General features: G+C 41.1%; 6 protein-coding genes across 7 annotated transcripts; 3 read left to right on the top strand and 3 right to left on the bottom strand.

Moving 5' to 3' along the window:
- Positions 1 to 5740: 5740 nt before the first annotated feature.
- Positions 5741 to 50776, bottom strand: STN1 (STN1 subunit of CST complex). Its single transcript, XM_033066634.2, has 10 exons — positions 50690 to 50776; positions 35063 to 35202; positions 30502 to 30597; positions 26382 to 26453; positions 23512 to 23673; positions 22138 to 22249; positions 21255 to 21417; positions 14514 to 14636; positions 13902 to 13974; positions 5741 to 9992 (listed from the first exon to the last, which is right to left on the bottom strand). The coding sequence occupies exons 2-10, from the start codon at positions 35193 to 35195 to the stop codon at positions 9835 to 9837; spliced, it is 1092 nt and encodes a 363-aa protein (XP_032922525.1). The 5' UTR covers positions 35196 to 35202; positions 50690 to 50776; the 3' UTR covers positions 5741 to 9834.
- A 588-nt stretch (positions 50777 to 51364) lies between these two features.
- Positions 51365 to 100280, top strand: SLK (STE20 like kinase). Its single transcript, XM_033065655.2, is given in 19 exon segments — positions 51365 to 51736; positions 71855 to 72019; positions 74201 to 74249; positions 74977 to 75126; positions 77625 to 77697; positions 77817 to 78011; positions 78616 to 78697; positions 79664 to 79792; positions 81483 to 82853; positions 84126 to 84256; positions 84537 to 84660; positions 84931 to 85110; positions 90172 to 90301; positions 90543 to 90667; positions 91606 to 91794; positions 92955 to 93080; positions 94605 to 94718; positions 95232 to 95329; positions 95331 to 100280. Coding segments are annotated over 19 exon segments (3918 nt in total). The 5' UTR covers positions 51365 to 51586; the 3' UTR covers positions 95668 to 100280.
- A 219-nt stretch (positions 100281 to 100499) lies between these two features.
- COL17A1 (collagen type XVII alpha 1 chain) lies at positions 100500 to 160201 on the bottom strand. The gene is made up of 59 exons (XM_033065654.2): positions 160023 to 160201; positions 159225 to 159307; positions 155014 to 155191; positions 135801 to 135866; positions 135077 to 135121; positions 134153 to 134251; positions 132090 to 132227; positions 131672 to 131719; positions 130720 to 130755; positions 129068 to 129115; positions 128601 to 128744; positions 127242 to 127385; positions 126467 to 126538; positions 125990 to 126061; positions 125578 to 125643; positions 124160 to 124321; positions 123704 to 123793; positions 123524 to 123568; positions 122784 to 122933; positions 122113 to 122328; positions 121795 to 121833; positions 120860 to 120886; positions 120363 to 120389; positions 119832 to 119894; positions 119549 to 119653; positions 119009 to 119071; positions 118582 to 118617; positions 118385 to 118438; positions 117963 to 117998; positions 117728 to 117763; positions 117332 to 117394; positions 116035 to 116070; positions 115596 to 115667; positions 115217 to 115243; positions 114515 to 114550; positions 113950 to 113985; positions 113658 to 113738; positions 112978 to 113013; positions 112215 to 112295; positions 111007 to 111060; positions 110845 to 110886; positions 110090 to 110152; positions 109877 to 109945; positions 109366 to 109392; positions 109233 to 109274; positions 109016 to 109072; positions 108600 to 108647; positions 107845 to 107958; positions 107433 to 107570; positions 106750 to 106833; positions 105938 to 106066; positions 104804 to 104893; positions 104168 to 104281; positions 103764 to 103916; positions 102618 to 103019; positions 102295 to 102435; positions 101653 to 101715; positions 101355 to 101426; positions 100500 to 101186 (listed from the first exon to the last, which is right to left on the bottom strand). Exons 4-59 carry the CDS (start codon positions 135853 to 135855, stop codon positions 101137 to 101139), a joined length of 4536 nt encoding a protein of 1511 aa, XP_032921545.1. The 5' UTR covers positions 135856 to 135866; positions 155014 to 155191; positions 159225 to 159307; positions 160023 to 160201; the 3' UTR covers positions 100500 to 101136.
- A 554-nt stretch (positions 160202 to 160755) lies between these two features.
- On the top strand, positions 160756 to 164692 carry SFR1 (SWI5 dependent homologous recombination repair protein 1). Of its 2 annotated transcripts, XM_033065605.1 has the most exons (4): positions 160756 to 161142; positions 162544 to 162659; positions 163685 to 164071; positions 164220 to 164692. In XM_033065605.1, exons 2-4 carry the CDS (start codon positions 162564 to 162566, stop codon positions 164409 to 164411), a joined length of 675 nt encoding a protein of 224 aa, XP_032921496.1. In that variant the 5' UTR covers positions 160756 to 161142; positions 162544 to 162563; the 3' UTR covers positions 164412 to 164692. The 2 variants fall into 2 exon arrangements, with proteins under 2 accessions (XP_032921496.1, XP_032921497.1); XM_033065606.1 differs by lacking the exons at positions 160756 to 161142; positions 162544 to 162659 and adding an exon at positions 162669 to 162806.
- Positions 164693 to 166544: 1852 nt separating this feature from the next.
- On the bottom strand, positions 166545 to 208433 carry CFAP43 (cilia and flagella associated protein 43). Its single transcript, XM_033066025.1, has 40 exons — positions 208310 to 208433; positions 208057 to 208267; positions 206177 to 206430; positions 205278 to 205374; positions 202333 to 202500; positions 201248 to 201398; positions 196617 to 196767; positions 194760 to 194822; positions 193756 to 193835; positions 192925 to 193056; positions 192079 to 192195; positions 190913 to 190993; positions 189970 to 190118; positions 188863 to 188966; positions 187706 to 187846; positions 186751 to 186920; positions 185901 to 186053; positions 185299 to 185429; positions 184456 to 184621; positions 183741 to 183809; positions 182922 to 182999; positions 182346 to 182471; positions 181801 to 181905; positions 181027 to 181143; positions 180190 to 180396; positions 179067 to 179273; positions 177828 to 177917; positions 177030 to 177107; positions 176061 to 176186; positions 175410 to 175529; positions 175220 to 175327; positions 174083 to 174169; positions 173675 to 173763; positions 173103 to 173304; positions 172223 to 172335; positions 171728 to 171884; positions 170750 to 170914; positions 168688 to 168768; positions 167498 to 167651; positions 166545 to 166843 (listed from the first exon to the last, which is right to left on the bottom strand). Exons 1-40 carry the CDS (start codon positions 208431 to 208433, stop codon positions 166668 to 166670), a joined length of 5298 nt encoding a protein of 1765 aa, XP_032921916.1. The 3' UTR covers positions 166545 to 166667.
- A 2428-nt stretch (positions 208434 to 210861) lies between these two features.
- Positions 210862 to 217016, top strand: GSTO1 (glutathione S-transferase omega 1). Its single transcript, XM_033065604.1, has 6 exons — positions 210862 to 210967; positions 211069 to 211177; positions 212700 to 212922; positions 213891 to 213992; positions 216118 to 216224; positions 216488 to 217016. The coding sequence occupies exons 1-6, from the start codon at positions 210934 to 210936 to the stop codon at positions 216639 to 216641; spliced, it is 729 nt and encodes a 242-aa protein (XP_032921495.1). The 5' UTR covers positions 210862 to 210933; the 3' UTR covers positions 216642 to 217016.
- Positions 217017 to 235087: the final 18071 nt, after the last annotated feature.

Raw genomic sequence — 235087 nt, 5'->3', positions numbered from 1 at the left:
AACCAGCTATTTTTAAAAGCTTTTTTCCTACTCTTTTGCTAGGTGGATATTGGGGCAAAGATTCTTCTTTCACTTTTTTTTGAACAAGCAGGTAATCACATTAGCCTCATGGACCTAGTGCAGCTACACAGCAGCCTGGACTCTGCTCCAATTACAGCAAAAGCTGATGCGTGACAGAATGTGTGTGTGTGATGTTGTCAGAGCTGGAGCATGACTTGAGTTTTCATATTTCAAGAGGACTCTCTCATGCTGGCAAATTTTGTAAATAAGCATTTGAGTTGTAAATTGAAAACACTTGGATCGTTAAATCAGTGAGAAAATAAAACAAGGGACAGGCTTTTCTGTGCTCCATTAGGGCCATTCCTAATGCCTTTTATTAATTCATGGCATGTCACTGCAGATAGGTAACTGCCCCTGAATGTTAACCATGCTGGGGTCTAACAACCCTGTCTGTGGAGGCTGGAATTGTTGTTAAAGATGATTTTCCTTTCTGTTTTCTAGCTGGGCAGCCAGGTGGAACACAGTGTTTTCCTGTCCCACTAACTGAAGAGAATCTAACGGTGCTCAGCACCCTGGGGGGGAAGTAAAATGCCATGAGCTGAGCCCCTTGGGGGAAGGGGAACTGTGCAGTGCTGTGCATGACAGATTAGCCACACAACTCATTACTGGCAACTGGAGTTGCATGCATAATCTGCTAGACATGGTACTAGAGATGTGCCCCTTAGGGTTTTATTGGCTCTGATGTGCAACAGCACAACACAGAGCCTTTGTTACACTCCCATCTCAGCTTCTGTACTTACAAAACCTCAGCTTCTTAAAAAGGCTGCTTTCCATGCAGTCCTTCCACTTCAGCATTTCAACATACACGGCTTTTGATAGGAATGACAGGAATGGGAGAGCCTGTCTGGCATTCAAATCTCAAACTCTGAAACAAAGCACAGTGTGATTTTTTTTTCTTATTTTTTTTTAAAGCCCATTACATTTCATCTTCTTGGGAGATTACTGTTCTTCTTATGAAATTCACTCTGGAGGCAAATAGGCCCAGCTAATATGGTAGAAGGCAGCCAAAGGAACCAGCAGCAGTGCTGGCAGAGCAAGACCTCCCCCCCTCCTCTAGCACAGTGTCTTTGTGCCCCTTCCCCTCTCAGCTCCTCAGCAGAGAGTGCTGCTTTGTCAGCCCCTCTGTGCAATCCAGTATGATGGAAAAACCAAAATAATCATTCCTTCTGCAGGCAGTGTACATGTTTTTCCAACGGCATAACAGCTTTTACTTACATTATGAAAGAGCTGCTTCACCCTCTGGACTTAAATTATAGATTATCCTTTCCTTGAAGCAGCTATCTTCCAGTTTAACCCTTTCATGACTAACATTATTTTTCAGTCCTCTCTTAGCAGTTGTGGATGAAGGATTTCCCACTGTGGTATGTGCCTTGCATAGTGTTTAGGGTGGTAGCAGCACATTTCATGCTGCTTTTCATCCATGTACACCTTGTACTTTGCCATTTGTACAGAGGCTTTGTAGATATCTCTTGAAGCGCTTAAAAAAATAAAGCAAGCCCAAGCCACACTTTTCTTTATTTATGATATAGGTGTCAGGCTTATGTTTGTGACAGCTGAAGTTTACCAAACTGATCACAGGTTTGGATTGGGGCTCCTTGGGTTTCTTCCTGGATGCTATCCCTGACTTCAGCACATTCACTGTTCTCAAAATAGCACATTTTGAGACTGGTTTCTGCCTTATCCTCTGCAAAAATGTGGTAAGCTCCATTATTGAAAACATGGGCTTGTTAAAATAAAGTCAGTATAGGAAGAAATAATTTTTCTTTGCATTTTCTTCCCATGTTACTTCTATGTATACATGCATTGACACCGAGATTTAAAATTTCCACCAACCGCTTTTGAAATTTCAATTTGTTTGTTCACTGTTTTTACTCATTCAACCCTTTCTGAAACCAAACAGTAATTTTATTTGGCTGCACAGTCCCTAGAGAAAGTAGAAGAATTTATCTGCCAATATCCAAACCAAAAAACATTTGACTGACAGACTGTGAACTATAAAAACGTATCTTATGAAAAGTTGCTCATGGAACTGCAGTTTCACCACAGGTGGTGGGTCCACAAGTTTGGCACTGTGAGGAGAATCTGTAACATCCAACCTCTACCACTCAGCAGTGGAGTGCATTAACTTTTTGTTCTGTTACCTTCATGCAAAAGCAAAGTGGCTTTCCAAGCTGAGAGACTTCTGTAGGAAGAGCACTTTTGGATCTCCTCAATAGCAACATCATCCCATGGGTAGACATAAAGAGTTTGTTTTTTCCCCCCAGTTACTAGACTGTGGTCAGACTTTGTAGGGCAGTAGTGGAGATGCTTGAAAAATAAAATGCCCTATAGGATGTTAATTGCTTGTAACAAGAAGTTAGATCATCCCAAAACAAAAATGTCCTGTGGAAAGCGAAGTTAGTTTTCTCTAGCAGGGCCTGATGCAGGTGTGGTTTTCAGCTTGCAGCAGTGGACACACCATCTACATAATTCCAGCTATTTATTTGGATCCAGACATGTGTTAAGCCCTGGCCATGCAGCACCAGGAATGCAAGCCTAAAGAACCATTTCATTAATGGACTATTTCTCAGCCACTTTTCTGGTGACTGAGGCACACAAACCACCTGTGAGACAAGGGTAGCTTTACCTTAAGGATCATTCTCATCAATTCATGACAACATCTGTGTGATGATTACATTATCCTGAACATTTTGGTCCTCAAAGGCATGTTGGTGGTCAACTTTGACTTTAGCATCTAACTTTGAGCACCCAAGGCATTGGTTTTTTAGGAAGGACAAAATACTCTGCAGAACAGACCTTCTCAAGGATAGTGTAATGAAGGCAGAGGAAGAGCACATAAATACTGCAGTGCTCTATGTAAATTTGCCCAGCTGTTTATGCTAAATGTTCTCTTACTCCATTTTTCCTGACCTCATTTCCTCCACTGCCTTCTAACTGCAGAAAATAAAACAGTACAAGCCCTTGCTTTCATTACATACAACACCTGCTGCCTGTTCTGAAACAGGTCTGAAACAGATGTCTACAGCATCATTAGGCAATTATTTCTTTAGCCTTTTTCAGTAGGACTTGTTTCAAACGTCTTTGTGCTAAATCCTCCTCTTTCAGCTTCATCTGTATTTTTCATCCTTTCCTACATTCAGGGTTCCAACAAAAACTCTTCTCTATATCAGTTTGCTCTTGTTACGTTTGTCTTGGATCATTGTACTCACAGGAGGACAGAAACTATAACTTCTTTGAATCAGGAATTAAGTTGAAGAGATTTTACTGGGGGGAAAAAGACAAGGTGAGGACAGAAAACAATGAGAGAGATTAGTCAACAGTGTAGGCAGTAGCTCAGAACATCAGCTGGCTTGTTACAGCTCAGAGGCTTTTTTGTGGACAATACGGCAAAGAAGTTTTACATGAACACAAGGACAGCCCCTACACTCTCAAAGCAAATGACCAGTATTGTCAACAAGAGAAAAACCCAGCCCCAAGCACTCTTTTCATTTTACCACCTTTGTTCCTTGCCAAGACGAGCACATGTTAGAATCTGTTAGGCCTGCAGGACTTGCAGAACTCCATTGTTGGGGAAGACATTTGAGGGTATAGATTACTCCCTCCTGTTTCCAAATATCACTGTAATATTTGGCTGAAGTCTCCATTTCTGGGAGGAACCATGAACTTTCCAGGCCAATAACAGACTTGGCACATATTGCATTTAATCGTGTTGGCTGCTATGCAGTGACATACATTTGCTATTTGTTTCCAGCAGAGCGATGTGAAGGTGGCAGAGAACTCAACTCCTGTTCTAGCTGGTAGAGAGACTGTGGCATCTTGCAGTGAATAACAAAAAAGCAAGCTAAAACAAGAGCTGTAGGACATGTTGTGCCAGGTTAATTGGCACTGCAGTGTTCACTAGTTAACACTTACTGAAAATCGTTCCTTTAGGTTATTTCTTTCACTGGCAAATTCCTGGCTGTGTTATTCTCAGACAATCTCATTAATCTGGGCTGGTTTAAACTTGTAAATTGCTGTGACTAGATTAATATAGCCTCCATTGCACATTAAAAGATATTAGTGGAAATAAGCTAGTGTCATCATTAGCCATCAGTTGCTCAACTTTGTACCCCAATGGAGCTTTACCAGATTTTAATGGATTTGCAGTTTGCCATCATGGCTGTCTTAGGGCAATCTCTGTGAGGAAACTTCTGCAAAAACTGTCCAATTATTTCTTAAAAGAGCACTTGCAGAACAAGTACTTCTTGTGGCAGCACAAGTTACAGGAACAGGTTATTTGGGATTATCCCATGTGTGGTTTCTCTGGTGTTGTCTTTCTTCCTTCCCTTCGATGGACGCACTGATTTGGGCATCCCTCTTCTATCAGTGCATCCATTTCCTAAAGATGTGCCAGACCATAAGAGTTTAGGGTCCATCACACCTCTTGACTAGCCAGAGTCACTTGGGGTGGTGGGACAGAGGTTGACAAATACCCAGACACACAGTATAATCTCATCAGAATAGAGTCACACTTTAAACAGGCTAAAGAGAGACACAGTAACTAGGAGACACAAGCTAGAAGTCCACATCAACTTTACAGATCATGTCTGCAATGAGATCTGCAAGGACATGAAAGTGCCAGGGAGAGGCAGACAGCTTCTAACAGGGGCGTGACTTCTGCTTGTTCAGGTTTGGGCAAGACATGACTCCTTTATTTTTTAGTTATATTTCTTTTTGTACTTGGATACCTGCAAAAAAACTACCACTAGAATATTTAGAGTGCTACTGAATCTTCAGGAGGGTGGGATGGAAAGAGCATTGTTTTTTTGAAATTGCAGCTCTTTCCTGCTGCAAACTTCTAGTGCCTAGACAAGGAGCAAAGGACAGCCTGCTGGAATCAGAACAGGCTGTGAACAGTGTCAGGTCAGTTAGGCAAGGGGATTATTCTGAAAGCTTCAATTGCCAGATGTTGACAAGGATATTTGAGTTAGGAAAGATAAAGGGAAGAAAATAGATGAAGGGATTTTGACAGGATCTGTGACTGTGAATGAAATGAAGGGCCCAAGAAACGAGTCAGAGGGGAGAGCGGAGTTCAGGAATAGATGAAAGAAATTAGGGGGGAAGTCTCTGTGCCTGGCAGGGTACATTGCTGGGAATGAAACTCAAGATCCTTGGCTCAGCATTTCCCTGCTGCCCACAAGGATCCACAAAAATGTTGCTGTAATGATGGGACTCCTGGAGGATGGTAACCAATTATTGTAACTATTCTTTTATCTTTGTAGCTGAACTTTTTTTTGCTCTCGCCTGGAGGGTTGGGGCAGGAGGACTGGAGACTGCTGAAAGACAGCAATAAAGAACATAGCACTGCACTGACAGGAAGTTTCAAAATTCAGGGTGCCCATGGGATCTGAACTTGCTCCCTTCCCATTTAGAGGTAAGTATAAAGATACAAATCTTTGCTAGGCATATCTTTTCCCCACAGGATCAGCTTACTCTCAAAGTAAACCAAACTGCATTTCTTTGACAAACAGATTTCCAGTACTTTGTCTTGTAATTCTCTGTGTGGCTCAATGCCTCACTGGCTGCTTATTGATGAATTCCCACTTTGAATAATGAATTAGCGACTCCTATTTATGGTGTTCATCACTGGAATACACAAGTATACACAGATGCAAAACAGTAACAGCTCATAGTCATGTAGTCAATATTCAACTTTGTAATTTATTAATTTGAAAGTAAAGCTTCATTTCCCAGGCAGGTTGTGTAAAATACATGCCCTCGTGGCATGTATTCAAATCCAAAGATTTCAGAACAGAATACTCAGAACTCATTTATCTGTATTTCTATTTTTATGAAGTCATCTAACAAGCCGTAAGAGGAAATAGGATTCCAGGAAAAATATGATACAAATAAAAACAGGGAGACCATCATTGTCTCATAGGCCTTGGAGAGAAAGATAGCAAGACAAACAAAGAAATATGCATGGAAACAGAGGCAGAAAAATATAAAGCTATCAGTACTAACAGAAAAGCAGCTTTTTGGTAAGTCCCACTCCAGCATCTATCCATTCACTCTCTCCCACACAGCCACAGAGTTTTTCTCTAATAGCTTCCATAGAGCTTTTAATGACTAGGATTACAAAAAAATGGAGGCTTATGCCCTACACAGGGAGTTGAATTATACACAATTTAGAAAAGGGGGAATACTGAAGTATGAAGCAACCTCATCTCTTCTCTCATGTAAGCAGAGGGCAGAGACTGAAGGTAAAGCTGTTCCTTTGTTTCCTCACTAGAAAAGCAATCACAGCACATTTCACAAGAATACAAAATTGGGATTCTTAGGTAATTTTGTTCTCAGATGCTGCATTTCTATGGAAACTTACCTTTTGAAGGTAACATAAAAATGCCGACTGCTTTTAAAAATTCTGTTTTCCTTACCTACCTTTTATTGCTGTAACTGTTGCTATGGCAACTGGAACTGGCCATGAAGCAGTTCTACAACATGAATTCTCACTTGTCAGTTTTACATTAAATGCCACCTTCTAAGTCCTTTAATAAACCAGTAATAATTGTGTTGCCTAACGAGTTTTCAAATTAAACAAAACAAGAAAGCCTGCTTTCAGCGAATGCTCTGCACAATATTTCGTAGGTGTGGTCTAAGAATTTTAACAGCACGCATGATATGACTCTGTTGGTTAAGGATATGATCTTTAAACAGAGAGACAGTTTGTTTGCAGTAAAAGCCCTAGTGTGTGTAGTTTGACTTACATAAAGGTGACTTATACCAACATGGGTATGTCTAGACTGCTGTCACAGAAGCACACTGTAGAGATACTGAGTGAATGGGTAAATCAGCCCACAGTGAGCTCTGTGCTCCCACAGCTCCTCAAGGTACTGCTGTGCAGGCATATGCATGTTGTATTCCCTGTAGGTGCAAGAGGGAATGCTCTCAACCAGAGCAAGTGCTAACCTGGGCTAGGGGGCTACTATGGAAAAAAGAAAGCAGGCAAGCTTAAGACACAACTATTCTGTACAGATAGTCAGAATCTGTGTAGCTTAAATCTAGGCTGCTCCATTAACTTTAGCTTAACCTTTTACTCTTGTAAAAACTATAGGCTCCCTTGTGTTTATTCATCTTACTTCCCTGAGACAACTCATCTGAGAAAAATCCCTTTTTCCTGTTCTTGGGGAACAAACACCATCAGAACACACTCTCTATCACAAGAGTTGAGCACTCCCAGCAAGGGTCAACTTCCAGGGACAGGTTCTTTCCAGAATAATTTACCCATGTTTCCTGAGGTAAGTTCCTTCCACCTCATCTCCAAGGCTTTGCAGTTGTTCATTGCTTTTTAACAGCAACAGAAGCAGGACTGATGCAGATACAACTATCTGCCCTTTCTACCTCCAAGCATAGAAAATCAATGGGCAGGGATTTTAGACAAACTTGACATAAAGAAACACATCTAAAACACAGTAAGTGGAGCCTCAGAGTTGGAGGCAGCAGAATTTGCACGTGTAACTATACAAACTGCAAAGCCTGAAGATGTAATCCTATTTTGGTATGAATTTATTTTAAAGAGATCCTAAAGAGCAACATGATCTCCAAACCCTCTTTTTCTCCCCAAAGTCATCCAGCCCACACACTCAGCTGTCATCCTCAGGAGAACCAGGGTCTTTCTTCTAACTTAAGAGAGGAGATCACCTTTCCCACTGAGCTAGTACTGTTCCTTTAACCCTTTCCCAGCAAAATAAGCTTCTGCTAATACAGAACATTTCAAGAAAATGGCCAAGACAGTCTTTTAAATTAGATGCCACGCTCTTCCAAATGGTCTGAAACACCTCATACTTTCCTTTAAAATATCCTCAAAATCATGCCAAAATAGCAACTTAAGCATATGTACTGCTAGATTGTGGGCAATTCCTGAAGTGAATTTGAATTTAGGAATCATTATTCCAAGCTACTTCTTCCATAGATAGCCTTGTTTTTAAGCATCACTTCAAACTGATCAACAATCAGAGCAGGAATTTAAAAAGCAAACCTCCCCAGTGGCCAACCAGATCTTCTCATAAGCATAAATTAAAGTTTCAATTTCCCTCAGTACCCCTTCAATCAGAATCTGCCTTCTTTCCCTGATTTACAGATATTCAGGGTGTGGGGAGGAAGTGGGGAACAAACACTCTACAATTCTTCCTTAATCCTCTTCTATTTCTTTCTGCACAGGTACATCCCTTCAGCACCTATTCAGGGCCCGTATTAAGATCTGACTAGAAGATACTGACTCACAGCAGAGCAGCAATGTGAAGAGTAGGGAAATCCGTGAGGAAACCAACTACTGAGTCCTGCAAATGAATAATTCATACATAGTTCTCTACTACGAACAAACTTACCATCTCTTTAAGGCCAGAGTTTTCCACGGGCCTCTAAATGCAAATGCCAAATATTTTGTCATGCTTTTCTCTTAGCCTATATCTCACTGCAGCCAGGGCTTGGAGTGAGGCAGATAATATAACAAACCAGAGAGCTGGCACACATGGGGCTACTCACTGGCTTTCTTCATGCATATGGTTTATTTTTCCCTGCTATGTCAATCCTTATAGGGCTTTACCACTACAGCTGCCTCCTGGGAGTCTGCTATTGCAACTGTTACAGGGAAGGTGCAGAGGAAAGAAGGATAAATTCAACCTTTTGTACTCTTTTCAAGTTAAAGGTCTCACCTCCACACCATAAATGAAACAGATTAATTAAACAGACAAGCCCCTGCAGCAGTAAGCCCTCTCTAAGGACAAATATTGAACAACTTTGCTTTTTAACTGTTGCACATAACAGAGTTATAATTATTCCAGATCAAATATCTTGCATGGTGACCTTCTTTAGGCCAATGTTGTTTCATTTATGCCTTGTGTTCTTCTGCAAGCAAAGATATGGGCAGTATTTTACCACAAAAGTGACAAAGAATAAAAGACACAGAAAGCAACAGGCAGAGGAAATTACAGTGAGTCTCAATGGCTTCTGTATTTTCTTTTCCAAAGCATCTAATTTGTTTTACCATTTGTCATGTAGGAAGCAACTGAAACAGCAAAACAGTAGCTGATTTTGAGAATTCTGGTCTGAAGAGAAACCACAATGAGCATCATTAGCACAGATGGGAATGCAGAGGAATGCAGACATGCTTGACAACCAGTGGGCAAGGTTGTAGGATGGGGAAGGGATGCAGGACCCCATTCCTGAATATTAGTTTACAGAGAATGGTGAGGATTGCTTTAGAAGTGGGAAAGCTGTCCAGATTGAGGAACACATATTCACAGATGCAGCAGCACTGCCAGGAAGGACAAGCAAACCCTTCTGTTTGTGTGTTCTTTCTCTAGGTGCTACAAAGTTCACATAAAAAGAAAGATCTGCAGCTATTGCCATATTAAAGCTTGCAAGATGAGTCTTTAAGCCAGAAGAATAATTCCTGAGATGACCACTGCTGTAAACAGTGATCTTTAGCACTGACTGTTCTTTAGGCCCACTGGATGCAGATGTGAGGATGATCAATGTCTCATCCAACTGCAAGGCAAGAGCAGTTCCTTTTCCAGTTGCCCTGCTAGATCAGAATGTCCAGAATCAGTTTGATACCACTTTCACTAGGAATAGCAAGGAAGTCAGCAAGAATATTAAAAAAAGTACTTGAACAATTTCTCTGAAGCTGGACAAAAATAGCATTTGGAGAATCAAAAGGCTCTTTTTGTACCCACTATCTAGATCAACCAGCTAATGACAGCTTCTCACAATATCTCAACCTCTCTTTGCTCTTTAAAATACCATAAAATATCCTTCCATAGTGCTGACAACATCACTGTTACTCTCCAGCAGTTCCAAGACACGGTGCATCACCACTTCAGCCAGAGAGGGGTTGTAGCTCTGCCGAACACAGCTCAGGATATGAAGGAAATGGCAGCCTTTTTCAGCATCTGCAGAAAAAAGGAATATGCAGCCAGGCATGGAAGAAATATTTCAATCTGTCATTTTTGAACTATGATAATATAGATCAATCATGAAAAAGATTGATCTAGAGCTCTAGATACTGAAACAGTCATGTATATATTCAGAAGAAAGAGATCCTGTCTATGCCTACAGTTCTCCAATTATCAACTGTTCCCTGTGACATTTCTGGGAAGTGTCAGGGCTGTAACAGTAGTAATGAGAGTGAAAGAACTGTGTTGCCAATTCTTAACATACAAGGCTCAGTACAACTTGATGAGGAGTTTAATAATGTAAGGATGCCTCCACTGTCCATCTGTGCAGACCATCCAGCTTTTGCAACTTCAGAAAGAACCAAATGAAAGCCATTTTACTGAGACCCAACTTCTCAACTCTCACAGCACAGCAGGGAGGTGCGTGGCCAGGGCCTGTAACTGCTGGCCCAATGCTGGCATCTTGTGGAAAAATTGCTGCACTGCAACTGCATTCACCTCGCAATGCTATCCCATCCCCACCCTGCAGACCACTCAGACAATTACGGGAGCAGAAAGTTACAGAGCCATCACTATCAGATTTTATCTCCTTTTAAGTGGAATTGGCCCTGCAACGTACAAGACAACAGAAGTTTAAAATAACCCCCTTTGCTAGGGGCAAGCACAGAGGTCCTTCACGGCTGCACACATCTATTCTGTGCCAGGTGGAGCATTGTTTGAAGCTGTCCCAGTCATCATTTCCTCCAACACAGCCTATAACCCGCTAATCATCAGTGCTGCAAGCTCCCAGTCTCCCAGGTGCTGAAGTCCATGACATATTTCTCTGCAGCAGCTGACAATGGAAAACAGACATAAATCAGATATATCAGCACAAATTATTTTCCTTCTCCTCAGCTCACATGATGCAAGCCAAGTTTGATAAGGGTATTGAGAAACTGCCATGGGCCAGGGAGGGCCCTATATTTTGTCGTTTTATGTTTTTTAAATTGATTCTCTACTCTAGAATCTGCTGAGCTCCAGAGCTGCCTTAGAACCTTGTGAGAAAAGTCACTGGTAGATAGTGGTAAATAAACAGTTCAGCCTAATTCTGATTAGGCTGTGAATCAGACAGAAATACTTCCTGGAATACATTAATCCAGCATGAAAAAAAGACCTTTGTAACCAATAGCCAAAAATGTGTCCACTACCCTGGGAGAGATAACTGCAGAGAACAGAACAATGGCTCTACCTGGTCATAGTGACTGTTGTTGCAAACAAAATCGGTAGCTGCACTTTGCATTTGTCAGAGGTTTGTCACAAAAGGCTGAATTGCCCATCCCTGATCTAGAGTAACTTAAATGTCAGTGGTTAAATTAATGACTCAAGCGTTACCTAACAGTACAACGTGTACTTTTCCCCTAGATGCTGGTAGAAAATGGCACTTTGGAGTAGCTGCATGTGTGTACAATGATGAAATAACCCCAAAACACTCCTGTCCCTCTTTTACTGACATCCTGGGTTCTTGCTTTTGTCCAGTACCTGAGGGAAGCCAGGCTGATTAAATGTCCTGCCTGACAACCAAAATCAGAGAGGACAGAGCTACAGAACAACTACCATTTGCCCACTGCAGATGTCTCATACAGAGGACATTCTGACATATTAAATTTAACTTCCAAGTGGTTCTGGTTTTTGTCCTCTCTCCCATTAGCCTGATCTAAGCCTAAAATTTAAAAAACAGAGAAAAAGAGTAAATTTATGAAACAAAGAAACAAACAAACCAAAACCCAAATCCATTTTGCAGTTCAGTCTGGAGTCAAAATGTGCTATCTGGCTATATTAAGTTTCTAGATGGACCCACAGTGGTCTCTCATGAGTGCATTTAAGATCAGGAATTATAAGTGGAGCCAAGGTCTAGGATTGTTATATAGGCACATTACAGATCAGGGCTTGTGCAGCTCTGAGTAGGCACACAAGATTTTTTTTTTTAAATTTGTACAACAGTTTCAGACAGCTGGGTTGGGCCCAGGAATGTGTCACAACTACAGCAATGGGGCAAGGCGTTGCCTGGAAAACTGGCAGAGAAGTAACTCATTGGAGAGAAGAGTTTGATTTATCATAAATCATCCTTCTTGTCATGGAAGATTACTATTACGCTTGAAGGAAAACGGGCAGGAATTTCTTGCAACAAACAAGCAGAGGCCCTAGAGGTGCATGCCATGTCCTTGTTTTGTCCCTGGGAGCCGGGCGGGCGCTGGGAGCGCGCTCCCGCCAGCAGAGGGGGACCGGCAGCCGCACCGAGCTCCACGCTCTTGCATCATCCACAAACACCCGCCTGCCCTGCTGCTTTCCATCGAAGCTTCTTGGCTTTGCTTCTACTGCCAGTGACCAGGACATTGAAACGGCCCTTCTGGAAACCAGCAAAGGGACATTGACCTGGAAGTTGCCCTCTTTGCAGCGGGAAACTCAGCAGGGGGAAAGCTTCAAGGAGAACAAGAGGGTTTGGAAAACAGTTGCTAATTTTAAACTGCTTATTATGGAAAACATGGCTTTGAGGACTCGGGACTATTCAAAGTCTTTTCTGTGACTGATCTACAAATTACTCTCTGCTGTTGTCTTTCCTGACCAAAAGAACTTCCCAACTTCTCATGGATCACAGAGTACTTTACCAGTGTGACAACGCACAAGAAGGGAACAGGAGGTGGTCACACAGTGCCTCTGTCAGCTGTATAAAGGTTCTGGCCTTGACAGTGGCACAGTTATATAAAGAAAAGCAGGCTACCAGGAGAACTTGCTGATGTATAAAATGAGCAAAGGAATGATTTGACTCTTAGAGAAATGATGTTTGTATTTGTTAATTGGATAAAAGACAATAACAATGTGTTACAATAATCTGTTGCACTGAAATGCCCTCAGGCAAACAAGCCCATGTAGTACCTGCATGCCCAGTACTAACCTCTTCTCCCAAGACCTTGTCTACAATTCTACCACTTCTTAAGAGAGACAGTTAAAACTCAAACTAGATATTGCCTCACTTAGCCTTTTTCTTCACTGCAGGGTAACCATCATGCTCTAGGTCCTACAAGTGCTATTGTAGTTATGATAGTATAGGGACATGAGCAACTTAAGATTTTATACCTTATGTTCCAGTCAGTCATTTATTCTGTACTAAAGCACATTCTATCCCACAAATAGCTGCACTCAGGCAGCAAGTGATCCCTGCTGACACATTCTATCCCATGAACTGAAAGACACTCTCTAGCAATTAACCTGTGTAATTAGCACACATTCAAGTCAAGCATAGGTTATCAATCTGGCAATAAGACACAATAGTTTGAGGGACAGCGATAACTCCTAAGCCACCTGAGGCACCTTATCTGAAAAGAAATAGACTTTGTTCTACTGAAATCCTTAACGACAAAGCAAAACCACCTGAGCTCTACCTGAGCTTAAAATCTTCAGACAATATCTGACTGACTTAAGCAAGTTTTATTGTTGACTTAAAGGAGGCGGGGATTTCACCTTTCTGCACGGTTACTTTTGTGTCAACTCCCCTGTAGAAACTGAACCAGCAAGATTTGCTGCTTCTCCAGAGTGCAAAACAACACCTTCTAGGTGGTGACCTGACTTTATTACATTTGGTTCCTCCCAAAATCCAGGTATTCTCAAAAGATACAGATCTAAGATAATGGCTGATTATTTCAGATGAGAGAGGTTTGCTTCCTGCTGGGCACACCTGCTCTTTCTCTCTCCATGCCCACAGGAAGCTGCTGCTGCACTCCTGTTTTTAGCTATACTGATTAGGTACACCAGCAACAGCTCAAGTTCAAGGGTGAGGACAAGCAGCATATCCAATCCAGCAGCAGGAGGAGACATTGTCATCACTATACCAGCACCAGCTCGTCAGAGCTTGATCACTCTGCTACTTACGCCTGGGTTTTCGACAGTCTTCTTTAATCACATCAAGGGTGACTTTAAACAGCTCCTTATCATGGTCAGTCACCTGAAGAAAAAAGAAGAAACTGGCCTTGTGGTTGAAAAACAATCCAATGCCATGGTGTATTCTAAACTAACACTGCCAGAATTACACTCTGCATTTTCTGCTGCCTCCAAGACTTACAATGAACAAATCATCAGGCAATATTGTTACTACTATTAGCAGCATCCATGAGTTAGGTGATGTACATGATACAACTAAGTTTGACCCAAAGGAGGGTGACTGACTCGGCAGAACAGCAAGCTTGAACCCGCTTTGATAAGGAGAACTGTCCCAGGTCCCAGGTTTCAGTGAGCTCAGCTGGATCAAAACAGTTGGGAAACCCAGTGAACACAGACAGATTGGAACAACTCAGTGGGTGATACAGGGATACAACCAGCAGTGAAGTAAGCTGCAGAAAAGACTTTTGGGTAAACTGAGAGTGCCTGGATGTCCAGCTTCTCTTTCTGAAACATTTCTACTATTTCCACAATATTTTTACTGTTTTTACTGATTATAAAAGTCATATCACTGAACTTGTTCACAACCACAGTTCAGTCCCTTACATAGTATAAGTCCTTGGAACTTCTAGGTTTCTGGAAAACCACTCCTTTTTCTTGTAGCATCTTTATTGCTTCCTTAAAAACACTGTGAATCCTTTTGGAACTGGCGTTACTTTCTGACTTCACCTGGATGGGAAGAAAGGAATGAAGCAGATGGTGAGAAATCTCAGCTCAACTAAAGATAACAGCAAAAGCTCCAGATGCTTTCAAGAAGAAGATGACTTCAGGTCCTCTTTAACATGAATTTTGTTACACATTCTTCTTAATTTAGAAATTCACAAATCATATCTGCTATGTATGAAATAACCAGTGTCTCTGAGCTTTAAACAAAACCCAAACACCAGAAGCTTGTACCATTCTTAAGGAACCACAGTCTCTAAACTGCCTTTTTTGTGATTTGCAGCTATTTGATACTGAGAACTCTTTCTTTGAATATACTTGTGATGCTTGCAGATAATTTGACTTTTTTGTTAATCAAGCTTTGTTCACTTTCAGAGTTTTCCTGGTAATAAGGGTATGAAGATATGAAAACCAGTATTTTGAATGGTGATGTTCAAGAGGAACCCAAGTGCGGAGGACTGGATTCCCATCTCCTGATTTCAAGGAGAGGAGAAAACTGACAAAACCAGTATTTGTTTCTTGCCCCCTTTGCCCTCTTTGTTTCCAAATTTTTACCAATATTCTGGTCATGCTCTCAAGAGCTTCTCCACAGCCAGATGAAGTAAAAGGATAAAAGAGCATGCAAGAAATTAAGACCTGTATACGAAATAAGGAAATAAAGGGTTCAGTTTTGAGGGTAGATGGGAAATTAGTTTCTTGTGAAATGAGAACTATGTGCCTGTAAGTCCACAACTGAGGTTATTTAGAACACAGGGTTCCGTGTTTGGGACACATCTAACAGAGTAGAAGGAAGGAAGGGGAGGGGAAAACACACGGAAAAACAGAGTTTGTTTGGAAGTAGAGCAGAGCTAGGAGAGTAGAATGACAGCTAGGGAAGTAGAAGGAAATAATTAGTCTTGGAGAAGGGAAAGTATGGGTAGATAAGAGCAAAACTATGATTTACTCTTCTCCATCTCTGTCTGTCCTACTGTGTCCTTCAACCTCCCATTTATCTACACAAACTGCTTCAGTTCCCCAATTGCTGGGAACTGTTGGAAGCATACTGTGCTCCCTGTGGTTTTCTTTGAGAAGGGAGCTAAACTGCTTCCCACAAATCACCATGGGATAACTAGAACCACACCAGAGCAATAAGAGCAAGATTTGCCAAGCCATTTCCTCAACTAACACCATAAATGCTCCCACTCTGTTCTGAACAAAAATATCAGACTTCACATATCCTACTTCACTCACCAGAAGCAGCTCAGAAGCCTTGGGAGTGAAGCAGGCAATCACCATGAACGAGAAAGAATGCACATGAATATGCAAAATGGACACCACAGGAGCAAAGGAAGAACATTTTTCCTAAAACATTAATTTAATCCATTTGCAGTTCTCAAATGACATTGCAACAGCCTGGAAGCTGGGAGTAGTTTGAGGATCCAAAAGGGATATTGGTGTTAGCATGCACCACGAGTTTCTCCCTCCTGTTCCTCCAGATAACCCTCAGGATTTCAACAAGCCATAATCACATCCCACAACAGCTAACTCTCTTTTTCCTCTCAAATCACCAGTAAAAATAACTGCTGAATACTTCAAGATAATTAACACAGAAAAATGGCTCTTAGTTCAGTTTTCTCTGCTTCAGACTGAAGGATCCAGAGCCTGAACCTTGTCTGTCCTCCTGTCCACCATAGCCATCAATCTGGATAACAACAGACTCTACTTCTAATTACAAACTTGGCCATACATCTGGACACCATTCCAGCCACAGCATTAATACCACTATGGGACTTCTCTTCATTGTGCTGTTTCTGATGAACTGAAGAAACAAGCATAAAATGCAGCAGGAAGGATTAAGTGAAAAGCGAATATTTGCCCACAGAAAGCACATTCTCATAGCCATATGTAAAATGAAGAGGCTGCCTCTCACTCAAATGCAGTAATAAATCCTCAAGAATGTAAGAAATTGCTAGCAAAGCAACAAACTCAAGACTCTGATCAATTTTTAATGTGATAGCAAACATTTGGGGAGAAAAAAAGATAAAAATATTTCCAAAGAAGCACAATAATTATACAGTTTGGCTTACCACTGAAATCCTGACAGAAAATGGAAGATAATTAAAAACAGGCTCTGTGTGAACTGACACACAGCTCAGCCTGGATGGATACTGAAACAGAATCACTAAGAATGCAAGTCAAGGCATTGACAGAGTGAAAGCAGCGAGGCCTTATTATAAGCAAGCAGCTGCTACATATCAGCACTCTCTCATATGTGCTGCAGAATCCACAGAACAGGGCTTCATGGCAGAAGGACTGTTTCTGAAAAACAAATTAGGGCTCCTGCCCACTTTAATAATACCATATTATATATTAATACAAAAATATTATACTTCATTGGTGTTTAATAGTACCATAAAATGACAGGAAAAATTTGGGGTTTTCTCCTAGTGTGCTCTAGAGCATGCTTCCTCCTCTCCATTCCTCTGGGTAAAACAGCAATTAAGTTTCTTTGTCAACACAGTCTAAAATTGCTTAGTCTGCTCTTTTGGTCCACCCAAAGTAACTCCAGCATCTCATCCTGCAAATTCACAAGTCAACAGTACTTCTCCCAAATACCTCTCACAATGTTCACATCTCTTTTTGCAAAGTGCCCCCCTTGGGCATGCATTCATTTCAGGGTGCACCATTTCAGGTTCTCTGAAGTAGTTAACAGTAGGGTCTTCCCCCTCTCTTTGAAATCAATCCTTTTCAAATAAATTAAACTGTACATCCCAGCATAGGAGCATTCAAGAATCAGCCATCCCTTTTGCAAAACATATCATGTACGTGTGTATGTGTGTGTGTAACCTGAGACAGAAGCAGCTATTAAATAATAATTTTACTATCATTACCCTCACTCCCAAGACTGGCCAAGGGCTCTCTAGCAAAGCCAACAGAAGAATCTATGCATCCAGAATTAAGTTGGTATACTTTAATCAATATACTCCATCTATAAGGCTTCACACAGCTTAGTGGGCTGGTGCTGTGCAACCAGTTATTCTCAGATCTTTAAAACAAGACAAATTCTCTGTACAATCAATAACAGGTCAAAGAAATGAAGTGGTACAGGAATTAGTGAGTCTGTTCAAAACACTGGAACTATGTAACCTTTGACTCATCATGAATCACACTCTGATGGCGTTAAAGCTTCCTGGTATACACATGTGATTCTACTCATGGAATCACCCTTTGCAGTTTCTCATGTAATGTTTAATCCTGGGCTTAGGCAGGTGGCAATTTTAGTAATAGTGATCCTGGACATGACAGTCCTGAAGTCCTATAATAAGCCTTGCAATATACATATTTAAAGCAGTGCTGAAGCTTCCTCAAGAGGCAGAAAGACAAGGACACTGCACCAAGAATTTGTAATTAACTGTGTTACACCTACAGTACAATGTACAGGGTAGACAAAGACTGTGAACAACACTGTGAAACTTCCTGCTTTAACTACTTCTCGTTGGTGACCTTGAGATAATATTCAAATCAAGAGAAGTACAAACTGCACATTCTGGAAAGCACAACTCCAGTTACATGTCCAAGCCAGTGACATTCACAAACTGGAATGGTAGCACTAAAATAGCACACATTATAGCTTATGCATGGCAGAAGGGCAGAAGTATTGTTAATCTAGACTGGCTGGTTTAAAACACTTATTTCAGTTGAGAAATTGGATGGATCAACTTAACATGTAGCTTTCTTTAAAAAGGGAACTAAAGGCTTGTCCATTTGCTAAACATAATTGCCTAAGTCCAGCAAGTACACTCTGGAGGTTCTCTAAGCACAAAATTACTTTTTCTTGTTTTACTTGTAGTCTTCCTTCTGGTATCCACCCCTCCAGCCCCAAAAGTCACTTATATTAAAGGACAGGGAAAAGGCTACACCGTAAAGATAAATGGGGCACTCATTATGCAAATTAAAGCTCCAGTAGCTTTAAAACTCATAAAAGATTTGTTAATTTTTAACTATTTTTAAAAGTAGTTAAATTCTCTTCCTCATTATCTGTAGACTATAAAATTAAATTTTCTCTAGTATATGTCTGAGAAGAAGAAATTATTTCAGTTCTGCCAGGTGCATCTGCTAGAGGAAAATTTATTCTGGAGAGGCAAAAGACTGCACTGCCAGGGAGGGATCAGGACTAGAACGAGGTATTTAGGATATATATGGGATGTGGACAGGGCTTAGCTACACAGTAATGCTGGAAAGGAACACAGAGATGCTGCCTACCTCAAACTGTCCCAGCTAACTCCTTCCACCTTCATCCACTGCTCCACTCCACTGCAGTGACTCCACAGCAGCTCATCACCTCCCTGGAGAAAATATTCCATGGGGAGACACCCTCCACTATGATGAGCACCGTGCAAGTACTTTAAAAGTTGGGAAAGAGATGAAGGAGGTGTACCACCTCTTCTAGGATCAGAGGGAAAGGAAGAGAAAGGAAACAAATAGTTTAACAGCAATTTGTGCTCTAGAGCACTGGAATCAGGACAAAAAAAATTACCTATACATCCAAATATCTCATCCTTTTACATCCAGGGAAAGTGTAAGAAGTGAACAAGTGTGTATGTTGTGGCATGGCCTAATTAGCTGAGTTGGCTCTATAGCTCCTGCCTTGTCAAATAGGCCCAAAATAATATTGTTCCACATCAGTAATATCATTTATCCTCTTGGTTTGAGGGCAGTGCAAAACAAAAGACTATTGAAGAGAAAAGAAAGGAAGAGGGACAGAAATCAGATCTATTACATTTACTTTTGTGGACTGAACTGGGTACTTGACCTTTTGCCAATTATGGAAATGACACCTTCTAGAGACAGTGTAGAGGAACAAGGAAATTCATTTCCAGAGCATTCCTGGGCACTTCTCTTCAGGCATTCATGCCACTTGACAACTGCAGGTCCTTTCTTATACAAGAACAGATAACCTTCTTTGCAAGAAATTAGTAAAGGACAATAGGGAGAACTGCAATTTCCAAATGAGCATCTGTGGGCCCAGATTCCTGGGACATATGCTCACATCCTTGCATCAGGGTCAGGAGCAACTATTCATTATTATGATAGCTCTTCATGACTGCTGACGACACTGATGCTACATTATTTTTCTTGTTTTGGGGTTTTTGAGTTGGTTTTTTTTTTGGTTGGTGCTTTGTTTGGGTTGAGTTTTCTTGGGTTTTTTTTTTCAGTCTTTCTATGTTTGTTCTGCATCAGTTCCTACTTCAAATGGTTTTGTAAATTATTTATCTTGGTCATTCTATAAATGCTGAAATGTTTAAGTTTCCAGTATTGGACACAATGGCCACTACTTCCTTTAATGCAAAGTGTTTGGGAGCTTCAAATACTGTTCCAGGTAGTTTAGAAAGTACCAGGTGCTATGTTGGATAATCTACTAGCAAACTTTTCTGTCTAAAATGAGAATAGCTCATGTTAGTGCTAACAGCCATGTTTGTTTCAAGGCACACTAGAAAAAAAATGCCTTAAATAAAAAACAAACAAACAAACAAAAAAACAAACAAAAAAGCCCCAAAATCAAAAACCCAACCCAGCTATCAAGAACAGCTATCAGCAGCAGTTCAACAAGGCCAACAAGAGCTACTTTTCATTATTATTTGACCTCATTTGCAAGAGTCTGTTTTTCGTGTTATTTTGAGTTTCTTAAGAATTAAACAAACATTAAAAGTCAACATAGCAGCACTTAACATTACAGTGCACATCAAAATCAGGGTGAAAATGACTGCCAGGGATTTATTTCTCTACAGAAAACCAAAAACTAAACAAATGAATCACAATACTCCAGCTTAAGTTTCAATTGCCACTGCTTTCATGGTAAAAACATGTAACTATAAGCTTTGCAGAAATTTATCACTTCATACCAGCTGAGAATCTTATTTGTAATTTATGCAACTAATACAGAGTAACAGAAAGCCATTTTAAAAATGATTTTTGTTCTGTTTCCCATTCTGCAGTTGATCAAGAGGTCACTAACTCGTTGGAAAGTTTCTTAATAGTTTGGTTACACACAACTTCCTGTAAACTGATTTCAATTTAATCCCAACTTCTCATCCTTTCAATCATGGCCTTTCACAATCAGGGACTCCCAATGCGAGAAACAAGTAGCAGGGAGCACAGTTCATCCACTCATCATAACCTCCTCTTGAAAGCTGCATCTCTTTAATTAATCAAATTAATATTTTGAGCTTCAAATGAGAAACAAGACAAAGATTTTGTGCTCTCTTCTCCTGATCAGATTCAGGATCTCAAACCTCTGTCAAAAATAACTCAAGCACCTTAAAGAGATCTCTTTTTCTGACACTGCTACTAATAACAAATCTAAATAAAATAGTGTCTGTTGCAGGCTGTAAGACTGTTAGCCCTAAAACAAGATTACCCCTAATAACAGACTGTTCTTACATCACTTTTTTTCAGCCCAGTTTTATATGTCCAAAGCAACAAGATTTCCTCAAGATCTGTAAACAATTAATGCGTAAAGCTAAAGCACTAGTGTTTTTTGAATCCTCTGAAGGCACCAGTCTCTTATCTGTTTATGCTTTTAAAAAAGTAAACTGTATTATTTCCCCCACTAAAATCTTGGAACATACAGGTGCATTTACTCACCTCCTGACAGCTGGGGCTGGGTAGATGCACACCAGCCAGAGACACCAGAGAATCAACTGTCTCCAACTCTTGCTGGTAAAAGGTCTGAATTTTGTTTTGTAATAGAAAGCCTTGCATTTTCTCATGCAGCATATGGATTGAGGAATTCTGACCCTCCAGGCCACTACAAGGATACACAGAACATGTCAAAAGGCAAGAAATGGGTTTTAGAACAATTACATAAAGTCAGTCCGCTAGACTGGTTTCAAAGGTCAAAGGATGTTTTACCATCCTTAAAGAATTTGAATTTAAATCCTTTACTAAAACAGAAGACTTTTATAAGCATCAACATTCAACTGTTGCTCTTCAATCATTTGCTGTTACAGTTTTGTCTCTGAAATAATACCACATGCACCAGGCCTCCCAATAAGCATCCAGCTACCCTGAAACTGAGTACAGGAGTGGGTGTTTGACTCAGTTTATTGAGGTTATGTATTTGTGATTTGACAATGACAAAGGCATGAGAGCATTTCAGTGGAATGGCTCCTTAAACTCACACATAAAACAACATCAGGCAAGGATACTTCTCCATCCTCTGTGTTAACCTCAGCCCCAAATCTTGCTCTAAATCTCATATTTATCATTAGCTGTACAGAGTATTTTACTTTTTTCATAGTAATCACTTTAGTTCAGCATTATATTTCTTTCTTCAGAATATGGACAGGTATCTCATCTGCATGGATCACCAATTATTTGGGAGAAAAACAGACTGCTGTTGTATATTAATGCAGTCTAATTTACAGTCAGGCCCTGCTCTATTTTTTCCAGAGTTATTACAACAACAAGTAAACAACTATAATATCCCACACTTTGCCCCAGGAGCAGTTCTGGATACTGCATTTACCTCTGTATTTCCTCAGGGCCCTTGAAAGGTTTATCATAAACTTCTCTGTAGAGACAGGGGAGCTCCAGCATTCTTGAAATCTGGACATCAAACACAGGATCATCCACTTTATCTGGAGAGGCAATGAGAACACATAAGCCTGGCCAGGACTGCCATATAATTTTTTAAGCAAGCAAACCTGAGGCAGCACAACACAGCTTCACAGCCAGTATTAAATTGGCAAAAATTTGTTCACTGTGGTTTTTGTAAAAACAAACCACAAAGGCCAATCCTTCTTTTACAGTTTACAAGGAGGGAAAACGGCCTGTTGTGGTGCATTACAGATTGTGCTTTTGTCTGACAACTTATTTAATCAGAATTTATGATCTCTATTTTACCTTTCAGCAGTCTTTATCCATTAAATGAAGTTAACACATAGTAAGGAGCTTTATTTGGGCCAAAGTGAAAGCAATTTAGAGGATATTTGAGTTGCATGGCTCTCTTTGGTATTATTACCAACCCATGAATGGGTTGTATACACTCATAAATCTTCTGTCTGGAAAGGAGGGCTGAACTCCTGTGCAAATTTCAGCTAGAGCTGAAAAATTTAGACTTTTTAATCTGACTTGCAGAGGTTTTTTAAGACAGGCTTTTCTTCAGTAAAGAAATAATTTTAGTATTATCTCTGAAAGATGTCACTGGAGAAAACCAACTCTTACACAACAGCACAGACACGGAACTGAGAAGTTACGTAAGTGGAAGCTCCCAGAGCATAAGCCGTGGGCTGCAGAGCCCTGCTGCTCAAAGAGCTGCCAGACACAGAGGCAGCACCTGCATGCAGATCTGTGCCTGAGGAACACTTCTCCCTCATCCTGCAGAGCCAGGGAGCTCAGGAGAAGCCAGACTTCAGTGGGACACTGCCCATATGCTACTGCCTGCCCATGGAATGGATTGTACAGGCTGTGACAAACAGTAGCCACTTTTCCAAAGCCCTCAGTGCCCTTGGTGAAGTGGGATACAGAAGGTCACCAGCTCCCTTCCCATGGGCTTTGGCTGCTCTGCTTCAACACAGAGAAATCTGAAAAACAAATCACTCTTGCAGACACCCAATCACAGTACCTGCACAGTATTCTTGTATGCAGGCTAATCAGCTTTTACAGTTTTTCCATGAAAGCCTTGTTTACAGGCAGTCTAATCCCACACATTACATAGTCTGTCTTCTAACCTTATGCTGCCACAATTGGAATAAAGATATACAGATAAAAATCCTTAGAAAAATGAGATGCCAGAAAATAAAATGGAAAATATTCATTTAATTACATACAGTTCAGATATTTTCACAGATTCAGACATCTTAGTTATATCACAGTTATATCACAGATTCATAACACTCACAAAAACATGAAGCCTGAATTTCTCTTTGTTGCCTATAGGTTCGGATTTGACCTCTGACCCTGACAACATCTCCAATCTCCAGCTTGGTTTTCTGGCTTATTGTTTCTTGGAGTTTCTTCATCTGTTCAAACACACTGAGACTGCTGGGTGTGCTTAGATGACCTGTAAGAAGTGAGAGAAAGGGAGTCAGGCACTAAAGTCAATGCATTAATTGTCCTTTTACACTTATCCACCTAAGCATCACAGGAATCATACTACTAAAAACAGGTAAGGTCCCAGGTAGTAAAACTTGTGGGTGACAAAGTTAGTTTACTGTAGTATATCTATTTAAATTGTTCACCTGGGGAAAATATAAAAGGGAGAAGATACTGATTTACCACTGAAAATGTCATAAATGGGTTGTGAAATTGAAACATAAATTTGAAATAGTTTTTGTCATTTCTTGATTTTGTCATGCTAAGATGGATGAGAGGGGAAAAAAAAGTCAGCTGAACTTTTTATATAAAAGAAGAATGAGTCATCTGAGGTGGGGCCAAAGCATTCATGTGATGCGATTTGATGTCTACACTGAGGTGAATGCAACTTGACAGAACTTCACGTTTACATAAGACAACTTTGTAGGACAGTAAATCCTTCATAACTTAAAACCTGATTAATGCTCCAAGTATCCCTGATGACAGTTACAAAAGGCTGGAAGAAAATTTCCTGTGCCCCCTAAGAGCTTTCTTTAGCAGGTACAAACGAATTAATTGCCATTCTTAGCATAGTGTCCATCCAAGCACTACTGATGTATGTGTAAAACAAGAATACAAGGCTGAAAAGCATTCTTGGCCCTGATTCTATTTCAAGCAGTATTTCATGCAATTCCTTTTAATGCATCTGAGTTCCTCATTTAAGTTCCTCAAAACTGAAAACTGATTTGATTGTGTCTCATGTCTCCTTTTTTTTTGGGTTTTTTTAAGAGCTGTGCCAGATCATCACCTCTCCAAAGTGAGAGCTGTCTTACATTCCAGTTGGGACCATTTGTACCACCTGTCATATGATTGTATAAGTATGAATTATCTGTCTGTATAAATGGGCTTGTTCCACAGACATCAGAGTTTTTAACTTTCACATCAAGCCTTCCTTTCTCCACTCTATTAATATGTATCCCTAACACTGCAGATGACACCAGTAAGATTTATTTCAGTAGGATTTGATCAGCTCCATATTAGGGTTGTCAATCTACTACATGGGCTCCCAAGAAGATAGAAAGAATTTTGTACTTTAATCTACAAGAAACAGGGAAGAAAAAGCAAAGAGAGAGCCAGACACTAGTGAGCTGTTCTGTTAGTGAGTGCAATAATACATTCATTTCAAATGCACAATTACTGCACATTTAGGATTTGCCTAAATTGTAAAAGACTGCTGGCATCCTCCCACTGTGTTTGAAGCTACTTTCAAGTTCACTGCTGACAGAGTCTGTATAAGCAGGAGTACAGTAATTTCACGAATACAAGCCGCAGCAATTTGACAAAAATTTTGGTGGAAACCCGGAAGTGCGGCTAATAGTCGGGTGCGGCTAATATATTAATAATTTTCTGACATTTACAACCCCAGACGTGCCAGCCAGAGCGCCGAGCCAAGCACCGGCCAGTAAAAGCCGGCATTTCGCAATTGTTACAGTGTTACCGTGTTGCCCTGGCTCCCTGCAGGCAGCACGGGGGGCGGGGAGAGAGGCGGGAGAGCTCTCTTCTTCCCTCCTCTGCCGCAGCCCAGGGGAGGAGGGGGGGGGGGCGCCGCCATTGCCGCGGCCTGGGGAGCCGACGGGGGGGGGGGCGCCGCCATTGCCGCGGCTCCGGGAGCCGACGGGAGCCCTGCGCAGCCATTGCCGCGGCCCGGGGGGGGGGGGGGAAGTGCGCGCCGCCATTGCCGCGTCTCGGGGAGCCGGCGGGAGCCCCGCGCCGCCATTGCCGCGGCTCGGGGGGGGGTGGGAAGCGCGCGCCGCCATTGCCGCGGCTCGGGGAGGAGGCGGGGTGCTTTGTCCGCTCCCGCCGCCGGCGCCACGGGCGCGGGAAAGCTCCGTCCCCGCCCGCCGCCGCTGCCGTAGGAGCGGGGGAAGCTCCGTCCCTGCCTGCCACCGCGGGGCAGCGCCGACCCGGGGTGACCGAGCCCAGTGGCAGCGGCGGCCGGCCCCGAGCGGCAGCACCGGGCTGGGCCACCTGGCCCCGTCAGCGGCCCCTAGTGGGCCGAGCCTGCACAGCCTTAGCTCAGCCAGTAAACCCCACCCTCCCGCGGTTCTGTTACTAATTGCACGCGGGTCCTCGCTGCGAACGACAGAGCGGCTTATATTCGTGTGTGGCTTATCTATGGACAAAAACCGAAATATTTGCCAACACCCAGAGATGCGGCTTATACTCAGTGCGGCTTGTATTCGTGAATTTACTGTATATGAATACAAACAAAGCAAGGATAAATCCTGAAACCATAATCACAAGGCAAGTCAATGGACTGACTTTGGAAACAGAAGTTGTGGCACATTTCCAGCCTATTTCCTTTACTAGATGAAGTCACAGAAAGAACCTTAACAGGCAAATTCTCTGAACAATGTCACAGCACAGAACTGAAATATCATATTACTCAAATAAGGAAAAGGCAGGGACAGGACATAATGTAATGGTTTCATTTGCATCACCCTTGAACACAACACAAAAACTAATAGAAAATTCCCAAAATGACCCAGACAACATGATGTGGTGGTTTAAATTAAAAAAAAAAAAATTGAACAGTTGAATTTGCTCTTCTGCAAGTTGATCACTTACTAAATTATTTAAGACAGACATAAGTAAAAACATACAGTCAAAAGAGGACTTTTTAATTTGATAAATTACCTGATAAAGGTGTTACTGCTACTGTGGGATTTTTCCAGCAGACACAATTTATAACTCCAGTACTATCATCCACTGCAAAAAAATTGCAAGAATTACAGACTAGGAAAGCAGGCAGTCGTGTTCCAAGAAGCGAAGATACATAAATATGTAGAGAGAAAACTGCCAAGGAATCTCATTGCAACTGGTTTGGAAGGTAGAGTGGGTGTCCAGACTCCACTTACATATCTGAAGCAATTTCCATATTTGTTTCAGACATGGAAGTAGCTCAGCACCAGATGTGCATATGTGCATAGTCAGCAAAGTAACAGGTATATTCTCAAAGAAAGATCATACACTTATTTAAATTATGAGGCTTTAATACATATATTGAATACTATGGAGTTTCAATCTCGTTGACAAGGTCAGGAGAAGAATCAGTGTTGAAGGCTGAAATCAGGCAAATTAAAACAGGAAACCAGGCACAAACCACAGAAGCATTACTGTTACAATGAGAAAAAAGCACTTCAACATCTGGGGATACAACCATGTGAATAAACCAAGAGTGCAGCCACCTGCAGCTGCATTGGTTTCCATGCCAATATCATGCTCAAAGTCTGCTGGTCTTTCCAATATAAGATGATGTCCAGGCAGCAGAAAGGCAGCTCCTCTAGGCAGGAAGGACAGAAGACAGTAGATGCTTGTGGTTCTGCTCTAAGCCAGGAAATCCCAACTTGAAGTGTAGGTGCTGGTGGCATGCATGCCACTTCCGCTGCTGAAAAGGCTCAACACCTTCTCCTGAGCTGTTTTTCCTGTTTTGCCAGTGTCCAATGAAAATAAGTTCTACAATTTCTGCTCCAGGTACTGCATTGGCAATGACAGCAGGAAAAAACAAAACTCAAAGGAAACTAAAATCTGTCAGAAGTATCAATTTTCTATCGATCAAGGGACTGTATATAGATGGCCTGTGCAACAAACACTGTAAATAGAAGGGCACTAAATGTCTGTCAAGGATCATCCAGCCAATGCACCTTGCTTCTTGAATGCAACATCTCCAAGACTGAGATTCCATTCCTCACAAATGGAAACCTGCAATTTTCTTCTGCTTCTTAAACCAGGTCCATGACTAAAAAAGTAACAGCAATGTTTACCATGAAGGTACTGATTGGTACCTGCAGTCACTTCCTCTGTGGACCACAGCATCAAAACAAAAGGCTTTTGCATTGTCTCATGTGTTTTAAAACAATCTCCCTGTTTGGGGGGGTCTAATTTCAAATCATTGTCTTCCTGTTTCCAAGCAGTTTAGCTGCACATTCCTATTAGCAAACTTACAGCACTTAAAAGATGTAGCAATTCCAAATTCCATCACAAAAGTATGCTCCTCTCTGCTATCTGTGTTTTGAACTGCTGTGTCTGCAACTATTTCAGCAGCTTTAATTTTGTACCAGAGCACAGATAACAATCTGTTGGTAGGATTTCCTCTCCTTGGTACAGACAGACAGCAACTATTTTAGTAGGAGTCAGAACCCTCATAAACCATGCCAAGCCATCCATGCAAGCCAGCAATGGCAACAAGAAGCAGGGCAGATGACATTTCACTCTTGCATTCCCACAGTTTCTAGATGTTCCTGCTTGCACCAACCAAGACAGGTTTCCTAAGAAGGGCTTGGAAACAAACCAAATAAGAGTGAAGGATTAGGAGGCCAGACTCCTCCTCCTCAATGTAACAGCTGAAATCAGAGTCCTGGACAGACTGACCTGTACTTGACCACACAAGGAATCTGGTAGCAGAGCAAGGTTCTGAAACAAAGTTTTGCAATTTCACAGATGAAAGATTTGAGCAAAAAGACAAATAACTCCTGAAGTGCAGATGAATGAGAACCCTTGCATTTGTATTTTCATTAGACAAGAGAATGGTTAATCTATTTTAAATGCACTCAAGGGTTCTACAAACTTGAAAACTTCCTGTGCTCCTTGTGCCGCCCTTCCTCATCTCTTTGGGTTTAAACTTTTGTTTATTTGGGTTTTTTGTGGGTTTACTTTTTGTTTGTTTGTTTTTGTCCTGGCTTTTGTTTGTTTGGGTTTGGTTTCTTTGATTCTTGCTTAATTATTTGAGGGGAAGCTCAAAGCTACCAGTTAAATAGTTTAATGAGGTAATTGTGGAAATTTTTATTTCTTTATGACAAAAAGGGTATGGCTTTTGTCAGGCCTGCATGAATCAACTAAGACACTGGTGAATTTTTTTTTTTTAAATTTTAAGTCAACTGCCTTTCAGCCTTTCAAGTCAGTTTTGGAGCACAAAGAAAACCACATGATCGTTGGTTTTGTTAAAAAGGAAAGGGGACATAAGAGTTCAGAAAGGTGCATTAGGTAAAAGATGAGCTTGATCAAAGCTGTGTTTTAATTATATATCTTTCTCCTAACTTATAGTAATAGCAAGAAAAATTAAAATCAGAGTGTCAAAATCAATATCACACAACATGTAATTTTTATTTTTTAAGCCAGGAAAGAGTAAACTTTTTTATCATTGTAATTCTGTCATCAGTTCTGGCTGTAGAGTTTTCAACAGAGAATCTAAGATTCTTTAAAGTGAGTGATGTGTATTCTGAAGCAAACAGATAGGAAATGAGGGAGGAGGATCATGGCAGGGACACAAAGACATTTCAGTTCTCTATCAGAGGAAAAGTACAAAGGGGGAGTTGCTTTGTAAGTCACTTTTAAGCAGATGGAAAGTGAGCAAGTCCTGAGCAGTGTGTGGCACTCCAACTGATGCAACCCCTGTGACTCACCAGAGTCTGTTGAACGGAGAGATGCAAGAAGCTACAAGCAGGAAACTGTCTAAGAAGTTACATTTTGCACTGACAGAGTTGGCCTGCCTGAAAGGGAGGGCAGGCTGGGGAGGGGCACCCTGGCAGGTAGCCTGAAAATTCAAACCAGGAACTGCTGGAACAAAGAGTGGAGTTGGATGTGAAAGGACAGCAGGAAGCCAGGCTTAGTGTGAGCTGCACTTGAAGGTCAGCTGATCCAAGGCCTTAATTCCACTACTCTGTAGTTTCTTTTTATTTCTATTCCTCCACTTTCTGCTTCCGCCAAACATTTTCAACAGGTTTAGTTGTTAAACTGATGCTGAGAGCAGAATGGAAAACCCTTATCCATAGAATTGGTTTTGTCTTGGTCATTCTGATTTTGTATTCCTCTGTTCCCATGAAGTGATAAATGCATTTGCAGTCAATGCCACTCTGCAGCAGTTTGATGCTGGGGAACCTGGGACCTGGTTAATTCGTCAGCTGTATGTTCACAGTACTCCTGAGGGTCAGGAAACTGCAATTTTACAAGCAAGGGAACTGGGGAGGAGAGGCACTCTGTGACTCACCTCCACCAGGTGAAAACCCTGGCAGAGGAAGCCACTGGCCATAAGGGCTTCAATAGGATCTGTGGATTTGGCTTCCCCTTCTTACTGTGAGGTGACTTCCCCCCACCTTTGAAACTTGCCACATCACCATTGCTCCAATCTGTTTTTTCTCCAGATGTAAAAGACAGCTGAACAAAATGACAATCAGATGTTTTCATGTTAATAAAATTCAATACTGGGAAAAGCAATATGGAGGAGACAACTCCCAGCTGGTGTTGGAAAGGACTGGTACTATGATGCTTGAGTTTATTTGTTAAGACACTTACTCTTGTGCATCCAAACACAAACATGCTCCTGACTGCTATTAGAAGCTGGCTCCAAAATATGACAAGACATAAAAAAAGTCAGAAGGGATTTCTAAGGTTCAAATATAGAAGAAGGGATTTCCCATTTGTTTAATACGTTTGCATCTGACCAAAGGGACTGCAAACAGGAGAGGATGGCGGCAGAGTTCAGTGACAAAGCAACAACCAAAATTAAGATTTGCTACATGACCCCATATGAATCAATTACTTTGTGTTAATTATTTAATTGTCTATTTTTGAAGTGGAGATAAACAGTAGCTTCAGTACAGTTGCCAATTAATCTCAGCTGTAGATATACATGATATTAGGATAAGAGCACATTTGTTTCAAGAATACACAATGACCAAATAAGGAAACCTTTCAGTTCCTACAGTAACTAAGATAAAAGGCTGATAAGTGCAAGAAGAGAGAAAGACATTTTCCTTACCTCCATAACTATAAAAGGCATCTTTCTCCTTCGTTTGAACCACTATCCCAACAACATCCACCTGTCTTATTGGATGTCCATTATAAAAGAATATACCTAGACACAAAACATGCTGGATTAGTGACTATTTCTTTCAACATCCTACATAGTCACATTTGTCAGCAAAAATAAAATACTTCCTTACATATTTAATATATCTTAAATTATACAGTGCCTACACAGAAAAAATCCCCTGTATCACTGAAGACTAGGAACACTTAAAGGAGAAACTATCAGCTGTACTTAGGATACCAAAAGCTTGCTTTTGTAGAGTGTCAGAATCTTATTAACCTCTTGTTTTCTTGCACATTTGGATCCAAAAAACAGTTTGTTTGCTGCAAGCATTAGGAGGTGTTTGTTTGTTTGTTTTGTTGTTTCATTTGGGTTTTTGTTTTGCTTTGCTTTGTTGTTTGGTTTTGAGTTTTTTTATATCTTCATAAGGCTTCAGAATAAATAATAGAACACAAAGGAAGCAGTTAGAGCTTCTCACAATGCAGCTGTTCCTGATTAAGGCAGAGCCTCCAAAAGGAAAACTAACATAATTCTGTCTTTCAGAACAGGAGCCATGGGGGCAGGGGGAGAGCAAAGTCCTCTCAGACTGCAGAGTACACTACTGCAGTCATTGTGGACTGCATCCTGAACTTCAGTTTCTGAAAACACACGTTCTAAAAACATCCCTTCAAAGCTATTTTTGTGCATCTATAAAGATAACTTAAATATCATTTAGAGACACGTCCAGGAAACAGTGAGAAATCACAGCCCAGTGGACTCTGGCAGCACCGACGTTGCCTCGCTCTGTAACCCCTTTCAAGGGAGTGACAAACGTTGTTAACAAACACTAATGTAAACATCATACACTGAGACTTCACAGTTCACCAGCAGGAGGAAAATAGGGCAATAAGCTCCAAATATACCCTGTGCTGGCTAGTTTTCAGTGCAAGTGTTTTCTTCAGTTTTCAAATACTGCTGCTTTACTGAAATAAGCCATCTGGGATGTTCAATAACTGTCTTCTGAAAACTAGATAACTCGAGGGACTCAGAAGGGAACATTTGGCTGCATACACCGTGGCAAGTGTTATTCTTACAAAGGGAAACACAGCAGCAAGGGAGTCAGAAAAATGTTCTGTATAAAAAAAACCTTAAATCCAAAATCCAAAAATAACTTGTCCTACATAGCTAGCAGCCTTAAATGAGCCTGGAATTAACTTTCTTCACGCAAGACAGAGAGAAAACACAAAAGTTTCAGAAGAAATCAGAGGTGATCAGCCAAGCAGCTCATAAGCAAAAATTTTGCTCATAAAAATCCACTGCAGTGTTTTGAGGATGCATCTATGGCTATTATCTCAGATCTGGCTACACTAATCATGCAGTCACTGGTCAGGTCTGGCATAGATGATGTTTAGCAGGTCTGTCCACTTGTCTCTCATTTCATTTACCAGGGCACAAATAAACACTGCTACAGAAACCCCCAGTGGAGATGCTCCCAGTGTATGTAGTCATTCACTGAATCTTACAACATCTCTGTGAAAGGTCTGGGCTAGTTTAAGGGTAAGTCTGTGGAGCAGAGCTCCTGATTATGCAAACAAGCAACATGTTATTATGTTTGTTTCCCAGGTAGTAAGCTGAATTTTGGCAGATGACAGAGACCAAATAAAACTGGTTCTCTCCATCCCTATAAATTCACATAGAACTCCACCCTTACTCTCAGAGAAACTACCTGAATTAAATTGAAGAATTAAATTATATTTAACCTATTAAAAGTTGTTGGACTTGATGACTTCAAGGTGTAAATTACTCCTCCTGCCAGTTTATTTGTACAAATTAAGTCCATATTGGTAGCAATAAATATATTCTAAATATTTGAAGCTGAGGACAAACATATTCAGTGAGGTTCCTAATAACCCAGTAATAAACACAGAGAGCAAAATGCCACTAACCACAACAGCCACAGCAGTGCTACAGGGGGCTATGGTACAGACAGTGCTGGTCATGCATTACTGTGCTGTTTGCCATTCCTTTAATTATTATTACCTCCTTTTATGCTATTTGTAGCTTCCCTTCCTTGTTGATAAGCTGTCACAAAGCAGTGCTGCACGATAACTCTGAGAAAAGCACATTTCCATGATGTGATTATGTGTTACAACTGAGTTTGACACCCACTCTCATTGCAAGGCTGCTAAGACAACACAATTGCTGTTTTTATCTGGGAGGTTTTCCAGCCTTCTTGTCACCATTTATAGCAGAGTAATTGGCCAGGTTTACTGCTTCCCTCTGCGTTCTTTTAAGGGATTAGTCAGTGTGGCATCAAATCCTAATGCTTAAAAGTGGAAAGAAAAAACTCATTAGGTCATTCAGTCCACTTCCTCAGGGGCAATACAAAACCATTTTGTACAGTAAATTCCTGGCAATCTGTACAGTCAGGATATAAACAATCACAGTGAAGGGCATCCCACCTTCTTCCTGGGAAGGCTGTGCCATGGTCTAACAGATGTCATTCTAGGGATGTTTTTCCTGACATTCAATCTGTGTTTCTTTCCATTCTTCCTAGTTACAACTTTTTGTTTAGCATTCATTCATTCCTAATTACCATTACTTACTGACGGATTTATAGCCAACCATATATTTAGCTTCAGCTGGTCTTTAAAAGCCCATTAAAGGCAGGAAGCATTGACAACAAACACCTACATTCTTCCTTCCCCAAAAGGTATTAATTTTAGTGGTTTTGTTGTGCTGTCATTTGTTGCCAACAAATAAGATACACTGGAAAATGTCTGGTTTGGTATACAAACAGCATCAGAGAATGGACAAAATTCAGGATGTTGGTTCTAGGAAATTTCATTTTATTTGAAGTTTGGTTTAGAAAATGATGCAGGATTGCAAGCAAACTTAAGTGTGCAGACTGCCAGATGCACAGGAAGTGGAAAAAGCTCAAATGTACCAACTGTAAAGGCTGGTATCTTGACATTACACATACCACCTCCTTAGGATCATCTTAGGAAAAAAACAAAGGCAATAACAAAACTGTAAAAGTCCCTGAAGCAGAAGCCAACTCAGTTAAGTAAAAGAACAGGAATAGAACTAAGAAGGGAAGTTGGGGTAATTTGGAGGTAAAAAAAGAGCAGGACTGTACTTTCTAAGACTGTCCCTGGTATCATGAAATGTTTTTTGGTGTTTATATGGTTAATTGTTCTGAATACATTTTCAGATTTGTATGAACTACTGTTCAAGTCCAAACTACAATCCAATTCTGTTGGCATTGAATTGTGTTGCATTTTGTTTGAAAACAATTAAAATATCTGTAACTGATGAAGAACAGTTTTTACCAGACACGTTTCCTACACCAGTACTACCAGAAACATTTATGATAGTTTAAAAAGGCCTCGAAATAAAACATACACAAACATCAGCAACAGTCTGTACCTGATTACTGCAATGGATTTAAGACAAAAGTGTCCTACCATATTAAATAACAAAGATAAATAGATAGACAGATAGACTTTCTGAAGTCCTTATGTATATCAAAATGGTGGCAAGAAGAGCAAAAAACCCCACCAGTCCTTCATTTCTTCAAAAATAGCACTGCTGCTATCCTTGTTAAAGAAAACTAAAGAAGAATAACAAAATCTACACGGCAAAGCATATTCAAAGTGCCAAACAGGAGTACTTAATCTCCATGGACAGAAAAAAATAAAAAAATAAACCCACAATCAAACATCAAAACCAAACCAAAGCCATACACTGTGTTTAGGCCTTACTGCTTTTGCTCATTAATTCTAAGTTCTTTGGGTTCCTCCCTGATAATCCTGCACCATGTGAAGCTTCAGTTGGGAGTAATGAACCCTTGCACAGCAGAAGACACTGCAGTCTATTTAAAGTCTGTGGAGTGAAAACAGCAATTCAAGGTCAGAGCCGTGCTGCTTCAGCCAAAGCTCACATGTGGGTGACACTGCAGGACACAGACTGCACAGCACACACTTGTGGGGTAAGGTCCAGCATGCAGGCCAGAATTTACAATAAGGTTGTTCCAATGTATGAAGAATATCTAACCTATCTAGAAATTAGGGAGACAAAACTTGTATCTGTTCTATAAGCTATTAATATCTATAGGAAAAAGCAAAATCACACATCCAGCAATGTCATCAACTGTCAAAATTTTCCAGAAAATGTAGAGACAGTGGAAAGATAACAATACATAGGGCCAGAAAAGACCAGACTTTTTTAGAATTAACTTCATCAGAATATAACAAGCACCACCACACAGAGGAAACACAGCATTACCTTAATGAAAAAGAGGTTCTGGAGAGAAAGAAAAGCCATTTTAACAAATATATTTTATTTTTCAGATACATTTCACATACAACCTGTTGTTTTTGGAACTGTTAAAAGGCACTAACATCACTTAGCTTAAGGTTATGGAAAACTACTGATGTTTGTGAAGTATTCTTCAATCCCTTGATAAAAAGCACAACATAAATTAATTATAATATTGTGTGCATAATAATGAGCACATATAAATACATACCTGGCACCTGTTTAGATTCTCTAATTTCTGCAATATCTTTAATATAGAGTCTTGCAAATGCAGAAAATACAGGATCCAACCCCCAGTGCAGAGAAGGTGTCTCTTCCTCATACTTCTCAGACTCAGACTGCATTTAAAACCTGTGAACACAGAAGGACCTGAAATTGTTTTCTACAAAGGTGAAGAGCTGTTCACATATGCCCCAAGTAAATGAAAAAACAGCTCATGAGTTTACACACAAAAACATAGCAGAGCTGAGGATGAGACACTGAAGTTTATCTAATGTAATGTTATATTTATCTATCAATATTTAATGTCTCACCACATGAAATATTCAAAGTATCAATGCTCACGATTTGTTTGAAGTACCGAGAATCCAGCAACAGCATTTTCCCCAGTAACTTCAAATGAGATAGAATTTCAGGGATAGGGATTTTTTCTCTCCAAATCCATAAACAGATAACTAAAGTCAACATTTGTTTAAAAGAGCAGGATTGTGAGATCCTAAGTAGTCACTTTCTGTACAGATTATTTTTATTCCCCTTATCATTTTTTTTCCCTCCCCCAACACATTATTCTCATTGTTTGTCCTGCGCTTTATTGTGGAGTTGAGGGAGGATGACTTTATTTAAAACAAAAGTAGACATCCCTTCTTTATTTCGGGCCATGTAGTCTCCACTAACTTCTAAATTGTCACTCTCCCCTCTTACCCTTTCAGATTTCACAGTTTAATGCCTGCCATCTTCTGCCATAACAGATCCAATTCTCTGCCTATCACAGTGTTGATGTCAAAATCCCCAGCACTCGATTCAGGAAAACCCTCATAAAGATTTGGAAGCTGAAAATACTTTCTATCGGCTTCTCCTGTGTGGATAGCTACATTGTTCCTGTAAGGCTTTCCAGGTCACCTTCCAGTGGGTGTCAGCCCCTCACAGCTCTAAGCCAAAGGTGCTAAGTGGACTGATTTTGAATAGTGTGCAGTAGGACTGAGATTTGGCAGCGCCAGTCTCCTGAGAGGAAGCAGCTCCCAGTGATGTCTGCAGTCTGTGAGAAGCACTGGTAGCTACTGATGTGAAGACAGCACACCATGAATATCACAATAGCACCTTGCCTCACTGAGAAACTACACAGCTTGCTTTCTGCATGGTTTCTGTTCTAATGCTTAAACTTTCATTTGAGGCAAGGGAAAAGAAAAAGGGTGTAGCACAACAAGCCAGAGTGTTGCTGACATCTACTCTATACTGTGTACAGAACTGCAGCTGATAATGCGATTCCTATCCACCTTTTTTTTAAATTTTACTTTAGTAAAAAAAAAGGTTAGTGTTATTTACCCTTCCTTGGACTGGACACTTCTCTGGTGAGATGTTGAAAATACTTGATTTAGTCAGTTCCAGCAGTAACTTCACTATTGAGTAACAAACTGAAATAGTTTTGTTTACACCTGGATTCATGTCTCGCTCCCCACTAGACAGCTCTCCATAACTTTTCCTTTTTGCACTTGCAAGATCTACTCAAGAATGTCCCACTATTCCTTTCTCACTCAAGTCTCTCCATGAAGCACCCTTTTTCTGCTTCTGAATTGAGACACTGCTCAATAGAAATTAAGCTGTTAAGTGTATGATCTTAACACAAGCTGCTCTTCCTCCATATGGCGGTTCTTTGGATACTTGCTACAGTCTATGTCAAATTTAGACCACAAAGTTTCTCAAGGGAACAAATGGTTTGAACCTATATTTTACTTGGCATGCTCATTTTCTTAGTCTCCTCATCTCTTTTTGCTTGCAGTCTCTAGTACAAACTCATATTCCTTTCTGCTTCATGCCCCCCAATTTACTCTGCATGGTTACAAAGCCTGTCACAGCTCAGCACCTGTTTTTCCTCCTAGACAGACAGCAGACTGAGATAGCCAGCCAAAAAGAGATCATCAGGTAACATGTCTGTCTAACTTTTTGTATTTTGGGTAAACAGACACTCCTTGGGGCAAAAAGCAGAAGTCACCCCTGCACATGTGTGCATCTGAGGGGGAATTAATGAAGCACCTCCACTGGTGATTAAAAATATCTGTATTTTGGCGTTTTATAGCCACTTGTCAAGCCTGAAATGCCCAAATGTTAACAGACCAAGTCCAAGCCACACTTTCAGCATCTCCCCAAATTTTTTTACTGCTTCCCTGTTCTGAAGGGAGAACATTTCTGCAGCAAAAGCTCTTTCTATCTCAGAAACTACTGGGAGTTAAATGTCAAATTCTGGAGCTTCCTTCTCACTCCCAGGCCTTATTACAGTTCCTCACTGGAGATATTTACACCCATGAAACATCTTTATGTAGAAACCACTCTGCTTGCTTGAAGCCTGCTACAGGCACACAAGGTTTTACAGATCTGCTAAAGATTCCTTGACAAAAACTAAATCACGCCCCCAGCACTATGAAGGCATCACAGGATTCCTTGAAGTCCACAGGACAAATTTGTTGAAGTCCTGAGTTACAGACATTCCATGCACACCAGGCTGGGACAGTGAGACTGTACCCCAGCCACCCATTCACTTTCAGCAATGCCAGACAGGCACACGAGGGCATTCTGCACAGCAGCCAAAGCCTTCCCTGGCCTCTTCACGGTCCCAAGAACACCACCCAATACCAAGCCTATTTTCTTCCTTCCCTCCCAAGTGGCCAACTTGGTAGCTACATCTGAACAGTGGCCTATTTGAAGCCACAAGTGGTCAGTTGGAAAAAAAAATATATTTAGTGCCTCCAGAATGTACAGCTTGCCTCCAACACTGCTAGTACCAGTTCATTCTTCTCAGTGGTTGTCTGTCTGATCCTAAAGCAAAGCAAGATGTAAACTATTTCCAAAGTATCTATTTCAGTGAGTTTCCAAGATTGAAAGTATGAAAAAACATAATTTCTATAAGGCTGACAAAACTCTTCCAATCATTTATCTTTTGATATATAATAGTATCTTCCCGTAACTTTTTCTTAAGTTGGCACAGGAAGCCTCTCCATCCCGAGGTTAATTAATGAGTCATCCTGGCAAAAGTGGAACTTTCCATTATGCTACAAGTGTTTTCAGCTCTTAACTGGTACCATTGGTGATATGCTATCAGCAAGGAAGATAAGAGCTGCCCTGTACAATCAAGATCCAAGGGGCAAATAGGGTCATTGTGGAGATGCACAGCATTATAATCAATGAGAAGCAGACAGCAAACAATAGACAATTCTGAACAGATACTATATGTACAAATGTTTAAGGATTAAACTGGCTCTTGCTGGGAGATGGTGATCAGGCTTAGGAATATAAACAACACAGAGTCCTAGCAAAAGGTCATCCCTTTCTGCATTTTGTTTTAAGTGCAGTGTAATGACTTCAGGGTTGCTGTAGTGCAAGAATTCAATCCTGTTACAGGAGAAAAAAAGGCAACAGAAACATCTAGTCCACAAGTTCATCAGATAGAAGATACCTATATTCTATTTTTAACTCCAGAAAAAGGCTATGAAGGCATTATCAAAAACAAAAAAGAATTAAGCTCTTCTTGGGAAAATAACTCTGTCTGAACAGCAAAAATCTAAAGCTTACATAGTAGGTATCTAGATACAAATAAACAAGAAGCCTCAATTTGAGATTATACTAACATATTAAATAGGGCTGTGTCTTCCACTCACTGCTATCAGTGTTAGTTATCCTGACTCTGCTGAGAAGTCAACCAAGTCCATAATCCCCAGAGGGATCTTGTGAGCTCAGCAAGGTATTATCCTAGAAGGGAAAGCAAGGAAAATTGGCACCCTTCCCAACCATGCCACCCCCCAATCCCATTTTCTTTCTTCCATCCTAAGCAGCCTACCTGGCAGCCTTGTCTCAATAGCTTCCTATTTAACACCCTATTGATTTATTCAGTAGAATCAACCCTGGCCAATAAATTTCTTGGCTCACATTCTTGTGCCCACTATGTACCCTTTCAAAAAAATGTAAACTGTCTTCTTCCAATCCCAGTGCAATTGAAATCTCAAAGAGGAGTATCTGTTTTAATGTTTCTTGTTGTCTTTTCTCCAAATTTGATTAACAACCAAAACTCTTGGAGAAAATTGCCTTAGCTTGAGATTAATCATTTTGAGCCAAGAAAATGTGTTTGGCCAGAGGCTGTCTGCAACTGCTCTGCAAGTGCTGGCACACTGCTGCAAAAACTCTCTCAAGTTAACTATGAATCAGAAACAGAGAATTTATGCACTAATGCAGGCAACCTAAACATCATACCAGGCTTTCACTCTACTCCAAAGGCTGCCACTGCCATGCTAGCACTGACAATTTACACTGGAAACAGCTCCCAAACTGTTGGAGCTGCCAACCCAGCATATTAAAACAGCTTAAAGCCACCACTGGTTTACTTGAATAAATTAGGCCAGAAACTGTGGCTGTCAAAAACTGCTTCACAGGTCAGCCCTTCCTGCCATGGACAAAGCAACTTGTGGAAAGAAGAGCAGAGTCAACAGCTGGGTTATGTAACACCCTCTGTCATCTGAATTGAAATCATCTGTGTCTGAGTCAACACCCTATGTGACAAATGACTATTATTCAACTCTTCATGATCAGCAGAGGCAATTCCAGCATGGTACAGTCAAACCCACCATTTTTCAGTAAATGTTTTTAATAACCTACAGCCACATACAACATTTTAAATTAAAACCAAATAAACCTATTGGATTATTATACAAGTAAATTTTACTCACCTGGGAAGTAAAGCTTTTGGTTACAGTTAATATGGAACAAAGATTCTAGACATGAAACTCACCCACAGATTTAAAAAAAAAAACATAATTAAAAGAAAGTATCCAACACCAGTAACACGACGAACACTATCACTGAGATCAAAACATGTTACTGAAAGAAAAAAAAAGGCTCCTGGAAAACAGCTGTTGGGAAACTATCAAACAGTAAGGTAAGGTCAGTTTGGATCCACCTCCTACCAAGTTATTCTGTTACAAATCAAGATAGGGCAAGTACTTTCAGTCTTTCATAATAAACCACCTTCTGCTTCTGTCATGTTAAATCCTGTCACTTTTGATGCTACATGCTGCATGTCTTGTAGATCTTATATGTAAGTACAATTCTAATTAAAAGACATAGTTTCAAAACAAAATTAAGAAATCTAGAGCTCCTCTGAACTTCCAGAAGTTTAGCACTTCACAAAATGTTACTTGTACATTGTTCAGACAACAATTTACCAAAAGAAAGAATTACAGGTTTTTTTCCTTGGAGATACTCCTTGAAATTTTAAATGTCCTATGTCTTTTAATTACATTAGTTTCTATTACAGCACACTTCACTTGTGAGTGAAGAGCAAGACAAGAGGCAACCTGCAGCCAGCAGGGAAGCTACCAACAAAACAGAAAGGCATTGCCCACAATGCCCATAAGGCAGGATACAGGTAGGGGCAAAAAAAGCTTTGTTTTATCAACAAACTGACATGGCTGTTGAGTAACAGTCTTCCAGTGGCGTTAATGTCTCCATGTCCTAACTTTAACGTGTTTCCCTCCCTCTGATTTTACCTTTCCACAGCACTGCCTGGAAAACCTTCTGGACAGGTGCATGTGGCTGCAGGAGACCAAACAAACTGGCTCCTCCAACATCCACAGTCTTGGAAGGAAGGGGGACAAAGCTTACTGTCCTAGCTTGCCTCCTTTTGGCATTGAAACTTCTTTTGTATGCAAGCTAAACTTTGTAACAAAACAAACAGTAGAAGTAGCTCTTTCTGGTCCTTGTCCCATGCATTAGATACAGTTTCCCATGGATCAAGAAATCAGCCAACCACTCAGCAGACCAGTAAACTCATATACAGTAGCTCTGTATATGTATTTCAGTAGCTCTGTATATGTATTTCTCATGGCCACCTGTAAGCTTACCAGAAATAAGGTAGTAGACATCCACTATTGATATTCAGAAAAGCTTCACTTCCTATGTGCATTTTAAAGCTATTGGATAATAACATTGAAGTACCTTCTTCAACTAATTCCCAAACCTGTCTCAAGTGAGGGCAGGAAGAAGCCTGTGAGGGTGATTAACTCTCTCTGAAAGCTCTTAATCACTCACAGTGTGCCAGAATGAGCTGAGCTGCAGAACAGACATTCACCGGGAGAGAGGATTCTCAGTTATCAGTGCAAATTAAAAACAAACAAAAGTAAAAATAAATTACTACTTACAAATAGTTTCTTGCTTGGAGGAATAGCAGGATTAAAGCTTTGATAGCAAGAGGATTCCAAACAGGCTGTTGGCAAAGGAAATTTTTTTGACAGGTACTTATGATCAGGAGGTGATGCTGCCCCTCTAGTCAGCCTGGTGAAGCCACAGCTGGAGTGCTGTGTCCAGTTCTGACCCCTCAGTACAAGAGAGACATGGAGCTCCTGGAGTGGGTCCAGGAGATGATTTAAGGAGTGGAGCATCTCTCAGTGAGAAAAAGCTGAGAGAGCTGGGCCTGGTCAGTGTGGAGAAAAGACACATACCTAAAAAGGGACCTTGTCAATGCCTGTAAGTGTCTGAAGGGAGGGGGTCAGGATGATGGATCCAGCCTCTGTCAGTGGTGCTGGGCAATAGGACAAGAGGTCATGGGCAGAAGTCGATGCACAGGAAGTTCCACCTGAACATGAGGAGGAATTTCTGTGCTGTCTGGATGAACACACACTGGAACAGATTGCCCACAGAGGCTGTGCAGTAGTCTCCCTTACTGGAGACATTCCAGAACCATCTGAACAGAATCCACAGTAATGTGGTCTAGGGGGCCCTACTTGAGCAGGAGGCTGGACCCTTCCAACCTTATTCATTCTGCAATTCTGTAATTTATTGACACAAGACAAAGGAATGAATTAACTAACAGGAAAAAGAAAATAAAACCTAATTCGCCCTGGCTTAAGGCAACACAGTTAGCTTTCCTACTCTATTTTAGCAGTATAGTATAGATTTACTGCCTCTTCCTGAATGAATATTTTCAAATTTCAGAAGTTTGCATAAAAGTGACAAGTATTGGTTAATAGCTTTCTGAGGCTACTGTGCCTGTGAACTCCACAAGTTTGACTCAATTTCTAGAGGCAAGCATTCTTGTCCATTTCCCTCCCTCCCCTTTCAACTGGTTTATGCATCTGTTCTAAATTAGAACAGCTTCTGGAATAAGTCAGAATTTATATGAACATTCACAGCACTACAGAGCACTCCATTACAACCTGAGACTTCAAAATAATTAACCTATGATTTGGTCTAGGCACACAATTGTGATTTGAAGTTTTAAAAATATTCCTGACACATACCAAAGCTTTAGATTATGACAGACTCATTTAATGTTCTGAAATCCATCTGCATTTTATTTTGCTGTGGAAGTGAATCCTTTAACTGTATCAGAACACTGCGAGACTGTGCATGGAACACAGTGTCAAATAGACCAGTTGTTGATATATACAAAGTAACTCAAATTAGAATAATTTTGAAATCTCAGATCTATTTAGGACCATCATAAACTTTGTGAGAATACCCTAAAGGCTGAGATTTCTCATTTGGAGTGCTTTTGGAAGATCAAGATCTAATTGTTACTCTTTGAAAGATTAAGTTAGCTTGGCACTGATCTTTGATTCTAGTCCAGCTAATTTGTTGTTTGGTTTCCCTATGTTATTCCAGAATTTTTTTTTAACCTTCAAATAAATATTCATAGCACTTCGTGTCTGAAGCCCCTTCTTGTAGAGAAATGTTTAAACATCCCAGAAGTCAAATCTGTGCAGAATGTAAGGTGTGGGGGCAGGGGGGAAGCATTGAGCCTATATATTATAACAGTATTATCTGCTTTACTGGGAGAAGTTTGAAGAATAAAGTAATAAATTTGAACAGAAGAACAAAGCTTTTGTTATGCTTTTTTAATGCTCATCACACAGGTCCTCTGAGCCATCATCTAGGAAAAGTATCAAAAGGGTGGGTGTTTTGTATCAAAAATGGTGCAATTCCTAGCCTGCTACTCTCTGAATTCCTTTGCAACTGGGCCTTCTTTCTGAGGACCAGGCTTTTACACCTGAAATTAAGCACAGGATTTATTAGTCATACCCAGGCTGCTCTGAACTGGGCTTTAAACAGAAAAATTTTAGAAATACCAAAGATGTACAGATGTTTCTCAGTTCCTTAAGACAAATTGTACTGCACTTGTACAATGGTCCTTTACACTGTATTCTGTGACTAATCTGAAGAGTAGGTTCTCAGCAAAGGAAAGCTGGTTCATAATCATTTATCATCAGCTGCTAAACTATTAGAACCTGCTAAAAATCCAGAGATTGTCCTTTATTAACCTTTGGTTTAAGCAATTTTTGTAATTCTCTGAGGGTGTTCTGAAATAATGAATAATTTACCAATGCTCCATCTGAGGTCTGTCCAAACTGACCACTGAGAGCTGGCACAGGACTGATACAGAACAACCCCAAACTGTTCAGGGATACCTGTCCTGCAAAATAAGTATTTTCAGTAACTCCCCTCCCTGTGGAGAAAAGGCAGTTAGGCTTGTTTGTTGGTAATGATTTTTGCCCATCTCTAAAAATTTGTTCCAAATCCCATTGAAAGGCACTAAATGGACAGAACATTATTTAGATTCTTGAAAGAAAATACCTCCCTGTGGCTGTAACTTCTTCCATGAATCACTGTCACAGTTAACATGATAAACTCATTATTATTTCCGACTTCTTGGTATGTAAAGAAACCAACAGCCTTTTATAAGCTAATTTAAGTGTTTCCTAATTGCATTTGAATTTGAATAAATGCCATTTCCTACCTCATGTTCTGAAAGGAAGTCACTCTTGTGTACTCTATCCAGAAAGATACATTAGTGTTCAGTCAGAAGCCACAGGAATTATTTTTCATATAGGTAATTTTATTTTCTGCTACAATTCAGTCCATGTAATGTAATGGGCTTTTTTGGTTTAATCCATAAATACTGTACAGTGTACTATAAAACACAATTTTGAGGATTAGCTATTAAAGATCCCTTCTGCCAAAAAATGACACATTTCAGGGCACTTCAGACAAAAAGTGCATCACATCACAATACTCTGTTCCGTCATAAGCAAGTGCTAGTGCCCAGAGTTTGCACAGACTATTGTTGGACACACAATAGCTGCTGTTTGCCTTAACAATTAACATATTATTGCAGCTCCACTCATTGCTGCCAGACCAAGATGAGATCCTACAGAAAACCAAATTCTACTTTACAACACAGTCAACTATTTTTTTGCCTCATTTTCTAGGTAAAAGTGAAGAACACTGCACACACAGAAATTATTACAAACATGGCTGTAATACAAAAAAAAATACTATGCAATAAAAAACTTTGGTTTTCTTCAGTAAAATCATTTAATATTTTAAAGTCTGGCTTTACATTAATAAACAGTTGGTACCTTACACTCTAAGCTATTTCTCCTTTTTGCTAGTAGACATACCTGCAATATTATCCCACTGCAATGTCTCTTTTTGGCATATTACTAAGAAATCAACAGTCTTCAATGTCATGTTTTGATCAAAACTTCCTTTATTGTGTGTGTAGGAAATGTTCCCTATTTGTCAGAATGGTATATTTTTAATAGCAATTGTAGCAGGCATAATAAACCTCCTGGTTATGCTTACTACAAAACCAGGATTGGGTCTGATGGCTGGCCAGCCAGCCATTAAAAAAAAATTAAAAAATAATAAATTTGCATATTACAGTACAAGTTATTTGGTCCCAAGATTCCAGAGCTGATCAGGATCACAAGAGAACACAAAGTCCATTCTGGAATAAAAAGGCTCCTGGGAAACAGTGAAAGAAAATCAGGATTTACAGAAAGAAAAGCAGCAATACATGTGGGCTTTTTGTTCAGACATTTTTTGTGCCAGTATTGACTGAGAGCAACACTGAGATGCAAAGCTATCTTTATCCCTTAATAAATTTCTAATCCTAACTACTATGTGAACTAATGCAAATTTGAAAGGCACAAACAAAAAGAGCAAATCAGCTTGCGATTGCTACGCAGGAGGAAAAGGTCTAATTACCATCTGGAGGAAAGGCAAACGTGGTGCAGCAATTGAAAGACATGCTTTCATGTGACTTAACTAATGCTTCTAATATCCATCAGATGGAGGGGGTTCCATAAGTTTTAAATAATTTGCTTTGTGTTCATGTACAGTTTTGATCAACTAAATCTTGTTTCAAGTGAAATATAACCTCAAATTGCTAAAACAGTTTGAAGTAATACAGCATTATAGCTAAGAGTAGTAGTATTTTAAAGGATACTATTATTAAAAAAAAAAAAAAAGTATTCTAGATGGACTTAGTCCTGTGTGGTTCTATGAAAGATTGTTACACAATATGGGGAGAACTTTTACTAGACTATATACTATGTATATATATACTATATACTATGTATAAAAAATACAACTATCCACCAGTGCAGCTCAGTATTTTGATATTAACTGAAAATCCACATAAAAGCTCCCTAAACACAAACCAAAAAGCTGCAGCCTTCTTGAAAAGCTTTATCATGAGGATCTGAAGTTCTTAATTGCATTAGGCAGTTAATCAAAGAGAATCAGCTATGTGAGTTTCAAGTTGTTGATGCTTTCCATTAAATCTGAGGTTTGCTTCTTGCTCCCCTACAAAGATATATCACTATTTCTGAATACCAGTCTTGAAGAGGATTTTCTTGCAGATCAACTGGAAGAAATAATAAGAAAAAAATTTTTGCTATAGCTTGAATGAAGTCAACATGTCAAAACTTAAATGCTTTTGACATGTCACGTTTCCAAGAAGGATTCTTGTACTATTTATTGAAATATCTGATCCTTATTCAAATTTTGATATTTATATTATTGCTTTTTCTTCTGCCATTTAATTTCAGATAAAGTCTTTTCAATAAAACATCATAAGTTTACTTGGAAACATTCAGATAATTTGGCAATTTTTATATTTGTTCTGTCATCATTCCCAGAAGTGTTGCTGACAAGAAAATGCACTCCAAGAGTTCTGGTGGCAGTGGTGTCTCCATCAGTAGGAAGAAATGCCATTATATGTTACCAGGAAAACTCACCTCACAGTCAATACTGTGATAAAGATAAGTATCTACAATGGGGAAGGCAAATTGCCCTATGAAGACACATTTCCCCACTGACTGCTGAAAAAGTATGGCAAATTTAGATTAAACACACAGACTTTGCTGAAGCCAAAATTAGATCAATCCTATTTCTAAACATTTTAACACTCTTTTTTTTTTTTTTTTTTTTTTTCTGCAAACATCGAGTAATATCCTTATATGCTGAAGCTTCCAAATGCCACATGTTTCTATGGCAATTCTTAGATTAACTGGTCCTGCAGTAAGGCATTAAAATAACCCAATAATAAAAAGTAGTATGCCCAGGTTATTGACAGGAGCCTGAGTATTGATTCTGGCTACTGAGATATGGGCATGCTCTTGAGTGTCCAACCTCTGGTATTATAGTTTTTTTCTCTTTGTGTTATATAGGACTGGACTATTCCTGTTACTCATATCATAAAGGCTCATAAAATACCAAGTACAAAACAAAGTCTCGTTTTAGTTCTGCGTGACAGAAAGAGAAGTCTCTAAGACTCGGCTCTATCAATGGTACATTTATTAGAAAGGCTTCAGGAATGCTGTGTATGTAGACAACCAAGAGATCAGACCCAGCAGCTCGGGGGAAAGCAGGTCCTGCCTGACCAACCTGACCTCCTTTTATCACCAAATGATCCACCCATGGACAGGGGAGAGGCTGTGGAGTTGTCCACCTGCACTTCAGAAAAGTCTTCAACCCTGTCTCCCACAGCATCCTCTGGAAAGGCTGGCAGCCATGGTCTGCACAGGGGCTCTCTTTGCTGGCTACAAAACTGCCTGGATGGCCAGACAAGAGCGTGGCGGTGCATGGTGCCACAAGAGCTGTCCCCATTTAACATGTGTGTCAAGGATCTGGAGTGGGGATCAAGCGCATCCTCAGCAAGTTCACAGACACTAAGCTGGGCAGGAGTGTTCATCTGCTGGAGGAGGCTCTGCAGAGGGATCTGGGCAGGATGGATCAATGAGCTGAGGCCAGTGGTGTGAGGATCAGTGAGGGGAAGTGCCAGGTCCTGCACCTGGATCATAACAGCTCCATGCAGGGTGACAGGTTGGGACAGAGAGGCTGGAAAGTCGCCCAGAGGAAAAGAACCTGGTCAGCAGCAGCTGCTCTGATCATGAGGCAGGAGCTGCCCAGGTGGCCAAGAAGGTGAGTGGCATCCTGGCCTTTATCAGAAACACCATGACCACAGGACCAGGACTGTGATCATCCCCCTGCACTGGGTTAAGTAGAGTGATCTAGAAGCTACACTGGTTAGAACTGAAATAAGCCAAATACAGAACAAAACATTAACTTTGGGAACAGCTCAAAGGAGAAATGGCAGAGCCTATGAAAAAATGCCACCACACAACTGGAAAATGTCAATAAAAACACAGGGTACATTGATTAAAGAAAACAGAAAGGACAGTGCTGAGTGCCAGAGGTGACAGACAGATTAAGGTGGATGAAACAAGAATTACACTTCAGATTTAACCACAAACAAGCCACCTGTGACCTTACAGCACTTCAATGAGCTCAATCACCAGGGAGAATTTTGGAGATCAGTGAAAGCGTGGGTGGACAGAAAGTCAAGACAATATAAAAGTATGCCATTAAGTATTTTGAAAGAACTGAAGACAGAATGTAGGACTGCAGTGAAAGGGCAATATATGCTGTGAAGAACACACTTCAGATTAAATTTATGAAGTATTTACTTTCAATTAAGAGAAATTGGAGCAGTTTAAAAGAAACAGAACTTAAAGAGGGAGTTAGGAACAGTGGCAAGTAAGTGATTGAGTCAATGAGAAAGGATGGTGATATTAAGCAGCAGAAAGTATAAAGCAGACTTCTAATCCACAAAGAGATGAAAAAGATTGTCATAAAGAGTTTACAGCTATTTTAAGCCAGTATATTTGATGTAGAATCAACATAGTTCTTTAACATCTTTAACATCTTCCTCTGACATTTAAAGGAAGCAATGAATTTTCAAAAAGCATTGCTTTAAATTCCTAAAGGAGAAATTTTAATAAAATTCCATTTCACCTTTTTATCCTCACCATCTGGAAACATTTACAGTTGCTAAAAACTCCTGCTATCAGGAACAAAAGAACCACACACACAACACCCAGGCTTCATACAGCCTCCTCCAAACCAGGAAGTCACAGCAAATTGGGAAGGATTTGCAACTAGCACTTAAACCTTCACCTCATGGAATTTATTTTTAGGATTGAGTGGCAAGCTGTAATTCCAAAGTGAAAGAATAAGGAAAAAAAAATGAGACGGAGTCACAATTTTTCTTTTCATATTCCCCGGTTTTATCTTGAATTATTTGGTCAAGAGTAAGAAAGAAAAAATTAAAAGCAAAGCCTTATCACTAGATTAAGCGGTCCTTTCTTGTGCCAGACTTTCATCTTATATTTTCAATCTCATATGAATTAAAAGCTCCCTAGAACAGGAAGTGTGCTTATACAAGTCTGAAGTAACACACATGCAGTACCTGCTAACATTCAGTCACAGGTAGCATGGCACTCTTTTGTCACACACAAACTGACACAGGACAGAGATGCTGTGTGTGAGCTGTGCACAGCCCAATGTTTATCAACAGAGCTGAGGCACAGCCAGGCCCTGCTAACCCAGCCCAGAACTGCCAGCTCAACTTCACTCATTCACATACAACTTATGAAATCTTCTTTTAGTTTTGCATTTCTTTCCAGTTATTACTCTAACATTCACACATAAGTATCCCCACCCTTGCTTCATTGCCATTAACCCTGAGACTAAAGAAAAAATAATCCCACCTTACAAGGAATTCATGCTATGGCTTTGGATTCCCTTTTTTTCCCCCATCCTCTATCAACCAGTCAGTTTAAATAAACCTACAGACATTAGTCCCAAAGCACATTTTATCCAACAGAAAGCAAGTTAAAATTAAACTATTAAATTAAAAATATTAACAAAAATTATCATTTAAGCCATCATTGTATTTTAATATCCAAATCAAAGATATCATCCCACCTGAAGGGGCAAAAGGAAAATTATAGAGAGGAAAAAGATATTGAACTTTAAAAATTAAGATATGAGAAGCTAAATTGCTTCTGGTAACATGCTATTATTGCATTTAATTCGAACTACCTGAATGAAACTTGCATATGAAATTAATAGCCAGCCAGATGACAGAAGATGAAACAGCTCCTTGGACTGCAGCTGTTTCTTGGTTTTGCCCTCACACACACAAACAGTCTTGGTTTTTGACACCCTCCTTAAGTTTTACCTTTTGTGGCCAAGCTGTCATACAAGGGGCCCACAAAGCCAAATACAATTTTTGAAAAGCAAACGCTGATTATTACAAGAAATCAGTTTAGCAAGAGTACTTGAAATGCTCTCTATTCATTGGATGGGACTGGCCGTGAAGCTGATTTTATACAGTTTAAAGATATTGACTCATGACAGAACACTGTTGTTGGATTCATGAACGCTTTGTGTCAGGGGCATCTCAATGCCTCATTATTATTACTGAACTTACACTCGCACTACCCTCCTTATATAGCAAACTATTGTCACGCCAACAAAACGGTCTGGGAATGATGCACACCAGAGGCTTGATCTTTACAAGCTCATCATGCAGCTTAAATTAACGGCAATTGCAGGCACTGGGGTTCATTCGAGGATACGGCATCACACGATTTTCCCTGGGTGTTCGTCTCACTGTCAGGTGGCTCTGAAGCCTCAGCACCGCCCGAGCCGCTGCCGGGCCCAGCTCCTGCCCTCACAGCCCAACTGTCCCACGGCTGCTAACTGCCCCTGATCCAGGCAGCGGAAACGCCTCCTGCCTTCAAGTGAGGAAACGCCCCGCGTTTGGTGGCATGTACACAACACAACTATTAAAATACAATTATACTTCAGGGCGAGGAAGGAATCATTTGTGGGAAGAGAAGGTTGTGAGATAAGGAAATTCAGGCCTGTCCCGGTGATTAACTAAGATACCAAACGGGCAGCCCAAGAACATCACACCCTGCTATGACAGAAGATAAACCAGTAGCAGGTCTAGGGACAACACTGGACTGCAAACAAAAGTCTTCCAACGTCGTATTTTGCTATCAACACTTGCCTCAGAGCCCCACGTCCCCCGGGAGGCACTGCCTGCCCACACAGCGCTCCTGACACACAGGGCTGCCCCTCATGGCCCTTCGGCTCCCGCGGCGGCACTGGGGACTCAGGGCACTCAGCCAGCACGAAGGGGAAGCTGTCCCCCTCCAGAGAGCATCACCCTCCACCACAGGGCTGGGGACACCCCGCCTGCATGGGACAGCGGGGCGGTAGGGAGAGGTGCGGGGCGTCTTTCGGGATCAGAGGATAAAGGGTCCCTCTGCCACATGCCCCTCCCGTAACGGCAGACAGCGGACTACAAGGAAATAGGACAGAGGGAGGGAGGGAGGGAGGGTGAAGCACTGCATCCTGACGCCAGTGCTGCCGTCCTGCTCTGAGGTACGGGGAGGACGGGGGAGCGCCCCCCTCCATCTTGAGCCCGACACCGACTTACCCGCCGGAGCCTCCGCGCGCTCCTATTGGCTGGGGCCGCCGCGGCCGCGTCACGTGGGCAGGCCAAGCCCCGCCTCTTCCCGCCGCCTGTGCCGAGCCCGAGCCGTTGGCGGGGGAGGGCCGCGCGCGTGCCGCCGGTGCGGCGCTGCGCACGCGCGGGGGAAAACGGGGAGCGGCGGGGGCGCGCGGTGCCGCGCGTGCGCCGGCGGCGGCGGCAGGAGGGGCGCGAGGGGCGCGAGGCGGTTCCGGGAGCGCGGGAAGGGGGGCGGGAGCGCGGGGCGCACGCGCCGGCGGCGGGCGGGAGCGAGGGCGGAGGGGGCGGAGGTGCCGCCCCGCAGGAAACGGAGCCGCCCGGGCCCCGCTGCGCGAGACGGCGAGGGTGCGAGCCAGTGGGAGAGAGGCCGGCAGCGAAGCGTCATTTTCCGCCGCTGTGCTACCCTGGGACTCCGCTCCGCGAGGACACCGGCCGGGAGCCTGGAGCGGGGCAGCCTCCGCCCCTCCCTGCATCCGCCCCGTCCTGCGAGGCGGGACGTGACCGCTCCCCGCTGCCCGGCGCGCATCAGCTGCCCCCTCCCAGCGGAGCCGTGACCCCTCCTCCGGCTCCGCCGCCGCCCGTCCCGAGGAGGGAGCCCGGCACTTGTTGCTGCCGCGATGGTGACCGGCCCGGCCGAGTAGGGACCGCCGAGCCCGTCGGGCAGAGCAGCGCCGAGCCCGGCCCCGGACGGGGCATCTCGGGGTGTTGTCTCCCCGCAGCGCCCGGTGGTGACGGCGCTTCCCGGGCGACGCCAAGACTTTGGTCTCCGCGTGGGAATCGCGTTGGGCATCGCCGCCCGCGCCAGGTGGTCCCGGCGGGCACAGGGGGCACCGCCGCCCGCCCCATCCCTCGGCTGCGGCCAAAATGTCCTTCTTCAACTTTCGTAAGATCTTCAAGTTGGGCGGCGAGAAGAAGAAGAAACAATACGAGCACGTCAAGAGGGATTTGAACCCTGAGGAGTTCTGGGAAATCATAGGAGAGCTGGGCGATGGTGCTTTCGGTAAAGTGTTCAAGGTAAGGGCGGGCAGCGCGGATCGCTTGTGTTGCTCATAGCTGAGAAATGACTCGGAGCGTTGCTTCTGCCTCCAGCGCTGCCTTGGGCTCCCTGTCTGGCTGTCCCTCACCTCGGCATTCCTGCTGGCAGCGCCGAGTGCGGGAGAGCTCGGCTGGGGCGCTGAGCGCTGCGGGGGGACCCGGCCGGAGGCAGAGCGGGGGATCCCGGCGCCTCTTGGCCACGGAGCCTCGTGAAACTAAAGATAGAAAAGACCTATTAGGTCATTGTCCCGCCTTCTGCTCCACCCTGCCCGCTGCTGGATTGCACACTTCTCTGTGTTTTGGGTTTTTTTGAGACTCGTGTACATAGGGCTCCTAACCTTACAAAGACTGCATTTTCTTAGATCCGAAGTTCATAGTTCATACTTTTTTGTTTTTTTCCCCTCTGTACGGAAGGAGCCCCATGAGCAGTAAAACTGACTTCTGTGTTCCATGTGTAGTGTACAGAGCCAGGCTGTTGCTTTAACGGGCATTCTCCCATCTTGTTCCGCGTGGAGTTGAATTAAATAGTTGTGTTCTCTTGGCTTTCCCTGTGTGGCAGAATTCATGTGTTGGTCTCCTAACTTCTCTCAATTGTTTGCTCTTTAAACCTTTAAGTGCGCTGATACAAGTAGGGTTTTTAAGGATGCTTATCTAGAATTTATCAAGCCAAGTAGACTACAGTGACATAGATACAACTTGCTAGTGTTTGACAAGACTTTAGCTTTCAGGAAAATCTTCACCTATGTTGCCTCTTTCTAAAAGGGTTTTAATGCTCCATGTTTGGTTTACGGATAGCGTGGAAAAACCATCCTGATGGATAAGCATGAGGGAAACGGGAACTGACATGAAGCTCTGGAGCAGCTTCTGGAGACTAAGAAAAAATAACATGAGAGGATAGCATTTACAGTGTTTCTGAGAACTAATTCGGTCAAGAAACATTTATATTTAGACTACTGCATTTGAGAGTTTATGAAATCTGGGTACTCATGAAACTTGTGCTATTTTTGGTAGAAATTATTTTGGATTCTATTGTACTGCGGTGATATCACCTGTTTGTAAATTTGAGCAGAAGTGCCACAGTAAGTTCAGAATGTTAGGTGGGGTCATTTCACCCGAGGAATGTGTGTCAATGTTCTATATTAAGAACATCTAGTTTATTTAGATACTGGTGTAATACACAGTCTAGATGGTGGTGCTCATGTCATTTTTGAAGATTGGAGTTTTGGGTCTTTTTTTAAATGGCTGTGAATATGTCTGAAGTTGCTCTATCATAAAGCTGCTCAACACAAAAATTTAACATCTCTTAACAGCGCTTGCAGAATATTAAACTTTTAATCTGAGCTTCATAGTGGAGTTTCGTTTCCCAGATATGATACTAAATGTGTTTTCCCCCACTGTGCACTTCCCCTCCCATCCTCAAGCCTCTTCTCACTTCATCTGCAGGCGTGTCTGTATTAGCAATAGTAGTTGAGGAAGGTGTCTGAGCAAGGGAGCTGTAAAATTTGCATTTCAGTGTACTCTATACACAAACAGGAGAATGTTTTCCACTTGGATGTCGTTTTTCACTTCGAGATTTATTTCTGACTGAAAGGACAGAGATCACTGTTGGAATTGATCATAGGCAGAATTACACGTGGTTACCCTGGTCAACTTGTTGAAGTTGGCCCTTTATACGAATTAACAGGCAGTATTCCTGGGAAAAAATTCTCATTTAATAAAAAGTAGAATACTTCATGTGTCCATCAGCATTCTTTTTGTTTCCATCTAGTTTGAGAAGGAGGCTTACACACAGATACAAACTGTACTTGTGTTCCAGCACCTGAGTGTGCATCCCAACAAACAGCATGGAAAGGAGAGGTGTGTTAGGTGGTTCTTTCATGGATATACACCTCAAAGGAGAAACTGCAGGCATAGGCATTCAAGTCCTTCTCAAATTTTGAATTCAAAACTATAAGCCAGAACAAAGCTTTCAAGAATGCTTGAAGACTTTGTCTTTAGGTAATGGAAGTGTGGGGGTTGGAATTTTCATTTGTTTTATTTGCCAACCCCCCATCACCTTAGTGTCAGTTACATTTGCCAAAAGTGCATTTGCCTTTTTTTAAGATCTTAGGATCTGTGTGTGACAGCGTTTTGGCAGATGTATGTTAAAGTGGAACTGCCATATAAATAAGTCTTTGTATACTTTGAATTTCTAAAAAGTAGGTTAGATTGGTTACATGCTATGATTTCCCATAGAGGGATAATTGGTTTAGTTGTGCAGCTGATCTTCTGAACAAAGTGTCAAATATTTAAATAAAACCTCAAAAACAACTCTAAATGATTCTGACAGTACTGATTAAATTATTTACTAAAAAATGCTGTCCAGTGGTAATTAATTTTGTGTACAGAAGTCTTAAGGGCATTGTAAACTCGTGATTGATTCCCCTTCTTTGCAATCAAGTACATGGATCTTGCTTATTTTTTTTACTATCTTAGCTGAATTTCTAGAAAAACTTATTTCCTTTGAAGCTGTTTGTTGCAGTGTTCTAAGGCTTTGATTTCTGACAATTCATACATTTGTATTCATGGGCTTCTCAGTAATGTTTAGAAATACTGTTTCAACTGCTATTGCAAGTCTCTTGTGATGAGAGGAGCTCTGTAATTGCAGATTACTGATGGCAAAGGTTTACAGCCATGTAGGACTATTTATTCTGGCCCTTTTCAGGCTTTTCAAAGAGGCCACTTTTAGGCTGTTTTCTTTTCTCTCTTGGCTAATGAATAATGGTGTGGTGGTGGTCCTTTTACAATTTATAGATCCTTGCAGTACTTCATTATCAGGTGATGGCCCTTGAGGCGAATTTTGAGTTTCCTGATGATAGAATTTTTTTCCAGTCTCTTTTATGTGCTTTTCATGGATTATTTAGAATTAACTGAGTGGACTGCTGGAGTTCTGACAGACACTGGAGACGCATAATATTAGCACTGGAGGCTGATCTGAAGTTTGAATTTTGGCAGTCAGACACAACCCCTAAAACACAAGAGGGACACTCTGAAACTGCTCTTGATTTGATCAGTTAAGTGCCCTGAGAAAACATGGGCTCTTATTGTAATTATAATCAGTTTACTTTAGAAAGTAGTTACATTATTAGATCATGTTGCTGTATTGTGTGTTCTGGTACCCTATTGTGTCAAATCGCAATTCTGTGCACATTGTAAATATTGCTTCAAGGTAGATCAGTGTGTTAATGACTTTCATCAGCTTTAAACTACTTTCTGAATTCCCAGAAGTAAAGGTTCAGATGATGTGAAAACAGACCTTTCAAATGCCTGATGTGATCTGTGGCTCTTTCTTGCTGCAGATATCCGTATTTTCATTAATGATGTTTATCTTCCTCAGTTAACCTTTTGAAATAAATAAAGTCTTGGGCCTGTATTTCAGTAAAATTTGCCAGTCTCTTGGCAGTAAGAACATTGTACACTCACTTTGCAGAAAGGCATATTCATAGTGTCTAGTTGTTGTCATCTCTGAGCCCTTTACTGGAGGATACTCCTCCAAGAAATTAATGTACTTTTGGCCATGATTGTGATTAATATGGGTGTCTGCACAAGTGTACTAATTTTAAGTCTTCTGTGGGAACAGACTCTATAGAGGTAAAACATAATGTTTGTATGCAATATAAGAGTGTATTTCTATATGGTGTGTGTATATAGAGATAGTATATAGTGTATATCTGTTTCAATTTTTATTAAGGAATTCTTTGGACTTGTCTGGCTTTGAATTTCATTCACACTTTGTTTAAACTGGAGTGTTCTGCCCCTTTAGAGTATCTCATTCATTACACTAAATCTAAGATGCTGGAAGCATTGTGTATACAAAATTCTCATAGCAGTTCAGAGAATGAAACAAACTTCTTATGAAGTTGCTAGCACAGGTTTTCCAACTCTGAGCAATTAATTGGTGCTTGGTTAAAAGAAAAAATCTGTTTTTTCTTTAGGTTCAGAGAAGAAAGTTTGTGCAAGCTGATAACCATAATCATGGTGAACAGCATTAGCCAATTGGATCATCTTCTGAAAAGTGTAGCTACATTAAGTTCATATTTACTTCTGTTAACAGTAGTGGTCAGTACCAGCTCATCTCTGGCTGGTACTTTTGACAACAGTGTTTCTTCAAGTCCAATAATCCAATGGTATTGGTTCATTTAAGTTAAGCTTTTGTATCTATATTTGAAGCCATCTTATCTATAATGAACCTATATGACTTACAGGACAGCTTGGGTTTGCCTTAATGTCTTCTATAGCAGGTATAAACAAAAAGAATTTTTAAGTAGTGATTTAATAAGACTGGACCAATTATATCATTTAATGATTATGTGTTCTTAATTCCTTTTAATGTTTAAATATGAACTGACTGCTGGTAGCTGCTTAAAGTACTTTTTTGTGCCCACTAACATAATAACTTATTTCCTAATCCTAGAAAATGCATTAATTAGTCTGACCTATAAACAAATTAAGGCCAGAGCAAAGAGAATTTATACTTTCTAATTTCTTTGGTGTTACAGCACATTGTTCTGCAGTTGGATATTTCAATTTGAGGTTATCCAGATGATAGTAATGTATCATGCTGCTTACTAGGGTGGATGTCTTTTACATCTGTAACCTAGGAATCCCAGGAACAGATTTTGACCACTTAACATCTAAGCTTGAAGTAGGATAGGCTTTGTTTTTTCTACTCTTTATGTTTTTGCTTATGTGGTGTCATTAGTTCCACTAATTCTTTAGAAGAATTTGGTAGAGCTGTTGAAACTTAGTGGACATTCCTTTGTGAATCATATAGTTCCCTGTGGAATGATGCTGCTTGAGTTTGTCTGAAGTCCTACATGTTTAGCACTAGTTGGAAGATAAATTCACATTTGAAAGCTTCCAGTCAAACACAGTGTTTCACAAACAGGTTTCATGTGTGACTCTGCCATGAGCCCAGACCTGGAAAGAAACATCAGGTGAAAATGTTCTAAATGTAAGTTCAATGCAGAATGAATCAGTGGTGCAGAACTCTTGGCAGTTTTGATTAAAATTGTTTACTGTACCAAATATGTTTTCTTCTAATTTATTTTCATTCATAATTGAATATATAAGTTTACCTCTCATTAAACTGGAGCAGTAAAATGGTGCAGTTGCCCTCAGGAGATCTGAATTAATAATATTCTCTTAAGTGCTTTGTTGCTTTGTTTAGCCATTGAGGCATTAGTAGATAGAGGAGATATGAGAGTTGATTTACTCTCAAGAGAGTAATGTATAAGGTGCCATATGAAATTTTAAATATTTAGTCTAAGTAAAATAGAACTACAACTTTACTTAAAGCTTGCTATGAACAGTGATCTCTGTAAAAGTAGCCTGAGTATGGTAGTGCTGCTGTGAATGATGAAAAAAGATGCATGACAGTTCGTAGAAGGCAAACGATTGTAATCTCGCTGATCAGCTTGGTGACTTGCCCGACAATGCTATCTTTATTTTCACACTATTGCAGTTTTAGCCTGATTAGAAGATAGCAGATAAGGAAAAGGCAGTATGGCTGTTTTAAACTGGGAAATCTGTCAGGGGGAAAGCTTTACAGAGCTCTTTACACCTATTGTCGCTCCAGCTGAGTTGGGGAGGAAATGGTAGTGCCAGAAAGTCATCTGTGAATTGTAGACTGACATAACTTTCTTGAATGAAATGGCTACTTGTTACTTTTCCTTTTTGTCTGTAGCAAGGAGATATTCAAAAGCAGCATAGCATGTCTCTCACTTTTTGGACATATTTGCATCTCTTGGCTTGAAATCAGCATCACAATACTTAACTTATGAGTAATGTATTGTCTGTCTGTTGCATTTGGAACTAAAACTACAGCCAAGTTTGTGGAGGATAATTATAGAACACTTATGATTAGTTTTTGGTGAGGCAGTCATCTTTTCCAAGGTGTGAGCATAGTTATGTAAACTGTTTAAAAGTCTAAGTAAATAGGAAATCATTATTTTATTTTATTCATGTTGATTAAATTCCTCCCCTTTTTTTCATGTCAACTGATATATCATATTTCTTAACTAACTGTTTGTGTAACTGTTTGGACTGTGGTTTCTTGTCTGGAAAGTAAAACTTCAGATTTCAGGCATAAGCTAAATGTGTCTAAGATCACAGAATGAAGCTTCTTTAGTCTGCTCTGATTTGGTGAAATAATTCTTCTATCTTAAGCCCCATGCAGTCCCTTTTAATTAAATAATTTTGCTCTGAGTTTTGGTGGGGGGGCAGTTGTTGGTTTTTAGGATTTGTTAGTGGTTTTGTAGGCAGTATGGTTAAACCTTTAATCACTGGCAGGATCCTCCAGAACTACAATCCTCCAAGTAGTAATACACTCCAGTGTTGCAGAGCAATAGTTGAAAAGTTTCTTTTGGTAATGATTCAAATTCCAGTTTTGACCACCCTGTAAACAGTATTTTAGAAATAATTTGGTTTGTATTTGCAAATATCCCATTCCCAGTTTGGGATCTCTTTATTTTTTGTCATTATTTAAATTGAATGCACTTATGAATTCCATGTTTAATGGGCCATGACCCACGTTTTGAGAATCTCCTAAGATTGTAAACATAATTTTCCTTCAATGACAGTTGTGTCTGTGTTCAAGAGGAGTCTGTAATTAAACTCTCTGATTTGAGATTTTAAATACATTCCTTGAGACCCTGGTAGTTGATGTGTCATTTATAAATACTTTTTCAGTCTTTGCTTCTTTGTGCTTTCCCAATAACCTTTAATTATATTCAGAGTATACACAGAGTTGACAAATTCATAGTGTCTCACCTCTTTTGCCTATTGTCTTTATTTTACAGTAGCTGCCAAATTACCCAACTGCAATGCTTGTGCTATCTTTTCTTTTGATACTGTTTGGATTGTTCCAGTTTTCTATGTTTAGTGATGGAAAAGCCATGAAATTTGCAGTTAGAAAACAAAGCAGATGGAATTAATAGCACAGAAAGCAGATTGATTTAATAGCACAGGGTAAAAAAAGTGATGTTTTATAGTTTTTCTCCAAAACCATATAAAATACCTTTTCTAGTTCATATTTAATGACTTTATAACATGATTACAGTATGGAATGCTTGAAAGAAATTTTAAGTCTCAGATATATTGTAAATATTTCATGTGGAAACACAGTTTGTCCTCTCATAAATGGGAAGGAATTTTTTTAGAGAGAAAGAAGACTCAGTACTTGTGGAATATATTTGAAGGATGTCAGGCAATAAAAATTGTCTATGTAATATTCAATAAAAGCTAGTAGGCTACCTCAGACCACTTTGTAATGGTATTCATACTTCAACAGAAAATGAAGGCTTTACTGGAAATGGTAATTTTCCACTGGCATTTCAGATTTTCTGTTGAATATGCTCTACATTCATGACACAAACCAACTGAAGTATATGCAGCAGAAGATTTACCTAAAGCAAAAAAAAAATTGCAATAAAACAGTAATGTAAGATTCTTTAAATATTTAATTCACGTGCTTAAACTACCATACTTGGTTTTAGGAGGATATGGCATTTCTTGGAGGAGTTCTCAATGTATGTAAAAGCAAATTACAATATTGAAGTTATAGATTTGTCCTTGGTTTTTGTTTTTTTTATTGTTTTTTTAAAACTATTTTGGGTTAAGACTGGATTTTTCAGTATTTTGTGGGATTGCATGTGTCTGTATAGAGAGGTTAATGTAAGGCAGCTAAGCATGAATGGTGGTTTGTAAGTGAAGAGTGCAACACAGTATTTCCCTTCTACCTTGCATGTTTATATTTTTTAGCTATTTTCTAATTAGGTGATTGCCTATAGCCTAGAGCAAGAAAATGCTCAAATCTAGACTCATGCTTGAATCAAGTTCCACACAAAACATAGCTTTAAGAATATTCTGACTGCTTGAGGCATGCTATTCTATTATATGATTTTCAATTTTTACTTGATTTTCTGTGGAGAAGAACAGGAAGAAATGTAAAAGTAAGACCATACTGCAATAGTTAAATCAATTTATTGATTAGTGTTTAAAATTTGCTAAATCTCTTGCTACTACAGTGGACTGGCTGTTACATTGAAGTTTGCATCCTGAAAATTTGTCTGTTGTTTCAGAAAATTTGACAACTAAGGATGCCATAGTGAATAAATAAACTTTATTATTTTCAGGAAATTTTTTCCTAAAGTTGCAATAATGCAGTTATTCAAAATGAGTGGATGAACAGAAAGTGAATTTTTTTGTGGGGGAACCATTGCCCCAGAACTGAAATAATGCCTAGATCACAGCTGGTTTACTTGGTATGGAAGAAATGGTGAATCCCCATCCTAAGGCAGAATTGGGGCTTAATCCATCTAATTTAGTAATGAGTTGGGAGAAGACTGTCCCTTCGCTTTCTTCATCCCTCTTTGAATGGCATTTTAGATCTGAGACTTCCTTGTTTAAGAAGGACTTTAAGGAACTGGATTTTGTCTCTAGAAATGTTTAGTCATTGCTGTGATTCAGAAAGTGTTCTGAGGAAAGTTACTGTAACTTTGTCAATGACAATGTAATAACTTGGCAAGACTTTTTTACGCGGGATTTTATTCTTTATCTACTAGTTAATGATTCTCCTCAAACAGATTTGTGCTGTAAAAACAATGGTGTTTGCTAACATACCTAGATTGCACATTATAGAAGAAAATTTCTCACTTGTATTTATAAATAAATAAATTTTACCAGGAAAAGGGTTAATACCTTTGTAATCAAAAGGCAGTAAAACATTAATGGAGAAATGTTAATTGAGTGCCTCAGCAAAAATTAAAATGCTGCAGTTAACCCTGATCTCCTTCACAACCATTGTCTCAATCAGGAATTATTCAATTCATATGCTGCCTTTTCTTATTGGGTGAAGTTCACTCATGTTCCTGCCCCACCTTTAGCTTTTCCTGTTTGAATTGAAGAGGCCCAACCTTTTTAATCTGCTTATTATAGGACTACTGCTTGACCTTCTAATTTTGATTGTCCTTTTCATTCTCTTATTTCCCTCTGTGGATGACACAAGTCTTTCAGTTCAGTTCACCATCCAGTTCTGTATTTATTGCTGGATAGTCAAGGGTCAGAAGCTCAGGTCTGTGCAGCTACAGCACAGTGAGCTGTGATCATCGTGGGGAGATATAGTCAGAATAGTTTGAACGGGATAAAACAAACTCAAATCATCTCAGTAATGTGGAGAAATGGATACTCTGAGTTAAGCCAAGCTTTTTTACTCTTTCACTCTTTCCAACTACTTTTTCCTATTAGTGGAGATGTACTAACCAAGTTTAAAAGTAACCTGTCTGCTATTTTTCATCTCTAGGAAGGACGGCATGAAATCTTAAAAATCACCATTTAAACAATGCTGACAAGTGTTTTGTATTGACAGGAATAGCTGGGGTACCTGACAATGTCTCCTTTGTTCTTGGCTGTAGCATGAATTTCAAACTGCCTACTGGTAGCAAATACAGGTGTTCTGGCAAGCTTAGGAACCCAGTGAGCTGATTTGCTGATTTTGCATGTTGCATTTGGATAAAAACAAACAACCCACACACTGGCCTTAGCACTTGAAAGTGAAATATAAAAAAGGAGCTCATGTTTCCCCTATTATTTGTGGTGTCTGTTTTCAGTGTTTATTGATGCTGTTGTCAATTTGTGGTCTTCAGTGGCCTGACATAGGACCTCACTTTTAGCCAGTGCAATATAAAGAAGATTATTCTGAATCCCTGAAAAGTACTAAAACAGTGTGGAACTATCATATTAACTAAGTGAAACAGTCAACAATACATGGTTGTCCAAAGTGATTTAGTAAGTACAGGAGTGACATTGAAATGATGAGTGTCAGGGCCTTACCGTGACTTTTCCACAACAGTTTCCGATGGTGAGGTCCATGGAGGCAGGGTTCTGGCAGTGTACTGTCCTTCCCACATCCTTCCTTGTGACAGGCTACTGCTTGCCAGCTCTGTGTTGATCTGGTTCAAGGAACTAAGCCATGCAAAAGCTGATTGTCCATGTAATCTTCTTGGCTGCCCAGACCAGCTCACGAGAGGGCCAGACAAGTGACGTTGCTAATAGAAGGGAAAATTGACAGGAGTGTCAGCGTTGGATTCAATAGCTGTAAAAGGGTGGCATATTAATATTCTAGAGTTGTTGAGGTATGTCAGATGAATGCTTTTTGTCAGGACAAAAGAAATAGACTTGTTCTTATTGTAGGAGCCGTTTGCTGTTAGCAACTACTAATAAAAAGGTACTTGTGAAGAATGCTGGTGGTGTTTTTATCAGCCAGTGGTTCTGCCCCTTAGCACCACTGACATCCATACTATATAGGCATGTCTATAACTGCAAATTAACTATAAGCCTACAATCCCAGTTTTAATTCAGGTGGCAATTCCCTTTTCTACTTTAGGTGTGCTCAATAACTGCTAGAAAAATTGGAAACTTTATAAGAGTTCTTGTTTGGCACTGAATCTACCTTGTATGAGAAAAGTACAGAAACTGAATTGGATTTCAGAGTGAATAGGGTGTTTTGAAGGAAGAAGTGGCTTTGATAATTTTCCAAAGGGAATGGAATTATTAATTCTGCCAACTGTACAAATATACAACAAAAGATACTCCTCTGCTTCAAAAAGCTTTCCGACTAATAATAAATTAAAATAATAAACATAAGAGAGAGGGAGAAGAGTAAAGAGATGAAATAGTTTTCCTTTAACAAGGCCTCCTCCTGAGAGCTGTGCAACATCACTTCTTGGGGATATGGACAAAAGAAAGCTTCCATAATTCCATGAAAAGTAACATTGCCACACTGTTATGAGGCAAGAACAGTGCTTCCTTCTGAGCATCTTGTGTGCTTAACTGTTTGATGTTACCATAACTCTCAGCAGTTCTGTCAGAGGAAGAGCAATGTTCAGTGGTACATGAAAACCTTTTATTGATAAAAATTTGTTAGTTGCAAATGTCTGAATCAAGCAGTAGATTTTCCTTTGCATGTTTTGTGCATTGAGCTTTTCAAAGTCTTGAAGAATTTTTTCTTGATTTGTTTGTCTGGATTTTTTAAAAATAATTTTATTAAGTCATGCAATTATTCCCATGGCCATTCGTGGTTATCAGTAGCACTCTAGGTAAATTCTGAACAAATTACACTAATCAGTAAAATGTCAAAAGCAAGTGCATAAAGCATGAGAATTAGAGAAATAGCATCAGCAGCATGCTTGTAAATTAAAATTTCCTTTGAAATCTGCTGATAAGTAATAGGACTTGCATTCATATAGTTTCTCAGAGTACTCAATTTTCATAATTGGTTAGTTGTTTAAATTCAACGATTAAAAAAAACCCCCAACAAACCAAACAGTTAATCTGAAAGGCAGCATCAGAAAGCAGCATATTCCCCTCCTGTGTTGAATATGAATGAAGTTCATTTACAGAAACCAGAATGCTATTTTTGTGGTACTTGAATAGCCAATTGTCAAGGAATACCAAATGTTTATTGAGAAGGCTCTTTCTCATCTCTTGAGATATGGTACTTGCAGCACAAAGGCAGCCAGCTCATCTAAACTGTGAGGGACCTTTTGAAACTTCATTTTGTGCTTCTGAGGTGCTGTGTGACTTTAGAGCAGGACTTACAACACAAGAGAAACCACTGGCAAGTCATAGGCTACTAGCATTAAATAGCATATACCAGCAGAGTGAATTTTATAATTAATAAAGTTTATTATGGTCGGAGTAACTTTGAAATAACTTGCTTATGTTAGAGTGCTGAATGACCCCAGCTTTACTGTTATTTCTTTGCTGTTGTTGCTGTCTTTGCAGTTGGTTTCTGTTAGATTGCCTAAGAGATGTGTATGTAAGGAACCAATGACCCCCTTCTAGAATTCTAAATTTTATTTTAAAAATTTTATTTAAAAAAATATATTAGTACCATAAATAGAAAATGATTTTGTTTCTATAACAGTTTTACTTAAAAGTGAGGGATGGTGATGTGCAGCTTTTTAGTTAAAATTTTCTAAAGCTACTTTACTCCTCTTTTACTCCTTCAGAAATAGAGGAAGTTTCTTTTTAGCAGACTAGAGTATGCATGAAGCAACAGAATATATGCTTTGATAGTTTTGCAAGAGCTGTTGCCAGTTTCAGTGTGGTATTCATGTATTCGTTTCCTTGCCCTCTGTTACAACTGTATCTCATTGTGAAACACTGAACCTTAAACTGCCTATGTAGTTTATATTTTTCCCCTAAAACATATGAAGTTGTTCATCTTAGGAGGGCAAGGAATGGAGAGGGGTGATGATGCTTCATTCATCTCATTTAATTTAATCTTTCCCCTCTGGCTATTTAGCTGTGCTTATTGTGAAATTTGAATATGGCTCACATTGCAGTATCAAATTATACAGAACCTTTTCTCAAAGTGACCATATACTTCAGCTAGTAAGATGCTTACACTTTAAATGACAGTAAAGGTACATCTGTAATAGGTCACCTTCTGCAATAAATACATAAAATAAATTGTTGTATGCAATGACTTCCTTCTGCTATATAAAATGTAGAACTTTTAAAAATATTATTTACTCTTTTGACAGCAAGGTTTTTTTTAACTTAATAACTGTGCCACATTGCATTTCTATGACTATGTAGTTTCCCTAGTAACATGTGAGAAGGCCTTTGTTGAAGGCTTCTTAAAACCTAAATAAATTGTCATTTTTCTTTATTATTTTGTTGACTTGTTGATATCCAGTTGGCCAGGACAGAATTTTCCATGCTCAAGTCAGCTGCACTGTTTTTTTCTTGTTTTGCCATAATGAATGGCTGTGCTGGGTCAGCAAACAGCCGTAGCCATCTTGCATCTGATCTGACTAAAAAGCTCTGGGGAAAGCAGATCCCAGTTTTGTTTTGTAACTTAGCTCTGAGGAACTGTGGGTTGACTGAGCCACTCTACTAAAAGAAAAAAAAAGGACAAAAAAGAAAAAAGGAGTGTACTAGATCTACTCTTGTACATCTGTGGATGTACACCAGTCTGCAGAGTGTGAGTAAACAAAATGACTTGGTGCTACATGACTCCAAAAGACTCAGTGGTGTCTGTAAAAGGCTCCAGAGTGAACTTTTACAGCTCCAAATGTCTCCTTGGGAAAAGGGGTTAGCAGGAGTAATGCCAGCTCTGAGCTCCAGGGCTCTAAAGCTCATCACAGATGTTAAATGATTAGAAGCAAGATTGTAACAAAATTAGAAGCAAGATTGTAACAAAAACTTCCCGGGTGAAGGACTTGGAGTTTTTTTAAGTCCTATGTTCAGACAAATCGTAAAATTATCAAAAGCAAATCATAAAATTCTCAACCTGAAAGTGGGATAATTTTCTGATTAAAGAACAGTGTGTAAACAGCTTCAACTCTGTGTTTGTCTTAATTCTAGTGATCAGCTAAAGTTAGTAATTATGGTTTAATTAAAAATCTTGATAATATCGTTCCATGGAAGCACTCCTAATTGCATCATTTGGAATAAAGGTGTGTTTATTATTGGAATAGGCTGATTTTAAGCTGTAGTCACTAAAATAAATTGGCAAGCATTAAGTGTAATGTTGGTTTTTTTCCTAATGACACAAAACCAAATAAATAACTGTTGGATGTTTGTAAACCAAGATGAAGATCCAATGTGTTACTGTCTTCCTTGGAGGTTTTAAGTTAGTTTGGGGTTGACATTGTTGCTGGATAAAACTGAGAACCTCTGCCAGCAACTGTTAGTGTCCTCTGCAGGGGAAAGATGCTGGCAAAGCAGCTTAGCACCGTGGGGATAAATCTCAATTTGTCACACCTCCCCCTTCTCAAGTTTAGGAGTTGATTGTAATGCAGTATTGAGTGTTTTAATGCTGCTTTAGCAAGTAGGATGCACAGTTATTGTAACTGAATTTAGGGGAAAAGAACACTCCTTTGCACATACACCTCTGACACCACCTAATGCTTTAGTTACAAATGTTTCCCAATGTTGTCAGCTGGTTTTCCCTGTTGCTGTTATGAAAGCCATCATGGAGCAAGAGAAGGGAAAATACGATGTGTTATTATAGAACAGCATAGCTGTTTTCTTCTTGCCAGTATTTACCAATTTTTTCTTATTTTTTATTCTGTGTTTTAATAAGAATTGTGCTGAAATTTGGTATTTTCTCCTCTATTAAGTTTACTCCAAAGGATTGCTTATCTTGCACATATTTGCCAGTTCAACTCATGCACTTTTGAAAAATATGAATATAAGTATTCCTAATTTCAGTGGCACAAAGCATGTGCAATCAGGATGGGAACTCTGCTTAGCTAGTACACAAAATACCACAGAATTAATGAGAATATTTAGCGGGAAACATGAGGTTAAACATGAAAATTATATTTCATAGCACTACCAAAAATAACTTGTGGAATCCTCAGAAACCAACTGTGGAGGAAGCAGAAGAACCACAGTAAGTATGAAGTACAAGGATAATGTTAAAAGAGTGAAGTTGTCATGGAAACAGCTCCCAAACGAGCATAGCCACAAAGGCAGCACCAGACCACAGGATCACAAAGATGCTTCAGCAGGCGGGGTTGAACCCTGGCCTTCACTTTGGTAGGAATAGTGTTTGCTTGTAGGAAATAGAGGCACTTCTATCTGTATTTCTGTTTCAGTCTCTTTTTCCCCCCCCTCTGGCATTAAACAGGGAAACTGAATTCAATTAACTTCTTTTTAAGTAGAAGAAACTGTATAGTAGGGTAGCTGTGATACGTTGTGCAGGCTGGGAAAATGTTTGGCTGATCAGCTGTAGTTCAAGGGTGTATCATCTTCTTTGGGAGATACTGTCCTTTCATTATCTCTTGAATAGATCCTCCGTAACCATCATTTCAACAAGTTTCAGCAGGTGTAACTGAAGTTAGCTGTTCTTTAATTCCTTGGGCCAACTGTAGCTATAATGAAACAAAAAATTGAAATTGCCTCCTTTTTAAGAATTTATTACTACTGCGTTTTCATGCATCATATCATGCAGTGAAGATGCTTGCAAAAAACAGCTTCTTTGAATTTACTGACTTATCTTAATTTCCAGAAATCTGTGGTGGTTGCTGTCTTCTTCGTTGGCTGAACTTGTGATTTATTGTTAAAATTGTGGTTTAATACTGTAACAGTATCTATTTGCTCTTGAATTCAAACTGATACTTTTAATTAATTTTTTTAACATTTAGTATTAGAATTAATGCTGTCTTTTATCTGATTAGGGTAGACTTCTTTTCCAAAATTCACTGATAGAGAACACCTTTCCAAGTTTGTGAAAAGAAACTTGAACACTTGATACTGATCAATCATGCAGATATTTTAGTTTCAAAGTGTGCAGGACAATGTTAAATATGGTATAGGAAACTTAGACAAAACATAAGTCCACTGCAGTTGCTTCAGTAGACCACACTACTTCTTAAATTTTTATTTTATTTTTTTATTTAATTAAATTTTTAGTGGTAAAGCTGCTAAAATTTAAAATGAGAGCAATTTTTTTCCTTAATTAACATGTTCTAAGAAAGATTGAAATCTCCGCTTTGCGGTAGCTCAGAGAAACAGCTCCTGCCTTTGTGTTGTACAAGGCCAGCTTTTCAGTACTGATCACCCAGGCACTGACAGAAAATTTATGTGGAGCTACGTCTGACAATCCCCATTGTGGACAAAAGTGGAACTTTTTATGTGGGAAAAGCATCTTTTGCTGAATAGGGATGTGTGTGTTTTTCCCCTTTTGACAACTTTGATGATCTGTGATTATGACTATATGGTTTTGCTGAGAAGAATGAGTCAGAAAGGAAAAGCTTCTTAATTGATTTGTTTTGCTGCCTGCAAAACATGCAGTGAAGTTATGTAACATCTCACAAGAGATCAGGTACCAGGAGGAAAGGTGATAAACCATTTTCTCTTGTATCTCAGCTTTGTTCCTGGCTGGCTGAACAAGAGGTGAAGGATGTGCTTAACTTTTTTCAGTTGTAAATACTGTTTAATTTTAAAAACTGCATTGCAAAGGAGATGCACAGTTGGGAAGGAAATGTTTGCTGGCTATAGGAAACTGAAACAGCTCCTCACAAGCAAGGCTGAAACTTCATATTGGTCATCAGAAGATGAAAGGCTATGTGTTATCTCTGAGCTGTAATCCTATTACTCTGGAGCGGCAGCTCTGCTCTCCCTGCTGTCCAGGGCAGGGAATATGCAACTTCTTGGCCTAGTGCCTAGATAGTAAACTACCTTTTAATATTCTGCTGTCAGTCTCTTCACAAAGCTTCTGCCTTTAGAACTTACATTTAGTTACATGACACCGTGCAAAACTCCAGCATTGTTAGGAAAGAGTCACTAATTTCACATACTTGTAGGCCCTGGTTTCAGGTGGAATGGTTATTCTTCTTTCTTGAGACTTTTTCAGATATCTGCAATACTTTTGTGCATTAGATGTACATTGCCATTCCAATGTAAGGGATGTAAGTTCAGACAAATTCATTTGCAAGTTGTAATTTTTAAGATGATTTATTCTATACAAGCCTGCAATCCATCTTTATCAAAGTACTTAGAATTAAGTATGTTTTTCTGTGCATTGGCTGATGAGAATGTGCCATCCCTTGCAAGAACCATGCTGTAACGTACAGCTGGTTATTTCCTTGTGAATTCTCTCTCATTAAGTTAAAATGTTTGCTGTAGTAACCTCTAAGACATAATCCAAGTAGGAATTTTACTGAAAGGATTGTGTGTTGTTGCATGTAAGAGTTAATAATATCCATGTAATGTTGCATTAGTCAGGTCTTGAGGGAATGAGTTATTCCAATTTGGTTTTCATCCCTTATGTATGTATCTTTTGAAAAGATCAAATTTTGTTAATTAATCCTTCTGCCCCTTTCTTCCTTGTCTGCACATAACCATTGAAAATGCCAGTTTGTATTTCTTAGTGTAGGACTGAGGTTTAAGTCACTTAATCATAGATGCAGAATCAAATGTATTTAAGCAGAATATTTGGAATAAATGGAATTAGTCGTTGAGAGCTAAAATATAGGAAGAAACTGCTGGGCTTTCTGCCCTTTCAAAATATGTCCTGTAACATAAATTGGGTTGACTTTAAGTGTTGGTGTACCCAAATGCAGAATTTCCATGTGCAAATCAAGACTGTGTCTACACAATCATTTTTGCTCTGGCTCTGACCTTTGGAGAATATTTTGTGGAAGAAGAAAGACTTCAGCCAAAATTTAGAGAAAACAAACATGCCCACATGAAGTTGCAAGTGCTTTTTGTTCCTCCTAATCCAAAGAGGTTTTTTTTTCACTGTACAGTGCAGTGATTCATAAATCCTGTGCAGGCACAGTAAAATGTTTTCCTACACAGTTCAAAAGAGCATGTTACTTACAGTAAATCAAATAGATGGGTATTTTTTTATAGAGTGCATTTTGGGGTAGAGATGACTAATGCCTTATTGAAAAAGAACTTTAAAAGATAGAATTTTTTTTCAGGTGTAACTTGATGTATACTTAAAATGGTTCATCAGTCCTCAGAAATATCAAGTGGAAATATGCTAGTTCTAAAGCTTTTTTCTTTTAAGAGCTGGAAAAAAAGTCTGGATCTAGGCCTACAAAATTTTACTATTTTAAGTCAGAACAAAGGTAAACATTTATTTTGTTTATAATTAAGATACTCATAAGGATAATCACACTGTCTCTATAATAATTCATGGTTTGTAATGAGGTATTTTAATATAGTTGCCACAAGGAGGAAATCATAGAAGCTTACTCAAAGCAGATTTCTAGTTACTTTAAGCAAAAGGATCTGGGAAAAATCAAAATACGAAGTGTTCTGTCAGTAGTAAAAGCCAATATATGCTGTAAATGCAGCAAACTTCCGAGCATGTAGACATTCACGCTAACTTTGCAAGGCTTTTCTTTGTTAAAGGTGAAACTGAATCTCAAAGCACTAGCATCTGTTACCTGATGTAAATGGTTTTATTTAAACAAAATATTATTGCCATTATATAGTTTGTAAGAAAATTTGTGTAAAAATTGTTTTCAGCTTTATGTTTTTAGGTATCTGTGAGGGTGCAGTGAAGAGTGTGTGGCCATCCATGCTTCAAAAAAGTACATTTATAGTTAAATTTGAGTTCTTTAGAAAAGTGCTTTAAAAAACATTTTTCTGCACATGTAAAGAAAGCTACCAAGTGTAATTCTGTTGTGGTCAGACATCTGTTTCACTTTTTGTATTTAATTTACACTGCAGCTGTAGAGTAGGAAGGTTGGTCTTTCATTCTTGCTACAAAGCATGAAACCAAAACAAGTGTTGTTTGCGTTACTAAGCAGACCTTTTCCTTTTTATTATTAGAATGTGTGTTGGAAAACTTCTCAGTAGTTGGTTTTCAAATGATGTTAGACAGAGTCCTTATCTTTGTTGTTAAACATGGGAGGGCAAATATTGAGGTTGGGAAGATTTGGTTGGTTTTTGTTTTGGAAAGTATATTGAGATAAAAAGAAATGTAATGGAAAACCTTTACCCTCAACATGAGATGAATCAGCTGGGACTGTGCTTTATAAGTGTTTTGCTGTTACTGCTGTTTTACTGAAAGTTAATATAAATGTTTATCTTTGAAGATATTATTATCTTTTGCCACATTGAGAGAATTATTTATAGCTGTGCAAGTAATAATACTTAGGCCTTCAAAATTATTCTTAAGAATTCTTACTTGCTGTCTGATATCAGCTTTTGTCTGATATTGATACAAAGTCAGTAGCCTATTAAGTTCACGTTTTAGGATTTTTGCTGTGTTCTGTCCTGGGATCATCCCAGATAGGTTTGGGGCCATGTACAGTCCACATCAGCAGAATCAGGATGAACCACCTTGTGATGCTTCACATCCCAAGTTGGAATTCCCCTTGTAGGTACTTGCCTGTTGCTGTTTCGGCAAGAGCCTGTGTCCCTCCTTTCCATTTAATTTAATTTGAATGTCAAAAACTCAGTTGAGTAGTTGTAGGACTTCGCTCTGTGGTCTTCACATACAATGGGTGAAGTAGACTTTGATCCTGCACTTCCTTTATTCAGAGATTGAGTGACTGGAAATATCACTGCTTGACAAAATAGTGTTTTTATCGTGGCTTGAGAAAAATACACTTGCTTGTTTAAAGCTTGGAAGTGAGCATTCCTTCAAGCATAACTGACAAGAGAATTATTAGGGAGCGAATATATTTTTTTGTGATTAGGTTTCAGCAGTGTTCTGTTAATAAGCAGTATTTCCTGGTTTCTGAAATGTTTTGCTATTTACTTAGTCACTTGACTTGTCTGTAATTTCTTAATCTTGAAAAAAGCCAAAGAATATTTAAATGCGCAGCAGAGATGCTTTATCTTTTCCTTGGGTACCCACAGTCTTGTTTTCCATTTGCTTGTTGTACTTGCTCTGTAGATGTCCATATGAGTGCAGCAGCCCAGCTCCCTGCTGTGCAGGTGAGAAGCTGTGAAATAAGGGCTGGCAGCAATTGCCGTGCCTCACCTTCCATGAGTCCCCTCTGTGCGAGTCCTCCCAGGCTGCTGAAGCAAGGGGACAGAATGCCCAGACAAACCAGTGATGGCTCGGCAGCTCTTGAAGCTGGGAGCTTGCTCACAGCCCCCTCTGGAGAGGAGCAGCCTGCTGGTTCCTGCGGGAGGAGCTGGTTCTCTGCCTGGCTTTGGGAGCAGCGTGCTGCCACAACGTGGGGAGAGTCAGAAGGGCACAAACAGAGGGGCAGAGGCTCCTTTCCAGCTCCTTGCCATGTGTTAATAGATGGTGTTTGAGGAGCAGCCCAAAACTTCATCCTAGTAAGGCAGCAGTTATCTTGAGCTATTGATGATGGTTTAAAGAATTAAGTATTTTTACATTCTTGCCTTTCATTGTTTCTTGGCATTGAGAAAAGTTATTTAATTCTTTTTCTACTAGATTTTATCTCTTCTTTAATGTGCAGGTGTTCTGTTTTTGTAGAGGAGGAAACTAGAGGGAGGAAGTTGTACAGAAGTGTTGAGAGATAGTTGCTTTATTTGTGGGGTCTTTTTGCTGGTGCCAGTTTTCTGGTGAAATTCATGTATATCTATGCTGTGCATTTTCTTTTACAGGCTCAGAACAAAGAGACAAAAGTTCTGGCTGCTGCAAAGGTGATAGATACTAAATCAGAAGAAGAACTTGAAGATTACATGGTGGAGATTGATATTTTAGCATCCTGTGATCATCCTAATATTGTCAAGCTCCTAGATGCTTTCTACTATGAAAACAATCTGTGGGTAGGTATTTTCCCTTTTCTAAATGTTTTTTCTTATGCCGAGAGGTTATTGAAATTGCACTTTTTTCTTTATCAAAATATTATTTGTCAGATTTCATCTAGCTTGTCACTGTTGGGATAACTACTCAGTTTCAAAATTAATTTGTAAATTGTGAGTATGACTTAAGAAATTGTCACTGTAAAACTGTGCTCCCCTGAGTCATTTGGTCAGGAGTTTGAATCTAAAATGTGCAAATTAGCAGTTTTGTGTGTTGAGAGAGTTCTCAGCTGGTGCTTATTTGTAACAGCAGGACTCAAATTTCAATTACATTAGCACGATTTAAAGTGAGATTCAGAATCCACACCTGAAAAATAAATAATGTGCTGAAGAGGTCAGCCTATGAAGTGCATGCTTTAGATGCCAGTGAGCACTCCCAGGAAGGACAGTTTAGCAGGACTTGACCCATAATTAATTTACTTAAACCTGGGTATTTGTACCTTGACGTGCAGGGAGCGTATGTGGGATTGCACATCCCTGCTGTGCCACATCCGGGTATTTGCTTGGATAACTTTAGCTGTGACAAAATGATTTGTGCTTTTAGGTAATACAGTGCAGTATTTAGAGGTGCTTTTGGAATGGTACAAAGAATACATGGGTGGGTTTTTTTAAAGATTTTATACTTCAAAAAGATACCTAAAACAAGTAAAAGATGATTTCCTGGGAGTCATACAAATAAGCTTTATCCTTTGAGCAAAGGGTGGAAGTGTAATATCATGTTTCTTTTGCTGAGCTCAAAACTTGATGATGTCAGTGCAGAGTAAAATATTATATAAAACAGTGGAATAGTGAAAAAATTTCTATGCATAAAGGTCAGCATGAAAGCAAGTAGGCATAGAGGCACAATATGGAACTGAGTGGGTAGGCTTCACTGGCAGAATAAAGATAGAAGTAAACACTCGAAAAATAAAATTGGAGCTCCGTAGTTACAGTGAAATGTAGGGGCTTGAAAGCCACAAGGATAATTATGTGGTAAATAAACAGAATTTAGTGGGGGTAGAAAAGCGAAGAATGATAGTTGGACATTAAATACACTTTTGCTTTCCAAGATAAGAAACATGATTTCTCTAGCAAAGAGACCTTTGTCAGACCAAACTACTAATTTTAGGGAAATTAATTCTTTATGGACAATTTCCCACACTTACCTACTTGGCACACAGGAGCATGTAAATGGAATAATGTTTACAGGATTTACAAAGAATTGCATTATATAATATATTTGTTGGTACATTGTTGTGGGAATTAATTGCAATAATTTTTTGAAGTATATGTGACATAAGTGGTGTATATATGTGTTGTGGTACAAGGTATACTTAGAGATTTCCTCTTTTATGGGCAATTACAAGCTGATTTTAAAATTACTCTACAGAAAAAAAATACTATTTCTAAGCATATTGACTGTTGAGATTCTGACAAGAAATATTTCTTAGCTCTTCGAAGATTATAATATTTAAAGTTCAAAATAAAGAATAATAGCACATAAGGAAGAGTGGAGTATCAATCTTTGAGATTGAGGAGAACAAGAAAGAGGCAATCTCTGTCTCCTCTCTTTCTTCTTTGTCTTTATTCTTTGTCCTTCATAGCAGCATAGTTTGTGCTCAAAAATAATTGCAGTTTATTTTTGTTTCAAATGGAAGCTCAGAACTGGGGATGAACTTGTTCTGGTATTATTACATTCTGAGATAAAGGCCTTCAAGTATTGCCTTTAAGAGTACTATTCTGTATTTTCATTGCATCTGAAAAATACAGGAGATACCATCAACTACTGGAAAATCACTTAGCTCTTGGACTTTTCAGTCAGAGAGATTATAGTATGGAAGTAGAGCTTAATAACCGAGAAATGAGTTTGCAGGGATTATGTAAATCACATTACAAGGAGTAGATTTAAGCTGACTGTGTCATTATGTTTTATAAGTTTTATTATGCTGTTTTTATACTTGGATTAAAACTTTTGTCAGAGGATCTCAGGGCATTTTTCAAATAATTTGCTTGAGCAGCACAGCCCTACCCTTAGCTGGGTAACAGTACCAGCATTGAGGCTGTATAGTCTGGAACTGATCCCCCCATAATGCTCCCTTAATCAATGATTCAGTTCAGGGGACCTATTCATTTTCTAATTTCTGTATTTTATTTGTTTATATACAGATCCTGATTGAATTTTGTGCAGGAGGAGCAGTAGATGCAGTAATGTTGGGTAAATAAGTTGTTTCAACCAATAATCCTAATACCTAAAAATGATAATATATAATGTAAGACTTGTTTCATATGTGTATTGTTTTGATGTGCAAATATTTATGTAATTGGTGTGCTATGTTTTAAATGTTAGGGTTTAAAAATTAATATTTACACCTACATCTTTCATTTTCAAAGTGTTTATTTACTTTTCTAGGCACATTTTTGTCTCAATCCCTTAAGTGAAAGTGAAATGTTGTTCTTTGCTTATGGAGCTCTCTGTTCTCATAACATAATCTGTATGAGCTCTTTTCAGGACCTCATTCTTCCCCTTCCACTGCCACCTTCCACATTGCATTGTGATAATTCTTTATATTGTATCTACATTAAAGTTAGGAGGTTTTCTGTGCTTATTCCTCAAATTAAGTAAATGCTAATACCAGTTAGTAAAACATCTGGTCTTTAGCATCTGTATATACCACACAAAAGAACCAATCTCTAAACTATGTAGCTTTTTCACAGTTCAGATAGGTGGGTATATATAATTCATAATGAGAAGAGGGTTGAGTTCAAGGAATAAAATCTTTACTGGAAGGAGCAAATATTCTAAGATAGAATTTTTTTTCTGACATGTGATTCTTAGAATCTGTCAGATTAATTAGTTTTCCAATATATTACTATACTATTTGCTATGAACATGTAACATGAAATGCAAAAATGTTATGATTATTTCTGTCTCTCTCTTGCAGAACTTGAAAGGCCGTTAACAGAGCCACAGATCAAAGTGGTGTGCAGGCAGACACTGGAAGCACTGAACTACTTGCATGAGAATAAGATCATCCACAGAGATCTAAAAGCTGGCAATATTCTTTTCACATTAGATGGAGACATTAAACTGGGTAAGCATGTTGCAAATAAAACTCTTTCCTGGAACTTGGTATGGTCTTTTAATTGTATTTTCCTTAGACTGGAGTTTGTTGGAGTTCAATATTTAGCTACTGAAATGCCAATATAAAACTGAGAGGTTTTTCAGAAGCAAGTGGTTTGATACTATCAAGAAAAACAAACAAACAAAAAACCCTGAGCAAATATCGTGACCATACTTGTCACATCTTCCATATTTCCAAATCAGCACAAGAAGTCATCATAGGTCTTACTGTTTCTTAGTATAAAGTTCCTGATTATTCTTACCTTTACTGTGATAACATCAGAACTTCCCTCTGAAGCTGTTATTTTGGAAAGGGAACATGGTTCACAGTCACCAAAAAGCAGTATCTTGTGCTGTTGTTCCTTCCTTTGAGAGAGATGTAATAATCTTAATTACCCAGCTGAGTTTTTCCATGCCTTTTTCAATTGTTTGTTGCACTGAAATTAAGACAGAATAGTATGGAGCAAAATTAATGTATCTTACTATTTTTGATTTCTGGGTTTTTTTAAAATCTCAGTTTAAGCAGTCATCCACATTTTTAGTGGATGAGGATTCCTCCATGCAGAACTGACAAAGGGCTGCTGCTGCTGAATTGCATCCCTTCATTCAGCCAGGAAAGGGCAGGAATTATCTGGATCCACTTTGTTTCAGGGGAATATGTATGTAAGCTGTCAGCCTTTACAGTGGCTCTACCCATGGCATAGTTTCATGGCAGCCCCACCCACGCTCAGGTTTCAAAGCCTTCCCTCTGCATGGTGTGTGATCAGTTGTATTTCTTTGGATGCACAGAGGGCAAAGGTAAGGAGAATCAGAATATTGCCACAGGGAACTGGGGTTCTAAATTCACAACCTTGATACAGACTTTCCTGTTAAATGTAAGCAAGGTATGTCCAGATTCAGAAATATATCTCCTGCCTAACTCATACTGGTCACAGTCTCAACAAGGTACTGTGCACCTTCTCTATTAGGAAACTGAGAATATTTAAGAATCTGCCTTGCTGAATTGATCAGTTCATTGTGATTGTGTTTTTCCATGGATTCCTTCTGTACAAGATTATTGCTTGTACACATAATCCTTGCATCTGGCTTTCTTTTAGTCTGCAGAGTATGTAACTTTACTGGTATAGCTTTTCTTTGAACCCTGAACATGATGCACTTGGGGTCATAGGCCTGATGTTTAAATGTAATAGAACCACTGTCTTAGTTTCTTGGCACTTCTGTAAAAGAAACTACAGATCATAGCAGGAGTCTCATGGTCAAAGAGTCATTTGTTTCAGTTCATTTCCTCACATGACCTGGCTTCTCCTCAAACAGACTTGGAACTATTTTAAGACTTTGTCAAGCTTAGTTGGTGCACAGCACCTTGCAGGCTGTCAAGATACTACTTAACAGTTCAGGCCACAGGGAGATTTCTTCCACACGTGCATTTGGTGATGCATTCAGGATTTCTAATTAAGATTTCTAAAAAAAGACTTGATTTAATTATGAAAAATATACAGCATCCTTTGAAGGAGGATTTTACTCCTTATAAACTACTTGTACTTGGATTCTGTTATACAAAGAAATGGGCAATTCCTTGTTTTACAGATGTGTGAGTGGCAAGTAAATTTATTTTATTGTATTTTATTTTTATATGGATATGAGTTATATTATTTCAATACTTTAGTCCCTCAAAATTTCAGTCTTTTGCTTTTGAACCAATAGATTTTAGTCTTGACTGTTTTTTTTCTCTGAGCAAAATTAGACTTCTCAACTATTGAGCTCATCAAGTAATTTTGTACAGATTAAAGATGGCAACATATGGCTCTTTGTCCCTTTACTCTAATCCCTAGATCTTCATTAACAAAATTATATCTGTTATAAGCATATCACACTTATTTAAATGTCTTCTTTTTTTGAGTGATGTAGTGCTTTATAGACAGCTAATTGCAAAGAGGTAAAGTTGGTTTTTTGAGTAGGTATTACATGAAAAGTACATATGCTAGCTTTCAGATATTTATTATGAAGTGAAAAGTCGTGTGGAAAGAAACCTGTAAGATGAAGGGGAAATGTAACTTCATGAAAATTTGAATCTTGAAACTAAAAATTGAATGTGTTGTTGAATTAATTACATAGTTGATGCCATGTTTGATGAATACAGACTTCTTAGGCAAGTTAAAATTAATGCACTTTTTCCTGCAGTAAATATATATTTTGTCCCATACAGCCTAACAGTAGCATTATGGTTTGGAGTTTTTTTTAGAAATGCAGAATAAGTTTTATTCAGGATCTTTTATTATAAATGCTGTAAAACCTTGGCACTTGGCTATCGGAACACAAATATTTTTATCTCACTTTGAAGTTTTAATACTGAAGAATGTTTACTCTGGAAATATACCATTTTAAAGGACATTGTGAAGGAAAAAAATAAAATATAGTGTGTTTTCCACCACCCTGTTAATAACATTTTGCTGTTTGCTTTGCTTTAAGCGGATTTTGGAGTATCAGCTAAAAACACCAGAACAATACAAAGAAGAGACTCCTTTATTGGTACACCATATTGGTAAGTGCACTCTTTCTGGCTTTTTAGTATGAACTAGTATCTTAATGCTACTTTTAATTTGATATTAATTAATTTGATATTACATTTTGTCATCTGGAACTTGGTTGCTCTCTTTGCAGGATGGCTCCAGAAGTAGTAATGTGTGAGACCTCTAAAGACAGACCATATGATTACAAGGCTGATATCTGGTCTCTTGGCATTACTTTAATAGAAATGGCTCAAATAGAGCCACCTCATCATGAGCTAAACCCCATGCGAGTGCTGCTGAAAATCGCAAAATCTGATCCGCCGACATTGGCACAGCCGTCAAAATGGTTTGTATTTTACTGACAGCTTCCCCACCCGCTTTGTGGTGTAGCTTTATGCATTAAGGCAGGTCCATACAATCCCAGTATATGTTTGTACATGTGTGTATACATATATATGTCTTCTCAGACAATTTGAACTTTTTGACCATAGTTCTGTATAGAAGCTGTTATACAAGAAGTGTTTTACAAGTTTTGCCTTAAAATGTATGTGAAATAACTTTTTTACAGATGTAGTAACAGATCTGAAGGCCATCTAAAAAGATTGGGTGAAAGGAAGCTAAAGCATTTTTATACTAAGAAGATATTTTTAAAAGCCAATATCTATTTGATCGATTTAACATCTTCACATGATTCAATTAGTGATAAAGCGATGAGGTGTATTAATAGTCCAGAGCAAAAAGTAAATTCTTCTGATAATGGACAAACCTTTTAAAGATTGTATTTGTGCTGTATTGGTCTTGACATTCCTGTATTCCCTTTGTGTTTTTCTGAATCAATAGCAGGAGTTGGAGTTGCAGTGTAGATTCATATGAACCTAAAGAATATTTCAGTTTATATGCTAGTCTGATGTTAAGACAGAACAACCATTGCCTGTTTACTTGTTGTGTAGGTCATCAGATTTTAAAGATTTTCTGAAGAAATGTTTGGAAAAGAATGTAGATGCAAGGTGGAGTGCAACTCAACTTCTACAGGTAGGAAGAGTTAATCGTTCAGAACTGTTGTTTAAAGCATATTTTATATATTTTTTAAAAGCAGAGCGGTGTTATAGTAATGACTTAAATATTTTCAAATTAGGTGTTTCACCACAATCTGTTTTTAAAATTGATCCTCATTTGGTAAAATTTGATTAAATCATACCATGCACAGATTGGGTTATTAGTTTAACATATTTTGCTGTAATATACTAATAACTTTGTGTAAGTAATTATACTTTGATACTTACAGTGGATGAAGGAGTTGTTTAGGTCTGTGGCCAGTTGCTGACAGGTGTTTTAAAAGCTTTAGTGCTCAGCCCTCTTCTGTAATGCTGTCACTGCAGAACAGCTGAACAGGAATAGATGTGAGCAGGTATGTTTGCTTGTGTTTAACGTCAGCACCCATTTGCTTTATCCGCAATCCATCTGGCATTTGCTGAATAGATTTAAACAGAAGGGCCAAGCAGAGAAAGAAGATTCAGGCAGCAGGAGAGGAACAGGCACCTGTTTGCTCTTAAAGAAAAGGGTAGAATTCTAACTCACGTTAGGAAAAGTTGTTGCAAAGGCAAAGCACATTTTTTTCCAGAAAACCTATTTTGTAGATAAAGCTTGTCAAGAAATAATTTCACTGTGGAACTGAAATGAAACATAATTCCAAGAAAAATAACCTTTTTAAAAATCTTTCTACTTCTATTCTTTGGATTGTGAAAAAGGTCAGTATAAATTAATAAATTGTATTTTTAGCAAGTTTGTTAGTCTACTTATGCAGTATATTTGAATATAAATGTTTTGATTTTATGAACTCTGCAGAAAAAACACGTTGTAACAGTTAATTGTGAATCTTCAAATGTGAGGCAACCAAAGTAACACTTCTTTGAAGTTATATTTCTTTCAGATTATGATTTTCCCACTGTATACTATGAAGCCACCACTTAATATTGTGCTTTTTTTTTTTTCCACAAGCATCCATTTGTTACTGTTACTTCAAATAAACCAATAAGAGAATTGATTGCAGAAGCTAAGGCTGAAGTTACAGAAGAAGTTGAAGATGGTAAAGATGAGGATGAGGAAGAAGAAACAGAAAATTCTCTGGTCAGTTTAAAATTTACTTTTTTTAATATGCTGTTGCCAATTTCCCATAGAGATTCAGTTTCAGTTGTATTAGCCCAACTTTGACATCCGATCTCCTAGGAATAATATCATAAACATGCTCTAAACTTATTACAAAATAGGTAGCTAGCAATTTCAAAATTAGCATGTTTGAACTCCTTAAAAACTACTTACAAATAGTAGCTAATAAAGACTAATATCTTAAATTTTTTATATGTATATGTGATATTTTTTAAATAAGATACTGATTCTTATGTAAATGGTTTTAAGTCGTAATGACTGGGTGAATGAGGAAATATGTGTTTAAGAAAGGTATTTGACTATTATGCTGTAAACTAACTTTGTGATTTTACAGTCATGGCTATCAAAGAAAAGGAAAAAAAGCCATATTTTATAGAGAATGTGGTTCTAAAGATGTTTTAAGAATCCTAGAGTGAGTGTAGTTTGTCAGAGGGAAAGCTGTGATGTCCAGGGGTGGGGTGCAGGTTCTGAGTGCCAGGCTGTGTGCTCCCCATGCCTCCTGGAGCTGCTGTTCCTGCACTGCTGAGAGGTCAAGTGTTGGAGCAGGTGCCTTCATTCCCCCCTCACCCATCAGCACGTTCCTCGCAGCCCTGGGCCTGCTTACCTCATTCCCAGCCCACCCAAATGTGTATCCCCAGCAGCTCCCCATCCAGGAGGGCTGGAGTGAGCCCACCCTGGGACTCGCTATCTCACAGGCAGCATTGTAGGAAAGAATGAGGGTAGAGCCCTTCATGTTATTTACTTGGGGTGGTTTTAAACACTCCTGGGAGATCAACACTAAACTTCTAGAACAATTACACAAAGAAATATTATAAATGCAATTTTGACTTAAAAGGAATTGGTTTTTGTATGCTTGGGAAATTTTTAATGTAGGAAAATGCACAATCAAACCTGTGCTTGCTGCAACACCCAACCTAGGATGTTCCCTATGGCAAATCAGAAGCCTGATCTGCAAATTACAGGGTTGCAGCAGTAAATACAGACAGACAGATAGCACAATCACTTTGAAGAGTGAATGGGCAATTGTGGTTAAAATGATGCTTTATTACTATATTCTTTTGGATGTCTCTATGGAATCTGATAACATTTATTCATATTCTGACAGCGGCAGTTTCTACAGTGAGGTAACTGTTTCTGCTCTAGTTCTGTACTGCCACTTAATCAGATCTGCTGGAGGTTTTCACCATTTTAACAGGGTTTCTACATGATTAAAAGATGAAAAGTTTTCAGGCATTTTCAGTGAAGAACACAAAGGGAAGCAGAAGATCTTAATATTGCATTTTATCAGTGTTTACTAACTAAAGCTACAGTTTCTTCCTTGCCCAGCTGGCACAAAGTTAAGTCTTTCAAACACAAGTGTAGCTGAGACTGTTGAGGAGCTGAACTGATAAAAAGAAGGAATGTGAAAAGAAAAAGACCGTTGAAGAGTAGCTGATGATTATAATCCCTTTCCCTTGATCACAGTGAAACTTCCTGTTCAGGGCTTTTCTTCAATTCATGTGTTTATTCTGTGATAGTCCAAGGGAAGGACTGTGAAGTTATCAAATTCATGTGAATACAGTATTGATCTCTGTTCACGTGTTCTTGCATAAAACTGTGTTTTGATTAAGTTACAAAATGGCTGAATGTTTTTCTTGCTTTAATTTTTTAGCAGTTACCTGCAGAGAAACGTGCATCCTCTGACCTTAGTATTGCCAGCTCTGAAGAGGATAAGCTTTCACAGAATGCATCTGTCCTGGAATCTCTCTCTGAGAAAACAGAAAGTAATGTCATTGAGGACAAAGCAACTGGAGATGAATCTGAGGACATTAAATTTAGGAAAACAGCTGATAACATACATGATACTCCTGTTGGTGATGTTAAAGTGCAGAATGGTTCTTTGCCAACTGGTGAAGATGAGCAAAGCAAAATGGTGCCAGCAGAAAAGAGTACAGAAAGCCTGGAAAAAATGCATGAGGATGCAGAGCCCCAGAAAGGAGGTAAAGAACTTGATGTGGAAATAAAGAATGAACCTAACTTAAAAACAGAGAAAGAAAATTCCATGCCAGAGGAACAGATAGAAGATGACAAACTGAAAGTAGTACCTGCAACTGAAAATAGGGTAGAAACTGAAGAAGGCATTTCTAAGGAATCTGGTGAAAAAGAAGAGAAGGAAGAGAGAACGGATCTCTTGGACGGTGAGGAAGAAAAGGTCCCTGCAGAAAATAGAGATACAGAGCATAAGGAAGACAAAGGTGAAGCTCAGAAAGAGGCAGTAATAGATACCACTGCAGAAACTCTGCCTGATGCGACAGTTAAAGTGTCTGATGAAGAAAAGGAATTAAAGCATGGAATTGACAACGTTAAGGAGATAGATGCTGTTGCTGAAACACCTATCAGTGATGGGGATAAAGTACCTGAGCTGGAGGATAAGACAGTGGAAAGTCAGGCTAAGCAGGTCCATGAGATAATCAGCTCGGAAGAAACTTTATCAGAAAGCCAAGATAAAGTGGTCGAAGTAGACAAGAAACTGGCAGAAAGTGAAAATGAGGGTATCAGTAATATAAACATCACAGAGGAAACAAAGATCAAAGACTCTGGAAAAGACATGGTAGAGCAGAAGGCATTACAGAACAAACCTGAGGATATTCCTGATAAACTGACTGGTACAGACCAAAATTCAGGAGAGCACAGACTTGAGAATTTGCAGGAAAACAACATCCAGGTAGACAAAGAACATCCAGCAGTTACTGCTGATGAAATCATGAAGAATAAGCTTCAAGATGCTGTCAGTGAACAAGCTGATGACTCTGAAGTCACTCCAGTCCCCAGTATAAGTATTAGCACTGAAGAAAATGAGAAAGTCAAAACAGATAATCAGGGCAATACTGAGACACTACAGCAACTGGAATCAGAGAATTTGAAGGAAAATGATGCAGATTCAGGCACTGGTTCTACAGCTGATAACAGCAGCATTGATTTGAACTTGTCTATTTCCAGTTTCCTGAGTAAAAACAAAGAGACAGGATCAATATCTCTACAGGTAAGTGTAAGCATATATTTTTAGATGTAAAATCTCATGTGAGTGTAACCCTGAAATTATCTCCAAGTGTTACATTTGCTACAAAGCAAAGTATTGAGGGAGAAACCAGTATGACACGTATATACAAAGCTTTGTAGAAATCAGAGTATTCTAAATGGCGCAGAACAACAATGTCTGGATTTTGTGCAGTTATGCTAATTAGTTTCTTACTGTATTGCATAATAGCATAACCCATAAAAGGAAGTGTAATAATATGAAACATGAAGATTTGCAGGCAGTTGTAGGTCAGGGCTGATACTCAGAAGACAAGCTAAATGCACAGAATTGCTGTTTAATGGGAAAAATCCTTCGGAACATCTAATCTGAATTCCTGTCACTTCCATCTTCTGTCTCTGTTTGGATTTGGGAGACCCAAGGCAGACCTTTTGCTGGATTTGTTTATTCCAGTCAGTGTTCTCCTGTGGTTGTTCTGTGTCCATGCTGTTATGTCACTGTGAATGAGCCAAGTCAGAGGAAGCAAATTCCAGTCTATGAATTTTATTTGTAATCTTTGTATTAATATGAACATAGCCATGTTAGGATAGTAACTCTCATGTGGGCTTGAAAGGAGGAAAAACAAACCTAGAAAGACAACCAAACAAAAAAATCAGATTGGCATAGCTGTACTAAACACAAGGATGTTTGCAGTTGCCCTGACACGATGGAGATGGTGCAGTTTCAGCTGGGGTCCTTCTGTTCTTGCAATGAAACAACAGCAGCTCTGATAACTGAGACTTCTCAGTTGTCAGCAAGATAAGTCAGGAATATCATTTTTGGCTAATGTATATCAATTTAAAAAAAATTAAACTCACTTTATGTCCAAAGCAGAAGGAAGTAGGTGAGTGAATTGTTATCCTGTTCAGAACTGGTTTTCAGAATTAAATATGTGTTAGTGCCTGGGGAAATCATGGTCAAAAGCAAACAGTAAATGCAACTATCTTCAGCTCTTGAAAATAAAACTACATCAGTTCTCTTCAGAGTTTATCTAGCTTATTTTTTATATTCTGGTGCTTTGGATAATCAATAATTGCAGTTTTCCTTTCCTTACTAGAAAGTTTCAGTTTATTGGAATTTTTCAAATTTTCACTTGATTAGTGAGACACCTGATGGGAAGGACTCTTGATTACTTTATAGAAGACATTCTCAGAAATATTTAATATAATTCAATATTAAAAAAGGGGGGAGAAAGAATATAAGCTTAATCAATACATAACTTATTAATGCTTAATTTAGGAAACTAGAAGGCAGAAGAAAACATTAAAGAAAACTCGGAAGTTTGTTGTTGATGGAGTAGAAGTGAGTGTAACCACATCAAAAATAGTTACTGAAAATGATTCAAAAAGTGAAGAAATGAGATTTCTACGGTAAGTGTTTCTAAAAGTAAAATTTTCAAGAGACTAGCAGCTGATATTTTTTCTTTGAATAAAACAAGGGGGCTAATGACTATTTCAGTTATATTTGGGGATTAATTTACATTTTTTTAGTAATGTGAATGTAAAGTAAGTGAATGTAAACTGTTTCTTAAGACAATCAGTTCAAAATTAGTTTAACTGGGCCCAAGTTGTCAATGGTCCTTTTTCTCTCTTGTCATTTTCCACTTCTTTTGTTTTCCCATCAGTATTAAGTGTTCTTTGTCCTTATTAGACGTCAAGAGCTCAGAGAGCTGAGACTTCTTCAGAAAGAGGAGCAGAGAGCCCAACAGCAGCTCAGCAATAAGCTTTTGCAGCAGCGAGAGCAGATGTACAGACGTTTTGAACAGGAAATGACAGTGAGTTTCTGCATTTTGCTTCTCTTAAAACATGACATCTTGATGGACTAGGAAGAATAGTGCTAACAGCAATCAGGTGTTCCCTGCCATGATGGCTCAGGCTTAAGTCTTAGTTCTTAAACAAAAGCCAATATTTTCCATTGTGGGGTGCCCAGCTTATGCTGGGGCTTGCCTGCCACAACAGTCTCCCATGGCCATTCCCTGCTGTGCTACAGCACTTCACATAACAGGACTTAGCTTTCTAAAAAAAGTGCCAAATGATTTTTACAGAGTAAAAAGCGACAGTATGATCAAGAGATAGAGAACCTGGAGAAGCAGCAGAAGCAGACGATCGAGCGCCTGGAGCAGGAACACACAAATCGCTTGCGGGATGAAGCAAAGCGCATCAAGGCTGAGCAGGAGAAGGAGTTGTCCAAATTCCAGAATGTGCTGAAAAACAAAAAAAAAGAGGTAAGAGATGATGATAATATGGAAAATAAGTAGAGTATGGGCATAGCAAACAGCTGAGATTAGGTTTCCCAGAAGCCTTGTCAAGCCTGTGCTGTATTGAGGTTTGGAAGTGTCACTACCAGTCAGAATTGTTTCTTTTGTTTAACTGCCTAAAGTGAAATACAAACAGCTGACAGGAAGCTTGAGGTATTGACTTAATCTAGAAAACATCATCAAGTTAGAAGATTTTATTTTTCACACAATATTTAATAAAATATTTTCTCTCAAATACGAAATCAAGAAAAGCTATTTTCATAAAGATTATGAAAAATATTTGAGATTTCTACTTTAAAAAATCCCCAACTGTAGTACTTAGTATATACTTAACAAATTAGAATTTCAAAGACAGTAATTTCAGGTATGTTTTGTTTTTGTTAATTTGTTAGATTTTTTTATTGAATGTGTGCTGTAATTGTTTAGAATTTCTTTCATGCAGTGACAGCAGTAATATGGATTTGGTTTGTTAGCTCAAAAGGAGAGCCAGGAGAGAGAAGTCTGGATAACCTAAAATCTTTTACACTTAATTTCGTAAATGTCATACAGCAAAATGACTGATAACTTGAGCAATTAATTGCATTGGATTAAGGAAAGGTGATATGTTTCCATAAGGATTTTGCACCTTAAAAGCTGTTTTATTTCATTTTATTTCATTTGTATATAAATGGCTCTAGTGTTTGCTCTAATAGTTACTAGACTCAGAGATTTCTTTAAAAAGCTGAACTGTCAATGCTTTTGCATAGAATAATCCTGTAGCACAAAAGTGCATTGAAAAATAAGTTGTATTCAGTTTGAACTGTATGCTCATATATAAATAACAATTTTTCTTCTTTTGCGGTACCTCTTGCATTTTGAGTCTCTCTCTGTTCACTGGTGATTGGGTTCTATGTGGGAAACGGGGAGAACTTTACGTATTGCTCTTAGCTAAAAGCAGTTCTTTCATGGACATAAGAATAGCATGTGGTGATTTGGACTCTGTTTTCTGATGCTTCCACTATTAAACAAACAGGCATTTTTCTCTGGGTGCATAGTTTTGTGTTTAAAGCTTAAAAAGGCGATGTACAGTTTGAAGGAAAATGCAGCTGCTGCTCTAAAACTATCCTTTATATTGAAGTGTACAATGCTACATTTTTGTAATTCTGAAAAACAAAACTCATCAGCAAATTAACAGATTAATAGTCAGTCGATTTAGCCAGGTTATATTTAGAATCTTTCTGCTAATCTTGTCTAATTCACCGTGTACTGAAACACGTTCCATCCCAGCATACGTGTCATGACAAGTTTCTGGAAAACACATTTATTTTTTGGTGGGTTTTGCTTTAAATTCTTCAGAACCAAACACTCACAACCAAATAATGTTTTGTTTGCTTGGATAATAATTTTGAAGACATAAGCTGTGTAGATGTCATTTATGGTCAGAGACACTAATAATGGCATCTTGTAAATTCAGGTTAGAGACAGTGTCGGAAATAGCTGATTTTCAATGGAAGTTATTTTAAGCTTCCAACCATTTTTCACAGCTTTATGTGAGGTAACATACTCTGTAGTCCTTTTGTCATAGTGATCCAAGAAAATACCACTTTTGCAGGTGGTGATTTTCTTAAGTATTGACTCTCCTGGCAGCTGCATGGAAGCACAAGTGAGGCACTGCCATTTCTGAGGGCACTGGGCAGCATTTGCATGCAAAAAGCACTGGCACATCCCTCCTCTCTGCACTGCTGGCATGCATAAAGCACCTATTGTTCTTTCTCTTTTCATTAAGCTCTTTCTAACATCCCTGCCACTGAAGTAATGCATGCTTCCCACTACCTCTAGTGCTTGCCCTGCATGTCTCTATGTTCACAGTAGTGCTTGCTGTGGAGACAAAGTGTTCTTTTTGCCACCTTCTGCATGCTTGTATACACTGTAGGTTTTATGTGAAGTGGAGAAAGCACCAAAAGAGCTGAGAAAAGAGCTCATGAAACGCAAGAAAGAGGAGCTTGCACAAAGCCAGCATGCTCAGGTAACAACGGCAGCTTCAAGCTACTAAAATACAAAAGGCAGCAGTATTCACACAGCTTGATGATTTCACTTCTTGTTGTTGAGTGTATATGGAACTTAACTCAAACTAACCCTACAAACTGCTCTCTTCCTTCGAGTACTCCCGTGTCACATCTTAGACTTAACTGGTAGAAATGTAGGAGCAGCAGTTGCCAGGTTTGTACTGTCAAGTGTAGGATCTTGTGTGCTCTACTGAAAAAGAATGGTATTCTTCTACAGCAGGTTTATTTACAGTGGTTTTATGAGTGGTAAGTACTCCATGGGTCCTTTTTTTTAAAGGTTATATTCAGGAGGAAGTTTTGAACTACACAAAGCGCAGAGGAGGAAAATATATCTAATATGTAAGCGTGAGACATCTTGTTTATAGGAGTAGAACAAATTAAGTAAAATGTTACTTAAATGTCAAAGTGTAGGTGTATGGAAACTTTACAAAACATCATCTGTGATTTCATGCCTTCAGACTTGGTGCTTTTCTGTGACCCAACTAAAAAGAGGGCTAGTATTTTAGAAAAATATTGGCTTTGTGATGGCCACAACTTGTACAGAGTGAGTTTGAACTGCAGCAAGAGCAGGTTTGGATTGAGTAACTTAAAGATTAAATGTTTATGTGAATGACCTAGTAAAAAATAATAGCAACTTTATTTGATTATGTGTTTAATTTAAGAGGGGATTTCCCAGGATAGAAGGTGATTGAGTTCCAGCATTTTCCCCATAGCAAAGCTATGTCTCTAAACATATGAAGGAAACAAAAATCTAATTTTTCATAGTGTTTACAGTAACATGGTTAATTTCCTTTGCTAGTTTCAATTTGTCGAAGAGAGGTGAAAGAAGATTTTAAATGTGAAATATCATTGCTTGGAATGATAAGTGCTAAGCAAGGTGCAACTGTTTAGTTTTAGAATATCTAGAACTTTCATCAGCATCTACTTGTGTGATTAGCCTTGACATTTCAAATGTTTATTACTAACCTACAACAGATCTCATTTCTTTTTTTAAAGAACAGAAATACATTTCACTATATTGTGACACAGAATTACATTGTGTCCCACAGGGTGTTGCTCAGGTTATGATTCAGTCTTTTCAGTTGTCTTCATGTACACTTTTCAACGCACAAATGCAGGATGTAAGTCTTAAAATGCAACACAGTGAAAGTTTATCTTCCTGATTTTCCAGATGTGTGTTTTCTCTTCTACTCATATGTGCTGATCAATGTTACTGCTGTCTGCAAACTGGTTAGCACCAATTTAGGTAATTGGGCACTGTCCATAGTCAAAAGTTCCAAAAGACAGTAGTTACTCAGTCTGAGCAAGACACTGAGGGTTCACACATGCTAAATGATACTTGCTCAGCACATGTGAGGAACATTGTGTGACTTGTATGCTGTGTGTGCAGTGAAACCATGTATTTTAAAGATGTTTATTTTATTATACTTACTGTGTATAACCAAGTGGTACTTTGAAAAAGGTTGACTGCCTTGCTCTGTCTGCCTTTTAATCACCCAACACATTCTTTAGTAAAAGTCGGTGACGTTTATTTTATGTGATACTTGAGTAGATGTGGGAAGCAGAAAGGCCAGTGTATTTCTTGAGATTGCCTGGTTTATCTTACAGCACTAGCAGGTATTAAAACTTTATAAGAGTTACTCTGTAGAGAGAGCAGCAATGATATTTAAATGATTAAATGTATTAAGCTGGAGCATAAGCACTTTTTGACTACACTAGAGCACCTTTCCCCCATTCCCTCGAAATTCAAAATCTCCCAGCAAATTAAACACTATATTAATTATGTGTTTGCACCTTCAGAATATTAAACTTGTAGTAGTCTTTTAATCCTTTTCAGGTATAAAGGGAAAAACCAGTATTTTTTTGGCACTCCATAAATTCAGTTAGGTGTGTCTGACTTAATTTACAGACATCACCTTCCAATTCTTTTTGTACTCTCAGGTCTATCACTGTCAGCTTAATTCACCTCTGGTTTTATATTACATGTCTGTGTCGCAGTATAACTCTACTGTCCACTAAGAGACATAGAAGGCTCATCTATTTATAACTTTCTGTGAAGATGAAAACCAGGATTCTTCTGGTCATAATAAAAAGTACTTTTAATGAACACTTAATTCTATTTTTATGGACTTCAGCAACCCACCTTGGCTCTGATAAGACTCTGCCACTGTCCTGCCATTGTCCTTGATATCGTGCTAGAAGCATCTGCTTCAATTTCTTGTTCTTAAGGCGGGTGTGAGAGTGTCTGTGTGTGTGCATGCTTGCATGCTCATAGCTGTGGTTTTTAACAGTTGAAAAGAAGAAAGGCAGCCCTAGGTCTTGGGGCGTGGGAGGGGGACTCAATGCTGCCTGCTTTTCATGAAGGGATGTAACATTGATACACCTGGATAATGGGAAGATGCAGGTGATAAATCCCTTTGTGAGGAGCCAGCTCAGCTTGGCTGTGAGCAGGTTACGGCTGTGCAGAGCCATGGGGTGTCTGCACAGTGGTCCTGCAGAACTCCCAGCCTCAACAGCCCTGCCCTAAGGACAAGATAAACCACACAGATCTGAAACCCAACTGTATAAATAAATAGGCTTTAACTAATCATCCAAAGCAGAATAACCATACATACCTTCATTTTCTTACATACGTGAATAATTAACCCTTTTTAGAACAAGATGAGTATTGTCTTTGCTAGCTCTGAACCTGCAACTTGTTCTGAGGAGAAACAAGAGATGGAATGAGTTGCAGATGGCTGGCTAGATTGTTACCTTTGGTCTTATTTCTGAAGGTGCTATTTAAACATGGATACGCTCTTACCTACTCTGCACGTAGAAAATACAAAAGATGGATAATTTGATAGCCAAGGCACGCTAGCTCAAACTTTCATAGATGTATTTGTTTTCATATATAACTAATGCTGAGAGAACTGGGAGTTTCATTAACATGTAATGTGGTTAGAAGACCCCAATTTAATTTACTTCTATTGGTTTTTACTAGGAGCAGGAGTTTGTGCAGAAACAGCAACAAGAACTGGATGCATCTCTGAAGAAAATAATTCAGCAGCAGAAGACGGAACTGGCCACTATTGAACGAGATTGCCTCAACAACAAACAGCAGCTCATGAGAGGTATCCAGCACGAGGCTCTCTCTTCAAAACAGACCCTGGTGTTTTAGTAAAACAATGGTCTTTCTTCACTTTATGAAGTCAAAAACCTTCGTGACTAATCTAGAACTGTAATAAAAACATTTGCTATTGGACAGCATTGTTTATAAAATGCGATTGTAGGTCGCTTCTAAACATACACCAGGAGGTTGGGGAGTATGGGATGGGGTTACAATTCCTGAACCAACCTTCCTCTTTTTTCCAGCTCGTGAAGCTGCATTCTGGGAGCTGGAGGAGCGGCACCTACAGGAGAAACACCAGCTCCTCAAGCAGCAGCTCAAGGATCAGTACTTCATGCAGAGGCACCAGCTGCTTAAGAGGCATGAAAAAGTTAGTGTTTACTTTGACACTTTCTCTTGTGTATTATAATATTAATTTTTTTCTGTCAAGTAGTCTTAGGATCTCTCCTGGTGCTGTTTGTTTGCACAGGCAAGATACAGACAAGTATTTTGAAGCTGTTATATGTTCTGTTGAGTTTTAAAAAATCTTACTCATTTTACTTGAATACCTTAGTAGTATAAGAAGTATAAATAATGATATTTTCCCTTTTGATTCTCTTAAAAAAAATCCACCAACCAACCACAACATCAATCTTTTACTATAAATACCAAATTCTGCTTATCCCCCAAAACCAATTTTGATTTGTGTTTAAACAAATCTGTTCAGAGGTAAATAATCCTGTAATTAAGTGAGCAGAATGAAATGGATTAGCTTCTGGGCAAGTAGTTGACAACTGTCTCTTTATAGCTGAATCCTTACTTTGCACAAGGCATTTTGGTTTTTATAGAATACATGAAAGCAAATAGTTCAATTTCTGAAAATGTAAACCAGGGAGGTGTTTGAGGATCTCTTGGTGATCAGAGCAAGAGCAGCTTCCACTGAAGGCTTGTTCTGTCCCATCTGGTTTATCCCATGTGAGTTGTTGCTTTCCTCTACTTTTGCAGCAAACTGCCCCTCCACAACTGTAGCCCAGAAGTCCAGTTACACAAAAAGGAGTTTCTTCTTTTGAGTAAAAGGCAGTGTAGGAGTTGACAAAGTGCTGGTAAAATATATGTATATTTACATTGATTAGAGAATTTTCTTTGAGTTGAGCAAGATCAGAGCTCTCTGGAAGAAGCCCCTCCTCTCTCCCCATTGTTACTCCTGGGGCTGGGAATGGTTCCTGCTGAGAGGCACTGACTGACACTGGGGACTTACTGATGAAAAGAGATGCACACTGTATAACATCACAGTTACTGTATAACATTTCCACGTGGTTAACATTTCAGGAAACAGAACAAATGCAGAGGTATAATCAACGCCTTATAGAGGAGTTAAAGAACAAGCAAACTCAGGAAAGAGCCAGACTGCCTAAAATCCAGCGGAGTGAAGCAAAGACTCGGATGGCCATGTTTAAGAAAAGTTTGAGAATCAATTCATTTGCCTCTCCAGACCAAGATCGTGAAAAAATTAAGCAGGTAATTAATAAATTAATAGCGTTAATATTGTAAATGCTGAATGTGATGTAAATGTGAGGATGGAATAGAGTGCACTCTCACAAGTTCTCAGATGGTACCAAAGTGGGTTGATGCACTGGATGCGGTCAGAGGAAATCATCCTTCCCTGCTGCTCTGGGAAGACTCTTCTGAAGTGCTGGGCCCAGTCCTGCACTTCCCAGTACAAGCCAGACACAGATTTATTTGAGTAGGTCGTGCAAAGGGCCTTAAAGATGGCTGAGAGACTCAGGTGTCTTGTTACACAAGGAGCCACCTGGGGTACCTGGGATGTTTCAGCCTGAAGGAGAATAGGCTCAGGAGGGTCTTATTCATGTGTATAAGTACTTAGCAGAAGGAGCAAAGAAGGTGGAGCCAGACTCTTCCCAGTGATGCCCAATGCCAGGGTGAGAGGCAGCAGCCACAAGTGAAATATAGAAAATCTGACTTCAACATGAAAAAACATTTTTTTTTAGTGTGAAGACGGTCAAACACTAGACCAGGTTGTCCAGAGAGATTATAGAGATGCTCAGAACCCACCAGGACGCAGCCCTGTGCAGCCTTCTCCTGGTGACCCTGCTTTGAGTAGGGAGCTTGATCTTTGCAGGTCCCTTCCAACCTCAACTGTTCTGTGATTCAGTGAAACATTTTTAAGAATGCTTGATTTTTGTGAGCTTTTGAACTAAAGCTGTAGGTATTCATTCACTCATTCTTTAAAAGGGAATGCTGTGCAGAGTTTGAGAGGTTTGCTTTCCAATGATGCACCACAGTCATAAATCATGGTTTCATATGGTGAGCGCTGGAAGGATGAAGAATGTGGAAAATACGGTCTCCTGTAGCTGTTCAACACCAGCCTTAACCAATGCTTGCAGCTGCACTGCTGTCACAGCTTCAGAAGGAGTCTGGAAGTGAAATGTGCTACGTTTTAAGGAAAAATCAGAGTTTAGACAGAGAAATAGAATTAAAAGTGTAGGGCACTTCCTTTGTCAGAATTTAAAAAAGAAGAAATAGACAAACTTCTTGCTTAAATCTTCTAGAACCGTTCTTCTTAGTATGTGCTCATTCTATTGGATGCAATTCTTTGACTTGTGCAAACATTTTTATTCAGAGGCACAGTATAAATAATCTCTTATTTTTTATTTTAGTTTGCTGTTCAAGAAGAAAAGAGGCAGAAGAATGAGAGACTGGCGCAGCATCAGAAACACGAAAACCAAATGCGGGACCTTCAGCTGCAGTGTGAAGCAAACATCAGGGAACTGCATCAGTTACAGGTTAAAAACAGATGATGTTAAATGACCATTCAGTGAGAAGACTGAGGTTAATACCAGATGCAGGCAAAGCAGAAACACCTTTTCCTTAATTTTTACTGTATACAGTTTTTTCAGCCTTGTTTTCAAAGGCCTGCAGTGTACTGCCTTGCCAGATTCATGTGTTCCTATCAATTAATGAGGAATAATTTTAAATGCAAGAAAAGCATGAACCAGAAACAGATGATCACTTCTGGAGTATCTGTCAAGTTCCCAGGGCTATTTTCTGTGGGCAGCATTTCCTTTTAACCTGATTTTGCTGGAATGTCATTAATCAGAACAGAGAGAGGCCTCACCAGGCATTACTCATGAGAAGTTTGCAGCAATACAGGAATGAGGTTTTTACCGAGTGCTGCCACTAGCGTGTGAGCTTCTGGAAGGTACTTAGAAGGAATTCTCTCCTTGTGATAAGGAGCTCTGATTTGTCTCTTTTGGTATGCATTTTGTAAAAGTTTCTGCTGGATACCAGAGGCCAGATCTCCTTTTCTTTAAATCAGCTTTTCCCAGTTTCAGGGACACAAGGCAGTTTTAAAGCATTAAATGATCACCTGCTGATAACCTTTGCTTAGAGAAATCATGCAATGATCAATGAAGCTCATTCTACTCTGTTCACTTTCTTACATCCTGCAAAAACAGACTGTGGCTGTGCCACTAATATGCCCCAGTAAATCCCCAAGTACCGTGGGAGCCTTGTGAGAGTTTCAGTTCCAGTAAAATTGAGCAGATTAGGGCTGCTCTGAGCTTCACAAGGAAAACTGACCCCTTGCTGCACTCAGGTCTAGCCAAGTGCTTGTTGTTTGTGTTGCTGTGGTTCTATACTCTGCATCAGACCTATTTGGGACTGGAAACCTAGAAGCACCACCATTGCCAACTGCTCTTAAAAAAGTGCAGAGACTTGAAGCCAAATAATCGATTTTTTTTCTCGTCATGCTTCAAAAGTCCTCTGAAAGTGAGGCAGAAGCCCAGGTTCCTTACTGAGGGAAATGTGAAGCTGAGGTGTGGTTTGAGCCTTTTCATAGGGCAATTCTGAGGCTACTCCTACAACCATGTTTGTCTCTAAGCTCCATTTGTTTTTTTCAGCTCTTGGCACCAAGAGCTGAAATAGTTCCCGAAAGCAACTTCCTTTTTAATGTAATTGTTTTTAATAAATTATACAGACTGTCTTTAAAAAGCAAAGCAGAAATGTTGCATGACCTTGAAAAGCATCATTAGGCAGAGAAACACAGTTTTGAGTAACACCCAGCAACTGCCTTAATGATGCTCAGCAGTGTATTTGGATTTAGGAGTATTTCTTATCTCAGTTGGCTCCGATGGAAAGATCAGCTTTTGGAAATGCAGCCTCGTAACACACTTTCATCTTGTAATTATTCACGTCACTATTTACATGGAATAAGCTAATTAGAAAGAATTAGGACAACATATGTCACTGTACAAATGTTGAGTTGCCTAATCTGAATTAGTTTTACATAAGGATTATCTTGTTTTAAGAATGAAAAATGCCATTTACTGGTTGAGCATGAAACTCAGAAGCTAAAAGAGCTGGATGAAGAGCACAGCCAAGAACTGAAGGAATGGAGAGAGAAGCTGAGACCAAGAAAAAAGGTAAATGGGAGCAGTTCATGAATCAGGAAATTGTCAAGGGTTTGATCTAGAAAATACAGACAGTACAAAAGTATTGCAGTGGAGGATAGTCAAGGTGCAGTACAAAGCTGTTGCACAAAGCTGTTGCAATTCCCTGTATAATAAAAGATGTTTAAAAATTGCATAAGCTGAGCAAAGGGCAGGTGCATTGAAACAGGCTGGGTGTTAACAGGCTTTTTGCAGGGCTCCTACCTGCAGCACGTTGTGTACAGGTTTGCATGGAAAACTTAGCTGGAGGTAAATCTGCTCTTAGGAATTTATTTCAGAAGCCACTAGGTTACTACAAAAATTGAGTGATATATAGCAGACATAGTGCTGGTGATGGAGGTTAGTCTTGGGAGATTATTTTATTTTAAAAGGGAATGTACTAGAGTTTCACACAGTTCAGAGACAGATCAGACAAAATGTCTCCGCAATAATGGATTTCTTGTACTTTGCCTTGTTAATCCTGTGACAATCTGATTTTGGTTTTAGATGCTGGAAGAAGAATTTGCCAGAAAGCTGCAGGAACAGGAAGTTTTCTTTAAAATGACTGGAGAATCCGAATGCCTTAATCCTTCAACACAAAGCCGGATTTCCAAATTCTACCCAATCCCCAGCCTTCACTCCACTGGGTCGTAGCTCTGGGAACTTCTGTAGGTTTTTTTGTGTGTGGAATTCTCCCTCCTTACGGTCTAACCAGACTTACCCACGGCGTATGAACATCGGGGACCTCGCTTGTCTTGTTTTCAGTGGAGACAATCAGTGTCAGGAGCGGTTTCTTCACTCCCCTGGACAGAAGAAACAAACCCAGTGTTGGTGTACAAGGGTATTGTTACGTCCTTCAGATGTTTCAAGACTAAGTGGGCTTTTTATCCCAGTCTCTAAAAGTACGTTACCCACGGTTTTGACTTTAAGCCTGAAATATTAATTATCCTCTTTCTCATCACAAAAAACAAATGGTTTCTCATCTGAACATTTAAACGGCGTAATATTAGTTCTGCTACTGTGTTTTTAAGCATCAGATTTCTCCATGAGAGAACTCCACAATTGAAATTGCCATGAGAGGTTTAAAATTTCATAATGTGAGCAGTGTCTTCATGGCAAGGACTGAAACTAATTACTAAGAACATGCCAGTAATCAGAAAAGCAAACCCTTATGTTTAAACACAATTGGCAAAAGCCTTTGCAACTTCTTTCAAAAGAAACCTCTGGCATAAATTAAACTGAGCTGATCTCCATGACATGTTTTGTCCATTAGTTCCATAATGAAATGGGGTGCTAGTTTAATTAATACAGTGCCTGAAACACTTAGATATGCTGATCCTGGCAACAGGATACTGTTTTGTCATTTAAAAACACAAAACTCCTTAGCGTTGTTGTTACTGTACAAAACAAGATTTCTTGCTGCTACTGCCATTTTTGTTGTAAATCCTCACCCTAAAATATTTTGCACTAAAATATGTAAAGGTGAAAGAAATGCTAACTTTAAAATGCAGTTTATTATTTTCTTTAGCTATTACATACAGGTGGTTAGTTCTACAAATTGAAAAACTGTAGAATGTATTTTTTAGAAAGCAGTGTGCAAAATGCACGTGGATTCTCTAACTGTACCTGGAATGGGTAGAGCCATTGTTCTGTTCTTACCAAAGCCTTTTCATTTGAACTCCATCACAGAAGTGGAGGTAGATGGTCGTATTTATAAACAACCATGGCTGAAGTCTGATTTCACTAGAAGTGTTGGATTCCTTGGGTTTTTTTTAATTTTAGTCATTTTATTTTAAGGAAAGATTTAAGTTAAATATATAGACAAACTCCTTTATGAAGCTGGGTGTTTTGCTTTTGTGTTGCCACCTACTAACATAGGCAGGTTTTATTTTTCAAGTTCCTAGATGTACCATAAGTTATTTGCCTGACTGATCTGTAGTGGGAAATCTGAACTGTGTCTCCTCTAGTGGGGTAGGGAAATACAGCTGTATTAGGTCACTTTTGCTGCACTCCTTTTGGTGGATAGAGGTTGAGTCATATCAAGACAGTGTATAAGCTGTACTTGGGTTTGTTGGAGCTCCATTTGTAAAATAGTATTTGCTTTCTGTCTTCTGAGGCCTGAGTTTCTCTGATCTCTTTGGGCATCAACTGCACCTGTTTTGTTTTGCTTGCTTGCTTTGACCGTGCAACTGGTGCCCATTCCATGGCGTTCATTTCATGGGAACAGTGTTGCTGCATGGCAGTGAACTCAGACACAGGACTTTAATCAGCTGTGGTTGAAACCTTGGATGCTGAAATCCTTGGATGTTGAACAGATACCCTCTCAATGAAGACACTTAATTTACAGCACAGTAAAAAGAAAATTGGAAAATGCATGTTTTAATTTAAATTTTGTAACTTTTTGATAGCATAATTACTTTAATAGCTAGCCTTAATTTCTGGCATTTTATTATTTTAAATGTGTATTGTATACTGTTGTAAATTCACACACCATATCTCTAGAATGTTCTCTGTTGCTAAATGCGAATTTTTTTTAATTGTTTAGTAGGGAGAAAAAAGTCTTTAAAGACCTTTTGCTTTTTAAACTCCACCTTCATAAATTGACTGTTATTAAGATAATATTAAATAATCTTTATCTCTATTTAACAGAATTTGTTTGCAATTTCATATGAAGTAGGCTCAGTGCTTTACTTGGGGAGTAAGCAGGGCAGGCAGATTTCCTCTTCTGGATTATGTCTACGTTCATCCCCATTAAATCCTCAGTGGGAAATGTTAATAATCTTCTCCTTACATTTTTGGTTGTTTCAGTGATACATTGCTAATATGTATTGGCATTCTGTTTACCTCTGTCTGAATCTCTTACATCTTTTATTTGAAGATCCTTTTCACACAGGCCCTGCAATCTGATCTCATTGTGAATTGCACAAATAACTGTAACTGAGCTCTGGGATGAAGGGAGGGATCGGATGTGGCGATGGAAGCCTTGCTCAGGCCTCCAGGTGGGGAGCCCTGTGCACTTGCAGACTTGTGAACTGGGCTGAGAATTGATACCAAGAGTGAAAATATGATTTCTGAGTGATAACAAGAACTAGCATGGGTACTTACACATCTAGACTGAGAAAATTTGGTTTAAAGTGTTGCAGAATATGAGATGGTGTTACAATATTGTATCAGTGTCAGAAAATTCAATTCAAATTAATTTAGCCTCACATAGACCAAAAAAACATCTCCTGAGATGTGAAATCCAATCTCAGTACTATCTCCTGTCACCTCCCTAATGAATGTTAACAGCTCTATCTCTAGGGTGGTGAGGTGTTTTTCTGCAGCCAAAACAATGCACTTACAAATTCTTACTGTTTGGCAGATCTAATTTTTCCCACATCTCTTCCAAAGCTGACCACAAATCAATATTTGCTCACCATTGTGTTTTACTGCATTGTAAATTCTGTCCACAGGAAAACAAGCAAGGCAGTAAATCCCTGGATTGCAGTGCAGTGTGTGAGTTGTCCTCCTGTGTTTACAAGTGATCTTCACGGAAAACCTGCCTGCAGAGCCTCAGCCTCACACCATGTGCTTCCTGAGCTCTAAAGAGTGTATTTTGGCTCTGCTTAAGGCATCCAGGAGATCTGGGGCTAAAGGTCTTTGGGTGCACCTGCTGCCCCTGTTTTTAGGAGATTCTGGCTGAGGAGGGGTTACCAACCCAGGGGAAAATGTGCTGTGGCAGCCCTTGATCTTCTGAAGTTCCAGGGGAACTTTGTGGGTCATTTTATGAAGGAGAAATACTGCAGCATGTGATCCTCTCCGATTCCCATAAAACAAATTTCCTTCTTCAAGCACTCTGTTGCTGGTTTATACATACATCCATGTGAAAATATACTGAAGTTATGATTGATTATGTAGGTCCTAATTTATAAACATCTTCTGAAGGAAAACTTTTATTTGAATTGGCATCTGAATTCAGATTCCCTGGTGGCAGGGCTGCACTGTCCTGACCATCAGCATTCACTCAGAGTGATTTTTCACATCATATTTAAAACTGATGTTCAGTCTGAGGTGCATCCTTTTTTCCAGGTAATCTTTTAAGCTAATAGTCTCTTAAAATTGCATTAATAGGTACTCAATATCTAATCAATCACACAGTTAAATAAATTATTCTTCTGTCCCAGAGGACTTTATGATAACTCCATTCTACTGAGTTCTTGTCCTTAAAAATTGGAAACATAGCACCTTAACGAAGACAGAGCTAAGCAAAGCAGCAATGAAATTGCTTCTGTCACACCATGTCTTTTGTGACAGCAGTATCACATAGGAAGTTTAAGTTGATTCTCCAACTGAAATAGTATCTGCCCTGCAAGTATTTCAAGCTTGCTTTGGTATAGGAAAGATTCAAATAAGGTGTTTTAAATTCAGGCACTTGAGTCCACTTTAGGCAGCCTGATTTTCAGAGTTCTTGTGCAGCTGCGGCTCCCAGGACCTCAGAAATACATTGTTGCTGAAAGCTGAATAAGCTCAGTGCTAGTTGCTTCCACTGATCTACTGCTTCTTGGTTCATCTGCTGCGGGGGAGACAAGTTTGAGGACAGTGACTGGCTGTTGGAGAAAAGGGCAGGGGGAAGTGTTTAAGACCATCAGTGTTAGCATTTACACTCTGGTCATTTTACATCAAAATCTGTACTTCTGGATCTCTGAAACTTCCTTGCATTGATTTGTCCATGCAAATTTCCCATTCCCAGACTACTTCTACCATCTTCACAGCAGTTGAAGTAAGATTAGAGAGAATTAACTTTCCTTGTTCACAGGCAAGCCAAGGCCAGGATGCCCCATCATTTCTGTCTTGTGAAAGATGAGATTGGATAAAGGGAAGGAGAAGAAAAGGAAATGGTGTTTCTTTTACAGAACTTTCACTTGTTCTGCATCCCCTTTCTCCATTTCAGTCCTCGTGCTTTGTTTCCATAGCTCCTTTGCACATGTGGCTTTTGGGCAGTTGGTGGTGCCAGAGGAAAATCCCTTAAGCACAAACATGCTTAAGCCCAACCCATGAGACAGGGCTCATGTGTTTCCCCTACAGAAAGCAGAAGGGAGTGGCTGAGTCCAGGGTTACCCTGATTTAACAAAGTCTTCCACATTTACAATTAGGTGGTAAAGCCTCTTGGTAATGAGAAGCAGTCCTAAAATGGTGGAAAGAACAGAAACTAGGAAGGGACATTGGCACCACATTTTCTGTCAGGAAGCCAAGCAGAGCAGGAGCATCCTGTGACAAAACATGCGCCTGAGGCACCGCCAGCCTCGTGTTCTCCCAGCAGTTTGTTGAATGTTTTGTGTTAACTGCAAACCAAGTTATTTTTGCCTTACTTCTGTAAGCAACCAAAAATCATGAGATGGATGAATAATTGGCTAAGGGTCTCTGTACAGCTCGTGGAAGTGAACTTGCAGTAGCAGCCATACAACAGTTTTGGGGTTTTTTTTGTCTTGTTTTTCAAAGTAATTTTATTTCATGGCTTTCTGTAGAATATTGTAATAATTCTGCTGTAAATACAATAAAATCACAGTTTGCTGAGATCGCCTCAGTTTTTGTTGATGGAAAACTTCATGAAATACAAGTGATTTGCATAAGTGTTTGAGTGAAGGGGATGATTTACAATGTTTAAAATGAGTATAAAAGTATTTAATAATGTACCATTGTATTTACCATTGTACCTCAAACCCATCTCAGGTGTCTCACCCTGTCCCACAACAACTTGCAAGCACAGAATGGCCGTTCTGAACCGTTCAGGGATGGGGTTAAGAACATACTTTAATTGGGCTGTTTACATTAAAGATTATTTTTCACCAGTGTTTAAAAGACCAGAAAAAAAATACAAAAATATTTTTAAAAGAAAAACAAATTAGGTTTAAAAGTGCTTTGGTTCAGCCCCTGTGTGCATCCTGTCTCAGTGTGTTCTATAAACGAGTGCCACTTGAGGTTGGCAGGGCGTGTAGAAAGAGAATCCCAGGGGGGAAATTTCTCATGGGGGCCTTGTGGGCTCATGTGATCCCTGACAAACCATGCATGTGGTGGGGATGGGATTTTTTTCTTTTTTCTGTATAGTTGGCTAGTTCTTAAAAATCACAGGTTTTTACATTCCTGGGAGTAGAACAAGAAGCCTGGACTAGGTGAGATACAAAGCCCTTGTCAGCTCAAGGACAGCAGCCTGGGAGCTCAGGGGCATGAAGCCAAGTATCAGTAACAGGAGCAAACACCCACACTAGGACCATGCTGGACACACACAAGAGACATTCAGACCTGAACTATCAACTCTAAGGGGTCAGCTGAGCAGTGGGGATGTTTTAGCATTAAGGCAGTGAAGACTCAGGCTAATTCTCTACAGGCTGCTGGGAATGCTGCCCTGTGCAGAACTGAGCTACCTCTTTCCTTAAACACCAATGCTTCTTCTTTTTCTTCTGCCAACATACAGCTGTTCACCTGGGGATCAGAAAAATCAAAAGGAGAGTTAGTTGAAAAGACCATGTAAAAAGACCAAAGATCCAAACCAAATAACTGGGCTGTGTTTTCTAGCTATTGCCAGGGATGAGCTGGTGCCACTCCCTGACAGTCAAACCCAGCTCTCCTGGGGATGGGACATGTTCCTACCTTTCTCTCCCTTCTCTCCTTTTGGTCCCCGGTGCCCTTGTCGTCCTGGTGGGCCCATTGGCCCAGGATCACCTGAAGGAATAAGAAGACCAAGTTTGCCCTTGAGCACAAGTGACCCACGGACCGGGACAGGCCAGGGGAAGGGACACCAAATCGGGACAACGTTTTGGCTGAGATCCTGAAGGTGCCACCTTCACTGCCAGAGGGTGTGGCCTTGAGCAATGCTGTGACCTCTGTGGTCACAGTGCTGCTTTCTGGGCATCACAGAGCTGAAGGGGGAAAGGATGGCAATCCTTACCTTTGGGTCCACGATAACCCCTCTCTCCTTTTTCACCGGGTGGCCCCTGGATGGCACCGTGTGCTGGAGAGGGAAATGAAGGAGAGAATGAATGAGTAGGAGAAACCACTGCCCACTCAGAGAAGTGAGTCACATTGGAAGGACATTTCTCTTGGTTAGATGGGATTAGACTGACAGCAAGGTTTTTAAATTGGGTTTTGGTCCCAACAAAGTCTCAAGGACAGGCTGTGATGTCATTTTACCAGCACTGCTCTGTCACTCTCTCTGAGTGTCCTGACTGTCACTAGGGCTGGAGTTGGCCCATACTCAGGGTAGGGAATCTGAGAGCAGAGTGAGCAGCTGGCTCATGTTTCTGTACATGTGCCAGCCCAGCCATGTTAAAAAGGGGCACAGAGCTTGTAAAGCACAGAGGCCTTCAGGGTTTAGCATGTTTCCTACAAACAGTGGGAAAAACTGACAACCTTCCTAATGATAAGATTGCACCTCCCCACCAAGGAAGGAAGGAGATGGAAAGACCACCCACCTTCAACTCTGCACTTTGACTTTTGCAGAGTGCAAAGGTGAATAGATCAGTAGGTCTGTGAGAGGTTGGGGACATCTAATATGCATGAACCAGAAATGCCAAGTCAAAATATTACTCACTTCTGAAGAAGTCCATGAGGTCTGCAGTGACATTGCCATAGGCTGCAAAGACCTTGCTGATGCCAGGGGGACCAGGAGGGCCTGGGGGACCTGCAGGACCCTGTCCAGTGTAAGACATCAGGTCCTGGAGAATACCTCGGCCTGTGGAATTAAAGATGTCATTTGAAAGGAGCTCTGAGAGAACTGTGGCTGCATGCTGAGGCAGAAGGTGGGAGTGCTGTAGGCAGCAGGGAGGAGGGAAGTGAACAGCGTGACCAGGCTCAGGGGATTTGGAGTTGTAGGCTGGGATAGGGAGGGTCAGGATGAGCAGGCATTGCACTCACTCTGCAGTCTCTCTGACACACGGAGTGCCAGCTCATTGTAATCCAGGGAACCAGTGAAGGAGCTGCTGTAGGATCTGCTCGACCCTGCTGATCTGTGTGACTCCTCCTCAGTCAGCAGCCCATCAAAAGACCCATCAGTGCCCATGGAGGCATCGTAAGCGCCATCGCTGCCCACTGAGGTGCGGTAAGAGGACACGCTGCTCATGGAGCTGCCATACGAGCTGCCCGTGCCCAGTGAGCCCCTGTGGGAGCCCTCAGCACCAAGGGATCCTCCATGCTCAGAAGCTCGTAACCCTTGGTAGGATGAAGACATAGACCCAGAGACAAAGCCACTGTCTCCTTTGGGTCCTGGTGGTCCTGGGGGCCCAGGGGGTCCTGAGATGTAGCTTTGAACTTCATCACCTGCAAAATACAAGGGGGAGCTTCAGGGACACTGGGCTTGATAGAGGTCCTGTGCTACCACCTGAATGAAGACTGGAGTGTGAAATTCTGCCCCACCAACCATCACAGTGACCCTCATCCAGTGCCATTTCTCAGGCAGCAGGTACATGTCAACCTTGAACGCTACAGATGGCAAGATACCCTCCTTTTCATCTCTCCCATAATTTTGTGTGCCAAATCTTGGGAACACGCCCAATGATTTTGCAGAAGGTGCACTCTTCAGGCAAATTTCAGCATCTCTGCCAAAAGAGCCATTCTGTGATCACTTTACCAAAACTAAGGTGTTTTTGAAAGCCTGCCTTGGATGACTTGTCAGGATGAACTCCAACCATTGGTGCTTCACAGCTAGCTCAGCACTGCCTTCCAACCCCTCCATTACCCATGGCTCTGTGGGCAGGTATTTGCCAAAGAAAACGCCTTTCCCATGGTAAAACTCTGCTGGTGACCTTACTAGGGACAGGCCAATTGTAACTACCCAGTGCTTGTCCTTGTTGTCTCACAACACAGACTTTGGCTGGCAATTGGGCTGAAAGGAGGAGGAGAAAAGCCTACAGGGTGCAGCATACTCCTGTAGACCTGGATGTAGAGGGAAGGTGTTGCTGTATCCCCAGTTCAGGGAAGGCTCCTACAGGAATGTCTCAGGTGTTACACAAAGTAAAGCATGTCTTGGCACGTGCGCAGAAAGGATGGATGGTGCTCCCTTACTCTTCAGGTACTGGATCAGCTCACTCCTGAACTCGTCGCTGTTGGTGATGTCAGCATAGGACAGGAGGCCAGTTCCAGAGAAACCTGGTGGTCCTGGAGGGCCAGGAGGGCCAGGTGGGCCCCGGACTCCAGAAAGGGAAGAGTATCCAACATCTTGAGAAAATGAAAGAATTATTTTCCATCAGTGAGAGGATAAGGAAATTTCACATGTCTGGGGATCTTGAAAGTTTGAAGGCTCCAACCCCAGCTTCCATCCCCTTACACACAACATTGACAAAATTCTTTTCTGTACAGTGACTTTTTTCCCAGTGTGCAGTCTCATTCCTGCTAAGCTAAATCTCAGCCTCAGTACCCCCAGCATCTACAAATCACCCTGCCAGCTGTGAGAAACACAAGTGCTTTACTTTGAAGGTAGGCAGAGACGTCTTCCAGAGAGGTGCCTGGTGTTCCAGGGATCCCTGGAGGTCCTGGGGGCCCTGCAGGACCAGGGGGCCCAACAATACCACTGAATTCAGAGTCTGTAAGACACAAGGGAAGAAAATAAATCATCCAAACAACCACAACCATAATGAATGTTCCCTGACAATACAGGTTATGCCAGATACAGCCAAGTAGAAGGGCTTTTTTTTCTCTCCAGTATCTTCTTGTGCAGCCTTCTTGGTGCACCTCACTCCCCTGCAACGTCACATTGGACAGACAGGTGATTCCAAAGAGACTAAAGTCCCTATTTTCAAAATATACTTTTAAAGAGGCGTAAGAAACGATGCCTTTATGCTGCAGAGTTTAGATTTGACAAAGGGCTCCTTCATGCCCATCTCCAAGACAGCCCCACTGCTGTCGCTCCTCACAGGAGCATGGAGTTCCAGTTGCAGCCCCCTGTGGGGTGTGCAGGTACCAGCAGAGGCCTGCAGTGCTGCCAAGGACCATCAGAGAGTTATTTGTGATGATAGGCAAAAAGGGAAATTCTGTGACTAAGGCTGTAAAAAACATCCAGGGGGCACAGAGAACCCCATGGTAGGGGAGTGAAGAAGTTGGCTTACTTCTCAGGTATGCTGTCAGGTCACTGTAGGATATGCCAGGTGACCCTGGAGGCCCAGGTGGTCCAGGCAGTCCAATGCTCATCCCAGAACCTGCAAAATCAAACATATCCACGTTATCAGAGCAGGCTGTTACAGTGTGAGCAGGCAGGCCACAGGGCTTATTCTAAGGGCTTATTCACAGGCAATGCAAGAGGGGCTCCCATCAGCAGCTGTGCCAGGAACCAGAGCTCAAACCTTGTTCTGGACTGTGACTTTGCCCTGACAATCCCAAGGACACACACAGACAAGCAGGCAGCAGGCTTCTATTCCTGGCAAAAGCTCTGTATCTCATGAACCCGTGATGTGGTAGGGGCACCTCTGGACTTGCAACCCACAGAGTGCTGCTCTCCTTGTGTCTGCAGCTCTGGGGCAATGCCCTGCACTTTGTCATTTGCGTTAATGAAATGTCTCTGCTGACAAAATGCAGCTGTCCTGCCTGAGCCAATAGAGTGCTGCTGTTACACTGCAGTTTCCTGCTGCAAATTCCCTCCATCTTAGGAGCAGTCCACTAGTGAGATCTGGTCTCAAAGAGCAGTTAGAGAAACTGAGCATGGACCAAGCTGCTTTTTGTAAGCAGACAGTTGCAGTTACCAGGATTAGGCATTTTAGCACTGCTGCTGGGGATGCTCAGAGTCCTCTCTGTTGAACAGTTCTTATGCGCCATATCACCCCTTTACAGATGGGAAAATGAAGCAGAGACATAGAATTTGTTTCAACTAACTTCTAAGAGTTTGTTGCCTGAGCTGCCTTGACACAAAGTGGGCACAGACCAACTCTTCCACAGGGAAATATATCCTAACCACAGGTTAGAAAGGCACTTAAAGGTGTTGATGTGACTTCTAAGATGACTAAGATGGAATTTTGTTCCTAAGCTCATTTTTTAACAAAGAAAGAATTCATTACTAGTCTGTGGATGGTATCTTAGCTGCAGGGTATCTTTGTTCTCTTCCAAGTCTCTCATAGTCCCTGTGAGGAGGTCTCTGTCCATAGGGATTCACACAATTAGCACTGGAATAGTTTCTACTGACTTGACAGCATGAGCTTTGTGCTGGACTCCCAAAGGAACAGAGAGAAACACACTAATAAAACCATTACTTGACAAGTAGCTGATAAACCTCCTGGTCAGCTCATCATAATCCAGTGACAGAGACATTCCATCTCCCCCTGGCCCAGGAGGTCCTGGTGGGCCCCGAGGTCCAATGAGATACTGACGAATTTCTTCTCCTAGAAATGAAAAGAAACATCTTTTAAGACTGTCCAGCTGCTGCACAGACATCAAGTGTGAGGAGTTCCCAGCCTGTAAGCTGAGCCCCCACTATCAGGGAAACCATCAAAACCTATGGATGCAAAGCTCCTTTCCTCCCTCTTTTCTGAGTGAATTGTCCTGTGTATGGTGCCAGAAACCTTTGTGACAAGGCTGGGAACCTTCTACAATAAGGCTGTGAGGAGGATAAAGATTTGCATTGCTTAAGGGACCTCCCCATGGTCTGTCTTTTTTCAGGACACCCTGGACAACTTCTTGGGTAAAGGGAATGAAAAGCAGCTCAGCTAGGAAAGACCACACTGAGCTTTGTGGCACTTTGGAGCCATTTGGAGCACAGTGCTGGCTAGCATCATCAATACCTTCAGGGACAGCCAAATGACATCCTGGAGATTTACCTGTCAGCCCACTGTAACAGTGTGTATAGAAAAGAATACAGAGTTGGGGATCCCCCTCACCTTAAGAACAACAACATAGCAAGGCTATGGGGGAACACTCAGAGTGGGGGAGTGTGACAGGGGAGCTGGAAAATAGAACACTCTGAAGCAGCTGCAGGTAACTCCAGTTGCAGACAGGAGACTGGAAGGGAAAGGCAGATGATGGATGCTTTACCCTCAATCCCATGTTTCCCTTGAGGGTCACTTACTTTGCAGCAGGTCCAGAAGTTCTCGGTACAAAATGGATGTGGTGGATACTGAGCTAGAAAATGACTCATAGTGACCTGAAGAACCTGTGGGAATGAAAAGGTTTTACATGAGCCAGTCTGAGACAGAAGGTGAGGAGGGGTCAGGAAGGAACAAAGGAAAGATTAATTAGTTAACTGGTAGAATGGACTTCCCATGCCCCCAACTATGAAACAGTTGCTATCTCTCACCTATCCTGGTCATCTCCTGGTAATCACACACAGCAGTGTGCTCTGTGCCTTTCTGGGTGAGGTTCCAGGCTACTTCCAAAAGCTCTGGGAATTTCATCTACTTTAGGAGGGCCCCAAGCAGACAAGACAACCCCCAAATACTTGAGACCACACGTACTAAATAAACCCACCTGTGTTTGGGTCTTTGGGGTGTCAAAGAGTCTAACAGCAAATGTATACTATGGGACCTTTTTAAACAGCAGCAACTGGTAGCTAATCTAACCATTAAAAAAGGATAAGGCTCAGAGGATACCTCAGCTGTGTGGAGTCTTGGGCCTAGACTGCTGAAGATAAATAACCTGGCTGGTGTGCTGCTATTTCAAGACTTGTTTCTCCTCTGGTTCTCACCTCCTAGGTGCTGCACAAGCTCAGCTGAGGGCATGACTCAGTACAGAGTTTACCAACATGGTGCTTACTTGTCATATAGCTCATGACACGGGTAGCCAGCTCTGCATAATCCAAGGTCACCCCATCCGCAGTGGTGATGAGTCCAGGTGGGCCTGGAGGGCCTGGTGGGCCTTGGGCACCAGTCAAATAATGTCTGATGTTGTCACCTACGTAGAAAGCCCAAGATATGCCCACATTACTAAGAGGGAAGACTGACCATATGCACAATTACCAGACCCTCTTCCTCTGACAAATAATGGGACAACAGAAGGACAGTTCTACAGAGGCCACAGTGGACAACAGCACTTCACAGTATTCAGCAGAAATAAGCCCAGAGTAGCAGGGCTGTTGTTTCTAAAAGAAGAGGGAAAAGACCCTAAGGAACAAAAGAGAGATAAGCACAAAACTGCTGACTAACAGCAAAAATCTCATTATACTCACTCTTCAGGTAGTCAGTGACATACTGCTGAATCTCTTGAGATGAACCTCCACTTGGGCCAGGAGGACCAGGTGGCCCAGGAGGTCCTGGGGGTCCCTGAATTTGTCTGGATCCACCTACAGAAAGTATTGTAAGAAGAAGGAATGTTTTTGGCACAGTTGCATTAGACCAAGAGATAGCAAAGTGTACTTGCATTAAGATCTTCCCACAGGCCTGGAAAGACCTTTGGAAATTGAATATGGAGGAGCTTCCCCTGCATCTTTAAACACAGATGCAGCATGGGCTATTTGGCAGTATAATGTCTTCAATTAATTCAGCATCTTATAATTCAGCCTGTGCAGGGCTGAGTCCAGAGACATTCCTGGCTTTGTACAAGCAGACCTGGTGGGTTTGTGCACTAGAGTGCAGTGCTGTGTAGAATATAGATGGAGATCATAGAGATCAGGCTCATTAGTCTAACATCACCGCCCTGCTGCTCCCAATCCCAGTCAGCCTGGGCAGCACCAGTTGAAGAACCAGTCCACACAGAGGCCAAACTCTGGCTTGAAGGATTCCCAGTAAGTTGGAAAAAGAAAACTGTCAATTCTTAAATTTTCTGATTTAAGGCAAGCTGTACAAAAAGAGCTTTTGAACACAAATCCCACCAGTATTAGGTTGGCACCCACACTGGTAAAAGTCAAAGTAGTTTTTCCAAAGCCTCCACTAGGATATCAGCATTCCTTCTTAGTATCAGAGCAATGATGGTCTGGCCTCTTACCTCGAGATGCTCCTGGGATGCCAGGTGCGCCTGGGACACCTGCATCACCTGGAAAAGAATGAGGGAGACAGACACTTGTAATGGGTGTGACTGCATGTTGCATATTTGGTCATGTGAAACAATTGAGCTACATGCTGTCAGAGAAGAAACTACTCAGGCCTTGCAACGACTGCCGTGAAATGCCAGCTTGTTGAGAAAGAGCCTAAAGAAGAGGCCGTGGCAGCTTTCCTGAGCCTTCTGTGACCTGGTTAAGTGCCTTATGCTCACAGCATTTCTATTGCTGTGGTACTGCTTTGCCTGAAAAGGCAGGGGTGAGCAATTCTAGTTCCCAAAGGAGTGGATTGTTCCATCCTTTAGTCTGAACCATGCTTGCACATGTGAAGCCATCCCCCAACAAAAGAAAGAAGATTTTTTACCTTTTGGTCCAGGTGGGCCAGGTGGGCCTGGGGGTCCCTGTATGGTGACTCTTTCACCTGCCAGTTGCAGAAAGAGAGTCAGAGATTCACAGGAATAAACCATGTCGACAAAATCCTGGCTCTACTAAAATTAAGTTAGAATGAATAGAGCAGGATTCTGGCCTGATGTCAGCCCAGGGACAATTATTTCAAAGGAGGAAAGGGGGCACAGACTAACCGTGGGAGGAGAATGCTGAGAGGCCAGGATCACCTGGTTCTCCTGCAGAGAAATGAAGATGAAGAGACACAGAGATGAAGGAGCTGTCATACACCCAAGCAAGCTATCCTGAAATCCACTAATATCTCCTTACCTGTGAATCCCCGTGGACCTCGTTCACCTGTGAATAGCAGAAGAACAGTGTTAGGATTTGCTTTATTCTCATCAGTAACATCCCTGCCCACACTGCAGCATATCATCAAATGGGTAACGGGAGCAGGTCCATGTTTTCTGTCCAGCTGAGAGCTGAGCTACACTTCACAGGGCCACCTTCTTGCACTGACTTAGATCACCGTGCATTTTGCAAAAAGGCTGTCCCCTTCAATGGCAAATCTGAAGTTCTGAATGTTCTTGTGTATAATGGGCTTGCAGAACTGGGATTTGAATATAGCAACTGCCTTGACACCAGTACTGGAGGCTAATAAATTTCTTTGACAAAGACTGACTCGTTTTACAGCAGACAGGAGTCCTACTTAGGAAAAACTGTGCTAGCTTTCTTACAGACAGAACAAGGTAGGAATTTCTGCTCCTAAGCCCGCCCTTCTTTTTAGTCTAAGGTGCTGAGATCCCTCTAGCACTTTGGTTATGCTGCAAGATATACCCACCTTGGTCTCCCTTCGGGCCTGGTGGTCCTGGTGGACCTGGTGGACCTGGTGGGCCTGTGAAGAATGCTTCTGCAATTCAAAGAAAGAGATTTCTTCATGACATCTAACAGAACATGAAACAAGGTTTCTCTGGTCCTAGACATATACGAGCTCTCTGGAACCCCAACAGGACATTCCCAGGACCAGGTGATGGAATGCATGGCAAGAACCTACCTGAGGTGGACATGGATGATCCTGGTCTCCCTGGTGGGCCTGGAGGTCCTGGCAATCCTTCTCCTAGGCAAAAGGGACACAGAAAGGCTTCAGGAAGGACCAGCCTCAGCAATATAAGTAAATGAACATAAGAGCTGTTACATCTGCAGCCACAGCCTCAGCTGTATTTCCCAGTGTAGGCTCTTATCACTGCTTTCTTCACACATCTATCCCTGATAGTTACTTTTCACTATCATTTGCCACCACAGCAGAAAAGGACAGAGAAACTCCTTTCTTTATGGTACTGGGTGCTTATCCCACCACACACCCAACTTGCTCCCTTTTCCTGTTGAGCAGAGAGCAAGGAATGGGGTTCTGCTCCTGTCACATATTCTCCCATACCTTCCCTGTCCTGACTGAGAAAGGAAAATCTGTGTTACAGGATGGGGCATGGGGATATGCTCCTCATGATAAGAACCTCCCCATCTCTCCACAGTTGAACGTTAAGGCTGGACAAGTAAGTAAATATGGAATCGATTGCAGTTACTTCCTTTGGCAACTTGAAAACTTTGAGTGTCTTCCTAAAAAGCATGGTTTTTACTAATTAATACTCTGGCTAGAACCCTCTGCCAAAGCAAATGTTCTTTGTTGGGCAGCATCTTGCTGCAGTGAAACTGTGTCGGTAGGAACTCACTATGTGATATTCTACTTCCAACCTTAAGCCTCAGGAAAACCCTCCCACTTTCCAGCTTGGATTCAGAGGAACAAGCTCTTACCTGGGGGACCACGAGGCCCAGGGGGTCCCTGCACAGATTCACCTGATGACAAAAGAAACAGGGGTATTAGGGGACATTTACTCAGCAAATGGCATGGCCCAGAAACATGCCATGTTGTGTGAGCACTCCTTGCTTGGGTACTGAGCTCTGTATGTTACATACCTGGTGGTCCAGGGGGACCTGGTGGTCCTGCTCGCCCTTGTGAATCTGCCAACACTGTGCAAAAGAAAAACACAAACAAGGGAAAATTGTTGCTATGGAGCTACTGCTGCTATGGAAACTGTCAATATATTCCTGCTAGAAGCTCTTATAAACAAAGGTGGACTAAGATGGGACCTGGGTGACCTAAGCCCAAGATGAAGCAGAGCAGGAGAGCAGAGATGTGTTTGGTTAGGGCATAAAGCAAAATACAGCACTGAGCAGGATACTGGAAACAGGGAGGAGAGTAATGGTTGTTGATAGAAAGGGCAAAGGACTCAAAGGCTAAAGAAGGAGGGAAAGAACTCCAAGGAGAGGAAAGATTCTTTAAAAGAGGCAAGTTTTGGGAGGAGAACATAACACAGATGTTATTTAACAAGTAGCTGTACTGTGTTATCTTGCTTGTATTGTGTGATGTACCCTCACCTCCAAGACTCAAAGTTCAGTGATACTGTGATGCAAGACTCCTAACTGGGGAACTGGGTGGTACTTAAGCATGGTCTGAATCTCAATTTACATGGCCCCATTTGGATGGTGATCAGGCAAGGATCATTTATAATTTTATGCCCTCTTCTACCTTGCTGCAAACTTGCAGAGGTCCCAGATACCAACTCTAAGTGCATCACACATCTAGTGTTACACAGAGAAAGCACTTCTCTTGGGAAGTTGCTAAACCACTCTGTTCTGCTTCACTTGTTTTCATCTTAAAATTTAAAAATTTTTACAATTTTTATATTTTTTTATCTTAAAATTTATTTCTGTTGCTCAGATTAACATGCCTGTTCAAACTGGTTCTCATCTCACAGATGGCTCCATGTTCATATTGCACAGGGAACTGCCCTGTGTGAACTCAGTGGCTGAAAGCTCCCAGTTCTGTATCTCCACTCTTAATGGCAGCTCACCAGCCACCAGCCACCATTCCTCAGTTTCCCTTTCTGTGATGTGGGCCTGATGCCATCTGCCTCCTTTTGAAAGGACTTTGGGATGCAGAGATGAGGAGGGCAGAAGAGGCAGCTGGCATTGCAGACACACTACTAAACATACATCACACACTCATTTGCCCCATGTCACATTGATAAGACAGAGTTAGGGGCATCTCCTGGTAGCTGTGAGCAGGCCTTGAGGCTCTGACACAACTCCAAGTAAAGAAGAGGAAAGGCAGGGCCACTTACTTTGAGATGCTAATGATGAGACTTCTGTTCTGATGGTTTCTATCACAGCTTCACCTGGGGATCCTTTCTCACCCCGTGGACCTTTTACCAGGAAAAAAAAAAGCAACAGAGAAAGAGAGTTATATAACTGAGAGAAGGTGACATTTTGTACCTACTCTGACGAGAGGTTCAGACTTTTCTTAAGAGAACTGGGAGCATGAACTCAGTTCCCAGATCTGAGGGACACTGCATTCAAGTGTGGAAATTACTGCCCAGTTTGCTCTAACAGGATCACAGAAAAATAGCTAAGAAAGGTTCATAGGGGTCAGCTCTGTTCAGGCCCTTCCAAAGAGATGCCTGCCCAATTGGCAGCACTTTCACAGTGACATTAATCCCAGTTTGGCTCTAGTTTGTTCTCCTGCCTTTCAAAATGGCAGCAAGTATCCAGCTGGGCTCTAGCCCCTATCACAGAAAGGCAACTGCACTTGAGAAGTGCCTTAGAAATACCACCCCTCAGGAAAAAAAAGACATTTGCAGCATCCACATTACACCGGCTCTTATCATCCTCTTACCATCCTCCTCCTACCCCTGGGAAGACAAAAAGTTATAAAAATTCTTTACAAGATTAATGAAGCCAAATAATGCAACAAAATGAACTGAAAGGAAGAAACTTGTGAACAAAAGGGAGAGGGAATGTGCCAAGGGCTTAGAGAATTAGGAAAAAGAAAAACTAATGAGTTCCTTTCTCTTAAGAAGCATAATCAAAGTTGAAGGAAAATGGTACCTTGCTGTCCAGGGAGACCAGCTGGTCCAACAGGACCTAGTTTCAAAAGAAAAAACACCAAATTTCACTGGTCGTGTTTCACAATAGCAGAAAAGAATCAATAGGACTTTTATAAGAACTGAGACTACCAAATATATATTTTTCTACACAACTAAATGGAATTGCTATGGGTTATGAATTCATCAATGCCCCATGTATTACTTGAATTTCCATCCCCTGGTAATTAAAATGCTTGGTGCCTCTTGCACTGGGGAAATAACCAGAATGCCACTGATCACGACAGAAAAGGAATGCAAAAGGCTTAACCCGCTTCTTGCATTCCATATTGCAAACCAGCTCCAGGACTAGCTTCAGGGACAGAAGTACCACGAGAATCAGAGCTCAGGAACTCTGCTGCCTGACACCAAGATGCTGGAGGGCAGTGTCTGACTGGGACAGAGAAGTCTGAAGCCCAAGCTCATGCACAGCCAGTGTGTGTGTGTGAGAAAGATTTACAGATGATTGAGTGGGAGCTTTGCTGCCTTGAGCTCAAAGCTGAGACTGAAGAACAAGCACATCCTAATTTCAGCAAAAGTGTTGGGAAAAGGATTAGACGTAAACCTGCCTTCCTGAGCAGCAAAAGAGCTTGATTCTACTCTCTGGATTTGACCTATCACTACTTTGTACTCATCAGTACTCACCTGGAACACCTGGGGGACCAGTGGGGCCAGGTGGGCCTGGGGGACCTGGTGGGCCTGGCAGAGTAATAGTTGATGAACCCTCTGAAAAACAAACACATAGATTTGCACACAGACACATTCACACATGCAGTGAATGTGTACAAATCTATGCTTAATGAATACCACATGTATATACATATTCTCCCAACACAGGGAGCCCCAGCACAGGCTGACACACAGTTAAGATGAATTGAGGAAGCACAAAAAACCCCCGAGAAACCCTCCTAAGTCAGAAGTGTGACCCCTCACATACCTGCACTTATAACTTTTCCTGGAGCTCCAGGTTCTCCTAGGAAAACAAAGGTACAAAAGTTGAGCCTTTTTTTTTTTAGTGGGGAGTAAGAGCTATAATAAACCAAATAACATTGTAGTATTAAGGATGTAGTTTCTGTTCTTTCTGCCCTTGATCTCTAGTATGAGAAGTCACAGCACTAGAAGGTCAGGGGGGAAGCAAGAGAGTTGAGCTAATCCAGAGATTAGCTGATCACCTTTCCAAGCACAACATCTGCCAGCATAGGCAACAGCCTGAATTTATCCAAGGCAGGCACACAGCTTCCACTGCAGTCACCAGGCATCTTATGCTCAGGGCAGAACCAAGCTTCAAAGGTTTGCTCAGAGGAGAGCTGTCATGCCAAGCCCCTCAGCAGATGTCCTCACTGCCCCCATGTGTGCTCAGGGAAGCTTTGGCTACCGTGCTTCTCAAACCTTCCCTTCCCAAAGCCACTAGATGCCACTGTTGATCCACTGGTTAGTGGAGCAGCTAACCCTTTCTAGAATTAAATCCTTAGAAAATGAGCATTAGGGAAGAAACCACTCACCTTTAGCCCCTGGTCGGCCTGGGTTGCCTGGAAGTCCTGATAAAAGGTAGGCAAACAATTTTAAATGGTTAGTGCAAATATGGTTTGCTGTATGTTTTTCAGATACGCCAGCTGCTTCACTTGTGAGTTTATAGAAGGAGCTCCCTATTCAAGACCCCAGCTTTCAGCCTTCATAAGCAGGCCCCTAAGAACTTTATAAGCAAGTGGAGGAGCAGATTGAGTTGGTAGTGTCCCTGGGCTTCCGTGGTCCCACTGCTCCCTGGATGACAACACTGCTTCACAGATTTACCTGTAGCTTCTTTTAGGTACTGCCACCTATACTGAGGCTCCTGGATGAATTCCCTGATGAACTGTCCCCCTGCAATCACCTCTGCTTAGAGATGTCACATCCTCTGTTTCCATCTCTATTGCTACATCCTCACCCTTCTCTTTCTGCTGCTGATTAGAAGGACTTTTCAGTGATGCACAGGGAACTGAAATGTTGTGTTTTGGGGAAAGGCAAATTTTCAACAATTGAAAGCCTTGCATTGCTCAAAAATTACACATCTTGTACAAAACCTTTCTAAAAAGCCAAAGGAGATGAAGACATTTTGGGATATCACTTTGGAAGCCCTAAGCACCACAGAGGGAAAATTACAAGGGTTTTTTTAACCCATTTCAAAGTGTGTCATTCATAAATTGGAATATGGTAGAAAAGCCTACCTGGTGGTCCTTGAGGTCCTGTAAGACCTGTCAGAAAAAGGCAAAAAATTCTTAGGATGTCTAAAAAAATTCATGTGGGAAAAGGATAGACAGGGAGAAAAAGATTACATTTATGTGAAATTATAGCACACAATTCACAAATGGAGGAAACTGGTCTAGCAACTGGTATGTAAATCAGCTCATAGCAGCTGATGTTTGCACTGTGGGAAATTTTGGGATCATAAAGGGTCTAGATTCTCTATGTATTTTCTTTTCATCACCACCTTAAGAATACAGAGATCCTCTGCCAGACTTAAGTTCAAATTAAGACTGGACATTGATAAATACATCTGTGTTCCTGACTGAGCAAAAAGCATTTTTGTTCTCTGTATGCTTTTACCTGGCTCTCCAGCATCTCCAGTGGGTCCTGGAGGACCTCTGGCACCTGGCATTCCCATAAGACCTGGTTCACCTAGGGATATAATCACCATTAGCAAGACAGAAATCACAGACATACAATCTGCCAACCATTCAAGCTTGGCTGTCCTGCAGCACTTTCTACCTATTGTATTCTCACAGCCAAGTGGCCATCTCCAGCATCAGTGTCTGGGAGGGGAACATCAATGACAGAAGAGTTCTGTAGAGAGGCAACTCTATCACAGGTTTACAGCCTGCTCCATTATATGTCTCAGTTCCATGTTTACAGGTTGACTCTGCAGTTCTGAGACAGAAGATCCCAGAACATGAATTTGCTGCCAGCTTTCTCCCACCCCTTTTACAAATCAACCTCGTGCCACATCAGAAAGTACTGGCACTTCTACCCCAAAGGAAGCTCTTACCTTTTTCACCCGGCTTTCCATCACGACCAGCTTGTCCTGGCCAAAGAAAGAGATTGTCAGGGACTTCTAAAAAAGTACAGTAATTTCACGAATACAAGCCGCACCAATTTGACCAAAATTTTTGTGGAAACCCGGAAGTGCGGCTAATATTCCGGGGCGGCTAATACATCAACAAAATTCTAAAAGCTGCCAACACGGAAGTGAGAGCCCGCGGCAGCCCCAAGGCAAGCTGGAGCCCGGCCGGCCCCGGCTGAGGTGGGAAAGCCTGGCAGAGGCGGGGGCAGCAGTGTGGGGGGCGGGCGGCAGAGCCTGAGCCAGCAGGGCGGGGCAGGGAGGGCGGCAGAGCCTGAGCCAGCATGGCGGGGGAGCCCGGGAGAACTGGGGCTAGCAGTGCAGGGGAGCATGGCAGAAGCAGGAAGGCCGACGGGTGGGGCTGCCTGGCAGCGGGGGAAGCCCAGCAGAATCGGGGCCAGCAGCGTGGGGGAGCCCGGTGGTGCGGGGGCCTGCAGTGCCGGCCAGGGCGAGGAAACGCGGCGGCGGTGCAGACGGGAGAGGGCGGCCGGCGAGCCCGGCGGCGGCGGTGGCAGCCCTGCCGGCAGGGCGAGCGAACGCGGCGCGGAGCGGTGCTGACGGGAGAGGGGGGCCAGCGAGCCCGGCGGCGGCGGCAGCACCACCCGGCCAGCCCCGCCGAGCCGTGGCGCTGAGCTGGACCACCCGGCCCCGTCGGCAACCATGAGCGGGCCGAGCCTGCCTGGCCCCGCCCCGAGCCAGTAAAGCCCGCTATGCCGCGATCCTGTTACTAATTGGCCAATTTGTGAAAGCTGCGCACGGATTCTCGCGACGAACGAAAGTGCGGCTAATATTCGGGGTGCGGCTTATCTATTGACAAAGACAGCAACATTGTCGAGGCACCGGGGGTGCGGCTTATAATCCGTGCGGCTTGTATTCGTGAAACTACTGTACTACAGTTATCCTGTCTTCCTCCAAAGTGGAGCACAGCCCTAAACCTAAGAGTGGCTTTTCATCACAAGGCTTCTCATCACATGCAATGTTTCTTACATCTGAAAGAAACCTTGGCTGCAGTCACTGAAGATCCAGGAAGTATTAATTCAAAACTTAACTGTAGGACATTTTTTCTGAGGATACAGACTAATCACAGCTGTCTAAAGGAAAGACCTAGGATCACAAAAAGCATGACTCCACTCTCATGTTGTTTCCTTGCTGTGCTCACAGAAACAAAATCTGGGTGGCAGTGACATTGCCTCACATATAAATACAGCTGCTTTCTGGTACTCACCTGCAGGTCCTTTAGCCCCTGGCTCTCCTGGAAGTCCAGGTATTCCTCTTGAGCCTTGTTCACCTGTAGCAAAAGAGTATGAAAATGAATCAAACAATTCTTGGACAATTCTGTCAATAGTATTTGCTTCTTTGCAACTGAAAACCAGCATTGACAGGATGTTGAGGCCTCGTGATTCACAACTGTCTCCAGGCATTAGAAATGCTCAAGTGACATGAATACAGGGCATGTGAGAAAGGATTTTCCTAAAGCTAAACACAAAGATTGCTGGAATCATGAATGGGATCTATTTGTTTATAATGTTGGTGCAAAAATAAAACTCAGAAAGCTAACTGGGATTGGCTGGGCTATACTTTTATTAGATTAGCTGTTACTCCAGTATTTCAATCTACTCACCTGTCATTCCACGAGAACCCTTCTCACCCTGATCACCTGTGGTACAAAAAAAGGGAGCATTCTGTGATATTGCTTCACTGTAAAATGTTTCCATCAGAGAAAATAAAGCCTGCTTTCTGACAGAAGCACAGAAGAAAAAGCCGAAGATTAACAAGGGTAAAATCCATGGACAGTATACATATCTAAAGGAATCTAAAGAAAATAACCAAAAAAGATACCTAATTGGTTAACATACCTTTGGGTCCAGGGGGTCCACTTGCTCCTTTTTCACCTGAAAGATACATGGATGATTGAACAATAGTGATAAAATAAGGGAAAGACATTTAATGCATCAAGAAAAATCATAAGGGAAATACAGATTCTGTGTTACCAGAAAAACTCAAACTGGAAATCCTTTTCCTTTAACACAGCTCCATCCATCCAACTGTTTTTCCTCTCTTAGACTGCTCTATTACCTCTGTGTCTACTGCATTTCTCAATATTTGCTAGCAATCACTGACTAAGTTTTGTTTTGCCTCCCTTTTCTTCAGTCTTATGCTTTTCTTTGTCCATAGAATCAAAATGTGACATGGACAGACCACGTCTACTCCTCAGAGCAGTGCTAGAAAAGCACCTTAGCTAGTGGTGCTTTAATTGCCAGGGGGAAGAGAAAGTTACCTTTTGCACCTGGGAGTCCTGCTTCACCTCTAAATCCTTGTAGGCCAGGAGGACCTGCAGAAAAATGAGATGGGGGGTTTCCATTCATCCCACTCACCACAATGCAGTGCTGAAGCAGAAAAAACTATGAGAAGCTGTCACTCAGTTTTTATTCTCCCCAGTCTCTAGATGCCACAACAAAGGAATGCAACACTCACCTGGAGGACCCTGTGGGCCTGGAGAACCCATCAGACCTGTAAGGAACATGGATTTTCTTTTAGTAACACCACAATCAGAAAATGAACAAATTGCTTTCAGTTTGCCCAACAACATCCACAACCCAACAGGTGTTTAGTGGACTGGCATTTCCCCAGCCAGTAGAAGAATTTGCATTACTGGCATCTTCAAAACCAGGACAAAAAATTTAGAGAACTTAGTCCTTGTGACTTTGAGGAAATGTCTTCCACTTAAGTAAAGTGGAGAGACCCAAGCCATCCATCTCAGCTGAGATGCTGGGATCTGTGCTTCAGACCATTAATTCACTTTTCTGGTTACTGCAGAGCAACACTGTGAAACAGGACAGCTAGAGTGCTCCTTTACTCCTAACCTCTCTGCTAGGTGTTCTTTCTCCATCTTCATATTTACCTTTTAGGCCAGCAGAACCTGGGGGTCCAGGTGGCCCTGGAGGACCTGGCTCACCAACAGCACCTGCAAAATAAGAGCATGAATACACATGGTAGAATACAGCATTATCCCATCTACTATTATTCTTCCTCTGGCAAGTGTCATGAATAATCTGCTCATCAGTTCAAAACACCCAAATAGGTATGCACTGTCCAAGAAAAGATTATGGATTTACTGGGCTTTAGTAAGACAAATTCCCCAGCTTTGATGATATGGATAACAGGGAAAAAGATAACCTTGATAGTAAAGTGGTTTTGGTTCTATCAGACTCAAACTTGACTATAAGATCTGGGAAACCAAAGCAATCCTTGTTTTACCCATTATAATTCTGGGTAAAAAAAATTCCTTAGGCCTTATTAATCTGTGTTGGGAAATGTCCAGACATGAAATTTAGATTTAAATAGTGAAATCAAATCTTATCACTGAGGTGTTTTATTAATCAGGGTCAAAGTCTTGCTTTTGTCTATCTCTGTCTTATCCAACAAGACACTTGGTTCCTACCTCTGTCTCCTTTTTCTCCAAATCCAGGTGGTCCTGGCTCCCCTCGAGGTCCTGGTACCCCTTCTCTACCTCTTTGTCCCATAGGACCTTCCATGCCAGGCTCACCTACAGGAAACAAATGCCTTGTAAAACCAGGTGTCTGTGGGAGTGAGGCCTTGGGCAAAAGGATCCATGGCCAGCTCCACTGGGGAAGGCAATGATCACACCAGCCAGGTGTGTCTGTGTTCCCATGCCATGTGTCAGTCAGATGTGAAAGACTCACAGCACTGACAGAGATGCTCACCCATGCTTCCCTTCTGTCCTTTTGGTCCTTCTGGTCCTGCATGCCCAATTGGACCAGGAATGCCTGGAAAGAAAACACAGTAAGCGTTCAGAATTCTTGACTATGTACCGTAAAACAATAACATGTAACTTAGGGGAACCTCAACCCTGGAGAGATTAATTCTACTCATAAGGTGGGTACTTGATCTCTTTAGAAGAGCACAATACATTTAAGAGCACAAGAAAGCTGAACCAAGTACTTATGCAGCTGTAGGACTCTTTCAGTGGTAGACTGGAATCTTCACAACCCCAAATTCAGCATGTTCAACTAAGAAGAAACCTGGCCTAGGCTTTGCTTGTAACCAAGCCTCTGTGTCTGTAGCTCAGCACCAAGGTATTAATCAAGTGACTTAGTCTGTGCTCAATATCGACTCTTTAGATAACCACCTTGATCTATTTTCAAGGAATTTTGCAAGGAAGTGCAAAATTTGTTCTTGCCCACAGTAATGTAAGTAAATGTCCTCCCTCAAAGAAGAATTGAACTATAGCCCACCTGGCACACCAGGAAGTCCTCGGTCACCTGTAGACAGAAACAAAGAGACTGTCAGTGGGGATAAGTCTTCTCTTTTTGTCATGTTGGCTAACTCTCACCCTCATAGAAAGAAGTTTATGTTCTTGGAATATTTACAAGTTCTAGTGTCTCCAGCAATTTCTTCCCTTGTATTTATGCAAATAATTGAATCATTTACAGCACGCAAAACTGTCTGGGCACTGAAGCACTCTGTGATTAAACCAGGTAGAGCCTGGTTTCAGGAATGACTTCCATCCAGATGCAAGGATCTTCTAGATTCAAAGTGAGATCTGTTATCTCTTCTACTGATGAACTCAAATTTTTTTTTACCAGAAAGCAAGAGAAAACCCCAGCCATTACAACAATATCTGAATTAACATCAGCTTCTCCAAATTCTGGAGTAACAAAACACCATTTGCTACCCAGGCCCTACGATAGGCTGCCAATCTAACTGAAAAAGCAGGCAACTCCAGACTCACCTTTGGGACCTTGTATTCCCATGTCACCTGAGAAAGTGGAAAAAAAAGTTGAATCAAGAGACATCCTATGATTATTCATTCATTTTGTCTTCTAGTTGCTTTCCCACTTTCAATGAAATACAAAGGAGTTATGACTAAACAGGACACTTCACACTTGAATAGTACAGGATCAGACCCAATCTGGCCTTTCACACTGGCACAACGCAAGATTGGGCCTCCTGCATTGTTCAGTGTGGAATCAGGGTCTCTACAGTTTACAGTGCAAAGTGGCAGGAGCAGGACAGTGATTGTTCCCCTGCACTCAGCACTGGTGAGGCTGCAGCTCCAGTGCTGTGTCCAGTTCTGGCTCCTGATTACAAGAAGGTTTGAGGTCCTGGAGTGAGTCCAGAGAAGGACAACAGAGCTGGTGAAGGGTCTGGAACACAAGTCCTGTGAGGAATGGTTGAGGGAGCTGGGGGTGTTCAGCCTGGAACAGAGGGAGGACCTTATTGCTCTCTACAACTGCCTGAAAGGTGGGTAACGAGCTGGGGGCCAGCCACTTCTCCCAAGTAATAAGGGATAGGACAAGAAAAAATAGCCTCAAGCTACATCAGGGAGGTTTAGATTGGGTATTAGGAAAAATTTCTTCACCAAAAGGGTTATGGGGAATTGGAACAGGCTGCCAGGGGAAGAGGTTAAGTCACTGTCTCTGGAGGTACTGAAAAGACATGAAGATGTGCCCTAAGGGAGGTGGCTTAGTGATGGACATGGCAGTGTTACATTCATGGTTGATCTTCAAAGTCTTTTCCAACCTAAACAATTCTGATTCTTTTTGTTCAAGTATAAGCCATCTTCATATTTCTCACTGCTAATTTCCCCTTGATGTAACAAAACCACCCCAAAACTGCATTGCCAGAGGAATTGGACAGGGGAAAAGAAGGAGTATATGGCTATACCTTTCTCACCACGTTCTCCTCTCTCCCCTCGGAAGTAGCCTGTAACAGGAAGTGAAGCAGCTGTTAGAGTGAGTTACACAACAGAGTAGCTACTCATTTCAAGAACAAGGATCCATCTATTTGAGGCTACAGGCAGCACAGTATGGTTTTGTGAGTTTACAGTAAATTTGTTTTCACAAATGCATCAAATTTCTAAAGTTGTGAAATGCTGGCTCCTCTGTTGTTAATCTCTTTCCATCAGGTGCTAAATCACCTTTCCCTTGCTAACAAAAGTAGCATGACAAGTAAGGTATGGGTTCATTTTTTGACTCTGCTTACCTCGTTCTATTTCCTTATTCAGTCTGCTCTTCACCATCAACCAGACTGACTCTTCATTTTCATATGGGAAAGTTGAAGAAGGTGAGTTACCATGAAGAAAGTCTACTCTTGAAACATCCTTTTCTATTTTTGAACTCCCTTGGTTAATTGCCAGGAGGCCACCATTGATTTTTTCCAGGTCTTCCACACGAGATTTCAGCTTTCTCACTTCTTCAGCTGGAAGGTTAAAAGAAAATGCTAGGGAACATGCTGCAAGATATGCATGCCTGAAATATCTCCTGCTATCACAGGAACATGGCAACACTGTGTTATGTAGCTACAGCTACCAAGTTTTGCAGAATTCTTTGTATCTTTTCTTTTTTTTTTCCCCCAGCAGAGATCTCTGGAATTTAAACGACAACGTTGGATTCTGTCAGACTCAGAGCAGTGAACCTCAGATGTTAGGAGCTTTCCTATCCTACTCACCCCAAGACTATATAACACCTTAACAAAGATGGCATTCCTTATCCATTTGTTCTGTCCATTTGTAATATCTCAGTGACAAGTTACCATCAAGCTGAATGTTTTCCTCAGTTCTCTGGCTTGATAGCCCTGGTGCTTGGGCTTGTTTCCAGCTTAAACCCTCTGTCCTTCTATACCATTCAACATTTTTTTCCACACTAATTTCTTACCCAGAGCAATGAGTCCAAAAAGCAATCCAAGGAGAAACAACCAGGCTAGAAGCAAACCCAGGAGCCACTTCCACCAGCTACAACAGGAACCACAGGGACACCAGGATGGTGCTGATCCAATTGCACCTCCTGCATCACCACTTCGTATTTCTGGAAGAGGGAAGGAGCAATCTCCCAGTTAATTAAGAGTTCCTTGACTTCAGAGTTAATAATCTCTTACAATAAGGACATCAAGGTCTGATCCATTATACAAAGGGCTATGTAAAAAATCTTTACACCACTCTGTGCACATGGTGAGTGTGATTCTAATCCCTCCGGAAGCTAGGAACAGCATTTCCAAAGAGAATTCAAACAGGGAACAAAAACACTCAGTGCATTTTAAAATAACAGCTGGAAAACATGATCACATAGGGGTAAATTCTTTGTATAGATCTGAGCCATAAATGACAGCAATAGGCAGCATGGTCTGTCTGAGCCCTCTCTTCCCCATAAATCTGTCCCAAGTAGCAGGATGCAGCTGAACTGTCAGCTATCTGATTTTCTCTAGTCATAAAAAATACCCCAACTCTCCATTCATCTACAATGAAATCATTGGCACCAATTTCTCCGGTAGCCACCTGAACATCCCCTCCCTCTGGCTCATTGCTCAGAGATCACTCATGTCCCTCAAGAACAATTGCTTTTTTTGTACATTGTGCTTTGGTGCTTCTTCCAATGAAAGTCTGAGTTGTGTTGCTTACCTGCATAAGTTTCTTTGTCCCTTTTTGGCATGGATTTCAGCCCTCCTGTTTTAACAACAGTAGAAAAGGTTTTACCAGTCTTTCTGTGCATGACAAAATTTAGAATGTGGGCTTGAAAGTGAAAGGTAGTAATGGAGGCAGGAGAAATTCTATTGCATTTCCAGAAGAAAAAACTCTTACCATTTGCATCTGATTTTAGGCCAGTATCTGTAGCATAAGAGGAGGAAAATCCCTGCTTCTCTTTCTTCAAGGTGTCTTCTACAAAAGATCCTGAAAAGGAACCAAATACAATTAGAAACATTACACCAGAAGTTAAACCAGGCCTATCTCCTTTCATTGGTAAAAGGCGTATTTTTCTTGGGAAGACACAATAGCTCTGCCCGTCTAAAGCAGATTTGGGTTTTTACATCTCAAAGCTCCTGAGCTTTGTGAAATATCCCGAGGCACACTCTGGAGCTTCAAATGCAAAAGTCAGACTCAGGTTTCAGCTGGCATGGTTAAAAGCTCTCTGCCAGACAGAGGTTGTTGTACGATGTACAAGCCAGGTGCAGTGCCCTGAATGCTGAACTTCCCTTATAATCAGTCTCCATTTCTCTGCCCTCAGAATAGCCACATATCCTGAAAAAGGAACATTACCTCCATTAAGCCCAGTGTTAGAAGCACCAAAGACTTTGCCAGTGTCCTTTGTCATGACCAAGAGCTCCATCTCCTTTGCTGGTGCCTTCTCCTTCTCCAGGAGCAGGAATTTGCAGTCTTTGCGCAGAATGTCATCTCCCTGGGAGCTCGAAACAGTTCCTCCTGGAATATTTGCAAAACATGGTAAGGAGGAAATGACTGTGGGCCACTGAGCCCATAACTACAAGCCACATCACTTTTGTTCATAAAAACAGGTGGTCACATTGTGATTGGAGTTGCCACTACAACAAGAGGCCTGTAAGGGACATACTGGTCACTAAAAGTAACAGGAGAGCAGAGCAAGTCATTGGGTTTCTTTGGAGATGTGCATTTCACTAGCAGGGGAGCCCCTGCTGCCAGAAATGGAGAGCATCTGGAATTCAATCATATGTAGAAGTGATTTGCTCAATGAGCTCTTTGCTCCTCAAACACACTTCCTGTGGAGTCAGAGAAACTCAGCCTGACAGAGATATTCAGGAGTCAGCAGAGACAGCACAGCTCAAGCTAAGGAGCCCATCAAGCACTGCCAAGTTACTCTGTCCCACTCCATATCCTGGGAGCCAGGCAGGGTTAGGAGACATTGAACTGCAGTTTACTGAGGTTTGGCACAGACCAAACAAGGTTCAAAACTATCACTGTGGTTACTCTTGTGCCACCAGGCATTATGAAATACGCCTGGAATTGTGTACAGACATGAATTTGCACACTGACACAATACTGAAAATCAAGATAAATGGAATGATATTATTCCATTACTCTGGCAGAACCTGGGGTAAAGCTTTATTAGAAATGTTATCATAACTTCTGTGGTCTTTGCATCTATTTTTAAGCCTTGTCTTTAGGAGTCCTTGGATTACAAGGCAAACTTGGCCTTCTTTACACACACACAGAGAAAGGAAAAAAAGTGTAATTTATAACTCAGAGTTGCAGAAAAGAGCTGGAAAGGATGAATCCTAACTGTTCAAGGACAAAGGGCTTCTCATTAAAAAACAATCTCATCATGTATAAATAAATTCCTTCATTTTTGAGTGGCTGAAGCTGGTACAACTGAAAAATTATTTTTAAGAGCAATCTTGCAAATGTTTTGGGTTCAAATGAAGTACAATTTCACATGTGTGCTCTTCTATCCAGCTTCCTGCCTTCTGAGCAAAAATAGCTCAAAACTAAACAATACAAATTATTACAGAGATCTCTAACAGACCAGTTTATTTGCTCATTCTTAGAGTCTGACTCTCTTTCTTTTCAGAAAGGTACTGGTAGGAGACTTGACTAGTGACAAGTTATGCTCCCGACTGTCACTCAGCCATGCTGAATCTCTAATTCATTTTTGTGATATGCTTGTACAAGGCCATGCCTAAACACCTGTGAATGATACACACCTGCTGAGGCAGACACACCAGTACTTGCCATGGTGTTGCTCTGAGAAGTGTTCTTCATCCCATATGCTGCAAAGTAGAAATTCAGCAATGACAAAGATGAAGGACAACAAGGGATCTACACACACCAAAGCATTTCAAAAATCTTTTCTCATTCAGTGTTCCTAGAACAACTCAAACAACCAAGGGTTTCCCCAGCAAGCAAATCTCTCGTGCATCAGCACTGGGAGCTGTTCCTGCACACACAAAGCAGAGGAAATGTTCCTCAATATCCCTCCATACCACACTGTGCTACAGAAGATGGTGATGGGGTGCCCTCTGTCAAGAAGAACTTTCCAGTCACTACAGAGAAGATGGAAGGAGGAAGCACACACTGGTGACCCCCAGCTATCTCTAGGCTTACTTTGTTACTGACCTGCAGAGGCTGCTGTAGCATTCTGGGTTGCAGAAGCCGTGCTTGGAGACAGGTTGTTTTGAACTCCAAACACTGCAAAGAAAAACATTCTAATGAGGGTTATAGAGCTCTGCAGGTGGCATTCTGGTTAAAACCCAAACAAAACCAGTGATACAAAAATAGTGACCTCTCTAACAAATTTCACCAGCTTTCTGAAGGCACCATAGGCCTAACAAAATGTTTTGTAACCTAGTTCACTTGTTTTGTTATTGTTAGTCCAGGACAATAATGGTGACCATTTAAAAACACTATCTCGAGTTACAATGCGAGGCCACTCTCGTGGCTGGACATTGGCATGGACTTTTCTGCAGATGGGGCAAAGAGCTGCTGACACTCAGATAAAGAATAGGAGAGAAATTGGTATATAGGTATTATTTCACTGTACTTGTGTGCCAGAAATGTGGTGCTGGCAAAGTGTGAAGGGAAGAAAAATCTGACCTGTAGAGGAAGAGCTCAGGCCTGCATTCAGAGTATGATTGCTGGGAGCCAGGTTATTTGGAACACCAAAAACTGAAAAAAGAGGAAGTGAAATGTTATTATTTCTCTCAAATCATAAATTATAAATCCAACATCCAAAGGTCAGTGGCATAGTCCCAGAAATTAAGAGTCAACTTGGAAATGCAACTAATGATAATGCACAATAATTGCACAGAGGAAAAATCTTGAAAATTGTGATAACAAACCACCCTTTTACTGAACTGACAAAGGCAAATAAATCCCACTTCAGACAAGATGAGATCATGTGACAGTGAGAGAAAGTAAAGCTTTTAATATTATGCCATCATAAAGCTTCTTGTGTTTTCTCTCTGCAACTGGCATGTAGAAATGGGCCTCACCAGGTGTAAGAACACACAAAACTCACTTATAAAATTTTTAGTATATCAGCCATTCTTACAATGGGCCAGGATAATCCAAAATTAATCTGAGTCTAAACTAGCTTTCATAGGGAATGTGAGCTTGACCTCATTGATAAAGATATCATGAAAATTTAGTGACAGTCAGAGAGTCAGGACAATAAATGCTCACAAAGAAGGATTTTTAGATACAGTCAGTGTAGAAGTAGAGAGCACCAAATTACAGAAAAGTAGAGAAAATTCAAGCATATCTCTTGCCATTTTGATAGTTCCCTCATTTTAGTTTGTGCTGTGCAAAAAAATCCTGCTTTTGACCCAGTTTCAGGATAGTTCAAACCAGGGCAATCCAGGGAGCATACCTGATCCTGTAGAGTGAGACATGGCATTGATCAAGGAAGAGCTGTTATGGTATCCTCCAAGGGAAGATCCAGCAGGCAGAGTGGAGGACCACATGTATGAAGGAAGGGCAGTATTCAGTATGGTTGTGTCATATGTCCCTGACACTGTAAAAAACCAGACAGACAGAAGTGGTTTACAATGAGGCCAGGCTTGTGGCTTAGCATGCACTGCAGCTTTACAGGGCAAATAACCTACATTTCAATCACCCTTGTAGAGTCAACCCAGTGACTTCAGGTTAGCATGGCATAACTGACCTCAAACGTCAGCTGATTACAGCCCAAACAAATTTTAACCTATGGAATAAAGGCTGACCTGATAGCATGATAATTCACAAAACACCTTGAAAAGATTTCATTGCTCATAGATCTTATGGTACCAGAATAAACCATTCCAGTCTCCCATTCCATTAATAAATCACCCTGGGCCATGGGATGTATGGGTTTTGCTTCCCACATATGTCTCTGATTGGTTCACTAGTGTATTGGACTAAAATTCTGTTTTAGACAGACTGGAGCTCTGATAAAGATATTGTTCTTAGATACTGGTGGAACACAGTGGAGTCAATGTCAATACCATTCCTCAAGCACTGTCGTGAGGTGTATAAATAACTAAAAAAGGTTGTAGTATTTCAAGTACCACTTCAATTATAGAATCATAGAATCACAGCATCACAGAATGGTTTGGGATTACAGGAACTTCAAAGATCATCTAGTTCCAACCTCCTGCCATAGGTAGGGACACCTTCCACTAGACCAAGTTGCTGAAAGTCTCATCCATCCTGGGCTGGAACACTTCCAGGGATGGCACATCCACAACTTCTCTGGGCAACCTGTGCCAGTGCCTCACCACTCTCACAGTAAAGGATTTCTTCCTAACATCTGATCTAAGACTGCCCTCTTTCAGTTTGAAGCCATTCCTCCTTGTCTTGTCATACAGTTCCTGATGAGTTATTATCAAACAGTATGGCTAATAAATCACTCACTGAAATGTTGTCTTCAGTCCTATCTCTGTCTCACTTGGAGATAAGAGATCAAATCACTCTCAGACACATTTGCCTAGAGCTCTTATCTCTGCTAGAAATACCTCTGAATTGAAGATGGTGGCAGAAAGAATGGACTCATTTTTTTGGAAATCAGACTAGTCACTAGAAAGATATCCAAGATGGCTCTTGCTACCGCAGCACCTGGACAGTCTTTCAGAATTCTGACCCTTTTTCTGTACAGGGACACATGTATCCTGATGTGGATGTTCTTAGCAACTGAGTACTTTTTATGGCAAATGCTGTTTGGAATGACTACAACATTGCTAAAGCCAAGTACCTGACTGAGAGCTCTCAGTGACCATCTTCGTCTCCACCACAGCCTTCTTCGGTATCGGGAGTGTACTGGATGGTGACCGAGTAGGGCTGCAGCTGGCAGATCGACTTCCTTTCAGCAAACGTTTCACATCATCCAACTCTGTCCCTAGCAGGAAAAGCAAGTGTCCAGGGTCACCCAAAAGCCAGTGTTTCATTATCTGCAATCTTGCTCTGGATCTAAATTATTCAGTGGAATTTATCTGCATATGTATGAAGTTGTTTCTTTCTGGGGGTGCCACTTAATGACAAAGCTCCAGAGGATGTTTGTGGGACTAAGTACCATTTTACATCTTTGCAACAGCACCACCTAATCCACAGCATGTTTCCTTGTCCAGAAAGGGGACTCAAATTAATGCTCTTAACAGGAAAAGACATAACCCTAGCAGCAACACCCTCTATTTCATCCCTGATACCCCTGGAATAACTTACATCTGCCAGAGGGAGATGCGCTTTGCAGTCGGACTCGTATTTCACTCTCTGGGAAGATAAAAAGCATATCATGAATATAGAGAGAGATTAATTTGTGCTCTGGGCTGGGAATGAATCTTCAGGCTGAAGCGAATTCCTTCCTTCTTGCTGTTTATGTTCCACCTTGCTGTCTTGCTGCTTTATCTAAGCAGTACTCATGGCCCATGTGAATTTGCTGAAAATGGGTTTGGGCAACTCTTTGTTTTGGGGTCACATTTTATTACTTTAAATTCCAAGGAATTGTATTTCACTCATTGATGGCCTCTGCTGAAGTCAATGATGCTGCTACTGTCAGATATACAGAAGGTCTGATTATGCAGTCCTCGATCACACTGATGCTCCCACTCATCACAAATAATATTTTCATTGTCCTTCTGAACAAAAAAATTAAAGAGTCAAAAGAAGTTTGCTAAACACACAAATTCCCTACTACTTCTTGGGTAAAACTGACATCTCTACAATGGGCTGTATGATTCAGTCTCTTACTATGTGCTGATTTCTCTTTTGGCTCACTGAATGTAACCAGTCCAGTTTCCAGCCAACATTCACACCAGATACTCAGTGCTATTACCTTACTTTTACTGACCTTTACTGTCCAGCACAAGAAACTAAAAAGTTAATGTGTTTTGGCTGGGGTAGGCCTTTAAAATCACTTCCCACAAGCAAAGTGGCCAGCCAGAACATGTGATACATGCTCCTCATGATGAAATCTAACAGTGCATGCACTAGAAAAGAAATACTATCTTGGCATTCATGTAGAGAAGATGATGGATTGGAATTATTTTCTGAAGTAATATGAGAAGCTGGACCTGATTCTCTGGTGTCTACTTTATCATGCATGGCCTAGTTCTGCTGGGAGCTCAGGTATGTGCTGTGCTAGAAAAGACTGAGATGATCTGAGGCAGAATAATTGGGAATGTGACACTCTCCAGGAGGACTGTGCAAGACCATGCTGTGATTTATACCCACTGCTAAAATTAACTTGAATAAAGTGACATTATAGTTTCCTCTTCAAGCAACTGGAAACAGATACTTGGAGACCAAGATAATCCTTCTTTCCCCAATACTGTTAATAAATTATTAGAAGAGTTGAATGATTTAAACAATGCAGAGCTTTACAGTGAGCTGGCTACTCAGACCACAGTAGGTCTGCAATTTCCTCAACCATCTCTTTCTTATAAGCATGAGATTATTTCAGGGTATGGCTTTATGGTTTGCAAGACAGATCACAGCAGGAGAAGCATGAATGCAATTACTGTAAATATGTCAGAAGCTGGTCCCAGAGTATGAATGGACTAAGGCTATGGTAATGAACAGACAAGATAGAAGACTATGTCCTGTGCCCTCAGACATCCAGGTTTCCAAGTAGATCCTCCTTTCTGACACAGTCTGAACTACCATAACCTTCACTAAGGTCAATTTTTACACCAAGCTTGTTTAAACAACTGCTTACACATTCATGGTTCACATCTGAAGTGATGTAGGTCCAGGTACCTCATGTGACGGCTCTATACATAAACTGGTGGATTCCAGCTAAAGAACAGGTCTATTTAACACACCTGAATTACGCTGAAGTGAAAAAAGGCGGCTTCTCAAAGAACATCATCACTCACCTCGACTTTGGCTTCTCCCTCTTGTAGAGGCAGATGCTGTGAACCGCAATGAGAGAAAAGCCATATTAGTTTTTACAGCCTGTGACACTTCTGAAAATCTGCAAACTCATCTTGCTCAGGGTGCTTATTTCCAAGAAGTAACTTCCTGGAGCAAAGCTGGGAGAATAGAACCATTAAGAGTTTTTAACAGACCCCCTTTAGATCATAAGGTATCTTAAAGAATTAGCAGCACCTTTAGCCTTTCTGGACCAGATGTTGTTTCTTTTACACAGAGAAATGTTATTTGTAGATGGTGATGGCCCATTTCAAATGGCCAAAAGGAAGTTATGAGGCCTGTTGACCCCACTGACCAATGTTGGTATTGTGAAACCCTGCCTTCTCTATGAGCCAAAAAATGACCTGATCATAATGTTTCACTATCTTCACTGAGTAAAATCAGCAGCTCACAGTTTGGACAGGAGAAGCTAATACCTGCTGACAGTGTTCAGTGTAAATATACCACTTGATAGCCACTTCATTTTTCCATATATACTTGATGAAGTCTAGAAATGAGCTACTGGAAAAGTATATCCAGCAATGACTCAAAATCCTAAGAGTCTGGATTTTATTGCTTGCAGCTGTTCTTCCAGCTATTCTGGAAGGGTGAAGGGAATTCTATGAAGTATCCCATGTCAGTCTTTTCCTGTCCATGTTCTATATCATACAGTGAGCATCACAGCTGAGAGTAGCAGATATACACTGTGCACCCTCTGTTTGAATATGATCAGGTAGAGACCTGAATTTCAACTGTTAATGTAAATCCCAAATAACTCCTCTTAGGAGTTGCACGATGGCCCTATACAGAGGTAGCATAGGTGGAGCAGGACACAGCAATGTGCAAAAAGCAGTTACAGTCATCAGCTCATATGACCTTGCCATAATGTTCAGAGGAACAGCTCTAAAGAGGACGTACCAAAATCTTTTCTGGGGATCTCAGGAGAAGAGTTGGCACTGGAGCTCCCTGCAAAGAACAGAAAGGCGTTCATTAATACTTTGCACAAGATGATTAAAAGCTTTTAAAACATGTCTTCCTGGCAACTGTTTAATCTCAGTGGGCAGCAAATATTTCCATTTAAAAAAAAAAGAGCTATTCAGGTTTCACATGAAAGAGCTGCTAATATCTTTCAACAAATATATGCCACAATTACTTTTGGGAATGAGTATTACTCAAGATAAATAGGACTTAATCATTAAATCGTGCCCCTGATGGCTTATTTCCTAGGAAAACCACAATGGTGTTGTGGACAATTCTTCACTAATTTGACCTCAGAGTGCACTGCACATTGCCTCCACTGCACACTGCCTCCCTTCTAGGGCCTGTTCTGTGATACCTTCATATGTTGCATGGCGGTTGACATAGGTTTTTCTTTCAAATGTTGAACCAGGTGATTTGGTGAGAGTAGAGCTGGGAGATTGGGCTTGTCTGTAGCTGGAGGATGATGATGTTGAATTCAATCTACCACTTCCGCCTATAGTTAAAAGAAAATGCCCTCAGCAAATAGAAGTCCTGGCAGTACACTCTGGATGCCCTGGGTGCTTTATGTCACTGTCTTCTGAGCTGGACAAATTTGCATTGGTGTTTCACAATTAGGGATGGACAAGAACAATATCAGCATCTAACTCTGGCTGTCCATTCAAGGCACAGGGGAGTATTGGTTATCACTCTGGTTACAAAACAAATCTTGTCAGTAATATGTATGAAATCAGGTTCTGGTGTGTGGCAATAGTAAACCATCTCCCCTGAGCACAAATCTAGCTCTGAATGATGCTGAGCTTTACTTAGGATATAGATTCCCTTGCAAATTCAAGTGTTATGTGACATAGGTTACAAAAACTGGGAGACTGTTAAACGAAACTCAAAGTGCTGAAGGATGCAGTTTATGAGACAATGGAAAACAGAGATGAGTCCACTTTCCCATAAAGCAGCTATCCACACTCCCACTTAGTCCATTTTCTGAAGAAGTGATTGAGGTGTGCATCAGGCCCAAGACAGCCTGGAGGTTATTAGTAGCTGTTATATGAGACAGAAAAAACAATTTCCCCCCTAATTCACATCAGGGCTGTGGAGAAGGAACTGAGCAGCATAATGAATGTGTTCATACTCTTGCACAAAATCTAATGCTGGAGTATGATCTGGGTGCAGCAAAAAGGGAGCTCTGTGATAAACTGCAACCTATCTATGCTGATCAGCAGGATCAAACTGGATATTGTTTACCCATCCCAACAAAAAGTGCGTCCTTTTGATCTCAACAGTGGTTTTGTGCCAACTTCCCCTCTAAAAAGACCTGTTTTGTTCTGTAACTTTTCCATTTAACTCAGCAGAAAGAACTACAGTGACAAGTAGGCCTCTGTTAGAGGCATTCTGCAAGAAAGTGGGAAAAAAAGAGAGTCCAGAATGCTCTGTGAAACTGGAAGAACTCAGTATCTCTGAAGTTTGGGTTCTTTTCTTACACATACTGAAAAGAAATCAAAGGAAGACACTAATTCTGCATGGTCCTCTGAGTTTGCAGGACTGAGTTCCATTCTCACACTGGTGCCAGTCCAGACAATTAGACCAACATCTGCACTGGAGTTACTTCATCTGTGTGCCCTGAGGTAAAGTGATTCCAGTGGCCTTGAACTGGCATGCAGGTGTCTGTCAGATCTCTTTGGTATGGCTAGCTATCCCCTTGAGCATCCAAAGTGCACTTCACTCCCTTTGGTTTGTCAGCTCCCTTGGAGCACAGAGAATGTTTTCCAAAAGGAGAGTTATATAGTCAGTTCCTCTGGGGACAGAGAAGTGTGCCAGATACCTGGCTAGGAAGCTTAGTCTTTAGAAGCCTTTGCTGTGACAATCTAACAGCTGGGTAAAGAATGCTGTTAGAGAAAAATCCTGGTTTTATGGAGTAGGCAGCACACACTGATTTAGCACACCCAGAAAATCTGGCAAACTGTTCAAACTGCTAAAGTCATGGACATACAAACATAAGAAAACATTTTCTAGGAATTACTTTATTAGCATTCTACCCTCAGCAAGATCAACAAAAAGCTTAATCAAAACTGTCTTTAGAACAAAAACGGTCAGAAAGAGAGTGATTTGGAAAACCTGAAACAAGGGAAATTCAGTTTCTGAATTACTTCTTAAAAACATTAGGAATGATATTTTTGTTGTTGTTCTCCTAAAATTAGGTTTTCTCTGTGGAAAACGTGGCTTTTGCCATTTACTCACTCATTCTCAAACCCAACTTTAGGGAAGGAATATCTTTATTTTGCGTATGTATTTGCTGTTTCTACTTTGATAAATCCTGTTTTTCCTTACCCCAGGCCCATCCTACATCCCTGCCTTGAATCTCTCCTCAGCCCATTTCTGCTGCTTTTGCTCTGTTTCCTACTGAGCAGTGCTTTCACTCCTTACTTGAGGTCACATAGCTGCTTCCATGGGTGTACGACCGCTTTTCCACTCCACTCCCTCCAGTGTGGGATGATGTTTTGAGTCCACTGCTGCTCCCTCCTTCTGAAAGAGATGAGCACAAAATGAGACATTGTCTCCAGGCAGGAGATAGGAAGAGCAAGGACACTGCAAGAGAAGGCAGGAAGGACCGAAAGTTGTCCACACACTCAATTACAAGTACAGTTTCTTATCTGGTGAGAGATCACAAGTCCAGAGAAGTGTTTTGGCAGAGCAGACAAGCATTCACACTCCACAGCCAGCAGGTTTGTAGTCAAGTTTTGCTTTGTACACAGAGTGAAGGATACTCCTGTTAACTCTCATCATAAATGAGATGATAATGCAATTCCTTGCCAACTCAGCTGCAGCAAACCAATCAAGGATATGGCAGGATAAAGAGTGTGGAGAAATCTTCCCTATTTGGAGCTTGTACTTCTCTGCAGAGGTGGAAATTACCTGTGACCTCTGATACTACGGAAAAGATTCACTCACTGTTGCCAGCTGGGTAAGACGACAGGGAAATAATACAATGCAGCCCAGTGGAACAGCAGTGGAACCTGCAGACTCATTACTTTTGATTCTTATTCCTAACAAACAATCACCACTGGTGACCCTACACCTGGACTTAAATCTTTGCAGGGTCTGGTCTTCTAGTCTTAGTAGAGTATGTGGTTTTGTTTCTGACAATACTCAGACAGGTCATCCCCAAAAACTACTCCTCTCCAGTAACAAATATTTTGGAAGAAAGGCATTTCTGAAAATTGCTTTCTTTTGGGTACAGATCTTTATGCACTGAGACCTGCTGCATCCAGGGATTTATGGAAATAATGCAGACAAATAAATAGAACAGAGAACCAAGCAGAAGCAATTCAATGACTGAGAATTACTTACTGGGTGGCAAGGATGTCAGTCTTGTGGTTACAGTCTCTGTAATAACTGAGGGAAGAAAAGAGTGCAGAATTAATGGCATGTTAATATAGCCAAACAGGATCAATGTTCTACCTATTCTCCATGCAAAAGCATGACTTCTTCAAAGAAGATTGACTCATTTAAATAAACGTCCCTTAAGACCACACTGCCTGGAGCTGTAGCTGTAGGCTCATTATCACACAATGCTGTATTTTCTTTGCAGATCTCTCTAGCTCTGAATAAGAACATTACTGCCCTGAAAGATTTTTTTTCTCTACAAGATCCCTGGGCACTTCTGAATCACAGCCACTGCTGTAACAGCAAAGCCCATGGTCAGACCCCTTAGTAGCTTCCTACTAGTTAATTCTCATAAGGTCAGTAGAAAATTAAACTGTTTTACACAAAGCCACCAGACAATTTCTAGGCTACCCAGGGCATCGATATCAGAGGTAGGAGCAGAATCCCAATGTCTGCATTACTGGTTAGAATTGCTACCACAGGGCAATCATTGGGTTAAATAATCAGGTCATGATACACATCTCTAAATGTCTGATTTTGGCCCATTCTATTCCTTCAACACAGAGACCAGTGCCAGGACCAGAATTTAGTTCTGGTCCTTTGGTCAGTATTTAATCCCTTACAGAAATGGCCATTTATTTCTGGGATTTCTGGGGTGTGATATAAAAATTTAAAATCTTCTCCTTACGTCTTTCAGTAACTTCTGATCCATCTTGCCTCGTTTTCCTTGTTACAGAATCCATATCATTGCCACCTGCAAGGAAAAAGAGGGACTGCATTCAGAGCTCTGTGAAGAGTAAGAAATGACAACAGGTTGCCACAAGTCCCACCACTTTGTTCACTTTGGGTGGGGACTAGACTGCCTGGAAGATGTCTGTGCCAGGGAGTGTCCAGAGCCCTTCCAGAGCCATATGATTACTAGTGATGGACCACCACCTACAACACTGGATGCTGCACAAGGCAGCAGAGCTGAAACACCAGGAGGGGCTGTGAAGCCAACAGGTGAGATAGAGGCAGGTGAAGCAAACCCACTCAATTTAGACCTGGATTTATATTCAGACTACACTACATTATGGTCTCCAGCTGTGGCCCTGTAAAGGTCTGATGAAAACCAGTGGATCCAAACACTACTGCCACACATCTGTTCTGGGCAGGACTTAACACTACAGAATTAACTGTGCAGGCAAAGCTGCAGGAGTAAGCTACCTGCACCCTGGCAGTACTACAAGAAAAATCTCAGCAGATATATTGCTGCTCTGCTAACAGTAATAGCGCATTCTCAGGGTACACTGATGCTAAAGCCACAGCACTGCAACAAAGCAGAAAAAACACTGGAGGTACCTTTGAACTAGCTATTTTTGGCAGCTAGGAACTTAAGGTAGGAAGTGCTTTATCTTGCTTTACTGGTAGAGCAGCAACAGTTTGGAGACCCAGTCAGTGGCTTTGGAATCTGATCTACTTTAATGACAGGTCAGGTCAGTCTACACAGTGTTGGAATTGATGCTGTGAATGCTGTGTAGACTCTTTTTCATTACTTGGATCCCTCTCTAGTCAAAATTATAATCTCTACCAGTGGTATGACTATCTGCCAAGGCAGGAATACCACAGAAAACATGATTGTGGAAAAGAGACATCATCTAGAAGAGAAAAGGAGGGAAGGAACCACACAATTGCTCACTCCTAGTCTTGCTAAGATAACATTTCATCTTGTGCAGCCACAGACAATGAGAAGAAAGAGATTTTAATTTACACACAAGCTCACCATAGGTCAAAACTCTTCACTGGATATGAAGTCTTCTCCTTAAAACTGAAGGCCCAGCTGTACCAAAACCAACAGATTTAAGATGCTGAGTCTAAAAAAAGCTTAGGGCAAAATTCCTTCCAAGTTTTAAAGCCTAGCTTGATGCAGAAACCAAGACCATGTCCCCTAGTTCTGTTAAATTTGAGTTTAATCCTCATGATTCCTCTTATTCTTCTGTAAACTGCAGTCCCCTTGATGTTAGACTTGTTCTGCCCAGGCATAAATACTGACATAAGATGCAGTAGAGAATATTCAACATTCAGATTCAATTCTGTCTTTAACCAGCTCCTGCTATTCCCAGAGCTGGACAGGAACAATTTGAGTGGAGAAGGCAGAATGCCAGCCAAGCCACTTTGGCCCCCCATGACAGATTTATCTGCAGTAGGCAGAGAACACCAGTGCCCATAGCCCTCACTCTGCGCTGCTGACCCTGAGCTTGTCTACACAACCCTGTGAGTGGAGTTCCTGAGGCCACATCCAAGTCCTTACACAACCTGATGGCAGCAGGATGCTGCTCAACCCTTACAATGCTTGCAAACATTAGGGATTTCCAAGGGATTTTCCAGAGTGTTGATTCCAACACAAATGCAAGACTTGAGCTACATGCACTAGGAGAGTTCCTCCTCCAGCAGGGTAACAATCCACTACAACAGAAGGGTTTCTGGTCATTCACTCCAAGGAAAGGCATTACCTCTGCAACTCTTCCTTACTGCATCAACAGTGGAAGCATCTTTCCAGCTCTCTCCCTAAAAACAGATCCTGGAAGCTGTTGTCTTGATGTCAGCACTGCTGGCTTTAGTGGTGTTTTTGGCAAGGAGCACAGTTTTGTATTTGGAAATTGTTTCCTACTGCTTTGTAGCCTCAGAGCTTCACTTTCTAGTACTGGGAAGTGGTGCTGGTTATGGATGTTGGAAGAGGCCAGCACCCCTATGGAGTGAATGCATCTTCTGCATCTTTGCCTTCCCTTGAGAAACAGAAGTATCTTGCTGTGATATCAATTAGGGAAAAAAAAAAAAAAAAAGGTTAAAGCCCATCTTTGCAGCCATGCATGGCATAGCCCAGCCCCAGCCCACAGTGCCTTTGCATGTGTGCTTGGCACAATGATGCCAGCAGACTGACAGAACTGCATTTCCACTACTTGACTCATCTCCCCAGCTCCTATCTGGAGTCTCAAAGGCATAGCTGTGGGCTATGTCTGTGGCACAGCAACAGTGCTGTTGAACCAGAAAGTCATCTGCAGTCATCTTGGGGCAACAAGCAGCAACTTGTGAAGTGGAGTCAGTCAAACAGGGCAGGAAAGCTAGGACAGAAACATCATGGCCCCTTTTACGTGAGCTCAGGGGCTGTAGTGTGCTTGTGGCACCCACAGGAACAGGGAACTTGCAGCCATTATTGGCACTAGGAACCAGGAGAGGTGTGGCACTGCCACACTTGTGCAGGCTGCTTCTTCTCTGATACCAGGATAGTAATAACTGCCCAGCACTGCAAGGCGTGCTCAGATCTGTGCTTTCCACAAAAGCCTGACAATGCAGGGTACCTCTTGTATCCCCTGTTCCACTTCACTGCAATGCAGCACACTGGCAAGGACAATAAGCATTCTGAGATAGGACATTCAATCCCCTCTTATCATTTTAGAATCTAGGTATTGTACACAATGGTAATAAAGTTTACTACTGATACTTTTCAAAGGGGAGTGGAATAGCCACAAAGGTGTCCTTTGGTGGAAAAATAAAAGAAAGCACATTTCAGATACTTTTCTCTCTCCACAATATTCTCCCAGTTTTCATCTCACAATGCTGTTGCACTCACAGCATATCCTTTCAGCTCTCTCTCCTCTCTCCAGAGGTTGCTGCTGTGAGACACTCCATTAGGAGAAAGAAGCACCTGCAGGTGCTGAGATTAATAATATTTGATGTCAGCAGAACATTTTGATCGTGAATACTCTGACACTCAGCAGATGCTTCCAAATGATACCACTGACTATGCCTCCCATCATATCATGTCTTTTAGGGTGCCCCTTCCTCTTAACCAAGCCTTTCAGCTGCTACTGGCCTGAAACTAAAATAGCTGGTTAAAAAATGATCCCTTATCTCTTTTGATACCACAGGCTAGGAATTTGATCTTCTCATTCTGTTCTAAAAGCTGTTACTTTCAAGCTATTTTATCAAAAACAACACATTCAGAATTGAATAAATCAAATCATACTTCCAAATCTGCTCATTTTGCAGGTTGAAATGATGCAAAAGCCAGGGAAGCAGGTTAGATGCCCAGCGAAAGCCTGGACATGCTGTAGGAAGCAAATTTTGCCCTGCCCACAGCCTGTCCTGGGTTCTTTGACACCAATATGTGCCCACATCTCAGAGGACAAGCAACAGCACTGCCCAGACTTCTCTTTGCTCTACCAGATATCTTCCTTTCAAAAATATGCCCTCATCATCTCTATTTAACTGTGCTACTCAGAAAGAAATAGGCCATTCTGACCTGCACAAACTTCTTGGCTATGGTACAGAAAAGGAGAAAAACAATTTGGTATTAATGAAAAAAGTGTTGCAGAATGGGAAAGATCTGCTGTCACCATTTCATAAATGAAGCAACTAGTCACAGAAAAGTAACTTTCCTGAAGTCACTCAAGTCACTCTAAAGAAAGGAAAAGGTAAATCTTCATGGCACTGTAGTCAAATTGCTGGACTTGCCATAGAAAGGATTCAAACTGATTCTCAAACCACACTCTTCTGACTTACTGTGACCAAAACACCTCATAATCTTCTATGACAAAAATACAGCACAAAATATATGATCAATGAGTCACTGCTGATAACAAACTCACTTCTTTGAGATAAAGCAAAGTCTGTCCATGGCAACACAAACTTTCACTCAGAAGCAGTTCTAGGCATTCTTGGGACTAGAGATTTATTCCTTAATATTACACACTGCACCCACCATCTGAAGCTCCAATTTACAACCACTACTCCTCCAGCACATTCCAGACCTGCTCAGTTTTAAAAACACCCAACACATGATCTGCATTTCACCATGCCAGTACAGAACAGAGAAATCCAGCTAAATTTTATCTGTTTTGTGGTACTTTCACAAAACACATTAAAAATGTACCCATAAATTGGCTTCACATTTCATTTCTCCCAGGTAAACTCTTTTCACTGGATCTCAAATCAAAAGAGTAGTATTCACTCACAAACAGAAACACAAATTACCCAGCCCTTAAGCAAACATGTTTTCATATTGTATTCCCTACAGAAAATGTAACACCTCTTTTATTTATCCTGACTGAAAAGTCAGCCTTGTTCTTAAAGGAATCTGGAAGACAGAAGATAAAGGACACCTTTTTTGCCTTTTTTTTAAAAGTAATGCTAACTTACCTGAAGTGCTTTGATTACTGAAATGAAAATCTTTTTTTCTCCTCAACTTCTTCCCTTCTACCAAAAATTTGCCACCTACACTTTATATCATGTCCTTCCAAAGGTGTGTGGAACCTGAGTGATCATCCAAAAATGTTCCCCTCTTCTTTATTAATCCTGTTTTATTCTCGCCCTTCTTTTGCTTTTCTGTTCCCGTGTTCTTATACAAGTCCCAACAAAGGCGTGTCGTGGTTTCCTGCCTCACCCTACCCTTCAAATTATCTGACACACTGAAAAAAAAAATATCTGCCTCCAGGAATCAAACTTTATTGAAAGTAAAAATGCTCCTTCCTATTCGCTCAGGTAGGTTAACTATTAAGATCCCAGACAAAGGTATAAAGGTTTATGTCAGGGAACATGAACATGTATAGCAGTACTTTCTGATACATGAGCTGAGATTGTGGGAATTTTCTTGCAGAAAAGCAGATAGCACTTGGTGATGCCATTGTAAAGCCGCCTGCAAGTTAAGCATATTCTGCTGCTTGCAAATACAAAGGGCTGAACTATCAGCTACTACAAACTGGCTGAAAGCTACTCAAGTCAGTGATCTGAAGTGTTTTGCCAATCCCACAGATATTTTTCTCTATTCAGAAGACAGCAATATTAATAAATAAAAATACACCAGATTAAGTAAGAAAAAGATTTTCTTTCATGTATACTACCTGCAAACTTCTCACTGCATAGGAACTGAAGCAGAAGGGCAGCCATGGTGGATTAAAGCAAACCTGCATCCAGCTTAGGACCCTGCTTTCTTACCAAGCTCATTGTAACAGCGCTGGGAAACCCAGATGAACAGGACAAGCACATGCAGATATTTTCCTGGTGTACAGACTCAAAAGTGACAGCACTGCAGTCATTCTTTGACAGATGGTTTTCCATTAGTTTGTCCAATTAGTTTTTGAATCTGCACATTTTATATGTACAGTGTCCTACAGTACAGATTTTTGTAGCTTAACTATACCTTCTGTAAAGATTTTTCCTCCTACTGAACATAACAGAGCCATGCCGTGCCCTGTGCTTCTTTGTAAGAAAAAAAAATTCACCTTGGCTTTTCTCACCCTACACAGTTTTTGACAGATTTGTTCTGCTGGATAGGAACAAATTTAAAACTTCATGCAGATTTTTGCCCAGACTTTTTGAGGGGGTGTAGCCTTGTACTGTCAGGATGGCATCCTACTATTTTAAGTTCCATATTGGAAATTTCCAAAGGTGTGTAGGGACATGACTGCTCTACTGCACTGCACTCCACTCCAAAGGCTATGTCGTGTGTCTTTGATGGGGATCAGGACCTCTTCAGAATTGATCAACACATCTCCTAAATCCCAGATCTTGTATTTATATTTATCTTTAGTCAGAAAGCTATTTATGCAGCATAATTTCTTCCCTGCATGCAGGAAGCATCTATGACTCTGCTTTTGGAACACTAATCAAAGAACAGTTGTCTAAACAAGCTGCATGTGGTAATTAAGTAATTAAGAGGCATAGAACTCAGCCAGAGACCTGGTCAAACTGCACTTGGCTTTATGCCTTAACCAAAAGCATAAAAGTGGCTTCAGCTTTCTGAACTTCATGCTCTTTGAACATAACACAAAACTGTCCCTCTTGTCATCAACTGCCCTAAAACCTGCACTTCATTCATTTTATTTTAAATTCACTTTCAGTACAATCCAGTGTGTGCTTCAGACACACAAGTAGTTCAAGGAAAGAGCACTGGGCTATCCTAGCTCTGTAAAATCTATCAGTATGAGGCAGACTTACTGGAATGGCACACAGACTTCACTGGAGCAAGAGATAGGACCTCACATTTTCAGAAAAAGTTCTCAGGATTGGAGAAATTTCCACCCTCCTTTACCTCTGTCTACCAGTTTTCTTTATGCATAAACAAAATGAAGCCATCACAATTTTGATTAAATAAGAAAATTACTGTATTTTAATCCCTGCAATGTTGTGACAAAAATCCTGGTCTAATGTTTATGAAGAACAAAGTGCTCAAGGAGCACCTCTTCATGACACATTTTGCCAATTTCTCACTAGAAAGTAAAAGTAGGTAGGGTACAACACGAAGGTGATTTAACAGGAAACTTTAAAAGAAAATAAATCACATCTTGAGAGCCTCTTGAGAACTGACTTCACATTTAACAGGGACAATATAAGACAAGATGGAGTTGAGAGTGCCGCCTGCTGAAACACATTGATTAGTTCACTCAGGTCCCTGCTGGGAAAGTGTCAACATCAAGGACATAATTTAGAGGGGTCCTGAGCTGCTTCACCTTTTACTGAAGTCAGTGATTGCCTCAGATACTCAGAGTCACTGTAAGGCAGAGTGCAAAGAATTGCAGTAGACCCAGCTTCAGGTCATCAGCTGCCACTCCTGCACTAACAGTGGTGTGTGGACTGGTGGTTAGAGCAGGGGAGGCACCATGAGATCCTCTTGGAGTAGCAATCACCATCATTCCATCCCCCATCTGTCCTGCTCAATTTTGCTTGTTAGAAGCCGCAGAAGTCTGCTGAGGTAGAGATACACTCCTGTTGGGTGTAGCTAGGAATGTTCTACCAGATGCAGAATTTGCTGCTTTTCCTGCTTCCAGCACTAGAAGAAGCTGCAGAGACACTGAACTTTCCATCAATGCCTCAGTCTGGCAGTGAGAGACATCAAATCACAGTTGAAGACAGCACCATTTTCCTGGTGAAAGATGCTCCAAGAGTTTACGGCATCTGATGATGGAACTGAAAAAGTTGAGAAGATGAGGCAGAACTCTACTCTGCACATTCACTGCTCCTGGAGGTGGGCTGTGCTACATCTGAATCATTTCCTACTCTGCAAGGGAAGTCCAAATATAAAGGTTCTATAAAGGTTCTCAAAACTGAACCAGCTCATTTTGTCATGGCCATTCTCTAAAAGTTTAAGCTGCGTTCATGGTTTAGAAGCAGACAAGTAACGGTAACTTGTCCCCTTCAACTTCAAAGGAAGATGTGGAGCAACAAATACGGTGCACATTGGTCTCATAATTCTGTCTTGATTGGCACATAAATTATACAACTTGTGAATCTGCCAAGGAGCTGATTGGAATAGTGCAGGCCCACACAAGGACGGTTTGCACCATCATGCAAGAAGAAGCCACACCTATTTCTGTATAGCAACTGTAGTTCCCTCCATGCCCTGGTTTTACACAAGGTAGCCAGGCAGCCACTGAACCAACCAGAGCCTCTTGAGTCACCCCTTGACTCAATGCCCTGAGTCTATGGTTTGCACATCACTGGGGAAACTCACCATGAGTAACCTCAGGCATGAATAAATGCCTTGTTGGGATCTGATCATCTCTTCTGGGGTGCAGGGAGGTGAATAATGTCAGGATACAAAAAAACTTTGCTAACTCCATCTCTCAGGTCCCAGAATTCTTCAGTGATCAAGAATATTGGCTGTTTGTACTCATTAATATAAAGACTAATATTAATATATATTAATACTAATATATTAATACATACAGCAAAGGACTGCCTTTCCTCTCTCCTGGCTTTATATAGCATTCCACATAGTTTCTCAGTGCAAACAGTAAATAACAATATTTATAATAGTTATACCTTCATATTATGGAGTATTATAAAACACAGTTCCTCAAAAGTGGAGGACAAACTGAATTGTACTGGACCAGAGAGGTGGGGTTGGACTGTTCTGCTGGGGCACAGCAACTGGGAGGAAGTGGCTGCAGACTTGGGCTTGCTGCTCTTATTACAACCATGTAGACAGGAGGAGTGGGTCTTTTCAGCAGCTGTAGACAGCTGTGTACCTCTGCTCAGAGACAGGTCTGTACAGACTCCAGGGCCCTGGAGCTGCCATGGGGCTCTGCAGCACAACTGCAGCTACTAGCAAGCATCCCAGTCCAAGGACTGGCGATGGACATGAGCATTGTCTTGTGTGTCTGGGACTGCTCCTGATAATATAAGTTTTGGTGACAGACAGATCCAAACAAAACACACCTGTGACCTCTTAAAGGCCCCCTTGTCCCCCACACTGCTTTTTAAGCACATCAATGCTTGGGCACATTTTACATCACAGTACAGGTCAGGTTGTACAGCAGGAATTGGCTGGCAGAGCCAGGAGTTATCACCCATGTCAAACTCACCTCTAATGGCATCAAGGCTGAGATGTAAACAGATCTGTGTGCAAAGGTGACCTGCTGTCATCTCTCCCTCTGCCTCCACACCCCACCCCACTGTCCCCACAGAAATTAGGGAGTTACTGTAGCTGTCCAGCACACCCCAGCATCTGCCACAGAACAGGGCTGTGAAGCAGATGAGCCTGATCACTGCCATTCTGAGGGGCTTCACTGCGAGTTTAAGTGAAGTAATTTGCATCCATAAGATTCTTCTTCTTTGCAGTGCTGGCATGAGGAATAATCCCTTTCACTTTGTCCTCTAGGTAAGAGCTGCCCACAGCACATGCTGCATATGGCAGCACAGCTATGAGCTGGATGAGACTCTTGTTTGATGCTGGTAGTTATTCCCACTGAGCCCACTGCCCAATCTGCTTGGTGAAAGGGAACCAGCCCCTGATTACTTTACTTGCCATACAATGCAAGTTGCATTCATAGAATCAAATCATTTCCTGTCCCCTGGCTTTTAGAGAACTCCTGCCTGTTTGAAAGTCCACCTGTGAACCCTTAAAACAGTTTTAGCGTCAGTGCCTTTTAGACAAAAACTATGTGTGCTAACCTCATACATCAAGTGTTTCAGGCAGACAGCAAAGGGACACAACCAGTGCCAGATGACTGGGCTGTGGTGCTGCCAATACACATAGTGGAGAAAAGTCAAAGCAAGCTGTTTACAAAATAACTGGCACCATGGGGGAAAAAAAAACCAAAAACAAACAAACAAAAAACCAACAAACAAAATACTTTGAAAAAGTCTTTCTGGCAGCTCAGAAGAAAGTAAGGTATGATTTGTGAACAGTTCACCAGCATATCCATGGTTGAAATTTCAAATAATTGGTATTTCAAATAATTCTACCAGTTCTACCCATGCCAGCCCAAATCCTTCAAGCTTATGCACCTTCACAGAAAACAACACAGGGAGAATTGCAGTGCAAACGGCATACAGGACAAAAGCTGGAAACAAAAGCTGGACAAAAGCTCTGCTTATCTAGGAGATCTGCCTCAGAAAATTATGGGTGTTGGCAAATCAACATGATTTCTGTCTGCAATCTTGACAGAAAATTGAAAGCACATATTGGCAAAAAAATCCTGATGAAAAATCTCTGGCAGGCTCACCTACAGTTTGTAGCAACTCACCTCCTATACAGAGGGACAGATTCGCATTAGCAGGAAGGCAAATGCAGGGGACAGTGCCTGAAGGGTCTCTGACAGCAGTTTTCTTTTGCTTTCCCCTTTTCCAGCCCTATACATTCCTGCCCTGCAAGTCCTTCTCCCTGCTAAGTTTCAAAACGTCATTTTTGCATCAAGGATTATTTCACAATCCAGGAATCTTTAGGACTAGAAATGGCACTGATGCTCTGATGTCACTCAGGTGACTTTGTGCATTGAACAGCTCCTGGAAGTACCTGGGCACTGAGAATGAAATTAAACACAGGATTGTGCTTAAAGCCCACAGCTCACACCCAGTCCAAAGAAACTGGCCAAGCACTTGGGATCACTACTGGGGAATAAGTGAAGAAAGCACCAGACCTGTTGCTGCAGGGACAGCTGAACCGCAACCTTAGTCTGAAACCTGCAACAAAATGAAATCAAAGCACTCTGAATTTTTTAGTCATCCCAATGGTGAATATATGTAGTCACTTGGAACATGCAAGCATGTGTTGTACAGTGATTTAAACCTGTGATTTTCACACTGTTCTCTCCAACCCTGTGATTAGACAGTCTGTCCTGGGCTGAAGGAGCTTTGATAAAATGCTTCCTTTAAAATAATGAGATTTTTGAGGGAATTGTCAAACTTAGGTGCAAAGTTTCTGAGGGGGGAAAAAAAAGGGTGGGGGGTTTTAAAAACATGTTAGAACAGATATTCTCTGTATATCCTGGGAAGTTCTGGCTATCCCCCATGAGAAATGAAGGTTGAGCCCATTCTGCAAATTTTCTGAGTCAGACTTTGAATGGAAGGCTGCAGAGTTCTACAAGATTTCTGTTCAGAGACTGTCGCTGTCAACATCATCCTTCTTTGCTAGGAAGGTACTTCCTGTGATTAGGCTCTCAAGCATTTCAGGGTGGTGCTCACTTTTTACTGCCAACATACAGAACAGAATGAAAAGTCCCCGTTGGGTTACCACGGTGTTCCCTCTAGGGGAACATGCTCTGCTGTAAGCCCTGTTTATTGCCACCGATCATTATGGATTTATTATAGATTGGAATTTATCACAGTACAGACTGGTGTTATAATTAGGGATGGGCATTTCAGCTCACACCAGCCTTTTGTTCTCCTGGGTTCTTCACAACCATAAATCAATTTCCAAACATATGCTTATCTGAGTATTGCAAAACAGTTTTAAATCAAGAGACTGATTTCCATTAGCATAAAGCTGGATTGGGCTTGTTCCTGTTGCATTTGATTAGATCTAGATTAATAACACACAATAAAAGAGCAATCTGGATCTTATTTTGGTTCCAAAGGAGACATAGCACTTGTTATAACTACTCGTGGAAAGAAGATGTGAGAAACTCCTTTTATTCCTGTTTCTACTGCTATTTCTTTGCTGAACTGGCCCTCAGAAAGGCTTGAATCCTTCCTGGCTGCAATGATGCTGCACCTGCTTTTCCTGGGGCACGCAGGCTCAACGTGCCATGTGCAGACTTGCAAAACCCCAATTTAAATGGCACTCCTTTATTAGAGGATACATTCCAGAGGCATAAAATATTATTATCCGATACACATGACTAGAAGACTGCTGATCTTCTGCAGGACTGCAAGCACAAGATGGGGCATGAGACTCTCAGTTAAATCGCTCTCCAGAACACACTCACGTGGCAGCTGGAAGCTTTGGACGTGTTGTCATTACTGAGATTGGAGACCTTTCTCTCTCACACTGCAAAAATCCTGAAGTAAAGAATAAGTCAAGCTCATTAGGACAGTAGCTTTCACTTCTTCAAGTTGTCTCTTCTGTGGAAACATTCTCCTACATTATTGAAATTATGCTTCCAACACTTTTCGACCTCTTCCAGTCTTCAAGAATTCCCCAGTATCCTCCTCAAGACAGAGATATTAACAGTCCTCTTTCTATTTCTTTCACATTGTGAATTTTCTTCATCTTCTCTTTTTACAAGTAGTTATGGGAATTTACTAATTCCTAGGTTTTGAGGTCAAAGGAGGGAAGCTGTTATTTCAATTCACATTGAAACAGAGTTCTATGAGTTTTTCAAATTTAGTACTTCAACTATGCCTGTACTTCCATAGGGAAGTTATAAGGTGCCTTCACCAGAACATACTTCTGTCTTGACTTTTAGGGTCAATTGGTTGTTTACAAAAAGACACATTTATATGATGTTTGCAGAAAGCATAGTGATCTTTCTTTTTTCAACTGGTCATTGAAAAAGTTTGGAGAGAGTAAAGTGTCTACAGTGTGCTGCCCACTCCCTGATGGTTATTCTGGAGACAACACAGATCTTTGCTCTGTTCATGAGGAAGTTGGCACAGACTGAAATTGGAATTTTTTTACTACACTGGGATTTTCTTTTACAATCTTGGCCAAAAGGTGCAAGGTCTATCTTTCTCAAACTCTGCTGTTAAATATGGCTTTTTATAAATAGTAATTATTTATCTCTTTCACAGTGTCTTTCCCCTGTATCTTGTTGTGGTAAAATTACAGCATTTGTGGACTTCCTTCTATTTTTACATGCAGTCCTTCAACAATCTTGATCAAGTTTCCCATCTGCACCCTTGACCCTGGCACAGAACTCCTGACCATACAAATCTTCCCACAGAAACAGAACAGACCGGATCCACAGAGAAGATTCACAATACAGATTCAACACTTCCCTTCAGAAACCATTTTGCAAAAACAGATACAAGGGTTAAAATAAGCCAGACGTCACACCTTCTTTTTTGCCTTGACTCTGAGTCAGTTAAGAACAGACATTTGTAAAAGCTGGAAACTGAGGCTTGAGTCACAATGCAGTTAGAGACACACCATTTATCAATAGTTAGAATAAGAATAAATATTTGAGCAATATTACAGAAGCAAAAAGTCATGGCTTACAGCTCATTAAAAAGTGTTTTTTAATTTTTTTTTTAAGATGTCTCATTGTTCTTTAATCTAGGACATCTAGTTTGCAGCTTTCTTCTCATGTGGGATTAAAACAGTTTTCAGCACCATTCATGGTTATTTTGTTTATGCTCCCATTCCCTTAGAATGGGAAACTCTCCAAGTTTCTCACTTTTCATTAGAGATCATGCTTCTGCAAGCAAATCTCTAGCCAGACCCACCTTTGCCATACAAACCACAAGTGATATGCTAATTCCAACCCAAAACTGTGTGTTCAAGAATAAACAAACAGATTTGTGATCCAGAAGAGAACAGATAACTGTGAGCCCTTTCACATTATTTATTTCTGCCTTGTAAGAACAGAGGTAGAATCCTAGAATCACAGAGTGGTTTGGGTTGGAAGAGACCTTAAAGACCATCTAGTTCCAGCCCCTTGCCATGGGCAGGGACCCCTCCCACTAAACCAGGTTGCTCAGAGCCCTATCCAGCCTGGGCTGGAACACTTTTGTGGATGAGACATCCACAACTTCTCTGGGCAACCTGTGCCAGTGCTTCACCACCCTCACAGTAAAGAAGTTCTTCCTAACATCTGATCTAAGCTTGCCCTCTTTCAGCTTGCATGACAGCTCTTGTCTTGTCACTACGTGCACTTGTCAAAAAGACCCTCTCCAGCTCTCTTAAGGGCTCCCTTCAGGTACTGGAATGCCATAATTAAGTCATTTCAAAGCCTTATATTCTAGACCATGTAGTCTCTGGAATATCTACCCATGACTGGTGGTGTAGTAGTAGCAGTAAAAAGAATAGTAATAATAATGTAAGAATAATAAGAGCCAATATTATTTTTATAGAAATCGTGCAGCTCTTCCGTGCTCGGCAGTCTTACAGTTAACTCGTGTAGTTAGAACTCAGACAATCCTAAGTCACTGTATCTATCACAACTGATTCAATGGAGCTGTCATTTTTTGCTATGATTAAAATGACAATGTTAAGGTGACAACTGTAGGACCAGCTCTCCAATATGCCAGAGGCAATGGAGATGTTTCTTCTCTTCAGCAAGACTAATTTCTGTGAAGTTATCAGGAACACTACTTCATTTTCCCTGCTGACTTCTTTCACTCATTTCTCTTGATGATCCCAAGCTGGCTGAAGGTCACACTGCCTTGCACTAAGGGGATTTTTCCTGGTATAGCTCACATTTTTGCTAAATGCAAGTATTACAATTTCAGTTGCAATGAGCAAAACAAAAGATATAAACAAGGAATATTCAGAGAACCATAATGAGCAGCAGCTGGCTCTACTGGCTCCCAAGCTACAAGTGACTCTTTTACTCCTTGTTCTCCCCAGTCAGGGACAGCAGTGGTTCTATTACTCCTTCATACAATGTCCCCTGTAAGAGGATCTTACAAACCAGCTTTTCTCATTTTACAAACCAGTACCAAGAAGGTATTTAAAATCAAAAGTAAAAGCACAAAATATGTTATGATGGTGCATACACTGTGTTCCAGCTGCTCAGCTGGAAGGGTAGAACCTTGGTGAAAAAGGAAGCTTTCTTTTTCAGGACTTGATCACTGACTTCAGACTAGCAGATTATTTTTTTCTAAATAGTTCTGAGGAAAACATTCACAAGTGAACACTCAAAACTTAAATCCAAGTTATTTAAATTGCCTCTGCTTCCAGCTTCTGGCAGGTTTTCTCCCTTGGCTCTGAATCCTTTGATTGTGCCCATCTCTATTTTCATGTCTCTGCTTGAAAAATCCTGTTTCTTATCCAAAGCACATAAATATTGCCTTTTTCAAAAGCCAGGTCTGTTGTTTGTCACTTCTTCTCACCAAGATGATTGGCTGGAAACTTAGTTGTTACTCAAACTTTTCATTTCACAGCCATTCAGATTCTCATTAATTTGCTTCCATCAGAAGTTCGTCTTGTGAGACCTGTGATAACACGCAGCTTTCTCTTATTAAAATCAAGGCATTCTGGGCTCATCCTCACTCCATATGTTGTGTATTTCAGATGTTCCTGCTGGCATGGAGCTTTTTGGGTATTTTTACTGTTATCACAGGGTTGCCAGATGCATGGTATGGTGGCTGCCTTCCTTATCCAGTGCCTGCAAAAGTGCTTTTTGGATTCTACTTCAGTAATATCCATTATTAAAGTTATCAGCTGAAGGCTTTGTAACTATAACACCTAAAGATGTTTTTAGTTTTCAGCATAAATTAAAGAGTTCAGAACAAAATATTTACACCTCCTCCCCAAATATTAAAATTTGTACTAAGGAATTGTTCCATTAGACACAATGGCAATATAAAACTAAAGGATAAAAAACACTATAGGTGGTGATCTGAAGTGAAGTGCTCTCACTAACAAGTGTTTGTATTTTTTGGAGTTCAGTACAGAGTTCACTGAATCCATTTCATTTTGAAAGATGAGGCCAAATAAGAGCACTGATCCATTGCTCCCACTTCTGTCAGAACAGTATTTGTCTAAGCCTATAAAGAACACTGTGAGAGTCTTATACACTTACTTTGATGCACATGTGTAATTCTAAGCACATAAAACTACACAACTGTGGAAAATAAGGCTGAAAAGGCTCTCGGGTTTCTTGTCCATGTCTCTGTCCAAAGCCTACCTCCATGTTGATTATTCTTCACATTTTTTTCTTTAAAACACTTCTAAAATTTTCCATAAGGTGTCAGAGCCTTCTGATGCGATCTGCTCCATAACTCCCATACTTGGAGTTAGAAAATGTCTTGAAGTTCCAAACAAGTATCTTGAGGTGACAATCACTTCCTTTCTTCCCTATTCAGTGTAACGCATCTCCATTCTTGCTGTCACCTGTTATGTATTTGAATGCTGTTGTCACATATGCCATGAGGGTTTTCTACACCAAACTAAGCTTTTCCTGTTCTAGCAGCTTTTCTGAGACAGAGTTTCCCAGACCTGAACCAGTGGGAACTACCTCCAGCCTTCACAGGGAGTACCCATGTGTTTAAAGCTATATTCATATTTAAGTACTGTGCTGAGCTGGGGACTTCATTTCCAGTGCTGCCCAAGGCATCAAACACATGCTGGTCTGGTTTAATTGCTCGACATTTCAGTTAATTACTGTTTTTGATGATAAATCTGGCAGTTCTGCAAATGTCTTCAGAATTGTAACTGCAGGTAAAAACTACCCTATTTTGCTAATGAAGGACAACCTGTGCCAAATTATTGTGAACCTTATCTAGCAGGCCAGAAGGCAATGTTTAACTTACAGTTCCATAAGGTATTTCCTTAAGAGTGCTGGCATGAACAGTGTGTATTGGAAACTGCTGTTCTTAATATGTCTGGAAGAAAATTCATTTGCCAATAAACAGCCATGCCCAATACCTAATGAACAGTGAGATTGATACACACATATATCCCCATCCTCATCCATGAAGAGTTTCAATCCCCTCCATCTGAGGACCCAAAAATGCAGCAGACAGAACAGCATCTGTGGCAGCTGACACATGCCAAGTGTATGCAATCAAGCAAAACATAAAGAAATCAACAAGCCAATACATGTGCATAAAATATTATCATGAAAACTTTGGCAGACAAAGACCAAGTAGGAATAAGGTGGAATGGAAACAGAGACAGCACCTGCCAGAGTCGAGAGCAATCAGCTCACAGGTGGGAGGGCAGTGAACCACGACTGGGCTAGTGTTAAAGGGGCTATTAGAATTGCATCCTACTTCTGTTCTGTTTACCTTACTGTAGCTATTTGCAGTGTCAGCAGAATCCTTCAGCTTTTCCTAAAACTAATGCATAGTGTTTGCACAATGAAACAATAACAAACTACTAAAAAAAGACCAGCATCTAGAAGCAATATAAATCAACTGTAAGATAAAAAAGTACAGTTCTCAACACATAAACAACTTAGCAATAAGCAAGTGTGTAATCCAATACAAGATAATTGTTTGCTTTGCATTGTTTGAATGTGTAATACTCATCAAATATGTCTGTGTCAAGTATTCAGGAACTGTCAGGGACAAATGCAAACAGTATTTTAAAGAATTGGGAAGAATGTACTAAGAGTGATCCTTCATTGCGTTTTTTTAATACTTAGGATCTGCATTTTTAAAAATCAGTGGAAAAACACACTAAACATTCCTTTGTGGAAGATATTCTAAACACCCACCTTTTCATGAAGATCTTCCTGATCTGGTAACCAGCCCTTGTGATTCCTCCACCTGAGCTGATGAAGTCTCAATTTAATTACCTACAGCATCAGTTTGAACGTGGCTGTGGGACATAAAAGTAAAGGGAATCTTGGAGTACAGCTGCCTTAAATCTAGTAACATCTTTAACAGACCAAAACACTGAAGAGGGGTGTATCTCCTACATAGCTGCTTCCCACAAAAAAAGCACTTGAGCATTCAATCTTATCTCACTTTACTTACCTTTCTTCTACCCAAATTATGCAGTTGAACAAAATTCTTACAAACTAATGAAATTAAATTAGTTGTTGATATAAAATCATCAATTCCCATGAAATCAGCTAAGCTAAAGATGAAACTGGCTCATGTTTTTTTGCTGTTTAAAAAACAAATGCAGCAATGATTAACAGCTGCAGTAGAGTTTGTCATGGTAACCTCAGGGTGTGAGACTTGATCCTCCTCATTAGGATGGTAAATCATTGCAACTTCTCAACCATATGTGTGAGGATGGTTCTCCCACATAGGTTTACTTAGAAAAGTAAATCCCTCTTTATAAAGAATATATATGAGCCACATCTTTCCTGTTTTGTTCTTCTTCAGTGGCATTGCTCCCATTCTCCTGGTAACACACCCAAGCCTTAGAAGTGCATCACTGAATGACTTCACCTCTCTGGCCTGTTCCTGAGGCTTGGCAATATACATGGCAATCAATCTTTGGTGGAGTACACTTTTTAATAAAAGGAAAGATTATTGATTATTTAGCTTCTTGAGGTTCTTTCAGCCTCTCCACTGCCTGGTGGACTCTTCAGAGTGTTGCACCTCAGGTTGGTTGTCCGGTGTCAAAATCAGACTGCAACTTTGACTGTGAAAAATCTGGAACAATGAGACTGGCAGAGCTGATGGAGATCTGGCTGCAGCACAGAGCAGAAAGGGTAATTCTTTCATTTGCAGTTTTCCTGGCACTGCTATGCAGGGACTCTGCCAGCATAAGCTTGCAGCATCACTCTCAGTGTTGGCTTTTGAGATGTATTTGCACTTCTTGCCTGAAAGATGTACCCATGTTTACCTGAGAAGCTGAGAGAGGTAAGGAGAGCTATTTATTTGTACTAAATGGAACCTGAAACTCCTTGAGAAGGCAAAACATCAAGACCTTTCAGTAACAAATATTGGCACAAACATTCCCTCTGGAGAAGAGATTCTCACTTCCATTTCTCACCTTTGCCTATTGCCCTTTGTTTGTTTGTTTTTGCTTTGTTTTTCCTGTTGTGTTGTTAAGCAGATATTTTGAAACTCAGCAGTCACAGCTAGGCACATTAACTGGCAAGGCAAAGTAGAAGTAGTTCTTGCATTATGGTGGTATTTGTGAGAAAGCAGATCTCTAGGTTTGAGAGAAAACCTTAGGACTGGGAAGTGTTAAACCAGAGAGAGTTTCGCAACTTCTAGGCTTGATTTTACATAGTTAAAATCCTGCTTTTAAAAAAGAAAAGTCTGACCCAGAATTCCTCACTGAGATGGAAAAGAAACATGTCATCAAACAGAGTAAACTATAGGGAGTAGATGATATTATCCATGATTAATCTTTGCACTCACATGTAACACATGATTAAGTAGTGTACACCCATATGTGCACTGTTGATCCTAGAAAAACGAATCCCACATAAGACTTCATATCCAGACATCATGTGGACATTTTTAAGACTATTCATGCCCAGTTTCACAGTCTCAAGAACAGGCAGGGTATACACCATGTAAAATTTAAGTGCTCTATCTGCTGATCTTAATCCTGAGGAGACTGTCAAGAGAAAACTTGTCAGTGCATACCCATGTGCTGAGTTATCACCATGTATTTAACAGTGATGAAATAGCTTATTTTGGCATATGTTACCCATGAAATGCTTGTAATTAACTCAAAGAAAAAGTGCTCTAAACTTTAAAGCACCAAAACCAGAATAACTCTTCCAGCTGTGAATGAACTCCAAGATTTCTCTTATCAGGAGTGTCAAGTAATATGGTAAGGCATGGCTGTCATCAAAGAGGTTGATGACAAAGAGAGCTTGCTCAGTGTCTGTTGATGTGTGTGGTGGAGGTCACTGCAGCCAGGACACAACTGGACGTTACCTGTGTTACTGAAGGGAAAACGCCCCCTCAGTTAAAGCAGGTGCATTCACTAGCTTGGTTCACTTAGCATCAGTTCAGTGTTCTGCACTCCACTTCAGACAAATGTTCTTCACCCAAAATACAGCTGCCTTCATGTGTTGAGAGGGGACTGGTGGCTTTCCCACACAGTGTGAAACACTTACACTAATGCAGACAGCTGCAATTCCAGCATCCTCAGCATCACATGAAATAATACCATTAGCTGACTCCATATGCCACGCTTCCACTAAAGTTCCATCAGGACAGCAGAGTTCTGCTTCCCTTCAGTTCAGCAGGAGCTTTCCCAATGACTTCAAATGTCTCAAGGGCTAAGCTGCCTTTCTGCAGGAAGACAACACAACAACAGTAAAAATAATATAACAGTATTCACTTGAACCCACAGAGGTTGTAAGAAAATATTTCACACTCATCAGTAAAGCTTTCTGTATGTCTGCATAAAGAGACTCAAAACACAGTTATTTCAAACAGGAATATGAGCAGAAAATTTGCACTGAAATTGCTTTGAAAATAATTGGAACAAAAGCAATACAGATCATAAACACTGAAAAAATATTTTTTTTAATGAGTCATAACTATCATAAACAGTATATTTCACTCAAGGAAAAAAGGGAGCAGTCAAACAAGCTTCACTGCCCATTTTACTTGCTAAAGGAATTGGCACTGAAGACAATTATACTGTCTTCCCTTTAGCTGACTATTTTGGGAGGAGGGGTGATAAGAGTATTTATTGAATTTCCATTGTTTTTGAGTATCTTAAATCTTTTGAATTTTAAGAATTTGCGTCAACCTTTACATTAAGAAATGACAGTCTCATATCTGTTCACAAATTTTGGTGAATTGCCAGCCTCAACAATTCTGAGGCAGTGTCCTTAGACATGTGATTTGGTTTGCACAAATATACCACAGACATATCCCCCATCTCACAACAATCATGCACACTTGAAATGTTACATTGGTTATTAACTGTATAGAAACCAGGAGAGAGTTTTAAGTCAGCTCTCACTGACTTGTGAGCTTGATTTGCAACATAAGGTGGTGGTAGTACCTGACAACACTGCCACATTGAAATCTCAGCCCTCTAGATATGACTTCATTCTCAAGGTGGAAAACTGCCATGAACACTTTAATATTTCATCCTTATGAAAAGACTTCTAAAATTTTTACTTTATAAGGTTTTCTCTAGCCTCAGGTAAATGACCTAATTAATTTCCAGGGATGTATTTTTAAACCTTGCCTGCTGATGCTGCAGTTTAGTAGGGCGTGCTCAGTAGAATGGTTATTTGTTCGGAAACAAAAAAATAGGCAGTGGTGCTGCTGAGGTGATGATGGCCATTACTCATATCTGGACTCAGAGCAACAGGGAAACCCCCAGAAGTTCAGGAAGAAGGAGAAGTCTCCATCTCTGCTTACATGCTCACTGGATGACTTGTTTGGTACACCAGTTTAATCCAGTGCATCCTGCCAAGGCCTCCAAACTACAGGTAACTGCTCAAACCAGCTTGTCTGCACTTGCAAATAAACCACGTTAACTGTTTCAGCTTCACCAATTCCAGCAGTACAGATAAATGTGAGCAAGCCAAGTTATGTGCACACAGCACAGAGTGAACTCTTGTATCAGCTATGTCAGAAAACAAAACAACTCTTCAAGCTCTGCTACAATTCAAATACTTTTAGCACAAAAATATGCTCAGACCATCAGAGATGGCAAAAGCTGTACCAGGGACTAGTTTGGGCAAGGACTTAGATTTAAAAGGCTTGAATTTTCTTAAAATAATTACCAATCAGTTCTTCAGCAAAGACAAGAACACTGTTTATGTGTTCTTGTCAAAAAGATCTGTTTATTGTTTCCTTTGTGTGCTACAGTCTCATAAAGACTTCATACTGTAATCTTTGCCTTGTTATGTCAGGGAAAATCCCACAGACAGAGAAATAAGAGACAATCATAGGCCAACCCATTTTATTAGCACTGTGCCTCACCCACTTGGTTATTCACAGACGCAGCACAGACGCGAGAATTACGCTGCCCATCTCACCAGGCTCTTACATTATCTTTTGTTACAGCAAATTGCAGTGCCCCTCAGCTACAATAAATCCAGGCAGTTTTTCTTTTCAAGACAGGTACCTCAAAAATAGCAAGGCACTGTTGTAAAGCAGACAAGGCAAAAAAAATTACTTTTGATTTAACTTATGCTGATGTCATTCCAGAGACTTCACTTTTAGTTACTGGGCATTTGCACCATTATGAGAGCAGAATCCATCTCCCAAGGACAGGTTTTGTTGTAGTAAACTGGTTTTACTCCAGGAATCTGGTCTATAAAGTCCTTCCTTTGGTATATTTACATGGCTGTAAGCAAGTCAGAACATCTTTCAGAGAAGTGAATTGCAGCCAGCAAAAACACAATCCTAAGCTGATGCAGAAGTGGGTAGGATTTTAAAACTTTCTGCAGCAGTTAGTGGTTAGGCACATAAAAGCACCCCACCCTCCTGCCCCAGGCAAGAGAAAATACGCAGACAGTGCAGAGTGTACTTCATGCATCAGAATACATCACTTGGCTTTAAACAAGATCAACAGATTTCAGGAAAATGAGAGAAGGGGGTAATACATATGTGTCTTAAGACACAGTACGTTGACTAACATGCCAAATACTCAGTGGCAGCATTTAGGGGGAAAAGGCCTGGTAGTTGTGCCCAGCAAACTGTTAAATGAAAGTTTTGTGATGCTCCTGGCACTCTGGAAGAAAAAATAATCCCATCACTAAAATGCCAGTGCAGAAATACCAAAGAAAATAAAACCAAGGAGCACATTTTCCTTTTGGTTCCTTGGGGAAACTAATTTTTCTGAAGGGAAGTGGTATATTCAGCAAATAGAGATCAATAATTTTATTACCCAGCACATAATTTCCTAGACTCTTTTTCATTTTGCTTACCCCAAACTATTCTGATCACAAGAGGAATCAGAGAAATCAAACAATAGCATAGTGCTTAACAAACACTGCACTGCAATGAACGTGCTACTGTGTGCACACACTGGTGAGCTTAACTGAACATCATGAGAAACACTCTGCAGTGTGCCATAAACATGCCACTATCAATGACACATGGATAATCTGTTTTCCTCCAGGGAAACAGATGTGCAGTTTTTGAACGGAAGGTTTCAATCTGACTCTGCTTTGCCATCATTAAATTGAAAATAACATAATATCCATCACTATTGTGTTTCTGCAATAAAAATACTGGATAGTCACTGGATAGTGCCTGATGACACTCCAGTTCCCAGCTCTGTCAGGAGCTTCCAGCCAAGTGTTGGGCAAGTCATGTTTTTGCAGTACAGTGTAAACACCAGGTAAATTCATATGTAGATGGAATAAACACAGCTAAACACTTAATACCAACCTGGACAACATGTTTTCCTAGAGATATAACCCAGCAATGAATATTGATGACAATATTTCCTTTCCCCTACTCTAGCTGTAGCACACTAAACTCATGCACCCAATATGTGGCACCATCGCTCTACATTCCCAGTCCCAAACAATCTGCAATCTCACCTGGGGTGGGGCACATGGGCGTTGCTCTAATTAAGTGCAATGATAATGCACAGGATGACTTTTTCATGTGTTATGTTCCTGTTAAATCTTACTGGAATCTCACCTGGCAAATGATCTAAAATCTCAAACTTTCTGTTGTTCTTGTGCAACTCATCTGTTAACATGTCTGTACAACAGAGCATGAGTAATTTAAAGTAGGGACCATCCTTGAGATTGAAGGAAATACCCTGTAAACTTGGACACATGCCATTGCAAAGCTCCAGACTATCTGAGATCCAACCCTCTCGATAAATTCACAGCAGAAGTTCTACTAGCACTTTTGCTGTTGCACTGAGGAGTCCATTTTGAATGTATTTAAAAATTAGAATATTTGTGACATTAAATTAGTTGAAGGTTTAAAAAAACAAACTTGAAACCCAAAAAAGGGGCAGATTTAAAAAATGCATCCAAACTGCCTGAACACTTGGAGTATCGTTCAGTGGGAGCGTTTTTGGTAAGTGGTTACAAAAGATAGTTCAACACCACACAACGTAAATTCCCACATTTGCTACTAAAAATATTATTTCTAAATCAATTTTACCCACAGATAAAATCTTATACAAGGTATAACCTAAAGGCCTCAAGTTCTTAGATTTCCCAAAACAACTTGTAGATGGGCTTTGAATGCTTTTACTGTAGGAGAGTAAAAGGTTGCTATCATCCCTGCCAAATCCTCTTTGAAGTGTGTGAATCTATGAAAACTCATGGTTAAAATTGCAGCAACTGCTAACATGTTATCTCACCTAAAACACTCAGTGCTTACTCACCTCTCAGCTCAAGACTGTCTCTGGTCTCAACAGAGATGGGAGCTACACAAGGTGAAGAGAAAATAGAGCATCCTCATCTGTAGCTGTGAGGAGAAACCAGGCAGGAAATTAATGCAGTTCTGACACATAAGCTAAGGGCATGATCCAGCAAGAACATGTGGGTGCCTGTACCCCACGTGCAGCTCCCTGCACAGCAGTGTGAGGCATCAATGCACAGCTTGGGGCCATTTGGCTGTGGGCAGTGCTGGAGGAACCACTGGGACATCATTCCTAAGGGCTGGGACTGTCTTTGTTATGGCTTCCTGACAGTTATAGTTGACATTTTGTACAAATCAGTTTTTAGAAAAGTAAATCCACATGGGGAAGTCAGGTGTGCAGCTGACGGAGACAGGAAGATCACTCTTGCTTCAGCAGTGCCTTTGAGCATCAGGGAACTCTAATCCTGAACTGCACAGTGCAGCCACAGCTGGAATTGCTCCTTGTCACTGTCACAATCTCCCTGTTTCTCCAGTCAAATTTCTTAATTTTCTCTTCTTTCCCACAACCAAGACAGTGCTGCTTAGGCCACATACCTCCCATCGCGTCCCTCAGTTACATTTTTCCCTTTATGTGAGGAGACAGTTCCTGGGATAAAGGCTTTTGCAGCTTGAGGTAGAGAGTTGTGGCTGTGACAAAAGGGCCAATTGTGCTCTCCATGGTGGGGAGCTCTCCATGCTGAGGCAGAACCCTCCTCCCTGGCACAGGGACACTAGCAGGGACACTGTGTTATCATTTTCAGCTAAACCAAAGAAGGTTTACCTTGGCTACTAGGAAAAGTTTCTTCACAGAAATGGCGACTGGAACTGGAACAGACTGCCTTGTGAGGTCCTGGAGCCACCACCCCTGGAAGTGTTTAAGACTGAACGTGGCACTTGATGCCATGATGCAGTTAACACGGTGGTGTTGGATTACAGGTTGAATCTGACGATCTTAAAAGTTTTTTCCAGCCTAACTGATTGTGTGAGGTGGCACCTGGCCTCGGCCCAGAGCCGAGCTGTGGGGCAGCAGGCCCATGCTGGCCTACGGGACACAGCACCGCCTGGCATGCCCAGATGCAACAGCAAAATCTACGAGGTCCTCGGGGATGCCCCGCATTTCCCACTCGCGGGACCGGGATCTCCCTCAGCGCCGGCCCCTCAGTCCTTCAGTGCCCGCCCCTCAGCCCCTCAGTGCCCGCCCCTCAGCCCCTCACACCCGCCCCTCAGTCCCTCAGTGCCCGCCCCTCAGCCCCTCACACCCGCCCCTCAGCCCCTCAGTGCCCGCCCCTCAGTGCCCGCCCCTCAGTGCCCGCCCCTCAGTGCCCGCCCCTCAGTGCCCGCCCCTCAGTGCCCGCCCCTCAGTGCCCGCCCCTCAGTGCCCGCCCCTCAGCCCCTCAGTGCCCGCCCCTCAGTCCCTGAGCCCCTCAGCGCCCCCCAGCGCGCAGGCGCGAGCAGCTGACCCCCCCCCCCCCCCCCACCCCCCCCACCCGGGCACGCGCAGGCGCGGGCCCGCCCCTGGCCCGGCCGCGGGAGGTTGGAGCGGCTGAGGGGAGCGAGGCGCGGGAGGGCCAGTCTCGCTGGGTTCTTTCCTCTTTCACCCGGCCCTGAGGGTTTGTGCTCCCTAAGGGGCCTCCCTTCGCTTCTCAGTCCTTTGGCCTCGGTGCTGTGGCTGCGTTTTTGGGGGACAGCGCCTCAGAACGAGTCCACGGGTCTGTGGCCCTGCTTATGGGCTGCCCAGCCTTCTCTACCGGTGGAAAACTGGCGAGACAAAAGCTGTATTGAGTGTTAATAGAGCCTTTTGTTGCTGAGACAGTAAAAGGAGTGAGTGCCGTTGTATAACGTAGCTATTAGCAGGAAAACTGAGGGCGTAGTTACAGACGTACCCAAAGTGCAAAAGTCAAGTAAGTACTGTAAAGCAAAACTATCTTTTCCCTTTCTAACTCAAATTTTCTTTACTTGCTGGACAGAATGTGGTGAACAGCATTACTGCTTGAAAATGCCAAGGATTCTTAGCCTAAGATACAGGAAAAGAATTTTAGGAGTGCAGGAGATCTGTGTCAATGTGCTGCCATGTAACAGCATTAGCAAACCAGTAGAAAAAGTGTATCTTATGGTCATTTGAAAACGAATTTGCATTAGACAGTAAAGACAGAGAACTGTAAGACTGTTTGGGTTTTTAAAAGCTACTTTTTAGGCTTGAAATGATTTTGCTCCTTGGAAAGACCTATTACATGTTTGTGGCATACAGTATACATAAGAATGATGTAGCTTTTTCTAGGCTCTTGCTTACAAGAAATAATAGTATTAAACTTCCATTATATTTAATGCATGCTGTGGGCTTCCTGTTTAATTGATGGATTGCTAAAATATTCAATTAACTAGACTCTTTACTGAGGTCTGGGGTTTTTTGACAGAGTACCGTATGTTCAGTTTTGAACAGCTGGGGGGGAATGTTGATTTCTAAGATAAATGAGGACCTCCATCCTTTGGTATCAAGCCAGGAAGACCAGGGTTGCTGGGCTATTAAGGCTTTGGCATACTGAAGCTTTGCAGTTTTCATCTTTGAAGAGGAAGCCCCTTGTGTGAGCTCTATGTTGCCTAGTTTTGGTATGCAGGATTTTATTCATGAGAGGCTTCTGTTTCAAAACTCTTAATTGCAATTTGCAGGTGAGTGGAGGTGTAGCTGTCGATTTTCCAGATGCATTCTGGTCATTAGTAGGTGGTTCACAACTGCTAAACAAGTTAAACATGGCCAAATCGATTTGAAGTTGGTTCCTGCTGGGAGGTGTGACTTTACCATTTTAATTAAGGTGCCTTTCTGAGTGAGCTTTGGATGCTTCCTGTTAATCAAAACTTCCACCTGTGTAATTATTTTTTTAAGAAGCATCCCCAGAAGGATCAAATGAGACCGGATTATTTTCAGAGATGTGGATACCCAATTATATTGTTCTATAGAAAAGATTTATTGTTTATACTTGTGGACAACAAAAATCTTCCTGGCTCCACAGAGCTTTGGGAGTGAGGGGAAAAAGAATATATAAAATGCATAGTAAAAAACTTTATGGCAGTTAGTGTCACACATCCTCTCAAAGAAAAGCTGTTCACAAAGCAAGATGCTACTTAGCACATGAAACAGTTGTGTAACTTATGCAGATGTCTTTTTTGAACATGCCAATTAGAAAATAAGCCTTAGAATTTCATATTAGAGCTTTTTAATAATTTCTGTGGTCACTTGGGCTCATTACGACACCATAATATGACACCATGACAATGACACCGTAATTCATTCTGTCATTTAACAGAGACTGCTATTCATCTCGAGATGGAAGAGTCAGTGCTGGATAAATTGCCATCTTTGTGCAATACTCCAAAGGATTCTGGGGCAGCTCCTGCACAGGGGACTAGTTCAGGGAAACAGGTATGAAAACTTGCTACTTTTCCAATAATGTGACTCTTCATAGTAATAGAAACCGTTGTGGAATCATCAAGGAGTCAGAAGTCACTTCCAGCACTGCTGGAAGGCTGCAGACAGGCACCTTACACCTCTAGCTATGAGGCTGTGCAGGTAAGGAATGTGCCTGGTGTACTCTGCTCTGAAAATGCAGATGTTTGCTGAGAATACATAGTGGCCAAGCAACATAACCCAAATGCTATATTAATAAATTGAAATATAGGGTGTGTGGTGGATTTTCTGCTTGTTTGTTTTAACCTATCATTTTCAGTTTTCTCATCCTGGTTTTCTGGGTTGCTGTGCATGCAGGATGACTTTCTGTGGCTTCTGCCTGTAGTGGAACAAAGTCCAATGCTTTCAGTTTGTATATTCTCCATAGTGCTGAGCTCTGCTTTGGTTTATCCAGCATGTGAAATGGTGGTACTGTCACACTCAGCATCCAGATCTATGCAGGACAGGCCTGGTTTGAAAGTATTCTGAAACTAATCCCTTGAAGTATCTTGAAGCATAAACAGGTCAAAACTATGCAGGTATTTATAATATGCTGTAGAATGCAGATGTTTTGTACAAGTTCTAATACAGATGTATAGAATGGACAGCAAGAAAAATAACCCTTACCTCCATTAAACTACAGGGGAAATTGATAGAATAAAATTAGCCAAGTTGAAATATGCCATATTTCTTTTACACAAAGACTAGATGAGTAAGTTTGCCTCAATAGAATACAGGATTTTGTCCAAGAAAATGTGGAACTGCACCTTTCCATATCTTGCAGCTGTGTGTGCAAATACATATGAAAGGAAGAAGTTAACTTTGTTCATGTTTTTTAAGGCTATACAGAGAATTAGGAAGTCTGGCTTTACAATGACACATATTAAATATATTGCATATTCTATGTAAACAATAATGATGGGTAAACAGTTGTTTGAGAGTTGGTAAAAATTTAAGATTATTCTGACCACCTGGGTTTTTTGGGTTTATTTATTTTTTAGCAAATGAGTACAGCTCTGAGGGAACGATTAAGGAAAACAAGACGTTCATTTAATGCCAGTTTTACTGTGGCAAAGCGGCTCAAAATAGACACTGAAGAGAAAGACACTGCTGGTGCTGACCCAGGGTGCTTGCCAGAAACAAGTACAGACTGTTCCAGATTACAAGATGGGTCTGAGAACCTGGAAGGAAATGGCACTGGACACACATGTTTCAAAAGTCCCTCACAGGAGAGTAATCCCTGTGGATCAGCAGAGAATTTGAATGTGCTACAGGATGATCTTGGTCAGCAGCAGTCCCTTGAAGAAAAAGTAAAGCTGGTGAAACAAGTGCAAGAGAAGGAGGAGCTACTTCGCAGGCTCAAACTGGTGAAGATGTATCGATCCAAGGTGAGGCAACACTCACTGGTTTTTTAGTGCGGTGCTTGGGTATTGCCTCAGTTTAAGGCATTTTATAAGAATATCTGCAGGGTATCAAAACCCTCTTATGTCAGCAGATGATGACTCTTTTTTTTTTTCTCCTTTGTCCCAATTTCAGAACAACCTGTCTGAGCTGCAGGCTTTGATAGTGAAGTGGAGGAGTAGCACCCAGCTGATGCTGTATGAGCTGCAGTCAGCCTTTTCTGCAGATGGCAAGAAAGTGAGTCTCACTCAGCTCATCGATACCTTTGGGTTAGAAGACCAATTACTGCACTACAGCAGAACAGAAGAGGATTTTGTAGATGCATAATCTACAGCTGCAGAGCCTTCTTTGCACAGACACAAAAGCAGAAAAGACTGAATACTTTCTGATTGTGTCAGAAGTGTTGGTCAGACAATGGACTTTATGCTTTGGGGTTAGGAGGTTTTCTCCAGAGATACTTGTAAAGCTGTATACATACATACAGTAGGCACTGTAAAAGGCATTACTTAATGGAAAAAAATCAAACTGGTGATGTTTTGGGGAATCTGACTTAATGACTTGGTCAGTGAATTTTTATTTAATAAAAATAAATTTAAGTCATAGTTTAATGGGTAGAAAGCAGTCAATTTTTTTATTAGACTCTGCATGGTTACTTGTGTTCAAATAACTCACGTTGTCAATTCTGTTCAGATGGGGAAGAGTTCAGTTTGTTTGTAGATACACATTTTACATTTTACAAATGTCTTCCTGGTGCCAGTCAGACAATGAAGGCTAATGACAGCATTTTGTGAGTTAAATGAAGATAACTAATTTTGATGTTGTCAATATTTCAGAGCTGAGATAAGATGTTCTCACTAGCTTTAACTCCCGCTGAGGGAAATGTGCCATAATGCAGTTGCTTTTAGGTACTGGTCCAGACACTCTCGTCAAGGCTGCTGTCTCATAAGCATTCTGCAACAGCCTGAGGCAATAGAAGGGAAGGCAAGAAAATTGAAACCAACTTTCTATTCTCCTACTACATTTGAGAGCCAAGGTGTTTTCTGTCTTCAAATAAATAAGAAAAACAAGGCCTTGTTTAATGGGATTGCTTCAAACACAACCTCATAAAACTGAATAAACCTTGACCATTTCATTTATTCTTCAATAAATGCCTTCTTAAAAAATTATTTTATTTAACTTGAAATTGCTTATTTTCTCATTGTGGTCACTTCTGTTTTTTATTTTCCTTGAAATCATTGCTTCTCCAGTATAACAATACATAAATCTTAACTACTTTACAACTCTCCCTGCTAGGAATCTTGTTTTCTTACTGGGCATACCCTACCTCTTTTGTTTACAGGTGCTATATCCTGTTCCCTTAATAATGGAGTAATTTCTTAGACAGCCCAAGAGAAAGAAAATCAAAGATCATACAGAACTTTTTAACCTGTGGTAAGGCTCATGAGACTTCAGCCTGTACCTACAGCTTGCTCTTAAGAATACTCCTGTTGCTGTCCAGAGGGAATGCAGAACAACCTTTATTGCAAATCCCATTTTGAGTATTAAAGCACTATTTCTCTGCCTTTTTAGGCTTGTGCAAAAAGATGATGGTGCCTGGTGAAGGGGCCAATTATCTTTTCCAAGATCCTTGGCACATTTGGAATAATGCTGCTTCTAGGGTAGTTCTGGCAGAAAGACAAAAGGTCTTGTAATAAGTGAGATGTAATTACAATCTTTACAAATCCCACTTAGAGATGGTAAAGCAAAAAAGAGAAGTACAGGATCACAACTGAAACAGTTTTTTCTTACAAGTGTAAGAATTTTAAGCTAAGGTATCAAAGCTATTCTTGCTCTCACAATGAAATGGGTTTAGATGTCATGTGAATTTATGAAAGAAGAATTGACACCATGGAGCAAGGAAATAAAAAGTAGGGACGAGTAGGTTGGGCTCCAGCAGTAGTTAATTTTATCACAGGTACTTTATTAGCTGCCGTGGAGGGAGCTGGCAGGAGAATACACTGCCTCTCGTTGTAAAGGGGTGGGAGATGCCAGCAGGAGGCCAGATGCTTCCAGACCTGGTTTTCCTGTGGTTCTGCCTGTGGCAGCAGCCACAGCTCCTGCTGGCTGTGGGTGATTATACCACAATAAGGCACAGCTGCCTTTGGTCAGGACAAAGCATCCCTACATCTGCTCAGAAACCTACACTTGTGCCATCACAAAGGTAAATTATTTCAAATCCACAGACATGAATTGTAGCAGATGCTAATTAGTGGGTTCATCTTTAAAAGCTTCTACAATTGCATATTGCAAACAATGGACAAATACACCTGTTCTTCTATCAGTATACGATTTCTTGTATCCTTTGTTTTCTGTAATGAGTTCTATGGTTTCTATAATAAAACCAGTAGAAATAAATCTCATCAACCGAAATATAATGGGGGTAAGACCAGGTGTAAAAAATACAAATCAGACAACCATGCGTCTTTCAAATGGAAGTTATTTTTCAAGGAATTACAGAAAAAACCATTTGTGGGAAGAAAAGTTCAGGGAGAAGAATCAGTTGTCAAAACTCTTTTCCTTAGATAAGACCATGGCATTATTTATCTAGCTAGACTCTGATTTTTGAACAATACGGCGTCGTCTTGGTTTCAAAGGTCCGGTTTCTAACTGAAGAATTGTAAGCTGTTTTTCCTTTTCCCTTATAAGATCCCGTAGATATTTCTGCTTCAGAATCTCTTGGTAACGCTGACTTGTGATGTGTTCAGAAATATCCCGTGTGTCTGCAGAAAACAAAGCATTAGTGTTAGCCTGTGCTCTTAGGGGATGTGTAGTCTATATTTATATGGGACCTGTCCTGGGGTTATTCCAAATCCTGTATAAAATAGGCAAGCATTTTATAAAAAGCTCACAGTTGGGCTTAAGAACCTTTATAGCATTGAATAAAAGCAAAATATTTTTAAAAGTCACTGGGCATGCTTTCTTTAGCTTCTAGCAAGTACCCACTGTTTTGAAAATCTGTAACTGTTTTCTATTAGCAGAAAGATTTCTGTTAGTTCTCCTAAAAGTGAATACTATTCTTAGCTCCACATTACTTTCTCTGTTCTCTTGGAAGGGTGGAAAGAAGCCCATTCATTGAACAGCTCTCAGAACAAGTGAAAGCATGCTGCCTAATGAAGTTATTAATGACTGTAATAGTTTGACTTGAACAGTTTCAGGAATTCAGTCAATTAGCTTTGGCTACATGAGCCACAAGAGTCTGCAGGTAATTCTTCAGGTAATCGTGTTAGGTTTTGCCAGGAATGACTCTGCTCATTGTGCACATACAGTAACAGACAGGCATTCCTTGCCCCTCAGCTGATGGAGAACAGCACTGTCCAGCCTTGGAGTTATTTTCTGAACGTCCTTTGTGCCTTGAAGTGCGTCACTGGACTCACCAGCTGCCTTGAAGATGTGCATCCTTTCTGACACAGACACAAGCATTTCCTTCAGCTGCAGGCTGAGCTCGTAGTTCGCTTGCTCCTTTAGACGGATGCACTTCTTCAGCTCTCTGACTTTTTTCTGATGGCTCTTCACATTCTTCTTGTGCAACTGTCCATTTTGAGATGAATAAAACAAATATATGAGGTCATACAAAAACTGTTCAGACAAACTTATGATGAAAAGCTGTAGTTTTAAGCACCGTACTGTAGCTTGATAAACTTTCATGTATGTTGATTTGACTAGTAGCACATTGTAAGCTTTACTTTTTAAAGCGTCTTTCACACAGAGTATCTCAGTTTGTGGAGTTCTAAATTAAGGAGCAGTCAAGGAATAAAGAGGTATAGGTCAGGAAGAGATATATTAAAGATAAAACTTCAATGGCAAAGGGAGAAAAGGAAGTTGGTGGATTCCATGAGTTAAGGACACACTTTTGGCTGCCGGGAGCTGCTGAAGCTGATGGATATGCTGTAAAGGGACAAGATAAATACTAAAGCTTGAAGAGGAAGAGGAAGCTGATGCCAACTAGCACAACTTGGAGAAAATCCAGTGAAATCACTTAAAAACAATGATAGTCATAATTTGAATGGTGAAACACATGAGGTAGCCAGCAAATCAGACTGTTCTATCTTATTTTGAATACAGAGGGGAAGGATACTTTGCTGGTGGTCCTGCAGAGAAACATTAAACAGAGAAGACTGAAAGAATGCTTCATTAGAAATGGAAGAGTTACTTTTATAGGCAGTGCTGTGTAAGAAGTGATTAGCAGATCTGCATTCAGATGTTCAGGATAGGAAAGTATTTAATTCCAGTAACAGAGCCAGTAGATAGGCTTCATCTCTGCAACAATCCATGTATGATGACTGCCTCCAAACACTAGAGAACTGCTGCTGTAGACAGCACAGCTCAAGTGGAGGAAACTATTGAAAGCCAGATGGACAAATACATGATATATCTGTATCTATCTATATCTATATCTATCTAATCTATCTGTGTGTGCTATTATGGGTGTACTCCAACAGTCCTAGAGTTAGCATGCCTGTATCAATTGCACTTATTCTTTCAAACACCTTTTGCTAATGAAGGCAAGGAGCTGCATTTAAACTAAGGCTGTGTCTCTCAGATGTGGTGGTTCCCTGGAACTTACCTTATCCATGACTCCAAGGCTCTGCTCCATCCTTGCTAAGTTCTGAGCCATGTGGGTATCATAGTTCTGCATGTTTAGGAACTGAAGAAATAAAACCAGAAAGAAATAACCTTATGCCTGTTAATTCTCAACAATTCTACTGTTCTATAAAGAAAATCATACTATGTGAAACTGAAAAACCTGTAATTCTGCAGTGGTAAAGCTTACTAGTCATCATAAAGGGACTTTGTAAGGATATGCTTGGATGCTGTGTGAGTACTAGACTGTGCAGCTGTTAAAAAGGATGTTATCTATTCTATATAGTGGAAACAAGTGCCAAACAAGTATGCTGAGGTTGTCAAAAACCCTAAGCTATGCTTTTGCTTATAATGTAATCTAAGATAACATAGCTGGAGCCTAAGAGTCTGTCATTAGGCTAGAGAGGAAAATTATTATTTTCTGTCTAGTGGCTTCATAATCATTCTTCCTTCTTTTATTGTTCTATCTGCATAGTAATTAACATATCAGAGAATTTATTGATTTTTTACTTGAGCACACTGCTATTAAAATACCTCTTTATCAAATGACAAATCACAAACCCCATAATATTTTATGAATCTATAACAGGAATGTTACATGGATCTATAACAGGCAGTAGATAGGTTCCTGTAGATGTAGATTCATCCTTCCAGAGTACTGTCCCACCAAAGTGACAGGCAGAATTCTGTGGACTGCTCTAGTTAGAGGAGGAGAAACAGGTAGGGGCCCCAGAAGGGGCTCCTTGCCTACAAGATTGAGCTTCTTTCACTCACTGCTTCATTAACAGTCTTCATTCCAAATGGTCTCAGGTCTTTGCCCACACACATTTTCTTTCTTTCCATTCCTGTTGTTGGGATATCTGTTACCTTGTCTTTCCCACTAACCCCATATTTCTAATCAAAAAGTGATGTAAGTCCATTCCCTCAGGGCATTCAAATTCTGATTAAACCAGTAAATGCCTTTACTATAGGCAGTTTAACTCTCTCTGAAGGGCAAGAGTTCTGCTCATCAGTTTAATGAACTGAGTTTAATGAACAGCAACAGTGGTGACAAATTTGCCACAAGAATTTTTCAGTGCGCTGTCACATCACCACTTTGGAAAGCTGTTCTGCTGATTGGTGTTAGTTATGAAAGTCCTGGGATTCAGAACAAGCATTTTGTGGAGCAGCAGTACAAATGAAGATTCAGCAAAGCATATGTTTTGAATTTTCATCTAATATTTTGGTTGAATTGCAATATTCTTACCTGTCCAACACTTTCCTTTTTCTCTGTGCTTTATAGCTGTCCCCATTGCTGCATCTCCAGCCTGCCCATCCTTCAACATCCCTTACTCCAAACCTTTATGCCACCCACATCATCACTGTAAGACCATAAGATTTCCCTACAGTCTTGTAGATTATATATTATTATTGCAATATCCTCAGGCTTTCCCTAAACCTCTCTACTTCCTCCTTTCTTTGCCCAGTGGCATCCTTGGCTGTGTCCCACAAACTTTTCCTCTTTTTCCTGGCCTGCCAGCTGGGCTTGTTCAAAGCCATGTAGGTGCTGACATGCTGCCCCCTCCTGCCTGCCGGGCGTGGCCAGCAATTCCCAGTTCTGCTGCGGAGCCAGCACATGGCCCTGAGAGGGTGGGACTCGGCGAGCTCCCTAGGAACGCTCAGTCTGTGTAGAGCAAAGTTACGGTTTTCCTGTGCAATACCAGAGGGGGGCACTTCAGACCTTCCACTTAAAAAGGACTCTGCTCGATTTAAAAGATCTGTTTCTTGTGGCTGCAAAATCCTGATTCCTTATTCAACCCCAATTTTGAAACACTAAGAGTTAAGCTAATTTTGCCTTAATTTACATTGTAACATCCCCAAGAATTTTATCACTGCTCAATCTTATGAGTAAGACTTCCCTTTGAAAGCTGAATTGCTGACCTATTAGGAATCACGTTTCTCTAGTAATAAGAGATTTATGAGGTATAAGTATAAACAATCTTTCTTACAGGTATAGGCAGCATAATTTTCTGCAGTTAAAATATAAATCAGAAAAAGCAACTCACTAGCTGGCAATCTTTTGAAATAGGTAGTATTACAATATCCCGAGCCTTGTCTTTCAGATCTTGTATCTGCATTTCCATTTTCTTGTGTTCCCATTCCAGCTGTATTATCCCTTTTGAGAAGTCTTTATATTCTACCATGGCAGTAATTTTTTTTTCTCCTTGAGCCTAAAAAAAATAGATCAATCTTAATTAACACACTTTACAGATTATGGAATAATTGTTTGCAACAAGATGGGCAAGTTTCCAAAGTCATAATTTTAGTCAATTAAACATGTTAAACTGCAGTCTCTTTCCAGACTTTGCTCCAGATGGTTATCTTTTAAGAAAGTTTATTCTCCTTTATGCTGTGTCATAGCCTTAGATCATAGAAACAGATGAAGAAAATGACAAGTAATCTCTCCCTCCATCTATCTACCTTATATAAGAATGGAAAGGCATTTTAAATCTACAAAATACAAGCTTGCTCTGTCTAAGGTATTTTGCAGATGGTACTGAAGGCTTTGTGCAGTAGCAGTAAAAGAACATTTCATGAGGGTATGAAAAACTGTTTTAAGTATCATCACCAATTTCACCTTACATAAAAAAACTGTATTAATTTTTTAATTTAATGTAAGCCACTATTCAAATGCTTTTTAACATGACTTTAAATTTGCCTCGAGGGAATTTTTGGACTTGTGCCCATGACATTAGCATTTTCTAGTTACAATGTATGTGTAAGTGATGGTGTGTCTAAAGACTGTCACCATTTCATTGATCAGAATTGTATTGATCAAACATTAAGAAAGCAGTCTGCACTGCAATCTTTACATCATGAGAAGAGACGTTAGAGAATTCTTAATAGCTGCTAGATTACAATTGAGCCTGCTGGTGTGTTGTAATGAATTGAAGCTAAATGTCAAACTGGAGAAAAAGCTGAGCCTCTGAAGAACAATACATTTGTTTAGAAAGCTTAAATTTCCTCCAGGTAATGTAAATTACCGCAAGTCTGCAGTTCAGTTCTTCAACAACACTCCTATCAATGAGAACAGCATCACTGTAGTCTGGGATCTCAGTACTTTTCAATTCCACCTGTCCTTGTTTTAGCAAAAACTGGACAGTCAAATTCTGCTGAAGCTTCATCTTCTCCTCCTTCAGCCTGAGATGGCAGAAAACAAAAACAGTGTTTATTGATTTCAACGGGATTATATAAATCTTCTCATGATTCTCAGTGTTTATATTTATTACTGGTAGGTGGTGTGCTCATGTAGGGCTTACTCTGACAGGCTCTGTCTTCTGTTTGCTACTAAAGTGACTACAAAATCTGAAACTTACGGTATATTTTATCCATATAACTTAAGGATTCAGTTTAACACACTCTAACAGATGTTCTGACGGAAAATGTTATTACTCAAAAGAAATTTTGCTTGTAAGTTTTGGTTCTGTGTTAGTGGAGTATTAAAGGTCAGCTGAACATAGGAAAAGACACAAAATTACCTAGTGAGTTCTTGGAAAGTGTTCTCTAATTCTGACTTCATCTTCTCATTTTCATCCACTCTTCTCTGGTGACAGGCCTGCATCTCTGCCAGTTCAAGTGCCTTCCATTTCACCTAGGCAAGCAACATTGTGACATTCCCAACTTTTTCAACTTTGTCAGTGTGTCATGGCAAGCCTCTTAAGGGCAGAAGAGACAAGTTCTTAAGAAGATATCTGTATACATAAATATGCAGCCCAGTATTGTGAGAATCTCAGTACATCATATGAGACATAAGGGTTACAATCCTTGTACACTGCTCAGGAAATTATTTGTTCATATATGCATAGCTTATTCATGTGAAGGGAAATCAAATTTGTTTCTCCTTTGGTCAAATTTAATGTATATCTATCTCTGCATAATTCAGATTTATTTGTTCATGCTTTTATAATGAACAAATACATCTCCAGAAACACCTTTTGTTAAGAATTGCTGTTTATATTCCTGAAAATTACTGGAATGCACTGGGACAAGTGAAGAATGCTTATGGGAGAAGATGACTTCAACAGAATACCTTATAGGGTTTTTTATATGGATAGAGCAAAGGAAAAGACTATTTTTTTATTTTTAATGAAACCATATCAAGGTCACAATCATTCTGATCAAATCCATCCATATTAATATGCTAACTTCTCCTCTGAAGTAATACAGCTAGAACTAGAGACCAGGTTTCCCTGTTATTCTGAATTGAGTGTAGCCAGAACAAACTTTCAAAGGCCAATGGGGTGTATGCATCCTGCATTGTTATTTCACCACCAGCTTGACCCTATGTGAGAACTCCACTAAAGCTAAAAACTCAAAAATATCAAGAAGTATACAGGCAAAATAAAGAATTCTACATACCAGCTCCTCACTCTTGATTTTATTTCGTCTTGCTCGACAAAAACGTCTCCATGCAGACCGGTTTAAGCCACTAGGCATGTGCACAGCACTATCCAGCTCATCCATGGCTTTCATTAAAAGGGAAAGTGCATCTTGGTAATTCTCAGCTGATGCCTTCACATAGGGGTTAGCTGCATCAAGGAGGGCTTCTGTCCTTGGAGTCCTAGTGCACACACACAGCACAGACAGGATGTACTTTTTATTTTCTCTTGCATAGAAGAAGGGCACAAAAAACTAAGAATGTTTCATACTCTCAATCTCTTGCAAAAAGCAAATAAATAAGACTGTAAAAAATAAGAATATTGTCTTGGAACCTGATGATTGCTTAGATTGCATTTCAAATAGATTTTTTGGAGTGAATAAGGAATTGTATTTTCAAAATAGCAATTGTTAGTGTGATGGGAAATTAGCTCTTGTTAACTATGCAATAAAAAGTAGCCAATATAATTTGGACTATTAGAATAAATAGTATTCTCATTCTTGACTCATGAGAAATATTATTATTTAAACAATGGAGTCAGAGGAGATCTTACTCTGGTCGATGTTTGTAAAGTTGTATAAGTTCCTCAAGGAGATCATTAGGTATATCAGCAAACTGCTTCATAAAACCAAGTTCCAGGCTCTGGGGATGGGGAAGAAAGCTTTTTTGTTAGCACAATATTATTTTTTTAAAAAGTATCAACCTGCCCATATTCTAGAAATACAGGATACAATGCTTTTCCAAGTGCTCCCAAACATCACAGGAATCTGTACTATTTCATAAATTCTTCTATGCACACACTGTCCTTTACTGCCTAATTTCATTGATCAGTGAGTTGCTGATCAGAACTCTTGCTTACAGAGAAGTACATTCTTCTCATTATGAAGATACATTAACTTTTGAACTTATACTTATGAACAACATTAACTTCTGAAACTCCTCGTGTTTCCAAGAGTCTCACCTGCTGTTCTTGTAGTGCATCTCTATAGGGGCCCATGTAAGCCTCAACACCGTATTTTGCAGCCAGGATTTTTCTTGCACCCTTAACCTACAGTAGAACCAAAACATTTCAGGAATGAAACAGCCAGCGGAAGCAGTGAATGGCTATTCACATACAGTGATGAAGCTGACACCTTATCTCTAGAGATAACCTTGTGAGCTATTTTAAGTAACCATATAAAGCCTTCTTCAGGGGTCATTTGTAGATACTGCTAGAAGATGAAGAGCTGTGAAATTCAACTAACCTGCTGCTTAAGAATGTAACACATTTCTTTTAGAAATACTTACAAGCCTTTTGAAACATTGAATATAATGACATATGTTGGTCCCTTTTTTTTCTATAGGGATTTCTTTTTCTTTCACATCATCTTAGGTAAGACCAGTCAAAAAATCTCAGCTGTTAAGTGGAGAGTTCTTAACCTTAGAATGCAATTTCTCCATTGTCATGGCAGAGTTCTTCTGTTTCAGGATACTAAAGTCATGTTTTATAGAGACTGTTAAATGCTAATACTCTGCTGGGGAGACAGTTTTGTTGTATTTGGCAGTTTCTAGGGACCAAAAGTTGTACCAATGAGACCATTTAGAAAATGAAGAAAAAAATAATTTAAAAAAATTTGAAAATCATAAGCTGGTATACACTTGGCCTCAGGTGGCTTTAAAACTAGTCCAGCCAATTCAGTGGTAGGGGCTAGATGCCTGTTTGGAATCCCTCCCTGCAGCTCACAATGGACTGCTGGCAGCTCCAAACACACAAACAGCACAGGCTGAGCAGGATATCTGACATGTGGGGGCAGCAGTGTATTATCTGTGGACTCGTGAACAGCTCCATGAAGACAAAGTGGGCAAATGGCATAATATTGTCCCAAAAGCCAGAACTAACCTGCAGAATACAGTAAGAGCTGAGTACCTATTAAGAAAATCTGAGGTATTTATAATGTATGTCACCTGTACAAATCAAAAAACCCCAAACCAATGACCTTGTAAATTGTCAGAAAGTCCTTTATGGCAAGATTTTGGTTTGGAAAGAGCAGTCTTCAAATGAAACTGTGCTGTAAACATTACATTACTCCTAACAACAGCATTCCAAATGATAGCTTACTTTTTCTTTCTTTTTTTTCGTAAGGAATTTATGAAGTCCAGCTTCTCTGGTGTCCAACTCTTCATCCAACAGTAAAGTGTAAATGAGATTGATTATTTTGAGTTCTTCCTGTGAAACGGTTGTAATAAAAAAAGGTTTACATTTCTGCTGCACAGAGGCAGAGATGAAAAATTAATGCTTTTTGCAATACCTGGTAGATGACCATATCTGATTTCAGTTTCTTTTCAGAGAGTTTGCAGACAATCTCATCAAAATTTTTTGTTGTTTCCTTGATGGAAGCTTCAAGTTTGCTCCATTCACTTCTCAGAAACTGAGGAAGGGAAGGACAAGAGCAGCAATATTACATCTGGAGGAACAAATAATTTCTGATGTCTCTCTATATATATGAGATGATGGAGAATGCACAATATGGAACTGTATAATTCAGCCAAAAGGCCACAGAAATTGCTAGTCTGGAAAGAGAGTTTCTGCCAGGATACAAAGTTATGTTGCTCCAGTACCATTTTGAAGATTAAATATAATTGTATTACTTGTGTATGGCATCAGCAGCTCTGGGAATGAACCTGAAAAACACATTTTAGAAATACTAGTACATTTGTGAAGGAAAGTTACCTTCTTAGGATATCACAACTTTTACAAGTTTTTGCCCAAAGTAAGTGGAGACTGCTTAATTCTGTCTAAGATGGGATTTATTTAATATGCCACATGATCTTTGATGATCATTTATTCTTAGTTTATCCTATTTATTAGTATTCATCTTTAGAAATTGCTTCTGAGAAAGACTGGAAGCTTTGGTCATGAGCACTGTGAACAAACCCATCTTTTCCTCATTTTAATTTACCTGTCTATATTCTTCTTTTCCTTCATTCAGTTCCTTGACATTTTTCTCATATTCATCAAATATTTTAATTTCTTCTTCAGTCCAAAGATCCTCAGGTCTAGATATAAAAGAAGGTGGAGGAATATCCTGGAAATATTGAAGAAAAATATGCTTTAAAAGCAATATTAAGTCTACATCAGCACACTAACAAACTACAGCATGCACTACATTTAACAGATGGTATTTCTTAGGAAGGTACAAGCCTTAAGTCAAAGTAACATATATATTCTGTTGCTCTAGTGTATATATACACTAAAATTACATCCACCAGTAATTTTAGTGTATATATATCATGCTAGACTCACTGGCTTACAGGAATTCACCACTGGATCTTGCAAAATACAAGAATTTGGTACTCAAATACTACTGGCAGTACAAGACACACCACATTTTCTGTTTCAGAACCCCAAACCTAACTCCATGCTAATGTTAACTTCTATGTGGAGTCCTAATTTTTCAAAACAGATCAATTTCAGAGGAGTACTTGGGTCTGCCCTACCCTTTTTCTGTGGCACTCCTTCACATCGTTTCCTTCCTCTACTGCTGTACAATCTATATTTGGTGAGTTAAATGAAACACAGTGTTTTTCTGTAAGATTACAGCCATGGATGATTGACTCAGCTCAGCAATACAGTTGTTATGATGGTAACATATTAGACAGAAGTACATTAAATAGATGGTGTTCCTACAGTATTCCACTGTGATAGGAACAGGTGTTGATAGGTAATTCTACACAGGCAGTAGAATCTTGTGGTGTTTTTTTTGGTGTATGCTCTCTTATGGAGTCTATCTGATCATAATGCAGTTCTGCAGTTCTACAGTTCTCCAGTTGTCTTCTGTCACTGAGGTTGGAGGTATTTGCTGGTTGAATTTTACACTGCCAGAAGAGCCCACAGGTCTCCTAAAGCACATGGCAGAAACACATCTCACCATTTTCAAAATGTCTTCCCTCCTGATTTCCAGCACTCCACCCATCATGTCATCAAGAGCACGCAGTCTTTCATCATCCTGGGAAGAACCACAAAAAATACTTGAAGGTACAAAAGGAACTGTAGCAATTGCAAGTTTTGGGCATGATAACAGTGTTCACCTCTAGATTATTCAGTGTGTCACTAGCAGATTGATGCTTTCTGGGGCTGTGTGTGAAACATCCCAAAAGTTTCCATTTTTTCTGGTAAAATACTCATATACTAAATAACTTACTAAAACTGCCATTGTGGCAGTTTTGGAAAGAAGACAGGCATAGGTTACTCCTTGCCAACTGACAAGCTACGATGAAGAAAGAATCTGTTTTGGGGCCAGAACCATCTTAGTTTTTTACAGGTGCATTTCAAAGCCAGAGGAAAGCACTGCAGTCTTCTAGACTGAACCATGGAGAACAGAAGCTGCTGAATCAACAAACACTTCTCAAACACAAAGCTTCTGATTGAGGAGTAGCATGAATTTGGACATGTATCCAGTTCCCAATCATCTGATACAGTATTTTAAATTGGCCCTAAGCATATGTTTAAAAACTGTGAGTCTAACACTCTACCTTTTCTTCCCCTAGATGACACATGTAGTTCTGATTGTAAACAATAATAAGAAGGAAAAAGCACATATCATAATTACCTACCAGTTTAAATTTTTTCTCTCCCATACTACATTACTGGAATGTTTCAGTGCTGCATGAATTAAATAAGCCTGAACAGAGGCAATGGCCTGTAAAAGGGACACTTCTTTAATTACCGTAGCAGCAAGGCGTCTTTCCCTTTCAAGCTTAGCCAGCATTTCTGCTTGCTCTTTCTCCTCTTGAGTCATGTATTTCTCAGCTTTAATCTGAAGGCAGAAAATGAAGTTTGTATCAGGGTTCTTTTTTCCAAATGTGACCACAGGGACTAAGAACCTTTGGAAAAATGCTGGTTCTGGTTTTGGCTGGGATGCAATTAATTTTCTTCCAAGTAGCTGGTGTACAGTTCATCCCACAGCCTGGGAATTGGTATTTGGTGGTGAGCATTTGTTTTTCATTTGCATCAGTTGTTTTTCTTGGGTTTTATTTCTTTCTCTTTTTATGATTTTCCTCTTAATTACACTTATGATTATGTTTTAATTGCATTGATTGCATCATTATTATTATCATCGTTGTCATAATTTTTTTTTCAGTTATGAAACTGTTTTAATCTCAACCCATGAATTTTCTGACTTTTACCCTTCCAATTGTTTCCCTGACCCTGGTGAGATGGGGCAGTGAGTGAGCAGCTGTGTAGTGCAGGAGTTAAACCATGACAGTGGTGTAATACAAATTCTCAATGCTTGCTGTATCTCTGCTCTGTGACAATATTCCTCAAGATGAAAATTCTCCCTTTGAATAGCTACAGAAACAACATTTAGATATCCTAAAATATAAACCACCATCACTTTTTTTGATATTAGTTGTTTTGTGTATGCCTTTTCTTACAGTGGGATAACATGGACTGGTGATAGAGCAAAGAAAAATAGGAAAAGATTGACCACATTAGCAGATAAGATCAGTGGAATATATGCATATGAAATACGGTATTCCTTTGTAAAAATTTAATTGAATTTATAAGTACTTTACTAACTATGTTCTAATACTTAGATTTTTAGTTGAAAACTACTTTGTTTCAAAATGGCACTCAGAGAAAACAGAAACCCTTATCTATGGAAGTAATTCCTGAAAGCCTGGGTTGAATGTCAAGAACAAAGAATTTCTATCTAATTTATGGGCATTTTAAAAACTTTTAACAGCAATAAATTAAGTTTGTATACATTTTTTCATTTCAGATTGACTTATTAAGGCTTTTCTCCCTAAAAAGGAAAGGGAAGAAAATTAGCCAGAAAGATGATTTTAAGTATACAGACACATCTGCTTGAAGGATTTTCAGTACTGACACAATGTCTGGAAATGAGACGAATTAGAGAGCTGGGTTTGAATGGGTGAAATACAAAGATGCATTTTTCAGACACCTCTGAATCCTGAACGGTGAGCGCTCGCTCTGGCACCTCATCTTCTGTAAGGACTGGCTCCCACACTTCCACTTGAAGCTCAAGCTGTTCCAAGATTTCTTGGATCTTCAGGTTTCTTTCTTTCACTCGTGCTATCTCCTGCTCCTTTTGTTGTACAACTTTGTCAAATTCCTCATTAAAAGCAGTTTTCACTTTGTAAATGACATCCTGAAATACCGAAAGAGGAAACAGCAGTACTGTTCAGGTCACATCCATCCATGTTTACTCCTCAAGCCATCAGAATCATGAATGTGTGTATCAGTGTGTGTGACAAGGAGATAAACTGGAAAAAAACAGTAGTGTAGAGTTCAAACTTTGTTAAATGGACTTAGGCAGATGAAATCTTTTTTTCTTTTTTTTTCCCTAGAAATTTTATTGATTTTCTTCTACACTACTTGGCATTTAAGAAAGAGTCTGAAAGAAACATGCTGCTGCCAAAGCTAGATAAAAAATTAGGCTTTTTGTGGACCTTTTTCAGCTGAAAGAAGGAGGAGCTTCAAAGGAAAAAAACATTTGACCTGTTAATCTGGAGACTGTAAATCACAGGTGCAGGGAGGCAGAGCAAAGGATATACTTTCCTGATGGAGCCTGCAGTTTCAATAGGCTTTTATGTGATTCTCTGTCATATATAAGTAAAATGTGCCCATTAAACAAACAAACATTGGAAACTGACTTTTAAAGAACACCTCAGACCTTATAATCATCTAAAACAGCATGTATTCTTAGTGGATAAATTCTTCTTTTAGCATAAAGAATTGATCTCAACAAAGAAAAGTAGAACTTTAGGAGGGTAAAGCATATGTCTCTCTTACTGTGTCAATTTACTAAAATGCACCATGAAAAGGATACAGATACCCTGAAATTGGATAACCAATTTCATGAAATCTTGTTTTCCAAACCTAAGCTGGCAAATCCACAGCACTAGGTGCATTTATCAGCCTTTGTCTCAGTTACTCAGAGACTGGTGCAACTTTCCATTGTTTGGTGTCAGTATGTCCAAAATCTAACAGTGGCTGTGACTGCTGTAAAAACCAACAGACACATGAGTGTCACTGCAGTAAGAAACGTTTTCAGAAGATATCACCTTCAATAATATGGTCTGATTGAGTTTCTGCTCCTTGGTGTGCAAGTCACATTGGTGGTATAGGATAAATGTGTTCCCACCATACTGAGAGCTCAGGCTTCCACTCAGGCAGTGAGGTGCACCATCATCAGCCACTTCTGCTGCCTTCTCTCCTTCTTCCTCAGATAAAGCAGTCTCAGAGTCAACCTCAAGATTTTTCTTCTGAGCCTGCGTATCAGAAACATGGCAACTATGTCAAGTTTGCACACAATCCAGTGACATATGGTAAAAAAAATTCTAAAGGTTATATTCTTCAATTAAGATCAGTGATCAAAATAATACAAATTGAAATGATCATATCTGGAATATTGGGTCCATTTGCAGTTTTCCCAGTACAACACTGGGAATACTGAAGCAAGAGATAGGCAGTGATAGGCCACTAATATCAGTAAAGTTTTTAAACATTTTACATGTGAGGACAGACTGAGAAAACTGGAATTGTTTACCCTCAGAAAGGAGAAGGCTTGGGGGGTTCTTTTTCCTGTGACGGTTGTCAAACATGAGAAAAGGCAGCCCAGAGAGCTTCTGGATTCTTTCACCATGGAGGTATTCCAAGCCTCACTGGACACAGTCCTGAGTAAATGCTCCAGGAATGTTGGACTAGATAACTTCCAAAGGGCTCTTCTAACCTCAGCTATTCTGTGATTATTTAAGACTAATACTACTTTTAAACAATACTGCACCTTTATTTATGGTTTTAAATTTTTTGGACAACTTCTACAGCAAGAAAATGAAATGTAGGAATGTAACTAGATAAAGAAGTGATAAGATGCCAGCTCAGAAGATCATGATCTGTACCTTAAGATCAGCTGTTTCAGTCCTCTTTGACTGGAGAGCTTTCTCCAAAGTTTCCAGCTCTTCTTTACTACGTTCCTTCAGTGGATAATTACTCACTTGACAATCCATATGGAAGCACTGCTCAAATTTAAAATAAAGAAAAACAAAGTAAGTTCTTCAGAATGCATCAATCAGTTTATTTGTTCAATTCCTGAATGCTAAACAATTACACACTGCTTAAAATCAGGAATACAACTGAGGATCAATTAGCACCAACAATGTATTAAATACAGTTTTAAAAAATAATCCATGGGTGTGGTCTCTTTATCCATTTTGATCCACAGAATTAAACCAGAACTGGTTTGTTTGGGTTTTTTTTGGTAAAATGACTTGGTCTTTCACTACCCTTGGGATAATCCAGTATCACCAGTTTGACTCCTCTCCCCCTGTTTAAAATAGGCAAAATCAGGGTTAAATTTTGCCTTTATGTTCTCTGTAGCAGTCATATGGAATGAAAAGAAAAATAGCATTTACTTCTCCTTATAGCAACACTGTGTAAATATATTGTCTGACATCAAAGAATTAAAGAGTTCCCTATTTGCTTATTAGAACTACTTCCACCTTAGAAGGTAAAATCCACCAGACAAAAATTAACAGAATATAAGATTTCCTTAAGCCTTTGGAAGAAAAAAGTTTTTCCCACACCATAAGCAAATCAGAAATGTGTTATTTTGTGTCTGTTCAATAAGGAATAAATAAACTATGGTAGAAAATATCTTAGAAAGCAGAGGTTACCTTAACTGCACGTTCTTTTACACACATGACATCCCAGCACTCATATTTGATTAAATCCTGCAAGTAGCAGTAGGATAAAGTCTCCATCTCAAGCTCATTCCTTGCCTTTCAAGACACAGAAGATAAAATAACAGGATGTGGTGCAAAGTAACAAGATATGGACAATTTGCATTGAGTTACTGAAAGAAGACTAACAAATGAAATTAATTATCAGTATTTCATCATCTTAGACTATCACTGCTATCTTCTCCAAAAACTATCTGCATAGTACTGAAGGCATCATTTTCTATGAGAAGAAAATCATTCTAGAACTTAAGCAACATGCCCAAGGCCAGAGACTGAGATTTATAGTTTCTGGCATAAATCATATTCCAATTTGCCTTGTCTACATCAGCAGTTTCACCTGCTTCAAAAAGTGACTTTAAATACTTTTCTGTTTTTCTGCTTCTCAGCAGTGAACAGCAACTTTGAGATAGTCCTCTGTTATTTACTCATTTTTCTCTTTTCCACTGATAATTTTAAAATGTTCCCCCACCCTGCCATACCCTGACCACATCTTCTTCAGCCTCTGCTTGTGCTCGTTCCTGTTCTTCTAAATCCAGGTTGAACTCCCAGAGCTCGAGCTTCTCAATGTCTGGCACCTGCTCATTTTCATGCATCATTTTCTGAATCTGTTTAAAAAATATATAAATATAAGGAATAGAAATTAATTTGAATGTGAATAGAGGAAATGCTATTTTTAACACCATAGAACTTGATATCAGAAAAATAATTTTAATTACCTGTACTTTTAACTGCCTTATGGGAAGAAACAGAAGAAAAAGGACACTCTTCTATAATGGAAGGTTGTTAGACAGGCAGAAATTAGTCTGCTGAGGGGACAGATAGCTCAAGGTATAAGGGTGGTACAAAATCCTCATTTGGAGCAAAGGAAACTGAGAAGCAGACAGTAGCTCCTGGCAGTTTCAGCATTGGTCCCTGAAGAAACACTTCTCTTTAATACCTGTCTGCTCAGAGTTTATGACAAAAATGTAACTGAGCACTAGAGCTCACATCCATAAAGGAAGTGTTCTTGTGAACAAAACTGGGAAGCTGAACCATTACCCTTGTAAGAAACTCACAGTTTCACGCAGCTTTTTAATTCCCATTTGCAGCTCTTCCTTCTGGTTAGCAAACCTCCGAGTCTCTTCTCTCATAACCTGACATACAGCAAATGCAGTGTTGAAAGGCAAAAAAAAGGCAAGAGAAAAAAAAATACTGAAGTAATCTAAAGGAATATCATCTGTACAGAAGATAAAATGCCAGAGGGGTTAATAACTGAAACAGACACAAACCTAATTCAATAGACTGATCCTTAGAACTGCACAAGAGAAAAGAGATTTTACAGCCAGGTCACATTGTAAACTGGTTGTATGGTATTAGCGCTCGTAAAAAAGAAATTACTGAAGAAAGACATAATTAAAAGTGCAATGCTCACAGATACATTGAACTGCACAAAGCCTACCCCCAGAATTTTTAATCCTTTGATTTTTCATTGTTTTCATTTTTCATTGAGTAATCTGCTTGGTTTCTGGAAATAATCTTCTTGACAACTTTTGGACATTTAGTATAAAAAGGCTTTCAAGTTTCTAAAAGAAGTAAATTTGCCAGGCTTTTTTTCCCCCTTGTTTTTCTTTGTTTCTTTTTCTTTTTTTTTTTTTTTTTGTATACTTGTTTAGAAGTAGTCTTCTAGTCTTCAGAGCTCCTATTGTGCTAGGCACCTTCTCTGATGTGTTTATAACCTTGGCCTAGAATTTCTAAAAGTCTAGATCACAATGGTTAAAGAATGGCCAAATGTGAGAAAAGCTGTTGACACTAGATCCCTTTACAGCAAATACTTTGGTGCCCCAAGTGACTAATGACCCTTGAAAACTCTGGCTTTGATTAATACTTGTTAGTACCTTCTGTATTTTCTGGCCCATCCATGTCATGTCATCGGTATTTGTGACATTTCCATCTTCTTCTGTCACCTGTGCATTAAAACATTTCAGTGTTGCCTCCTGATTTTTATATTAAGGATATAAACATCTAGCTCAGGTACTTAGAGAGTGAGTGAAAGAAAGTAGGAAATAAAAAGTGGATTCCCATTAGAAACACCACCACACCAAATTAGAGGGTGTTAGGGTGTTACATTTTTGTCGCCTAACCAGTCCCCAGATCTGATCCTGCAAACCTTGCTATTAAGCAAAGCCTTTGACTCAAATGTTTGTCTGGACTAATCTTTGTAATCACTATTTTGATTGATTTCAATGGAAAAAGATACAATTAGTAACACACAATGCATAGCAGTAACATCACACTGGGAATTAGGACTCTTAATTTCACATGAGGAGAAACTGACTTTCACAGTTTTCTGACTGTTCACTGACTTTCACAGTTTTCTGTGGCTGAGGAAAACAAGTGAAACTGTAGATGTGAATGTCATCTTCACATAAATATCCTATTTCTTTCATAGCATTCTTCCACAAATTACTATTTAAGCATATTCTGCCTATCCTCAGGAGCATTCTTCCACTTTAACAAAAGGACCAGTGTATTAAGGACAATTTTTATCGTGTACAATTTTGAGATAATGATCAAACTCTTTTTTTCCCCCATAAAAAAGAAAGAAAGCACCTTAGATTTCTTTACTGGAATTGATTTTGATGTGGATTCTGGGTCAAACTTCCATTTTTCCATAGATTTTAAAACAAAGTTTTCATCTGATATAGACTTGTGCAGTATATCAAGTAGAGATTGCCAGTAAAGAGCAGCTTCCTCAACTTCAGTTTCCTTTATCTCCCTGGCAAACAGAAATGAAATGGATGTATTTTGTGTACATTATGGAAAAGGACAAAGTAATAAATATCCTTTATAACGCAATTACTAAGTTACTTAAGAATGCCTGTTCACTATTTTAGTATTGTTTGAGTTCTAGAGCTCCCCAAAGAAGTAAAAATTCTAAAAGATGGATTACCCATATTAGGAATATTGCTCTGACAGAGTAATCTTTAGTCTATGCATCTACCTGAGCATCTGTTTTCCCACAGAAATGCTGTACTTTCAACTGTCTCTTACTCTTAATGTCTGCTAAGAGCTCTCTATAGCCACAGTAGAATTCCCAATAAAGCTGTAATCTCTTTATCACTGAGTTAAAATAGTATCTCAGGAGATTATATTCCTTACATCACCAGACAGCCCTTTCCAGAGCTGATTTCAGAATGATAAGAAGTATCAGGTAATACTCCTCAGAAGATATTCCTATATGTTGTGCTGCAATGAGACACAAAGTAGAAGACTTCTCCTGAGCTAGGGAGGCCAGGCTGCCTCTAAGGATGAAAGATTTTATTTCTCTCCAATTCTTCTCCTTACTTTGAGACTAAGAAAAAGGAAGTCTAGAATCACAAGTAGATGTACAAATTAATCTATCAGGATACAAGGAATGACACAATCAATATTAGTCTGCCACTTTATACATACTTCCACTTCAGACACACCAGGGCACAATCATTTTCACTGTTAAGTAAGATGAAATTGCCATCCAGGGAGAATACCATGGATCTGATTCCCCCTCCTTGGTATGAGAGACAATGCTTTTGAGCAAGTAGATCCTAGAGAAGTCATAGAAGCAGTATCAGCAAGTATGTTTTTATAATGGAGTATATATTTAAATTATTTTTATTACTTAAATTGTAAAAACATTTAAATGGTTTTTATTATTATTATTTTTAGATAAAAATCAATCCAAAATGGTAACACAAAGTACATAAAATACCAGGGATTTTAAGTTTAAAAGGTTTGACTACACATGGGACAAATTTGAAGTATATTGATTTTGCAGGAGGTAAGAACAGCAGCAAAATGACCTACACTAAGATTTACTGAAGAAGGAAGGAAGTGGTTTGTATGATTGTATACACATTCATTATAAAAACAATTGTCTTGTATAATGCTGTGTCAGTTCATTTTCAACATACATTTTCCTCGAACACCTTCTATTCAAGTGAGCAAAAGTTTACAGTTAAAGAAAGTAATTTTCACACTTCTGTCTCATAAATCAAACAATGCCTGTGCCCACCTACCAGAGTAGAAGTATTGTAGATAAACAAAACACCATCCTTGGCTGCTGCTGCCAGCCACTGGCTGTTGGCTGATAAACAGAGCAAACCTGATCCAAACTGTTTGCTAGGAATCTTCTTTAATGATGTCAATACTGATGGATCTGGCCACTTATTCTGCCAAACAAGCAAAAGGTTAGCAGCACTTCAGATGGTATCTATGCCATTTTGAGAAAATTAATGAGAGGTTTGCATGTACCACATGCATCGCAGTTTAAACTGTTGTTGGATTACTGAACTGAGGAAGTAGGGCCATTGCTGTGCTGCTGATTTGCTTCTCATCTCTGCAAAAGGGTCTGGATTCAATATGTTCAAGCCTGAATTTCTTGGCTCAGAAAGGATGGGACATGTCAAGGAGGAATGCTGACCTTTAGAATTCACCTTTTTACCTGCCTTGACTCTTAACTGAGAGCTGAGAGCTGCAGAGAGCTGCAGTACCTCAGCAGGCAGTGACAGTGGCTTCCTGAAGCCCCCACTGCTTCATTGTGAGGCTGGGCTGGGTTTGCATCTGACAGTGCTGGGCTGAGGCTGGCTCAGTCCCTTCAGGTTACTCAGCAGACTGCACAAACCCACAGCTCCAGCACAGGGGCTACTTGTGAAGTGCCTGCAAGGTGTGTGAATTTTTAGAACCAATATAATACAACAAGCACATTACTTTTACCAGGTTTCTAAGCAAGTAGTGAGATACTGAAAGTTGATGTATGGATGGAGTGGAGAGAGGGTTTCTTTATGATAATATACTGCTATTTTCATCTACAACCCTTGTTTGCTGTGTTTAACCACCACCCAAAATAATGCAACTTTAGAGAATTACCTCTTTAGAGAGGTAGTATTTAGAGATGAAAGGTGTACTGCTGCAGTAGCCATACACAGTGTTACGCTTCAGTCTGACTGCTGAGCTCAAGGTGCAATCCAGCTCATATTGCTCCTTTTTCAGGTCACTAGCTTTAAACATTCCTTGTTCATTCACATACTCAGCAACATCTAAAAGATTGACAAAAGAAAGAGGGAGGAAGAGGCATGACTACCACTAATGCAGGTGCTTTGTCTATCATGTAATTATGAAAGTGATCCTCATCTAGGAGTGAGCAGGATGTGAGTTTTCAGGGAAGAGACTGGAAATTAAGATACTTAGATTTAGCACCAACTCAGTGAGTTGTGCTGATGCAGCACACTGCAGTGAAGCAGAGCAATAGCTCTACTGGCTCTAAAGAAGTACTAGAAACAGTTTAACCACAGTGATGTGACTATTTGCATACACTTATTTACTCTGCTTCTTGAGTGTTATGTCAACAGTGCTAATTAGCTTGCATGCAGGTTCATGTCACCATTGCCTTCATCCAGAACTTGTTTTCGGAATCTCTGCCATGAGGAACACACAGCCTGGGTGATATTGGTTAAAACACTGCAGTTCACATCTTTAAAATGGCATTTTATTATTTTTAGTTCCCGAATTTAAGCTTTAAAGGAACATCTGAAGTTAAGGTTGACAAGGCACCTGATATAAAACTGAAATTGAGACAATAATTGTAGATCTTCAGCAGCTTTGAAAATAAAGCCCCATTTCATATATCTAAAAATAGGCACCAAAATAAGTCCAACATTAGTGAATATTTAAAGAAAATACTAACTTTGTTGAAAACTACAAAACTACTTTTTAGAAAGTTTATAAAATGCAAGGCCTTTTAAAAATTACTTGAATAAAAATTTGAAAATTTGACACTAGGGTTATTGCCCTAGGCAATGTTAGTATATATTTCAATTTTTACCTGTTCTGATTGCTGAAGGCAGATGAAAAATTTCCAGTCTTGCCTGTTGGATCTCTGCTACATTAAAAAGTACCATCACATCAACTAAGTCATTCTTTAAGTCAGACACCACAGAAAGATGGAGCACTTCATCTTCCACTACTGAAGCAAGTAAGGAACATCGATGGAAATTGTTACTGTGGCATGGTAACATGGTTTTTACTAAAATACGCTGTGACACAAAATGAGATCCCTGTTGGGGACACAGCTCAGGAGTGCTGCCTACACTCAGTCCACTTGAGGCACTGGGTGCTGGCAATGCCTAAGCACCAGAACATTATTATTACATTAAGTAGTCAAATCTGAATTTACCTCCAGCTTGAATTGTAGCAATTTTTAGGCTGTTTGCTGATAACTGCCAGATAAAGCACAGAAAAACCATCCTCTAACAAACCCTCCAAACAATGAGAACATGATCAGGCAAATTACAAAAGTAATTTAAGGAAATATAATTCTGTTTGTTCAAACAATTAAAATGATAAAATATTGTCCTTTATACTTGAAATTATAGTGACTATCAATACACACAGATATTATCTGTAAGAATATCATTTTTGGAAAAATAAATTCACAAATTACAGGTTTTTTTCTGCAAGTTCAAATTAATCATATTTTATTCCTTACTATCAACCAGCAAAGCTGAAAATTTCAGCAGTCCCCATGTTAAAGATGTCTGTGGTAGAAATTTGTAACAGGAGCTTTCACACAATGACTATAACCTACAGTTTTTAAGACCAAATTCTCACAAAGTTCTTTAGTTCTTTGCCATCACTATTACTTTAGTGCTGGAGCTGTGATCAGTTTGTCATCTAATCCATTCTTTTCCCTGTGACTTGTACATACTCTGAAAGAAAGGTAATATTGGTACATTTTCTAATTAAAATTACAAAGGGAAAAAAACCAAAAAACAATAAACCAAAACCACCCAACCAGAACTGCCCAAAACAAAAAAACCCCAAAAAGAACTCTGGCCCTTACAAAATAGGTGGGAAGAATATGTTTAGTCCTTCAGGAAAATACGTAGAATGAAGTTGAATGGCTTCTCCTGACTGACAAGCATATTTAAAATGCAGAAAGTAGAGAAAAGAAAATGTAATTAATGTTGTTACATGTATTACCTATATATCCCAGAACTTGGAATAATTTTGATGGACGAGCATCTAGAATAAAGATGTGTCCTTCTGTAGCTCTTGCAATGAGGAACAGGCCACTCTGATCATAACTAGGCAAAATGCAAATCCAAGTAGAAATCATTTAAATACAGTCAGTTAAAAGGAGTCAAATAATTTCACTCCCATAACTTGCTGACTTCACTGAGTACATAAACACAAATTTCAGCTTCTGGATTTACAGGTTAAGAGCCAGATATAAGCCCAGTGCTATGAGTGCTGTTTCTAATAGTGGCTGGTCAATCTAAAGCTGATCATACTCCACAGAGTCTGCATTAACAACTTCGTTAAGTCAGAATTTCTTTTACATTCACTTTTTTAGAAATAAAACCATTACACAGATCATGATATTATTTTGGGAAAAAACCACATCTTTGCATTGATTTAATTTTGAACAAGTTGCTTTCTCTGTTTTTCAAGTTCTGTCTTAGGTAGCTGTGAAAAGGGATACATCTGAATCTCAAATAAAAGGCAGATTTCTATTAAACAGTTCAAAATCCATTCTACCTTTTGCAAAGTAGAGTAAAATATTCTCAGATTTTTCAGTAATTGGATGGATGAGGATCCCAACCAACAAAAAACCCCAACCAAACAAAAAAAGCCTTTTAGATCACTCGAGCTAATTACAATAGGACTAGTAATCTCCAGAACTTTAATGAATAATTAGTAATAGCAAGAAAATTTTGCCATATAGAAAGAGACGACCAAAAGGCTTAAATTTAACAAAACCTTAAATTTATATTCACTGAGAAATAACCCTCTGAAGTAATATACATGGAATTGTGCATAATTACTGCATATGGTTATTTTCAGAAAGGATTTTATCATCAGTATCTTCTGTGCTCAGTTAAACCTTCTTAAAATACAGATTTATTACATTTCTCTCATATAAATCCCGCTTCTACTTCCTGTAAGCAATTCAGAATGTGCTGAAAAAACTTAGAAGCTGTTAAAATATTTTTTTATTTGTAGAATAAAAATGTCCATTTTTTTGTTCAATTAATATAATTACTCAAGCAGTAAATTGACAATATCTCTACCCTACTACATACTTACTGCAAAGACAGCACTGGAAGTTTGGAAAGAAAAGTTCTGTGAACAAGCCGTGGAGCTTCAGCTTTGGTAACATCAAGGAAACAGATTTGACCTTCTTGGGTCCCTACAGCAGCACTGCTGGAAGAGGGACAGCAAGCCATAGAAGTTGCCTAGTTGAGAAGTAGAAGATACTTAACTTCAACATATTTTTATATGCTATGTTATTTGTTACTATGCAATTTCCTTTGCTATTTTAAAGCCCCTAAAATTTGAAGAAGAAATCCCAAGTGGTTTATTGAAAAAGCATGTTTTTAACAAAGAAAGTATTTAGAGACATAAGGGAAATTTTATCTATGCTTTGTAGCTACACATCAAAAGTTAATTCTGTTCTTTCCAGAGGAAAAACAACCATTATATTCACTCTCCAGATTTTAAGTGAAAGAAGTTTCATCTAAATAAAAGAGTGAGTGCACTGTTGTGTGTACAGCTATTAGAGAAAGGTATTTTTTCTTTACTATGTCAGATTTCAGGGTTTGACTGCATCATAAATCAAGACAAAGCATTAACAGTTTGAAATACTTTTATGAACTCAATTCTTAAAAGCTATTTTTCATTATCAGTCAAGGCATTTAGCTTTCATACTTTTGAAACTTTTCTGTTACTCATTAAAAAGAAAAAAAAAATAAGGAATACCATAAAAATTTAGATATTTTTTACAAAGATGTGCTTAAAGATGCATCATGAGGACATTTGGCTGAAATGTTTCCTCTGCTTTATAGTCAAGATACACACATGACAGAATTAGCTCAAGGAAACATTCTGAAAGATAATCTTTAAATCATGGGTTGCTCAAAGACATTACTGAGCTGTCCTCAGCACTGATTGATCCATATCTGTGGAATATTATGCTATCAATTGAAAATTTTAAGTATCAGTCATGATATAAGCTCCTGGTTACATGTACCTCAATACCAAGGTTTAGCTTGCTGAGCAATGTTCCATCTTCCAAGGACCAAACTTGTGCTTCACCTGAAATTGTTACAGACTGTTGAAAAGAGAAAAACAGAGTCAAAAGAGGATGAAATAACCAAATAGTCTGGAAGTGATTAGTGATCTCCTATAGAATATAGATTCAACTAATTGCTGAGCATAGCAGATTAAGGGTTACTGTTTCACTTGGGATTATTCAGCTTTTCATTAAATCTAGGTGCTGCAAGGTACACCTGCTTAAGGAAAACTTTCAAAAATTTTTGTGCATTCCTGCATCTTCAAGCAGAATGAGACAATTTAGGGCAAAATTTGATAGCTTGATCAATATAGCACTCCTGCCATTCTGCCAGCAATAGAACAACCTGCTTATAATTTTATTTGCATAGGAAAGGCCTTGAGAAGAGATCTCGTTTTCTCACATGAAAAATGATGGAGATCAAAACAATACTTGAGTTCTTCCTATATCCAGGTAATTTTGTAATTCCATAATTACAAGTAGTAAGGTTTACAAGGCTAGACATCACCCAACCTTCACACTACATATATATAATCTGGAATAATTTAACCTTCCTGTGCTAATGGTGAGCAAAGAGTCAACTTAACAGACTATGACCCCAGGTTTTCTGGGTTGGCTACCTGGAGAATTCATGGCCTGGAAATGAATTGGTGGCTAAAATATATGTCTTGCAAGAGTAAAAGACAATGAAAAGCAAGGAATTTCTGAGAATGGACAGGTGCATGAGTAAGGCTTTCTTTGTCCCTGGACCTGGCACAGAGGAATCTCTCAGGATGTTCCAATCTGTGCAGAGGGCTGAAATGATCAGTAGCAATTGTTGGACATCAGTTCTCTGAACTGAATCCATCTTTTGCTCAATCTTCTTGAACAATCTAAGTTACACAAATCAGCAGCAGAACCAATACAATATAAATTATCCAACCTGCATTCCAAGGCAAGTTCTGACCCTTCTCTAGACTAAAGCTGAATGAATGCCATTTGCTTCCTTATTGAGAAGTTTCACAACTGTAACAAACATCAGAAGAATCCTTATTTCTGCAAGGCTTTTCATTTTGTGCCTTAGCAACACATTGGTTACCTGAAAAGAGCCACTGTTCTATATTAGAAATAATACAATTTCTTACCACACAGTAGTTGTTCCCTGGAGTAAGAAAATCAGCTGCCACAAAACAACTGCTGGATGAGTCCAAGATTTTGACAGCTTTTCCACTACGGACAGGTCTGTAACTATAGACTGTCCCCTGACAAATAAAGAGAAATAATCCATCACTGGGCTATGAAACTTTTCATCAGAAGCTTTCTGAGCTTCACTCTTTAAACTTTTATATTTGACTCTGACCTGAGGTAAGAAGTGTCCAGTAGGATTCATCTGAGTTTAGTGGATTATATCAATTTACACTGGCTGAAGATGATGTTAGTTCCTTTTACAGTGCTCCAGCTAACCATATTTTCAAGAAGTTTTGTTTCTCAAACTTGCTTTAATACAATAATTTAAATACACCCAATTTCTTGTTACTCCAGAAATTAATAAATATTCTACACCAACAAAACTTCATGGTCTATCCAGAGAACAACTACACTGCAGAATCAGAGTGGGTCTGATACACTCAAGCTCCACTTTTCTCCCTGTGCAGGGCCACATCAGGCCTGGAATTCATGCCCAGAAGATCCATGACTTGGACATGAGAGACCCTGAACATGTACTCAACTGTACACACACAAGGATTTCTGTTGGGAAATCTCAACATTAAGTACTTTATATTCCACCATCTGTAGGAGACAATTGTTCTGTGCTTCATTAAAAGTCTTTCCAATTTTCAGTAAAAACACAGAATGGACTATATTCACCTCTGATATAATTTGTTGCCTTGTGTGGTTACATTAAACATTTTGTACTAATGGCATCAGCATATTCATACAGAATCCCAGGAATATCCCATTATGTAGCACTGTTATCTCAAATGTTGTACCTGGTCAGTGATAAGCAGCAGACTGGTGTAATCAGGAGAAAATATGAGGCTGGATATGGGCTGTGAGATATCAGCACAGATTTTTATCTCATACTGCAGATCTTTGATGTGATAAAAGATTAAAATGCCCTCCTGTGCAGAAAAGTACAAATCCATGTGAGGTCTATGTCACTTATACTATCTGGCAAACTAAACTGCAAGATCTTCTGAAAATCACTAGAGCAGCAGTGTTTAACTGCATCCCATCACCAATGGTGTCATTTGTCTTTGGTATGTTTAAATCAAAAGGACTCTAAAGTGAAATAATAAACTGTTGAACATGAAGGTGTTCTTTAATACAATTTTTAGTGACAGTCCATGTTTGATAACAACAGACTCTCTCATTAGATAATACTTTAGAGTTCATATTGTTGTTTTTGAGACAGTGTAGGAATTTGTCCCCCACTTAAGCAGTAATGTACAATGGTGTCGTCAGATTTGGTTAGATATTGAGTTAGATTTTACACAAAATAATTTGGCAATTCTATAGGCCATTTTCTCTCCTTTCCTATTTTTTGTCCATCCTTCTTTTATGTTTCTCTATGATATTCTTAAATAAAACCAGGATTCTCCTCCTTTATTGCTTGAGTACAAAAATGGAATCTTTTCACATTCTGCTCCCCTCTGTCAAGCCTTAACTAAGTAATATAGTCAATACCAGAGAGGAACTTTATAGTCCTGGAGCCCCTCACTTTTTCCTAGATCTTGTATTTGCAGTGAACTCTGCAAATATATTCCATTTGAATGTAGGTTTTCACACACTCAGAGTAAAAAGCATAAAGGATGCCTTACACATCCAGCTGCGTACAGTCCCTCATTACAAAACGCCATGGCAAGTAAAACCTGCTTTTGCAGATTGCTTGGTGTGCCACCTGAAAGCACAAAAACAACATAAAATATCAAATTTAATTTGTTTCAACGTGTTGCAACTCCAAATTTAGGATAATTTACTATTTGTGAGTAAAAGGATAATAGAGTCATTTATATTGGAAGGGATTGTAGAAGTCCTCTAGTCCAACCTCATGGTCAGCATAGAGCTGACTTCAAACTCAGAACCAACTTCAGAATTGGATTATGTTGTCCAGAGTCATATCAGCTAAGATTTGGATATACCCAAAAATGGAAATTCCCTGTCTTCTCAGGGCAACTTGTCCCAATGTCTGACTACCTTCACTGTGAAAATATTTATTTCCTAATATATCCAGAAAGCCTGTTGATGCAAACTGTGTCCTTTGGTTTTATCCTCTCTGTAACCTTTCATTGGGTAGGTAAAGGAATAGTAAAATCCCTCATTTCTTTTTCTCCAGGCTGAACAAACATAGTTTTCTCACACCAAATTTGTATGTCATGTACTAAGACTGTAAACAACCTTTGTGGAAATGTGCTGAACTTCATCCCTTCCATCTTTTTGTGCTGTGGTACCCAAAACAAAGTGTTTGAGACCAACCCCTAAACCCTAACTCAGATAAATGAGTGATTGCAGTTCTAAACAAATGCTAAAACTAAGCAGTAGGGAACCTCTTCTAGCTCCTTATTCCAATTTAAATTAGAACAAACAGAATTTGTTCCACTGCCACTGTTTCTCCTGAGGTTTTTAATTTGGCTGTCTCTTAGCACAAAAGCTATTAATCTTTTGTCATGTAAACACACATAAGATTGCCAACAATGTGTCTTACAGAGGCCAGTGTGAGATGAGTTTCTAACCAGTGGCTTCCAGCTGTATTCACATGTTATTACTCCCAGACATCAGCAGTGCTGCTCAAAAATCTATTAGCTTCATTTGAACATGGAAATACCTTTCTTTTTCTGCTCTTCTCTACGAACATAGGACACCATATCTGCTACTTTCTGCATGAACTCTGCATAAAAGAAAACAATTTATAACATCAACCTTATTCGTAGGTGAATATTGAAACATAAGTCAGTTGTATTCCAGTGTACAGAACAAAAGGCCAGGTTCAGTATGCTAAATGAAAAATGTGCATTCTTCCTCAATATCTACCATTTCTGCCATCTATGCAACTGAGCAGGCACAGTTCTGTTATTCAGCTTACAGCTGTAAAAAGGAGATAACATGGACATGGTGCAGAGTGGAGATGCAGATTTATCTTCTTTCTAGTACCAAGTTATGGTATTGTTATTTCTAACAACGATTTTTTTTTTTTTAGATGTACTTACAAGGAAAATTCAGCCACTCTGAAAACAATTTCACAAGCCTAAGTGAAATGTTGTGGCTGCTTATGATTCTGTTTGCAACACCATATCAGGAATTCAGCATGTGCTTATAGCTGGCCATACACTTAAGCATTCTGCTAAATAGATACAGATTGCTGTCTGATTTAAATTAAGCAGAAGCTTCATTATAATATAAATACAGAGCATTTTGTTATAGAGTTTTAGGACAGGACTCAAAGACAAACACACAGGCCAAGAAAGAGCCCAAGTGGCCAATATTCTTCTTGCCTTCTGCTCAACTGACAAAAACAGTTCTGGTCACACCTCAGGTTTTTATTTCTTGATGATTTACAACTCCTGATTTGCTAAATTTAACAGTCTGATAGTTTCAAAAAGAGAAATAATGCTGGTTTGTTAGGTTGTTTTAAAACAGCCTTCCATTTTGGTGTTAACTATCAAAAATTAAGTTGGGGTACTTGCTGTAGCTTGAAAAATCATGTACTACATGTAAGCAGAAGAAAACAAGATTACCAGGAGATTATTTATTACCACTAATTAAGTGCTTGTTAGGGAAACAGCTCTATCCTAGGGAGAAGTATATTCCAGTACTCCTTCTAGACCTGATCAAAGTATGAACTTCATGTGTACCAAAGGACTGACACCTTCCATCCCATCAAAGGAAGATGCTGAAGAACAACTTTTGTTGGCTGTGTCTCAGCATCATCCATTTAGGAGCCCTCTGAATAGGCACAGAAGAGTAGTGGCATTAGCAGAGGAAACACCTCAGGATTCCTAGAAAAAGAAGGTTTGAAATGGGCTCCCCTTGACATGAAACTTTAGTCAGTCATAGCCTGCTAAAGGTCCCCATGAAAAAAGACAGGTGGAAGTACATATAGGGGACACAAACCTCACATGTTGGTGAGTTGCAATCAGTGATGTCCTCCCATTCCAGAATAAATTAAAACCAGATTTCTTTGTCTGAAGCAAAAATAACTTCTGTTCACTCTCTGTGCTTCACACATTCTGCAGTAAAGCCTGGCAGTGTTTGCAGCCTTGTTTTCATTATGGAACAGTCTACGTAAGAGCTGGCACTAAGGAATGCTGTTAAGCCACATTGCTTCAGTTTTGGTTTTTGTTCAGTTTTGTTTTTTGAAGACTCATGAGCCCTCAAAGATCAATTCTTACTTATGTAACACAGCAAATGTGATTATCCAACATTTCATGCAAAACAAAATAAACTATTGGTACTTAACTAATAGTAAAAATAGTACTGCTATTAGTACTACTATTAGCAGCTGGTATATTAATAGTTTAATGTTTATCTAGTAGGGCTGATTAATAAGATCTGGACTCCTGTATTTAGTTTTTTTGTTTGTTTTTTTCCCACAGAGAAAAATGAAAGTCAGTTATTGGGTGTTAAAAACACTCCCCACAGAATCTCAAAAGACATTCTCATATGTTTCTCAGCTATTTCTTACCAGGTGGAGCTTTTTCTTGAAGAACAGAAACACTGTATTGCTCTGCATCAATTGCCAAAACATATCCTTCTTCACAGCCCATGTATATTTCTGAGGCTGCAGTCCAGCAGTGGGCAGTGGGATGCACTGAAGTCTTAATACAATTTCTAGGCTTCAGCATGAAAATAAACAAGTTCAATCAACAACTGACAAATATCTGTATAAGCTGTTATACAAATTTCAAGATAAGAAAAAAAAATCATTACTTCATACAATCTGACATCATGTTTAATATCAGCATTATTTTAGTCAGTCATCCCTTCACTGAAGCCAGTAACTTGACAAAGAATATCCTCCAAAAATGTGTATGTTAGAGATAGTGGTGGAGAACTCACTTCTCCCTCTAGAAGCTTGTTTAAATGATGAATTATATTTTCAATTAAAAACTATATGTTTTAAAATTTGCTATATTTTTTTTTAATTAAATAAATCGAGATTTATTCACCAGTACTTGCATCTGTTGTAATTTTATCTCTAGCCTGGAAATCCCTCCAGTATCTTCCCTATCCTCACAAAGATATTGACCTATTATAACAGGAGCATTTCCCAAACTTTTAGTGATAGAATTATGATAAAATTCAGTGCACTGAGCCCCTAGAGGGTTCTTTAAATGCCAGAAGGGCACTGGAAGCCCCAATTTAAATGGTTACTTATTATGACCTCACCACAAAAAACTGCTTTTTAGAATATTCTTCCACTTTATAGCCAAAACGTGAACATGTGGTTCTTGCATACCCAGCAGTATTAAAACACATTTTGTTTGAATAGCTTATCTTATTGTATAATCCAAATTGCTCTGTGAAACAGCTCTGTCAATCTTTGTGTCATCTGCAAATAAGTGCTAGAAATATCCCTGACCTGGACTCCCCATGTGCCTTGAATTTCATTTCGCTAAAATAACTCTCATAAATCTGTCCTCCACAAACCACAAAGAACAGAGCTTCTCCAGCAAATATTATTAAAGACAGAGAGGGGCCTGTTCAGATACAACAGTAACAGAGGTCATAAAAATACCATGACAGAAAGAACCAGATTAAAGAGAATTCAGGGAGGGAAAGGGGGGACAAAACACAAGAAAACCTTGGGAGAACATTTTAAAGAGAGCATTCAAAGCACCATGCATGTGTGCAGAAGTGGTGAGAATCACTAAACAATATGATGGGTGAAAAAAAGAAGGTTCTATAATTCTGTAAAACACCTGCTGTCTCACAAAATGTTCTATAAAAAGAGGAAATATGGATGGACTTGTGATGAAGACATAGGACAGAGTAAGTAGGTACCTAGATTTCATTATCAAGACTATACCAAGCCCTTGTCATATAGTTCTGGGTAACTTACATTCAATTTATGCTTACAAAGCATTTTTAATTTCTCAGGGGAAAAATGTTACAGAAATAAGGTATATTAATATTTACTTTAGAATCAAATATGGCTGACAGTAACGAATTTATAGCAAATAGGGCTTTACATCACCCAGAGAAACATCTAATATAGGCATTTTCACTGATTTTATAAGGCTTGGACATCACAAATCTTTGGGAAGGTTGTAACTGAACTTCTGTAAAACAGAAGGTTTCTGGGTAAACACAATTTCTGCAATGTTTCTTTGTACTTGCTGCCATGACTGTCTTTACACATAAAAATATGCTAATCCTAGAATGAGACTATGTAAATCCCAAACCAGGTTGCTTCTTGGACTGTGCACAGGTACGGTGGTACATAATAATAATTATCATCATAATAATAATAATGTTGTCTGTCTCTGAACTTCTCTCCCTTTTGAGTAGCACCTCATCAGGGAAAAAAAATCCACAATGGATTCTTGCCACAAAAAGTTTTATAAAAAGACAATGGAAAAAAATTGGTGCTAGAGATGAAATGGATTCACATGGGCTTGATTGTCCCACTCTGCACTGGTGCTGCCTCACCTTGAATATTGTGAGCAGTTTTGGTCACTGTAATACAAGAAAGATAAACTATTAGACAGTATCCAAAGGAGGGCTAGGAAGATAGTTAAGGGTCTAGTGGGGGAGCTGTATAAAGAGCAGCTAAAGTCACTTGGTCTGCTCAGCCTGGAGAAGAAGAGACTGAGGGGAGACCTCACTGCAGTTACAACTTGGGAGGGGAAGAGGAGGGGCAGGCACTGATTTTTGCTCTGTGGTGACAGTGATAGAACCCAGGGAATGGCCTGTATCAGGGGCGGTTTAGGTCAGACATTAGAAAAAGATTCTTCACCAGAGGCTGGCTGGGCATTGGAAGAGGCTCTCCAGGAAGTGCTCACAGCACCAAGGCTGACAGAGTTCAAGAAGTGTTTGAAAACTCAGGGACAGGGTGTGACCCTTGGGGATGGTTCTGTGCAGGGCCAGGAGCTGGGACACAATGGTCTTTGTGGGGCTCTTCCAACCCAGCATATTCTGTGATTCAGTGGTAAAGCACCTTTTGAAAATTCTGATCTAGAAAAATCTCATGCAAGAAAGAAAAGGATGGCAAGCTGTAGGATATTTCAATTCCTTTCCCTCTGCTGCCCCGCTGTGGTTACACTCGGGTACATAGCCAGTCTCAGTACGTGGTTCTGGAGTATGGAACACCGACACACTTCCAAGAAGAAACAGACTGGCAATGGGCTTGCTTTCAGTGCTGGGGTGTTGGAAAAAGGTGCTTAACTTGACAGGACATAAGCATGTGATTTCCCTTCAGTGCCAGGGCTTAGAAGATCTCAGAGTGCTCAGGTTTTCTGCTGGTTAGAGATGGAGTTTATGTGCGCAGGCATGCGTGGAGGAGAGAATTAGTGCTGTAAGGCACAATAAATTCAAGTCCTAAAAAAAAGTACTCAGCTATCATATCCTGGAGCAAGGTGAAAACATGCCAGAAAGAGATTCATTGCCTCCCAGAGTTGAATTGTAAGTGTAAAACCTCATAGTTTAGTACACAGGAAACAACATACCACCACAACAAAAGGAACAAGAACCTATATTTCTGAAAAAATGTTTCATTTCTAAATAACTTGTTGTTCATTACCTACCAATACTGACAACCAAAATACACCTATCTAAGAAAACTGGACAATAAATAACTGTCATATCAAATATCAATAAATAACTGTCATAAATATCAAAATATTTACCATATAATTTGAAAGAAAAGGAAATGTTCAATGATTTTGACTATTAGAACAGTTTACTCTTACTCCAGAACTATTTCTATGGACAAGGAGAACATAATCACATTGAAGATGCTAAAAAGAAATTCAGGTTTTTCTGAAGGCAGCTGGGAATGTAAAGACCCTATAGAGATCTCTAGTACCTATATCCAGTATGGTTGAAAGCATAAACTTTTCCATGTGGAACAGATAACAGGGTTCTGCAAGTTCAAGCATAAGAACTTACTACTACTGAACATCCATTGAAGGACAAATTCTGTTGAGTCTCATGGACCTAATACAGGAACTGCTTTTTCTCTAATACCTCTTGTAATTCACTTCACAGAATAAACAAAAAGTGGGGTTTGCAGAGTTCATCATCTGCACATAACCCAAGGGCAGTAAGGCAGAAGAAAATGGCAAAGTCCCAGATGAGAATATATTATCTTCACTTTTTATGTTCTAAGTGATTTCAAGTATAAGCAGTTCACATGTATTTAGAGTCAATCAAAGGATTTTTTTATAGTTCTTGATTGTCCTGAAAACCATAGGAAACCAGTTACACAGTTAAAAACCTCTACCATTGTGAAAGCATGAGGCAACAAAAAGAAGACGAGGTCAGGAAAACGTAATTTCCTGGTTTTATTTTTTTATTCTACTTTGTACACTAATACAGAACTCCCATTTGTCTACTGAGAAGATGTAGTATATACTACCAGTGTCATCTTATGCATGCTAGTTTTGGTGTCTTATATATATCACAAGCCACCAAATAGAGATTGATGGTCTTAATATTAGAAGAGAATTCCAGATTTGCAAATTAAATGTTTTCACACTTCTACTTGGTAGTCACGTGAAAGTAAATTTCAAACAAAATGAGAACACTTTTGAAGCCTCTAAAAAGAAATACGTCAAGGGAGGATAAAAAGTAAATAATCAAATACAAGTGAGACAAATGGCAAGGTTCAACACTTTGAGTGGTATGGGAATGTATTTCAGAAGCAGAGGCTGCTGTCTGAAAAAAAGCCTTCCATAGCTTGAGACATTTTCAACATCAAAAAGAAAGCAATCCCAAAGGGAAGTAAGGATACATAAGGGTTACTATAAGTTTAGCATGGGAATAAGTTTTCAAGTTTTCAGCAGGTCATTTTAGCTTGGGCAGAGTTAAATGCTTACACATTTCATACTGCTTCTACAGATTCAAACCTCCACTGCACAGATATATGCTAGGACCTGTGTCAGACATCTCAACACTGTACTGCTCTATGCAGCAGCATTGTGCCTTCTCAGTCTCCTGGCAAAATGGATTTCAAAAATATTGTTGAGGTAACAAATCCATTCACTGGGTTGTACCTATTTAACAAACATTAGAATTATGAATTTATTAACACTTATTTGTATAGAAAGTATAATGACTTGGAATAGCAAAAAAGGAAAAAAATTCAGTAACTACCACAAAGGTTTCTGCTTCATCTCCTTCCAGTCCAGCAATGGCTGAAACTGGCAAATCAGGGCCATAGTATGGATCATCCTTACGAGAAGATGGGAAAAACAAATCCTCGTGAGGACTCATGACCCCCTGATCATCAGGGAGTTCCAGAGGGCTGTGAAAAGACATAAGACACAATCTGAGGAGAAAAAATATGAATGGTAAATGCTGATACATAACAGAGAAGCTGTTTTCAAAATGGGCTTTATTTCTGCAAAAGTAATGGAGGAAAAGTGAGTATACCTGTGTATTTACATATGCATTCTGTAATGCCAAAAGGCACAAAAACCTTCGGTATTTTTTTCAGATCATTTAATTTAAGCCTTGTTTATACTTTCATTAGTGTAACTGTGTAAGTGGCAATATGTTGATTACACTAATAGTTAATGAGATTAAACACAGTTGGCAATGGTAGTGTAGCTGCCACGTCAAAGCATAGGTTTTGTACGTCAGTGACTCCAACTTGAGTGGTACATGCTGCTTTTATACCAACCTCAAAAAACACTTTAGCATAAATAAATTCTATTTTTGCTGTGGTCAGTGAATTGCATTGACAGACCCATCCTCTCTGGACCTGTAAATTGTCACAGAAGTTGAAATCACATTGAAAACTGATACTGCTTTCAGTACAATTTGTAATTACAGCAAGATACCGTTTAACTATGCTTACTAGGAATAAATTGATCCAAATGTGATGGTTTCATAGCTACAAGAGCAATGCTCAATGTAGCCATTTACAGAAAAGCAGTCCAGGCACTATCTTTATTCAGTCACACAGCTTTTGATCAAGGCTGCCAAAGCAGCTGATTAGTATTAGCTTCATGGTGTGCATAATCTGGTCATATGAGTACTAAGAAATGAAATAATAAATTTAATTCACTTGATTAACTAGACAGATTTACAGCGGTTGTGATTTAGCAATTACTGACTGCAATTGCTAGGTGAACTAAGTGGGACTAAATGATTTGCAAATAGATGTGTGCTGCTAGTTTTTCTTATTAAAATACACTTGTAGATGTTGCTCTTAGCCTGAGGGGTGTTGCACTCACTGTCCTGTAAGGTGATATTCATCCTTGCTCCTCTCAACGCGCCAGATGGTAACGGAGCTCTCAGCAACAAAACACAGCTGCTGCCAATTCATGGGGTTAAAACTCAGAGAGGTTCCTGTTAGCCCTGGCTGAGACTCACTGCACAGGAGGATCCTTTTTTGCCAGTTCCTTCATTAAGAAGAATAAAAGAAAATCAAATCCATTAAAACATTGAAGGCAAAGGGCTGAAATGTGATTAAGACTGATGTTTAAGATCCAGTTTGGAAAACAAATACTTTGTCACCGACAAAAAATTTCTGCTGTCAAGTCAAGCAAGTAAGGTCCTCTTAAGAATAAAAGAGATGTGGTTAATTAGCCACACATAAAATTATTACTGCTAGAAAATGATTGCAAAACTGACATTTTAGAAACATTATCAGGCACTCCCTTTTGTGAAAAGACCAATGGTCACAAGAAATTGATTTTTTTTTATTAGCTCCATCAGAAATGGACCCAAACAATTAACTCTTCAGCACCCCAGCCTTGCTTTTCCAATCTGTAACATAATGACTGTAATGCTTGCAGCTGGAATAATGATAATGAGGAAGCAAACCACATTCAGCCTACGATTATCTATGGATTAATTATCTAGGTAATACAGTAATTATGCTGTGAGTGCAGACCTACAAGCTATGGCTGCATTAGCCAACTTGGGCACAAACCAGGACAGAGTTTGTGTGGGGCTGTTTTGTGTAGCTAACAGAAGCCTGGGAATCTGTTCTCTGCTGACTTTTCTTTTGTCCAGTATAACATATTTTATATTCTCGTCTAATTTGCTTATTTTCAATATTCAGATTAATATTTGATGGCATTTGCATTTTTAGGTGCTATCCAAGAACAGATTAACATAATTTGAAGAAAATGGTTAAAACTGTTTCTTAATTTATTGGGCAATCTATCTGACTGTTAATCTAAATAGTATTTATAGGTCTATTATTTGTCATCATTGCTGAGAGGAGAAATCTAAAATGCATACACTGCTGTAAAATGGATTCAGTATAATCCCTTAGTCTGGCTGTAATAAATCCACTCACAGAAATGATCACCAAGCAAACAAAGGTTAACATTTACAACATATGCAAAAAATGGGAATTATTCACACATATGCAGTAGACCTCATTAAAATTTCAGGAAGCTATAAACTACAACTCTGACTTTTAAAGTTATCAGCATATCTTGCTTTCTAAAGATATTTCAGCATGTTCTTGTCTCATACCTACCAGATAAAACCAACAGGGTTTTATAGTAGATAATTTACTATGATCTGAAACTATGATGAAATATGTATCTGAAAAAGAATCTGACATTGTTTCTCCTTTGAACAGAAAAGAATAAATATTAGAGATACAATATCTTAGATGAACAGCAGCTTTTAGTTATCCACAAGCTTTTTGTATTTTGAGACTGACATCTTTCAAAACATCTCTTATACCTCTGATTCCAAACTAGCTGCCTAAAGTACTGGGGCTGTGCAATTGTCATATATGTCATCCATCTATATATATGTAATTGTCATATATGTTATCTAATGCTCAACACTGAGATTTCTGACACCTGTACAGGCACATATCTTCAATGAATGCACAAGATAATCCAATCACAAAAATGAAGGCCCTGATTTCACAGTAAATTCACATACCTCTGTTCAAATTATTACACATTCTAAGCTCAATACTCTAATATAATCGTATTTTGTTGATAAATTCTTTATGACTTAGGATGGTTTTTATGACAATTACCTGCTGATAGTTGTAACATGCTGATACCAACTGGTTAAAATTGTTTGGCCTTGGAAACTACTACTATAAAGCATTTAAACATTTCTAGGTATTTCTGGTTTTAAGAATAATCTAGAGAAGTCATTCAGGATGGTGTATTTTTGTTTAAGAGCACACAGTGAACACACTGGACCACATGTTACTCCTGCTGTAGGCGACAAATGTGTCAGCTGTCAGGGCAGTGAGCTTTTGTTGGTTTCCAGTGCCATATTCACAGACATCATTCTTGAACTACTGTCTACGAGCAGAACTGACACCAAACATTATTATTCTTCAGAAGGGATAAAGAAGAGGCATCTATAATAGTATCTACTCTCATTACTGAAATTCTGAAATTCTAGGAGTTTCTGCATCTTCACTTATAATTGTACAGGAAAAGATCATCAGTAAACAGAGACTATATAGATTATTCCTTACACGTCCTTGCTTGCCTTTCTCCTACTCCACCCTCCCCATTTATTTTGAAGTGCTCAGACTCCACTTGTCCCATAAGTCAATGGGAGCTTGCTGGCAATGGAGTTAAGAGCAGGATTGTATTTTACAGTACAATTAAAATATGAAACATTCTACCTTTCTGTATCTGCACTGCATTATATAATATTTCACATCAATGAGCAGAAAATTATGATCTAACCCAGCGATCCAAGTTAGTGTAATCACTGAGCAAAATTATAAGCCAGAACTAAGATCAAGCAAAAGTAATTAAGAGGACCACTGAACAGTCCAGGGGGACAAACCAGTGCAAATCGGCTTTAGAACCCTTTTCCTCTTTTCAGCAGGCAACTTTCTTCCACAAACAGCATGGTGCTCAACTTCCAACAGTGAACAGATAATTAACTGATGCTGGAGGCTCTGGAAGCACTCCAAAAACAAAATTTGGAAGAAAGTAAGAGATAACTTTGCTACAGCTAACAGCCATTTTGACTAGTGTCTACTGATACTAGAAAATGAACAGCAATTTTGGTACAGAAAGTTTGAGTTTGCAGACAACAATCAGTCAGGAAAAAAAAAATGAAGGCAACCAGTATGTGTTCCACATTTGTTAGCTAAATCTATGATAAAACAGTAGTCACACAAAAATATGAATTAAATACAAATGGTATTATGAGAATTTTTTTTTACTCTTACCATACTGAAAGAACAAACTCTGGGATTGAAGAGTAACTGGCCAGATATGGGCCTGTAAAACTAAATGCAAGTAAAGTATAGTCCAGCTGAACATCACCTGAAAAGTAAAAATAAAGAACATGGTCTTTGATTGTCCCAGACTTTATTTTATAGTACCACAGCTACTCTTCTCAGTTCCTTTTTATCCATTTAAAATATTCTTCAGGGCCTCGATTTCTTTGTTTCACTGCAGATCTTTCCTTTGATTTGCTCATATAAATATTCCCTATGTATTGCTTAGAATTTTTTCAATTTCCTTTCCAATAATACCTTGAAATTGTAAAGTGTTTTTCCCCAAGTCCCATGAAATCCTTTGCAGTCATAATTTTATTCATATACATGAAAAAGTAAGTATCATGATTCTTATTTAAATGGCAAGGGAACTGAAACATTAATAGGGTAAGCAACTAAACCAAGGAGAGAAATTACATGAAGTAGGCAAAAACATACATTAGATCCTGGACTCCAAAGTTTAAATGGAAGAACCCTCATCCCTCACATCCTGGATTTCTCATCTGGCTTTCAGCAGTCTGCTTGGGAGTCTACTGCAGTATGATTTTATTGCTTATTCTGACCACATTTTCCTAAAACTAACTCCATTTAACTCCTTTACTTTTCCTTTTAAATTAGCTTCATTATGTATGGTAATATTCCTCCCTAGCTTAAATCTAAACAGAAGTAGTGCAGTGGAAAATTCCTTTCACTGCTTTCCATGAATCTCTTCATGAGACAGGACATGTGACAGGGACAAACAGTCCCTGTTTTCTAAATCTTCTAAAAAAAGCCCCACAACTATACAAACTGATGATTAAAGTACTGTTTTAATGAAATGATGATGATGAGGGTTACCACATCACTACCTTTTAATTCTGTCAGTTTACTCAGCTCTGGAAAAGTGTAGATGTGTATGAGGGGATTCAGCTTCCGGTCAGAAAAGGCCACCACTTGACTGTTGGCATTTGCTGCAAAGGCTCCCACCTGGCCAGTCTGGCACTGCATTGCTCTTGTCTTCTTTGTTTCGATGTCCAGGAAGAGGATGTAATTACCACAAGGGTAGCAGACAGTTTGATTGTTGACAAAGGCCAAGTTCTTGTTTGAGAATCCCTGAACCCAACTGAAAATATAGCAACTCGATGTTAAAACATTAATCAGACACACATTTCTCAAAATACAGTGCAAAAGGGAATGTTGTAGCCTAAGCTACACTGAACTGATAATTGGGATTTGTTAGACTCATTCTCATACTAGTGTTGCAAAACCACAACTAAGATCTGGTATTATGAGTCACTAGTTCAGCATTTCCAAAAACATACATAAGTCAATCTTACCCTGATGGAGCACAAAGGACTGGCATAAGAACATGAAGAGATGCTTTTATTTCAGTTTTCACTAAAAGTAAAGTCAGCCAAGTTCATAGGCTCTGGTTTCATACTCACATATCCCAGCAGAGGGTATAACTTTATTTGAAACGGGAGTGATCTATACTTGGGACCCAATTGTGTTTGCTTAACCTTCATGCACTTTCATAGTTCTCATACACATAAAATAAAAAAAAATAAAGGTACAGCTTCTGTTTATATGAAACAAACCAGAAGGACTGTTCTGCTTTAAAGACTCCAGTACTTTACCATGGTAAAACTCTGGAATGTAAACAGGATGTGTTACACAAGGACTGAAATAAATTACTGAAGACTCTGTTTATGAACTTTCAACATGTCAACAAATTCGTAACTGCTTGCAGATGTTTCTGCTTTTCAAAAAGCATGTGAACAAACATCAGGGTCGTCTTACCAAAGGGATTTGCATTTATTACCAAGTAAGGATATCAGTTTAGCCTGCTGGTACCATGGCAGCAAAGTTCCAGCATAAGAGATACCCACTGTGTGCAACACTGATGTTAGCATCCTCTCTTTGAATTATCATTCAGAAACATCCCATCTCTGCTCTTTTTCCAAATCAGAGAATTTAACTGGGAGAGACCTTTGTTCTCTGCAATGATCAGAAGCATTTTTACACTCCTTTCACAAACATAAGTCAGTCATAAAATCAGCTCAGTTGCTGATCCTTTGTACTCTTCAGAGAAGATGATACTGAAGCCTCAGCACCCTCATACTTAGGAACATTTCAATATTACTGGTATTGAGATAAATTTAGTCCAGTAACTTCCCATTATCTTTTCTGAGGAGTTTCTGCTCTTGGCTTCTTTTGCTACATGGGAGTCATGTGGAGCCAGAGAGGAGTGGGAGCACTGACAACGTGCTTGTGGAGATGAACTGAAAGCCATGGCAGCAGAGAGACATTTCAGCTGATAATGTTTTCTGGGCCTTTCTTCATACAAGAACAGATTGTGTGGGGTGCCATGGCACATGAGACCTCTCTGAACACGTTTACAGCACTAGCTCTGTGCTTTTCTGCAACATTAGGTCTGAATCAGTGCAAATAAAGTATTTCCAACTTCTGTTTGTGGAGGTAAAATGAAACCTAGAAAACTTGTATGCAGGGATAAATTAATGGGGGCGACAGTGTAATTAATCATTCTTAATATCCAGTAAAGGCCTGAGGGAACAAGTGTGCAGGTTGTTATATATATAAAAGAGAGATGGATACGTAGATAGATAGATAGATAGATAAACTTCTTTACTGTGCGAGCGACCACACACTGGAAGTTTTTTTTCAGACAGGCTGAGGAGTCTCCCTCACTGGAGCTCTTCCAGAACTGTCTGAATGTAATCCCATGTACCATGCTCTGGGATGACCCTCCTGAGCAGGGAGGCTGGACCAGATGAGGCCCTGTGGTCCCTCGAACCCGCCCGATTCCGTGATCCTGTCATCTGTGCCCGTGCTTCTTCCCCTCTCCCGCCGTGCTGCCCGGACAGCCCCTGTCTGACCGCCCTGCTCCCGGAGCCGCCGCGGGGTGAGCACAGCGCAGGACACCGCGCACCCCGCCCGGGCTCAGCAGCGTGTGGGGGCTGTGCCGGCCGCCCCCACCTCACTTCCAGCGCGGCCTCCGCGGCGCGGGCGGCTCCCCCCGTGCCGGCTCCCCCCGTGCCGGCTCCCGCCGCCATCACCACACCCGCGGGACCCCCGCGCCCTGGCAACAGCAACGCCGCCTGCCATTGGCCGGGCTCGGAGCGCGCAGCTGATTGGCCCGGGCCCCCGCGCCAGCCAATCAATGAGCACGGGCGGCTATTTAAGAGCCCAGTAGCGGCCCTAGCCTCTCTCACCTGATGAGTGAACTGTGAGGGGGATTGGAGGCGCTCTTATTGTTGATAAAATGGGGTAGTTCTGACCCCTGCGTCGCTAATGCCTGTGGCCCTTTAGCCTGAGCAATCGCTGCTGCCGAGTCTAAGCAGCAGGTGTTGAATCAAGTGCAGGAGTGCATTAGCTGTGGGGAAGACCCTGTGGGTTCTGTCTCTTGGTCACCCTGCGTGTCCCTGCACCTGGTCCAGAACCATCTGCCCGTCTCTGTGCAGGCCAGCTGTACCTGTTTTCCCATTCCTCTTGTGTCTTTCTGAAGTCACCGTCCCAAAAGATGTTCAGGAGGGGTCTGGAACTGGCGCTGGGTGATGTGGTTTAGGGACAGTTGGACTTGATGATGTTGAATGTCTCTTCCAACCGTGATGATTCTGTAGTTCTGTAAGGTACAGAAATTCTAATATTGTGTACAATAAAGCTCATGAAGCTTTGGAGTGAGCTGAGGAGAAGTTTTCCCCAGGAAAAAAGAGAAAGTACATCTGCAACCTCTCCCTCTGTACTTGAAGCTTTTAGCCTGGTAACACAGTAAGAACCGCCAAGTATTTAAAAAACAGATTTCCTTTCCTAAGGGAGGACTGTTATTTATAGTGTGTTGTTTGTGTTAGCTTGCTGTTACTTCCCTGTACAGTGGCAGTGCGCAGTTTTGCAATTCTGCACTCACAGTGCAAGAGAGCAAATGGAGAGTGACATTTCTGTCCAGAGGCAGCAGGACAAGCCCATCCCTCGCCTCTTGTCTCCACAGGCCCTCTGCGTGCCAGGCCACACCAGGAGAGAATGAGGAAGTGGTTGTTTTCTTTGGTGCTTCTGAGGGCCTATTGTAGCATGTGGGTCTTGTGATGCTGGTTTGAGTTCCTACATGCTTGTCTCCAGGCTGTGAGTTAGCAGACTGCCTCTGTGTTTCATAATGGCTGTGAGAAATTTCAAATTAATTTCCACTATTTTCCACATATTTCCACCCATAATTTTACTGAATCTTTACTAAGGATAGCTATTTAGAAGAATAAGGACTATGTCCTCTAACACTTTGTTTGTTTGTTTGTTTTATGGTAGGAGAAATTATTTTGTTAGCAAAGAGCGCTTTATGTACAGGTTCTGTTTGCCTAAGGGCATGGCAGACTTGTGCAACAAATTACCACTCCCTTTCTGTGCTGAACTGCTTAATATACACATAATCGAGCAGCAGTGACTCAACAAAAAAACATGTTCCTCCATGGCAATGGATAATGGTGTCATGGTTATGTTACTATTGACCATCTCAGTGTTTATCTGCAGGTGGCATCACCACAGAAAATCTTAGTCTGTGATCTGGTGTCTGAGGCCCAACTCCAGTGACAAAAACCAAACCCAAACAGGTAGGGCTTGTCCCCTGCACAAGCACGGATCCATTGATGAGACTGAGAAGGCTCTATCAGCCTTGGGGGTTTGACAGAGGAGTATGCATTGCCAGGAAGGCCAGGATTGTCCCTCCCCTTGGCAAGAGCTGTGCCAGCCACTGGTCCCCAAAAATAGGATGTTCCCTATTAATGTACAGTGCCAACCTGAAGACTGGTGTGTGGAGCCACAGGAAGGAAATCACTTTACTTCTCTGTCAGAGGATCAACTTGGACATTGTGTGAGTGTGTGAAAATCATTAAGAGGAAAGCACCTCCATTTCCATTATTATACTCCAAGGAAAGCTGGTACAAGGAAGGCCCTGGTGCCCTAATCTCAAGTAGAGAGGGAGCACAGGGATGAAGGCTTCAATCTGTACTTTGGTTCTCTCTTTTGCTCTATGCACGCACTGATGCTCCCACAACGATCCTGTTCAAGCATGAATCCCTCTGTAACTGTGCTGTAGTAATTAAGTTAAATCTAACTTTTGCTGTGCCCTCTCATCTGTTGGTTTACTGTCTCTTCTCGGGGGTTTTGACATGAAGCAGAACAGCTGCAGGAGAGAGAAAATCTTCGTTACCCTCAAGGTGGGGTTGGATCGGGGTAGGTGATGGAGGAGGAAGCATTGGGGGAGCCTGGTACCTCAGCAGCTGCTGGAAGCACTGCTTATAAATACACCTGGCCCGTGAGGTAGAGTTCGGCCGGGGCTGTCCTACATGCAATGCCAGAGGTGGTTGTGCAGTTATTTGTAAACGAAGAGAGAAGGAGAGCATCGGGAGCAGTTGAACACTGCCTGTCCCGGACGGATGGAGAGGGCGGGCAGCTCAGGGAACCACCAGTTGGAAAGCTTTTCGGGCTGCCCCGGGCCCGGAGGGAGGGCAGGAGGGAGGCAGGGAGAGAGGCGGGGCCGCACAGCCTCTCCCCCGGCGGGCGGTGCCGGCTGCGCTGCGGAGGGGCAGTCGCGGATCGGAGCCCATCGCGCCGTGCCGGGATGTCGGGCGATCAGTCCCGCAGCTTGGGCAAGGGTAAGCGGCGGGGGCAGCGGCGGGGGCCGGCAGCGCTGCCCGCTGGGTGCGTGCCGGCGGTGATAACCCCCCTTCCTCTCCTGTCCCTCCCCTCCCCGCAGGTAGCGCGGCGCCGGGCCCCGTGCCCGCGGGGCAGCTCCGGCTCTACAGCATGCGCTTCTGCCCCTACGCGCAGCGGACGCGCCTGGTTCTCCGCGCCAAGGGCATCAGGTGAGCGCTCCCCGCACCCAGGCCCGGCCTGAGCCCGGCCTGAGCCCGGCCTGAGCCCGGCCTGAGCCCGGCCTGAGCCCGGCCTGAGCCCGGCCTAGCTTCCTTTCTTCCCTGAGTTACAGCCCCACGAGCTGCTTGAGAGCAGCCTTCTCTACGTGATTTTGCTTGAATGCTGTGTATGAAATCAGCTGCCCAAAGTAAAAACGCCAAGCTGGTTTTCTTATATAATTCTTGCCCGTGATAGCTTGCTCTGAGTAAACGTGAGTAGGGACGTAACACACACTGTTTTGTTTTTGATGTGAGTGGCCGTGAGAATTCTGGAAGCCACGAATATTCAGTGTTTCTGTTGTGTCGCTGCCCAGTAGAACACACTAGTGAGTGAATGACCCTTTTAAAACAGTAAATGTACTGTGTTCTATAACATTGTGTTGTTCTTGTGCTGTAGTAAGTTAATGAAATTCAGTGATTGTGTTTGTTTCTTTTTCAAGATAGCCATGTCATTTTAGCCTTGTTGAATGGGGTCTAATATCTCCTCAGGTACAAATTAAAACTAATAGTTTTTTCCATCTTTTTCTGGTTCTACCAAGTCCAAGGCCTGCCAGCGGTTTGTTACCCAACACAGGGGCTGGGAGTATATTTTGGAATAGAGAATGCTAACAGGTCTCTTGGTAGTAAGGTGAAAGTTGAGTTAGTTTTGTTTGTTTGTTTGTTTTTTACATTAGTCTTTTTTTTTTTTTCCCGAGGAGTAGATGCAATAAAACTTCTGGGTTGGTTTAATCCTGTTTTTATTCAATGTCTTTGAACTGATTTTGGAGCTGGTAGGTTTGTTGCGGCATAGTGATTTTGGAGGGGTTTTATGGCTACCTAGATGTGCTAGTTGCCTTCTGGTAACTTCTCAGGTGTTTTGAAGGTTCAACTGTATTTAGCAGACCTTTGGGCTTACTAGGAATTTTCTGGGGTCACACATATACTCAGCATGTAACTTCTGGTTTTTTTAATATAGACTTATCTCCCATGTGTTTATTTAATCAGTATCTATTTGCCTTTACCCTAAGCACTTGTTCTGTATGGGGCCATAAGTTGGGAAGTTATGTAGGAAGGATTCTCTCCTGATTTGCTCTTTGGTGTAAGGGCAGGTCAAGGTTCAGGTGCATTTTTTAGTTGGAGTGTAGCTCATTTTCAATCAACTGCTTCTTTCTTAGACTGCCCCTGTACTCAAATGTGATAAGCGTGCTGAGTTCTAATATTTGTTTTTAGCCTGATAGTTGTGTGCTTGTTAAACTAATAAAAGACATGTATACAATCTGCAAACAACTCAGTGCATGCTTTCTCCAGCTAAGTGTGGCAGCATTTCTGGGTCAAAGGATTAATTCTGCAAACAGCTTCAAAGAGAACAGGGGAGTACAGGGGCTTGAGGGTTGAGCCTCTCAGGTACTGAACTGTTGAGGTGACTGCATTTCACCACGGCATGGGGTGGACTGGAGCAGAACTGAGCTTGTCTGGGTTTCTTCTGCTCTTTTAGCCATGAAGTAATCAACATCAATCTGAAAAACAAACCTGACTGGTACTTTGAGAAGCAGCCCTCTGGGCTGGTTCCTACTCTGGAGACCAGCAAGGGCCAGCTGATCTGGGAGTCCCCAATCACCTGTGAGTACTTGGATGAAGCATTTCCAGGGAAGAAGCTGATGCCTTCAGACCCGTATGAGCGAGCCTTTCAGAAGATGCTCTTGGAAGACTTCTCAAAGGTACAGTGTGATCAGAGTGGGAGCATGTTTCTGACTTCACCATTGCACCAAAAACTGCATCTCTGTTGCTGATGTTTCATCCTTTAAGGCAGGTTTTTTGTCTGGAATGAGCATTTAAATAAGCAGAGGGGATATTTGGGGCCTTTTGGTGTGAGTACATAAAATCCACCGTGTCTCTGAATTGCCCCCAGAATTATGTGCAAGGATGGATGCAGGAAGGCATCCAAGCAAGTGAAAATTTGTGTGACTGAAGGAGGGTTTTGAGCATCCTACAGTAGAGCAAAGGTTAGCAGACCAAAACAGCTGATGTGAGACCTGGGAAGTGCCAATTGCTGTATTTTATTTATTCTGATCGTTTCTGTAGGAAGTACTGTGTGAATGCAGGATGTGGGAAATGCCTGACTGAGAGAGCCTAAAACCATGGACAAGAGATAGCATGTGGCTGAAAACATGGGACTTGTATAGGGAGGCTGGTTTTGGCTCTCATTTGGGCTTGGAACTGGTTGACTGGAATTAACCTCTCTGTCCTAGCGTGTGATTTGAGGAGTCTGGGAAGTGAAAGAAGTCACTTGGATATGAGACAAGAGAGAAACAGAAGATGTAAAGGGATGTCAACAACAAAAGGGAATAAAAGGGAGAATGTATTTGCAACAGACCTTTGAATGGAAAGAGGGAAGTGTTTTGCAAGAAAGAAAATGTGCAGATGGGAAACACACTTCTTTTCACTGTTCTCTTATTACAAGACTAAAATTCATTACTGTTTGTATTTATTCTTCTAGGCTTTTTCTTGCCTTTTATGAAGTTTAGATTTTTATCTATGGACTTTATGTAACTCTTTAATGTCAAGTATCTTAAGATTTAACTTGCATTTAATATCTTAACATCTAAGTTAACATTTTAAGTTTTGAGTGACTAACTTGTATTCTTGTAAGAGGTGCATTAAAAACTTTTTACTTTCTTTTGTATAGATAACATCCTTGCTTTTCAAGCATGTTTTGGCAGTTAAAGATGGACAGGACACTACTGCACTGAAAGCGGAGATTGCTGAAAAGTTTGGCAAACTTGAAGAGGTGAGAGTATTTCATGATAACGAGCAGATTGCCAGCCTTTATGTGTTCCCTTTTTTCCTTTCATACTGTGTTCTTTGGAGGTAGATCTCTCATTTAGTTGGTAGCTACCACAAGAAACAATCTCTCAATTTATTACCCTCAGCCCAGGATGCACAAGGGCACCATTAGAATAAATTTCAAGTAGCGAAACTGTATTTATCTAGCTAAACTAAACTTCATATAATGATAAAAGCTCTGTAGACTTGTAGAGATTTTTGAATTCTAGAAGACTGCTGTTGTCTTGGATATCTTGGTTCTGCTTCAAGTGAAGGAGGCTTTGCAGCATGTACTAAGAGCAAGGGCTGAGGAGTCTGAGCTGCTGAAGAGCATCTGTGCTGAGAGCAGTGCAGATTCCTTGGTGATGACATTAAATCTTTTTCATTCTAGAGCTTATCTTTGGGGGTGGGTGGACGCAGAATGTAAAGTGTGCATTGTAGAAATCCAGCCCTGGACCATGTTCTGCTGCTGGTGGTGTAATGCAACTTCAGTGGAGCTCCAGGAAGTGTCAGGTGGCTTTGATGCTGTATTAGCCACTTGACAGTCCATGTGGTTCTTGGCTAGTCTGAACAGCTGTTGGATTTGTTTTTGTCATGATCCCATTCCTTCTGTCTTTAGCAGCCTCAGACAATGCTTGGGTGGGTCAAAGAGGAAGAGTTCCTCCAGAGTATTTCTCTTCTGGTGCAAAGCTGCCAGTAACCTTTTAGTTCTTTCCTAGTTCTAACAGTCCGGTGCATTCTGCTTTCCCATCCCTTGGGCTGCCAAAACACAATTGTTTCCAGGGTAGTCTGGTCAGACTGAGTCTGGAGTAGTGCAGATGATGAGTTCCTGGGGGAAGCTGTGTATTTCACTTCCCTGAAATACAGATGTATTCAACATTAAGGAAGGATTAACCTTCTTCCTCCTTGATTAATACTGTGAAATAACTTGCTGTTCCTCCACTGTCTCTATTTTACTATACCCTGAATGATTTTGCAGCTGACGGTCAGCTGTGAATGGGAGGCCAGAACAGAGCCATGCAAACTTCCCTCAGTGTATTGCAAGAGATACTCCAGAGGTGAAGTGCTTTAGAACACTTCTGTGTTTCGATTTCTGCTGCCCAGCAGAGGGGACTGTGTTCCTGTCTCTGCCCCTGTACAGCTGCTGGGTGTGTTCTGCCAGACACCTCGGAGCTCAGACAACTCCATGCTTCCTGAAGGACTGCTTTAAAATTTCTACTGGATCATGGGGGTTATGGACAGGGAATAAATGCCATATGAGTGTATAGGGTGGTGTGTGCACAAAAGGACAAAGATATATGAGGTCTTCTAAGTTCCACCTTTAGAACACCAAAGTGCCTGAAAATAGAGATACTAATGAATCTAGAGCCACTAATGTAATGAAAGGGGAGAACAAAGTCTGGAGGGTCCTTAAAGCATATTGAACTTGGATGACCATGGCACCTAAAAATGCATCAGAGTCATAAATGTAACAGGAGAACTTTCTGCATGCTTTGTGGCCCTGCTCTCTGCGCTGAGCCGTGAGGGGATCTATTTCTGGTGTAAGTTACACTTGCTTCCTGTTGCCTTTGCACCTGGAATCAAATGCAGTTTGAGATGTAATGTTAGAAATGCTTCCCTGACACCACTTGGCCTCGGCTGCCATGGGGAAAGAGTCTCTGCTAAAACGGTACTCTACTTTAGCAGAATGATAAATTTAGCTGGATTTATTTCTCAAGAAATACATGTGTGCTGCTGTGTTCAATTAATCTGTACCATTTATACTTTATGACAAGCAAGAAATCACAAATATTCTAAGCTAAACTCTTCTTTGTGCATATGCTGCAGCTTGCTAGTGATTCATATTTTGTGGCAGTTTTTAAACCTCTGGAGAAGAGCTGGGCTAAGTTTATGAAATAGCAGGTATATAAGCTTAACTGACTAGCTGTGACTCTGCTAATACTGTGTGCACAGGAGAAACATACCGTATCTCCTTTGTTTGCTCACTGATTCCTGTAGTGTGCCTGCCTTCCACTGTGCACTGGGTTTTTGTGTGGTGTTCTGCTGTGCCTTTCCTTCGGGGGGCAGCTGACGTCTCTCACCCTTCCCAGGTTCTGTCCAAACGCAACACAGTGTTTTATGGTGGGGACTCAGTCTCAATGATTGACTACCTGATGTGGCCATGGTTTGAACGTCTGGAACCATTCCAGCTGAAAGAGTGAGTATTTGGCTTGGCTTCTGGTATGTTCTGAAGCGCCCCAGCATCACTATTCCTGGTGTACACTGCAGAAATGGGCCACTCTTGGGCTGCTGAAGAAAGCTTGTATTGTATTGCAGTTCTGGGGGAAGCATCCTGCTCTGAACTGGACATTGTACTGGGACAGTGAAAGTAGTAAAATGGAACTGTTCAAGTTGTTTTGTTTCCTTGATGCCCTCCAAATTTTCCATTTGCGTTACTCAGTCTCTTCCTTTTTCCTGTAGCTCTTTGAATCACACCCCAAAGCTCCAACGCTGGGTGGAGGCCATGAAGGAGGACCCTGCTGTCAAGGCCACAATAACTGACCCACAGATATACAAAAACTACCTCCAGCTGTATCTGAAGAACAGCCCTGAGGCATGTGATTATGGGCTCTGAGGTGCCAGTAGGAACGTGGAGTGTTAGTGCTGTTTTTCAGTGTGGGAAGTCAGTGTAATTTGTAATTTCAGGGGCTCTTCTGCGGTTGCATTCCATAACGGGGAATAAATCTTTGCTGAAAAGGCTGGGAAACCTTCTGTGAACTCCACTCCTTCCTGTTGGGGGAAGGATGTGCTGGCTTCAAGCAGGAGAGGGAAAGCCATTGCTGGCCGTGAATATTGCATAAAGGAACATGCCTCTAATCAAGAGGTGATGGTCTGTAATCTCTGGCCTCTTTGTGGGCATTGCAGTGGGCAGTCCCTGAACCAATGCTGTTACCTGATTTAAAAATTGTAATACTGGTGTCTTGAAAATGAATAAAATATGTTGTCTTCACATAGTTTTTCCTTCCTGTTTCTGGGCAGCTGTTAATCACTGGACTGGTTATACAGAGAGAGGGGAGCAGTGTACTGTAAAGGCTAAAACAGATAGTGTGACTTGTGAAGTTAAGGTGTGATTCCTAGTGCAGACTGGTTGTATCTTCAGACAGCTCTACTGCCAAAACACTCACTTTGCAGCTCTGCCCACCTATCCCTGCTGAAGTCATGTTTGCAGGAACTATCTAGTAAGGGCTTCCAGTTTTGGTTAGATATGCTAGGAGAGTGTATGGTTATAATCCTCTGCCCTTCTGAAGTACTGGTGTGTTTATTCTAGGTTCTAACCTAAAGACTGGAGTAAAGAGTAAAGCCAAGAGAAACAGTATCCTGAGCAGAAGGACATTTATTTTCTGTTCTCAGAACTGAAAACATTGCTCTGCTTGTCAAGGTGTAGGTAAAATTAGAGAACAGAAGTAAAAGGGGTTTAGTCAGAACATTATGCTGGTGATGTCTTGCTGCTGGTGAAGGAAAGAGTATGTTGTGTTTCATCAGGTAAGTGACGGGATCAGAGCTTTTTGGTTGGATATTTTTGAAACTATCCTGTATGTTAATATAGCAGTGTGGGGACAAGATTATTTGAATCACAAGCAGTCAGAGGAAAAACTTCTTCCCTCTCCTGTTTTTTCCTTTTCTTTTTTCCTGTTCCCACCTATGACTCATTCTCATGTTGCTCAGTTCTGTATGTCTGTCAGACCACTAGCATCCCAAACTAGCCATAATTCCAGGGAATAAGCACACAGAAAGAAAAAAGGGCAAAGCAGCATGTCCAAGGGCAGGGCTGTGGTTCCTGTGGGGCTGAGGTGTTGTCATGAGAGATCCAAGGTTGTACCTGTCTGCTTCCCATTGCAGTGAGGTGAGGTAGCAGAGCAGAATATGGTGGTTCATGGAGTTCATGGTAATTGAGACGCTGGGAGTCTTGGAGCTTTTCTGGAGGAAAAGTCTGATCTTTTTCCTATAACATGTGCTGCCCTGGCACAGTAAATAACTGAGGTGGTGCATGCTTGTGTAACCTCAAGTAGGAAAGAGAGATTTGATGAGAAAAGAAAGAGCAGGAACTTGGTCTGTCAGCCTGTGGCTATTGGAGGGGCTTGTTTATGCTCTTACTAGCTTTAAGTCAAACTATGCAGCTTTTCCCCTCCTGTTTATCCTTGTGGCTTTTAAATACATCTGGCACTACTTAGACAAATAATAATTATGCTGCTGTTCTTTGCAGAATACTGTAGTTTTTTTAAGTTTCTAGTTGGGATGCGATGCTACACGTTTTGTAGATTGTCAGAGGACCCAGAGGAAGCTGAGAACTGTGAAGTGTCAGGATGTGGATCTAGGCCCTTTCATTAGATGAAAGCAGGCTTTGAGCTTTATAAAGCCAATGTCTCTGAAGTAGGGTTGGTGGGATCTCAGTGGCAAATTTCCAGGAATTAACTGCAGAGTATTTGGGCTTTATTAGCAGCTCTGCTTTGTGTAGGGCTTGTTAAAAGCTGTTAGGATAGTGCCAGAAATACTTTACAGTTGGCTCCAATGTGTTATTTGACTGTAGTGGGAGATGTGACATTGGGGAGATCCAGTAATAGGTTAAGAGCAGAGATCAGCATCCAAAAACTGAAATGGCTCCAACCAGACCACGGTAACCCAGAGACTGTGTTATCTGCACAGAAAAAAATGCTCTCCCATCTTTATTTAGTGGTTGTAGTGTATCATTATAAATGTGCTACTTCAGCAAAAAAAAAAAAGTAAAATGAAATATTCTGCCTTGTAACTTACTATTAAATATCTGTGTTCTAAATCCCCAAGCGGACAGCTGAGGTCTTGAACTCATTACAGCACAGCAAGAAATGCAGGCCTCAGGCAAAGTGTTTTTAATGTGGTAATGAATATGCAATACTGGCCCAGTCTTGAAAGGAAAAGATAAGTTTTGTGGAATGGACTGGCTCTCTCCTTTCAGTGTGGATGGGTGTAAAGGAGATATTTGCATTTTCAGTTTTGGTCAACAGAAGAGAACCATGGAAGTCAGTAAGGCAAGGATTAAGCAGATGAACAGCTCTTCCCTTTGGTCAGAGTTCTCCTTAAAACCTTCTGTGGATCAGATAGTACAGTAAGTGTGGTCTTTACCTTCTGCTCTATGTTTTGCCCTTGAAAATTGTTAGTGTTCTTGCTTTCAAAAAAAAAAGAGAGGGTGCCTTTTTGTTTGTTTTCTGTTATGGTGCCACCAAATACAACTGCTACTATGACAGGTTAAAAAAGATAAATTCAGTGTCAAGCAAACTGTCAAGTTTCTATCCAGGGAGGTGTTAAATGGGCCAGTGGTTCTTGCACTGAAAGTGGTAGTAACTGGAGATACTGGTTTGAAAAGTTTCAAAAATCATGTACTACAGACACCTGGAACACTTGTTTCAACTCCACACAGATCCCTGTGGATTTGTTGCTTTTTCTAATAAAACAAAAAGGAAAAGAACAGGAAATCTCAACTCCTTGCTATGTTTCACTTCATCTCAGATTCTTGCCATGCTTGGTTTAGCAGCTGTCTGTCCTGCTCACCTGACAGGCCTGGCTGTGAGTGCTTGTGTTGGGCATGTGGTGTTGGCACAGTGTTACAGGCCTGGGACTGCTCTTCCCAGTTTTCCACTGTCGTGGCATCTGTAATGTTCCCCTGCATTAGCAGGGTTTGAGAACTGGCTGGTTTTTAGCCTCTCTCCTGTCTTTATTAGTAGCCTGATTATTTCACCACCATTCCTTGGACACAGATTTCACTTGGGAATGGTTCATGAAAATGCAGTCTCTCTAAAATCATGAGTTCAGGGGCAATTTTACTCTATTTTCTGTATGATGGAAACAGTCTTTTCTACTGCTGGTCCAAAGCCAACAGGGATGGCAGTTGTTGATTTATCTGAGTAATGATGCCACGTGATGTCATTAGTATTTTTCCCCTTCTACAACACTTTGATTTACTAAAACAGGAGTTTCAAAACTGTGCTTGGGGTAGAGTGTGACAGCTGTTTAGCAGTCTGCAATAACACTGTCTGAGTCCAGGAGGGAGTGAGAGTGCAGCTGGTATGAAGGGGCTGATGTGTGGAGCCTGCGCTGTGCCTCTCACAGCATCTTCTGGTGAGCAGGAAGCAGCTTGTGAGAACTGCAGCATGTGCTGCAGGTTTGTGTCTTAGAACCACTGCCCTTGGCAAAGCTGATGGAAAAAGCCATCTCTCCAGGGGAAAGGGAGCCAGGAATAGGGGCACTGAACAGCCACAAGCTGGGTAGGGAACAGACAGTGTTTCCTGTAAGCTGCAAACCATTTGCATGAGTCACCTATGTGACTGCACAGCAAAAAAGTAGGAGGGCTGAGAAAAAAGAGGAAAAAGCTGTCAGCTTCAGACTGCCTGAAGAATCAGTGAGGACCAATGGAGACATTATGAATTAATGCTGTCCTTCCTGCAGCTCTCTGCAGCATTCCTGCCACCCTAAAGAATGCTTTTCTGCCTTTCCTCCTGTCACTCAAACCATTCTCAGAAGGGAGCTCTTAACAAGAATGTGCTTTGGGCCAATCCACAAGTTGGAGTGTTGAAGTTTTTTCCCCCTATATATTCATCACAGAGCTCTTTTCTGTGCCTGTTTAGGCTTGGAAGCAGAGGTTTGTCTCCTCTTGTAGTAATTAAGGCATGGTGATTAATCAGCTGTTTGTGGGAAGACAGCTCTGATATAACCAGCTCTGTGTATTCAAGCCCACAGATTAGGTACCTCAGTTCCTCTCCATATGCTTTATGTGTCTTGACTGTTCTGTGCTGGTCTGTCTCTGCTCTGGCTCAAACCTTTCACTTCCAAAGCTTTGCCAGGTGTGGCTCTGGCAGGGGAGTCAGTGTGGGTCTATGGTAAATAGCTGCATGTGGACAAGCCTTGCTTTTCTCTGGTTTTGCATACAGGAGATTTGTAATACTGACATGATGTGATAGCCCTGAAGGTGAACTGAACTGGCAGGAATATCCTGCTGAGAGTGCAGAACACCTCTGTTCTGTGGGAACACCCCTGTGATGGAACACCCCTGTGAGTGCAGGAAGGGCTGCTCTGGATCATCTGTGCTTACAGGCACAGGAGCCACCCAGGGCTGCCCTGCCCTGCCTGGTGTGAGCAGGCATGGATTGGATCTGGAACATGTTCACAAGCTAAATACCATCTCCCTGAGGATTTGGGAAGTCCCTCTGTGCTGCCTGATTCCCAGCAGAGGGCTAGAGAGCAAGACTGAAGGTTGAGAGCTGTGGAATGGGTTTGTCTTGATGCATCTGGGAAGGTGAAGTGGCTGATGAGTCAGGCTGTGCACTGTGGTTACTGATCCCAGACCTGCCCAGCTCTGCCCCTGGGCCTGTATTGCACTGTGTTGGATCCTGAATGTTAGATTGTCTGCAGAAAGGTGCCTAATTGGACTTCCAATGGCATTGTAAGTGTCACGGCTCTTCTGCAAAGTAGGAAAATACAGACTACAGGCAAAAACTTAATCTTGCCTCCTTATGTGATTAAATCTGAGTTGAGACTGTTAATGGCTGTGAGCCCACCAGTAGATTTGAAGATATTTTCACATGCAAAATAGACTCCTTTTCCTACTGGCTAATACACCTTTAAGAACTTCACTGGTTTTATTTATATTTTTGGGCACAATTTTTAACATAGTGCCACAGTCAGACATTTTACAGGCACTCAAATATCTGAACAGGCTGTATTTAAATGTTACACCTCAGCACTTTCTGTGCTTCCCTCTCAGAGCAGATCAATAAAGCTAATATCTTTTTTTTTTTTCTCCCTCCTCAGACATTCTGGGGGAGCTCTGGTTTTAGCTAGACAGATTTATAATTACTTGTAAACTCAGAGCCTTTATTTGCAGAGGTGCTACCTTTGAATAATGACTGAGAAGCTTTGTTCTCTGCCTCTGCAGCCAGAGATTTTTACCTTCAGCAGTTTTGGAGTCTCAGATGACACTCTTAAATGTAACATAACTGGAAAATGAAGTTTCTTTTGAAAAACACTATACCATCAATTGATCCACAGCAGGGGCTTGCTCAGATTTCTGTTTTGAGTCCAATTTCTATTTGAGTCCAATAGATATGATGGGAATAACTGTTTGCATTCATCTTCCTTTAAGGCTCTGCTGCAAAGTTGGGTGGATCACTTTGAGGATAGCAGAAGCAGTTACACAATTCTGCATTTTCTCACAGCTTATTTCTTCAGGTCAATGAAGACATGGGTACCTACCACCTTTTACTGCACTGGGAACATTTAAAATACCTCTTTTGTGCTTTTGAAGCATTACAAGAGTCTTTGTCTCCTATTCCTTTGCCTGCTGGCTTAAAGATTATCACAGGTTTTTCTGAGCTTTATCCAATTGAGTGAAGGTTGTTTGATGGATTCAGAAGCTACTTGGAAGGAGATGAAAGCATAGGCCTTCTTTCCCCCTGGCTCATAAGTGTGAACACACCAACTGCATTGGAGACTGGCTAAAAATAACCTAGTTTATGTTGCTATAAGGAATTTATCATTTCAGAAAAAGACAGGACTGCCTGGAATTTTACTTGGAAGCGATGCAACAGCTCACATGTTTGGTTGAACCCAATGACCCAACACCTTGAGACATCCTTTTCCCAAACAAATAGAATCTAGTTGAATATAAGTTAAAATCTGATCCTGTGCCAGTGGCACTTGGAGGACAGACCTATGTTAGGTTTTACTCCTGCAAGCAACACACCATAATGCAGAGTTGAGCAGAGTGGATGGAACATTCTCAGTATGTGGGCAAATCCTGAGCATATCCCATTCTGAGACCAGTGTTACCAGTTTGATCCCTACTGGTACCTTACCAAATTTATGTTGGCATGCTTGTGAGTCACCATATCCTCTGAGACTGCTTTTGTTTTTTGGGTTTTTTTTAATAGCACATGTATTTTGACCTGCTTGAAATAAAGGAGATTGTGTCTTTGCTTACAGCTATGAATGGTAAAAAGTCATTAGATTAATTTTTAAACTAAAAACCAATCACTAGTGGGTGGCTTTCTCTTTCTACTCTACTTACTCTATGACAGATAATACTGCAATAATGGTCATGGCACAGTCCAAAAATCTGCCAATTGCCCTTCTGAAAAAGGATATTGTAGGGATATTACCCTTTCTGTTCCACAGCAACACTGAAGCAGTAAATTGAGGCAAAGAAAAAAAAGTTCTCAGTGGAGAAAATGTTGCTGAGCTTGTCAGATGGCTTTGAAGCAGAATGGGTTTGTTTGGTTTGGTTGGGTTTTTTTTTGTTATAACAAAGTTGTACCAAACCAAGACTGATGATGATCCTAGGCTACAGAATTCCATTTCCAGCAGTGTGTGGTTGACCCTGGAAAATTGTAACTTCTGGCTAAGTAGGTTTGGGCTGCAGCTCTTAAGCCAACTGCTTCTCAGACCTGCCCAGTGGTGGTTCAGCCCCAGTGAGCACTGCAAGGCAGAGTTATTAAAGATGTGCAGGGCATTCTGTGGAGCTGAAAGACATCTTGCCAAGGAAACAGCAGTGCTTTTATATGAATTAATAACTACCTCTGGGTGTGCTTCCAGAGCCTGAGCATATTAGAATATTAACAAGGAGGTGCCATTCCCTGAAACCAGGCAAAGGAGTTAAGCAGGGAGTAAGTGGTGGGTGGGTGGTTGCTGAACTTAGCTGTGGATACTCATAAAATAAGCAGGTAAAGAGGACTCCTCTGGCTGAAATAGAAATTCGGGAGATTTCTTGTTCAGCCCATGAGGGCAGAATCTATCAGTGTTATTTTGGGCTTGCCACGAGAGGGTGTTTTTGAGCAGACATATTCAGTATACAGTAATTTCACACTTATAAGCCGCACTGAGTATAAGCCGCAATTCTGGGGGCCAGCAACTTTTCATTCTTTGTCCACACATAAACCGCACCTGATTATAAGCTGCACATTACAATACAGAGTGTGATAAAAGGTATTTGTTCTATCACCATCTGTTGAGTGATCCTTATCTCAACAGCAGATATTCTGCTAATGGGCCATCCATTGAAACCAGGCAGGGCATTGTTCTTTATTTTTTCACAACCCATCCTTCCTCCAGAGAGTCATTTTCTGCTCATGGCCATTGAGTCCCACTGTGTGACTGATAAAATTACTGCATCCCATTGGAAGTTGCTCCAGCCGGGGGAAGAGCCCAACATTTCTTACCAAGATAAAAACAGAGGTTTTGGGACACTAAGGGAGCCCCTTTCTCCACTGGACTCCAGAGGAAAACCGGATTTCTCCACATCACCACTGGACCTCCGGAGGGAAACTGCACCTTCTGCAGGAGCACTGCTCTGACTGAGCCACATCTGTCACTGCAAGGGGACTGCAGCCACCATTTAATGGGACTGCTGCCAACACCCTGCCTGATGGGGTGTCAGGTTGTACTCTGACTTTGTCAGGGTTTGGAGTTTGTTTCTTTGTAGTACTGTATTTCTATTTTAATTTCCCGAGAAAAGAACTGTTATTCCTAATTCCCATATTTTTTCCTGAAAACCCCTTGATTTCATAATTACAGTAATTTCACGAATACATGCCGCACGGACTATAAGCCGCATCTCTGGGTGTTGGCAAACATTTCGTTCTTTGTCCATAAATAAGCCGCACCTGAGTATAAGCCGCTCTGTCGCACACAGCGAGGACCCGCGTGCAACAAAGTTGCCAATTAGAAACAGAACCGCGGCATGGCGGGATTTACTGGCTCAGCCCGCTTGGGGCTGCTGATGGGGCCAGGTGGCCCAGCCCAACACTGCCGCTCAGCGGGGCTGCTCGGGACCGGCCGCTGCCTCTGGGCTCGCTCGCCCTGGCCCAGCGCTGCCCCGTGGTGGCAGGCAGGGACAGAGCCCCCCCCCCGCTCCTGCGGCAGCGCGCGGGGACGGAGCCCATCGCCTCCTCCCCGAGCCGCGACCATGGCGGCATGGAGCCCCCGCCGCCTCCCCGAACCACGGCGATGGTGGCACGGGTCCCCAGCCTTCCCCCTGGGCTGCGGCAATGGCGGCACGGGGCCCCCACCGCCTCCCCGGGCCGCAGCGATGGCGGCACGCAGCCCGCCCGTCTCTCCCCCGGGCTGCGGTAGAGGAGGGAAGGAGAGAGCTCTCCCGCCTCTCTCCCCACCCCCTGTGCTGCCTGAAGGGAGCCAGGCTCCACCCGCGACGCAACAGAGTAACAATTTGTAACAATCGCGAAATACCGGCTTTTGCTAGCAGGTGCTCGGCTCGGCACCCTGGCTGGCACTTCTGAGGTTGTAAATGTCCGAAAATTAGTCACATGTTACCTGCTCCTGAGTATTACCCGCATATCCGGTGTGGGAGCAAAATATTAGTCAAAATGATGCAGCTTGTAGTCGTGGTATTACTGTATAATAATTTTTTATTATATAAAATGCATTAGGCGGGGCCGCAATGCATTATGGGTAATAGCCCACCGCAATGCATTATGGGTAGGGGCGGGGCCGCAATGCATTATGGGTAGGCGGGGCCGCAATGCATTATGGGTAATAGCCCACCGCAATGCATTATGGGTAGGCGGGGGCCGCAATGCATTATGGGTAGGCGGGGGCCGCAAGGCATTATGGGTAGGCGGGGGCCGCAAGGCATTATGGGTAGGCGGGGCCGCAAGGCATTATGGGTAGGGCCCCGCCGCAGTGCATTATGGGTAGGCGGGCCGCAATGCATTCTGGGTAGGCGGGGCCGCAGTGCATTATGGGCAGGGGCCCGCCGCAATGCATTATGGGTAGGCGGGGGGCGCAATGCATTATGGGTCGGCGGGGCCGCAAGGCATTATGGGTAGGGGCCCGCCGCAATGCATTGCTGGATTGGGATCATGGTTTTGGTGGGGGCTGAATTTTCGAGGGGGCTTTGGGGGCGTCCCCACCCAAATTCTGTGCAGTTTTGTGCAGGAGGGACGTTTCCGAGGGGCCACCGCACGCCAGTAATTATCGCTAATGAGCCCACGGTAATCAGCGGCGCTGCCCCGCCCCCCAGTTTTTCCCCCACGGTGCCGATGTCAAAGGCTCCGCCTCTTCTTCTTCTTCCCCCCCCCCTCCCCCCACCCGCTCGTCCTCCTTGTCGGGTCCCAGTGAGACTCTCCTAGGGCAGCCCCAAAACCTCCCCGTTTTAACCCAAAACTGCCCGCCCGGCCGAGGGGGGCTCCGTATGGGCGGGGGTTCCGTTTTTGGAAGGTCCCGTTTTTGGCGAGAAGTTCTCATTTCTGGGGAGGGGTCCCGGCCTTGTCCGAGCCCCTCGGGCACTTCATGCACACCCTGGTGCGGGTGCTGCCCGGCCCCGGGGGAGGAATCGGGACGGGGCTTGAGGGGTGGGATCAGCGGGGGGACGGCACTGCTGACATTGCCGGGACCCCCCCGCGGCGAGGAGGAACCGGGCGAAATGGGGAGGGGGCTTGGGGCGCATTTGGGCGGTAGCATTATGGGGGGGGAGGGGGTTTGGGGAGAAACACCGGATGGGGTTGGAAGGGTCCTGGAGCTGCTTTGGGACCCCGAGGATGGGGAGAGGTGTTGGAATTTGTGGGGCGTTATTTTGGGGGTCCCGAGTGCTGGGGGGGGCGTTCTGACATCCCCTGAGCCCCGCTCCCTCCCTCCCCCCCCCCACTTTTTGGATCCCACATTTCAGGGGTGGTTGGGGTGCACTGGGGGCTCTGGGGGGTCTCTGTGGGTTCTGGGGGGGGTCGTGCCCGGTATCCCCACCCCGCCATGACCCCTTTGTCCGCCTCCTCAGCTCCCGGGGCTCTGGAGGATCACTGCGGGTTCCGGAGAAGTTGTGATCGCTGTCCCACCCGCCCCCGCTGGGATCCCCCTGCCCCCCTCCCCAGCTCGTGGGGCTCTCTGTGGATCTGCGGGGGGGGGCTCTAACCTGGGGGCAGCGCTGGACGGGGGTGACGTTCTGTTCACTGGTGAGTCTGGGGGGCAACCAGGACCCCCGGGACCCTCCTGGGACCCCTTCCCGGACCCTCCGGGGGTCCCAACCACCCCCTGCCCCCCAGAGTCCAGGAATTCTTTGTGGGAATCTCACCCTGGACCAACCTGCCGTGGCCGAGGCCGTGGCCGACGCCTTCAGGGTGAGACCCCCGGGGGGCTTGGGGGGCTCTGGGTGGGATTTGGAGGGAATATCAGAGGGAATTTGGAGGTTCAGACCTGCAGAGGGTTTGGGGGGATCTTGGGGGAAATTCGGGGGGCTTTGGAGGTTTTTTGGGGGAATTTGGGGGCAATTTGCGGGGGCTTTGGGGGGTTAAGGGGGCTCTGGGTGGTTCAGACCCTCGAAAATTTTGGGGTTGGAACACCTGGGGGGTTTGGGAGAAATTTGGAGGGGCTTTGGGGTGATCTTAGGGGAAGTTGGGGGGGCTTTGTGGGGAAATCTGGGGGAATTTGGAAGGTTTTGGGGGACTTTGATGAAGCTCTGGGTGGGTCAGACCCCCAAGAAATTCTGGGGTTCAGAGCCCAGGGGGGTTTGGGGGAATTTGGGGGCAATTTTGGGGGGCTTTGGGGGAAAAATTTGGGGCACGTTGTGAGGAGTCTTTTTTGAGGGTTTTTTGTGGGGGGTTTCTCGGTGTCTGCAGCGGTTCCAGGGAGGTTTCTGGGGGTCCTGAACCCACCTCACGCCCCCTCCCCAAGACTTCACGGTGTCCATGCTGCAGCCACGGCGCGCCCGCCGGGCCCTCAGGGTGGGGAGGGGGCTTCAGGGGGAAAAATCCCAATTTGGGGTGGGGGCTTAAGAGGGGGAGGAAATCTCAATTTGGGGAGGGGGGAGAGGAGGGGGAGACCTTCCAAGGGGGCCCCAAAAAACTCAATGAGGCCCCAAAAACTCAATGAGACCCCTAAAGGGATCCCAAAATTCGGTGAGAGCCCAAAAACCTCTGAGACCCCAAAATCCCAGTGGGACCCCTGAACAGCCCCCTAAAAACCGGGTGAGAGCCCCAAAAAACCCAGTGAGACCCCCAAACTGCTCCCCAAACCCCCCTGAGACCCACAAAGGGCCCCCAAGAACTCAATGAGACCTTTGAAGGGACCCCCAAAATTCGGTGAGGCCTGAAAAAACCCAGTGAGACCCCAGAACGGCCCCCCCAAAACCCCCCTGAGACCCTCAAAAACCTCCTGAGACCCCCAAAATTCCCCTGAGATTGCCCCAAGGGGTCCCCCAAAAACTCAATGAGATCCCCGAGCAGGCGCCGAAAAGTCAGTGAGAGCCCAAAAACCTCTGAGACCCCAGAAGGGCCCCAAAAACTCAGACACCCCCAAGCAGCACCCCAAAAACCTGGTGAGACCCCAAAAATCCTGGTGAGAGCATCAAAAAACCCGGTGAGACCCCCAAAAAATCCACTGAGACCCCTGAAAAAATGCTGCAATACCCAAAAACACACTGAGACCCCTGAGCAGCCCCCAAAAACTCAATGAGGCCCCCAAAACCCGCTGGGATCCACAAAAGCCCAGTGGGACCCCTGAACAGCCCCCAAAAAACCCAGTGAGACCCCTAAAAAACCAGGTGGGACCCCCAAAAACGCACTGAGACCCCCGATTTCCCCCCAAAATCCCACTGAGTCTCCCCCAAGGGGCCCCCAAAAAACCTCAATGACACCCCTGAAGGGGCCCCAAAATTCAGTGAGGCCCCAAAAAACCAAGTGAGACCCCAGAATGGGCCCCCAAAAACCCCCCCTGAGATCCTCAAAAACCTCCTGAGACCCCCAAAGTTCCCCTGAGACCCCCCAAGGGATCCCCCAAAAACTCAATGAGACCCCAGAGCAAGCCCCAAAATTCGGTTAGAGCCCAAAAACCCCCTTAAAATCCCACTGAGACCCCCAAAGGGCCCCCAAAAAACCCAGTGAGACCCCCAAAAAGTTCACTGAGACCCCAAAAATCCGCTGTGATACCCAAAAACACACTGAGACCCCCGAATTCCCCCCAAAATCCCACTGAGACCCCTCAAGGGGCCCCCAAAAAACTCAATGAGACCCCTGAAGGGATCCCAAAATTCAGTGAGAGCCCAAAAACCTCTGAGACCCCAGAACGGCCCCCAAAAAACCTAGTGAGGCCCCAAAAATACCAGTGAGACCCCCAAACTCCTCCCAAAACCCCCCTGAGACCCCCAAAGGGCTCCAAAAATCTCTATGAGACCCTTGAAGGAACCCACAAAATTCAGTGAGGCCCGAAAAAACCCAGTGAGACCCCAGAACTGTCCCCCAAAACCCCCCTGAGACCCTCAAAAACCTCCTGAGACCCTCCAAGGGGACCCCAAAAACTCAATGAGACCCCCGAGCAGGCCCCAAAAGTGAGTGAGAGCCCAAAAACTTCTGAGACCCCAGAAGGGCCCCAAAAACTCAGTGAGACCCCAGAAAACCCGGTGAGACCCCCAAAAAACCGCTGCAATACCCAAAAACACACTGAGACCCCTGAGCAGCCCCCAAAAACTCACTGAGACCCCCCAAAACCCCCCTGAGCCCCCCACCCCTCACCATGCGCGGGTGCTTCTCGGGGTCCGTGACGCTGATGTCCGTCAGTTTGATGTTCAGGTATTGGGGAGGGGGCAAGGGAGAGGTCAGAGGGGTCTGAAAACCCCCCAGGATCCCCCCAGACCACCCTGGGACGCCCCCACTCACCTGATCCACTGAGTGCAGCGTCCCAGAGATGCTGAGGAGAGACACGAGGGGATTTGGGGAGGGGTCTCAGGGGGTTCCGGGGGGTCCCAGGGGGTTTTGGGGGGGGTGGTCATGGGTGGGGCTTGCGGGTCCCTCTGAATTTGGGGAGGGGTCCCTGTGAATTTGGGGAGAGGGAACACGGGGGGTCAGAGACCCCCAGAGACCCCCCAGACCCAAAAAACTTCCACAGGGACCCTCAAAAACCCCCCTGAAATCCCCAGACCCCATAGAGCTCCCCAGAGACCCCAGACCCCTCTGGAGCTCCTGCAGGGCCCTGGGCCAGACCTGGTGGGGTAGGGGGAGTCAGAGACCTGTCCTGAAACCCCCCAAAACCCCATTACCCCACCAAATCCCCTCTGTCCCCCCCAAAACCCCTCTGTACCCCTCCATAACCCCCAGAAACCCTTCTTTCCCCTCCAAAAACCCCCTCTGTACCCCCCATAACCTCCTCAAATCCCCCGTAAAACCCCCCCAAATCCCCCATAACCCCCCTGTACCCCCCCTAACAACCCCCCCAAACCCCTCAGGGACCCCCAAATCCCCCCCAAACCCCCTCTCCGGGCGGGGGTCCCAGGCCAGGAGGTGTGGGGTGGTCCGGGGAGAAGCGGGCGGCGATCAGGACACGGGCAGGGGTGTCGGTGGGGCGGGGGGAGGCAGCAGCAGCACCGGGGGGTGGTCATGGCTGGGGGGGGAGATGGGGGTCATTGGGAGGGTCCTGGGGTGGGATTTGGGGGTCCTGAGTGGTCACAGCTTCAGCCAGAGCCTGAGGTTGTGGCTGTTCCGATGGGCACCTGGGTTAGGAAGAGACAAAGTTACACGGCGTGTCTGTGAGCGAGGCGGGTGTGCCCATGTGCTGTGAGATGTGCAAATCCATCTGCCGCACTTGTGAAGAGTCTCAAAGGCTGGCAAATGGACATTTTACACCGTACTGCCTTCAAACCACCCCCACCCACTCTAAGGTAACACCTAACTGGATAGCCTGCTCACCCTCCCTCTCCTGGTCACAGTCCCCCCTTTACTCGCCTGAAGCTTCAGCCTCAGACAAATGTAACACAGGTCAGATGCCTTTTGTCATACAACAAAGGTGCTGAAAAAAATCTCAGGTGTCATACTTTACTCAACCTAAAATTTCAGGAACCAGTATTCCACCAAAAAAAAAAAAAAGAAAAAACACAAAAAAACCCCAAGAGCAACTAAAAATTACAAAAGCATCTTATCACCTATGAACACAAAACCCAAAACTATGAACTTAAATGTTCACTGTATTTAATGCCATTTTCTTCACACAATCGTCAAAGCCTCTGCTTTAGATGCCCAAAAGCATCTACTGAAAAACAAACTGAGATAAGGTGAAACACCCTCTTCATTGAAATGAGAGGAGAACCCTTATCCCAGCTGATTCCCAGAGAGGGAAGGGAGGCCCTTAGCAAAGGCTGTGGTTAATATACCCCTATATATATAAATATATGTATGGGACCGCCTCTCGTTTGCACGAGGTATAAAAGGCCTCAGAATAGCTGCAGCTGTTTGGCTCCTCAGACTTGAATTCGAGGTGAGGAAATTCAACAAGAGAAAGGTGAGTCATTTTTCAATGCAAACAATTTTATAGGAAATGCACATGCTTTCCTTTTTGCAACAAGTGCGTTCAGAAAAAGGGGTAAAAATTGCATCAGAAATAAAACTTTGTGTTTCGGCAGCGTAGCTAGATAATGTAGAGCATTTGTTAGGTGGCAAAATTAGTCCTTAGTCAATGCAAAAACTTACTATACATGTAACTAACTAGGATGGACAAGAACAGGAACGAGAAGAATGGTGTAAGTGTCACAGAGACCTCTATTCAGGGCTATCTATGTTTAAAAAAAAAAACCACGAAAAAGTGTCCCCTGTAGCCAAGGCTGGAAATCCTCACTTAGGATTTCCACATCACATCTGGATTTGCCGGGAAGCGTGCACACGCCGATGCGCATTTCTGTGATAGGTCACGCAGAAATCAAGCCAGAAAAAACCCAAACCAAACAACAGCCCACTAAACAGAGAGCTTAGTGCGGCTTCATCTTCATGTTCTGCCCAGGGATGGAGAGAAAGGGGGAAGGCTGTTCCAGTTCTGCACCGAGCAGTTTGAGAGAGCCAGCACTGCCCTGAGCTGCAGCTGTGCGGTCTCTCCCTCCTCCCCGCAGCCTTGCCCCGTGTCCTGCTTTGGAGGACAGGTTAAGGGGGTCTCAGGCAAAGATAGGCGTTAAGCAATAACAGTTCTTCACTAAGATATCTACAGGACATCAAAACCACCACCAGCTATGACAATTAGCGACAGAACAGAGCAGCAGAACGAGTTCCAGCCCCCCTCGGCCCCAGGCGCCGTCTCCGCGCTCTCGGTCCCGGTTGCGGGGAGCAGGGCCGGTCCCCCCGCAGCTGCGGAGGGCAGGACAAGGGCCCAGGTGGGAGAGGGATGGAGGAGGGACCCCCTGCTTACCTGTGGCTCAAAGGGGTGTCCGGAGGTGGCAGGCTGCTCGGGGGACAGCGGCAGGGCGGCGGCGAACGGGGCTCCCCGCTCGGGGATGTCCGGGGGTCAGAGAGAGCCCCGCACACCTTCCTGCCCGAGCACCGAGCGAGAGAGACAGAGAGCGTGTCCCGGGCACACAGAGCTTCCCCGTCCTGCCCCCAGCCCGCCCCTGCTCTCAGGTGTCCTCCCCGCCTCTCCTTGTGTCATTAAGCACCGTCCTAGAGTATAGCAAACGACTTTGTTAACATTGCAATGGGGACAATGGCACAGAGAATGGCAGAGGACACCCAGCCCAGGAGCCTGAGTGCTGAGCGGCTGGAGGCGCTCCAAAAGAATCACACCCAGCACCCAACCCCTGCCATGCCAAAGCTCGCAGGTAAAGGAGCAGAGCAGTGGCACAGAGGGGTCCAAAAGAGCCTAAGAGATGTTCAAGTTCACTATGTTTGGGCAGGATTATTTGAAACTGTGATATATGTTGTTATAATTCGTGTTTATATATAAGAATGTTGTATAAAATAAAGAAATAAAGTAAGAGAATCTTTCAGCCACTGCCAGCACCCGGAGCCATAGACAAAGGTCTTAATTAGCATATCAACAAACCTAGCTCAACGATCGATCCTGAAACCACTCCAAACCCATCAGGAACGATCATCGCTAAAGAACGTGTCAAGTAGCAGAGATCAGGCAGCCGGGAGTTCCCCCCACACCAATGCCAGCTCCAGTAAATTCTTTCCACTGGGAAAAATTACATTCCAAAGCTTCGGTTCCCCGTAAGCGAGAATCAGCCCTCCCAAGGAAAATTACACATCATCAGGATTTATCGACGCGCAGGAAGGACCTTTGTCCAGGTTTAATCTGAATATGAGAAACCCCAGCAGAAAAGCGCTGTAATTACCCTACCATCGTGGGTGGAAAATTTCCAATCATTATAAATTCTGACCTGAATGGGCCTTTAGAGCAACAATCAATGCCACATTTACTAAACGAGCAGGAACATCCCCCTGATGCTACATTAAGCATTTATAAAATACAACAATCACTTAAATGATTAAGTTATGATTCCATAGCTTTTTCTGCATTGTCTCGGTGTAATAGACGTAATTGCAGGATATTGTATGTGATAATTTACCATTATTAAAAAAAAAAAAAGGATATTTTTATTACCAAGCTGGCCAACTGAAGAATTAAAAAAATCTTCTCCAATTCTTCTCCAAACCCTGGGATCTTATTAAGAAATGTTATGCTAAATATTTTTAATTCTTTTGATATGCTAACGTACTTTGATTTCTGTTGTTTTTTTACTAAATTGCTGGGGATGTATTTGAGTCACACTTTTAAGCTTGTTTCTGCACTCTTAAAGCATAGATCTTATTTTTTAGTGGCTTCTGGGATTCTCCAAAAATTCACATTACCCAAGGAGCTGGAGTTTCTTTTAGGAAGCCCTAAATTCAGTAATAATCATAATAAAATGCTAAGTAGTGGGGACTTGGGAGTATTTCACATGCTGTTGCAGCTCTTTTTACCCTAACCCTGCAAACAGCTCTGTCTATGAGCACTGCAACTCCAGTGAGAGCTTCAAATATAAATTCAGGCCCCAGATTGGGCATTAACTCTAATTTAGACTCTGACTATAATTTACAGACATCACTCTCCACCAGCTTTTTCTGCAGGGCTGTAGTGAAAACACTGAGAATTTTGGGTGAAGATTTTTTTGAGATAAGTGACTTTTGTTAAGTTCCACATCACCATCAGAACGTTTACTAAATGCTTTAAAGTATAATTAATTTTGAGGGGTTTAAATTCAACTTGCTGGAAAACACATTTCATCTATAACTATGGATATTTATTATCACAAAAAGCTTTGAAGAGTCATTAATCTCACACTTGAATCACTCCCAGCACAAGCTGTGCTCCCAAGCTCAGACTGAGAACACTGGAAGTTGTTTCCTAGAGGGGCTTAATCCCCAAATTCATCTCCTGTGGCTGATTGGGAATAATTGCAAAGTTGTTCTTGCTGTAGTTTGGAATCAGAGGATGTTAAATCACCTCTCCAGCAGAAAATGAAACAAAGGGACTGGAATGTAAAGCATATTAAAATGTAGCCTGTTCCCTGATTACAGGTGCAGTTCTCAACACAAGGAGTTTGCAAAAACCAACACCAGCCTCCTCTTGATCAGTCATTCACTGAACAGATCATTGCTCTACCAAAAATACAACCCCAAAATATGCCATTTGGCCAGTTTCTTATTTAACTTTTCTTCCCATTTTCCTGCTGCTGCATCCCCTTCCTGACTGTCCTCAGGGGGAAAGCCAAAATCTTCCCTGTGTGAAATTCCAAAGCTCCTTTCCATCCCTCAGCTCCCTTCTCTCTCCACTCTGGTTGAGAAAACAAGTTGTCAATGCCTAAGCAGCCAATGCACTCCCTCATCCCCACCTACATCCTCGAATGAGGTGGAAAATCCAAATTTTCCCGATATTGCAGGGAGAAGAGGCACTGGATGGTGCTCTAACATCCCCTTCTGCAGGTTTTCTCTGGCAGAATTATTCAGCTGGGTTCGGTGAGCTTCTGTTTTTAGAGGATTCACTGCAAACAGTGGAAAAGTTTGATCTACAACGCTATCCTTTTAAATGAGGAGTTTTGTGTCTCTGCTGCTTTGACCAGGCTGTTTAAAAAGGAGTGTGGATAGTCTAATTAAACTGGTAAAAGTTCTGTGTACTTCTGCCATCGATTTCTGCCCTACCAGTACATTGGCTTATTATCCACCCAAACCTGCTATTCCAGGCACAACCAAACAATTTCTCCAAGTATTCTGAAAGAAAAAGTGACTCCCCACCTTTAGACAATTTACTAAACAA

The sequence above is a fragment of the Catharus ustulatus genome, chromosome 8 (genome assembly GCF_009819885.2).
Source record: "Catharus ustulatus isolate bCatUst1 chromosome 8, bCatUst1.pri.v2, whole genome shotgun sequence".
Taxonomy (NCBI): domain Eukaryota; kingdom Metazoa; phylum Chordata; class Aves; order Passeriformes; family Turdidae; genus Catharus; species Catharus ustulatus.
This window is presented reverse-complemented; position numbering and strand designations above follow the sequence as displayed.

What these genes read in the sequence shown, in the direction of transcription:
- STN1 (XM_033066634.2), bottom strand. Translation starts at nt 35,195, where the DNA reads ATGCAGTCTGAGTCTGAGAAGTATGAGGAAGAGACACCTTCTCTGCAC. An exon ending in AGAATCTAAACAGGTGCCAG is followed by an intron (nt 30,598 to 35,062) that starts GTATGTATTTAT and finishes TTTTGTGTCTAG; the next exon opens with GTATATTCTTTTATAATGGA. An exon ending in CCAGCCCCAGCTGTCAGGAG is followed by an intron (nt 14,637 to 21,254) that starts GTGAGTAAATGC and finishes CTTCCCATCCAG; the next exon opens with GTGAAGTCAGAAAGTAACGC.
- COL17A1 (XM_033065654.2), bottom strand. Translation starts at nt 135,855, where the DNA reads ATGGATTCTGTAACAAGGAAAACGAGGCAAGATGGATCAGAAGTTACT. An exon ending in TAACACTGGGCTTAATGGAG is followed by an intron (nt 123,794 to 124,159) that starts GTAATGTTCCTT and finishes GTTCCTTTTCAG; the next exon opens with GATCTTTTGTAGAAGACACC. An exon ending in TGTCATGAGCTATATGACAA is followed by an intron (nt 106,834 to 107,432) that starts GTAAGCACCATG and finishes TCATTCCCACAG; the next exon opens with GTTCTTCAGGTCACTATGAG.
- SFR1 (XM_033065605.1), top strand. Translation starts at nt 162,564, where the DNA reads ATGGAAGAGTCAGTGCTGGATAAATTGCCATCTTTGTGCAATACTCCA. An exon ending in GGACTAGTTCAGGGAAACAG is followed by an intron (nt 162,660 to 163,684) that starts GTATGAAAACTT and finishes TTTATTTTTTAG; the next exon opens with CAAATGAGTACAGCTCTGAG. An exon ending in TGAAGATGTATCGATCCAAG is followed by an intron (nt 164,072 to 164,219) that starts GTGAGGCAACAC and finishes TCCCAATTTCAG; the next exon opens with AACAACCTGTCTGAGCTGCA.
- CFAP43 (XM_033066025.1), bottom strand. Translation starts at nt 208,433, where the DNA reads ATGGCAGGCGGCGTTGCTGTTGCCAGGGCGCGGGGGTCCCGCGGGTGT. An exon ending in CTGAAGAAGATGTGGTCAGG is followed by an intron (nt 181,906 to 182,345) that starts GTATGGCAGGGT and finishes GTGTCTTGAAAG; the next exon opens with GCAAGGAATGAGCTTGAGAT. An exon ending in TAAAAGAACGTGCAGTTAAG is followed by an intron (nt 181,144 to 181,800) that starts GTAACCTCTGCT and finishes AAATTTGAGCAG; the next exon opens with TGCTTCCATATGGATTGTCA.
- GSTO1 (XM_033065604.1), top strand. Translation starts at nt 210,934, where the DNA reads ATGTCGGGCGATCAGTCCCGCAGCTTGGGCAAGG. An exon ending in GTCCCGCAGCTTGGGCAAGG is followed by an intron (nt 210,968 to 211,068) that starts GTAAGCGGCGGG and finishes CCCTCCCCGCAG; the next exon opens with GTAGCGCGGCGCCGGGCCCC. An exon ending in GAACCATTCCAGCTGAAAGA is followed by an intron (nt 216,225 to 216,487) that starts GTGAGTATTTGG and finishes TTTTTCCTGTAG; the next exon opens with CTCTTTGAATCACACCCCAA.